A 203,185-nucleotide genomic window follows, 5' to 3' on the forward strand; every position below is an offset into this window, starting at 1 on the left:
CTGGCCTGGATTTTGGGGCAAACATACAAGACTTCCATACTGTGCAGGTGTGTGTGGTTTTTAAATTGTTAATGTGATTCAGTCTAGTGGTTTTTTTGTTTGTTTGTTTGTTTTTGGTTTTGTTTTTTTTTTTTTTTTTTTTTTTTTTTTTTTTTGTGTTTTTTTTTTTTGTTTTTTTTTTTTTTTTTTAATTCTATTCAGTGCAAGAAAATTAAGAGATATAATTGCCAGTGCTTAGAAATTCATTCCTAACTTAAAGAAGAGATACTGTACACCCAGAGAGGTTATTCTGCTTTTTTGGGGGGGGGAGGAGGGGGGGATTTCTGTATGAAATAAAAAATTGAATTACTGTCTCAAGTGCAAAACAAAACCCCAGCATGATTGGAAGACAAATAACTAACACTGCATTTGGTGGCCATATGAAATCCATGCAATGATACACTGCTTCTCATAATGGACCAGGTAATTTTGTCCAACAAAAATGTTGGACTGGGGCTCCAACATACAGCTTCCAACAGATTTTGTGATAAAGCTGAGAGCTTTTTATATGTATCTGGGAGAGATTCTCCCTTCCCTCTAGTACCAGCCATACATTTCCTAAATACCCTAAGAGTACAGGCTGCAGATTCAACTTACCCTGAGCTTTGCATTTCTCAGATATTGTCAATTTGCATCACAAGCATAAAGTTATCTAATGTACAAAAGCTTTAATGCTCCTTCCACATCATATAACAACACATGTTTATTTGAGTGCTAAATAAAAGCTTTCAGAACTTTAAAGTGACTTTATGAATTGTATGTACCATAAAATAAACATTAGAGTATAATAATATTCTATAATTTGGAAAACAGCAACAAAAAACAGTAGAAGACAAAAGAACAAATGCTTGAATCATCTGCTGCATGTCAGAAACATTAAATTAATTTATGCAATAATGTAAGCACAGTGATGTTAAGGTAATATGAAGGACATAAATTATACATTATTATTGTCAGTTCTAGCACTTATCCTCGTGGTATGTCAAAATAAATCCTGATATGTTAATATTTATAGAAATGAACAACAAGTGTTACAGCTCAGGGATTCATCTGTGATATTTTTATATATAATTTGCATTTGCACATATGGCCGTCATTGTCTTTTCTGTAATTTGAGAGGTAAGCATCATGCAATTCATTTCTAATGCATTTTACATTACCATGAAAGCACATTATGCTTCCTCCACTAACGCTTTTCAAATAGATGGCCTGCAATGATTTAGAGATTGCACAAAACGACTCAGCAAATGGTTGACAATTTACCTGCAAAATCGGCAGTAACAATAGGTTACTGGTGAGTGAAGTACATACTTTGCTAGGGACAGATTTTCTCCACAGAGTAAGTACATGCAGAAGTTCCCGCAGTGACGTGTTTCTTGAGGATTAACACCCCCAGAGAATATACATTTTCATTCTTTACATTTTCACAAGGGAAGGGAATAATTCATCCTCCTTCCCCTAAAAACTAAGGATCTGTAATTTACCTCCTTTTACCATCCCTGTTTTCATACAACAAACCAGTTTCTGGCTGAAGGTAACTGAATGTGACTTGACTTAGTATTTGAAGCTGATGGGAGCAATTTCCAGAAAAGCAATTCAAGAGAGGGTTCCCCCAAAGGATTAAGTACACTCAGAGCTGCTGCTACCTCAGAAGCTAGAGGCAGACATTCTTCCTTCAACAAGAGACCATAATTTCTCCCCTGAGTAAGGGTGGGTTTGGGATTTTGGCCTTGGGCCATGTCTTCTGGGGTCTGGGAACCATGCTTTGGATAAAAAGGTAGCTACAGAGTTTATATATTGCTGAGTCTACAAGTAAGGCTACTGTTTCTAATTACCCAAAATCATATTGTTTTTTTCCAGAAAAGTGTGAAAATACTTATACTCCCTGAGTCAGCAGTAAAAGACAACCTAAGCCTTACATTTGTGTTCTGCTTATGGAAGAACTGCCATGTCAAAATGATTTGGCTGTGTCTGATGATCCTTTTCCAACTGTCTTGTTCACAGCTGAAGTTTGTTGCCCCCAAGTTCATCTGTCAGGATTTCCAGTGTGGAAGAATCTAAGTTCAAATTTTTGTATCTTTATTAATGCAGATGCCTTTTTTTTTTTTTTTTTTTCCCAAAAAAACTCAGCAGCCCTCACTTTTTTACCTTTTTTACCAACTTTTACCTTTGTCACATTTTCTGGAAGGGCTCATCTGGAAAATAGCTTCATAACTTTTGGTTTCACCCCCAAAGTATTTCTGGGTTTGCTCGTATCAACCTAAATATCCAACTTAAATATTAATCTTGATGTTACCATATCAATCAACCGTGATGTTAAATATAAATCAACCTAAATATTAATCTTGATGTTACCATAGGCCCTGAATGCCCAGAGGACAATTAGTAGAGAAAGTTAGAAAATAAGCCATGAAGAACATTGACAGTTTTGCATTGTGCTACAAAACACAGTGAAACTCCATTTAGAATTGCATAAGCATACAAGGAGTTGCAAGAGAACACACAGGGAATTATCACAGAGCAGTTTCTGATCAGCATACTCTAAAATCAGATTAACACTTGTAAGAAAAGGGGCTGCACCGGCAAAAATTGACAGTTTATATAGTTCTGTAAGCCCTTTGTCAGATGTGACAACATGGAACAAAAATCCTACTTGATTTCATATTTCAACAAGAGGGAAAACAAACAAACAAACAAACAAAACAAAACAAAAAACACCAACCCAACAGCCACATTTTAATAGAATCCATGTACAATTCTGTAGAGTGAAGAATGGCACAAGGGAATACAATCTCTTCACAGAGCAAAGGCATACTTGAAAGAATTCCATACCAGTACAAGCAGCAAACCATATATATATAAAGTATATATGTGTTTATATATATATATGTATATAAAAGTAAAACATAGTATGTGGGTCTGATTTATCACTTGCCTTTTGTTTATAACTTTCTATGCTTCACAGAAGTATAGGATTCTCTTCCATCATTGAAATGAAACTGCTGTCATCACTGCAGTGAAATGAAATACTATAAAAGGCTGCTTGAACGTTCTGGGAACAAAGAGGAAATAGCCTTGGTGTAAGTTCGGAAAAAGCTTCTAAGCATGCAACTTTACAACAGCGTTTAGTCCCTTTGGAATAGGTCTTCAGCTACCATAAATGTTATCACTTCCCTGGAATCAGTGGAAAAATAGCAATTGATATCAACTACAGATTTGTTCTACCGACTTCAAAGGACCTACTTACACTGCACACATTTAAAGCAAGTGTATAAACCTTTCCAACACTGGGGACTTTAATGCAAGCACACCAAATCCTGATGTCCTTACTTAATATTTTACACTATTCTTCTTTAGAAATCTCTCTTTGGAATCAATCAGGACAAGTACTGAACATAGTACTACAAGGTGTTTTCAGACCACAATGATACATCTGAGAGTCTGACATGTCAAGGCTGTTGGGAAATACTCCTTAGCCAAATAAAGTTTTTAGTTTCATGTATATTTGTATTCTGGAACTGAAAACTTTTTCATTTCTTGGGCTTAGGATAGAAAAGACTAATTTTTATTTATTTATTTATTTTTCTCAATTGTAACTTTCCCAATTTAGATAAAACAGAGAAGAGAGAGTGAAAAATGGAGGGAGGTTGGAAAAAAGCACATGTAGATATTATAGATTTAAACTGATTCAGTACCAAGAGGGAAAAATAAGAAAGGCAAGGAAAGAAAAAAAAAAAAAAAAAAAAAAAAAAGATTTCTAAAATAGTGAATGTGTTTTGCAAACTTTTTTTTTTCAGCTTTATCAAACAGAAACTATGTCAAATATTTTAAAATTTTCTATAAATTGTTTTTCCAGCCAGTTCTCATACACGTAGCCTCTTATGTTTTATGTATTCTTTGAGTAGAATTTTAGGAAAATATAAGATAATGTTAAAGGCGTTTACTGTGGGCCCATCCTTCTTGAGCACTCATAAATCTTGATTAGGGGAATGGGAGTTTAAAGTATAAAAGCACACTGTGTATTCCTTCCAATTTCTCCCTCACTTGGTTTCATCTAGACTTCTATTGTATATATTTGTATAAATTGTGCAAAATTACTGGAAAATTCCAATAATGGGTATACAGAAAAACAGAGTAAATGGCACTTGCCAGCTAGAAAGGAGGTAAAGGTGCAAATTTATAGTGCATTGATAGGGCTAAAGCTGCCTCTACTCTCCTGGATATAAAGGACCATTTACAAAATGGTCAATAGTGCAAAAGTACTTTCAAGAGATACTTGATCTGGGCTACCTAGTGAGAGCCAGGAATTTCTGGGGTTTAAGTGGAAGCCTGATGCTTGTTTTTCTGTTTTCTTTTGAGTTTGCCATCACAGTCTTAAAATGTATTTTTGGGGTCAATTTTTGTTTTCTCCCCATTGCAACATTTCTAGTTGTTTTCTCAGTGCTGCTTAATAATGGCTTCCTTGTTCCCTCTAGTCCCATCCATCACATTCCTTCCCTATTTTATCTTCCTTATCTTTCTAACCTCTTTGTTTTTTGTTTGTTTGTTTTTGTTTATTTAATTTTATGAGTTTCTCACGCATGGCCTTTCTTCTTGTCTTTCACTCATAGTGTTCTTCCCTCAGCTAACCCACAGTCTCCAGCAGCATTCTCACCCAAAAGATAGCAGGACACACCCTCATCTTTTAGACAGAAAACCAGCAGGCCCCCAGGCAATCCTTCTGCATGGAGAAAATCCTTAACTGGCACTGAGCCACTAAATCAACATATATGGCATAGTTTTTTCTTGCCCATGGAATACAGGATATGTCTGGAAACTAAATGTCCTCACTGGATGATCCTAGTGCAGTATCAGCTGCACTGAACAACCTTGCAGACAGCAAACCAGCCATGAGTTAGCACACTCCTGATGTTAACCTAAATTACACTGGCCATCAGGAAACAGCTAGGGGATTTAGAATGGGTAAGCAAGCATAAATATACTGTCTTCAGAATCTTCTGTTTCCAAAATCATTTCTTTCTTTCTCCCTGCACCATGGCATTCACTGGTCAGGTACATGGCTCTGCTCCCTAGAAAAAGTTCTGCTCCTCTTTCTGTCCATGACATAAACTGGCAGGATATTTTGTTATTGAGCACAATTTCCAGGAAATCACCTATCAGGTCAAGGTTTCCTGATTCTGCTGAGCTCTTGTTTAGATAGAAGTCAAGTCTACAATATCCCCAGCAAGGCAGAGAAGCAGCATGTATGTGGCTCCAGTGAAGGAACTGAAGTCAGAGAGAACCAAAAAAGGTCTAATACCCAGCAACAAATCAAGCTGTCCTATACACAGACAGGATCTATTGTACTTAGTGAGTCCTAAAGTGACATATCCACATATCCCTTTGTAAGGGAGAGCAACAAGAACAAATTTCTGAATTTTCAGGATCTATTTATACTTTTCTACAACATTCACCACTCTCATCTGGGATTATGTTGAGTCAAATCAGCTTGCTACTATCTTGCTTCACAGTTTCATACTTTTTATTTTTTTTTTTTTTTTTTTTTTTTTGATCTCTCAGGCATAAACACGAAGCATTCCTAATTCCTAATGCCACTGGTAAAAAAAAAAAAAAAATCTAAAAATAAAATAGAAATACAAGTTCACACTGAGATAATTTTATTCCAGCTAGAGAACCAATACACCGAGTCATGTGGCGTGCACCTGTAGCTCACTCTCTTTCCTGTCTTTTACAGATATTAGGCTTTGGTAGTAAACACACATCCCACACTTTCTCAGGGTGGTATGGGGGTGAAATAGCCTGTGGGTATTGACAGCAGCCAGGCAGGGATGTGCATGTCAGCACCAGCTGTTCTCTACAAAGAATGCGTGTTATCATGCTAAACAGGATGCATCTTTTCCACATTAGGCTGGTAAAGCTTTGCAACTTTGTCAACCTTTTTAACATTCAACAAATTCTTTTAAACATATGACTTTTAGTAAGTTAATCCATTCATTGTCTGGAACTGTGCAAAGTGACATAAAAGCACAATGAAGCCTAATTAAACTTGTTCTGTGAAAGCTAATTTGTCAAACCCAGCAGCATAGTTCATAGATAAATGCTAATATTTGAAAGTCAAATTAAAGTTGAAAAGGTTTGTAATAACAGTTAATTAACTCTTGTTTTGTTTTCCTCTCACAAACTTGAACCAGCTGAAATATTGCTCAGTTCATCTTTAACATTTTGGACCACAAAGATAAAATTCAAAGCTTTGAGATAAGCCTTTGATGTTGGTATTCTCTACAGATTATATATTATTTTAAGATCTCTTTGTTTAAAAATTCATTTTTATTATCCCTGCATGAAATGCATGGCAATTCCCCAAATAACTAACCATCAGGGCAATTAACATCTTCGATCGACACCATATTCCTGATAATTAATACAGACTTTGTACCTCCCCTGTGATAGCTGCAAGGGTTTGATTTTTCAGAGCAACTGTTCATTTACAGAATCAGTTTCATCCTAATGAAAATGGATTGTGAAACTTTAATGAACAAGACTTTGCTGTCATAATAATAAAGACTTTGAAAAAACATGAAGACCTACATAACAAGCATCTCATGATACTGGTGTTGCTACACTATCAAACCAATTAAGCCATACAATGAATATTAACACCAGTGTTTTTCTAAACTATATGACACTAGATAAACTCATAAAAGTGAGCATAATTCTGCTTTGACAACTTTTGACATTATAGCTTAATAAACTAGCATCTGTAGAGCAAGATGGCTTGATGGGCCCTCCTCCCTTTGGCTTAGCAAAGGTAAGCAAAAATCTGGAAATCCAATTTACGTACAGTGCTAGTATGTTTGCTACGGAAGGCAATGGATTGCCCTCTATCTCTGTGTGCCTCTGCCATGGGAGGAAGTTTTTGTAAAAGCAAATGAGTACAAAATAGGTCTGCCAAGAACACAGTCTCTGGTATGCAGGTAAGCACCTACATGCCACTATCTTGCGAGATAATTCATCTATTAACAGGTGGGTGATCTTGAGGAAAGCTTTGCTGTTTCAAAATTAATATTGGGTGGTCTTGCCACGAGTCTCCTGTCAACAAAGAGTTGAGGACTTTTTGGTCAAGTAAATAAAAAAGGGTGGGCTGGCAGGGCAGGGCAGGGCCAGGAAGGGGCAGGCCCTCAGAGGGCACCTCCTGCCCTGCCTTCCCTCACCACAGGGAGCCACTCCAGCCCACCCCGGTATTGGGGCTGCCTCCAGCCTAGCTCGGCCAGGCCTTGACTGGTGCTTGTCTGGGCACACCTCGTACCTATCGTTACAGACCTGGCTGGTCCGTTGGGCTGTGCTGGGCCCTGCCCTCCCTGTTGGGCCAGCGAGGCCTCCTGGCCCGGCAGCGCCACGCTCCCGCCTCACCAAAAGGGTTGTGCCAGGGTTTGCCTGGCACAAACCCTTCGGAGAGCACCCCCTTCAGGGGCTCGTTCGGCTTCAAAAAGAGCAAACGAGCAGAACAATAACAAAAAGAAGCTAACTCAATGAAAAAGAAAATCATTTCAAGGAGGGAGCATTACATTGTTCATCTGCTAAACCAAGCTGTTAGTGTTTTCACACTGCCCCATCTTAAGCGCTACGCAGGGTTCCCTGGAAAGTTCAGAAAGGAATTCTGCTCCACTTTTAGTGCCTGGATGAAAAGTCTTTCGAAGTTGTAACGTAAGCTGCAATGCACTCTTAGCTGTCATTTGGCTAAATCCCCTCTAACGGGGAAATGGCTGATAGTTCCCACTAAAAAAAAATGGTGCATGGGAGGGAGGGGATAGAATCATTAGTAAATAAATGAATGGGATGATTTTTAAAAAGAATAATTTGCTCAATCAAGAATAATTTGAACAGCATCTAAGTAGTCATGGAAAATCATAAACTATTACCCTATATAGTGCTCCGTTGACTATTAAATGTCTCCTTTTTCACACCACTGGCCTGAATGAATAACTTGGCAGCACAAAATTAGCCAGGTGGCAAAATGTGCTTGTGTCAGCTATTGGCCAAACAAAACAGCAAACAGCAAAGCTCCTTTTGCAATGTCACATTAACCCCCTCAACACCAGGGTGTGTGTTTTTCTATCTGCTATGTAGAAGCACCTGGGAGCAGGCCAAAAGGGACCTGTTTGCTCTGTGCAGCCCAGAAGCCCCTGCTCTTGCTCTGCTTGTCCCAGTGCAATTTGAGGGATCGTAGAATCATTAAGGTTGAAAAAAACCTCCAAGATCATCTGGTCCTACCTCAAGGTCATCACCATACTACCAATGTCACCCACTAAACCATGCCCTAGGCACCAGGTCCAGCCTTTCCTTGAACACCCCCAGGGACAGTGATGCGACCACTTCCCTGGGCAACCTGTCTGAGTGCCTGACTACTGTTTCTGAGAAGAAATGTCTCCTCATTTCTAAGTTAAACCTCCTCTGGTGCTTCTTGAGGCCATTCCCTCTAGTCCTATTACTAGTTACCTGTGAGAAGAGGCCAACCCCCATCTCCCCACAACTTCCTTTCAGGTGGTCGTAGAGAACAACCCCAGTTCTCTCAGCCGCCCCTCACAGAACTTGTGTTCCAGGCCCTTCATGAGCTTCATAGCCTTTCTCTGGACACGTTCCAGGGCCTCAATGTCCTTCTGTACAAGAAGGAGGGGCCCAAAACTGAACACAGTACTCGAGATGCAGCCTCACCAGAGCATAGCACAGGGGAATGATCACCTCCCTGGTCCTGCTGGCTACACTATCCCTGATACAAGCCAGGGTGCCCTTGGCCTTCTTGGCCACCTGGGCACACTGCCAGCTCATGTTCAGGCAAGCATCAGTCAGCACACCCAGATCCTTTTCCACTGCACAGCTTTCAAGCCGCTCTCCCCGAGTCGTGTAGCACTTCATGGGGTCGTCGTGGCCAAAGTGCAGGATCCAACACTTAGCCATGTTGAACCTCATCCCATTGGCCTCTGCCCATCAACCCATCCTGTCCAGATCCTTCTACATGGTCTTCCTACCCTCTGGCAGATCAACACTTCCCCCCAAACTTGGTGTCATCTGCAAATTTGCTGAGGGTGCTCTCAATCCCCTCATTCAAATCATCAATAAAGATATTAAAGAGGGTGGGCCCCAACAACGACCCTTAGGGTACACCACTGGTGACCAGTTGTCAGCTGGATTTCACTCTGTTCAATACTACTTCCTGGGCCTGGCCATCCAGCCAGTTTTTAACCCAGCAAAGAGTGTTAATGACTATGGTTGTTTCCATACATGATATCTGGTATTATATGGAACAAGCTGTTCTTTAACATCTGTTCAGAAAAAAACATTTTCAGATTTTCCTTAACAGAGGGGATTTTATGCACAACATCCTTTTACCTAATTACAGTCGTCTCTTCATGTTATCAGAGTACTTACCATTTTTTCTGTTTTCATATTCCCGTTATCTTATGTTTATCTTCAGCTTCCAAGAGACCTTTGGGAAAGGGATGTAAAGAACGTGAAGCAGGAAGCCAAATGTTAGAGAACTAAACCTAGCTGTATTATGATCCTAGTAGCTTAGAAAAGATTACTTCAGGAATTAATCTGGAGTTTTAGTTACATAGCATTACTAAGATTTTATATGTGGCAAAAGGCTGCTCATCTCATTGATATCAGTGGGATCCTTTTGATGGATTTCACAGAACTTAGCAAGAGCAACCAATGACCTTTTTCATTCTAGAGGTTAATACAGGGGAACAAAATATATTTTTATAATTAGCAGCCTTTCCCAGCTATAGAAACTCACCTTCCCATTGCACAGTTAATAGTAGATCCCCTTAAGTTAAGACCAGGCCTGTTTTTTGTTAACAGAACATTTATTTAACCTTAGTCTGCAATATTTCCCTGAAGTACTGTGGAATTTTATTAAGAAAATAAAGGTGGTATTTCATAATTAAGTTGCTGGTTTAATATTTTTTTTACATGAGACACATTTTACTGATAAAACTGACCATGTCATTCAGTGTAAACTTAAAGCAGAAAGGGGTCGGTTATTGGCAGCTGTACTTTATACAAAGGCCATTTATAGTTTTTTTTTGGTCCATAACATATATACCTCATAATTCAGATTCACTCTGCTTCCGAAAATGATAAACACATTGTACCTAGCAAAGGATGATGTCCTGTTCTTATCCAAGCAGCCTCTTTTCCACAGAATTGTTTCACATGCCCTAGGCAAAAGACATGGGTGAATATTTTCCATTAAAAACAGCAGTGGTAGGAGGAGGGAATCACCAGTACTGTAAGTTAATGAGATGGGGGGCTTTAAATACACTTAATAAACAGTCACTTAGGCTGAGCATAATAAGTCATGGAAATTTATAAACTATTACCCACTATAGTACTTCATTGACTATTAAACATCTATTTTTCACACCACAAGCCTGAATGAATAGCTTGGCAGGAAAAAAAATTGGCCAGGTGGCAAAACGTGCTCAGTACAGCCCATGTCAGATATTGGCCAAACAAAATAGTCCAATAGAAGCTGATTTTGAAAAGTCTCTTTAACCCTTGATAGCATATGGTGAAGTTTTCAGGATCAAACATGCTAATACTCCTTGGAAGAGTAATATGCATTAACACTACACATGCGTATTAATGTTTATAAATACCTTAAGTGTGGGAGACAAAGGGATTTGTACAACCTCTGTTTAGTGGTTTGTGGGGAGAGGACAAGGGGCAACAGCCACAAAATGGGTCACAGGAAGTTCCACATCAACATGCAAAAGAACTTCTTCACGGTGAGGGTGACAGAGCACTGGGACAGGCTGCCCAGCAAGGTTGTGGAGTCTCCTTCTCTGGAGATATTCAAGACCCTTCTGGACACCTACCTGGGCAACCTGCTCTAGGGAACCTGCTTTGGCAGGGGGGTTGGACCCGATGATCTCTTGAGGTCCCTTCCAACCCCTACAATTCTGTGATTCTGTGTGATTCCATATTTTCTTAAATATGGTGTTTTTGTTTATCTCACACACCTGTCCTCTCTAAAACACATATCAGTGATCACCATTTCTGCTGCTGGTCACAGACTAGGGACAGAAAATCTGTTTCTCACCTGAGGTGATGTTATGCAGTTCCTTACAGACTTTTAATACTGGATTTTGGGCCATGCACTAATTTGGGAACCTTGGTCACCCTTAATTAAAAACAAACAAACATACCAAAAAAAAAAAAAAAAGGAAAGAAAAAAAAAAAACACCACTGGGGACAACTGGGGGAAGTTCCAGACCAGTTAAATACAGTGTTGGCTAATGTCTTTTTGATGAGGGAAAGGACTTGTTTTATCTTCATTCTGGTGTAGAGGTACAGGTTTATCCTTGGATTAAAAGCTGTGTCCTGTCTGGAGTTACATAAGACATAATTCCTGTCTGAATTTAAGAAGAGATTGGACTGTGAACTTAGGCACATGGTCTGAACTTTTGGGTAGACCTGTGCGGTGTCGAGAGTTGGACTTGATGATCCTTAAGGGTCCCTTCCAACTCAGGATATTCTATGATTCTATGATTCTATGATTCTAAGACAATGAATGGCCTCGTATTAACTCCTGCTAATCTCTGTGGGAGACAAAAAAAAAAAAAAAAAAAAAAAAAAAAAGCAAATGTCTGGTAGCTCAAGCTTCAGAAATCCTCAGACTGTTCAGGCATCCCAGAGTATCTCATGCTTGGCTGAAGAGCCTCTATAACAAAGGGTAGACAAGCTAAAACTGGTGGCAGATACCATGTTGGAAACTGTTCAAAATCTAGATGAAAATTTAGACTTTGCACTGTATCTGACCTTTCATCATCCTTTGTGGTTTCAGTTAGACAAAACAGCACAAGGACGGTAACCTTGTTTTCCATTATGTCCTCATATCTGTCAGAGCAAAGGATGTATCATTTTGATTCATCTCCTTTTCCCAGCCTCACTTGTTTTTTCCTTTCTCCCATCCAATATTGTAATTCTGTCTTCAGTATACTCATCCCCTCTCTTTCTGGGGAATTTTGGAGGCATTTTACCAGGTTACACAAAGAGAATTATCCCTACCTGTTGCTGATACCATCCATCACTAGAAATTCAACAGCGCACCACATAGCAGGTAACACCTCCTGCCACAAGCTGACTTGACCGTGCTCCCGTATGCCACAACAGGGCCGAAAATCATTGTTAGAAGGAAGATCTAGCCTCGAGCTTCTAGCTTTTCTGTAATATCTGATTCAAACAACTTTTTGGGTACCTACTGAATACTCGCATCTAGAAATGTCCCCCTGCCTTCTACTGCTGGAGAGGTGGTACAGATATACAACTGAAAGCACATCTGGTGCAGCTGTCTCAAGCATTAATGATGTGCTTGAAACAAAGGGCTGTATGGGTGGGAAAGAAGGGTTTACAGTTGTGTTAGTGCCTGTTCGCATCAGTCTAACTGGCATAAAGGGGGCCAATGGGGCAACATTGAATTGAGCCCAACATACATAGCCAAATGAAACTGCTGAAGGAATGTGTGTAGGTAGAAAAAAAAAATCCAATTACCACAGCTGGAATTAGGCCAAAACACCTTCACTAACACCTCTATTCATGAAAAAAATAAAATTAAAAAAAATCCTTAATGACCACAAAATGATCACAGACTGTTTTACATCTCTTACAAAAGCCAGCATATTCAGAAGCATTACATTCCCCAGAGCTAGATGGATAAAGAGGGAAATATGTCATTGATTCCCCCCCCCCAAGAAATTCATGATAGCATTTGCATAATTTCAACAGTACAGAGAAAAAAAGAGAATCAGGCCTGTTTAACCTGGAAGCCAATAGTATTAAAATGCTAAGGTGTCTCACTCACTGCTTTCTTTTGCAGAGGCAATCAGGATCTGCTTCTTTTCAACTAGTACACATAAAAAGCCTCTTAACTGTGTAGACTGTTATCCAAAGCAGAATGGAAACAATGAGCCGCTCTGAAGGTACCTTGTAACTTCATTGCAAAGGGGCCATTACTGGTCTGTCCCAAAGCCCACTGAAGTCAATGGAAAGACTTCTGTGGGTCTCACTACCATGTTTTACAGCAAGGTATGGACACAAATATATAAGACATGGCATTTTTCCTTTCCACTTATGAAGAACAATCAGTTTATATGAATGTAAACTGCTTTTAAGGGTCGAGTCATAATATATATATATTTTTTCTGATACATGTCTTTCCATCTCAAAAATGTCCTGTTTTATACATGAACCATGCAACCTATTCATCTATCAGTTATGCTTAATGAAAACTTTGTTCTCCATTATTAACTACCATCTCTTATTAAACTTTTTTGTTCTGCAGTCAACCCTTTTGGTTGTCCAGGAGAGACTCACACTCAGAATACTTGAATTACACAGAAACTCCATGCTTACAGAATTGACAATAGCTCATGATGTACAAACCACAATAAAGTAGCTAGCCACTGGATACTTAGCACTACATCATATATGAATATAAGACATCAAAAGTGTGCTAAGCTCTCTTTGGTATACATGTACATTTTCCCTACCGCATGGCACATTCATCATAGTACCTTCTAATTTTGTGTGAACAAAAGGGCATGATTAATGGCAGCAGGTGGCACAAGTGAAGGAGGTCTGAAGGAAATGGATATTTAGTTCTGTCTGTTGATGGGAGAGGTGGATTTCACCACAATGTTAAATGTTTTCTGAGAGAACAAGGAAAGGTTGCCTTTTTCAAGTAGGGAACAAAATCCACACAGAGTTCTGTAACTGCATGCCTACATAACACATAAAAAGTCAACCTCAAGATATATCTCATTATTTCAATTAACAGGATCATTGAAATCTACCTCTTCAAGACAGATTTTCTATTCATAGTTGAAGAAGACAGACTTTGCTATATTTGCAAGGAGAAAAAAATATTTTGTGAGGAAGAGGGAGCATAAAATTTACCTCTTGCTACCAAGTAGCATATGCTGCACCTTTATTCATCTTTTCTTTTTCTGTTTAACTTTTTTTTTTTTTTTTTTTTTTTTTTTTTACCAAACTGTATGGTTTACTTATTAAGCAATGCAAAACTGAGGTTTAAAATATAAGTATCTAGGGTCAGATTGTGATATGGATTAGACAGAAATCTGTATTTACCTTCTCTTATTCATGCACAAAACCAGATATATATATTATCCCTTTCTCTATATTCCTACTTATTTGGTCCCCTGTCCCATGAAGTTTGGATACACAGGAGTAAGAAGGACTAACTTGCCTTTACTTACCCATCCTCTCCTCAACTGGCAAAGGAAGAGGGTTGAAGAGTTAGGAGATCCTCTTTTCCCCTCACACACTTGTTGAATCCTAATGAGAAGCGATGACCAACATCTTGGTATGGTATATTCTTTTTCCCCAATAGTAGGCTCATGACTTTGCCTACTATAATCTCACCTTTACTTCACGTGAAAATTACCAAGTTGAAACTAAGAGAACAGCTCACATAGATCTACATATAGTCCTCCAATTATTTGTTCAAAGAGACAGATATATTTCTTCTGTCAAACTTACAGTTGGCTTAACATAACTTGGAGCCTCTAGTATTGCTCCAAAGTGCACTACCGATGAAGTTTGCTCTTTCCAAAATGTTATTTTTCACTGCCAAAGCACACACCAATCCTGTGCTCAGCTATGGAAACTTAATGAATGAATAGGGGCTGTTCTGAACTCTGAAGAATGTATTTTGTATTCTCTTTTACGTTGGCCACTACTCTGAAACACTTCTACCACTTATACAGGCAATAAAAAATGACCCAAATTATTGCTGTCCATAGACCCTGCGGTGCTTAAATAAAACAAAGCAATATTACAGCCTACATGTTGAGAAGGAACACATAACCCTGCTTCCCTTCCAAAGATAACTACTATTTGTGCTTATGGTTTTTGGAGAGGAAGAGGGTTGTCATACCATGACATCATAAGGTTTATCATTAGGGTTACAGAACCTGTTTTCATTTCTAGACCTGTTGGGAAGAAAATCCAATGTTTAACACCCTAGACGGACAGGAGAAGTAAGAAGCTCAAGGGTTTGTTACTTAACTGCTAGCAGGGTAGCATCTTGCCACTGCTCTGCTGGGGCCCCTGTGATGTATCTGAGCAAAGTAGTGGTGAATTTTTAAAGCAAAGCACCATTTAATCCCCTTTAGCCAAGAAAAGGTGCTCTGAAATGGAGGTTGTGCTTCATATTTATCTACTACTATGCCATGTTTTCTTACAGGGCAATTCTTATAGGGCAATTCTTCTTATTTTCATTGCTAGCACTGACCAGATATTGTTGGCTCTGGTAACATGATCTTTCTTATCCTTTATTTACTATAACCCTACAACCCTCTGAATTTGTAATTTCATCTCACAAAAATTTAGAGGCTTTATTCAAGAGCATCTTGAAGATGTTTCTGGTGTTGCTTTTTTTCCTTATCATACGCCATTAATTGCATCTTGTGACCTTGCTCTTTCAGCTATAGAGCAGATAAATAAGATACCACTGTAGATGCAAACCGTGTACCCAAATGAGTTGATTTTGGCACCCAGACTGCTGATGAAATTTATGCTTCATTAACAAATGCCTAATGTATATAATACACATATTTTAGAATTGACCTCAACCTAGCCAGGGAGGCTGGCTGACCCCATGAAAATACAATTACCTAATGAGAGATTAGAGATTTTTCCTTATTGTATTTAGTATTTCTAGGAAATTATTTTGTGTCTGTGTAGCTGTGTCAGCCTTCTTGTTTAAACTATGTTTTAATGTTATTAGAGCTTGCAAGCTAAACTAGTGGAAAGGCAGGGAAAGGCAGCACAATTTCCTTTTAGATCAGAGCCAATGTTTCTCCAAAACCCTAGCAGGCTGGGTTTGCAATAAGATCAATGCAGCTGAACACTCCACCTGCAGAATGAGCTCACTGTCTGTGCATTACACTAGCCCTCTGCCAGTCCAAGTAGTAAGACTCCTGGGGTTGGTCTTGAACCTGCTACTCCCCACACTGGAGTGCTAAGCTTAGCTGCCAAGACACCAGGCCAGGTATTAAATGCATTCTTGTTTCTGGTACTTTCCAGCACTCAGAGGACCACATTAGAAAGCCCAGAAAACTTAATTGGAAAGCAAGGAGATTGCAGAATGCTTTAAGACCTTTTGCAGACAGGAATATTTATGAAAATAATAAAAATATTAGAAAAAGATTTAAAAATTCACCTTGCCTTGTCTTTATAGCGGCATCAAAACAATTGTTCCTATTTGAAACAAGTAAAGAAATGAATCAGGAATGAGTAAGCTCATCTTTGTCCTTGTACCCCTGTATTAAATTCTATATGGCCTGCTCTCTTTGGCATTGTAAGGCTTTCATCTTCTGGAGAAGGGAACTTCATAAAACGCCATAGTTCAAACCCCCAGGTGCAGAAGCCCTGGGGTATGAATCCACCAAGGACCTCTGTTTTGATCTTACTCAGGACTTTGGATGGGGCATGAGCCCTTCTGTCAATACTTTGGAAACCACAGCTAAGGGCATGAGCACTGCTTTTAATTAATTGGAGTAAAACTAGTGAACAGGAAAGCAAGGTTCCCATAAAAGCAATTTGGCAGGAGAGTTTACCTCAGGTTTTATAGCTCTTGCAAGGGAAAAATGAAAAGCTCATTTGTGGTTTTCTAGTTGCGATTATTGGTAATAAAAACCCAAGCACCCCATGTTTGTCATTGTATAGATTGCATGCATGGGAAATAACGCACAGTAGAACTCAACCACTGTATTGAGCCTCTCACAAGTTTCCCTAAAATGAAGATAGCAACAGGAAGCAACTGAAAGATTTTGAGACGCAGCAAGGGACTCAGAAGCACATAGGCACTAGGACACATTTTTGCAACACAACTGATCAATAAAAGCAATTAGAAATTTACTACTTTCTGAATCAGAGTTAAATTCCAGTCTTTCATTTTTTCACAAGACTTCTACTTTTAACTATTTATTAGTTCTATTACAAGGCACTTCCTTATTAGGCTCCTTACATTTTGCTAACCAAACTTGACAACAACAACAACAACAACAAAAAAACCACCACCACCACCACCAACAACAACCAAAAAAAAAAACCACCTTCCATTTGTAGTTGATATCTTAAGAGAAATATCTTTATGCTATTTTAAGATAAGCTAAACATGACACTGCCTTCAAGCCACATATAAATCAGGAAGAATAAATAGCAGTCACATAAATTTGTATAACTTCACAGTTTACATCGGAACTTCATTGATTTCTCTCTTATGAGATTTTTAAAACTTGTATTGTTGGGTATGGAGATAGAGACTTCCAGTAAAAAAAGATTTAGCGTGTAAATAGTGAACACTTGAAAAATCCATAACCCCTCACAAACTACACCTACTACTACTGTAAACAGGAGTTCCAAGGGGGTTTTTTTGTGCTTTAATTTGGAAGATTTCTCTGTCTTGAACAAAATGTTAATGAACAACAATTAATCTGATGGCTTCAACAGCTGCTGGTTTTATTGCACTTTGATATACCCAGTCACAATTTTCTTGGTGGTGGTTTCACAGTAAGAGAATTGATCTGAATCCAGACAAAGCCAAATGTGTCTCTGCACAGTCCTGCAATGTCAGTCCTCAATGCAGAGGGCAGCAGGAACTTAGTCAGTTAATGTTTAGGGTACTTGAAAGAATATGCACATTAATAAAGTTTTGCTATTAGCCCTACCATTCATCAGTTCTCATGTGTTAAAGAACAACAAATTCACTTTCCTGCTGATTTGGCTAGGAATGCAATGCCAAAGCTAGTAGTGTTTGCATATCATTTCAAGTAGTGGGTGCTAAGTTGCTAAGTAATAACAAGCAAGGTTATTTACACAGTTTGGTCTGGAGCACCTGGTAAACCAAACTCATTTGACCACCAATAGATGATCCTAAAAGAGGAAAAAAAAAAAAAAAAAAAAAAAAAAAAAAAAAAAAAAGTTATAAAAATCAAGAGCAATGGTCATACAATGAGAAATACTAGAAGCTTTACCTGAGCAATTCAAGTCTTGATCCTGTCACACTTGCACAGAGAAAGGAAAAGTCTCTGCTGAGACGAAGTTCTTTGATGTAGCACAAGAAGATCCCATAACTGAAGATTAACTTCAGCTTTCAGTTAAAAGAAACACACATTAGAAATACAATTATTTATTTTTTTTTATTTATTTGTTTATTTATTTGGTAAAACAATCAATTTATGGCTAACTCTGGAACTACATGTCAGTTCAAGATTTCCAGTCCAACTGGGATGGTCTCTCACTACAACTGTATACTCACTCAGGAGCTATAGGATAGATGCAAGCTCACTTACTGCCTTCAAGTAGCAAGCCAGACAAGATCGTCCCAAAGCATCCCTCCAAAAACCATGACATAATGCAAGAAAAAAAAAAACAGTTTAAATTAGCAGAGCTGATGTAGATGACACCCTTTAAAAATGAGGGGAATAAAAAAAAAAAGTCACTAGTTTTGGCTGCTGGAAGATTAATGATTATTTGTGAAAAGAGACATAGAAAAAAATCCTAAGGCTATATGCTAGGCGAGGGACCTCCCATCTTATTCTGAGTATAATAGTGTTTGGATGCTGACAAATAAATTATATTAATTGCATTCATTCTAGCAACCACTTAAACACCATTAGAGCTTATGCATACAATAACTGTGCCATTAGTCAAATCTGGATACCTCACTGCTGGTAATCAACATTCTGTCTTCTAGTATAACTATCTTAATTTCTTTTTGCAAGCCTCCTTCAGCACCATTCAGCTTCTTTGCATAAAATTGAGGGCATTATAATTTTGCCTAATAACATTACATGGTGTTCTGTCAGAGTTAGAGTCTACTGGATTACTTGCAAAGAGAAACTGGGAAGATTTTCTGCCTATGCTACTTTTTTTTTTTTTTTTTTTTTTTTTTTTCCATGCTGCAACCACCTGCTGCAATACCATCGTCATATTACTGCTATAATTATTTTGCTTCTTTCTTAGTCTGGGGGAAAGCAAGACTCCTTTTCTCTCCTTTCCCTCTCCCAGGAGACTGACAACCTAGGGCTGGAGGGACACGGAACACGAGATACAGAGGAGTAACAATGGGAAAAGTTGTGTCTCCTTTGTATCCACTTTGAAAAAGGAGAAAGTGGAGTGGATAGCTTCTTGAAATCTGTTTTCCATCCTTGTCCTCCAGCTGGCTATAGGAACTGCCACCAAGCCTACAGAGTCTTTGTTAGAAAACTGATTGCTTGCCAAAGTTAGCTGTGCTCTCCCAGGAGCTGATCCAGCTGTAGGGGCCTGTGCTCCCAGTTCCCCAGAACACCATTCCCTGGGAACCCCCAACTTTGTCAGCACTATAGCTTCTGCACATGAGTGGCAAGGGACTATGAGCTTTTTTTAAAAGTAGCTTGAAAACATTCTTGGAATTCCACCAGTCCTGCATCAGTCCAAGATCACAACAGTGAGGTAATTTAGTTTTCATATAGAGACAAACCCTTAGCTATGCACCAAGGAGATATTCCTTGATCAGAGTCAGAGAACTGCTTTATATAATTGGGAAAAAAAAAGAAAAAAAAATGGGGGGGGGGCAGGGCAGAATTTTTTAAAACTGATTATTTAGGCAACAGAGATCTCTATTTTTGTCATTTTTGTCATTTCATTAACATTTGGTTTTGTTTGATCAAGGCAATAAAGAAAGGGATGAATATGCTCAGCATGGTATTTTGCAACTTTGGAAGTGTGGTTTGTGCACAGTTTAAAATGAAACTCGATAATAAATTGGCAGACCTGAAAAGATGAATTTTAGGATCAACATCTCAGCATTAATTTGAACTCTTCATTTCACCGACAACACCTGGACAGCGTTTTTGAATTCAACATTAACACTGCATTCTCCTAAATGTAACAATCGTTCATTAAAATCAAGGTCTTTCATTTATGTTCATCCTCCCCCCTCTTGTGGTTCATTATAAAATCACAATTGTTACTTTCAGAAGTGTTCTATAGTTGGGCTTTCAATTCAGAAAGAGTAGAAAAGGAGCCACCAGATCTAACCAGACTGTGATAGTAATAAGCTTAAAAAATGCAAATATAATAAATAATTAGCTTGTTATTCAGGCTAATTCTCACTGCTAATTCAAACGTTCTCTGTAATCTCTGATTGAAAGCAAGTCTTGCCACAAATGATATGGAATACATTTCAGACATATATACTCTAACTATTAATTGGTTATCTTGAGCTATTGTCTGGGGAAGATTTTAGTATTTGCACTCCCTATCATTTCTTGTCTTATTAGTTTAACATACAGTATTGTAGCTATAATGCCTTGAGGCAGATTTACAACTTGTGTAAATTGACGCAGCATTGAATGCTGTGAACTTTTGCCAGATGGTGTGTCAGCTTCTTTGTACAGGCAACTCCTGTTGTAAGAAATGCAACTTGCATTTCTTACAAAGGTATTCATGGGGTTTTCAAAGGTCTGCAGTAAGGTTAGCTTTTAGCTGTGAAAATTATTAGAAATGGACATGGATATGCATAGAGACTCAAGAAACATCCATTAAATTAAAAGTATGTGTGATTTGTGTCATGATAAATCTAGAGAAGCTTGTAAGTGGAAGATCAGCTAAAAAAGATTGATGGATTGATAGGAATCTGTCAGTCTAGCAAATCAGACAATGCAGCAAAGTCAAGATGAACTAACAAAATTAGTTTGGAGGATTACAACTGTTAATGAAGTCAGAAAACTGTCATGTCAAAGTTTATCACTGTAATGCTGACAACCAAACAGTTCTAGTTTAGCAGGTAAGGTAGACTATCACAGTCCTTTAGCCACTATCATAAGAACACAGTGCTGAAATTAAACAACTCTGATTACTAGAAAAACTTCTGTGGTTGTCAGTCTACTTTTCTCCAGAGGACTCAACTGAAGGCTGCAGGAATAGGATATTAGAACTGGTTCTGTGTTCACAGGTGCAAAAGTCAAAATTAAACCTTCACACATCTGCAGTGTTTGGACTCAAAATTAAAACTGGTGGCAGATTTGCATTTTGATGAATGAAAGCAGATGGTTTCCTTTTGTTATACCATAACAATAAATCTCCTGAACAGTAGAAAATCCATAAGGATAGCTTGGTGGAAAGCCTTACAGAAAGTTTCCCACAGATCAGATAATTTTTATTGAAAAAGATATGGGTTAAAACAAAAACAAAACACAAACAAACAAACAAACAAAACAGGTATCATAAGGTGAACCAGCCATATGTGGTATTTGAAGTGGTTCAGAGAAAAAAGGAAAAATGGTGATGGGACTTCAAGGAGCATCATTCTCTCTTTTCCTATTGTGCCTGTTACTCTCAATATTGCAGAAAAATATCAAAGTGTTGTAGGGCCTAGCAATGTTTATCTTTTCCAAGGTGAAGACGAGTTTGACCCCAGTAGATAATTGTGAATCAGAACAATTCTTTAACCATGTTACTCACCAGAAATCACACAATCCTGTGCATTTTATGCAAAGACTAAAAACAGAAAGCGTGTTGCCCACCAGGTAGAAGAGAGTGAACCAATGGAAATACTTTGTTTTTGCTTTTAGTTTGAGGAGAGCTGAAAACCTCCTACCCCTCACTTTCTAAGATTTTTTATTGCATGATGCAATCACATCATACAGTTAGGCCAAAAACTTTGGAGGTTGATAAGGTCTGTGGATTTTAAGGATTTAACAGTGCCATTAGGCATAGACTGAAAAATAAGAGAGAGGTAAATTACTACAGCACACAGATAATGTCAGAAAACGTGCCTCAAGGTGTATATCAAAGGCCATTTTATTGCCTAAATTCTTCCTTGTCACCAAGGGAATTATTTGTTACTGGTTTGGAGTAGTAAAATTTTGGGAAGTGCTTGAGCCTCTACAGCCCATCCCAGTAAGTCAGACAGCATTTTTTGTGCCTAGAGGGATTGCTTCATCTTCTGCAATCCCACCTCCCTTTCCTCCCCTCTGCAGAGAGGGGAGAGAAGAAGCAGATATATAAACCTGCTGCTCCTACACTCCCAGTCCCAAGGTCCAAGTAACCTACATTGGGATGCAAGAAAAACCTTCTCTGTCTTATTGGACATTCAGTACCCATCACAATCAAGCCCCAAGAAATCAAGAGATTAAAGTTAGAACATGGTTTAAATGGATCTGAGTGAATAATTTTTAATGAATGTATTTAATGATAGATGAGTTTCCTTCCTTCTTTCCATGAAACGTGGTGAGCAGTTTGCAATTTGCTTCACACATTCCTTCCTCTTTCAAAATAACTCATTGAATTTTTTAATTTCTTTTAAACTAAGGGGTCGCTACTCCAAGCACAAACTTCCTGTTCAATTGCAGTTGGTCCCATAAATCACTTGATATTGTTTCCATCCTCCAGTCTAATGAACGTGGCTCACAGAATCAGCTTTTTGATGCATAGTCTCACAGAAAACACATTTCAAATTCACTTTTCATAGTATTCCTGTGTGAGCTTAACATTTATTTTCTGCCAACAGTCATACAATTAAAGTTTAATAACTCTATGAGTGTGTGCAGGAAATGACACCAAAAGCAACCCCAAGATGGCTGAAGATTTGCTTCCACATTTGCACAAATATCAGTAGAAAGTGTTTCTGCATTATTCATCCAACTGTAGACCTAAACCAAATACATCTTTCTAGCAGCCTTGGAAACATGATGAAGTGTTTTGAAATTCCAGTAGATGTCACCACTTCTCCCCCAGCAAGTCTTTATGTACATCTAAAAGACATTTTTAAAAGCTTAGTTTGCACTATATCATAAGATAATAAAGCTGAGAGGCCCATTTTGCTTTGGGTTACATCTATGTGTTTTGACAAAAAAAAAAAAAAAAAAAAAAAAAGTGCACTTTTTCTAATCTGTGTCAGTGAATTAATGAGTTTATAGAACTCATATCACTATTGTAAACCAAACTAGATACAAGTCAGCTGTCAATTGCAAAGAAAGTGATGTCACTAATACAAAAGTGTCTAGTGTTGTATTAATTTTTCCCAAGTGATCTGATGCTTTATAAACATCAAAGTTTTCAGTAATACATTAATTACAATTATAGCCCTGTAATTATAATTATAGCCCTGCTTGTGGCTAAGATGGGTTTTCTAGCTCACATCCAATCCCTGCAATGTTCTTTTGCTTTTATTTCCCAATTATATAAACCCCCAAAGTGTCTCCTCCCTCAAAACTTGAGTTCTTCTTAACTTTCACTCATTATCCACCTATCTCATGAAAATGCAATCAGGCTTAAGTTACCCTGGTTTTCATGATTAATTTTTTCTCCACACACACTGGGAACAAGCGACTCACAAGTCATAGAATCACAGAAACATAGAACAGCTTGGGTAGGAAGAGACCTTAAATCCCATCCAGTTCCAACGCCCCTGCCATAGGCAGGGATACCACCCACTAGATCAGGTTGCCCAGGCCTTGTCCAGCCTGACCTTGAACACCTCCAGGGATGGGGCATCCACAGCTTCTCTGGGAAACCTGGTCCTCACCACCCTCTGAGTGAAGACTTTCCTCCTAACCTCTAATCTAATCTCCCCTCTTTTAGTTTAAACCCATTCCTCCTGCATTCACTGTATGCCTGAGCAAGGAGTTCCATCTTTTTTTTATAAGCCCTCTTTAAGTGTTGAAAATCTGCAATGAAGTTTCCCCAGAGCCTTTTCTTCTTCAGGCTGAATATCCCCAGCTCTCTCAGCCTTTCTTCATAGAACAGTCCTAGAGCTCCTACCTTATAGAAGAGGTCATTCTCCTTCTAGACAGATCAAGATACTTTCTACTTTCCTTTTCCATTCGCACACCAAGCCTCCATGGAATCATAAATTATTTAATAAGTATCAAATTAAACTCAAGAGCAGCTAAAATCTGGATCTTTGATTAATGCCACACGACATTAACAAATATTCATTTGTTTATACTGACCTTCACTCCTTGCATCTGACAGATGTAGCATCTTTCATTGTTTTCTATAAAATGAACAACTTTTCATCACTTTATCTGCATCATGGAGTAAAACAGAAAGTCACTTACTTTGCTCTCTTAAAAGAAACACGTCTACAGAACATAACTGCAAAAGTAAATATATATGTCTATTTGTGTGTGTATACATGCACGTATGTACACACACACACATACATGTATATCAGCAAATGTAAAACCATCCTATGAAAAAGCTTATCCTGATACAGGATTCTGTAGCCTAAACCCCATTTTCTGGATAACTTCAGAACATTCATTTTTTTCTATAGAGACAGTTTTTACTTTTATTTTTAAGAAAATGTGAGAAGACAAAGTTAATCCTCAAAAATTCCCAGAAAATATTTTGTGTGAATTTTTTCATATGACCAGATGGCCCCCCAGAGAAGTTGGCTTTCTGACCACATTCATCCCTTAAGACTTTAAAGAGAATTTGGATGACTAACACTACATGATGATGTATTTCTGATTTGTTCAACAATATTTCCGAGACTTCAGGAAGGTTCGCTTGCAGGTCTGTAGATATGTTATTAAGGTTTTGCCTAGATTAAAATAGTCAAACTCTGACTAAAGACATTTCAAATGTAAGGAAAATTTGCTCTTAAATTTTTTAGGCAGTGCAATAAGATTTAAGTACATCACTAAGGCTTTTTAAAATATCCTTATTTATATGACTGTGCCACTTGAATGGGTTAAAAACCATCAAGCGTTTTTTAAGAATATTTAAAACATTATTTCAATTCCTCTCCCACCCAGCTGTAAAGGGGCCTCTAGATTACTGTATTGTCAATGGGATTTGTAGAATAGCAGCCAGAACTAACATGAAACTGAACAATAGCAAGATTGTACTTCTCAAGAAAAAAGCCTGCAACCTCTGGTAAATCCTTTGGCTGCTGTATGAAGATTGATCCCTTTTACAAAATTCTTCTGAATGCTTTTTTTTTTTTTTTTTTTTGTCAAGCCTTCGTGTTAAACTTTTAAAATTGCCTTTTTTTTTTTTTTCTTTTAATTAGGTTAAAATTGAAAAAGAATTTTACTTGAACTATTAAAAGCAGTTTATCAACTTAACTAAAAGCGTATGACTGTAAGAGAATATGAGCAACTGTCCTGGAAGAAAAACTGTTTATTATCAATATTAAGGAATTCAGTGAGGTGCTTCAGTGTTACTAAAATAATGCTGTCTCTGCACAGAGAAGTATTAGTTAGGTGGTGAGTTTAATTGCTGTCTTCTAGTTTTCAGAAAAGTTTGTCATAAGCAAACAAATGTTCAAAAAGATGGCTCTTGAGCAGGCAAGAGTCCCAAATAAAGCAGAAAAAAAGAGGTATGCAGACAAAATCAGAATTATCCACAGGGCTGCAGCTCTCAGCTGTCTTGATGAGAATGGAGAGAAGGCACCTCTCAAGAAGTTTTTGGAAAAAATAAGTCCACAGGATACTGAATATAGGCAACAGACACCCAAATGTAATAGAAACCATGGAGCAATCTCCAAGTGAAGACAACATGGTTCAATCTTCAACAGGAGAAAGCACTTTCAGTGGGACCTTTGCTCTTGCATGTACTTCAGGCACTTCCTGGCTCTTGGCATCCTATATGAAACAGACCTTCAGTGTGAAAGGAAGGACTGAAAAACCGCTGCAAATAGCCATGGGACATCTGCTCGCTTGCCTGTGACAACAAAATTATTCCGAGTAAAACTAGAATTTCTTTTGTCCACTGAGACTGGATTCAGACTAAATGGGAACACACCACCTCTGTGAAATGTCCTGGTGCCCTAAGAAAGGGGGTAAACAAAAGCAAAAGAAGAAAACAAAACAAAACAAAACTATAACAACAAAAAATGACACCCTGTTTGGTAAAATCTTATGCAGAGGCAAACTACTGAAACTGCTAAAAATTACTGGACAGTGAGGAGGCATTTCAGGACCTTGGGACAGTTTGTAACTGACTAGGAATACTTCATACTTCTAAAATTTCTACTTCTCAGCAGCCATATATTATTCTGTTGTTCACAGCTGAGATCTAGAAATAGGTCTATTGTAAGTAGCCTTAGAATCTTAATGAGATATATAGTTTGTCTATTGACACTCACCAGTGAATGACCTGGTGTATTTATTCATATTCAGCAAGACCCTAGAAAACAAGGTAATGGTTAAAGAATTTTTAACTGATTTTTATCAAGACTTTTCTCCAAACTAAAGAAATTTTTGATTTTGAATAGCTTTTTAAAATAACAGTTCGTGTCTATTTGTGTTTATTTTAATTACAATATATATATATGGCTAAAACAAAAATAGAATTCTTATAATAAGATAGATAAATTTTTTAAAAAAATCCCTTCATTAAAAAACATTGCCTGTTTAAGATTTTTTTTTTATGAAAAGTATATCTATATTTCTTAAGTGAAAGATGCTCTACCTAAAAAATCTGAAAAAGTGAAATCCTGATGTCAACAAAAGCTCTTCACCAAAAACATGTTTTAATTATTAAGTTTTCAGAAACCATTTCAATTATTAGTCCTACCTCCATCACCTCAATTTACAACCTTCAAACCAAAATTAAAACAGCAACAAGCTTTTTTTTTTTTTTTCCATCTCTCTTTTGGAAGTTGGGAGCAAAATTAATGGAGTTAAAATAAAATAATGGAGGTGCCATTCTCCAAATAAAATTAGAGGTTTTTCTGATTTAGGCAATTCCATACCCAGTATTTCAGGTATGCTACACTCTTGATGCTACACTCCCAATATCCTAGAAAGGGACTTTGCTTCCTTCACCAGGAACATTTTGCCTTCCTTTCAAAGTAACTCTTCTTTGTCCTCTCCATTATTAAGAAATTCATGGTGCATTAATATCCTCCTTCTGCTCACCAAGATTGTGGTGCATATGTTCTGTTTTCATGTTTAAGAGGATAAACCATAGTTAATGTATCATTAATATACAGTCCATTTAACGCTTCACAGGTCAGTCAAAATTAATCATTGACAACTGCAAGAACACACAGATGAGATAAAGTTCTAAACTAATAAGGGGGGAAAAGTTCAGTGTATTTTTGACCCTTCAAACAAAAAAAATCTGCTCTACATAGTGCAATGAAGTAAAAGAGAACTAATCCAATTAGAAAGGCATTAGACATATAAAGAACACTACCTGGAAAATCCTAAATTTCTAATTTACATTATTTCAGTTATGCCAGCAGACAACAAGGCTAAGCTGCACTGCCAGCATGTGAGATTTGCTCTGAAGGCTTTAGTGGGACTTCTGTAGAAACTGGACCTGAAATTAATAGGTAGATTTGACCAAAGAAAGATCTTTTATACACTTAACAAGCCAGTCCTTAAACATATACTTACAATGAATACAAATCATAAAAATACCTCTGATTCAGGATGTTTTCTTATTGATATAGACAATGTTAAAAGTCAGCAAACTATCCAAGGTGATCAATGAAGAAATCAGGGCTTTCAGAGGATAAGAGAAGCAGTGAATGAATGCTGCCCAGAGCAGGAGGGTTGAAACTAGATGATCTTTAAGGTCCTTTTCAACCCAGGCCATTCTGTGGTTACCTGGAAGGGGCACTTGAATGAACTTGCCAATAGAAAATGGAAAAAATGTTTGAACTGGGCTCTTTTTTTTTGCATGAATGCTGCAGCTGAAGATTTGCTTGGACATGAAAGGAAACCATCTCAGTTAAAACCATGTCAGATTAGTAACTGCATAACAATCTACTGAGACATTTTCAACACATGACATATATCACAGGTACACAAAGAATATATTGATATATCTTAAAGCTTGTCTATTTATTAATATTTATTTGCTATATATTATTTTTAAGTGGCCTCAAATGAAATGAGAGGTGTTAGGGAACCTAGTACCATACAATAAAGATGGAAAGGAACACTCTACCCCTGTAACTTTTAGATTACACAGGAGAGAGACATAAAAGAAGAAGATAAACAGTTATGCACATTCATCTGATCTTTGGCAGTACAATCCAGAAATTCAATTTGAGTGTAGTGGCCAGCATTTTGGTATCTAAGTAAAATGTTTCAAAAACGGAAAAATAGACAGGATTTGAGTATTTGAGGAGAAATATTTGACAGATGGTGATAACTGTGCAAATGAGAAAACAAGATCTCATTTTGGTTAATCTCATAACACCAAGCTTCTTGGTGTTATGCCTTGATACAGACATAACAGAGCAATGAGAAAGTATCAGCAAACACATTGTAAAACATGCCAGTCTTAGGGTTCAGATGTTGGATTTTATATTTCAGTTGTTTTCCCTGATATTGATCCATGCAAATCCAGCATCTCTGATTCACTCCAAAGGCAAGCATTAATCAGTTGTTAACATTAGGTAGCAAGACACAGAGAAAACTAGTAACACAGTTGTGAAGCACCACATATACGTCATCTGCAGTGTTGTTGGAAAGTATATTCTTAATATGTTGTGAAGCATAGTCTTATGTGAAGTATATTCTTATATGTTGTGAAGCACCACACATATGTCATCTGCAGTGTTGTTGGAAAGTATATTCTCAATTCAAGAAAGGGTTGCTTATAGCATGTCATTGTGGCTTCCAATACCAGCCTGAACTACCTAGAAATAGACTTCACTAATCAGCCTGTTACCTGTGATGCTGCTAGGTCCCAGCCTGTGCCTGTAATGAAGGTCCTTCCTTACTGTTATTCTGTGATCCAAGTCTGGTAGCTGTCTGGTCAAGTGCAGAAATTCAGAACACAAATGTTGACAAAGTTCTTTGTAGCTATTGAAATGCTGTTGACTATCCATACTCTTTTTCCTTATGACACTAATCATGTGGACGAAAAAAAAAAAAAAAAAAAAAAAAAAAAAAGGCAGTATAGAAACTTAGAGCAGTCCAGCAAAGATATATCCAGTAGATTCTGTCAGTCTGGCCTACACTTGGCCTGAAGTGATAGCACCTATGAAGTGGCACATTAATGGATACTGCATTTAAAATGTTCCTATATTACTCTCATGGTATTAATTTATAAAAGCCTCACTTCATCATCTCAAACAGCTAAGTGAAAAACTCCTGAACATACCATTTCTGAAGTTCTCTTGACCTTTAAGAGCTAGTAATATCAGATTTGCCTATAACCATAACAAAGTTTTTTATGACTTTGAAGAGGAACATCTTCACACATTTTTTCAGTTCTTTCCTTCCTTAAGAAGCTGTTTAATCACACTCTTGTTTTAATGTGTCTTTATGAGCTTCAATTTTGTACCTGTTTAGCATCTATTTTCTTTTTTTTTTTTTTTTTTTTTTTTTTTTTCCTTTTCATCTCTTTTTATCTAATATTCTCTTTAGAGCTAAACATTCTGAGTTCAGGGAAAATATTTATTACTATAGTAGTAATTATCATGAGATATTTAACACTGCTTTGAAGCCAAAGCAGACAAATTTTCCACATGGAGACAGGACAATAACACAATAGCAGTACAAGACTACTCTAAATCAAAGTTGGAAATGTAAGAGGAATTTTTTCTTCTTGAAGCTCAGCTTATTACTTTTGAGGAAATAGGGGATGCTGGTTTGAGAGTGAGTCTGTTTGCTTATTTTATTTTATTTTATTTTTTCCTGGTGAGCAGTAGCTTTCCTGGTGTACGCAATGTTTTGCATTAGCTCAACAATATTTCACATATTGTCAAGGATAGCTCACTTTGGAGACTATTCTGAGTTAGCGTCCTGTCACCTGCTTCCATTCTCCCTCTCTTTATATGCATTTTTTTCTCTCTCTGATAAATAACATGTTATAATGTTATAATGGTCTGAGCTTGATGAGTTGGTCCAGGTATTCCTTGTTTTACAACACCAGCAAACAGGAGGAGTCATCTGGTACACATCAAACAAGAAGATAAAGTCTCACTAATTTCAAAGGGAGAGTCTGATGTTGCACAAATTTCTTTTTTGATGGCAATTGTATTTGCTACATAAACAGCACACAGAATATCAGCTGAAAAAGTGTCTTAGTTTTGTCACCAGACTAAATCTGGAATTCATCTCTCAGGACCTGAACTAATAATAGTTAGATGTTGAGCTGTTCAGACATCTCCTCTAAAAAAATCATCAGGACTTTTTTTTCCATAACCATTGGGAAAAAAAAAAAAAAAAAAAAAAAAGCAGCTCCAGTGGCTCCAGTATACTCTGTCTTGGGCATTCATCCTCAAAGAAGAAGAATGGCCCACTTCTTTCTGTAGTCTACAGAAATTACTGACTACCTAAAACTCACTACTGGCTTCTGTAGTCTACAGAAGTTACTGGCTACCTAAAACTCACTACTGGCTTCTGTAGTGTACCTAAATTACTGGCCTAGACTACACTTACAAAATTAAACTTCAAAGTAGATAAGAATCCCTCTAGAGTAAAGAACACTACTTCTACTCCAGATTTTCTAAACCGTTAACTAGTCTATGTCATTCCACAAAGTTTGTGTACTTTCAAGAACAAGACAATCCTGGACATGATCAGCTGTGCTTCAGGGTACCTAGTAATTTTCCTGTTTATACATTTTTAAAGATAGGGTGAATGTTTGAAAACACTAATTCGTATTATTGCTACTCCGAATACGAGTACGAATACGAGAGATGGCCTTTATTAAGCAATACAAGAGTAAAGAGCCATTACAAAGGGCATTTCATCTTGCTTTGGAAGTGGAGGCAAGCCTATGTAAACAAGTACATTGCTTACCATGAAAAGCATACTTCTTAAACTTTCATGTTTATCACATAATCTTCCAAGGATTTTTGTTTTGATTTTTAAAAATTTTATTCTTATTGTGAGGTGGTATTTATGTGTATTTATGCACTACAACTCTAGTGTTCTAATTTTAGCAAAAACATTGAAACCTGGAGGTTAGCTCTGGCACACTGACATATAGCTTCAAAGAAGACTTCCCTAGTTGATTTGACCCATTCTATTATTATTCTTCCAATGCAGGTGAAAATGCACATGGCAGTTCTTGGATCTTTTTAGAAGTCTCTTCCTGATTTATTACAAACTTTCCCTAACCTAATGAGCATACATAATGGACATATCTTGTTAGGTATATCCTTCCAAAACTACTCAAAAGATTTGTACATGATGTGACTAAAAAATTGAGTGAGCTGTCCTGTACACTGGAAATTAATAAGTTACTTTGAAGATATGTGCATTGTTAGGTGACATTCTAAAGGCTATAGAAGACATTGATGAAAACTAGTTAAAAACTGGTAATATCTAGAAAGCTTGAAGAGAAGGGTACAAGCAGTATGCCTTTCAGTTAGACATTAATGACTCAGGTGTTCTCAATGGTAATAGAAAAGGTACTGCATTAGACACATCACCACCCTTTTTAAGCTTTTAGATCCATTTTAATTTCTCTCTAAAGCAAATTAGCGGTATTAGGTCCATCACATTTGTTTTTGCACTACTGTTCCGTACGTACCCTTGGGCTCTAAGCTCACTAGAAATATTAAAACTAAAAGTCACTCATTGACTGTTGAGATTAAAAACAAAAAAAAACTTGCCAGAGTTTTGTGTCTGTATTTCTTCGGTTGGTTTCCACTTTTTACTTTGATTCAGTGATTATTTAGTATGGGGCAGAGAAATTCATAAACTCTTAGTTACAAAGTCTGCTTGTAAAAGTATCAATACCTGAAGTAGGCTATTTTACATGTTTTCTCCCAAGTTTTCTGGAGAATATCCCTATTCTTCTCCTTGTGCGTAAAATAAGCATACCTTTTGGTTGCAAGTGATCAATAATATGCTTATTTAAGAAGCTATTTTTATCACTTAGTTTCTTAAAAATAAAATAAATTAAATAAAAAAAAAAAAAATCAACAAGTAATTAACAGGACCAGAAACTGGAATTTAACTCTTCTATTATAACTAGCAATTAATACAAATAACACTCCCATACAGCAGAAGTTTGTCACAGCTAAATAAAAGAGAGATTTGGGCCCAAGAAGAAGCTAGAAAGTAGAGTGAAGGATTTCTGCAAAACATGCATTTCTAAAATACATAACCATGTGTAATTTTTGTTCCTGTTTCTTTATCTGTCAAGGACTGAAACTATTCACCCACTTCACCGCCAGACAAGTACTTCCAACTCAGATGAACAAATTCACTCTTCATGTAAGTAACTCATCCAATTTACCAAGACATTATCTTGTCCCTTGTAGATACAAATATTATAAACAGAACCGGTCAGACAAATAACAACCCACATAAATGATTCATGTACTAAACACACAAAAAATTAGAAAAAAATTTATTCTATGAATAAAATGCCTGGGCTGCATACATCTGTAAACAGTTCAAACTAAAGCCAAAATCTGAACACATTGTCCAAAGTCATTGGAATGTAAATCAGTTACAAATATTCCTGCAGTTGACTGCATGTTTGTCTAACATTTCTAAAAAAAATACAAAACGTTAAACTTACAGAACAATTTAAATGAAATTATATTTCTGACAAGCATAACATTCAGTTTCCAGAATGACTATGCTAATATTTAATTTACATGCACTCTCTATAGGTAAATGATTCCACAGATACTGACCTATACAGATAGATGTTACAGACACCCTCTACCTTACTCTACAAACTACACAGTAATTAGTATATTAGTCCTAATTTTGATCCACACTGCATGCTTTAGCAAAAATCTTGATGTGAAATATTTTGTTTCATACTATGCTGATATTAAACATGATTATTCTGCCTTAAACTATTCCATTTTCAATTTAAAAATTGAAAGGTCACTTTTAAAGCAAACACTGTTGATTCAGAATTCAACCAACAGTAATAAAATAATATTTAAGTGTTTTTAATTACTTTTAAATTCCTAATGAATGAAGGGGAAAGGAAGAGGGATGAGTATTTTCTCATAAATCTTATCATATATAAAATAAAGTGCGTAACTTTAAGTGAAATATTCATGCCTAGCAAAAATGGTTTCAATGACACAAGTTCCGAACCAGGTCTTTCAATACCTATTTTTCTGCTGCAAATGTGAGATCCATTTAAATGTATATTGCTTCTGTAAACAGCCATATTTATAATACGAACACATATAAACACACAATACGGGCTACGTACTTACAGGTTAAGAGTAGCTGTAGTCAAATCAATTAATCTGGATTCACATCTCTGTGTCTGAGAGCAAATTAGACTCCTTCATTGCTACTGGCCTGCTCACTGAATATTTAACCTTTTTAAAATGGCTTTAAAATGTTATGGGTCATAATGGCATTTTCTTAACAGCTACTTTAATTTACTTTACATGTGTGGACACTACATTGTATTCACTAAAGCTGAAAAAAAAAAATCATGCTTTTTTGTTGTAGCACTTTATCTTAGAAAAAGAGTCAAAATAGGGTGTTATAAAATATCTATGACTATTTCTTTTCATTAATTTCTAATTCAACTTTCAGTGGAGCAAGTGTTTGTTGGAGAAAGGACACAATCAAGAACAGTGCTACTATGTTCACTATTAACATCAGCAAAAGCCAGGTGTCACAAGGACAATAACCAGGTTGCTGCAAAGCTGTTAGACCCTCTTTTCAGACTGCAGAATAGATTAGCATGAGAATTGGTACTGTGCCTATGCCTAGTGCATTCATTTTGTTTTTCTGTTTTTAAAGACTTTGAAATTACTAAGAGAAATATTTACTGAAAAATAGTGTTATGATTTCCAATGGCAGCCGCATTATACTTTCCTGCTACACTTGATTGTACTCAAATTATTTTTATGAGTATGAATAAATATATAAACAACACTTTTATAACAATCCCCCCTACTAAAAAAATTGGGACTAGGGGATAAATATACATATATATTATATAAATATACATACAAGTGTGTGTGTGTGTGTGTGTATATATATATTTAATCTTGCTACCATCTCATGGTTGAGCTGCACTTCTAAAGGACAAGGAATTAGTCTTTTTGCCTTGGGTGGGCTATAATTTCCCTGTTTTTACATATGTTTCTGATCTATGAGCAACAGACCGATTCACTGCTCCCTATCCACAAGACAGACAGTTCCATTTGTGCCAGCATAACACATCTGTAGTCCACTGCCACTTTCCTAAATATCAAGTAAATTGTTATTTGGATCCCCTAATTTTACTATACAACTATATTTTAGTGCTCATAAAGCAATTCCATTGTCTTGATGATATCATCTCTGCATTTTTTTCTGAATGTACATGCCCCAAACGATATATTTTTTCTTTTTAATGAGATTTTAACATCACCTTTTATGGGATAATATGGGATAAACTCTACCCTGTCTACAAACAGATTGTTTCTGGTGTTTGTTGCAGCTAGCAGAATAAGGTTCAGCCCAGCATATTCAGCAACATAATTTGATGTGTTGTATTCTGTTAGGGATTATCAGCATGAAAACAACAGGACCTTACTAAATTCATTTCTTATGAGTTTTGACTTGTTTACATCAAGAATGTTGATTTTACAGTTTAAAGCATGCATGGTTCATACATGCATTTCTGCTTAGTGAATAAAGTGTTAATGTTGGTTGCTTGTGTAATATTTTGAAAGCTGTACAATGTAATACATCTTTACAATTTCATACGTTTAAGGAGCTGTCTCAAAGTACGCAAACAAAGCAGAATTATCTCTGCTCTTACTAGGAAATCACATCTGTGAAACATCTGATTCAATGCTTATCTTTGAGTAGTTGCTTATGACAGAGGTCACTGTATGTTTTCTAATGTTTTTAAAACTTCAGTTAAGTTAAAGTTCATTAAATGAAAAGATCACTAGGAAGAAATGTTAAGACAGATTTCTTAACCCATATACTCAAGGGGAGAAAAAAAGTAGCCACCATTTATCACTGCTTGAAGCAGGACAGATTTCTCAGACAAAGAAAATCTGGAAAGCAATCACAGTTTAGCAATTTCCTGGTGCCTTTCATCTAAACACCATGTAATACTAAATAAACATTAATGAATTAAGTTGCTTAATGTATCTACAAAGTAAGTACTGTAAAGAAGTGTACTTACTTTTTTGGCAGATGTCCTAGTACCTTAAAGTTGCCTGATCATAAAATGATCCAGAGCAATAATTGTGAGACATCAAGAAAAAGTTACACATATTTTCATAATCTACAGAGTGTTTTGTGAGAAGCTAGGCAGAAAACACTCTCAAGATACTGATGGTAGACCAATTTTAAATGTATATAGTTTCTTGATTAAAAGAAAAAGTCAAATTTTAAGAGGAATTTTAAGAGGTTTATTTTTAAAATCCACTTTATTCTTTATCTTGTTATCTATTAGTAAAATCTCCTTTTGTCACCTCCAAGAGCCCTTGAAAGCCCTGTTTCACATCTTTAGATTTGCAAGACTAGTTAAAAAATCAATGTGGAAATTCAAGTTACAATTCTCTATTCTGATTATTTAACATATTTATGCAAGATTTTTTTTAAAGTAATAGCTTGAATATTGAAAACATATCTGGATATACTCACTTCCAGTTCTTGGAATGCTTGGAAAAGAAGCATTTTAGGATCAACGTGTAATGATCCTAAATCTTATGTGGATACTTTCTTACTGATGAAGTGCATTTAATTTCTTGAAGATTTTTCTAGAATTCTTTCAATTTCTTTAGGAAATGTCAGTACGTGCAAATAAAATAAAAGTTGTCTGCAATTATGTATTATATAATGCAGCACATCATTATATAGCTTTAAAATGTCCTCTAACATCATTACAAATCAATATTTGGAAAAAAAAAAATGTTTTTTCCTCCCCAGATAACCAGTTATATATTTTCATAATTCTATTAGAAGATCACAAAAATTAAGAACTGGACTCAGACTGTAACATCCCATTCATTTCAAAGTATATACTTGCTGCATTCAGGATCATTTTTCTTCTAAAAACAAATGCCTCAAAGTAACACATTTCTCCAAAAAAATGCAAAATTTACTAACTGTAGAAAAATGTCAGCAATAAAACATTATTGGAAACATTTAAAAAATTAGCACCAAATCCTTGGCTTTGTTATCTCAATTCAATTCTACTAAACATGACAACAAGATTTTGTTAGATTGCAATGATACTCTCTTGACATGTCTCGGTACATCAAGAAAATTTGAGAAAAATTACCTCTGCAAGCCACTGAAATAAATTTGCATGAACCACATATTCATGGTTTTAAAATAAATAAGTCATAAATAACAAGAGGACTAAAACTAAATACAATTGAATATGTATTATCTTATTGTATGTGTGTTATTTTTATTGTTTTTCAAAGGATAACTTGCTTTCAGGTTTTTGGCTCACATTTATACAAAGCTCTCTTCCATATTTGTGCATAACAGGAAGGAATCCACAAGTCTGGGCTTTACTAGCTGCTGAAAATCTGAATCTTCAAGTCCATCAGGACTCATAACTGCTAGTCTTCGTAAGGCTGCCTACAGAAAAAAAAAAAAAAAAAAAAAAAAAAAAAAAAAAGGAATATTGTTAAGCTTTGACAAAGTCTGCATTGCAGGAACTCATTGGAACAAATTTCAAATAATAGCCAGGACTAAAAACTAAACAACTCAGGTTTACGGACGCTTTCGCCAAACTCTCACAATTTCACCAAATCTCTCACTAGTGTCTTCATCGGTCAGATGAACCTCCGCTCAAAATCAGCTATTAAATGACAATTCTTTCTAAGCACATTACTCTCAGACACGAGCGGCAAGAACAGCTTGCCATTAAAGGAAAGAATACATGGGCAACAGCTAGAGCACTTCTATTGTAAATGTATCTCTGATTTGCTGCATGTCTGTCACTCCCTCTGTATCTCAATTCTATTCTCAGCTTTTGTCTTAATTTCTGTCTGACTCAGAAAGTGTCTGCCATTGGAGTTTTATGCAATGCCCATAAACAGATCTTTTAGACAGAAGTATAGTATAAAGAAGGCATTTGGGATCCGTTTGGAAACAAGTAAAACTGCCAGTTGTTAGGATTATGAAACTGCATAATACAAATTACTTTGATAATACTGTTGTGTTTAACCTCTCCCTTTCTAAGATATTACTTGTTTTTCTCAACAGAATAAAACACAGCTACATACCTTCTAGCAACCTAACGCTACAGATGCAAATGAAAAGCAAGCTAGTTTTCTTCAAGAATAAACACTGTCTTCAAACTAGTAAGGTCAGATAGTTGTGATCGGCAATCCTTTCACTGTTTATCAATGCTACATTAACAGAAGAGTTAATCACCTGCTTCAAAGTACACAAAAAGTAAACAACTAAACCAAAAACACTAAAAAGTACAAGCATTTGGACCTCAGTGATGATATATATGAGCCTAAGGCAGTATATTTGTCTCAAGCACAACATTTTTGCCATGTTTTTCAGAAAAGTGCCATTGTGCAGTTGCTAAACTATCCAGAGAAATGCTGAGATGGACAGGCAGGTAACATCTCAATCAATAGATATGAATTCAGGGAATGTGCAGCACTAACTCAGTGAGACAGGGCAACAGAAAAGTCAGTCTTGTTTGCTGCCATCACTCTGTGGCCTCTGCTCAAGCCATACAAGATAAACCTGTCTTTTCAGCACACATGCAGAATAACCACAGTATTTCTTACGATCACTTTCAAACCCTCTTCATCATGAATGAGTCCTGCTTAAATGAACAAAAACTTCTCCTATACACATACAAAGCAAGGTAGGTCATTATAGCTTTGATTAACACCAATATTTACTTTGGCACTACAATAACATTATTATAATAAATAAGTAAATAAATAAATAAAACAATGTCAAGCAATATTCTTCACCCATGTCCCCAGAGCACTTTCCTCTTGCAGTATACTACATGAAATTACTCAACTCCAGCAGTGGGCTGGGGCTCATAGTCTACACAGTATAGGGCCAGCAACTAGGATTCTTCTCCTAAGCAGAGACAGCGTTAACCTTTCATTGGCCACTCCTTGGCTAAGCTCTATGTTGTCTTAGAGACTCAAATAGGAAAAAAAAATAGACTGTAGTGAAAGCAAATCTCCATTACTCTCTTTGGATATTTTATTTATTTATTTGCATACATATACATCTGTATGTGTGCACGCACACACAGAAAGGGCTACTACCTCTGTGATTCAAGGCTCATTTCGGCAAAGATAACATCATCAGAGAATGGAATTTAACAATTATTGAAGCTTTAAATTACAAAGTTGAGTGCTCAACAATATGAAGTTGAAGATGTTTTTCACATGTTCGCCATATCTTCAATTAGAGGAAGAATAACTGAGACTGTACAGGATTATACTTAAGGGGAAAAGCAGGAGGCCCTGGCATGAATTTAAAACATTTTTGCAATACTTATGCATTTTGAAGTCTAAAGCGCTGGATTTTATGCATTTTTCAGGATAAGCACAATAAAAAGGTACCTACCAGACATGCCACTAAAACAGAATCACTGTTATTTCTTTCAGTTGGTGATCGGCAAAGTTTAATTAGGCGAGGAATACCTGCATGTACAAAAGAATATTGAGATAAACTATTCAGAAACACAAACTAGTTATCTGAGATAAAAGGATAAAAGGACTTTAACAAAAAGTATAACATTTACATTCCTTACCAAATATTACCTCTAATGCCAAGATGATGTACAAATACTTAAGAGACTTTCCATGAAGCTAGCACTTCACAATTAATACTTGTAAATTGTAAACAAAGATATGCATTGTTTTTAACCTCTGTTGCTCTTTCAGAATTAAAATCATTATTCCATTCCTTCCCCATCTATCCTCCCACATGCCTTTAAAAAACTCTGGCCCAAAGAACATGTTGCCTCCCAGTAGATTCAGCACATCTGAACCTGCTTGGGTGCAAGTTTTCTGTTCATTGATGGATACTGCACAAGTAACCATCAATGGTTTAAGTAAAGGAATGCGGGAGGTAGCATGGTTAGTTGTCACAGTCTGATACACCTATGCATTGAGTGGAAGCTGCATCTCAGGCTCCTTTAGGAAATGAACCAGAGGTTCATTTAGAAGAACCTCCTAACCCTCTGAACAGATTTTATAGGGAGCCTATTCCACAAACTGTACCAAGTGAGGCTAAAAAATAAAAAGAGCTCCTCTTTGACAGTTCTTCCCTCATTTTCAGTCTCATTAAGCTAGTGAGACATCCTTACAGCTGAGTTTTACAGCTGCATCTGCCACTTCAGGATCTCGGCTGAGTCGTGCCAGTGTAACCGCAGATTTCTGTTGGACTCGCTCACAAGCAGCAACTTCTGCTGTATTTCCTGAAGATGACTTTTCAAAGAGCATTTCCATTAAAAGTTGAATACCTAGAAGGATGTAAGAACCATTGTTAGCCTCTTTCAAATATAAAAAAAATAAATAAAATAAATCCAAAAAAGTAAAGAGAAAAAGCAAGTTAGGTAAATAGAATTACTGCCTGCATAGTACATGAAGAATGCATAACTGTGGGCTCCAGCTTTGCCATCAGTATTTAGGCACATCTAATCTGTGTGAAGTTTGTTTTCACTAAGAAGCTACAGAATAGTTACTATTTTACACTGTCTATAAAAAATATTTGTGAAACAAAATGATTTCTTTATTTGCTTCTAAACTAACCTAAAGGTAATCATTAACCTAAAAAGCAGTAAGAACATATTTCAGGTTTCTATGTGATGTTTGAATTAAAGGGAAATAAAAGTTTTGTGGTTTTTTTTTGTTGTTGTTGTTTGTTTGTTTGTTTGTTTACAGTTCACGTATTTTTAAGCAAATCTTTAAAAGCTTCTGTCTCAAACTATTTAAAGTAATCTGCATTCTAAAAACCCCCTGATGAGGGAAACGATGAAGTTCTGCTTCTTGAAGTTTACTATGACTATTCTTCATTTCAGAGGAGACAATGTCACCCAGTCACCCATATCATATTTTTTTTAATCAACTTATGGTTGCCTGTAGGAATTGACATTCTTATTGCAGTAGGACAAGACCAGATGAGACTGCACTGATTTATATTTTCTAAATTATTTTAAATGTAAGGACAATTATGTGCTATTAAACTCCATATGCCATTAGGCATTCAGATTACTTTAGGTAGCATCTGAGGATTTTAACAGTTGGAACATTTGCATAAACAATTAAGCGAATTAGCACCAGAATGACGCAGCTAGATAATAATCAATTGCCTTCCAAAAAAAAAAAAATAATCAAAATTGGGAAGAAAACCCATCGAGACTCTAAGATTTGAAGACCGCTTTCAGTAGCACATACGTAAACCTGGCTTCTGACCAGCATCTAATTATTATAGTGTTAGTCAGACACAGAAGCTTTTATACACAAGAAGAATGCCAACCCTTCTAGAAAGCCTGGGGGCAAATGCTTCTGTGTGGACTTGCATGAAGTGTATACGCAAACTTTGCCTTATCTCATACATACTTCCATTAATTAAATGTTTCACTGAGGGAGGATGGAACAGAACACCTCTGTTTTCTTTTGGGAAGAACAGGTTCTTTGGCACTGTATACTTCTTTTTTATTTTGGTCCAAGTCATGCTTACAGCTCACCAGTGATGTGAGTGCACACAGATCCAATGCAATCTGTGATGAATATTCAACAACTTGCCCAAATAGTTCCACAGTTATTTACACACGTTAACAGCAATGTCCTGGTCCTACAAAGCACAGCATGCTTGGCTGTCTTTTTATGATCTTTCTGCACTTGTGGGAACATGATCAAACAGCTGTCAACAAAGCAGTTCATGTTGTGCTCAAGGAAATAGATCCTCAAACTACATGATCAACTTGTTAATTAAAAAGGAGTGCAAAAGTTTCCAGGACATTATCTGGATTCTGGGTGCTAACAACAGAAAGTCAGAAAAAAATATAACTTGAACAGAAATCACCAACGGGGTGTTTTCTACCCAATCTGATAATTACAAATACCTACAGACCTGAGGAAGTCAGGGTCTTATCAAGAGTTTCTGGGAAAGACTCCAGGGAGGGAAACCTCATGCACCTGCACCAAGAAGTCCAGGAGCACCCACCCAACCTCTAGGAACACGGAGAGCATGACAGAAAACAGCATATGGACCCAAATGACCCCTCTCCAGGACTGGCCCTCCACTCCCATGGAACAAAGACATTGTGTAAGAAACCTACATGCTAACTTACCTGTCTTCTCCCCCTTACTGCATTATTTTCTACATGGGACAGGGAAGTCATGTAATTTGTACAATTGCACACATCTGTGATGGAAGTGCTTTGGTAACAAAATATATTCAACCTCCACATTTTCATTTAGTCTCAAACAGCAATACATTTTCACACGTAAATACACCTTAGCAAGGACATCAGATGCACACTACCTCTGTGCACACATGGATTCCATCTATCAAATAATCCTTACCAGTTGTACTTGTATGCGCAGAACTCAAATTTTCCATTGAAATATGGAAATAATAAAGAACTAAATCCAATATTACATAACATTGACTATTTCAAGACCCACTTCTATATGGATGCTGAAACCCATCTTCACAAGATTCAAATAGATCCAAACTCAAAACCACTCCTACACAAACATTAATTAAAAGACTACGGAAGGGATATGCCTAGAATAGAAAAGGTAATATATGTGAAGCTTCACAATAATTGAATGTCTCCCACTGACAGGGGTGAAGAAAAAAGCTTACAATATTGCTTGGCCATGAATTTGTTGGTAAGTGTATTAATAAGGCAGATATGTCTTCCACAGAATTATTAACCTAACTGGTCAGACTCCTGGTGGGTCCATAACACCTAGTTCTTTTCAATATCATGAATCTCTCCTAGTATGATATTTAAAGGACTGGGGGGTGGGGGGCAACTGCTGTTCAGTAATAAAACCAATATATTTGTACCTCTGAATACCTGCGAACAAAGGAACAGAAACTATACATGGCTCTGTATCAGATGATATCTTCCAATGTGTAAGAATTGATACCTTACACAGTGTAATTATAAGAATAAAAATATTGAAACACTTCCATACTACCTTGCGTTGTGCATCTACAAATAAACAGCATGCACATACATGCAGAATCAGCAATGTGGCCTTACATGCAAAGTCTTCTAAACCAGTGGTAAATTATTTCAGTTACACAGAACTCTCCCAAGGACTCATTCTGCACCCTGCAGCAATATGCAACATCCAACAGAGACAAGATTCAAAGTGAAGTATTATTAGTGAAGTCTTTCTCCTTTACCTTGTAAATAATCCTTTCCTTTCAAACATTCTCCACAAACACACATAAAATGTAATTCAGCCAAAATACATACCATTTCCTTGAATGATTTCTGAAGCACATTGGTCCAAGACAGACATGTTTGCCATTATTGTTACCACCTGTTTTTAAAAAGAGAAGGAAACACTAAGTATGGTGTTACATTCACAAATACTAACTAAATAGCATTGTGATTTATAAAATTAGTATGGCAGGAATATGGAAAAAAATAAATAAATAAATAAATAATAAAAATTAAAAGCGTTCTTGTAGGAGAACAGGCTATTCCCACCTCTGGTTTCTCAGGGGTCTCTTACGTAAGGCTGACAACAAGACAACAAGAAAAATAATGTTTCGTTTTCTCACACTCCTATACTCATGCAGAGATGCAGAGAAGTATGTTAGAGCATTCTATGCAGCAGAAAAATTGTTTCAGTGGTCAAATCAGAAGAAGATAAGCATTTATAAAAAAAATAAAAATATGAGTTCTACAAAGAATCCAGCCAAGAGCTGCCCGTACTCAGGAGCCAGCCCTGCAGTCCCATTCCAGCACAGACAATGCTCACAGGACAGGTTAAGGACTAGCACATACCATACGTTCAGTACCAGTACATTACTGCTACCTTTCTACTTCAGGGTTTGGCTTAAACTTTGAGGAACACTCACAAAAGATCTGAAGATTTCAGCCATAATTCACATGATTATTTAAGGAATATTTTTCAGTCTTAAAATCTTATTAACATGCACAGAGATTATGTGCATTAGAGCACTGTCCCAGACAGAGCTGGTCCTCAGAGTCTGTTTACATGTTTCCTGAGCTAAGATCAAAATTAGGTTTTGCACCAAGAGAAGCACATTGTGAAATCACAATTTATGGAATTTCTTATCCAAAATAGTATTAACTGTTTTCAAGATTAGGTGCAATACAGCTTGCTTTAAGTGATACAGCAGCCACTGACAGAGCCTGTATCATTTAGATCTGTTGGCTTGCAGTCGTTCCCTTCACTGATATTGTATAGTTTCTTTCATAAATCCTGCACAATAGTCTTTTATACTTTAGTCTTCAAATAAATCACTTCCTACATGCGAATACATCTCATTACTAACAGCACATGTGAGAGACCAAATAATAAATGTGACATATCATTATAACACAAAGCAGAAATAATATTTTTCCTTAAAATGCTACTATTTTCTAGTTGAGAAATACTGATCAGCCTCAAAAATAATGATCAATTTGAGAACTGGTTACGACTTAACTGTATAGCACTTGCTCACAAACAAGCAAACTTCTTAGACAGATGTAAGTAGATCAAATCACAGTTCTGATCTCACTTTGCCATTTTAATAACAAGGATGACTCATTTTCAATGATGTGACATAAAGGTCTTCCACTTTCGAAGTCAGTGTTACAGTGTCATCTCTCTGAATAAATATATGTACTTAGGATGCAAATGAGTTGCTGAAACTCTAAAGAGTGACAGGTAGAAATATGGTAACTCAGTCTATGTCTATGTATTTATTCCATATTAATTATTAACACTGTTTCAGGCAGAGTGTATATGTTTTCTCATTCTAAATTATATCCTGTTAATGAAAATTACTTCCTCTATGCAGAATATGTACCTCATGTGGCTCTCTAAGCCACAGATGAAGAATTCAATTAACCACAATTTGAATATGTGCCAATTATTCCACCGCTTCAAGTTATTTTGTCTAATAAGTATTTTCATATGTAAAAATATTTTGTGTATATCTTTTGACACCAAAAATTATTTGAGTGATGGTTACATTTATACTTCAGACTCCTTTCTGTTGATTACATGGCCCCGTTATTTTTCAATGTATTTATGAACTAGTCTAAAGGTTTTTTATGTAGCCTTGTCCAGAAAGGTAAAGGTAAGACCCTTCTTATCAATAACATCCAGGTTTTACCTAAATTGCTTTTTAACACCTTAGGATTCTAAAGGCAGTTAAACTATAGATTAACATACTTCATATGGATAGATTTTCTTTTCCCAAAATGTCACATTTTCCTATGACGTAAACAAGGTGAACATGAAATAGCATAACATAAACACATAAGAGGCAAGCTGAATAGAGCTGACTTAAAATTTTATTTCTCCTATATTTGCCTATTTTAGAATTCACTATATATGCAGCTTACATGAAAATTTCCTCTGTAATAGAGACCAGAGTTCAAGGAAGTTTAATTCCTTGATGAACTCTCTAGGGGAAAACAAACTTGTATGTAGACTCATTTTGCTTTGAAGAGCAACACTTCTTTGAGCACTGGTATTAATGAAGCAAGATTTCCTTTGGATTTAGAGCTGATTGCAAACCATAAACAGAACTTTTCCAGCGGCATCTCTCCCAGTGTAGATTCTTTTTGTCTAATGATGCTTAGGCTCATGCTGCAGTCTCTATCTAAGCCTTTCTTTTCCCATTATCTGTCCCCAAATTCCAAAAACCCTTAGGCAAGTGTCTCAAGCAAACAAACAAACAAACAAAACTGTGAAGCCCTGATGAACTGTTAAACCAGTTCAGATGTTATTGTAAAACATGGAGCATACAAAGATAAAAGTTATTGCCATGGGGAAAATGGACGAAAATTACTAGAAAAAAAAAAAATGTTGATAGTGAAAGAAGTGAAAGAATTTAGAAAGAATTTTTAATTATTTAAGAATTAAAATAAAATGAAAATATTTAACATGGGAACTCTAGTATTCCACTGCAATATTCTATATCAATTTAATTATTTTTTAAATAAATATCTTGAACAAGACTACTCTCCAAGATTATAAATGACTGGTACCTGTGCTGGTTTAGGATTCTTGGAATTTCTCTGGATTCCTAAGCCACGCAATGACCTTCTAGGCAGCTTAAAGTACAAAAAAGAGGTTGTCCTTGACAACAGCACACACAACCTCTGATCATCTGTTGTTGCGATGACACCAGGGAGAAACTGTATTCTGAAGCCTGCAAATTACACTAACCCTAGCAATATACTGAAATATGAAGTCTGTAAATTATTTTTTTCCAGAAAACAAACAACCAATATTGCTTCATCATATGTGGATTGTTTTTAATGTAATACTTGATCTCATAATCTATTGTCAATATGTATGATATGTCCTGGAGCTAGGTCCTGATCCTTGCATCTCTGTTGTCTGTACTAATATTGCAGATCTCTCTAATAGACTAACCCAAGCTAAGTCCATATTTTGGTCTCTGTTGTCCAGACTGATCAAAAATTTGAGGTTTTTCTCTAATGGCAGGAAGAGTTTTGATAACCCCGGTGACTGCAGCTTTCTCTGCAGAACTGGTAGCCCTAAAACCATGGGCAGATGCTAGTTGCAGAGTCAGGGGTCTCAGAGTCTAGATCTCTATTGGATGCACTAAGGAATGATGCAGAATTCAGCCTTCCAATTCATGGGGTGCATAGGAAAAGAATTGTAAAAAATAAGTTAATAAAAGAAATAAAAATCCATAAGCCTTGTTCTGTGGTTAGATGTGCCATCAACATGACAACATTAAGTATAGGAGGAGAAGGAGAAACTCTAGCCGAAAAATTCACTTGTTGCTAAACTATTTAAGAATATTCCCATATGGAAAGATAAACATTTTTCTGATGCTGCTTGGAGAAGGTAAAATGACTGACCATACAATTCAGATCTTTCCACTTTGTCACTAGTTTAAAACTATGTCTGTTATATTGTGCCTGAAACCACTGGTCTGTCTTTCTTTCACTCTATGCTATATTATAAGGTAAAGAAAACACTGAGGACAGTTTTGGAGGAGCTGAAAAGTAAAAATATATTGTTGCATGTTGAGAGAGTGAATTCAGATACACAGATCCCATGCAGAGCAAAATAAGTAGTAGTCTACATCCAGATTTATGTTCATCTAAACTTCCGGAAGTTTTTAAAACTCTAATTGATTTCCACTGGAGAGCTTGCTTCTCTGTAAAGCAAAATACATAACTTTTACAAAGGAATACTCAGGATACAAGCAGAAAAGCAAATTTGTCTACAAAGGAGCATTACAACACCCAAGCTGACTTCCTGTGTTCACAAGATCTTTCTTTCATTTATGAGACTACTTATCTGCGTAAGATATATTTAACTCAGTATCATTTTTAAGCAAGACTTTGTCTTGATATGATGATATAGAAAATGCAGAACCTGCCATTTCCCTTAATATTTTTCTCCCTGTATTGGTTGTAACTGCTTAGTTTTAATTTTAATATTTGTTTCTTCTTGTTCTTTTTTTGGTTTGGTTTGGTTTCGTGGCTCTTTTTCATTCTTTCTTTGTCACATCAAGAGCTTAGCTTATTTACGTGAGTTCAGTGTCTAGCAAGTTATCTCTTAATCTTTATGGTAAATTGCACTGTGTGAGCTCTTCAGTTATTAATTTTTCTTAGTAATAAATTGCCTAATTGTCATGTACCACAACATGAAAGCTGAATAATTCCAGTCAGTATTACATGATATGCACTACTAAAAACAACCAGTAGAACAGGCCTCTGAGGTTTATCCCTGTATTCACCACCCAGCTGTTAATATGTGCTATGCACTGCCCACCTAAAGCATGTCACAGTGAGAAGTAAAACACAAAATGCTAGGCAGAGAATTGTCAGAAATGTTTCTATTTTAGCACATCGAGAAGAGGCACCAAATTATCAAAATCTTAAAATGCACCTACTCCCATTAGGATTAGCATGATTTTTCACAAGGTTAAACTGAGAATAATGAGATCACTTTCAGAATTTAAAAACTATACCTAAAATTAAGAGCATTGAAAATTCACCTTTAAACCATATGCTAGTGAAATAATTATAGACGTTTTTGTTATTTTTGAATTTAGCAAGGGGGCTCCCATCTAGATCCATGGAAGTGTTCTCTATTTAATAAATAAATACATTTAAAAATAATGGAGATTTCAGACTTTCAAAAGTCAGTTAGCCTCACAGTTGCCCTGGAAATTAAAAACCTGACTAAAATTCACTATTTCTATAAGCAGAATAAGTAAGCAGATAATAAACGCAGGCACACCCCTCTGCAGTGACAATGTTATCCATTATTATAATTGGCAGTGTTAATGTCATTGGCTACTCCAATAAAGAAAATCTACTTTTATCATTTGAAAAGCGTTTTTAGTTCCACATGGTTTCCTTCCACACACTGAGTTTATGAACAGTGAACCTCCCTTTTCATTTCTGTCATTGAGGTTGCACTGAGCTTTAGGACTTACAGATCAAGAGTGGGAGAAATTTGAGAAACTATGGTTAAGAACCTGTAAAATAGTGTTTTTCAAAACCTCTCAAACCTCCATTCAAGTCAGCTTGGAGATTCTCCTGCTTAAATAATGTAACGACTAACATCATACAACACTTGTCTTTCTAAACAAGTAATTGTGACTACTGTTCACTAACCAGTAAAGAAAGGTACTGGTCATTTCTTGCAGAAGTGAAAACGAACTCAAAAATGCTTTTTTATAAACTCAGATACACTGAGAACATAAATCTCAAATGCTTTAGGTAATAAAGATTTTTGAACCTAAAAACCACAAAGAAACAGAAGGCTTCTTTACTGCTTGAGATAACCTACCATGAACAGGAGATTTAAGATGATCTTCAAATGTTTCTTATTAGTGTGAAGCCAGCTATTCAGGAAGAAAAATGCAGTAGGATTTGGAAGATGAAAGCACACATTTCAGGCTGTTAAAGGGCCAATATCTTCCACATTTGAGGTTTACTTACCTCATTTAGGGCAAGAATGGATATCTGGAAAGGTGGAAGGTGTGATTATCACCATTAGTGATACTAAAAGCACACTGTTCAGTAAGAATCCCAACATAAACCAAAAGACACAAGATCAAAATGAGAATTACCAAATCCTTTAAAAAAGTAGCAAAATAGATTAATATAGAATTGCTAATCCTCTTAGTTAATTATGCCTTTAAGGCTGATCCATTTGTTGCTAATTAATTTTTGCTACATATTATATGTGTACTTGGTAATTCATTTGAATTAATGATACAAGAGTAAATCAGATCGTGTCAGCAAAGTTACAGATACCTATCTTCAGGAAGAAAGGTGCATCTGACAACGAATCAGAAGCAAGACAGTCTTTGTTTCTGAATGTAAATTAAAACAGTATTTCTGATTCAATATTTGCCCATGAAGAGACAGCAAAAGAGTATATGCAGCATGGGACAACTTACAGTCATTACATAAAGCCTAGTTAACCTTTTGGGATACTACTGAAGGAAAAACTTTGATAGTCTGTAGGAAATTTCTCTGGGAATATAGGTATGATATAGCCAAGATATAGCTTTGTCTGTGGATTAAAATTCGTCTTTCTTCCTGGATAAAATAGGGGACAAAATACTTAGACAAACAGGGTCTTTCTGCCACCTGATTGGAAGAAGCAAACATCCCCATAAAATAAAAATAACAGTTAGAGACAGCGTCTGCTGGCAAAGTTCAGGTCTACTCTGAGACTGTGTCAGGGAACCATAGTCTCGGAACGCTAAGGTAGAGCATCAGAGGCTAAAACTAAAGGAATCTTCCCCTTTGGCATGAAGGATGTCTTTACTAGATTTTTATTTACTTTACTTCATACAGCTGACTAAAAAAAGCTAAGTAGGCAGAATAAACATATTCTCACGTATTTTGTTTTAAAGAAGCACACTGGAAATGCATCCTGCATTTTGGTCACATGGTGAATGGGCACGTACCACAGACCAGGTTATATGGCAGGAGTCAGAGGCTGTTTGAAGTCTACTGTCTCATTTTGTGATGAAAACAAGACAAAAGCAGCAAAATGCACACAACCATCTCTGACTCGTAGCTCTATGATCAGTACAGCTTGCTGCAGTCCTCTTTATAGTTTTTGCAGTAAATAGCACCAGTCTAATTGTACTGTGAACCTGGCAGGCAAGGACAGAAAATAAAAACTCCAATGAATCGTGCTGACATAGCATGTTTCCTCCAGAGAGGCTTTACACTGAGCAAGTGTACTGTCTGCCCAACTTTACAGATGATTAAACAGAAATGCTGAGAAGTTAAATTAGTACTCCAAAATCTGAGCAGGGACAATATTAGGAATTGGTCCTAGGAATAAAGCCCTAGGCACACTAAGTGAGGAAAGAATAGCAAAGAGTTCTTCAGCTGACATGACAATTTTAGGATTTTACTCTTCCAGCTGTTCCCCTTCTTTTCCATAATGATGCATGTTGCCTTATACTGCATCAAGACTAAATCCAAAAGGCAGAATTATAACTAATCAGGCATTTTCTCTCAAAAAGATTTAAAAGATTTAGTGCTGGACCCCTGAAGTGTAACAATCCACAACATTGACCACATAAAAACAGTCAATACACACACTTATTTTTATATACTTAAAATTACTGTATGTGCAAAGACAGAACCAGTTAAAAGGGGGGGGGGGGGGGGGGGGGGGGGGGGGGGGGGGGGGGGGGATGGGGGAGGGCCAGACAAGAGGAAAGCAATTAAAGTCTCACATAGAAAATTAACCAGGATATCAGTGATATAATGTCATGGTTAAAGTTCAGGGAAAGGCATGTAACATATTTATTTTGTAACATATCACCTATGTTTCAAGCTATATTCATTGAAAACATGTTTTCTCAATGTGGTCTAGCAAGTAAATACTAGAAAGGATTGCACAATCTTAGTATATAGTTTGCCAACCACAGTTCATGGACAAAACTGATAAAGGCAGATCACCAACCTTTGCTCCTAACCCTGTCACTGGCTGCTTGTGTAACATGCTTTAGGTCACTCAGTCCCAGGGTATCTCATGCATTTATTCTCTGGGAAAGACCAGCTGATGGGTCAGTGGTGGAAGGGATATTCCTCTCCTGATCCAAAAGGGAGAGGGAGCTCCCCTTCCAACCTCTTTTTGCTCCTACAATTTCAAAAGCGTAAGTGAGGAGGACTCTTCATCAACTGCCTTCCTCTGTGACCAGCAATAATTTTGTCTCCTACTTCTGTCAGATGTAAGGAAGGTGGGCACCTAACATGGACTGCATGGTTCAAGCTCCATTCTTAACCCATGTTCTTGTTAGTCCATGCTGGCTTTCAAACATATGGGAAAATTTGGACAGCAATTAAAAAAAAAAAAAAAAAAAAAAAAATGAAGTTCCAGTCTTAACAAGCAGAAACAAAAAACAGTTGGCAAGGAGTAATAAGTTCCCCAGTATTCAAGAAACTCTGGTTGAGAAGTAGTGCTGTGAGCTACTGTTATTCAGGCAGGGACTTTCAAAAGTCTAAAGGTCCTGTTAATATTTTTCTGTTAAAAAAATTCTTCTACTGGAACCTAGGCAGCATTTAAAAATCTGGACTTCTTGATCTTATAGTAACATCTCTCTCTCCTCTCTTTTTGACCCTGCAAGCTTCCATGTGAGAGGAAAAAAGGGGGGAAAAAGGCAACAAAAGGAAATAAATGCCCTGAAAAAATCAGGGATCAGAGAAAAGTATCTGGAACCTAGAAGAATAATATTAAGGGCTTCATATCTTAACTGAGAGAGAAGATAGCTTCAGAGCCTGCAACATCCCTCAAACACCAGGAAAACCAGAAAGTGTTCAGCAGGGGGAAAAAAAAAAAAAAGTAACTATTTCCATTTTCTCCTTCCAGTTTAAAAGCCTTTCTCCACCTAAAACTTTTTTGAAAAAAAAAAAAAAAAAAGTCACTTATTTTAGACCTAGAAATAACCACTTTAAAATTGATGTGTTCACTCCACATTAATTCTTTGTCTGCCTGAATAACAGAAGATCAGAAGCTGTTAGACTTTACCTTCACAACTTCACAGGTAAGGTGAGAACGCTAGTAACACTGAAGAGACAAGTGGGAATGCAGAGAAAAAAAAATTATTATACATAAATATACTGTGCACAAATATATATTTCATATTTTTCTACGTAGAGTCTAAGATGATTGTTAGAATAAAGGAGGCCCAGAATGACAAGAGTTTTGGTTAAAACCCTTCTTCTGACAATGCTTTATCTCCATTAAGACATCTGACTGTATATATTAGACAGGTATAATACTGCATGAATTTAGGTATAAAGCCTTCTGAAAGAATATGTACCTTTCAAGTAAAAGTTTTCCATTATCCAGGAGGAAAAAAAATAAAAAATAAAAGCAAACAAAAAGGTAGCTGCAGTAAGCAAAGAACAAGTGGCAAATTCATATCTATTTTGACCCAAAACTAGAGGCTAAATTGATCTGGAAATCAGAGCTCTATCTGTCAACTCCCATACAAAGTATTTTGTTATAAAACTAAGCAATCCTGATGCAACACTGCCTGTTACAGAAGGAACACGAACTGCTATAAAATTGACAATGATTATCTTCTTTATCAAGGCCAGCCCTCAGTTCTTGTTTTCTTACCTGATTTAATCTAACACTGTCTGGGAAGTGAAAGAGGAAGTCAATCAGTTTTCAGATAGTGAAGATAAGAAAAGTTTGTCATTATTTGTGCACAAAAGCTTTTCAGAAGTCAAAAGACAAATTACTGTTGGAGGAGCCTAAGCAGGAAAATACTTTCTACAGTCAACAAAGAATTCATCTGACATCCAGCTCCTGAGCAGGATGTTATCTATTTGTACCATCATGGAGGGTGATAACTAATCAGTGCTAGCTGTCCCTACAAAGGCTGTATGGAAGGGCATATTGCAACTTTAAGATGATATAAAATTGCACAGATGGAAACAAGACTCGCTTTTCCTTTCTTGCATATCAACCACCTTTCTCCCATTTTTGGCTTACAATGAGCATGCTTCATTCTATTTTAGCAAATTAAAATTTTCTTAAGTCAACAGGAATGCCAAAGGAGTAATGTATTTGGAAACATTGGTTGGTTCACTACAGAATGTGTTACTAAATTAAAAATGTGTAACAAAACTAAAGTAGTGCTGTGTTGTTGTTGTTTTTTGTTTGTTTGTTTTTGTTTTGTTTTGTTTTTCCCTCTAGCTAAAGCTATGTTATCCCCATTGCAACAACTAGGCATGCAGCAAATTAAAATGCAAAATATTCCATAGAAGTATGATAATTGGCAGAACTTGCCCTTTAATATACCACTAAAACAAGTACGCTTTTGAAAGGTGAATAATCTACTCAAATATATACTTGTTCAGGACTTAAAAGGAAGAATTCTCTTAAGGCTGTTGCCTTATCAAAATTGCTTGACTAGCAACTCTGACAGCTCTTAAAGTCAAGACGAGCAGCACTTAAGTTCCACCTGAGCAACTGGTGCTCAGTAACAGAGTGACACACAGGTAGCATTTCACAGTCCCATTGCTGCAGAAATAACAGCTCAAAAGCTAGGAGACAGCTCAGAAACTTACTGTGGCATATCACAGAATCCATCACACCTTCCTGACCTGGCTTTTCATTCTAGGAAGGAATGCAAGGTGTTACTGGGGATAAAATGTTAATTCTTGGAGTGAAGCCATTCTGAAGTCTTCTGTTATTCTAGCTAATGAGATGTCCTGCAACCTGCAAAGCTGCAGAAGGCCTCTAACTAGTCCGTTACCTAACAAAGTCATAAATGTTTCTCTTAAATTCTGCCTTCCTCATGCAAAGAAAAGGCTTGTTATGCTACCCACAGAGCAAATTGCAAACTCACAGCAGAACTAAGATGAGAATGTAAATAAATAAGGAAATCAAAATTATGAGAGTAGAGGAGGGATAACAAAAAAAAAAAAAAAAAAAAAAAGAAGAATCATGCATAAGAAATAATAAACAACCAAGTCTAAGGCTGAGGTCCTTGTTTGTACCAAAGTATGGTAATTACAGCTTACTTCATTTTTCCATAAATGCTTCTCAGATAGAAAACTGCTCTTAATACAAGCTAAAGCACCTGTGATAACCCTCTAGCTCTCCAATAATGAGTTTCCATGGTCTCTCGTGCCTTGATTTTCATGGCCTGACCTCCTGTAGAGAGGTACACGGAGTTTTTTTTTTGTGGCAGATCCCAAGCCTGCCATTAATCATTTCCAGAATTGGGAAGGGAATGGGCTTCTGAGGACTGAATTCTGGGCTTTTAGTTGTATTCACAATGTCTCATAAACCAAAGTAGGTTAACAGAACTGACTAGCATTCTCCACCCCTTAGTAGTAGTCACTGAAACTCTCAGATACTCTACTGAGGTGAAATTCATAACTGAGATGCCAAATAAGAAGTGCTTCTCCAAAACATACATGGCATAGCCTGACAGGAGCAAAAGAATTTCCTCTTGTGCATTAGCACAGACCTTTAATGATCTGTCTCTTTACAGGTTAAAAAATAAAAAATAAAAATAAAAAAAAAAAAAAAAAAAAAAACGTGAAAGTGAAAAGGAAACACAAAACTATATCAGCTGCTTTTGCCAAAAGAACTTGCAAACCATTTACCATATAGTTAGGATGTGATTCAAAGCCTACTGACATCAATGGGCTGAGGATCAGATCCTTATTCAGCTCTTGGAGCTAATTCCTCTTAGAACTGAAAATTGTTTATTTAGGTCCCATTCTCTATTCATATCTTAATTATTTCAGAGCTTTGTCCAGCCAAATATTGAATACCTCTAAAAAGAGAGATTCTGCAACATCTCTGTTTCTGTGTCAGCGTTTGGCCATCTTCATGGTGGAAAAAAATACATCCTAGTATCTTAGAAACTTATCAATTAGCTATTATTTTTCTTGAAAAATTACATTTAAAGCTGCCACCATTTTGAATTCTCATAAGCAACATAAACAGATAAGAAAGAGCAATGTGTCAGAAAGAACCAAAAAAAAAGGAAGACAAGAAAGCAAATTAGGTTTGAGTATGTCAAAACAGACACGGAGGTGAAACCAGCTGACTTTTGCACAAATGTGCTCAGACATGATATCTTGCTGAGAAACTGCTCACCTGATCTCGGGAATATGGAGTATCCACTATGCGTTTGTCTGAACATGCTGCTAGAAGAATCTTCATTGCATTTAACTGGAGCAGCATTTCACAAGCCATGGTATCAAAGAAAGTAATATTGGCAAGAGCTGCTGAAGCCAGCAGGAAAACTTCACCAGATGAGGCTTCTTGGCACAGTTCTAGGAATGCAGAGAATAAGATGAATAAAAGTCATCCCTTCATTGCAAAAACATGTTTGTTTCAAAGCAACCATCTGCAATTTTCTTTAGTAATCTTAATATCCGACCAAGAATAATTATGACCAAGTTCATAATACGCAAGACAAAAAAAGAAATCATTTTAATTGCAGCATAAATATAGTATATCACATTTTAAGGTGCTTTATAAGTTATTAACATTAGGCAACCTTATTTATGCTTGTGTTTCTGGACACCAAAAGCAGGCAAAGATGGAAAAAATGACCCTAGGCATCAAGTGTTTCCTAAGCATTCATCTAACTAACGAGATCTATCTACCTAGTTTATCATTCTACAGAGAACATTCCACTGAATGTTGTTCAACCTGCAACGTCATATAAATAAAATAAAATAGAGGAAGCAGAAATCTGACAATAGGTGAACCATAAGAGAATAATTCTGCCATAAATCCTGATGTTTAGAACAAGGCACACACGTCTCTAAACTTATTCCTTTGTAGTCATCCTGCATATTTTCAAGCTTCAGTAAGAAGTGCTGAAGACACAGCTGTCTTTTAATTCCTTGCACACATGTATTTTAACTAAAATCCGAATCACCTGGCAATTAGATTTCAGCATGTTTTAAAAATTCAACATATTACAGTAATTCAATTGCTGAGCTATAAATATTACAAGGACACTGGTGTGTGATTATTGAAAAAGCTCTCCCAAAGTTACACATGGTCTATTTTTAATGCTCACATATCTTGAGAAGAGTATGTGTTACTAAATTCATGTGGAATTTGAGCACTGAGAATCAGGGAAATTCTCCACCTGCTAATCCCTTACGGTGGGCTATTCAGGTTCTCCTTTGACTGTGGTACGTTGTGATAACCTCTAAAAACAACTTAAGTCAGTTTAGATGCCTCTAGTAGTCTAGCTACAGGAGAATCAGGCACAGCACAGTTAATTCCACCCACTGGATTCAGAGAAGGTTCAAGGCAGAACCTTCAGTATTTATTGCTTGTCAGACTGGTCATTAGAGATAAAAGTGTTTCCTTGACTTTTGCAGCACTATCTCTAGGAATACCCAAGAACGTTTGGGCACATCTCAGATAATTCTTAGCCACTGCAGAATCCTCAAGCAGTAGCTCTAAATTCTTTTCTTATTCCATTAAATAATAATAATAATAACAACATCATGAAAATTGAAGTGCTCTAGTTTAACTGTAATCATTGGTCTCAGTAGAGAAATATCCAGGTAAAATGTAATGATCATGGGAAATCAAACTAAATGACCAAACTGGACTTTCTAGTATGAAGCTCTGAGAAAATCTGAATGGCCAGAGAGAGAACACCTGACTGAAAGCCTCTAGTATTTGAAAGGGATAGAGCACGGTGCTAGAAATAACAGATTCTTCTCTCTAGAAAGTCATGAGAAATTTCATCTTATTTTCATGAAGTATCCTCACTGACAAAAGGTTAAGGAAAAGCTTGCTGTTAACTTTACATTATTTTACCATAGATGAGAGGCCTAGGCAAGGAAGACAGGAACTTCTATTTTCCTGTAACAATATCTATATATTATACTACATTATACTTTTCTTCTGAAGTATCGTACAAACGTAGATGTAATGATGAGCAACTTTAGAAAACACAACAGCCATAAAGGTTGGCAACTATTAGAAACTCCATTTTAGAGACTAACATGGAACAGGAGGATATTTGGCTAAGTTCCTTCTGTGGCTTTAATGGTTGAATTTCACATGAATATTATTTTTTTACAGCTATACATAATATTTTTTACTCCAGCCCACATTAGAGTAAAAGTTAAGTAACTGCAGAATGTCCTGCTTCAGGGTTAAAAATGACCAAGTTCTTCTATCTGTTGAGGAAAAAATCGCAAACATTCTTTTTACAGAATCTTGCTAATGGAAGAATCCTACCCTCAATCTGTTATTTTAACTGGAAAGACTCAAAAATTGCATAAAGAACTTACTAACAAGCGCTGTTACAATTTCTTCCATATTTTCTAGAAAGCTGCTGAGATGCTGAGTGAACGTGAGATGTGGAGATGTGATCTGTGCAATTACTGCTGCTGCTTCTGCATGAGTGGCTTCAGAATGGGTGTTATCAGTAAGAATGTCAGTCAGGCACAGTATCCCATCAACCTATGGAGAAACAAGAGGTATAGATTGGAATTACTCCATGAAATACTTTTGCAACCAAATAGGTGTTTAAGTCCTCTTTTCTTGGCTTTGGCTAAACTACTCAGTTCATTTTTAAAATTGACTTAAACCTTGTTGCACTTATTACATAAATTTCAATTTAGCAAATAAAAGTAAGTTCAACATAAAAGTTTGTTGACCAAAAAAAGTCTTGTGTTTCCTTCTCCCATAATGTTTCTACTGAACTGATTTTGGTCAAACAAAAAGTCTCTTCTGATAGAAGTCTCAACTAAAGCACTATTCCAAAAATAAACTCTGATAAGCAAATGTTAACAGCTACTCTGCCAAAGACACATCTACATTCATTCAAGTGTGTCCCATTGTAAGACTCAAGCTTAAGTCTGCGTGTGAAGAACTTACTGCACACTTTTTTGCCACATTTTACTGAATGTATCACAAAGTAAACACAGGGTCAGAAAGTACCGTGACCTGTCAAATTCCAGCTGGTGAGCTAGCTTCCATGGGTGTCAATTTAGAACTAGGATTGCATATTCAGAAGAGAAATAGAAACACGAGTAAAATGGACATAGATTTATATTTTTAGAGTATAGTATTTTAAACTAATTCCTTATGCAGTTTAGGCAAATATATCATATATGCACATTTTATTCTGGATTATAGGAGACCCACTGATGCAATGAAAGACTGTGACAGAGTATAGACAATGGGATAGCTTAAACTGTAGATATGTATCATCTCTTAATAACCAACCCAGGAAAAGAAGGTCTTCTGTAGACAAGGACATAATCTAAGAACTTTCAAAATTAACAGCACTATGTTTCTCCCCAGGTTTAACATATTGCTGAATAATTCATCATATTGTAAAGCAGGTAGGTAGATGTGCTAAGAGGGGACAGAGAGCATGAAGATGCATGTAATGTCAAATCCACATAAATTCACTAATCAAAATCTTTATATAGCTAATATAAATACATAGCTAATAGCTAATATAGTTAATGTACTATAGGTTTATAGTTACAGTTTTAAATCAGTTTACAAATGATCAGAGCTTCTACAAGCTTCACTGAGCAACAGTTTTAAAGACCAATCTTTATCTATTTGAAGCTCTGAAAAATTACTGTAATTGTCTTACAAGTTACATAGACATTTTATAAATACAAAGAGAAATTACAAAGGCTTAGCACTGAAATATACTTTAATAAAGTTTTTCAAATTTATTTTTCAAGTAAAACCAAACACGTTATACACTCACCAAGAGTCTTTCATAGGCCTGTTGTTCAGATTGCATTCTCTGTTTATTCAAAGCTTCCTCGGCACATGCTTCTTAAGTCCTATCTATTTTTTTTTTTCCACAAAGCATATCTAGCAAAATTTGTATTCACATTTTTGTAACTTATTAATAGAGAAAGTGGAGTTACCTTGTATTAGCTATCTCGCAATGAGCATTAATTAAATTATTGATAAGCACCAACAGTTACTATGTTTTATAAGAAAAGCTTTCAGATTGATGGAAGCAAAAATCACCCCCTGGAAGATTATTCATTAGGATGCACTTTTTAATAGGCAATAGACTATATCATTGAAACCCTAAGAACATAAAGAAATGCAAAAGAAATTATATCTCTATTTTTCGTGCAGATTACAAATGGGATTTAGTACAGAAACTGAAAGGACTGGCAAGAACAGGAAGAATAAATTTTCAACACCAAACTTATTCTTGACAACCTTTCAACATTAATCTACCTATAGCAAAATATTTCCTCCTAGTTATGGCAGAATTCTACAGTTTGAAACAGCAGATTCACATAATTCTTTTGGCTTCAAGGTATATTAATAGATCTCAGTGTCAAGAATTAATACATGTCCTCACAAGATGATTTAGTAGCCAATGTATGCTAGACAATATCATATGCAAAACTCCTCAATTTTGTCACCCTGAAACCTCCTTATATCACACCTTGTCTGGAGTCTGAAGGATGCTAATAAGTCAGAATAAAATTTTAAATATACTCCAAGGTATTAAATATATACACACACACACACACTTCAGAAGAAGCTTCTTCTAAGAGCTGGTAACAGATCTTGGTACTCTTCAGCCCTAAATTTAAAATTGAAATTCACTTGGCCAACTCTTATTCAATGACCTCAGCAAAATGATTTTGGAGTGGTTTTGTGCTATTTCAGAACCAGTAATGGCTTATGAAAGAGGTACAAGTACAAGGTTAGATTTTTCCATCAGCACTGATTGTTTATATCTACACTGTGAAACACAAGCTGCTAAAAATACAGAGTCTGTACTCAACTTCTAAATTACTTATTTGATTTTTTTAAGTAATTGTTTTTGGAAATAGACAGCTGCTGAATTGTAAATAGAAGTGGATATATGTTGTTCTTCAGCATAAAAATAAAATATAAATTTTATATTTTTTTATAAATTTTATTTTTATAAAATATAAATTTTATTTTTATCCATAAAGGCCAGCACTATTTAGTTTTCCTCCTTTCTGTTCAGAATCCTGTAAAATAGTAACAAATTCTGCCTAAAATTTGCTGTATACTCTTTTGGCTCCTATCTTAAATATAGAAGATAAAATAATTCTGCTCCATCAGGCAACCCCATTTATAAGTGTCCAGCAATAAATTTTAAAATGACAGGGGAACAATCTAATAAAAGCACTTTAACATCCAAAAAGAAATTGCTGCTCAAAGCATTTTTATAATTAGCTTTCACACTGAAAGGAACTTTGGATGACTGCCCTGTTTTCTGTTTAATTTTGGTGAAGTAATCAGCTAAATGTCAAATCTGTTCATCACCTTGGCAATACAAAAGAACCAGTTAGCCAGATAAAGCAAATAAATGAATTCCATGAATGCAACAAGATGCTGTGGAGACCCTGCATTTGAGGAATGGTGTTCAGTAAATGCTTGATCACTAATGTTTCAATATTGATAACTGGAAAAATGCCAGGAACTTACATTCTTATAAGCATAGCTCTGTTATGTAAACTTCATCTAAGTGGCAAAATAAGTACGTGACCACTTAATTGCATAGATCAAGTCTTCTGAAGGGAAATCATTTATTTCCTCAGCAACAGAAATGAACGAGTTCTAGGGCAGCCCTCTTTCTTCAGTATACCTGTTCTGTCTCTTAAAAATATTACATAAAACTAGCGATCTGCTAACATGGTTGAACTAGCTTGAATTAAATCCTAGCAGTTAATAAAGATAGCAGTACAGAACTTGCAATGAATTGCATTATTGACTTCCTGACTTTACTGACTATATTACACACAGTGCACATCTTAACTCTGTTTTCTGAAATGAGGTTTAAGACAGGTGTTCCAGCTGACTCTGAGAACCAAGACCTCTTCCCTTCTTTCTAATAATGCCTGTCTTCAGCTGTATAAAATGCTGGTGAAGATCTTTTCTCATACAATGACTTTCTCCCACATTCTTGTTTGTCCTCTCAATGCTCAGATGAGCTCTACATATTGGTAAATTTTCTCAAGGCTTTTTAAAGTTCTCTGAATTGATGTCCCAAGTCATCCTGTTGAGATCAGAGAGCCTCACAGGCTATCAGCTTTTTTCCCATCATCAAATGTGTGGGTAACTCTATCCAGCCTGCTGCTGGGTGCCTCTGGTAAGCAGCACCAGCAGGTTACAAAACAGATTTTACAGGAAAATAGTAAAAAAAAAAAATATATATATATATATATATATATATATGACAGAATGAAGGGGAAATGTTGAGATCCAGCTACGAGACAGCAAGCATGAAAATAAAATCCCAACAGCAGAAGATGAATTTTGGGGGGATCACTTCTCAAACATTGTCTCAGCCTTCTCAGAAGGTAAGAGGAGTATTTTGAAAGTAGAGGCTGCACCAAACAGTCAAGCACCAACAGATCAAAGTTATGTTTATTATATTAGTTTTATCCTTTCACACATGCTGTATAGTAGTGCCTCCCAGTTTGAATCTGGAAGATAATAACTAAAAGGAGAGATGAACATTAGCAGTCTGAATGGAAACACTAGAATGTATGGGATGGAAAGTGAGAGAGAGAAAAAGAAAGGAAGGAAAAATGATCATATTCAAAAACTATTTGAATCCCTGGCTTAGCATTCTGTGAACACAATATACTTCACTTCCCAGACTGCTGCATGAATCATGAAGTTGCTCCGCTCTTCCACAATTCTATTGAAAATGGCATTCAACAGAATCCATATACCTTTATTTTGATGACTTATTACTCATGAAATGAACTCCTGATCATCAAGGCTGATGTGTATTCTACATAAGACTTTTTTTTTAATTTATTTTGCAGCTGAAGAAGGCATACAATTCTTATTTAACTTTTACCACAGAATCATCTAGGTTGGAAGAAACCTCCAAGATCATCTAGTCCAACCTCAGACCTAACATTAACAAGTCCTCCACTAAACCACATCACTAAGCTCTACATCTCCATGTCTTTTAAAGAACTTCAGGTATGGTGACTCAACCACTTCCCTGGGCAGCCCATTCCAATGCCTAGCAACCCTTTTGGTAAAGTTTTTCCTAATATCCGATCAAGGTTTATATTGGCAATAAATAAATAAATAAATAAATAGACTGAGCCCAGAAGTCCATTTAATATAAAGTCCTCGCATTGAGGATGTATCAGATATTAAACTGGTAAGAACAGATACTACACTTGATCTTAGCCAAAAGGCCGAGAAGCGATGTTGAAAGAAACCAAGGAAAAGGGACAAAGTATTACACCTTACCCTTCATATATTGTCACCTGCCCTGTGAAATACTCTGCAGATAAAACTGCCTTAGCTCCACTATAGCTGAGAAATATGTTGATTTATACCAGCTAAAGAGCTGGTCAGCTACTTTTAAAGTGAGATGATATACTAGTAAAGTGACGCCATTAAAGTGTCCACAAATACTATTTCAAGTAATCAAGGCTGCTGCAGCAATTCCATGGAAGCAGCACTGACCAGCAAAAAACACTCTAATGATTTTTGGAACAACTGCTGTACAGGAGCCATGGCACCTTATAAACATGAGCTATTCTTTTATACTCTACACAATAGTGCAGAGCTGAATAAAGGCTGACTGGTTCCCAACTCAGTAGTTTTAAAACAGCTGGCAATTACCTTAGCTTTGTATTGAAGTTTGCTATGAGTAGGTTCTTTGGATCATGGCACCTTCAACTCATTTCCCATTTAAACTTCTATCCTTCAGAATGTGATCATGCTATGGATGACATACTTATTCTTCCCTGTGTTTAGCCACCAAAGGTCAACATAAAGATTATCTAATCTGAATGGGGAGTATCATTATGTGCATTAAGTAAAAGAAATCTCAACCTCAAAAAAGACTGTTAAACTTCTCAGCATGAAGATTGACACTATTAAAGGTGTCGATGCCTAAGCAGGAATCCTGCAGCCACGTCGTAGGAAGAAATGAACTGCAGAGCAAGACGACATGAGTGAATTCTAGGTTGAATAGGACTGAAAAGGATAAATGTTATATAAACATTTTCTCCCTTCTAAACCTAGGAAAGATGGTCACCTTACAGTGGACATTCTTTGGCACTCAGAGAGGGTCTAAGCTTGTTGCAGATAAGATTTGTCACAGAGGTTATAAAGAATAAGTCCTTTCCATAGAAAGGATGGACAAAATCAGTAAGATTGACATCCAGACTTCTTTCTCATCTCTGTTTCAAGGATAAGGGAATAGCTGGCTTTGAACTACCTCAATACTGAGGACTTAGATGAAGGGAAAGGCAGTCTTTTAAAGCTGTTGATAAAAGAAACCAGGAGCTGTGCTGCTGTGAGCCTACCAGCTCACATCCATCCACCCTTATAAGCACAGCTTACACTGTTCCAAACTACCCTCTACAAACATACACGTATGTGAATCCGCCAAGGATACACCCAACTTTCTAGATATACTCCTCACAGGCTTTCAGTTCTGTAGGACAGGTGCTGAGTGGCTAAAATGGACAGAAGGAGAAGAGACTGAGAAGGAATTCACTCACAGTTATATAGAAGTCACCTGTAGTCCCAATCCTTCTACTAAACCACTGTTGGTGTTTATAGAACCGGGATGCACTGACAAAACAGATGGATAACTACTGACCATAAATGACTACAGTGGTTTTAAAAAGCAAATATATTTTTAATGGTCTTAGAACTCAGCATTTTTTAAATGCTTTCTCCTATTCTGTCACATCACAATAACGATTTATGTGTAATCTCAGGAGCATACAAGATTACAAGAGGACTATTTGTGTTCACATACAACAGAGTTAGAAATGCAATTCAAGTTATGTGACAGATGACAGAAGTCAAAGGTCTCAGTTTTCTTGCCTTGTATTTTGAAGGGCTGCATATACTGGCTTTTCTTTTAAGTTGCAAGAACCTTTTCCTATTCGTAGGAATCTCTTGATATCTGCATCACAAATTCCAGAAAGTATATGTTTTTTTTTGTTTCTTTTAAATAATGAATAAGGCTTTATATATTATACTTTGGGGGCTGAATTTCATTAAAATGAAGCCACACAGACACAAAAAAGGACTCAGCAACAAGATGAGAGGAACTGTCATGAGTTAGATAATAATGCTGAACAAAATTCTTGAACCTGAAGCCTGAATTAGGGCAGGACCACATATAAGTAGTTTTCACATAGCCCTCATTTTTATTTACCCTGGGGGATCATAGTCTGAGGGGGGAAAAAAAATAAAAAAATAAAAAAATAAACTATTCCTATAAACAAACAGGGCTCCAGGGTTATGCATAGCAGGGCACTCCAGAAAATGAGATGTGCTCACTGAAAAAAACATGCTCCAATGATCTAGTTTTAAATAAATAATGTCACAGACACTTCATGGCATGAGGGCATATTCTCAAACACCTGGTGTCTGGCATTTACAAAAAAGAATACACTTTCAACATGTTTGATTATATTGTATCACTGAGTTTTTGGTGTGATATCATGAATTTTATTTTTAAGAAGTGTTACTACACCTCTTCATGAGAAAAAAAAAATAACACATGCATATCGCATTTTTAGAGCATCCTCTTCATCTATTACAATAATGAGAAAGTGCCTCTATCCAAAAGCGCAGCATGGGGGTCACAGCCAGCAAATCAGTCATTATCAGCTAGTCCCACTCTTCACCGCATCTTTATTACCTTAGCAAAAAGTTCCTGACAATCTTCCTGCTAGAAACGTGGAGGTGTTTAAGTCAAAACTTTCAAACCTTAACATGATAGGCTATCAAGTTGATAAAAGAGCTTATAATTAATAATTATAATTAATTATATATTAATTATTATTACTGTAACTTCACATACAACTTCTCTCATCAGATTACGATTCTCGAATGGGTCAGTAGAACACTGTACCATGAAGGTAGAAACAAACAAACCTATCCTGTGCTCAGGGGGTGGCAGTGAAACCACCACAGCAGAAAACAGTTACTTTAGAGGAATTAGAAAGAGTGAATAAGCAATGAAAATAGCACAGGATGATGGTTTGCTTTTTACTGTTACTTTAAATATGAGATTCTGCAAATGCATTCAGAAACATATCCTTATGCAAACAATTTTTCTGCAAATATTTCTCATTTCAAGGGTCTCAATTTAGCTTAAAAATATCCATACTCCACAAAAGACAAGGTTTCTATGGTTTTTGAATCACGTGTACACTAATTAAACACACCTTAACTACAGGACACTTAATAGAATGTATTAAATATATACAGCAGCTTTTTCAAAATTAAAAGGTTTTATGTCTAAACACACATAACTGCCAAAAAGGTCTTAGTGCTTCACCTGTGTTGTTCTCTCAAATTGTTGTTTTTAAGAAAAGCACTATGAGGCACCAAGCATTAAAAAAAAAAAAAAAATCATTTGCTACATTTGTTACAGCACAATTGCTGTTCAATTACTTTAATAAATTAATTTAAATAAATTAGCTCCAGAAATGACCTTATATGTGCAAGATTTTCATTGGCAGAGAATTTTTACAAGCAAGTTGTAGAGCTTTATGATAGCCATTTATAATGAAAACACTCACAGCACTTTAGCTATAAAACTTCCAGGGAGCAACTCAGTAAGAGTCCATTTGTGTTGTAATAACAACAGAGGAAATTGCTACACTTATTTGAACAAGAATTTAAAATAAATAAATAAATAAATAAATAAATAAATAGCAGTTTTCATCTGTTGAAAATTGAAGGAACTTTACTAGCTGCAACAGACTCAAGCAATTTCATCCTAAGATTTCTCTCCTGAGAAAAATCTCCTTGGGTCTCTTACAAACACCGATTTATTTCTGTGACTATGGTGGCAATAAAATAATTTCAGAATTGCTTTAAGCATAAGAAATTCAAGTTTAGGATCAGCTGTTTGCATGGACTCTTTATGAGCAGTCAGAGGTCTACTACAAACCATCAGAGAAAATTATCTGTTTTTTTTCTCTCCATTAACATCTCCCAGTACTGCTCTTTGGTCAAATACAGTTGATATATTGACTCTGTACCAAAAGAAATAGGGACAATGTTGAAATGCTGACAAAATGGAATCTTTTTACCAGTTGAAAGTTGATTTTTCTTCTACTTAATATTGTTTGCTGCCTTACTAGGTCTCAACACAAATGAGCATCCTTATTGGGGCTAAAATACATACTTAAAGCTAAGCTAGTATTTGAATGTCACATTGGAAAAGGAACAAACCCAGAAATTTGGTTACACTTCCAACAGAGGTTATTTCAGTAAAAAATAAAAAAAGGTACCTACAACATAGCAGTTTGATACAGGGGCAGTCCCGATCTGCATTCAAAATCATATTTGCAAATTGGGATTCTTATCATAAATTTATCTTGCATCCTTCCCTGAGAAGGGGAAATGGAACGGAAGGTGCCAATCTCCTCTCCCTGTTAAGCAATGATAGGATGCATGGGAACAGCACGAAGCTGCACTGGGGAAGTTCAGACTAAGTATAAGGAAAAATGTCTATACCATAATATCAGTCAAACACAAGTCAATCAGGCTTCCTAGCAAGGTGGTTGGTGCCCCACGCCTCTCCAGAGGTATTTGGATAACGCCCTCAACAAGCTTTAACTTTTGATTAGCCCTGAAGTGATCAAGCAGTTGGATTTGATGACCTCAGTAAGTCCCTTCTAACTGAACTATTCTATTCCATCAGAAAACCATGACACAACTCACTGAAATCTACTTACTGAGAAGATTCCAGGTTCATTAACCGAGGATCCTCTTCAGTTATTTTAGATGGAAAAAAAGTGTAAGCATTATGTTATGGCAAAAATAAAATGTCAATTTATGATATTTTAACAAAGAATCTAGATCTAGAAAAATAAGCAGGCTGTTGAGGAAAGTCCCAAATACTGCACTGATTCTGTCACCATCAATCAATGTCTGGTTTTTTGTTTGTTTGTTGTTTTTTAATAGCATCCCTAATCTATGATCCATTTTGCTTAGTTTTAGAATAATACTCACAAGAGATGTTACAATTAAAGGAACCTAGTAATTATAGCAACTAAATATTACAATTCCCTGATAACACTCAAGGCTCACTTCACATAAACAATAAAAACAGATTCTGCATTCCAACCTAATCCTTCAGATAGGTAAAGCCCAAATTGGGGCTAAAAATTGCATATGATCAGGCTTCATCCTGCCACCTGCCAGTCCACAAGTTATGCAAGAACAGCACAGATAACATCCTCTAAGATCTAGAGGAGATATTAGAAAGGCATGACAACTGGAAAACAGTGGGATAAACATGTCACTCTTAAATCATAAGTATTAGGCCCTTGTGTCCGAAGAGCATAACCCAAGCTCAGAGTATACCAAACTCCTAGTAGTAGCAAAATCTGCTAAAGATTGAAGAGTCTGGGAGGAAGAAAATCACAGAATCATTTAGGTTGGAAGAGACCTCCAAAATCATTTAGTCCAACCTGGGACCTAAGTCCTTCACTAAACCATATCACTAAGCTCTAAATCTAAACATCTTTTAAAGACCTCCAGGGATGGTGACTCAACCACTTCCCTGGGCAGCCCATTCCAATACCTAACAACCCTTTTGGTAAAGACACTCTTCCTAATATCCAACCTAAACCTCTCCTGGCACAACTTTAGCCCATTCCCCCTCATCCTGTCACCAGGTACATGGGAGAATAGAACTTGCTACAGCCTCCTTCAAGGTACCTGTAGAGAGCAATAAGGTCGCCCCTGAGCCTCTTCTTCAGGCTGAACAAGCCCAGCTCCCTCAGCCGCTCCTCGTAAGACTTGTTCTCCAGACCACTCACCAGCTTTGTTGCCCTTCTCTGGACACACTTGAGCACCTCGATGTCCTTCTTGTAGCGAGGGGCCCAAAAGTGAACACAGTACTCAAGGTGCAGCCTCACCAGAGCCGAGTACAGGGGAAATGTTGTTTTGAGGGGATATGCCTTGCTATACAGCAAAAAAATGTGGCTCACACAACTCTCTTCTGATACACTCTTGCACTATAGTCTCCCTTTCCAATAGGGTTTACATAGTAAATGTCATTTTCTTCGGAGTTTATTTTAGAATAATTCAGATTGCAAATTAAATATTCAAACAAATATTTTCACAAGTCAATTGTAGACATGGCAAAGAACAAAAGGAAGAATTGGCAGTGCTTTCAGCCACCCCTGACAGTTCAGCCGTTCAGCTGCATCTAGATAAGGTACATGGTTTTCTTCACTGGGCAGCAAGCAGAGCCCTTGCCACATCGTTCCCTCTCCTGAGAAAAGCATTACAATGAGACTGAGCTAGCATTACAAACAATGAGAGCAACTGCCAGGGAAATGCCAACACAAAGTTTGTGTTATGTAAATTACACTGGTTTTACCAGAGATTAATTCAGTATATTTTGAATATTCAATCTTTGACTATGTCTGATGAAGAAAATAGGCTATACAAAGCAAGACTCAAAATACACGAAATGCCAAAGTCAGCAAGGATCTAGAGGGGAAGATATCAGAGTATTTTCTGAAAAAAAGCCACAAAAATAAATCTTGTACATCTTGTTACTGTTTACCACTATATTAGTAGCCTCCAAACAAATATTCCAGGCCACTGTCTCATACATTCTCTCTTTACCTCTACATACAGCTTACTTCAGAAGAAGGGATGATCTACTAAAAATCATTCAAAAATTTGTCTTGGCCCGAGTCTGGTGTGCTAAAAACCGCCATCTCTCTCACTTTATGCACAAAGAGCATGCAACAAGTTTAGTTTCACACAGAATAGTAGTGCCTTGCATTTCAGGCATGTTAATCTTATGACAAACAAGTCTGATTGTTCCCTAGTGAAGTTCAGAGTCAATGGTAGAACTCCACAGAATCAAAACATCGTCAAGCTAAAATTTGTTCAACACGCTATGCTGTCCAAAATTTCATTATAGCTCTTAACATTTATGAGTAACCTCAGACTGTCTGGACACCTGGAAATGTTCTGTTCACAGTGTCTGCTATAAACCTCTGTTAAACAACCTAGTCAACAACTGTTGCATTAAACAGTTGGGGGGTTATTTTCAAAATATTTATAGAATTGTTAGTTTTTGTGACAGACTGTGTGCATGTGTGTGTATATACAGTGCCTAGCATCATAGGTCCATGACTATGCTTTTTCCTAATAACAAAATCAAATACCAACAGCATTAATTGCCATATTGTTTGACATCCAAAAAAATTTCCATAACGCCTATAGCAAAGATAGCAGCAACAATAAGGGTTGAAGTACTTTAATTAAATGCTTTCACTCATCACCAGTTCTTCCTGAAAAACCAGGAGCAGAAATTTGTCACAACAAAATGAAATTTCACTGATTGCAAAATCTATTAAGTATCAGAAAATTTACTAAATGTGTACTGGATATGTCACAGTCCTAATACAGCCGTGTCCCACACATATGTGCACACACCTTGCTCATCTTTCCAGGCACTGCTACATAATTCTTGGATGTTATAATGACTGATTAACAATTTTAGAGTACAACTTCTACATTTAACATTTAGACCCTAAAGAAAACATATTTTTATTACAGCACTCAGACGTTGGCAGAGCAACATATCGGGGAGTAGAGTGTCAAAACACTTTCTAAAGTGCTTTTAAAGTTGCTTTGTAAAACGTCTTTTCTAACACTTTCAGGGAATTTCAGAAACAACTTATTTGCTTCTGATTAACTGCTGATTTCCATTCCTTTTTATCAAAATCTATGGCTTAGATCCTTGTTTGTCTTAGTGAAGAGCACCATTAACCACAGCTAAAATACAGAAGCCACTACAAAACAAGGTGAATAGCTGAGGCAAAAGCAAGACAGTACCTGTGCCAAGCCCGAGGAATTTTAAAAGAAAACACAATCATGCTTTTGTTCAGAACAGTTGACCACAAAGCATTCTGCTTAAAAAAATAAAAAATAAAAATAAAAATAAAAATCTAATCAGTCACCTTTCAATGAGCTCGAGCAACTGATCTTTCTTAATTCAATTTTAAGCCATTAAAATCTTAATCCATTTTACTGATAAGGTAAAAGGATTGTTACATCCTTTCCTATCTTTCCATGGTTTTTCTGTCTCACGTATCACCAAAGTACCTTTTATTATTATAGACTTACTCTGTCTAGCTTATTTTTAAGATTAGAAATCAGCACTCATAGGTTTCTTTAAAAAACAAGAGGGAAAATGAAAGAAAAAAGGCACTGTCATCTCTACTTAAAATAACTTCCCTTTCCACTTTCAGCAACTGCCATACTTTGTGTCTTTGTTTTTTATTTTTTCTTCTTTCTCTGCAAGAAAAATCAATTGTAATTATATAAGTATGTCCCAATAACCTGTCCTTTTTTGGGGATGAAAGTCTTCATCTGATTAATTGGACTTTGTCCTAGTGCTCTCTCCAGTGCTCTAGGTTCTAAGTGCTTTATCTTCTCCATATAACATTTTGTGGCAAGTCTTTTAACTAGTTCATACAAGCGAGAAATCCTTCTAGCAAACAAGTGGTAAAACTGCCAGAAATGACATGCAAGTGTATTATTCCATGTTTAAAGGAGCTTGAGTCTTCACTGCTGTGAGGGAAGATAAACTGAAGAGGAACAGCACAAAGATGTCTTACTCAGAGTAACATCAACATCATTTGCAATACAATTTAGATGGCAAAGCCAGTGAACGTGTAGAGTGTACGTAACCTGAAGCAGCAGCGCAGAGGTGCCAGGGCCTGGGAAATTCAATCAATGCCAGTTCCCTGGGCACAATTCCTTGAAAATCCCCTTCTGAATATGGGGAAAAGCAGTTTGTCACAGCCTTAAACACATATAACATATTCCTCTCATAGGAGCAGGAGGTTAGGAAAAACATGGTTTTATCCATGCAAATGGATCCTAAGTGGGATCATGCAATCAAGCAATCTGGCTCTCCTTCCAAATCGATCAATCTTTAGTGAGTCACTGAGAAAGACATCTTATGCTTTACATCTTATATTAATTTTGCTCAGATCAAATCAAGCCTCTAGTTCCAAAAATAAATTTAAGCATATTTAAACTGCTGAGATTTGCTTTCTCTTTCATTATAATTCTTTCCTCAATCTAGATGGTAGTACAACATAATGGATCTCTCAGCCATGAAGTTCAAGGCACAAATTTGAGGTAGCTTTTTATTCCTGAGTGATTTAATTTTAGTCTCACACCCTGTGCTATAAAGTAAAGATCTACTTACCTACTTCCACATAATGCTTGGATAAATGCCATTGTAATGATGCTACCTATTACCATTAAAAAAAAAAGTAGTCATTCTTCCAGAAATTATGAGAGTGTATCTTACACTGAATAGAAATCTAACCAGCAGTAAGTCCTGATGACTTACTTGCAAGTTGTCTTGGTTCTTGCTTGTAAAATAGAGTACTTTAACAGAGCATGCACTTACTAAGCTGCTGCTTCTGCCTAATGCCTTTCACCCCTATGAAAACAATTCCAAAGTGTGTAAATAAACTAGGACAACTTATCATTCTCTTTTCATAAACTTATTTTTGACTGCAAAACAACACTTACTTGAATGTGCTTCCCTGCATCCAACCTTTCCCTGGAAATTTAAAATAATTCCCACAAACCCAAAATGCCAAAGCACTCAGTGTTTACAATGAAATGTTAAAAATAAATCAAGGAAGGTGAGGAAAAAAAAAAGAAAAAAAGAAAAAAAAAAACAAAAAAACAAAAAAAAAAAAAAACAGGAAGAGGCTTTAATGGCCTCTACTAAGCCAGTAAAAAAAAAAAAATAATAATAATAAAATAAAAATAAAAATGAAAGATTGAGGAACTCAGATCCTCCTCCTCATTAATCATCTTCCTGATAATATCAGCCACTGTGTAGGCATGCAACCTGAGACTGAAATCTGAGTTCAACAGCACTAAGTACATGGGAACATTATACCAATTCATAAACTTCTCTTTGGCAATACAAATCACTTACTTCCAGACTCCTTTTCACCACAACTATTCAAACTACATCATTCCAAGAAGGCAACAGGCAGGAGATGAGACAGATAGCCTCATTCCCCATAGAGCAGCATGTGGACCAGCCTCACAGTATATTATACATTCTTTAGGGAAATCTGACATTCCATGCATGTTGTTGCATATCAGGGACTTCATATTACTGGGATTTAATCTGCTGACAGCAGATTAATGTACATCATAAGATTAATGTTCTTGGTGGTGCCACATTCAGCACTGCTTCAATCTAAAGTGTTAAAATATGGTCCCTGTCCCACCTACACGACCCACATCTGGCCTTCCTCTTCTCCCGCCTCTCTCACACACCTTACTATTATTTGGACTATTGCATCAACACGCAGACAGAGTGAATCAGGAGCCATGCTTTCCTTCTATTCTCCCTCACCTCCATGTACACATGCTGCTCTTCACTTTCTCTCCAAGATTTTGCAGCTTCTACTGATGATTTTCAAGCAGTACTTTCAGAGCAGTAGGAGTAGAAGGCATTTTTGCTCCATTTTCCAGGATGTTTTTGAACAAGGTGTTGCTCAAGGGGTTTCTCAAAAGGTTTTTAACTCATGTGGCTAAAGCAGAGAGTCTATCCAGCAGGAAAAAGGGTCCCTTTCTTACTACTCACCTCTTCTCATTCTACAGCTACTCTAGAGGTGTAACAGAAACAGAGAGTGCTCACTGGTGTAAACTGGACCATAGAGTTTCGCCAGGCTGTATTTTCTACAAGATTGAACTACTGGGGGCAATAAGCCAAACTACTTTAGCAGTTATCTTCAAGATACAAAAGTCTTCAAGACTTATCTTCAAGAGACAAAGTTTTGACTGAGGTACAGACCAAAAGAAATTAGAATCTTCTCCTTTAAAAACTGATTTTACCTGCAATACTTTGAGTAGATTAATGCTTCACTTCTGGGAGACAAGAGGATTTGTTAACAAGAGCTTGCATTCAGTGAGGCTATTAAGAGTTTGTTCTGTATAGATCTATAAATGCTTAAATAGCCTAAACATATCAAATGTAAATCCCAGTTGACAGATAAGAGTATTTGATTTAGGAGAACACTTAAGTTATGCATAGCTTTGGTACCTGATAGACCTACCTTACAAATCAATGCTTTCAGCACTAAACATGAGGTAGATTTGGGAAGGCCTTACCAAGCAGGCAGCAATGGAAAACCTGCTCTAATTCCAGCCTCCACTGGGTGCCACTGTTGTATAATGCAATACGTAGATTACACTGCATGAGTCAGTCATAGTTCATATTTGTGATGTTGTCAAGACTTATTCAGAGAGTTATCACTCACTGTCTCTTAGAGACAAATTCAAGGATGATTTAATTTATCCTAGAACACTGCAGGTAAAGGGTTCAAATGCACAAGTGCTTAGGTGCTTAGACTCTTTCCCTGATCTTCTACTTAAATAAGATTCCTAGCCCTCTGATTGGAACTTCTCCTCCATGCTGACTGATAATCAACTTAGTACCCTATTTTGAACTTTTTTTTTTTAAACCTCTGAAGGGACAGCAACACCTATCTCCTTCTAAAGAGCTTTGCTAACACAGCATAACTACCACAAGAGTAAAACCTTACCAAAATCCATAGGTGACCTTAACAACTCTTTTAAAGAGTCTTCTCAAATTGTGTGCACATCTGAAGGATGGCAGTAATGTTGAAAATACAGAATCAGCCTACCTTTGATTTTAATAACAATTAAGTTTTAGTTTAATGGAATGGATGTAATTTCCATTCTATGGTAGTGGATACCAACAATTTCCTAGATGCCAGATTTCATTCAGGTGAGTTATGCTGGAATCAAAGTACTGAAAAGTTTAATGTTATGAATCACTTTTGAAAATCCTAGATGGGCATTGTAGTCACCTTTAGTTTGTCTGTTTCACAGCATTCCTGCTCTCAGATTTTGCTGCTTGTCCTTTTCTCAGGCCTCTGATAAACAGAGTAAGAAAGTAAGAAAGATTTCTGTCTTAATGGAAGATTTTGAAAGCTTACATTAAACACGAAAAATTCTGACAGTCAAAAGACAGTTATGAGGAAATTTTATGCTATCTTTGCATACTGGAATCCTTTCCCATACTAATCATTATATTGAACTGATATATCCACAATTGTTTCAAGTTGCTGAAGACAGAGGAAGCAAAGTTTCAGTGTTTACAAAGCCTACTTTATAAACTTTCTATAGTCTTTCCTCTCACTCCTCTGTGCTCTTATCTGGTAGTCAGTCAGTGGTGTTGGTAAATACAGAAGTTTCTATGGACATCAGTCTTTGAAAGGATCTCAGCTTTCTAAAATAAATCCAAAATACTTTCTGGAGTTCTGCCGTATTCTGAGACATTCTCCTGTAAACAGAGGCATATGTGACTGCCAACATTGGTTGTGTTATTGGTTGTATTATGGTGGGTAAAAATGGAGAACGTATAAGTGGTGTTGAAGTTCAGGCTCCTCTAGGACAAAGAAGATATAACATGTAGAAAGAAAGAGACTATACAAACCAGGCAAATCAACAGAGAAACAGCAAGACTGAAAATTTACCTGACCTTCAGTTCTTCCCACAACCAACTAAATCACTGGTACAGATCTGTGTTGCAGGTCTGGAGGCAATATACAAGCCCAGTGCCCTGAAGCCTGGATGTTCCTGCACTAAAAAAAAAACTCACAAGTGTCTGGTTTTGGTTAAGGAGAAATAGCAGAAAGGAGAAAGGCAAACTGCTCAGTTCAGAAGATTCACAAGGGTAGGAAAGAAAAGTAGCTACAAAAGACGATCAAAATAGAGACAACATTTTCCTCTACTACAATAACCCTGCTAGAGCTCTCTTCTCAGCATGCAGACAGCAAACTCTACAGGAATAGCTATCACCCATGTAGTTGCTCCCATTATGCCTACATATTAAATCCCACTAAAAACAGCAACTATCTACCTGCTCTTAAAATAGATATGTGGCTATTATACATATTCCTGTGGACATAAAGGAAACGTCAGAGATGGGAAGATCATGTTAATAAATCAATTTGTGCTATAACAAAGCTGGAAAATCCCTGTCTTTCCATTAACAGTTGATCTGAAGTGGCCTCCTTTAACACAACAGGAGAAGGATATGGTCCTGTCTCCAGGAAACTAGAACATTTATGTTCTTTTCTGTCTCCCAAGAGCTTGAGAAACTGCCTGTTCCCAGCAAACTGAAGTACTTTCCAAAGAGGTCTTGTTCTGCTTTCAAAGTTCTTCAGAGCAGTGCTCAGGCTATCAGAAGACTTCAACGTCAGCATTGTTGTCTCCTGTTTTACTCATTCTTTATTTATTTAATTATTTAGGTTTTCATTCCATTAAGCAATCATGGACTCTGGTGAGAAATAAAAGGACACTTTATTGCAGGTAAACATGGCAGACTACAGCATTACCCAGTACAGATGAAGATTTGTAAACTATAGACTGGCCAGAAGATGATCTCACCAAAAATACCCATCACATGCTGATCTTTCATGGCTCTAAGTTGCACTTCTTCATGTGGCAAGGTTTCTAATGGCTCAGGACATCAGCTTCAATCTCATGAGGATCCAACTCCACAAACTAAGTCAGATTAAGGCTGCCACTTACCCCTCAGAGAGGGGCTCCTTTAAGAGTGTAAGTTATGAATAGAAAATGCATGCTTTCTTATTTAACAAATGGACATATAAATAGATGGAAGGAGAGAGTAAAGTCCTGAAGGGCAGAGGCAGCACTTAAACCCAGTATCTCACCCACTAAGGACATCAGGGAAAAAAACAGTAAAAGTAAGACAGCATCTGTTCTACAAATATCACTGTTTACAGCTCTTGAAGTTAACGCATCAGCTATGTTCTCATCTCTGCCTGTTAGAAGTACATATCTTGCCTTTTGGGAGCTCAGCTGCTTCAGGAAGTTGCTTCTTTCTTCAGCAAGAATACAGAAAGAGTTGTGGGGAAATCTTTTCTTACGGCTTTTGTGCAAAAACAAAGTGACAAGATGAGCTTTTAGTAACTGGGAGAACTTCTGCCTTCCTATTTCCACCTGCTGGGTCCTGATGAGGATTCCTTCCTCCTAAGACTTACTCTCAGTTGAAGATCTTGTCAGGTCAAAATCTCAAAGCTGGTGCAGTTAAACAGAACCAGCAATCCACAATAAGGCCTAAGAGACAAGCTTTAACACTCCAGATTACTTCCAAATTAATGAACAACACTAAACACCTTGTGCAAGATAGCAACTCAGGCTTAAGTCAGTCCTGATTATCTCTGGACTTTCTTTGCATACCAAAACACAAACTGAATGAAGAAACCTGCCATCATATGACATGCAGTAAAGTTTCTATGAAAATCAAGACTGATTTTGCACATCGGATGCCCTGATCCATACAAAGTTTGCTCATCCATTACCAGGAGTGGCAAATGAGCACACTCTACAGCCCTCTGTAAAGGAAGAGCTTTAGAAGGTAGTGGCAAGGGAAGGAATAGTCAGTGAAAGAGCTGTTATCTGTGACTTGAATGACAGAAGAAAGACAGTCAATATATGAGCAATACTGTTAGATGCTTAGCTTTTCAAAAACATGATTATCTTAAAGGGATGAGATTGTTTTCCCAACAGCTCATTAAATGTTTTCAAAGATGCTTTATGAAACATGAAAGTTTTAGTATAAATCAGGCAGAGTGCCAGATCTAAGTGGTTTCCTGCAAACAAGCCTCAGCCAAAAAAACAAAAACAAAAACAAAAAAAAACAATGTACTGACGCACAAACAGGCCCCTACATCACCTGCCATTAATTATTATTTAACCTTCACTGTTTTAAGAAATATGAAGAGACTCATACATATCATGGGTGAGCTTCAGCTAAGTCACATGGTAGCTCTTAGCTCACTGCAAACGCAAGGTAAGAAACAACTGATACAATTAATCTCCTTCCGTCTTTGTTGGGAGCACACACAGGATGCACACACAGGATGCTTTACTGAAGCAATTCAGTACTTCCAGCCCTGACTTAAAATACATGTCAGAAAGAATGCATACCGAGTTTCAGCTAATTAGCCAATTATCTGAGACTGGCCTTGATTGCCTCTGGCACTCTTACAACTATCTCTGGGAAAAAAAAAAAAAAAAAAAAAAAAAAAAAAAAAAAAAAAAAAAAAATCAGCTCCCAGTAAGAGTTAGAAAGATAGAGTAAGAATATACAAAAAAAAAAAAAAAAAAAAAAAAAAAAGATCAATTTGTATTTTGATAATGCCATTTGGGTGAGAAAGTGAAACTGCTAAACACTCATTATTTAAATGGAGCAAATATTCTGGTAGACAGTAATAGTGGCCAGAATTGGCTGAAGCTGTTATAAAAGTTTCCTGTATGTACTCTTTCCCTGTTTTGAAAAGTGCTTGCTGTGATAGGCATTGGAGAGGAAAAAAAAAAAAAAAAAAGCGGTTTTTAGTCACATTTTGAAAGTAATTTTGGCAAGCACTAGTTGAAAACAAAGACAAATCACGAGCAACTGTACATGTATAAAATGAGATTTCACAAAAGGAAAATTTGTGGGGACACTTCTCTGGGACCTGATTTGCAAAGGTTCTTCAGTCCATCCAGCTGCAATTCAGGGACTAGAAAAGCTCCCTAGTTTACACCTGCACCAAACCCCATGTCACAGCAGGGCTCTTACTGAGGTGTGCTGTGATGCAGGAGGCTTGTTAACTCCATTTTGAACCAAAGGAAAGGGAGGAAAGCTAATAAGAGAACGAGAATTATGAAAGTGGTTTTGGAGAAGAGCCAAGGTCTAAGCCAAGTGCAAGCTGAGGTTTATGTATTTTGCTAGTTTGAGCTACTACTAAAAAACAAGCCCAAGGAAGCAATCAAGCTGAGAAGCTAACTCGGAACCTGGATGCTCCTGTGAGGTTCAACAACTTTCTTCAGTGTTCTCATGTCCTCTCACCCCAATAGATGATCAATATTCATAACCAAATCAATGTAAACCAGTCACTTTGTCTGGCAGCCTCCATCATGTTATCATCAGGTATGACTGCGACCAGATGAGTTAAAAACTTCATCAGATGATAACAGACAGCTTTTATGTCCCAGCTGGCATTTTACGTCCCGTGAATAAAAGAAACGTAAGTCAGCTGGAACCAGGAGATTATTTTTTTTTCTGATGGGGGTTGATTATTTCTGTAAGTACAGTTTTTATACTGGTGAGGAATTCCAGTGTTTGGTGAAGGTTATAGTTAGATGAAAGAGGAAGTGTTTTTCTCCTTTTACTTTCTAGTAATGTGCATCTGTGAAAGCTCCATTCTTCAAAATTAAATGTGTAAAAAAATCTGAAGTCAATATTATGTATGCAAGAATAGATGTCCAAGAAGCTACATAAAGCACTAGAAAGCTCCAAGAATCATAAGTTAAGCTCAAGAAGGACCATAAGTGTACCAGAAGCCTTGGAATGCAATATAAGGCTAGTATTGAATTTGCAGCCTTCAAAGACACTCAAATCTTTGTTCTGTAAGCAAATCTATGTAAATACACTTTTTTTTTTTTTTTTTTTTTTTTTTCTTCAATGCAGTGTCCTCTGAAATCAGTGAAGTTTTAGGCAAGTTCGAAAGTCAGCCAAAAAAAGAAACAGAGGCCCTGAGCAGTGACCTCTCTGGCCTTTTCTAATGAGTCACAAAAATCATGAGTAAAACTGAGTCATGAAGCCTGTAGCAGAATGGGTCAGTTAGACTAGTGTATCTAATTTCAGCAGAGATTTTGTGAGAGAAGCTATCTAATGCATCTATCTCCTTGAATAAGTATTTTCACCCCGATCTCTCCTCACACTTCATTGTGGCTACATCTAAGCTATTTAATGTGTACAACATAAACACATTCAGTACATGTTTACGTGTGCATTATCACAAATGTAAGAATGCAATGCAACAACTTCCTGCTGATAGAAAAAAAATTATGAAAGCTACTCATCTACATCTTTCTGCAAGGCTATGTTTTTCCAGTTTCTTTTCTGCCTCTATCAGGGAGGAGAGGAATGTTTGAGGTCCAAAATAGCTCTCTCCTTGCACTCTTCTTAAATGCTTCAATTGATTCTCATTAATCTCTGCCTTCAGTTTAGGAGCTGAGTAAGCTGCTTCTTTCATCTTAAAATTAAATTTGCTTGATAGATTATTATTATTATTATTAGGTAGGGAAAACCCACCTGTCATTAGATGCATTGGCTTATATTTCTTCAGACGTCATTCGTGGATCATTTGCTGCCCCGGTCATTGTCACTGCTTTAAGGATTATTTTGAATCCTTACAGAAAAATCATCATCTAATGATTTCCAAATTATGTTTCATTTATAAAATTCTCTTAACATTGTGACTTTTGAAACATAAATCTATGGCTATTTGGAGTGCTTTAAATAAAATACTTAGTGAAATATAAAATCAATAGATAGCATAAAATACTAACATAACTGACTACAAAAAACGATGTGTAAATTATATGGGAACCAAACAAGTGCAGAGTGGGAACCTGGCACCAGCTCAAATCTTCAAAATGAAGTTGGAGGGAATAGCAACCTACAGGCATTGCTCCAATTTGATCTTGCACGGTGAAGTGTTCACCTCAGTGAGTTGGCATAGTCTGGGGATTTTCCTTTTCAGTTTTCAAAATGTATTTCAACTAAATATTTTTTAAAACACAAAGAAAAAAAAAAAACTGTCTTACTCTTCTGCACCTCAGCTAAAACAATATAGATGTATAAACAGACAGAACTGAGGCATAGATGAGAAGAGGTTGTTCCCCTACAGTGACTGAATCTTATGGAGAAACCAAAGGCCTGAGTACACCTAATTTCATTATCTCACATTTTATGTGAACAGCATTCTGGAACTGGACAAGATACAGCACAGCAGTGGCAAGATTTGTTCTGAGCACATTATTGATATCCAAGTAAAACTGCGATGCCTCATCCTGATCAGCTCTTACCAAAAAGATGATAAAACCCAAATCAGGCAGGGCTGCTTGGCTGCTATGATTTATTTATTTATTTATTTGCATGTGGACTTATTACCACAGACCTATACTTATGGAATACATCACTAGAAGCAAAGGGAAGAAAACCTAATTCCATAGGTGACATGGAAAGATCCACACTAGAGGCAAAAGCCTTAAAATGTTCATTGTTGAAAAAAAAGCTTTCCTTTTTATTATCAATTTACAGGTTGCTTTATATATAAATTCATAGTCTGCCTGCTGCACCTCTATTGAAAAAGCAGAGAAAGTTTGTCAAAAAGCTCTTTTTGACCTGACTCAAAGTTTTGCTTTGCTCCTCAACTCTACGTGTTCAATGATTTTCAAAAGAATGTTTATTCTGTGAAATTTATTGCAGCCTGAACAGACTAGTAGACATGCATCTCTTGACATTTTAAACATGTAGTTGTTCTCTTGCAGTCAATGAAATTACATGCTAAAGGCTAAGTGCACATGTATATGTTTGCAGTCTGGACCATGCATGATATCTAAATGATCTACTGAATAACAAAATCTATCAACTAAACAACAGCTATTCACCAACTTCTTAGCCAAGTCTCAGATTGTCCTACTTTACCAGTATTATCAAAATGTTTATCTTCTTTAGTGGTATGCTTTCTGACTCCTTTCTCCCTCTCCTGAAATCTATAATACGATTAAAATGAAGCAAGGTTTGTAACAAGAGGCAATACCTTTTATTAGAACAACTGATACATATCTCACTAGACCATCAGGGCTACAACCACACAACCACTATAATTTAATTAGTCATTTTAACACAATTGGAAAAATTGTAGTGACCTCAGCCAAAGCATTTGTGCATACTTTTCTCCTACAGAGATCAGGCAATGTCCCATAATCCTGCACTAACACGTCTGTCTTTATTCAATTCCATGACTCTCACAGAAGTCTGTCAAAGGAAAAAAAGCTTGTTCATCTCTCTGCATGATAAAATAGGTACTAACTTAAAAAAAAAAAATAAATAAATAAAAAAAAAAAATAACCTGCCACATAACTGGCAAGTTTTCAACAGTATAAAAAATACTGCAGAGATTATCTGAGAGTCTTTCTTTCAAGATGATCTTTTCATGCTGTTTTTCAACATTCAGAAACATGTCCCTTCCATGAATTCCAAAACATTTTACCCTAGAACTGCAGCATTGTGTATCTGGGTATCATTGTGTATTATTTCCCCCCCGAGAGTTTTTTGGGAATTGTCAGATTCTGCAATGACCTAAGAAGTCTTACTGCACTTCCCTGGTATTGTGCTGAAAGAATCTACATTTACTAATTATGTATATATAGCTGTGTAATCAGGAGGTAAAAACTAAAACACCACCTAATATATACAAAGCCAGCAGTTGAGAAAGGGCAGTTCCTGCACTCTCAGATATGATTTAATTAATCTTGCAGGGGCTTTGGCAGAAATGTAATTTGCCAAACCCAGCACATTTTTCACTGCCAATTAATTAAACAGCTTTACTAAGAAGTGTCCAGTAAATTAAAGAGCTGCAAGCCCAGAACTTTACATTATCTAATTTTACCACAAACTCAGCTACTGATATTTCAGTAGCCTTTCTATGCCCTTTCAATATGCCTTTTTGATAATCATGAAAATCTATGTGAAAATGAGATTTTGAAACTTGTTTTCCACACTCTTCCTTAGGGCTGACATATTTCTGTCTCATTGTAGCTCCTAATTCTCCTCCTATGACCTGCACAATTACTCAGTGACAACAGCAAGACACAGTTCCCAGCTCCAGCTATCAATAACATCAAGTGTCAGTATGCTCTGCACTGTGTGTCAAAAGTTGCTTGAATTAGTCTTCAAAAGGCTCTGAATCTTGACAGAAGAGGATAAGAGCAGAAATCTCTTTATCCATTCCTGCTTATTATTTGCAATTTCACAAGCACGACTTCAAAGTCTGGCTACAAATGACCAAGGAAGGTGAGCCAAAACAACATTGTCGCACACAAGAAGTGCAATATGTATAACAGAAGACATGACTTTTCAGCTACAGGACTGTAAGAGGAATGCATTGCTTGTACTCTTTCCATCTAAATCACCTCACATGCTCTTAGCACATGAGACAGTGTTATGTGATTTTAAGCATTCAGAAAGCCTCTTCCCATCCATGAAGATTCACGTTTTTCTTGTAAACAAGTCCTGTCCTGGAGAACAAAGAAAAAGTAATATTCCCTTCATAAAACAGTGTTAAGAACATGCTTGAGAACATGACCCACGAAAAACTAGAAAAGGATTATAACTTTCCATGTTACTATGCTTTTTTTGGGGGGGAAAGAGACAAGAAAAGGGCCCTTTAACAACTTACCTACTTTCGAATGACTTCTAGAAATCCTTAATTTTTCCCCTAATGTCCTGCCTTGCCCTGTCTCACTCAGGAAACAAGATAGCATGAAATGAGAATTTCTATGGACTAAAGCTCAATTATAAGCTCTGATTTAAAATAAATAAATAAATAAATAAATAAAAATAAATAAATAAAAAGTCCTGATTTTCTAATCTTTTGAATTTAGCTCACTTGAGAATAAAACATATATGTAATTTCATTTTTCATAATTTTCATAATTTCATAATTTTAATCATTTTAATGGCCCATCTAATCCCTTGTCCTGAAACTAACTGTCTGCAAAAAATCTGAAATATCCATAAGAAGTTTTTACATGTTAATCTGAAAAAAAAAGACATTTTAACAAAGTTCCTTTCTGGGGAGTGAGGGAGACAAACATGTTGAGGCAAACCTCTGAACTTCCAGAGATATTCTCATTGCTGGAGATCACAGAATCATAAAGGTTGGAAAAGACCTCCAAGATCATCTGGTCCAACCACCCCCTACCACATGTCTTGTAATATGCCTGTAATAGGTCCTGTAATATGCCACTATATGCCATTAAAAAAAAAAAAAAAAAAAAGGTTTCACTACTTCAGAGAAAACTGCACACTACCCTGCACTTTTTAAAAGAGAAAACCTGCAAGATACACTTTTAAATCTAGCCATCTGTGGGTCTGTCTAATCACTGGGAACATCTTACCCACCTTTCCTAAGAGCCCATTACTAATGTTTGGTTTCACCTGGTATTTTGCATTTGGAATACTCAAATAGGAAGGCGGTTATATAGCTTATTCCAATTAGGCAGATTTCTGATTTCTTGTGTGGTATGAAGTTATGTCTATACCATACCAGTTACTGGAAAAATAAAAACATGCAAGGTTGTGGAGCATTCACATGCTCTGACAATGAAATCCAAAAATCTATGACATGTAGGCCACCAGCTAACTTTAAAAGTGGTTAAAGGGTGACCAAAGCCCTCATAATCAAATCACTCTCAGTGATTTTCACTTGTCTCATCCTTCAGCTACACAAACCTCAGTTGTTTTAGCAGCTAAGAATTAATGCAACAGATTACTTCATTCAGCTCTAATCACCTTGAGCTTTCAGTTTCAGATAATAGCGTCAGTCAAAACCACAGTAACTTCATTTCAGACTCAACATATATCAGCTCATATTCACCCAAAACCTATAAACAAGTTGTATTTTTCAGTTCTGTAATAAATATTTTACTTATTTCCCAGTAAGAGCTCACTGACAAAAGTCCCTTTCTCATGATTGACAGACTGCATGCCTGTAACAGAAATTATTAGAGCATTGTTGTTCTTAAAAATCAGACTGGTTTCTTTGTGAACAATAGATTTTTGGTCACTCATATTTAAGAAGTCTTCAAGAAATTTTTATTTTCCCAATCTCAAAAAATTTTACACTTTCCCCCTTCTTTAGATTCTTTTTCTGGAAGTAAGTCATTTGATTTAATGTGCTTTGAATAAAGGATTCAAAGCAATTTATAAACTATGTCTAGGCAATTTTACTTAAAGCACAGAAATAAAGGTTTGTTACTTGTTAAAGATTTAAAAAAAAAAAAAAAAAAAAAAAAAACTTTATTAAAGTAACAACTGTTGCCACCAGTCTCTCTGGAATATCTTCTCTTAATGAATGGATTCCAGGTGCCTTGCTTTCTAAACTAATTTAAATAGTGCAAGCAAATTTACACTGCAGTATTAATTCATTTAAGCAGCTGCTTAAATTAATATTTCTGTAAATCATTATTTTTGTGGTAGTTACACCTTGATCTAGGCCCCAGCTGAGTTTCAGCTTTTTAATGTAATAATGTTTCACAGGCATAATAAAAATTGCAGCATATTGTACCGTTTTCTGAGCTAACTGCATTCTTTTATTGCAGCAGGAAGTTTACCTTTGTAAAGATGATATAACTGATCTCCAGCAAAGAACATAAATTCAAAAGCTGTAGCTTCTAACACCAGTCAAGAAGCATTGTATAGATAGATGCAAAGCACAGAAACTGCCAGAGTCTTCAGCCTTTAGTGAGGCTTCGTATCAGCATATATACAGGAGACTCATTGTTCCAACAACTCTACAAAACAAGGACCTAATGCAACCTCAGGAAGTGAAAGGGTTGAAGAAATCCTTTAGGCAAATGATGTGCTAAGATGTATGGTTGTTATTCAGATACCCCTTTTCCAAGAAAGGCCACTACATGTTAAAGGCATCTTCAATTTTTTGTCTTGATACTGAATGTGAATTTTAAAGTAGAGTTATTCATAATGTAAACTGCAAGATAAGATTATCAGACATACCAAGATAACGATTTTATTTACCTTAAGTTTCATTAAATACACATGTTAATCTAGCCAAACTCCATGCCTGCAACAGTCCTTCCTGCATGAGAATCCTTCCTACACGGAAACCAAGTTGACGTAAATCAAGCTGAGCTTTCAAAGCACGTTGTGCGTAGTCCAGATATTCTTCCCTCTAGAAACCTCAAGTGCACTTGTTGAGAACCAATCTCCTACTAAATCATTTTACTTCTGTCCTAAACATCACCAGGGCTGGATACACAAATAGGTCTGCATGTATAGTACTAACACTGTTCTTCAGTTTCCACTCATGCTCACCTCTCTGTTTTTTAGAGATTTTTTGTATTAACTATTAGGTCAGTGTTATCTGTAATATGTATGATTTTCTGTAGCATCCATTATCTGTACTATGCATCATCTTTTTGCTTAAATTCTAGCATGTGTGAACCAAGAGTAACCATCCTTTCCAATACGGTGAGCTTTCTCCTAAAAACTGTGTTCAAAGGCCACATGAAAAATAACAAAGCTCTCTTGGGTACAAGGACAGGTAGCTGAGGAATAATGAGAAGGATAAAAATTCTGATCACTTCTTACCTGTCTGCTCCTCTCTGAATGGGACTGCTCAGGCAGCTGAGACCCGAGAATGATCACTACTGGTGTAGCAGTGGATTAGTAAGTTAACATGTACTGAACAAGTAGACGTTCTAAAGCAGTTTGAAGCAGCAACTACTATGTGTGGAACACAGGTTACATAGATCTCAATTTATTTACACACAGTGCTCAAAGTAAAGGGACTTCTTTGTTATCTGTCTACATTAAAAGCCTATTTTGTTACTGTTTTGTTCCTGGAGCTCTGTACCTCAATGTACAACAAAGTACATTCTGTACATTTACAGAAGTCAAAAAAGTACTTGTAAGTGGAATAATAACTATTATAAACTGGTATTTTAACCAACTGATTTTACATTACTGTAAATATAGCCAAGTAGATTCATCTGAAAAAGCTAGTCATAACAACAACTATGCAGTAATTGTAATTAGAGCAAAGATAAGCTTGTTTATCACAATGAAATAATGTTTTTTTCAAGGGTGCTGTAAGAGAATAGTGTAGATATATATCTTTAAAGATGTGTGACTGGAAAGAACAATAATTATTCTTGAAAAGTTTTTAGAAAAATATGCCTTCTTAAAATGGGCAGTTTTCTACATCTTTAGAAATGAACAGTCAGTTCATACTTTCCCTTCACTAGTTAACCAAGACAGTATTTCCACAAGAAAGCCAAAAATTCAATAAGGACAAATGGTTTAAACCCTGTATAGAAGTTACTCACATTACATATACACTAATTATAGAGAAAGCTTAATATTCAGTTATCTTTAAATCGAGGAAAAATGTTAAAACTCTCTGCTTCCATTGCCTAGTAAACATCTTACTGACTTAATTTTCTCAATAACTGTCTACTTTAACACAGATGTTCTTGTTACCCTGCCTTGCTAGAAAACTGGCAAGATGAAAGAGCAGTGGATAAACAATATTCCTAATGTCTATAGTAATTAAGCACTGCAATTACTTCAGAAAGTACACCACCTCCTTTTAGCCCACCTCCTAGATAAACGTTCCATTAGAAATGATAGCTCTTGCTGTTTTCTTTTAAGTAGCCTTCTAAACACTTTAAAGGCTGTGAAATCTAATTAAAAATACAGAAGGGAGTGAGGTGTTTTCTTATTGGTGGTGGTGGTGTTTGTTTTTAAGTTGTTTGGAAGTGGGCGGGGAGTGTTTTTTAAAATCTAGTATTACCTAATCTGAATTGCTTGAACGGCAAGCTTTATTTGTTTGAATAAAGTTTATCATTAAAAATCCAGTTCAAATTGCACTGATGTTTTAATGCACTAGGTGGCATAATGATATTCACATTAGAGCAAATTAAATGCTTCACTACTATCCGCATACATAGCTGAATAATAGAGGTAGCCCTTTTTGTCAGATAAGAAATGGTAATTTTTGTAACAACAGAAATGCTAATATTGATAATCCTCCTTTTTGTTTTTTGCAAGAGTACTTCACATTTTTAAAAGAATAAAATCATTCTTATTTAAAGACAATATTAAAACCCAGTGTGGTGTTCATGTCAAAATACTGGTCTTCTCATTTAGTACGCTTTCCATTAATTCGCTATGATCAAAACATGATGTTTATTCTAAATATACATACAAGAATGGTGCAAAATAACAAAAAAAATATTTCCTGCATGCTATCCTCCCTCATCTCAATAAACTGGAAAACCTGGGCCCTCATCAGCTGAAAGATATTTACAGATGACGTAGCATTGTACTGGCCTGTGTTGTTCCAATTCTAGTAGCACTTGGAGGGACATTAACTTCATTTAGAGAAAAGTTCTTTGTTTCTTTTGATGTGTGAAATATCCTATTCTCCCTGCAAGAAACCCAGACATGTACTGGACCAACTAAACATATGTATCCTAAGGAACACAATTTTAGGCAAAAAAGTTGACAAAGTGATATCCAAATAGTCCTGCTATGAATCTTTACCTGTTCAGTCAGATGAGTAGGGTTAATGTCCAGCCCCTCATATTCACAAAGATGTTCTAAGGACTGAATGCCCAGGTGAAAGTGAACTACTGAAATCAGTATTAAGGATTTCCATTAAAAAATCCTTTACACACTACTTCATTCCTGATTGTGACAAAGTTTACCTTGAGCAACTTTACTTGTGGCCAACATTAGAGCATATCAAAAGACATACAGGCTTGAGAGTTATCACTTTTTCTAGGACTCGTTTCATCAGCTTTGATATGGGTCACATTAAATGCATGTTGACACTGCCAGGAATTGGACCAGGTGAGTTTAATCAATCTTTTCCATCTCTAACTCTATTAATTCCACTATTATTTTGGACATAATGAAAGATCCTTTTAGACTGATTCTGGTGTCAGTCTGAACTAGCATTATGTCAAAAAAAATTTAGGTCATCTTCATTTACTGTAAGCTCAGAGACTTGCTTTTTGCTGCAGATGTTCTGCCATAGTTTGCTTGAATTCTGGGCGCTAAATTACAAGATACGTCAATGTAAAGTGGCAGTGAAATCATTTATCATTAACTTGAAGAGGCCATTATTCAGCTGTGGAAGATGACTGTTACATGAAATGCAGAAGGATGAGATCATGATTTAGTGACCAGGAGAAGTGTTCATTTTCCAAAACAGCAATATATAACAAGAGTGAGAAAGGAATAAAGTATAAGCAGTTGATACAATTTTATATGGATAATGTTTTGATGTTGTCCCTCATGGTTAAAATTGGCTTTTATGAGACTTGTTGCTGATTAGCAGACTTTTTTTTATTGGATGACTTCTATATCTGTCCCGCTTCTTTCTGTGAAATCACAACTCCCACAAGTTAGCTCAGTACCACAAGCAGATAACCTACCTGAGTGTCAGAAAAAGGATTAAAATTGGTATGAAGCTTAGAGTCCAGTAATTATTATTTCCACAAGTGTTTGGCATGTTGTTTTTTTGTTTGTTTGTTTGTTTAGTTTTGCTTTGTTTTTGACGTGGTCACTAGCATATTTGACTGCTTTATGAAATTATCTTCTCTTAGAAAGCCTTTTTGTGTAAACAGCTGAATAGGATAATGTTATTGCTGGGACTAATTTTGTAAAGACTGAAGATGTGTTCAGTACAGAAAAAGTGAGCATAGAATGAAGCACTGTATCAAATACCACAAAGTTATCAATTTCTAGAAGAGATTAAAGGTGGGACTTCTTTTTTTGATGCAGTCAGTAAAAAATGCTGAAATGCCTACCTTTTCCAGCTGGTGCATCCCTTCCTCTACACAACAAATGGATGCCAATGTTCTCAGTGTCTGGGGATAAAGGCATCTGAAACAATCTTGGCGACAGATCTTAAAAAGAGCAACTACACCTCCTTCCTGCGGGGGAAAAGCAAAAGTCATAAAAGCAGCACTGAATGCTTTTCTAGTATTTAAATGAGATTGTCATAGGGGGAGGGGTAGATTCCTTTAGTAATTTATCTAAATTAGCTATCATCAAAACACCAACAAAGAGGATATTAAGCTCACACAGAGAACTCAAGCTGATTAATGCTTATACACTTAATAATGAAAAAGTAATATAGCCTCAGTGGGGGGTGTACTTAAGTGACTGACTTTTACCAATTACAAGCACAATTTAAATTAAACTTGACATTCATGTGAAAATGACAAAGATTGGAGTGATATTTAATTGATAGTTCAACCATATGCTATTAGTTTAAAATAGATTTGTTAGCAAATATTTCACATTCCTCTACATTTCTGATACCCATGCAGTATTTGCCTATTGTTAAAATATGAAAGTGATCACGTGGCTGAAGAGCTACTGAAAATGTCAAAATAGGTGTCAAGTTATACGAAGATATGTAATCCATATACTCATCATCTAGCATGTAAAACTTATGTTCTTACACATTTTTCTTTAGATATGGCATATAAAAAAAAAAAAAAAAAAAAAAGGGGGGGTGTATATACATCCCTATAGTAGCAAGCCTTCTTAATTTCCAATATAGCACATAAACATGTAAATATTAACGAAGGCCACATAATAAATGAAAAGATAAATATATACTATACATGCACTTCACTTTTTTGATGGATTGTGTTACCTAAAAATGTTATGCCATCAAGTAGACTACAGATACAATATATTACATACAAGCAAACACAGTGAAAAAGAAAGCATTCAAAATATTAATCACAGATGAAAGATCTTGGTCTAAAATATTCAGATTGCAAGACTGAAATAATTTTAAATGGAGTCATGGACCAAGCGTAATATACACTCTTCAGTTTAAGACTGCTTAAGTAGCATCTATATAAAAATATCTTTCAGATCTACTGGAATAATTTTTCTCCTAACAGTTTGTTATTTGGAAACTCAACAGGTTGTGTTGACAAAATCTCAGGAATACAATTCAGAACTATTTCCATATTTTTGTACTATCTCTGCTGGAATATAGTAGAGCATAATAGATTAAGCTAATCTGTTCGGTTTAACAAAAATAGATACCAATTTAAAATAAAATTAGAATTAGACAAAATTAACACTTCTATATTTTCAAGATAGAATTTTATGTCTTCGCATACATGTGTCATTTCTATGAAATCAGTGAAAATAGTAAATTTAGTAAGGCTTGCTAAGAGTAAAATTATTTGTGGAATTGTAGGAAGTGCACATATATCTGTTATTTTATGTCTTGTATTGCTATATATAACCTGCTGCATGCAGACATTTCTTTTCAAATAAAAGGCAGTACACCAACAAGAAAAACTGTCATTTTTTCATCCACAAAAGGATATTGGTATTTCACCCATGTAGTAATTAAACTATTTATTAAAAATTATATAGAAAAGACCAAGTACAGCATTGTCCCCAAAACAGAGGTAATTAGGATTTCTTGAGTCTTACTGTTAGACTGAAAGTCCTCACAGTTTAGTGGGATCAGAGAAGATCTGATTCTCTAGTTTGGTTATAATAAGCAGAAGTTTGTGGATGACACTAGTAAAGCTCAAGTAAGATTGGCACATTAGCTTCAAGCTTTCTTTATGACAAATGGGTGCCTTGCTTTTTCCTCTGATGGACAGGAAGCGATTTATCACTGCATTTGTCAGGAGGAGATCCAAACTGCTTATTTTGTGTGCTGAATGCCATTACCAAGTTGTAAAATGTTGATCACAGGTAATGAATCTAGAGAGCTGTAAGCGAAATAGGCAGGAAATACTGTGCCTGACTCTGTGGCTTGTCAAAAGCACCCAGCTGCCCTAAACTTTACTGGAATCTCAGCATCCTCCAGAAATTATTCACCTTTATCTAAGTTTGTCACCTGTGCCTTTTGCAAGGATGACAGAACTACTCCATCTGATAGGAATAAATATAAGTTGGTCAAATGGGTAAACAGTTCCATCCAAAGAAACCTAACAGCACTGAGTTTTGCTTGCTTTGGAGCTTAACTTGCAGTACACCTTTCCAAAAGCTCCCAATATATCTAAGTGTGCTTTTATTTATCCTTTGCAAACTTTTGGTTAAGAACTGGAATTGCCAAAGTAACACATTAAACGTTGCTCTTGTGGTAATGCAAGTTTCATTCAGAACAGGCTTCGCATACTTTTTTCAATGACAGGACAACTTGCTTTAATGTTTGATGACCTATTTCTCTCCTATATTGGATTAGTAGGAATTCAATTTCCTGGAGACATTCCTGAGATGCAGTTCAGAAGGACTAGCAGTAGATAACAAAATCACCTGAAATACAATTGCAAGTATGTGAGGGAGGTCATGAGTATAAAAAGTCACACTGTGCACGGGTTGAGTGAATAAAGAAAAAAGGCATCCAGCTCTAAGGAGTAGTATTTTGCAGGTCCAGCCTTACATGACTCAAAATACAGCAAATTCCCATCAAGCCTTTCCTTGGGATGGAGGACAACATTTGTTACTAGCTCTAAAGAAATTTTCTTAATATATACTTGCTAGAAATGGAACTGATATATAAATGATTTGCTGCACACCCCTATAGACCTCAAACATTTAGGCTTAGCTACTCCAAAGAAAGGTGTGATAAACAGCTATGGTATATTTGTTTTACTGCAAATAAATACTATCTGCATTTTTGCCTATCTCTCATTAGAGACTATTAATATACTATCTAGTCCAATAAAATTAGGATTACACTAATCGATCAGTGAAATAGATTTATGAATACTTTTTTTTTTCTGTATTACTATGCCCCGCCTTTTATTTCAACTCTGAAACTCTCATTTTTAAGGATTCTTCTGGCTGTCATGAAGATTAATCAATTTAAAACCAGTCTACTTCAAACAATGCTAATGTTTTCTACAGGTGCTTAAGTACATGCAAAATTTGCCCATGGAAGCTGTGCATGCCCCATCCCTGGAAGTGCTCAAGGCCAGGCTGGATGGGGCTTTGAGCAACCTGGTCTGGTGGGAGGTGTTCCTGCCCATGGCAGGGGGTTGGAACTGGATGGCCTTTAAGATCCCTTCCAATCCAAGCCAGTATGTGATTTATTTTATTTTATTTTAAGATCTTATGATCTCGTAACATGAAGGTAAGAATTTTAACCAAAACAATAATTTGCAAGTTTTAAAATGAGAGATTCTGGGATCAAGTCTCACAGACATAATGCTATAAAGATTTTATGAATACACCCCTGCAATGGATGCAGCCCTAGACAATGATCCAAGTTAGTCACATCGTTTTATGCTTGTATGTCAGGAGACATGAGAGAAGGATTTTTAGGAACATTTGCTTCCAAATGTAGGAAACTGATCCACAGGCAGAAGCTTGATTAAAACAGGTTTTTTGTGACTGGTAGTTGCTACAAATGTTGCACTGGCTCTTCCTCTCTTCGTTTTCTCTTTTTGCATTTAAAATATCTATACTGATGGAGTTTCCATTATGCTGCCACCATCATAGACAACAGATGCACATGACATTGTTTAAAACTCGCATCACATCATTGATTTTTCTTTTAGCTCAGAATTCAAGGATTTTTATTAACGTTATTATTTACGTTTCTTCTTTCTTCCTTCATTTCTTATGTTGTCCTTGCTACTACTCATTTATGTTAGAAACCATCTTAGCCTTTTAACTTCACACAGAGAACAACTAGCTGGCTTGACAGTGTGAGACAACATGACTCTTCCACAGTAGATTTGTTACATGCTGAAAAAAATAATTAACATCTATATTTTAACTTTGACTGCAAAGCCCAAAACAGTTTCCAGTGAGTCAAAGGATGCCTCCAGGTACAGTAAAACTATAGGTGGCTTTTCAGCAGAGGATGTTTTAAAAAGCAGAGACATTTTAAATTTTGGTAACAGTGTTAGCAGGGGGAAGGAAAGGAAGGAGAGAGACGATTGAAAACCTTACCAAGATGTAAAGCAAGAAACCAGTTCCAAGTAGCTTTTCAAAATTAACATGGTTCTTGGTTTCATGTCCAAGATTTTGATGTACTATAGAAGCATAATTTATGGCTTAAGGCACAGAAGAACACACTAATACAACAATCAACAAGATCACAGATTGTCACGGAGAGTAAGATTTCAAGTTTGAATGAATAGCTCTGTTGAGTTTTGCTTTCACTATACAAACATTCAGCTTCTGTCTAGGTTTTTTGCTTTGTTTTGTTATTTTTTACAACAATAGCTCTTTAGGAAACTCCTGTATGTATGGGAGGTCTTGAGATCTTTGCAAATATTGAATCCATTCCCATCCTCTTAATAGGTAGGCACAGCATCAGGCTGTTTGTTTTGTTTCTTAATTTTATACATCACCCTGCACTTTCACTGTCATAACTACCTAATCCAAGTGATCAAATGCAAAATTTTGGTCTGTTATTGTTCTTCTGCCACCTTGCTCACAGATGCAGGTAACCAATGTCATACAGAAGGCGAAGGATGATGGTGAGTCCAGACAATTTTATTTCAGTGCAAAGAGCAAACAGATGCACAGGATAGGTGACACAATCACCACTATAGTTTGGCAACCAAACACCACTTAAGGTTCTTTGCATAAGGACATGCATTTCCTCACTTGGAAACGATTTAGTGCATCCTGTGACATATCCATGTAATGATAGTAATAAATTAATTTAGTGATTTATGGAAGGTCAGACTTCATTTCTGATAAATTGAACTGTCTATAGAATTATCATAATGACAAAAAGAAGACAATCAATTTTCTCCAATTTGTAAGTTCTGTACTTCCTCAATACTCAACATTTTAAAATTGTTTTTGGGTACCACTGAGTGGAGCTCAAATACCAATTCAGAAAAAAAATAAACCTCTCATGCTCTTGCATCATCCACTACATGAGTCTACCTCATTCAGAGCCTTAAGAACAGAGTAGTGTTTTTATGGTGCAAATGTCCATCTGTAGACAGAGCAGAAAAAAAAAAAAAAAAAGAATTAGCTGGTGCTATTAATCCTCATCTCCAAGGGGCTGGCATAACACTCCACAAGCAGAAGCTTGGGGAAAATGTTTCCTTCTATACGTACATACTAGGAATTGGATAACCCTATCCTCAACCTCATAAAATGCCTTGCCTTTCTCACTTTTTCAAGATCCAAGTGTCCTCAAAGGTACTCTACAGGGATCGACAGTATCATTGATCTTGGTAGAGTGATGGGTTTATACCCACAGCAAGCATCAACCGTTGAATGAGTAAGAGCACATGCTGCCAGAAGTAACCTACACTGCCGTGACAGCCCTGTGTAAAAAGACTTAAGAAAGACATGTCAGAAAGAATTAAAAGGTTCCTGTTCCTTTGCTTGCCCACACAACTTTAGTCTAAATCCCTCTTCTGTAATATTCAGAATTATCAGCATTAGTTGGGCACTTGAAACTTCCATTTTGCTTGTTTTTTGGTGACTAAGTGAATGATGCCACCTGAGCTGCAAGAGTGCATACACCTCAAGAGAGGAGAGAGAGAGGCAAGAAAAAAAAACAAAACAGCAGCTTTCCAGTGCCTCATAGGAGATTATCAAGATTGCATAGCCAGGCCTTCTATAGCAGTACCTGGAGGGAGGAAAACAAGTATGGACATAAATTGAAACAAGAAAAGATCCAGATATATGCTGCGAAATACCTACATCAAGAACCATCAACTGACAGACTTCTTGCCTGCTATCTTCTGTCTTTTATGTGTTCAATTTATTTATAAAACAATAATAATAATAATAATAAAGTTTCTCAGATTTAAGTTTTGTTGTTCTTTAACCTAGATTTTATCAGTCTCCTGAAATACAGAATTTCATCTTGTCCTGTACATTTCAAAACTCACCACCACTAGTATGTTAAGTAAAATAACCCACTTGTATTACTATTTTTTACTCCAAATTAATCCATACATTCCCCTTACCTTAGCTATGATGCGGCAAAGGTGAGCACCTTCCTGGGTAAGGCTGAATAAATTATTAATCGCCGACTCAGTGATGTACACACTATCCGACAAATCTATTTGCCTCAGTAGGTTCTGTGTGATATAAGACAGTAAAACACAGTTACTTCCAATGAAAAATGTGAGTATTATATTTAAGATGAGATGGACCAGAAAGTCTAGTCCATTTAATCCATACCATTTTCCTTCTCACCCGGATAAACCAAAAGCAAAGAAAAGCATGGGCAGGAGTCAGATCAATCATATTTTAACATATTTGCTATCACATTTAAATAGACGTAAACAAGAATAGTAATATTTCAAAATAAATATGATCAGAGTAAGAAAACAGGTATTTGTTTGAAACCTTTTAATAAAGAACTCTGCAGTTCAGTAAATTATTATTAGATTTGGCCTGGAATTGAACTAAAAACTTGTGAAGGCAACTAACTCTCTCAGTGCAGAAGATGAATCACAATGAGATAGAGGATTTTCACATTATTTATTAGCAATATTGCCTTACTCTTTCTAACACAACTTACTAAGGCTCTATGATCATCAGTAGTCTTAGTTAAAACGGAAGAGTGTCACTGATCAATAACAGGAATACTCAGAGAGCAATCGTTTATTTCACAAATATATGAAATAGGTTAAATATTTTATCTTTGTAAATAGTTATCTTGCTTTTGTGTGTGTGCCCTTGCAACTGCACAGATAAACACAGCTGCTGGTAGAACACAGCTTAATTTTATTCTTTGAAAGCACATAATCATTAGAAGAAGAATTGTTAGAAGGAGGAAGATAATCATTTACATATTTAACACAACTTTGAAAGAAATGCAAAGAAATATCCCAGATTTTACACTATTATTGATATAAAGCTCAGTAATCTTCCTTTTCAGACGCTGTGTTCTTCCACACTTCGCATCTCCCTTTAGGAAAATTCTTCTTTAAAAGACATAACTTACCAGTTCACATTATTATATGAATCATTTTCATGAATAAATCCCAACACACTGATTGGAACATAAAGCTCTTGAGTCATAAATAGTCATAGCCTCTCACCTAAAGAGTCTGCTCCAGTGTGGTCAACTATCCACAGACAATGTGGTTGTATAGCAGAAGTGAGTATGACTAGGTGGTTCAGAAAACTGCTCTTATTATGTTTTGTTTTGTTTTTATAGATGACCTCTCTCCCAAGTCATCAACAATAGGAATATAGATTGGATGGTGCAGAACCCTGCTCTCTTAAAATATATAGGGATTAGGGATCAGGATTTAACGTGTCAGTAAGCGTCAAAGTATTCAACCAGAACTGTTCACAGTCTACAACTCCTCTTCAGATTAAAGGGAATAAGCATCAAAACAACCGAATTTGCAATATGCAGTTATTTATGCACTTAAATTCATATGACGCATTTCATGTAGTTCTCATAAATCCTAACCAAAGTGCATTAGCACATAGCTTGTTAGCTTGACTATAATTCTGCAAATATATTCTGGAGACTTTCAATTCCTAGCAGTGATCTTTTAAAACTATAGGGGATGTTTCTGAAAGAGACACACATTTTTCTGCAATCTTAAAGCATCAAGGTACATTAGAATTTAAACAATACCATATAGTGATTTTGCTTCAGCACAGTAATAAATACTGTTTAACTATTTCCTTTTTAACAAGCTTTTTTTTTTTTTTTTTTCCTGCTCAAAGTTTCAGCATAACATCACCTCTAAGACATATACACATGATTTGAGCATAATTAGTTGGGATTTCTTGGTTGTTGTTGGTTTTGAGGAAGCTGGTACAAGGGGATAGCTAATAAGATCTCAAGAAACTAGTTTAAGTCAAGACAGATTGGTTAGACTTACAGGTTATTACCTCAAGAATGCTCTAATGGAAAAAATTTAGAGCATCTGTAACTTCAGCTTAATTACTCAGTGTGTTTATCTACATGTAATCACCACTAAATGTACACATCATGCCTGCAATGCTTCTGGAAGGTTATACATACATACACACACAGACTTTGCTCTCATTGGTCCTCACACTATGGATGAAGGAATTATTCAAAAACTAGTGGATGGTTATGAATTGGATTTTTTTTTTTTTTCTACCACATACATGTAAGAGCTTATTTTCTGTTTTGATGCAACAAGAAAGCTGATAGTCATATATTGTATCTTATCACTACTTCCTAGAGTCTAAGATATGGTTAAAATGTCTGGTGTTGAAGATGTTCATATGTATATGAACATCTTCTAGACATTTTAGCTTTTAGTAAGAACTGTCAAGAGCAGGATAGACTTTGTGTGTGTGCGTGCATGTGTGTGTGTGGTTTCTAAAGAAAAGCAGCATCTGCAGGGAGGGAAAAGAAAAATGGGTCCAAAGGTCTAATAAAGTATGCATTGTCCAGAGGTTATCTCCCTTGCACTGAGAGACACCTATCAGGAATGATAATTAACATAGTGAGCCACAAGATCATTTTGTTTGGAATACAAATCAGGTGAACATGCACCTAAATCTCTTTACAAGATAACTGAATTACCAATCAGAAGTTTGATAATTACAGCTCTGTTTTCAGCAATGTTCTCCCTCGAGGTTCAACAATTTGATAATACTTTTTTTTTTTTTTTTTTTTTTAAACTCTGTAGACTAACCTGTGCCTCGTGTGTTAAAACCAGCTCTATCAACTGGCCAAAATACTGAGCAACAGTAGTGAGCGTTTCATTAACACAGGATTTCATGGACCTCAGCATCTGTTCATCCTCAGTTTGTATACACCTAAAAAGAATGGGAAAGGGAAGAAATGAAGGAAAATGAGATCCAATTGTTTTACAAACAATTACAAACAAAGCAATTGTTTTAAGCTGATTGTCACAGGTGAGCTCTCTGTGTTGTAACAGCACATTAAAAACATGGATGTAACAAGGATTCAGTTGTTCACATGAGTACACCATCTTTTTGCCATTAGCATCACACCAGAATATCAAAGCTTTGTCTGCACATGGTAAGAATAACACCAAAGGTTAGTGTTGGACAGTAATGACTGACACAGACTGCACGCCAAATTTTGCTGCAGATGCTGTGTTTATACTAGTGTAACTCTGCTGTTTTCCACTGATGCTTTTTGTTACAGTCACTCTAGAATGCTTTCATTTCAGCTGCAGCTGTGCATATCCATATTTCCTGATGATAAAAGTGCGTTATATATATATATTTATTTTTTTTTAATTTTATTTTTTTTTTGTCCTAGTATAATGAAAGCAGGATAAGGGCACAAAACGAATGCATGTCCAGAATAATGACTAGAGATAATTTAAATTTAAAGAACAAATTCAAAAGTTAAGCCTTCTATGAACAAAGATGACACACAGCAAGTTTACAGAGTTGGTGTAACTATCCTGTAACCTATGATACTTGCCAACTGAAGAAACACGATAAAGATGGAAAACATTACACAATTCAAATTAATTAACTAGTGTTTCCACACACAAATACATTACTTTAAATTGTCAAAACATATTACACCTCGGCAGGCCACTAATGGAAGATACGGATTGGTTGATCAGTGCTTCCATCTACACAGTATGTTCCCTTCTATAGGTTGCCTGTCTTTCACCTACCTATATTAACATTTTCAAACAGAAAAGGAGGGAAAGGGTTAATGGAGACAGACACTACAGGACTGGGGATCTCATTAAATGTATGTGTAGAATATAAGAGCAAAGTTTGAGCTGTGTGAGTTTGAGAAAAATAAATAAATAAATATTCCTTGCTTATAATTAGATGGTGTCTTTCATTTTTTAGTGTCAGAATTCCAGCATGCATGGAGCTAAGTAAACCAATAAATGCAACTTAAAGGAATGCATATTTTTGTGATTTTGTGAGTTTGATTTACTAATGTGGGTATTCACACAGAGGTACATTTTGTATGATAATCTCACACTAAATTTTTCACGGAAGCTGAAATCTTGGTTCCACAGAACTCAATGGGAGTTTTGTCATTGATATAAACAGACTTTCTCCCTTAATGCCTAAAAGCTCTGAAAAATCCTCTCTCACAGTGTTATATTTATGCCATGCTCCTAGTACAACAGCAGATTCCATCTTTCATTAGGATACATTTTAGATAAAAGCAGTTCACTTCACACACTGGGGGCTAACACTCAAACTCTTTCAGAATTGCAGTTCAAATGTTTGAAGATTTTGCTGGATTTGTACTTCCCATTATTATTCTACGTAATAATAAAAAAGCAAAATGAATATTTCAAACAAAAAAAATAAATAAATTACCTTTCTGTAAATGCTGTAAATTCTGAACACTTGTCTATTAAAAGTTTTTCCAACTGCAGAGAGAGAAAATGTTAAATAATGATACATATTTGCTTTTTAAAAATAAATAATGCTTGTTCATGATAATTAGGTAAAAACCCTTCGAAACTGTATTATTTCAGATGAACACAATTTTCCTACTTTTCTGAATAAAACAAGTAGAGATAAAAATGAAGGTTAAAATGTATCATTTTCTAAATCTTAAATGCAAAGGAACTCACTGATGGGGCATTTAATTATTTCAGTCTGGTGGTCACTGAAAACTAAATTTTCTTCAGCAAAATTTGTCAATATTATCAACACTCAGAATCAGGCCTATGACAAAATAGATCCATAATGAGTCAAAAATGCTTCCATAGACAAAAGAAATTTAAACATCTTCAGCAAGAGGTGTTGCGTGTAAGAATTTCTTACCAATTGTTTGAAGAAAGTTGCAGTTATTACAATTAAAAAAAAATAAGACAGAAGACAAGTAAGGCATTACTACCTGGTGCATTTCTTCTGAAGAACTTCTCGTAAATGTGTTGTACTCATTTATCATGGAACGTACATGACAATTGACTCTTACTGTCATGCTGTGGACTCTTTGCCATCTGTTCTTCTCTAGTTTTTGAGCAATCCTGGTCAACTCTGTGCTTATGATCCAAGCTCTTTTTAACAGCAGCTGTAAGTTATTGCATGTGCTATACTGTGAGGAAAGGATGAGTTCATTTTGTTCATCCTTCTCAATGCTGATTGGTTTGGACTGGAGAATACACATGCATTCACAATCTGTCATCAGCTTCAAATCTTCCATCCATCGCTGAACGGAGTCCACCTGAATTAAATGCATGCTGGATAGTAAAGAAAGAAGGAAGAATAAGGTGAAACAAAGTGATCCTTAGAGTAATGATCAACAATAAAATACTAGTACATCTAACTATCAGGTTGCATTTGACTGACAAAAAGCAACAGATTGAGCAAACAATTTGCCTGTAGTATAACACAGAACCATGCTTTACATTCTATTCCAAAGAAAAACTTTGTGTTTCTGATCACCTTTACATCACACACCATGCTACAAAATTATTAGAGAAAAATGATCAGAGAATAGAGATGACTAAGCAGAAGTTTAGATTGTAGTTTGGGGAGAAAAAAGTTCTACAGTTTCTTATAAATTCAAAGTTTGATACAACGAAGTAGCAATGTTCTGAGCGTGTTTGCTTACTACTTATGGAACTGTTAACATTTTCTAGACATTTCACCTGTTACTTTCTCACTGAACAGGCAAGTTTTACCTTGCAGCGTCTTTTCAAAGCCCTTTACATCCACTCTGACACAGCCAAACCAAGAGAGCTAACGATGCTGTCAGCAATATTGGTTTGTGCTGTCAGCAATATTGGTTTCTGCCATAACATAATCCCTTAAACCTCAGCTGAACTCTACTTCCCAACCAGTCCTTTATCTTTCCCTGCGCTTCTCACTGCTGTCTATACAATGTGCACATTTAAGTACCAAAGCACATTTTTGCACTAAAGCAAACATGCTGTGAAACAATGAGGCTGAAAGAACTCAGGTATACCCTGACACAAGGCAACGAGCCTGCATTTTGTGCACTTGCACCCTCTGGCAGGGATGCAATTAACAAAGTGTGGTACCCTAGGCAGCGGTAGTGCTGAGCTTGTCTTTGTGACTGTTCCCAAATTCCCCAGAGACTCAATGCAAGCACTCTGATCCCTTTGCCTCCCTGGCAATTTGCCTTCTCTGTCAAAGGCCTGGCTGGTCCCTCACTGCCTTTTGCAGAAGGCCTGGGAGCCTGCACTTGTGCAGCTGTGTATTTTGACTCTCACCTACCACACCTAAGGCTGGAACTCCACTTCCTTTTGTGGAAGAAAGCTCCCCAAAGAAAGAGCATCACCTCTGCCAAGGCATTCCACCTGACCCTTGCTTTAAAACCTAGGACAGAACACTCTCCATGTCCAGAAATCAGTCTTTTTTTTTTTTTTTTCCAGGTTTAACAGTAGGCCCAGATTATTTCAGTTTGTTTTCCCCTTCCCCATCCTCAAAAGAGAGTATATATTAACCTTGTAGTTAATATATATGTGTAAACATGGAAAATGCACATTTAATGCATTTCTAATATAAATAGTAGATATATAAAAACTGAATAAATACACCATTGTATAGAGCTAAGGGAAAAAGATGAGTTTTTAAGAAAAAAAAAATATAATTTATTTTCAAATTTCTTGAATTTTCCTCATCTTCAACCAAAAGCTTAAAAGATGCTCTATATGTTGGTCACTGGAATCAGGATAAATGAATGATACCATGACAATATCACAGGCCGTGTTAACTTTTTTGATCTTGCAACAGGAAAGACTGATTTCATCAATATCTGTCCCCCAGTGGGCCCAAAATATACCTTCTCAATACTATATCACTCACCCATAAAAGCATAGCAGGAGGCCAAGAGTTTGATAATCACTGCAAGTCTCTATGGTATAGGAAATTGATTTTGTACATCTAAAATAGTATCTACAGAATTAATAAACAATCATGACTAGTGGATGTAATGTTAGTATACAAAAAAAAAAAAATCACAAAAGGAGCACTTTACTAATGGAGAATTTCAGACTTCTGAGCTACAACAAATAAAAAAATATCAATTTTCATCGGCTGCATATTTAGCTTTAATTTTCTGATGGCCCTTCTCAATATGAAATCCTTGAAATTTTTATTCTCTCTTCCTCAAGTGAAAGATGGATTACTAATAAAGGATTCCAAAGAAGTGAAGATGAACGGTAAAGAAGAAGAACTTAAGTGCAAGCAGAAGAGACTGGGCTCAATTATTTTGTCCAAATTTCTGTTGATATCATACAGCTAAATCTGGCATTGTGGTGGAGTACTGTCTACCTTCTGACATGTGCTGGAGTTTTTCCAAGATGCTACATCAGAAAGAACAAAAAGAAAGTTTGTATTATAGCCTCCATTCTTTTAGTCTGGACAGGGACTTATTGCACTCAGCCCCACAGCACTAATGCTGTGTGCTGTTACAAAGGTACATAAAGCCCTACTGTTAGGGCAAAATCAACAACTGCACTAGCCAAACTAAGGAAGACTATGCAGAAGGCCTTTTCAACTACTGTGCTGAACACCAGATGAATTCAAGAAATCCCCTTCCATACCAATAAGGTAATACTGCACAAATTATCAAAATTTATTATATGCATATGGAGTCTCACCTCAAGTATAATTTAAAATAAATCAACAACAAACAAGATACAAGAGATCAGTTGCATTGATCCAATCCGCCTTTCACCACACATGATGAATCTACTTTAAATTTTAAACTTTCCAAACTACTGCTATTTAAGGTGTTTATTTACTCAGTTTTGAACATTGTGTAATTGCATTTTATGTTCAATTGTGGCTCACTTTTTTCTTGCTGTGCATAGTCTCCCTATTGCCTTTTTGAATGTGAAGTAAGGTTTCCTAATAGATAAAAAAATTTAGAACTTTGAAACCATAATTTATATTGGCATGCACTCTTTGCACGCAGTACAGGATAAACTCACTTGACAGAGTAATGTGTTTTTCATTTGTAAAGTACATTATGATAATTGATTAAATCTGTTTAGCGAGCACAGAAACTCCTACGTTATGTTTACATGGCGAAAAAAGCTCAAATAGGTTAGTCAGATAAAACAAGAAATAGAAGCATAGAATCTAGAATATCATAAAATATAGCTCATGTTTTCTTTAATCTCAAAAGGAAATCTTTACTCCAACAAGAAAAAAAAAAAAAAAAAAAAAAAAAAAAAGGATTATAAACTGTACAAAAAAAAAGATTTAGAAAAAAACTCTTGTTGCTTGCCTCTTTTCCTACTAAAGTAATTGTCAGTAATACAGTAGGGAAATTTATGATATTTTATCACGTGAAATTTAGTATTCTTTAAACTAACCTGGTAGGGAAAAAAAATATTTTTTGCCTTTTTTTTTTTTTTTCAGACAACCACAGAAAAGTTCCCTTTCTCACTATGTCAACTTTTCTGACATGTTATTCTTTAAATATATTTATATTATGTTTATTCAAATGAAATATATAAATGATTTACTTTTACTCACATCTCCACTTATTCAAAAGGAATCTTCCTGAACATTCAGTACATGAATTTGCAGATTATCTTTTATATATTAAAATAAGGAAAGCAAAATGTGTGATCATTCCTAATTACCTTTCAAAAATCATATTCCAAACTGCATTTACTGATAGCTGAAAACAAGTAGTAAGTTTCTATCTCGTCTCCCATTACTGAAAAAAATATTATGCCTAAAAAATAAAAACAGCCATAATGGGTCAGACCAAAAATCTGTCTAGCCCATTATCCTGCTCCCAACACAGCCATTAGCAGATGCATAAGGAAAGATTACAAGAGGCATGGCAGGAGCTGAGCAACCCCTCCTTCCCATCTTCTGGCAATTAGTGGTTCAGGAACTTCCTAAGCCAAAATACATGTCTGAGCAGGATGTTTTCACAATTCATGAAACAAAAGTAGCCATTAATCCCTTTTTGAACTCAGTTAAACTTTTGGCCTTCACAGCATCTAGGGGCAGCGTCTCACAGTGTTTGATTATGTTTTGTGTGAAAAAGTGTTTCTTATTGTTTTAAACTAACTGCCTGGGGATATTAACACAGGCTCTTTAGTTCTTGTAAGCAAAGAAATACTGAAAGACAGCTCCGCATTCACTTTCTTTGTGTACTTCATTATTTTGTTTGCCCTACCGTATCTCCTGAGTTCTCATTTTCAAGCTAGAGAAATTCAGTTTATCTAGTCTGTCACCATACAGAAATGACTTCGCACATCTGATCAGCTGTTTACCCTTTCCCATATTTTCTAAAAGCATTGCTAGCTATCCTATGACCTTACAAGATGAGATGGCAAGAACAGCACATGATATCCAAAATTCAGGAACATCAGATTTATACATATGAATCACATTTTCTGTGAATTCTTGTTTTCCAAGAATTCCCAAAATTACATTTCTCTTTTACGTGTTTCAAGAGAGCTGTTTCATATTTTATCTTCCAGAAAAACTACTACTTTTCATTTAGAATCTTTCTTTTTTTTTTTTTTTTTTTTTTTTTTTTCTCACTATTGGAAAAGTTAGTTCTTCTGTATGTATGATGAAAGAGGTGGTTTTTGAGTTCCCTTCTCTTAGCATGCACTATGTTCATTAACATTTAATTTGGTGAGGCATTTTATGTTTTAGTGACTCAATATTGACAGACACTTTAGTGATTTTGTAGTTGCAGTTATTTTGAATTAACCTGAATGATTTTGCATCAGCTGAAGTGGTGTTGATGCATGTAGTGGGTTTATGTGGCAAGGTTTTGGTAGCAGGGGGCCATAGGGGTGGTTTCTGTGAGAAAGATCTAGAAGCTGCCCCATGTTTGGGAAGGGCCCCATTGTTCTCCAGAGCTGAGACAATAAGCGATGTTGTTTTACGCCTCTGTGAGAGCATATGTAAGACGGGAAAAAAAAAACATTGTGCCACACACAGCAGCCAGGAGAGTGAAGGGAGTGAGGAACAGCCTTGCAGGTGCCAAGGTCAGTGTAGAAGGAGGGGGAGAGGTGCTCCAGGTGCCAGAGCAGATGTCCCCTGCGGCCTGTGGTGAGGACCATGGTGAAGCAGGATGGACCCCTGCAGCCCATGGAGTACCACGGTGGAGCAGGTGGCCCTACACCGATGGAGGCTGCCGCCTGTGGAAGACCCCTGCCGGAGTAGATGCCGGGCCGGACCTGTAGCCCGTGGAGAGGAGCCCACGCAGGAGCAGGTGACCTGGCAGGAGCTGCTGCCCGTAGGGGAGCCAGGTTGGAGAAGTTTTCTCCTGAGGGATGGACCCTGTGGTACAGACCCATATCTGGAGCAGTTCTGGAAGAGCTGCTGCCTGTGGGAAGCCCACGCTGGATCAGTTCATCAAGGACTGCATCCCGTGGGTGGGACCCCACAGCACAGGGGACGAGAGTGACAGGGAAGGAGCGGCAGAGAAGAAGCACTGTAGACTGACCATAACCCCCATTCTCCCGTTCCCCTGCGCCACTCGGGGGGAGGAGGTGGAAGAGGGTGGATTGGCGGGGAAGGTGCTTTTGGTTTCTTTCCTTTGTTTCTCACTTCTCTAGCTTGTTAGTAATGAGCAATAAATCTTACTGTCTTCTTATGCTGAGTCTGTTTTGCCCGTTACAATAATTATTGTGTGATTTTCTCGTCCTTATCTCAAGCCTTGAGCCCTTTTCACATATTTTCTCCCCATTCCTCTTTGAGGAGGAGGAGTGAGAGAGCGGCTGTGGTGGAGCTCGGCTGCCCACTCAAGCAGAACCACGACAATGCAAAATACAACTACTACTGTTTTCCAGGTAGTTAACAAATAAGTTGAACAATATTGGTTCAAGCATAGGGACCTCACTGGTGTGATTTTGTCCAATTCTGTTTTATTAAGCACCAGTAGCTGGTTACCTGACAGAGACCTTCATGTTTATGGATGATTCCCCACCAGTTTGAATTTCTGGATTCAGTATGCCATGGCATATTGACAAAAAAGCAATTTATCTAGAGTCTACATTAAAGGAGCAGCATTTCATGTAAAAATAGCAGTAAAAATAATTCAGTGCAAAATAAAAAGTCAAAAGAGTCTCCAGCATTTCTTAAAGTCATTCTATTTTAATTGAGGTTGTAAAACAGTTGATGAAGTTTCCAAGACCATTCAACTGAATTTGAGTACCTACCAATTTGAGTACTCTGAATTCTAGTGTCCCTGCCAAATAAAGTCTTTTTTAAATTGTATTATTTTGACAAAACCATTTGGCATCACAGGCTGAAATAATCTTAGAACAGCACGTTAAAAGATGTTGCTTCAACAGACACTCAGACCTTGTTTCATACAGACACTTCTACACTATGTAACACAGTGCAGACATCCTGGAGAAAGGCTTACTGAAAAAAATTCATCTTACATTTTTAAGACGTGTTATATTCAGAGTTTTGTTACCAACACTTCTTTTTCCATCTTCTTTTATCTAGCAAGTAGTTCATTAACTAATGAATCACAGGATCTCTAGGATAGGCCAAGCAACCTTATAGGTGGCAACACTCCCTATGTTATGCTGGTGCTACATGAATACAAGAGTGAAGAAATAACTATATCACTTGCGTAAAATTTCCAGCTTGGGACTTTCTACTGGCAGAACATACTCTTTTTTAAATTGCAAATGTTATAATGAAAAAGAGTTATGCCTCCATTTTAATGCTGAATTTCAGTAAGTACGGAAGTTTCATGTTTTATAACTATGTGGAAGCCTAAACTGATCAATCCACGTGAATAATTCCCATGTCTGTTATATTTATAAAGAGGAAAGTCTTCTGCTGTGTGGAATTATGTTTTTTTGAGGCTTCTTAGTCTTTTTATCCATTTTTACCTGTTATGACAGATTTATTACCAATCCTAATGATAGCATTTACTACAGCTTCCAGATAAGCCTACAGTGAATCAATGCCTAGTCTTACAACTGTGCTCAAATTTATTATTCTAATTAGCAGTAGGTAATTAATTGGCAACAAACAACTTCTTGAATGGATTTAGCCCCCTCTTTGAACATAATTCACCTCTAATTTTTTTCTAATTCATCTGTTCAAAATTATTCATAGGTACCCAATATACCCAGGGCCAGTGTCTACATTAATATAATAGACAGCAGAACTCAACTATCAGTGGAAGGATTTAATGAAGAGCCTTAGAGAAGGCTCTTATTTATCCTCAAGTTGCTTTATGCTATTAATTGCATAAAAGAGCCTTGTAGACCCATGATATATTTGCACTGATTTTAGCAAAATTTCATATAGCTAGAGAGCTAACTTAAGTGATATCGAATAGCTTTGGGGCAGCTTATAGTCAGGTTCCTGATTTTTAAGTGAAAACTCTTGCTTTGCAGAACATACCTAAAGAAGTCTATGAATATTTGACATTGTAATTGATGTGGCAAGCTAAAGAATTAGCCAAATGATTCCCCTTGATTTGACTTTTTCTAGTAAAACATCAGCAACCCAACTTCACTAGGAAAAAAGTTGGTTTTAGTATGCATTATTTAAACCCTCAGAAAACAGAAAAAAAGCAAGGTCATCCCTAGTCTTAAAAAAAAAAAAAAAAAAAAAAAAAAAAAAAAAGTTAATAGGTTATATTAGTCATATTTTAATTAGCCTCAACAATTAGTCAACCATTACAGTTATGGAAGTCTAAGAATTTCCCCAAATGAAGTCTCTAACTGATAATGCAAACTATAACCCTCAAAACATTACTCAAAACAAAAGAGTTTAAGTGTTGTAGTCAGCCAAACACCCTGAACTGTATTCTAGAAAACAGAACTCAGCGTGCATTGCTCACCCTTCCACCTCTGTTTAATTTAGAAGTAGGTTTAAACCACAAAGAAGTGCAGCAGAATTTAATGGAGGCATTACCACTAGGAGGTTCAGGAAGCAGGATGCCAATGAGCAGGATTATATTGCTAACAAAACCAGAATTACTCAAAGATCACAAATAAAATACAAATTTATCACAATAATGATAACAAATTAACTGTTTTGTTGACCAAGGACACAACAACACTTCTGTTTTGTTGTTGTTGTTGTTTGTTTGTTTTAATAACTGATGCCCATAATCTTTTTCACCTGACCTGAAACCAGCAATGGTCCCCTTGTCATTTACTGAAACTTCAATGCAACCAAATTCAGTTTAGCATCTGTGCTCTGGGATGGAGTTCCTGAAACCACCAGCCTCCTTGAAGTCAGCGCTACTATAGTGAAAACATGGTAAAACCACAAAAAGCTTGTGCCTTGATAGGCATCCATCCAATTTCTGCAGGGAAATTAAATGCAGACCAGTCTGTGAAACTTAGAACTAAACAACTGTGGTCAGACTGCTGCGTTCTGTGAAATCTTGTGCATCCACAAATATGGAAGAAATGTCTATAAGGAAAGTGAAAATACTATAAATACTTTTAATATATTAGGCATGGTGTATGGCTTCATCGCACCTAATTAAAAGGCCACATAAATCATTCAGTGTTAAGTGCTGCACGAATGTTCCTCTCAGATCTTTATGCCTTTCTGAGAAATCCTCACTGTAAGTTGTCCCCCTAAAAATGTCTGGAAATTTTATACTATCCCAGAATTACTGGCACACTATAGAACATATGGAAGACATGATATAAAATCACAGACTAATTCAGCTTGCTAATTAGGTTATGTAAAATCTAGGTTAAACTTATCAAATGTTAATTTTCTTCACACAGAAGAAAATCTTCACTTTTCTTCACTTCCTACAGCTTAGGTAGGGCCAGGTCTTTTCCAGCCTCCATCAACTGAATGGATAGTCAGAAGGCAAAAGGACAAATTCAGCCTGGTTTGAGGGATTTTCACGTTGTGACTGGTACATCGCATTGTTAAAACAGCAGCTGTCTCAACAAGCACTTAAGCCACTGAGTTTGCAGAATATAAAGACAGCAATTAATGAGGGTAGGATTTCCTGACAGAATGGAAGGAAATGTTAAATAAAACATGCTTTCAGCAGCTTAACGACACTATAAGGCTACAGCTTGCAGGCAAAAGCTGGACAAACACTATACAAATATTGTCACGATCACCAACTAAGTTGATACATCTGTTCAATTTATATTTGCATAACATGACTATTTGAAATGAAAATTATTGCATTTGTGATGCTATTCTTGGATCAGCTCCCAATGGTTTTTAATATTCACAGAATATCAGTGTGAGACAGGCTTTATAAATAAATTAGTAAAACAACCAGCTAACCAAGATTTGTGCAAGATATTAGTTCTTTTGTTCAGCTTGCTACCTGATCATTTGTTCTACCCTGAGAAAGGGGATTCCCTTCCTTGCCCAGGCAAATTGTTCTCTGAAGGGCTGGATGAAGTAGCCCTTCCCTCCATCTGAGGTGAGGTCATGAAACAAGAAACTATTCTCCACTGTTCAGACAAAAGCAGTGCTGAAGCAGCAAGATCCTACCACTTCTGTTCTCAAATGACAGCCTGGGTCTTGCAAAAACAGAGTTATACTTTTTCAGGGGGACGGGGAAGTACCTGAGCTGAGAGGTCTTAACTTTGTATAAAATGCCTAAATCCATGACTTTGTATTGTATTTAGCCCAATATATGCCGAAGAGCATAGCCTGATGGAATATCACAAGGCAGCTCTACCTAAAACATTTCTGCAGGTGTTCACAACACCAAGTGTGATTGTGTGACTGAACTGTGTTAGTAATCTCAAAGGGACGTTGTCCTCCAAGTGCATTCACATTGTTATTGTACTCAGACTACTTGCTGTCTGAGTAAAAAGTTCTAACTGCCACAAATAGCTCAGGGGGTGTTCCTGCACTGTGCGACAGGAGAGAAATGTCAACAAGGCCACCAGCAGGAGAGAAATGCTCAGTGAGTTCATCCTAGTTCACTGCTTCCTGATGCTCAAGCTACGCTTGTAATCACAGAGGTCAGTGTTCTTCACAGCTTTTTAAGAACAATATGCTCAGAGAGGAGTCATTGTAAACACCTAGCAGGGATGGAGAAATAGAAATAAAAGAGGGGGAGAGAAACAACACTGGAAATAATTTAGGGCCACAGACCATGGGAATGCTCAATCACAAGCAAGGACTAATTTGGAGACTAACATGAGAGTTCAGGAAAGTAGAGTCGGTGCCTCACTGAACAACTGAACATTTATTTTTTTCAAGTCTGCCTTAATTTGTAGTTTAATAACAAACAGTACCACTCACTGTGCTTTTTTCAAAGGAGTTATGACATGCATTATGAGCAGTACCATTAGCTTTTCACCTTTTGCTATTTACTCACTTAAGGTCCTAACCCTACTGATTAAATAAAGCCTGGATTACTTAATGAAGGAAGCAACAACCATTTTACAGGGAGTTATGAGATCAGTATCACTCAGGAGACTGCAGAAATTTGGGGACACTCAGTCACATCTATTGCACAGCAGCTCCTACTAAAACTGTAATAAAAGGAGTAAGAAAAAAAGCAAAGCCAACACCAGGTATCCAGGAGTCATATTAGAACATTAACCCTTCAACAGACAAACTAAAAAGATGAAAACTAGCAACAGTTTCATAAATACTGGACAGAGATGACAAAAATTCTTTAAGCAGTCTCAGTCAAAGAAAGCAGTTTCTAATCAAATCCAATATTTATGCTTAATAATATTTATTTATTTGTTTGTTTTCTGATCAAATCTAATATTCATGCTTATACATTTCTGTAGAAACCGAGGATTTGAAATTTAGATCTTAGGTCATCATAGCCACTTGGCTGGTAATTTGTCCCTAAATGGTTTAAAAAAAAAATCAACTCAATAGTTTATCGTGAGCTCAAAAATGTTCTATTAAATGGTTATACTAGAATCTCACTGCTCTAATGGTTAGAAATTTCTTGCTTCTGATCTGAATTTCTTAATAGTCATTTAATGCCCATTTGGTTTCATCTTTCATTTTAAGAATTTATCTCTCAATGCATTTCTAGAAAAGAAAAAAAAAAATCCTTCTCAGCTTGTTTTGCAAGAGTTGAAAAGCAAGATTCTTAGGTTCCTTTTGTCTATTTGCGCTCCCCTTTCTCCAGACTCCCTGGTAGGTCTATAGCTGCTGCAAAATTATTTTTTTACTACAAGACTTGATATCATTCCTGACATCAAATGAAGTCTCATAGTAACTTGCACAGTGGCATTAATACACCCCTATCTCAAACACAAATCTCTCTTCACACAGCCCAGGACTGATCTTGCTGCCCTACTCACTATATCTTACTGGCAAATGCTGTCACAGGCATCTTATTATCAACTAGCATATGTTTGTTTTTTGTTGTTTGTTTTTTTTAAACTCTCCATTGAATAAGCTACAAATTGTTGCAGACTTTCTTATTGAGTCCCTCAATGCAAAACCTTGAGATTTCAACCACACGCCCTTTTTCTATTATCCCTGGCCTCAAGATCATCTTTTTCCAGACAAAAGGCTGATGATCTGTGCTAGCAATACTCCTCCAAAATTTAAGCTACAGCAAATTGTGTCACTTGTGAAATGAAACAAATAAAAACAGGTATGAAGACCAATATTTGAAGTCTACTTCTCTCCTCTCAGAGATAACCTTACAGTTACTCCTTCCCATTTCACCTTTTGCCTAACAGCTACTGCTTGCTGTATTTACAAGTAAATTGTCATGTACATAATCTCCAATGAATTGCCTTTGTTAAAAGGGAAAACAGAAAATAAGATTACCTTATGAGATAATAAAAGGTTATTCCGTACATTCTATCTTTGGCAGGTTCATGTTCTGGCATCCCATTTCCCTATTAATCCCAAATCTTTAGGTAATCTCTGCTAGCATTTTTTCCCCTGAATTTCTTCTCTTTTCCATTCCAGCAGCCTCTTGCTCTACCCTTCCTGGCTCCCTAGACACAAGACTGTTTTCCCGATTTCTACTTGGAGGCACAACAAAACTTTGCTAGCTAGTAGTTCAGCACCTTAAATAGTCATCTCCTGCCTCATGGGGATTGAGTTGTGTTTTGCTTCTCTCAGGTATTTCAATTTTCTTCCTACACATTTAACAGTCAAAGCTAGATCATTAGTGTTCCTGTCTGCACTGAAAATTTAGTTTTTGTTCATCTGGAGTACTTTTTTTATTCTGCATTTAGTATCTACTCCTTATTAACAACATGAAGGAAGCATTTCTTACTTTCTTCTTTTTTAATTTGTGCTTATTGAATTTAGGTATTATTCAAATACATTAAATTGCTTTTCTGAACAAAAGTCTTACTGAAAAAAAAAAAAAAAGTGTAACTAGCATTATACACTGGATTAAATCACCTCTAAATCACCTCTTAAAAGACTGTTTACCAAAGCTAGACCTTCTGTGCTAGTGTCCCTACCTGGACCAGCCTTATGCTCCAGCCTGGAATAAAACACCAATAACTGTACGTGTGCATGGCACACTCCTCTTCTGTGCATGCTACCTCCCTCCCAAACTACAGATTATGTTTTAGGTTGTGATCTAATCTGAAGAGACCCCATTTTACTCTTGCCTTTTGAATGTGCTTCAAAATTCTGATTTCTTTCCTTTCCCTCATTCTGCTGATACTAATACTTCATTTTTTCTGCTTACACATTCACTGCCCTGTTGCCAGACTCTTGAGCCAAGCAAATGTAGGAGATATTTGTACTCCATTTGCTGTACACAGCCAGAGTTATATTTTGTGATTTAGTTAAAGCTTATGTCACCCTCCAACCACAATAAATTTACTTCGAGGAGTGGAGCAATCTAGTGAATAAACTGTTTGAGTAGAAATTGCAAAAGCAATTACAAAAGCTGGGCTCCACTCTGCTTCTAATGATATTCTGACCACTACTGTCACTTTCTACCAAGGATGGTTTTTTTTTTCAGCCAGACTGTCTCTTTTGCTTAGCCTCTGAAGTAACATGTCCTTGCTTTAGCACTGAATGCTGTGCACAGGATTCTGATCTTGGCTGGAGCTTCCAGGTGCTACCATAACATGCATAAGAGAGGCAGGCAAAATCTAAGCTCTTCTCAAACCTGAGAGGAGTTCTGAAGGCTAAAAGGCGACAGGAAAAAGGAAACGAACAGTTATTTTTACCACCAGAAAGTGGCTTTTGAATGAAGGACAGCAGCTGAAGAGTGAAGAATGCCTGAGCTAGTACAGACTCATTAAAATCTAAAATCCAAAGCAATCAGATTCCAAAACCTGAAAAAGACAGGGGTTCCAAAGGGTTCTTCAAAATGCTGAATGAAGTGAGGAAACAACCACAGCCTGGTTCCCTGGTGAAAGTAAAGATGAGCTGGTAAGGAGTCTTGCAGATTGCTCATTCCTTGAAAGTAAATCATTAGTGAGGACTTTTCACCTTACTGCTTTTCCCAGTGGCTCTGGTAATCTCAGATGTAGAAGAGGAGTAAGCGAGGGAGCAAATCTCGCTGACAAGAGCACCACTGCACAGGTGTCAATCTCCATTTTCAGAAGGGAGCGGGTGAAAAGAATTATGTACCATGGAGGACAGAGACAGGTGGCTTTTACAGGGAGGGAGAGAATATTACAAAAGATTACAAAGAAAACAGAAAAAAGATCTTTTTCTCCCTTTCTTAGTGAGTAGGATGAAGCAGCATATCTATTTATTCCTCTTCATTTAGAGAGAGCAGGCTTTGGGTCACTGACAGTGAAACTCAGGCACAAATGAGCTCTCCGTGATTCATAAGGGTATGCAGAGGCTCCACATTCTGGAGTGCATTAAAAACAGAACAATGATGTTTTCCAGAGGGGGAAAAAAAAAAACATGGTTCTGATATTATTGCATAAAAGTCAATTATCCCTTCTTAATTATTTATTTAGTATTAATGAACTCTTATTAGCCACAAAAGGAACATGGAAAAGGGCTAACTGGGGAAAAAAAAAAAAAAAAATAGTGAACTTGAACATGGGATTGCTGTTATTGTTTTGCAGTAATCTATCCCAGATTCAGCAAATTATCCTCTCACACCAAATATAAATAAATTAGTATTTTATGTGAGTACAGCATTCTGCATTAAAAACAATTAAAGGATAAGTGGAACTACGTTGTTGTCCTACTATAATGCTTTATGGTACCTCATAGGGGAGCAAGGAAATTGGATGTGGAAATGTATCAGAAGCAAAAAGCAAGGAAATACTCCATAATACAAAGTTTCCTGTAGTCACCAGTCTTGACTAAATTTTTTTTCATGTAAATTACTGTGGTAACAGAATTTCCTCAAATGAGAAATAAGTGTCTGATAAAAAATGTCTTATTCATTGAAAATTCTTTTACTTTCTCTTTCTCTGTTCCTACTATGAGAGTAAAGTCTTCAGAGGAGGGAAAAAAGTTCTGTGTATTTGTCAAGTGTCTGATTAACAATCCTTCAGTGCTGCCAGCATACAACAAGAAAATAAGCTAACGGACTTCACTGTATAAAGAAGCAAATGCAAATAGATTTACATTTAGAATTTTCTGTGTAATACCTATGTTTTACTGATTTCCAGAGAAAAAGAATATATCAATTTAGTTTTATTAAAGCACTATCACTTCATAAAAATTTCAAAGCACCTGCTAAGTGGTTTCTCAAAGCTGTCAAGTAGGGGGTGCTTTTCTAACTGAGACAAATCAGGATGGAAATTCAGAGTTAACTCTGCACATCACTAACTGCAAGGAAAAGTCTATGAAATTCAGATTCCAGTTTTCCCTCTGCCACCTGTTTCCAGAAGGACTCAATACCCTCAGTTCCATATCCTAAGTTTTAAACCATCTGAAACAGGATCGGAAGTGTGCATGTCTAACCTGGAGATATGCAGTTTCTCTCTCCAGCATCCCCTTCCTACAAAAGTTTCATATAACTAAACTCATTATTACACTGGGCTATAATGAAAAATTATCCATAAAAAGCAAGAAACTGAACCTTCATCCTCTAATCACAAGAGAAGAACTAATTATGTAATTCCCATTTTGTAAAAGATATGACATTTCTCTTGGAAGTTTTCCAATAATTAATCATTTAAATAGATGTGCCCTTCAAAAGCCACCGACAGGTATCTGTGTCCTGTTACCAATAAAACAGGCGTTAAGAAGAAAAAAAAAAAAAGAAACAATACAAGCAGGGGCCCTTGCTGTCCTGCTTCTCAAAATTGCTATGTACAAAATGTACAGAAAACTTGGTTCTAGTGGACAACAGAAATCAAGTGTCAATGAACTTATTTAAGGCCAGTCAAAAGAAACAGGAATTAGTAAAAGCGTAATAGAAACTGCACACTGAACAGTAATAGCTTGCTATCACTTCCCAACCTTTAAATTACATTCTATTGTCTATGTAAAAGTAGTTAAAAGAAAAATCAATGTTACGTGCTGCAACCCCTTACTCCTATGATTGAGTCAGCAAAAACAGCAATAAGTATCTTCTGTCTGTATTTTGCCAGATGCGTACTGACAGTAAAATAGCGGGCTTACATTTCCTTTTCTTTTCCATACCCACCTTTTCCCATTACCTTGACCCTCCAGGCATCTGATCTGAACTCAGAAGTTTTGAAAATGTGAAATACTCCAGGCTGCACTATTGAAACTGTGGTAGAATGGGGATAGAAGAGCAACACTGATACACTTGTCAGTGATTCTCCTGAGACTGGGGAGGGATGGGACAAAGTCTTTTTCCTATATGCAGGGAATATCACCTTGGTCTCACTGCACTCCTGATCTGTTAAGTGTGGTTGGGTTTTCCATCAAGCATAACTTTGCTGCAACTAGTCTTTCCTATTCTTCGCAGCTGCCTGGAAATATGGCTGGTTATAAAATGAGTTAAACTACGACAGAACATATGCCAATGAAATTAACTTCTTACTTGTGTATTTTTTTCCAGATTGTATGTTCACTTGCAGAAGCATAGTTTAAGCCAGATATTGTAATACTTCATGTTAAATGAAGTATTAGACCTAGCACCTGCTGGTCATTTTCTGATGGTCTTATTTGTTGTTTGCCAGGTTTTTGTTTTGTCTTTATGTGGTTTGGTGGTTTGGTTGTGTGTGGGTTTTTTTTCATTGCCGGTTTTTGGTTTTGGTCAGATCAGTTTTCAGGTACCAAGCTCAACTTCCAGTCACAGTGACTGAGTATACATACATGCAGCCCATGCCAGTGAAAAACCCACCAGTTAGAATACCACCTGTGCATTAATAATATGCCAAATATCTCCCATATCATATCACAAAGTGAATCTTTAACATATTTTAACTGCATATTCCATCCTTTAGCTTTTCACTATTCTAAAATTAACCTCACACAATAGATGCAATAGAAGGCATTTTTTTCATGCAACCAGCACTCAGAAGTCCTGTTAATTTGGTACGCACCTTCAGCTTTGAGAAAAACAAATCTAGCTTTGTTAAATGGTCTTATAGCACCTTCTCATTTCATTTTACTTTATTCACATACCTGAGGATAAATGTTTGTACAAGTCTCTTGTCCTGCTGTTGCAGGATATCTTACTCCTGTGTACAGATTTAATTCAATTTTTTACCTTCTCATTTCTTGAAAACACTGCAGAAAGTTCATGAAGGAGTTCTCTAGGCCATGCTAAATAACCCCTGGATCACACTGTTATTAGCTAGGATACTCTTCAACCACCTGCCTGAGGTCAGCAAACTGCCTGCCTACTCCTCACACAGGTGCCTGAGTGGCAGCATTCTGGGTACCTCAGCTTCACAGGCACCCAGAAAAAAAGAACAGCACGATGGCAAAGATCAGCAGGACACTTCTGCCTATTAGCAAAAAGTTAAACTATTTCTGACATAAAAGAATGCTTGAAATCCTAACGTGTCTCCTCTTATATAACCCCAGTAAATTAGCTAATCTGTACTACATTTATCTGCTTGAAGCAGGAAAGCTTGTCCTAACGAGCTGCAGGGATGTACACAGGCCTCTGATGATAATGGGCTGTTTTCACTGTTAAGGCCCTTAGAGATATAAAACATAACTAAACTCACTTCTGGTTATAAATGACTTGAGGACCTAATTTGAGAAACAGTGCTGCTTCTCAAAGCAGTACATAAGAATGATTGGGGACTATATATAGGTTCAAATAAAGCCAAGCTAGTTAATACATGTAGAAAGTATGTATAATTCCTGTATTTATTTATGAAATATTATGCATGTTCCAGCTTATCACTTCAACCTTTCCTGATTTATCTAATGTCTAGGTGATTTTGTTATTTTATATTTATTTATTTTTGCCAAAGGCATTTCTTTGGAGTATGAAACAGGTAATCAGTCACAAAGTATATGAAAAATGTTAAGGATGACTTCACGTGCTCTTCATATATGCCTAGATGTAAAAATGTTTGTGTAATAACACAGACAAACATCCATCTACAAACATACATTGAGAGGGGTCTGGCTGAGACACTGAATAAAAGAGTTCTCATGACACCAAGTATATACAAAGCTAACAGAAATGGACAGGCAACCTCCCCTTATAGTTTGGGTTTGGCTGTATAACCTTTGTAAGCAATTTTGAGAAAATTATCAGCTAAAGTGTCAGCAGCAAAAGCATCAGGTGCAAAATGAGAACAGTAGTGAGGTAAAACCTTTCCCTGAGACACCAGAAGAGATAGGAAAATGTGAAAAGAAATGATAACCCTCAAACAATTAATCACTCAAATGCTCACAAAAGATAAAAGCACAGAGGATAAACAGAGTTGCAATAAGTTGTCGGAACATATGGAGCCATTTTATTTCTTCCACATGCAGGTTTAAGAAGCTTTCTAGAACAAGATCCTGCAAGTATTTGGTAGAAGAATATGCCGAAATCAAGTTTTCTGTGCTATAGCACTGTAAATGAAGTGTGCATACCAAAGGAATATAATGCATATCCATACATTGCATTAAATTAAAAAGTAGTGAGCCAAATGTTCACAAAGATAACAGGAGAAATTAGCTGTACTTATCAACTCCTAATGTGGGAAGTTTCTACGAAAAGAATGTTAAAAATGTTTATGAAGAGATACTGCTCTATCATATTTCTCCACTCTGGTAGGTGCACTGGATTATAATAAAGTGGTAAAAAATAGTGCCATATAAATACTGACATTTGAAATCTGGAAGCCTGACTACTTCAAGGTTATTCTTAAGATTGGGCACTCAATTTACACACTTGTGAATGGGCAGCTCTTGACTTCCGCAGGCTGGATATTTGTAATATTCACTAACTCACTGCCACGATGTCATCCTTTATGCCCTGAAGACAGGCCATTACACTTGACTGAAAAATTTAGCCTTACTAATTGGATCTAGGTGAATTAATTTTGAAAGTGTTTTTTTTGTTTGTTTGTTTTTAAATAAGCTCAAAAATAAAGGTGGAAGTTTCATTTTTCATCAATGGCACCAAAAAAAAAAAAAAATCTCTAATCTTTGCAACTCTCACTGAAACCACTGGCCCAGAATCCAAGCCTGGTGCATAAACCTGCAGAGAACTACCACTGCCATACTTCAGGTCCTGAAAAACTGGAAAAACAATCTGAATAGATAATCATTAATTGAAATTACTGCTTCCCCATTCCAGTATTTTTCTGTCACTTGTGTTTTCTTTCCATATTTATCCGATAAATGAATTGACTAACACGTACTACAACAAAATCAGGATTGATCAAAGTTTGAAAAACAGTCTACAAATACATGAGAAGTATCAGCATAAAAAAAAAAAAAAAAAAAAAAAAAAAAAAAAAAAGTAGAAAGTCTGCTGCAAGCAGGAGATGGAACTATATTTCAAGAGATTCCTTCCAAACTAAATTATTCCTCACTTCTATGGTTTATTCAAATCCAAAATCAAAAACAGATTAGTCAACAGTCATTCAAACAGTGATTTCACCCACTGAATAAAGACCTTATTTACATATAAACTTCTCCCCTCAATGCAGATGATACAATAGAGTCCAATCTACGAATCTAATTCCAAGGATAGTCACAAAGTTACACTGGAAAGTGCAGCATCTTGGCTGCTTTTTCAATGCTTCTCAGCTATGCCACCATAAGCAAGTAGGTCGAAGTCTGTTGAGCACATCTGAGGCTCTCCTGCCTCAGACAGGCAGTACACTACCACGAGCGACCAGCAGCCACCCTGTTCCTCAGCAGTGTACTGACTCTACTGGCAGGGTTGGCCATTAGGAGACATGAGGTACGTCAAGTTAGCATTTAGCTCTCCAGATTAGCTTTGTGCTCTGAACTCAGAAGACTATTTTTTTTTAAGTGAAAAATTTGATGTAATATTCCACTGTGAACATTTGCTTCCTGGCTAGTTAGAAACTATGGATTCATAGTCATGTAATGTCCTCTACCTTTAAGCTTACTTATTTATAAACTACAGGTATGCCAGGTGAACTTATCCTACTTGAATATGGAATATAAAAATTATTTTTTCATTGCTGTAGCAATGAAGTAACTTCTGCATGATGCATTTTAAATTTCATCTACAAAGTTAGTTTCAAAATGCTAAGTTAAATTCCAAAATGGAACACTTGAGTATGCACAGCTATCACTGAATAAGAGTTTTGCCCTGCAGCACTTCCTAAAATGGTGCCTTCAACCATCTTGCTATCCATTGAATAACCTCAATCTGTCTTGATACCGTTTCCTGGTCCACCTCTTTCTCTTACAGTATTTTTTTTCCTCATCTTCCCCTTGTTTTACCCCTATCTACTCTTTATTCTGAGTAGAATCCTGCTCCCATTTAAGACAGTGGAAAAACATTTCCATCAGCTTTAATTGGGCAGAATATTACACTCTTGATGTGAATGCTTTCTATTTCCATTGCACTGCAGAATGACTTCAACAATAAAGTATCCACAAAAGGGAAGCTATAGAAATCTCATACCTGAAGCATAGTGCATAGTCTATACATGCAACATAAAAGGATTTTCCTCTAAGAAAGTAAAGAAAAGCACATCTATAGTCCTTTAGGATTATTGCCTTAAAATAACATATATATACACATCACATCCAAAATGCTGTAAGGAGCAAAAAGAATCAACTGGCACTGCTAACATTTCAGCTTAATATTAAACTCTTGTATGCATTTTACTCCATCACTCCAAGTCCCTCAGGGTTAATGTGAACTCAGAAAACCAGCCACTAACAGACACCAGCAAATTTAATGAGAGTAGAAATGGGGTCAGACTAGCATATTTCTTAAGATCGCTCTACTATTTGTCAAAAAGGGAAAAAAGGCAAGAAACCATTTACAAAGTTGTAGCATTGCTCTGCTGGCTTTCTTAAATTTGCTCATTACAAGTTACTGAACAACTGATTACAAGATCACCATCCCTAGGCAGCAGTGAACCAGACTGAAACAGACCAGGCAATTAATTAAGGAAGAAATTCCCAGGAAATGTGAACTGAAGTGACAAATACATCGTATTCAACACAATCTGGTACTAGTATTTTGAATAGCTGAGAAGACAAGTAAAATCTAATAAGTAAAATAGTAAAATCTTAAAAATATCCTAAATAGAGCTTTTTTTTTTTTTTTAAATCAGTTTGGAAGAAAACACCTCAGAAGTGAGGAGGTATACATGATTAATCATCATCCTCTGTTATAGCCACTGTTGAAAAGCGTTTAGTGAACTTATGTGCCAGGCAACAACCCTATAAAAATGAAGGCAAAACATTGCACACAGAAGGAACAAGTCAGTCTTTGTGAACTAGCACATTCTGCACATTCACAGAAAGCAGCAGCTATATAGCATTCAACATTAGTGACCGACAACAGTGCAATAGGATGATGCATGCATAATAACAAGGCATATGAGGTCATAACATATCAATTGCTTTGGAATTATCGTTAGAACAGCAACTTGTGAACTTGTGGAAATTTGTTAACAAAGGCTTCCTTTGCATTTCACCACCTGAAGTAGAGGAAGATACAGGAGGGCAAAACGCTCAGCCTAAAGTCAAGAAATTAATCAGCAGTACAACCAGGGTAGAATCAGGAAGAATGACATACAATGCTCAAAAATAAAGCTTCAGCAAACCTTACTGTCCTTTTGGAGACAGATAGTAACACTGCCTTTTCTCACAATAAAACAATAGCAAATTCAGTGAATTTCTCGAGCTTTAGAATCCCTTCATTAGTTTCATCTCTCTTTCAGAGTTGCATGAAAAGGAGGACTATTCCCTTTCCCCCCCTTAATTCCCTTAAGAGAGGACTACTTCACCCTTTTTGAGCTCTTTTTGGTTAGCTAAGTAAGGTGAATGTCCTTGGTATCCTCCTAAGTTTGTATTTTACAAGGAAAGATGTCTTGGATATAATGAAGTCAACAGCCAGGACTTCACCCTTAATGACCTTCCAGAGCTAACAAGAATAATTCCAGCAACATTATGATGTATATACATTATATACATGACAACAATATGACCTAGCTGCTTAAACGACAGGCATAGTATGGATCTTTATTCTTGCCAGCAGAATAGTAACATCAGAATGCATGATACGCATAAAATTGCATAGAAGGTCAGTCTCAAAACAGTTTTGCAAAATAGATGACTTCCAACCTCATAATGTAAATTGGAAAAAAGAGTCTTCACTGTGATTTGTCAAAGTTTACAAAGACATGGAGAGTAATCAAATCAGAGAGTAGACACTGCACTGTTTTCCCTGTAAGCTGGGTTAAGTTTAATGTTACTTAATTTTGCCTCCCTGAAGACTTGTATTAATGGCAAACTCTTCCATATGTGATAAAACATACTAACAAACAAAAAATAAAGCTTTCCAAGAATCACACCAAGAACTGCAGTCAGTGTAGCGGAAAATCTCTTGGTGCAGTTCACAGGGTGTGAGGCATGCTGTGCTCTGGTGGAGCTGTGGGGCAATCATCCAGTTAGTTTTAGTATGACCTGCCAATGCCAGCATTACCACTTCTGGCTCCTTCCTTCCTACACCCTGGAGACAGTGCAGGAGATCAGCCTCAGTCCTTAAGCACAGCATCACTTCCAGGCAGGCAGCAGCATTGCTCAGTGACTGCATGAGGCCAAATGCAAGCATCAGGCTTGCATGCTGTGGGATGCAGCTCTCTCTTGCTTCCTCCAACTCTTCCTTGTCTTGCATGTCAAAAGATACCAAGTTATCATGATGGTCTGGATCCTTCAGTGCTCTAGTGTCTGTTACTCTGCATCCCTTTCTCCTCCTTAGCCACACAATTGCTAGGAGCAGTTCCTTCTCCACAGCTAATGCACTGGGTTCAGAGGGAGTATGCTTGCAATCCAGGCTTAGTATTCTTTACTGCCAGAAAGCTGACACAAACAATATAGAAAGTCAAGAATGGGGCTCTTACCAGCTTCCTGTGGCAGTAGCATTCTAACGTAACACAACATTACTGTCAACAGCATCTCAAAGGAGCTATTTAACTATTACGGTATTTAGTGGGAAAGGGTTAGTTGTTGTTTTTTAAAGTCTTTGTGGCAATTAGGCAGACATGACATATGAGTAAGATGCCTGTATTCCTTAAGATGGTACCAAAACCAAACATTTTCCAGTCTATTTTTATCTTGTCTTTTTTTGTGGGGGAACAGAGATGAGGGGGAGGGTTGAGGGTGGATAAGAATGTGGGGTGTGCAAGGGACACTTCCTGTGAACTAATGAGCAGAATGTTAACGCTACAGTGGTATAAATGTAAAACAACATTATAATAGGCAAGAAATGCTGAAATCCAATTTTGAATTAAAGAACAAAGATGGCAATAGAAATAAAAATATTTGATGATTAAGAAAAAAAAATAAAAATAAAAAAAAAATCACAAGCTTCTCACCATACCAGTAATGTACTACAAACTTTCCAGTATCCATCTACATTACTGGAAGACTTCACAAAGCAGACAGCTGTCAAGACCTTAACTCTCAAAATGATGTAGAAACATTTCATAGAGTAAAAGAAATCAAAAGATTTTGAATCAACTAATGTATCATTCACAATGTCAGATTTGTGAACAAGAAAGAAAATCCTACATGAAAAATGAAACTAAAAAAAAAGGAATAAAAGAAACTAGCAAGACCGTCTTGTGAAAACAGCACAGGCATCCAACATAGTGGTAGTATATAGGTAAACCTGATAAGTAGCTTTTCTGAAATATGCTACAGAAAAGCAAGAATAACAAAGATTAGAACACAAGTAAAAAACATATGAATACTTTGAGATGGCCTTGTTAGGACCAGGAAAAATTTAGAGTGCTGAAAAGCACAAACTGCGGAGTCCAAGCCATAAAACAATGACTAGAATAACTAGTTTTAGGGTCCATAGTTGACAGGATTACTAATCCGAAGTCACAATAAAATTCATGAAATATAGTAAAATACAGTTAGAAAGTACCACCTGTGACTGGCAGATAACCTAACATTCAGGCAAGTTCTTTTTCCATTATTTTAAAGACATTAATATGAAGTCCTCTCTGAAAAAGATATCAATTCCCACACACAAGATATTCACCAGGCAGATGGGGTCTGTTATCTCCTCTAATATACAAACAGACGGTCTCTTCTACAGACTTCCACATTTCAAAATACGCATTCTGAAAATAATCAAACTTATGATAAAGGCTATAGCAGTACTAGTTTGATATCTACACAGTATGCATCACATACTATGAAACATGCTCTTGACCCTGACAAGAGGGATCCAGGCTGAATTCTTAGCTATCATTAAGGATGAAAGATGATGCTTGATCAATTAAAATAAAAAATGCTCCCAAGTAACATCAAGCCACAAATACGAAATACCAACATTAATGAAAAAAGGTCTAGTGAGGCAAATTGAATAGATGGTTAAAATTCATCAATTTGTTCACATTTTAAAGTCACCCCAACTTCACAATTATTATAATGGACAAACTCAAATTCCCTTCAGGTTAAAAGCCAAAATTCTTTTGTGACTAATACAGTTCAACATAAAATATTATACGGCATAGCTCTGGGAAGTAATATAATATGTTTCTGCAGCATAATACACAATTAATACAAAGCTGTAGTGATAAAACCATCAGAATGAAAAGGTTAGGAAAAAATCTCGCATTCTGGCAGACTTGCACACCCCAAAAATGCATAAAGTACAAGTGAAGTCCAATTATTTTTATTGCCTGTGAGCTAAACTGCTGACCTACACTTTAACATCCTGAATATAGGAACAGAGATATTTTACCCATGTATTCAAAGAAAAAAACAGTTGAGTTCATATTTTTCCTGAGGGCCACAAAATGATGGTAAATCAATAGTTACTACTTTACTAACACCATCCCTTGAATCCAGTCAACTACCAACACCTGAAAATCCTTCCCAGAAGCAGCATACGGATACACATACCTGTTTTAGCTACTGCCATCAAAGCCCTTGCGAACAACCTGGCTTTCAGTTTTGTTACAGGTAGAATAAGACACTAACAACAAAAATACTTACTTCATAGTGAGGCAAGCTCTCTTTCTGAATCTATACAATTCTTCACTGAGTTGTTCTAGGGTGACCAAGTAAAACGAAAAGAACACAGGTTTATTAAATGAGGTACCATCAGTACCTTGATCTGTGTTCTAACTGAATTTATTCCTTGTCACCAGTAGGTAACTTCATAGCATTACTGGCAGAGCACCATCCTCTCTTCCGTAGTATTCTATTCCTACAGCTTGCTAAGAAAAAAGCTTTTTAAACATTTTCCTGTTCCATAGCAAGCATTACATTCTTGGTCTGTTGTTTGTTTTTTTGTTTTTGTTTAATTTATGGAGTAGCAATTCATAGAGCCACGTAAGCACAATGAACTTTGAAAACCTTCAACTCTCAGCTCTTGTATCACAAAAAATGTGTACTTGTTCTCTAGAGTTTCTTACAGTGTTTGTCTAAATGCTTTAAAGAGCCATGACACGAGTTCATGACATCATCCAAATAAAAACAATTATAGGGAATGTAGGATTCCGATTAGTAGGACAAGATCTATGAACAGTAAGTAGCCTAAAAAATGCAAATAGGAAATACAGATGTTGTTTTCCACTTCACAAGAAGTGCTTATCTGACAGGAAGTTCAGTTTGCAGACGTGGGTGGGAAAAGCCAGAAATACAGAACAAGTCCTTTATTATTAGCAGCAGGCACTAGAGAAAGCCATGAAAAAAAAAGATTTCAGAACTTACTGAAGATGCTTAAGCAGTGTAAGGACATATACAAACACTAATTAGACAAAGCATTTAGAGTATCTCAATTTAAACAATATTTTATAATTATGAACTTGAGCAGTCTAAAAGTTGTGCATTCTTATAAACAGATTGCTGGTTCTTGAGGAGTCAAGGTGTTATTAAAAGATGGAAAAGTGAGGTGAGTCTTGTGAGGGCTGGCACTAATAACAGAAATGATAATAAAGTGAAGAAACCATGCAGATTTACAGCAAGTAGAAAGGTGTTTTGTAGCAGCTAACAGGGATTTATACTGTTAAAAAATAGACCAGACTGAGGTAAAAGTGAATAGCTTCTATTCAGACTAATTCACAGAAGTCACATTCCTAAGAATCACTCACTTGAGGGTTACATGTTTAAGAAAGTAGGCACGTGAAACAGACAATATTTCAATGAACTAACATGCAATCAAATTTAGTTGCTGCCCCAAACTCACTACAAACCAGAACTTCAGTTTAAGGCCTCATGATCATATGGCATCAAGACCTACAGATCTTGATCTTGTATTCTGCCACCTGCAGAATACAAGTGGCAAGTGGTCATTGGCTAGCTGTATAAAAAGAAACACTATTGAAGGAAGACCAACAGGATGATAAATTCTTTGCCTCGAAGCCCTATGTGGTGTTGCATTTGTTAATAAAGAACATGTGAATGCAACATTAGACATTGAAAGACTGTGTCTTGTACCTCAAGTTCAGTGTTCTTAAAACCTCTTCTCAGCTGTACAGAGGCCGTGTGACATTCTAGAAGTAAAATCCAAGGTGTAGTCCTTGAAATAATTCAGCTTATAAGCAGGAAAAATGCATCTTGCTTTCCAAAAATCCTTACATTATCTTTCTTATTAGGAGTATTTTTACAAGTTGGTGTTGTTTTATGTTTGTTTGTTTGTTTTGGTTGAGAATGTAGCTTCCTTTAAAAAACTCCATTAGAAACTTCTATTAGTTTCATTTTATATGTCTATATGTTCCATAAATGTCTGCATGTTTCTCATCTTGATCTGGGAGGAAAACAAGTCAAATCACTGCAGTTTCTACAGCATAATTCTGGACTTCACTTGCTTTAAGTCTCAGTTTTCAACTTTTGGCAAACACTCCATCAAAATAACAATTCAGCCCAAATAAATGCTATTTTTATTCTAGTTTTGTGATTTTTTTTTTTTTTCCTAGCATCAATTCAATAAATAGCTCTTTCCCTATTGGGCTATCAGCAAAGTAGTTAGAGGTGCAAAAGACAAAATCATTCCCATCAATTCATGGGTAGAATGTATTGGTCCTAGAGCTCAGATGCATTTGTTTTCTATTTGTGTAATGAAAACCCACAATTTAATGTGAACAATCCGATGAGAATTCCCTGCAGTTTGTAATGAGAAGGTAATCTGGTTCATATCTACTGCTGAGAAAAAGGTTTGGGTTCTGTGGCCATATTTGTGTTACATTGACTACGTTCTTGCTTCCACTGTAAAGTTATCCCTATAAAGGAATTTTTCTTAAATCCTTTTATGAACCTACCCTCTTTCAGTAATTTCCATCACATCTGATACAGTGTACAGACTAGATACAGTTACTACAGCTTGTACAGTTCCTTTCACGAGAGGAGTGAACATGCATGCACAGTGAGCAGATCTCCAGCCAGCACTACCTGCCATGCAGAAACAAAAAATAATTTTTTAATTCCTTGAAATGTTAAAAGGAAAAAAATTACATATATATATATACACACGTATATATATATATATATATATATATGGTAAAAATGTATATATATATGGTAAAAAAGCCAAAAGTCCTACTGTAATAAATCCAGGTTTCTTAACAGATGATTGTCACTTTAATAGATTCTTAATGGCAGAAGGCATGTAAATCCTAATTTATATAACAGGACATCTAAGCAGATCCTTTAGGAAAGTTATCAGAACACCTGCAGACACATGGCACAATTTAAAGAGCAGAGTGAAGCTATAAATACACATGGAGTGACCTCATTCATATTGTTCTTTCATAGGACTCAGATCTTTAGTTCAACAAAAAAAAAAAAAAAAAAAAAAAAAAAGTAACAAAAGCAGGAAAGACTGCCTTTTGGTTAAGAACTGGGAGACAGGAAACCTGGATTCCATTTTTGGCTCTGCCACAGAAGTCCCTTCTGGCAAACTTTTCCAACTTCAGGGGATCAAATAAAGGAAGTGATTTTCAGAGGTCTTAACTGTAAGTACCCAGAGTTGTAAGTACCCAGAGTTGAAAGACTTGTCTAGATTCTCTGCTTCACCTCCTTCATCTGAAGCACAGTGATAAAAGAAAAAAAAAAAAAAAAAAAAAAAAAAAAAAATCATATATACCAATAATGATGTAAACTTCCTCAAGAAAACAATAATAGTATTAAAACAATTTTAAAAATCCTAGATATAAATACATAATAGGCTCATCTTTCTGGTCCTCAAAGTATTCACTTTTAACAAAAAATAAACCTTTAAATATTCAACATTGCCTTTGCTCTTACGTAAGTTGAAAGTATCATCTTCCATTTTTAAACAGTAAAAGTGTTTAGACAATGTATTAAGCAGTACAGCAGCATTTTTGACCCTAAGGAAGAATCCACCCACACTTCATTTTCAAGAGTGACTGATGGTTATATAGAACAAATTTAAAGTTTTTTCAGCAAGATAAATTCTTTTTGGTTTTGTTTTTAAATACCTATTTTTATGAACAATCCTCCTATATTTAAAAAGCATTATTTTCAAATATGTCCGATCATACTGAATTTGTCTCAGTTGCAATAGCTAACCAAACATAACCCAGGAAAACAAAAACAGTGTCCTATTTTGTTTTTCATTATGAGTACTTTGTTTAGCTCAATCACTTTATATTCAGTACTACAAAGGTTAATTTTGGTTTACTATGCAACATGGAAAGTACAAGAAACTATGATTACCATGAAAAAATGGTACATTAAGTTTTAATTTTAAGCAAACGAAAAGGCTGATGAACTTTCATTACAAAGGAGGGGAGGAGAGGGACGGAAAAGAAAAATTGATTTATTTAACATTGGCTTTCCTATCTAGAAAAAATCACTAGAAATGTGGGAAATCAATTTCAATAGATGCAAGTAAATAGGAATATTTTCCAAAAGCTATACTAAAACACTACAGAATGTTGCTATATACATCTCTAATGAATATACACTATTCATATGCCATATTAAGCTGGACATTACTAATGGCAACAGATTATTCTTTTTGGTCATGCTTCATGTAGGACTAATGACAGCTTTTAGAGACTAACTAGGTGTTTTTTGTTGTTGTTTTTATTAATAGAACTATCTTCAATTGTTTTCTAAGAAAAAAATCATCACAAGTTGTGATTTCCTGACTCAGTGAAACAAAGTTTTTGTACCAGTAATTTTGTTTTTCTTCAGGATATATCTTTAAATATTGCATCTTTAACAGTCTAGATGTCAATTACATCTAGGTGGGTCTGACAGTACTTTAGAAAGCTACTAGAATAGTGAGTCAGTACTCTAGAGATTTTCCAATACAAGCAGTGATTTCCCACGAAGTCCAGAAGAGAGGAATGTAAACAACAATTCATGAAGCACATCAGCTCAGGTCCCAGTTCTAAGCTCCTTATACAGACAAGATAATTGTTGACTTTAATTGCTGCTGTGGAAACACAGGGAATTTGCTTGTACGTATATGGTACATTTTTCCTATGAAAACAGATACTGCTGCCTGAGGATGTGTTTGGTTTTACTTCTCCAAAGATTCCAAGCTAAACATGAAGCCAGGAACAACCGTGGTGCTACACAGCACTAACTAACCTTAGTTGAATTTGAGTTTCCTCTTTCCTTTGAGAGGACACAGCAGCACATTTCTTATAAATTAATTCAAGCCCCTCTCACAAAAACCATGAGCATGAACCAGAATGCCAAGGCAGGCATACATCCTAGGCATGGTTACAGGAACAACAGCAGATCCTTGAATCTCACTGGTCATTTTGAAACTTGGTTGAATCCTTTAAAAATTCCTATAGGATCTGCCCACTCCTTTGTCTAACCCAGATAAATAACTTAATCACAAAGTCAATTTCTTCAGAAGAGCTATTATGTTAAGGGTTTTCAAAATGAAAAACATTTTGTACAGTTCCTGGACTTTATTGCTCCAGTCTGTGTTCTTTCCGCAAAAATCTTACAGTAAATATCCATTTTCTCATTTTCAATTCTAGCCTTCCCTACATCTTCGTTTGTTGACCACTGACAATTTCCCTCTACCCATCATTCTTGTTACATGGACTTTCTCTGATGCATTGCTCAAGTAGAAAATATATTATCTTTCAGAATAAACATGAAAAAGAATAGGTTTTTATTCACCTGGGGCAAAAGAGTATTTACTTATTTTATAATGTGTCTATGTAAAATTGCCCTGCTGAACTAAGCAGTTTGTCAAAACGTAGTGCTTACTACACAGGACTTCTTCAGATAACTTCTTGTGATAAGACACATCTTAGTGAAGAGTCAATGTAAAGCAGCACATTTTTGTTCGTGTAGTACTGTGGTGTCCTGCTGCTTCCCTGCACACAGGGGAACTGACCTGCAGGCAGGTTACCTTTCCAGAGGATTCTAAACTACAAATTCATTTTTCCAGTTCTGCGATGATGCTATATCTGAGCACCATGTATATTGTTTCCACTCCACATTTCCAGTTGCTAGCATAGGCAGTCTGCAGCTAATACCCTCAGTTAAGTACATGCAAGCAAAAACTTCCCAGCATCAAGCTGGACCAGCCACCCACAGGACCTACTGCCTTTGGTCCTGTTTGCAGCTAGTTTTCCACTCCAATGAGACTTCACCAGCTCAGTTTGCAACAGGAGTTCTTGCATAGCAATTGGTCTGCTATTAATCTCCTATTCAGGTTACAGAAACCAGTAGTTACCACTAGGAAATTACTCCAGATTATCTGGTACCTTATATGATCCTTAGGTTAGCCTGAGCTCTTCCAAGTGAAAGTCATTAATCTGATTCCTCTGCTGTGTGCCTCTGAAACAATACTCCACATTTACATCCGATGGAAAAAATTAAACTAATGAATGACAGGACACCTCATTGCTGTTTATATCAGTCCATGCCACACCTGGCTACCCAGGACTCCTAGGGCTCACTGATTTCTAAAGCAATTTTTGGCTAGAATCCAATACTGATTTCCTTGGTATATGGGGTCCCCAAACTACATTCCTGCACATAAAATGTCTTCCAGAAGACATTCCAGAAGAAGTAGTCCTTCAGTGACTATAAACTTGATGGCATTATGAAAATATCTACTGGAAGATTCAGATTGGGATAAATAGAGGAATAACAAATTCCTCATGAAGAAAAGCACTGCCTTCCGAGAGCACGTAGCAGCAGCCAGTAGACTACAGGAAAGACTTACAACCTGGCCTGAAGAAAGACAACAAAAAAAAAAAAAAAAAAAAAAAAAAAAGAAAAAAGGAAAAAGGAAAAAGGAAAATCAGTCTTTCTTGTTTCTGATTTTATGCTTGTGTTCAGCAGCCACAAAAATCAGTTGTGCCACCTGTCAAGACTGTAGTTCAAAGAGAACACAAATTTACTATACTTATTATCCATGTTTCCCTTTTCACGCCGCCTCCATTAAGTTAAACATGAAACTATACTACAGATACTAGCTCTTAGCCAGCAGTCAGATTGTAAAAAACAATTTATTACAGTATAGTCACCAGTGTTTCCAGTCACCCTCAGGGTCTGAAGAGATTATACTATAACTTCAATATCATTACCACAGTTACAAATAGAGAAAGCAAGCCACATTCAAGAAATATATACAGGTATTTCCAGTTTTCAGCAGCCTGCAGAGTATAGTGGGTGCCAGTGAGTTCCATCATTACAAAGAGCCAAGCCAGTACCTACAGTCGTATCTCTACCATAAACGTGCTCATCCATTTAAACTGCTGACCGCATATTCACTGTCATGACTTACCACACTGCAGGTATACAAATTTGAAAATCCCTTGATAAACGCAGCCTGGACTTCACATTCATTCTCAAGATTTTGTATGGACATTATTTAAAACTGAGTTTAAGATGACTTTTTAATCTGTTTTGGATCCTCAAAAAAAAAAAAAAAAAAAGTGCAGATGCAGCCCTGGAGGCATTTTATCATTCAAGTCAGCATGAAAGAGTATACCACTTACCGCTGAACAGGTAACGGAAGGGAATCTAAGTGGTCCTCACCCTTAAAAGCCATATTTATCCTCTTATGTATGCTTTTCCATAGGCTGGAATCTAGAAAGAAAACAGTCATTTAGTAAACCCAGGGAAATTCAAGCCTCTTCAGTCCAGGGTAGCATGGCATTCTCCTGCTGATTTGTGGAGTTCTCATCAGAAACAATTCAAAAAGCTTCTTTACCTTAGGTTATTACACAACTCCATCAGATAACCAAGGCCAATAAGTACATTTCATGGCATAAGAAACATAGGGTTTTGCATATTCGTGAACTTCCCGGATTACTGCACAGGTCAGAGCCATCTGGGTTGAACGCATTATTGGGTAAACAGTTATTATTTAGTATCGTTTCTAAGTCATGTTGCATTAACTAGCACTACAGAGAAAAAATGGTTTAGTAAAACTAATTGTTCAGGTTATCATGTAAATAAAAGATTACAACAGAAAGCAAGTGCATGGTTGTATGATTTCAGGATCATATAACACTACATCTACAGAAAGACCCTTGAAGTCTAAGTTATCGAAATATTAGATTCCTCCATGATACACAATTTCATTTTTTATTAGTTCAAAACACTTTATACATTTTCCTCTATGTTTCCCCCTTATAACATGGCCAGGATAAGCATCCAAAACCCCTGTACTAGAAAGAAGTAAGAGGGTGCCCTCTTCATTTAGTTAGCCCCATCTTCCATTAGGGCATTACCCACTATAGATCAATGCATATTCTGAGCAGAAACCAGAGCTGAGTTAGTCTACAGAAATGGTGAAGCAATCCCCACTCATCCACATGGCTACAGGAAGAACTAATACAAAATGTTTGAAGGAGAAGTTTAAGCCATGACTCAAGAATGACAAGGAGATGAACAAATCTGGAGGAGGCAAAGAACAGTGGGGAAATGATGCTTTCCTGGATGTGGAAAAAAAAATAAAAATAAAAAAATCAATGAATCTTACTCAGAGAACATACACAGGAAATTAATGCTGTTTCTGTCACCAACAGTGGGAAAAGACTTTTGATGCAACCACTTGTGAAACTGCCATTTTGTTACTGGCTACTTTCTTCAAGCTGAGTCAGCCAGCATTTAAGAAATTTGCCACTCCAAATTGCTCTTAATTGACACAGAGTAGTCCTCAGCATCTTTCATAGCAAACCAATCTTGTTGCTAATGCATGTCCTTGCCTTTTTTTTTTTTTTTTTTTGCCCCCCAAGTCCCACAAACTTTGTCCTAAACACAAAAATATTACAGAGTAACACACTCAACATGCTCTGCCCATTGCTGCACCACGTAACTTGGGCAATGTTATCCCCATCCTACCCCCTCAAGTTTTCCTGGAAGTAACAAAGTTAATTTTAATGAATATTGAAATATACTTCATTACATGCATGTGAGAAGAATCTGATTTGCTTTTTGGGGGACAATTTAAATATCGCTAAACCTTGGTTTTAGAAGATCACCAGCATCCAATACTTGATAGACTCTAACTGAATTCTCACTTGTCCAAGTAAAAAAAATATTAGCATGCATCCTTCTGCTCCCATGATACTCTGATTTGAGCAACAGGCTTGCTTGTTTGTTTATTGTTTTTTTGCTTTGTTTTGTTTTTGGTTGTTTTTGTTTGTTTGTTTGTTTGTTTTTTAAATCATATAGTATATGCTGTATAGACAGCACTAACTGGAAGAAATAATCTTTTTTTTTTTTCTTTTAATAGCAGGTTGTTTATTTTCTGCCTTTTCAAAATACATTTGAGATTACCAAATATAAATAATCACAGAATCCAATTTACTGTAATTAGCTGATCTTGACTATCTTCATTTGGGGAAAAACCTTTAATCAAAAGATGAACATGTCTGCATAAAATCTTCATCCCCAGCATGAGGTTTCCTGTCATGTGAAAGGCAAACTTTCTCTCAGCATACAGAAGTCCAGACTCTGCAGACCCTGTCTATCTCCTCCTGTGCAGCATAAGGCACAGGTTTTATCTTCTATGCTACCAATGCAAAAACAAACAGCTTCCCTTTGGCAAGCTAAAGCTGCTTCACCATTAGTTCAGCCCACTAACAGAATTTCTATACATACAAATCAGAGCATTTGATGTATTCCATTACTTGTGATCAGTGACATAATGTACACAGACATAAATTAGGTTGCTGCATCTCATTGTGCTCTATAAATTAGAAACATGACAAAAATGCAGCTTTTTTTTAAAGGCTGTCTTCCCATAAAACACACATTTACATTATGGTTGAGAGCCGTTAAAAACATGATCAACTCCTACTTAGAGGTCACTTATCTTCCAGGAACAACAACAAAATACGTTACCAATATTTTCACCAAACAGAATGTTTCTTTAAGCCCAAGTTGATGTGAGCATACGCAAATGCATGTTAAGAAAATGTATATGTGCATACATTATACACATACACAAAACACAAATGTATCAACTTTATAGATACTACTAGACAACAGAAGTAGCTAATGTTTTTTTCCCCACCAGCTCTCAGTATACACTGGATCAGGCCCAGATCTGGCCAGAGATGCTGCCTAGGCAAATATACCAAAAAATTAACACTCCTTGTAAACTCTAATTCTGGTTATTTTTGTACAGGCCTGAGTAAAACATTTGTGCTGAAATAATACAAGCTTTATTCTTGGACTTCTATAAATCCATTTTTTTTAATAAATTATATATTATTTCACATAAATGTTTGCATACACACTTGCATCATCACTTTGAAGAACTTATGATCATATTTAATTCTTCTGGTAGATAGCGTATGTGGAATTAGATGTATTCAAGACAGCAGTCTCTCTTTGTGTTCTTCATCTTTCTCTTTGTCCTGTCAACACTGAACTAGATTTTAAGTTGTTATTTCCTCATGTTTAGCTATATACATGTAAGATAAGCACACCATAAATCACATTTTATTCCCACCAAAAACAGCCAAATCTTCTTTCAGAGAATTACTTCACAATAAGAAAACAAAACATCACATGTGTAACAGCATATAAGCACTGCTCACAGAAAAAGCAGTGACAGTGGAAGTAATGACCTAAAGGGCCAAAAAAATACCTGTAAGTAACTTGCTCATACACAAATACCATGTACTGGTGCTAGAAACTGATACAGAACATGAAAAACAGCTTTGAGAGCTCACAAACTAGCCCACCTGTAAGTTAAAGAAAGAGTCTCATCCTAACTTACACCAGGCCTCATCAGCACAGTGCAGCTGGGAGCTGTCAAGTTGCTGGTTCCAGAAGAGCAGATTCCTCCTGCATTAAAAGAGCTCCCTGCTGGGAGCCTCTTCTTGCTCAAGTCTGTTGTAGCATTAGAGAGAATCTTCTGAAGCACAACACGACATTTAGCATCCTAAGAAAGATGTTATTTCTGCTAGAAAATGATATTGCATCTTGTTAAACCTTCCAGTTTAAGTTATTTCTCCATCATTCAACACAACAGCATGTTTATCAAGCTAAAAATTAGGAGAATTTTAGCAGTCTGTATTTCTGTTAAACATATCACTGTCCAAAACCATCACAGTAACATCACGTATTCAAGGTGAAATAAGTGTGACTCATTTACTCCTATTACTGATGGTCTTAAGGAAGTTCTCCATCACAAAGTGACACCCTGAATAATGAAGCCCTGAAAGTCACACAATTAAATTCGCATTTTGAACACATTCACTGCTTGCATGTCCAGCCTTGTAAAGGCTTAAATCAAAAGGCAAATCCATGAACTTTTTCCATCCTATTTCTAACCCCTAACATTATAATTTCAGCACTAAGAATACATGAAAATAAGGTCAATCAAGAGCATCATTTTTCTTTCTGAAAGACAGAAAATCACATATCTAGCACGTGATTATTAGTAATCAGAATCAGAAGAGCATGTTACCTGTAAGTAGCATGGTTAGCCTGAGAACAAAAAGTCATTAGCTTCAGTCATTTTAGACTAGATATCCTTTGATTAATATTAACAGTTCCTGTTCATAGTAAAGTACAATATCTGTTCTGCCAAACAGTGCCTGTCCTCATTTTACAATGCTGGGAGTCTGGGAATCATTAGTTATTATTCTTCTGGTAGATAGAGTAACTGTTAATGGAATGCCACAAATCAAATTAAGAGCAAAATTCTGACAGCATTTATGTGAGAGGTCAGAAAGTAAACACATACACCATGTCCTTCAGCAACATGTCTGGTCCATCTGAAGTTATTTGTACTAACCATTTGAGGACTCAGGATCCTGTGGTTATTTTGGATTATAACAGATTTATACAGGCCTGAATTAATTGCAATAGTAAAAGTCAACTGAGTATTAAGCTAGGTGTCACAAATCCAAGAAGCCATAAAACCAAAAGCAAGAAGTAATGAAGAGTCCTTCAAACGATGCATTAAAACGGGTTGTATTAGCGTGGGACCATATACACAGATATATGTACCATACTCCTGGAATGCAAAATTCAAGCTAGAAGTGTGTGTGTGTGGGGGGGGGGGGGGGGGAACAGGCACTACCTGCAGCACTCATTTGTGATAGCAGCTCTTATAGAACTGATAATCAAACAGGAAGCACTGCTGAGTAGCCCATGTTTTATACTTCAAGTATAAACTGAAGCACAAATCCATTTTCACTCACAAAGGGTTTTATTTTTAATGCATATTTCTTCCCTTCTTTTCCTCTCTATTTTCAGAAGAGACAGGATTTCATTTTAAACAGTTCTGTGTTTCTCTTTGACAACACTCATTATGTATATATATGTGGATATTAATTCAAACTGAAGTCTGTGCAGCTTCTTTTCTGCTTTGGATTTTTCCTCATCTTAGCCTTACAGTACACAGCTAGAAATTCAAAACAAGAAAAACAAAGAGAGGTAGATAAAAATCTACCTCTGTTCAAGAAGAGCATCCTGAAAATTACAGATAGAAAACATTACTTGGAGATCTTAACTTAGCGTGAGAAGTATAACATGACCAACTGCCAATGGGAAAGGAAATATATCTCAAGCTAGTCTCCTAAGACTGGGTCTCATTCATCTTCACACAGAGTTTGATTTCTTCATTCACCTTTGGGTTTTAGAGCCTTCAAAATGTTCTTGCACATCTAATTTCTTCTTCTGTGATCACCACAAGGCAAAAATCTGTTTTCCAAGCAAGGAATGTGGGCTTGTTCATTCCACTTCTGTATTTTAGCAAGTGAAATGATATGGAAATTCAAAAAATCACTGACAAGGATATTTGCAATACAGCCTGAAGAGCTGATTGCACTGGGAGGGGAAGCAGAGACTCGCGTTGCCCAGGTAATCCAGCTTTCTCCATGACAAAGTATACATATAACTACAGAGATCAGAAATAGGAGATCTGAAGCACTCTAGTCAGTCCTTACGCAAAGGCATGATTTTTCTTACAATGCATCTTTCATTAGTTTTCCCATTTAGATATAAAATCTCTAGAAAGACAGAGTTTACATCACCATGGATTAACTGCATTATAAAATATTTAAAAGAAGGAGATAGAGAAAGCTATAGCTGATTCTAGATTCCACTCCCACCCTCCCCCCCCCCCAAAAAAAAAAACCAAAAACATATATAATATATATATATTGGGCAAAAAGACACTGGACTAATCACTTAGATGGCTTTTTTATTTTTTTTTTTCTTTTCTTTTTCTTCAACCTTATCAGTGAAAGTCTTTAAAGTCTCCCTTTCTGGAAGGGGCACACCAATTTAAATGGATAGCAGTATTATGGGAGCAAACTGATTAGTGGTCACATTCCTAGCAATTAGCATTTTAGAGGCAGTTGGCTCAAAAAGAATTTGCTTTTGAGGTTCAGGAACTGAATAATAGCTGGCAAATTTGAAGCTATATTTTATCTTTTATGTGATGCAGAATAATCACCATATAAAAATGTTTATTGGTTCTCAGAGCAGTATTAATGCAGCCTGCTACCACAAAATGCTGAGAGGTACAACTCCTCTGCATTTACAGTTCCCTTGCTTGCTGACAGAAAGCAAAACGAGTTCCCCATCCTGCCTTCATCAAGGAAAAAAAACAACTAGTCTAACATCACACAGTCCTTAATTCAACTCCTCACAATAAAGACATCCCTGTTCCTGACAATGGCCTCTTGGTTTTGAAGGTTCTTCTGAAATAAACGGGTAGAGACTGGTTTTAACCACATGGTTTGTTGAGCACCTCTCTTCACTGTGGATTGCCCTCAGACATGGCACCCACACCAACGGCCCCTGCGAGGTGTGAGGGCTTTCTTTGAGGAGTTGTCCAGCTGCCATCGGAACAGACAAGAACCCTTTATTTTTCCCTTTTCTATTCACATCCCCCCCCCCAAAAAAAAAAAAAAAAAGACATTAGCAGGGAAACACCAGCTGTAAATTTAGTACCTCACAGGTACGTGCCAAGGGCTTCTGTGCTGCCGCCAGAGCCCCAGGCGCTGCCCCCTGCTCTGAAGCGGTTCCAGCCGATCCTGAGGCAACACCTGAGCCCACCAAAGCCAGCCCCAGCCGCCAGGACAGCAGCCTTGGGGTGAGGTGTAGAGGGGCCTGCAGCCACCCTGATGGGGGACTGTGAGGAAATGGGTGCCAGCACTGCCTCTTCCTCCTTGAACACCCACCTCATGATGAAAATAAGAGCAGCCAAGGCAGGGTGTCCCATCCTGGAGGTGTTTGAGGCCAGTCTGGATGGGGCCTTGGCCAACCTGACCTAGTGGATGGCATCCCTGCCTATGGCAGGGGGTCTGGAGTTAGATCATCTTTAAGGTCTCTTCCAGCCCAAGCCATTCTATGATTCCTCAACACCTGTGTTAGAGGTCAGATGTTTGTGCCAGTTGGTGATAAATTCAAGTTAAATTCCCCTGTTTTGGTCTGACACCCTTGGCAATAGACATGTGCAAACACCTTACAGCATAAGGGTCTAAAATATTTCATCTGTTCTCCTCCATGGGAAGTGGGACCTTGTCTCCTCCCTAGTCTCCTCATGGAGAGGTCAGAAATATAAGTGCTGTTACTTCAAGTAGCCATTGTGTAGGGCACAAATTAAAATAGAAAGGACAATTTTTGCACCTTACTCTTAAAAGCTTCTTCTCCTCCCCACCAACCCCAAATTTTTAATTTTATTTTTTAATTTTATTTTTTTAATTACAGCCCAGCCAACAGCTAAAGGAGAACAGTATGTCACCAGTGCAACAAATCCCAAAACAGATCCCAAAATGGGGGGTCTGTACCTAAAGACCATGCTGAGCAAGTGGCAAGCATCTGGACAGGCACCATTTTGTAGAACAGCTGAAGGCAAGGGGAGCAGAGAACTAAGACTCAGGCCAAGGCAAGTTTGTAACGCTGCCATGTCCAAGAAGAGATGTGAGCTGCACAAGCACTAACTTCTAAAAAGCATCATGGGGGATTGCTTTGTTCATCTCCATGATTTTTCAATAGATCTTCAAAAGCAAAGAAGTCGTTAGAGGCATTTATTCACCCTTCCCTCCTTATGCCTGTCAAGTTGCTTTAAAATTGTAAGGACTATGCTACTCACAAGAAATGCCTGCAGAGCACAGCAGCTTTACTGTTTCACTTCTTCAACATGGGCTCCTACATACAGAAAAGTTACAGCTACAGGTCGCTATTTCCCCTACAAACACACACACACAAAAATAAAAAAATAAAAAATAATAATTAAAAAAAATAATTAAAAATAATTAAAAAAAAAAACGATACTTAAAATAAAAAGGGACAAAAAGAAAGCCATCTCCATTTCCAGGCAGAAAATAGAGAAACAAATTAAATGACATATCCAAAGTTAAGTGACTTAGCCAAAGTTAAACATGAGACAAGTACAAACTGAAACCAAGTTTCACCCAGTCCAATACTCTAAGTTAGCACCTAGAGAAGATGATAACCTTGTATTGAACAGCTTCATTAAAGGGAAAAGAATAAGGACCTATGCAAGTTACTCACTACAAGGAAGGACAATATCTTTGCACATCTCTGTACACAATCCATTTTTTGTAATGAAAGGATTTCTTCTTACTTAACATCCATTTCAGCTAGTCAGATAGGCAGCCTGAAAGCCATCTTTTCTTATATTGATATTCCTCCAAAGAACAAAAAAAAAAATCTGACATTTTAACTGAGATGAGCAAAACAATATTATTAATTCAAGTCACAGCCTACCCTGCCAGAGTCTTTATTGGAAGTATTGCAAGGCATTACATGGTAAACAGTGGTGGTATTTTCACAATATTTGCCAGCAGCCATTAAGTTTTTTTCATTTTACAGAGTTAATATCCAATTGCTCTTCTTTGTTATAACTCTGAAAACCTTAAAACCATCTTCAGACCAATAAATGCACATTTACCTAAAAGTTAAGCACACAAGGTTAAGAACACCTCTCTCTAGTCATTGAACAGCTTCTATTTGAATTACCAATAAACTTGTTATTTCTTTATTTCTGTCAATAAAGTCATCGTCTGTCCCTGTCCCTCCCCCTCCCTCACTGGGGAAAAGAAATAAAAGTACATTGGAGAACCTATAGAGAAGGTAATACAGCAGAAACAATAGATGCCAGATCTATTGCCTGCTAACAAGGTATTTCAACACAACACAGGAATAGGGAACTCAATTTAGTAACAAGCATGTGAGCCAACACACACCAAGGAACATGTGAAACAGATGTGGTTGAGCTATGTATTTGAGTAGCCAAGGTCTCTTAGCAGTGATTCTACACTATGTTACTTCCACCCTAATTGCTGTGTCTGCCATAAATCATGTCTTTCCTAGGAGGAGACAAGAAATCTAGTAGAATAACACAATTTTCTTTCTACAAGCTGAAAAAGAATCAGAGCAAGTCCATATCCATATAAAAAAAAAAAAAAAAAAAAAAAAAAAAAGTGTTTTAGTACAGAGCAAGATTTGAGTATTCTGTTTCTTGTTGCATTTTTCCTTTAATGACTCCAATTAACTCCTCCAGACAGCCTGTCAACAGAGCTCTGTTACATAGTCTTTCTAATTCTGTATAAAAGTGATAAAATGGCAATGGGATTTTTCTTGTTCCTTCCTCTTTTATCAAAGTAGAAAATTCTGCATTTATATTTTTGAATAATTGCCAAAGAGTATCCAGTCATAAGACATTTTCTCCCTCTGTCCTTCACACAAAGTGATATGAAGAGACCAGAAAGCTGTAATAATAATGCAGATAGGGAATCCCCAGCAGCTCTAGAGGCAGAACAAACTGCTCTGTAGGATCATTCCCATATTCAGCATCTCCAGAGCATGAGTAGTGTGACCAGAGCACATCAGGAAAGCCCTAGCAAATCTAAAGGCTCAGGGGGACTTTGCAGCCTGTACACATTAGATTAGGTATACTCTAGAGATCAAGTGGTGTCTTGGGAACAGCTTGGAGAGGAAACTGCAAAGCTTACTTAAAGTCAATGTACTGCACTCAGTCAGTGTCAAAAGCACTCCTGTGCCTCTGGCTGCTGAGCTCCAGGAAACCAAAGAAAGCTCAGATGGTATTGTCTGAGGTAATGGCACTTTTCTGTTGTTTTTTGTTTGTTTGTTCTACTTCACCCCACCCCAACCCTTTTCTTGTCCCTTCCAGTCTACTGGCTGAAGTTTTACTATGGAGGGGCCAAAGAGCAGAGCACAGGCAACAAGCCAATAGAAGGACACAAGGAGAGAAACATTGCTCATTATCAAGTAAAGTTTGGATCTTGAATGATGTACATATGAAGAACTCTGATGCACCTAAAAGCTTGCAATGTTACTAATCCTGATAGAACAAAACTGGGTGTGCCCTCATCCAAAAATGCATCTTTAATAAATAAAATAAAAATTGAGCCCCTAAGGATTAAGTGAAAATGTGGAAGAATGAACTTCAGGGTTTGCTGCAGACTCTTAGTAAATAAAAACATTTGTGTAGAGAAAAGAAGATTTTGTGGTAGGCCTCAGGTTTTTGTCTCTGATTAAAGCCCAGCTATGCTGAACAGTCAACACAACATCCTCCATCAGCTTATGGTAATATTGTGTAAAATACATCATTACTCTGTAACGGCTGTAATATGTGCTATAAGTATTATAGCTCAGTAGGGATTGGTGTATTTTTATTTAAAAAGTGACTATGTAGAAGCAAAGCTCCAAACTGGGATGGTGTACAAATTATATCTTTTGTCATTTGTAGCTCCCAAACACAAAGCAAGTCACTGGAGTCATACAACTTACCATGCATCAGCTGAACTACAGTAATGGACAGCATTGCTCAGCTGATATATTCAGTAACCTATCAGTAATCTAGGTATATAGCTGATATATTCAGATATATATAGCTGATACATTCAGTAACCTATCACACAAAGAAATTGGCAAGCAAGTTTTGAGTACAGAATGAAATGCTCCACAGTCTGTTCGAAGAATTTGTATTATTTGTTCTTGTGATTTTTCTAAAAACTGATACTGAAAGAAAACAAGTTAATGTTTAAATAGTACAAGTCTCACTAGAGAAGGCAACTAATATTTTGATAAATTTCTAATTATTATCATGAGTTTTAACAGTTTGTGATGGCACAGGTAGAGCAACATAGACCAGAATTAGCTAGAGGTAAAGTCCCAGAGCCAAGCTTTTGCTATTAGCAGCCAAATTCAATGAATTCCTAGTCATTAAGCTTAAAAGTGTTCAAATCCCAGACTTCATGTTTCCCCCTCAAATAAAAGCATCTCTGTGAGCTTGAATTTTTATCTACAATTTTAGCTTGAGTTTTATAGTTATTTATTGCTATGCCACACTGATAATTAAACACAGATACACATTAGAATCACATCTTCAAAACGACCTGTTCACCCCCTTCCAATGCAAACCTGTTCTCTAGTAATCCTCCATGCACATAAGACTTGTAAAGACCAGAAAATCTTTGCATGAAAATTCTTCCTGAGTTCCCATTCCCAGAAATGGGGTGTTGACAATTTCCAGTGCAGATGCAACTGAGGCTGATCCATTGCCCTAAAATCTTCAATCTTAAGTCTCATTTTATTTGTTACCTGTGATACATGGGACATGCAGACCATCTCCTATTTGCAAGAACAGATAAGAGTTGCCAAGCAAACTCCAAAATCTCAACAGAGAGATCATTTCACTAATACCAACATTACTCTATCTACCACCTCTACAGAGAGCACTTAGCACTTCTACAGGGAGTTTGTTTTACATCTCCATTTTTCATGATCAGCCTCAGACAACTCTACTCACTTCCAAACACCTGTCATCTCCCAATATCAGCAATAGAAAAGCCAATAATTGGTCTCAGCAAAAAAAATAGACCCCTCATGGGGACAGAGTATATATTCCACCTGCAACCATGGCTGCCCCCTGCCCCTAGGGGTGTCTAAGCTGAGAGATGCTATCAGCAATCCAACATTTACATCACCTGTAAATGTACTTTACATTTACAACACTTACATTATACCAGTATAATGTAAAATAGCTTGCTGGATATTGCCAGTAGGCATCTCCTCATGTGCTAACACCTTGGCATCCAAGAGGAGGAAGGATCTGTCATCTGAGTACTCAGACAGACAGCCCAGTCCCCACCAGCAGTAGATATAGCACATATCAGTTTACATTAAAGTACACATTGCTTGGACAATACTCAAAACAGAAGCTGCAGGGGCACTGCCCATCACCTGCCTTACTCAGCACCCAGGTGAAAGATGTTTCCTGAAACTGTGTACTCTTTACATTCATTACCACGACTTGTATGTCCGGTAGTAATTAGGAACTTGTATAGGTTGGCCAGCTTTGATAGCTTATGTCAGTACAGACCTCCATGAAAAACCCTTCCGAAAATCTGAATCAGTGCTCATAGACAAGTCCCTAGCACTAAAATGTTTATTTATTTAAGGATGGGGAGCTGTGACCAACAACATGTACATGCAGTGAGAGAAATGACATTCTTGAACTGGAGGAAAAATTTAAATTACTGCAGTGGTAAATGTAAATCTGTTCTGAGACCCAGCCACCTAATTGTCCATTAGGATATCAAAAAACAGATTCTTCTTTTAATTTAATAGTCTTCTAAAAGGGAACCTAAGAAAACGCTAAGCATTACTCATGGTGGAACTACAGGATGGAGCTTTCGACTCATGACTCATCCAATATAAGTGAAAGCAGTTCATAAGCACATTCTGAAAAGTTTCAAAGCACAAGATAAATTTACCTTTAAATAAACCATTTCAGTAAAAAGGAAAAAAAAATCAGTTACAGGAAACATACAACAGTGGTTACAGCTAGTGAATGAAAATAAGAAAGTCATCCTGCTTTCTACAACAAGGTTTGTTACCAACTTCCAGGCTGCAGAGCAAGTTATTTAACTTTTCCACATCCTGAAGTGACGGCATATCCAATGCTTCTATTCTTGTCAGTGCCCAAAGGACTGATTAAACGTACAATGTTTTTGGAGTGGGTTTTTCTGTATTATTTTTTTTTTTAAAGCCCTTGAACCTCAAAGTTGATTTTGAACTTTCTGACCAAGTCTAGTTCTGAGAATTGAAGAGTTTTTACTTGTGAAACTGGAACACACGCCTAGTACACATGCTCACACACACAAAAATAAATAAATAAAAGAATGGGGGATGATTGACCACTGACAAGAGATAACTGAAGGCAAGTTCAGTAGTTAAAAACATGGGGAAAAGGACGGGAATTTTAACTTCCTAGAATCTCTAAAAGATTGGAAGAATAAAGCAGAGCAAATTCAAAACTCAGATAGGAAATATTTTTTCATTAAATTTTGCCACTAATGAAGTCACTACAACTCAGAAGGCAGTATCACAGAATGGCTGAGGTTGGAAAGCACCTCAGTAAACCTCACAGAAGAGTGCATTTATGGGTCATAGAAGTTATCAATTTTTTTATTTATTTTCTTTTTTATAATCAACTCTTGCACTTCAGGACAGTTGCTACCTGTATTGCTTACTCTTCTTCACATGTCAATGAAAGTTTGGCTTCTGATTCTAGCTGAACACCAACCTTCTCCAGGATAACGTGGGGCTGAACAGAAGAACTAGAGGCAAGCCTGGGGCCAGGAGGACTCACTGGGAAGGACATAGACACATTAAAGCACCACAGGCCTAACTCTGATTTCAGCAGTGAAATAAATCCAAACTGTATGCTACATTTAGGAGTTAAAATTGACTGGGTCCTTTCTAAAATTACAAGTACAAAACACAAACTCCTGCAAATAATTATCAGGTCATATACCCATAAAAGTCAAGAGAAGATATTTTATTACCTGCTCATCTTACTTATTTACGGAATAGAGCCAATATTAGTCAGCACAAGTAGCTCTTTGCAAGCAAGAAGGCTTCAATCGGTAAGGAAGGAAGGTAATTAAAATGAGGGAAATCCAAAACACAGTTATACCTACCAATCATGTCATCTAAATTGTACTATTTTATTCATTAAAAATAAAGCTTTGAAACAAAGATGCCATATTTTATGCAAGTTCTTGATTACCTTTCTGCCGAGGGAGCATGTAATTTACAAGAAAGAGGACTTAAAGCTTTAAGTGCCTCTGACTTAATTCAGCATGCTGTATTGATGGTCCCATTTAGATGATTCCATTTTAGGCCCCTCTAACGCATTAAAGGCATGACTTACTCACATCCATTTGGCTAATGATCCCCTACTGCTCTAAAGTAAATGACAGCTATTTACAGTAAATTATTCAATTAGATAGAGGGAAGTGCAGTATTCATTTTATATTGTTTGACATGGCAAAACAGAAGTGTGCAAGAAGGCAGGTGGGGCATTTTAATCTTTCAGAATCAATTGTTTAATCCACAGCAAGAAAATATGCTCCACAATACTCATCACCATCAGAATTTTATTGTAAACATTCTAAGAGATACTGAAGTGTTGCAGCTCCAGATAGTATAATTCTACCCAGTTCAGAAGTCAGTCATCATACAATGCAAGGAATGCTACTAGCCAGCATCATATAGAACTGCTTTGCTGTAAACATAATTTCAATTTACAGATGAGGGAATTTTTCTTTCTTTAAATATATGCTAAAAAGTATCTAGGAAACAAAATTCCCCTTTAAAAAGAATAAAAATTTAGAAGTGAGCAATCCCAAATCCCATTTATTTATAATGGGATTTATACTACTAATTGCCTACCTCAAGCTCAGAGAGAGGACAGTCTCCCATGACATTTGGACAGAGGGATATTTTTATTTCATGTAATCCAAGGAAAGGATAATTCAGCTGCCCTTACAAATTAAGGAAGGCGATTCAGAAAAATAATCAAATAAAGGACAAGCTAGCTAAAGGAGAATTTCTCTTTATTATGGGTATAATATTACAAATTCCAAGGCACAGGTAAAGGTGCTATGCATCTTGAGCCCGTCAGTGACCATGCTTTGCACAGTTTCCAGGTCTCCTAGCATTTAACAGAGGGAAAGAAGGAACAGTATCATGTCTGAGCCCTCTTAGCTTGCCCTGATTTTGGAGACACTTCTGCAAACCTGGAGCACTGCAGAACAAGTACCAGGCACCCCCTATAGAAGAACACTTTCCTCTGGTTGTCTTGCCAATGCATTTAATTTTCTACAGGCAGAGGGCCAAGCTCAGCAGGCACAGCTTCTGCTAAGTTTAATGGAAGTTGTTCTTGCCTACGCCAGCAAGTGAATTTTGCCTCAGGGACTACAAGCATCACAAAACAAAATACAACTCTAGCCAGCTTCTGTATGCAGAGGGTATACTTGAAAGGCTACAGAATGGACTAATTAGCTTTCCTCTGTTTCACCTCCTCTAAAGCTGCTGGCACAGTGAAACCTTTCCTACTCTTCACATGTATTCATGCACTTCCATAAGCAGGGATTCCAGGCCAGCTGTTTGTAGCAATGGGCTTAGTGAGAAGACCAGCTTACTGCCACTAGACTCCCTGTGGGCTTAACCGACATTTGGTGCCCACATATGCAAAAGCGTTGGCCAATTTGTACAGACCTCCAACACACAGCTCCTAAATTCCTAAAGAAGGTCTGCATTTCACAAGAACCTATCAAATATCTATCAAATATTGGTCCAGATCTTCAGTAGCTCTCAATGACAGATGCCATGACAATTCTTACCAGACAGGCTACTCCATTATCACTTGCAGAAACTCAAAAGTCCCATCTATTTGAAATCCTTTTTAGAGGATATTATAGTACTACTTGCATTAATAACAATGCTAGACCTTAGCAAGGAGTACTGCAGTGTTTCAGTCTCTGTAGTGGCTCTCTGCTTTACCTCGACCTCTTCACACAATGTCTTCCTTGTTCTCCCTCCTGCTCTCAGACTAAACATACTGATATCTGCTAACATTCCCCTGATGCACAAGCAAGTGGCTCAGACTTGCATTCTTTAACTACGCGATGATCCTCTGAGAAGTTCCACAGTTACTTTCGGCTGAAAAATTACCTGCCTGAAAGGCACTGAGTTAAACCAGATTGCAAGCTAAGGTCTTTATCTAGTAAGAAGTTCAGGATAGTGAAAACACTTAGCATTGCCCCTGAAATCACCCAGCAAGCCAAAATAAATAATAATAATAATAATTTCAGATGGGAAAAAAAAAGAATAGTGTGAATTTGAATCCACATTTTTAATAGTTTAATTCACTACAGTGGACTTCTCTTCACTAAATAATTAACATTTGTATTTCTGTAGTTCTGAAATCCCCCAGATAGCCAAACAGGAAAGTCCAGAGCAACTGAGACATTCAAGGTACCTTGCCAATAAAGCTGCTACCTGTCATAGCTTCTCTGAGCAGTATTTAAAATGAAATATGGTGCGTACAAAATAGTACACATATTTCTGAACAGTTGTTCAGCACAAGCTGCTTAGAGTAACCAAAGCTAGAAGACATTGAAGTGGAGGAGGCTGGAGGAGCCAATGCTGCACCTCTTTCTCTCTGGCTCTTCACAGAGGTTCCTCCCTGGGACCAAGCTGTGATGGGCTGTGCTAGGTGCCTGTGTAGGTGTTGGTGGCACAGCTCAGCAGGCCACTCACACCAGCAGCACCAGTGTGGCCAGGCTGGCTAGAGAACACAGCTAGTATGGCTGCCAAGAAAATAAGAGCATCAGTTGGAAGGAAGAACTTGGCCTAGGATGAGTCACTTGACATCACCTCCTTTTAGATGGCACAGGGAGGAACGTTTAGGCACAGGGACTTACAGCTTCCATGCCCTCAACCTCACTTAAAACCAGTCTCTGCTGTCCCTGTCATTCAGAAATTTCTCCAGAACAAGTACATTAACTGCTTCAGACAGACTTGATTCACAGCCAGTATTTCCAGAACACTCAGACATGCCTTGCTGAGAGGCAGGACACAGTGCAGTTATATCAAAACACAGCACAGCTTCCCTCCTCCACCTTATGAGGGTGCACTGCACTCGCATTCATATTGCAATTAACAGACATCAGGGTCCAGGAGAACTCATCATCTAGAATATGACAGAATGATTAGTGCCCCCAACCCTGCTCCCATAACATCAGATTTGGTTTGTTTTGAGGGTGTTTTCTGAAAACCTTTGACATCTTTTGCTAGCTATGGTAATACTTAGATTAAAAAAAAAAAAAAGGAACAGATAACATTTCCATATGATGTATTGAGTATGCTATCTTGTAATGGCCCTTCTCCCTAATTTCATAATGCATACATGTTTAAATAAATTATACACAGAACATTTTTTACAGCACCAACCACAAAGTAGAACCACTCCCTGAGGCTTTCCAGGTCTCCCACAATTGCAGCAGCCTTTTAATACATCTGTAGAAGTGGAAAGCTAGCATTTATTTATTTTTTTTTTTCCCCTCAACAACCAGAAATCACTTTCTCCTCACAAGTCTTATGAATGCTCTCTGCAGTCTTATACTTTGGAACTAGAAATGGGAGGAGAAAAGCAAGAGCAGTCTCAAAGGATATGAAAAAGACATGAAAGAAGCATTTACTCTAGAGAGGCATGTGCATTGAAAGGGACCGTGATTTGGTCTGAAGAACAAGCAAAAGCTTCTAGCTTTGCATGTCAGTCTGTCAGAGACAGTAAATCCCTGGAGCTTCAGCAATGTTGAGAACACATTTCAGGCACAGTGCTGTTACATGTTATTCATACATCCCGCAATCAGACAATCCATATTGGCTACATTTTTCTCTTGAAAATCAACATGATAATTTGGCTTTTTGTCCTCCTAACTTTTCTTCATTTAATGATTTTTCCAGAAGTGCTTAAAGTCAAGAGTATTTTGAGAAGTAAGTTACAAAATCTTGCATACAAAGACTCAAATGCCTATAAATAAATGAATACCCTGTTTTCTGGAATTCTAATCATTTCTGCTTTCTATTTCATCCCCATTAGAGGGCAATCTCCAGAGCATTTTTATGACTGTTGCATATTCATTCCTTTTTTTTTTTTTTTCCTTTAAAGGAAGTCTATTGATTAACTGATTTTGTAACTCGCATCCAAGTGCAGATCCCAACAGAAAAAATAAAGTGCATATGAATACTGGGACCTTTATATTTTATAAGGTAGAAAGACATCAGCACTACTAAGGCAAATCTATTTCTAGTTCAAAATCAACCTAGAGATATTTACCCCAAAAGCTATCTAGCAGCAGGACGATGCCATACAATGCTATGCATGTGAGAGCTCCAAACTGGCACCAACAAATCTATCTTCCAAATATCAGTCATCATGGCTTTGCAGATGCTGTTCTGAAGCTGAGATGCAAGACTGATTAACGTGGTGCTTTAGACAAACTAGGGGGGCTCTGCTGCTTGAAAGATGCAGAAATCTCTACATCTCACTTGCTATAAATCAGTATTCAACAGTTCTGTGTAGTATGGCCATGCTGTAACATTTTGGAGAAATCCAGTTCCAAGTATGTGCTGACCTCACGATCACTAATGAACATTTTGTCAGGGTGAGACTCAATGCTGAATTTTTATTAAATTGGCCATGTAACCCAGGGCTAGCAGGAAGCTTTGCTGGTTAGCATGGGCACTTGCAGAAGGCAGGGGGATGGAGTGTTGGATGGAGTGATGGGTGTACCAACACTCCTCAATCTCCTGGCTTCTCGCCCCCTCTCTGCTGCCTGCAATTGCTCCTGTGACCTCTCCTAGCTGTCAAACCCCGTCACCAGGCATACACCCAACCTTCCAGTAATGACTCCTTGAAAATAGGAAATCAAATCAGACTTTCTTCCATATCCAGGTTTCTGTGAGCACCTTAAGTAGAAAGTAAGAAGGAGACAAAAAGAAAAAAAAAAAAAAAAAAACAGCCACACAACACACCTAAAGTAATCTTACTTCAGCTGTGATTTGGCAAAAATCCTAGGCAGCAACATGATTTTCCTTTTAGCTAGCAAACAGATCCCATTTCCCTTTTTTCCAGGGCCCACATCAGTATATTCAACTATAGTTTTGGTATCAGCATTTATAGCTTTCATATGGTTGCTATTTCTAAGGAAACCACTTCCTCAGTACAGACAGTATATTTTCTTTTTTTGTTGTTTTTAATGTTACTCTGGATTTGGCAGAATATCTATAAGAGTGGCAGAGAGAGGAGAGGAGAGACCACAACGGATAGAAATAGGACCAAAAGAAATTAAAGGTAAGTATGTTTCTTAAGAGGCAGGAAATCGAATATAAAAAAGGCACTGGGAAATTATTTTTTCAAGTTTGCCTTCTGTCTTTCTTTTTTCAGTATGAGCATTTAAGCTATTCAGATTTATTTTTTTTGGGGTGGGGGACACTTCACGTAAACAGTGAAAATTTATCCGCATAAGGACTAAAGCAGCCAGATCACCATCTTCACTACTATCATTTGCCTGGGTGCTGCTAGGTCTACTTCCCAGGGAGCACAGTGCCATGGGGATGGCAGCAGCTTTGCTCACCTGTACTGGCTTGGATAAGACAAAGCCATCACTGTGTCAGTAGAAAACACCAAGCATTTACATAAGTGCAGTCTCTAGCACAATTACATCATGGTGGCTAGCTAACAGCAGCAAAGGCAACCCAGTCTGCAGCACAGACTGGGCATTTTTCTGCCTCCAGTTTCTTTCTGTTCTAAATAGCTGAGCAAAAATAAAGCCTGCTCCAACAGGCATGGGACAGGCTTGTGTTTTCTTTTGCAATCTCAGTACTAAGTTTACAAACAGCAATTACAAAATATGTACACTTCTCAGGCTCCAAGACAAAGACTGGCATTAAATACTGTGGGGCTTTTAAAGAAGATACAACCCCAGTCCTCACCTTGCCCCGGACTGAGATACAGTTAGTTAAGTTAGGCCCTTGCCTACCTTAACAGTGTACAGATCAATGCATTAAACTGGTAAAGACAAGTCTAGAAAACAACAGCACGTTTCAGTCTGCCATCGATGAGTTGCATGGATTGACGTCAAGCATTGCAGCTGCTTGCTCCATCACACTGTAACAGAATGATTTTTTTGACACATAATAAATACTGCCTACAAAAAGCAGCCAGCCACCCATCCTGAAACATCGCACCTGGCCTGTAACAAACAGGAGTCAGGAAAAAAAAAATCCAAAGATCTACTATTGGCACAATCAATGCATTCAAACTCCCTTGCATTTGGGAAAGACATGCTTAAATCCCATAAGCAGTGTATGCTTGACTTTGTTCACAAAAAGGAGCTAGAGCTATACTGCCAACATTTGCAAGTTACTCAGATCCTGATCTTTGAGTTGACCTAGTTTTAATTCTTAATTTTATATAGCTTCCAGGCTAACAAAGAACATCTCTGACATCTGAATTGGAAAATGACTTTTCTGAAACTAAATATAATGTTTTAATACAGATCTATTAGGAACATAACCTAGAGTGAAGCAACAGTTTCTGTTTTACTGGAGGACAGCAAAGATGCCAGCAAGAGATGACAATCGTGGAGCAGAGCCAGTTTATACCAGATGAAAATACGGCTCACTCCCCTTGCCATAGAGAGCTACAATCCAAAAATACTGTGTAATGACCCAGGTTTATTAATATGTACTTCCTCTGAAAGTTTCATATCCTGTCCTGACGTAGGTAGCGACCTAGGTAGTGACCATATGTGATGTATATGAGGTACATGTGATACAGGTATATGTGATGCAGAGCCATCTCTGGATATCACTTCCCTACACAGAGAACTTGATCCAAGTCATAAATGCGGTGCTTTTTGTTCCCCCTATACACTGGTCTGTTATCTTGCAGCACGGGGCTAGTAATTAGAAATGGAGAGCTGCTTTTCTGCAGGATCAGAGCACAGGCCAAAGCTTTCAATTCTCAAATTCTATATATATATATTATATAGTTCTTATTTTAATATTTACAACTAAACAGATATGATCAGCAACCAGACAGTAAAGAAAACACTCACTTCTGTTGTAACTATTAACTAGAGCATATGAAGAATCATTTTAAGAGCAAAAGACTTTGGAGACACATCACAAAAAGCAGAAACATTTAGTTGCCCTTCCTAAAGATTTGCTACTTCATCGACAATTCTTAGGTACTAGTTACTATAAGCTGTGTGCTATGAAGGATTTTGATCACACAAAATGTTCAACAAATAAATTAATTAGTAAAACATCACATTAATTTCTGACCTAATTAAAATAATCTGCCTTGAAGAAAATGAAATACAGATATCTGTATCACTATGAAGAAAGACAATGTTTACTTCCAGTCAAAGACTGAGATCTTGGCCCTGGTGTTCACCTCGTTTTGCAGCAACTACAACCATGTTTACAGCTGCAAAATTTAAAAGCAATCAGATCAACCAAGAAGTCAATAAGAAATCATTCTAAAAGCAAACTGATCCTTTGGATCAGATGGCATAAAAAGGCTCGCATTTGTGTTTAGAAGTAGTTTTCAAAGCTATGAATCAAAAACAACAGACAAACCAACGTACTAATGCAATATAGATGCTCTATTTGTTTTTCACAACATCGAAACCCAGTTTAGTACTTAGGCATGACATTTACTTTTATATCTTTTAATCCATGTCTGTTGTCCTAACAGACAAGCAGACAGATACCCTATGAGCCGCTTTCTCACACTAAAGGTCTTCTGTGTGCATTTCTGCCTGCTGTGGGCCTGTAGACAGGAGAGGAGCGATAAATGCTCTAGCCTTGCATGGGTTTATTGCAGCTGTACACCGCACTGAGCACTGTCATACTTCTGAAGGAAAAACTAAATCCTATACCTATTACCCGAGAAACTGCCACATTTCTACACACTCCCTCTTCAGTAACCACTACAAAGAAGCTGGCAGAGGTAAGGTCAGAGAATTGCTCCAAGATACATTTAGCATCATTGAATTAATAGGCTTACCAGGAAGGGGGTGAATGCTGTTACACCTTGTTAATAAATAAATAAAAAACAATGATATCCAATTTTTCCCTCTCCTTTTTAATCCAGAGAAAATGCATTAGGCACAAGTTCCATGCACACAGTGTAGACATGTACTGTCACAGACCAAGTGAGGTGACAATTCAGTTGATTTTGTGTCAATTCACCATTACTCAGTCACAAATAATTAATTTAGATATAGAGGAGAATGAGAGGTGGAGTTTTTTGGTTTTGTTGTTGTTTAGTAACTTTATATTTCTACCCAAGATTTAAAAGTTGATGATCCTAACAGACAACTAACAAGGCTCTTTTTCTGGACAGAAGTAAAAAAGCATTTGCCTCATATCCACATATTATTCCTCATATTCATCAGCTATGTCCTTGCAAATGATTTCAAGCTAGTGTATCTAGCCCCCAGTGCTGACAGGGTATAACCACATCTGTTCAAACTTCCTTCCACTTTTCTTATAGCACGTGTGGAGACAGTGATTTGGAGAATGAGAAATAATGCAGCACTTTTGGCAACATGCTTCCCTTCAGCTTCTCTGCCTCTTGTTTCTTCCCATCACCAGAGGCAAGGAACAGCTGCTGTGTAGGCTTCATGCTGGCTTGTAAGTGTCCTCTAAAGTTTTGCTTTTAGGATACTATTTGCAGGACCTGTACAGCCTCAGCCATCTATCCATCTCTCCAATAATTACGTACTCAGAAACTGACTTCAGATCAGTCAAGCATATAGTTTTCTCTCATACAGTGTATAAGGCTCTACTAATTTTGCCATTCTTGTGAACAGTGTCCTACCCATTAGTTTGGATACCACTGGAATATCAGATAGTACTAAACCAAAGCCTTGGTCAGCAGTTGACGTAATGCTGAAAGGAGACTCAACTCCCTTTACTTCTGCTGAAGCAAGGAATGAAAACTGAGCTCATGTTTTGTTACCAAAACAGAATCTTTAGAATAGAAGTGAAAAGGCCAATTCAGCCCTTTTGAAAATCTGCATAACCTCAAAATCATAGGCAGGTCCATGATGCAATTAACACAAGTAGTATCACATTCTGGGGGTTGACTTATCAGGCATGCTTTTGGAATTACAAGTTTATATATGTCTGGCTGGAGAAACAGCAGTACTTGTGCTCATTTGCAAAAAGATCAGCATTTAGTTTCTAAAAAATCATTCTAAGTTGCTTTTTTTGTTTTGTTTTTGTTTTGTTTTCTCTTAAATATAAGTAAAATTCTTCCAGTAATCATATCCTGCTTAGTTTCTTCCTTAGCCCAGTTTTTGGTACTGGAAACTGCTGAAGTCTATGTATCTCAGACAGACTCATAAGCTGGGAAGAGAGTGTACCTAAAGCTGGAACAAAACCCCTCTGCCTGAAAAATAACCTTCTCCAGTGAAGAACTGCTGCATTCTCCCTTCCTGAGGCCAAAAGAGACCCTCAATCAACTTGTAAAAATCTTCTTTAGAAGAACCACAACAGGAAGTCTGCAAGCTGTAACAGTGCTAAGTGTGCAAGCACAGTCCAGCTACTGCTGCCTGAATCATTACAGCTCCCAGCCTTGGTTCAGCTTTCTTCGCATCAGCCAGGACCATATGCTGTTCTATGCTAAAAAGTCATTCACATTTAATCCAGCTAGTTTGTTATATACGCCTTTTGAAAAATTCATTGCATGCAGGATTTGCCATCCAGCCTCCCAATTCCTGAAGAATGCATTTACAAAAACTTTACAAAATGGAAAGGTATCATCACCAAAAATAGATGAGCATGTAATACAATCATGAAACATAAGCAGAATCAAGCTCAACAGCCCTCGCTTTCTAATGTAACTAATACATCATTTATGATGGTTTGCTGTTAGCTGCGAGTTTTTACCTGAACACATTTTGTTTCAAAGGAAAGGCAAGATGATCAGCTGTTGCTAGATGTGCTTTATCTTTGGTTTCATGCTAAGTGACAAAATAGAAATAGAGCAGCCCTCAAGCTCACCTCTTTTTTCAGGCTAGAATAAAAATAATTCCTTCTCTATTCTGACTTATTTAACAAGATTGCAATTCTCTTTCAAAAGCCTCAAAGCTCTGGAAGGAGATTATTTTCTGTTTTTTTGTTGTTGTTTTTTTGTTGTTGTTGTTGTTGTTTTTACAAAACCCTTTAAACATGCTTGCATATCTAATAGCAATATAATGTAGAATCTTACATACTATCATAAGCAGTAAACAAGGGGAAAAGAACAACCAAACAAAAATAACATATCTGTGTCATATAATCTAAGAAAAAAAGGCTGTAAATCCAAAGAAATTCTTGCTTTAAACTTACACTGCTTAATGTGCAAAAATATCCAGGGCTTCAGTCCTGCCAGGATCCCAGTCCAGCTAAGTACTTAAGGATGTTCATAGGAACCAAAATGAAAAACCTCACATGTTTAAAATCTGACACCTGCTTAAGTGCTTTGCTACATTAGGGCCAGCAACCTCAGCACTTCTCAGCTAAGCTGCTTGTGAATCTTCACTAAAATTAGTTGCTTTGTCCTTCACTGCTTGCCTTCAACCTCTTCAACCACCCTGTGGTAAGGAGCATGGGCCACCTGAGACTTGACTGGCACAGCTGCTCTTTTTCTATTAAAATGCACTGAGTAAAAGTGGGTTACTAAGCTAAAAGTTACTAAGCTTTCAACATAGCTCCTGAAGAAATTAAAGAGAAACCTCATACTGAAAATTCCAGTAAGAAAATACGGAAAAGAACATGTCCCTTCTTGTGACTGCTTAGACTTGAAACTTTTCTTAATGCCTGCTAGGAATGGCTGCACAGCACACCTACCTGAAGGGCCATTGGGAAGCAGCAGCTCCTGCTGGCTCATTTGGAAGTGAGGCACTTTTCTGGACAGATGTGGTCTTCTGCTTAGAGCACCAGTCTGGTTCTACCCCTGGTTCCCACACAGCCCCGTAAGTCACTTAAGTAAAACAGGAAGCCAGGAAGATATAGAGCATATGCTAAAGGCATTTTATTTATTTCATTGAGATTTGAATGTGTTCTTTGTCAAATAAATAAAATTTCTGCTTTGTTGAACTGTAGGCTTGTGTGTTACCTTCTACAAAACAAGAAATATTAAATAGCAAAAGACTATTCTTCCTTTTCATTTGCCATTTAATCAGTAAACTATACAGAAGTGAAAAATCTTCCAGTCTATTTTATCCTCCATTGTGTGAACATAACTCTCAGTTAAAGACTATTAGACTAAATTGAATAACTCTAAGACAGGAAAATTTGGCCAAATCACTTTTTTTAGACTAATTAAATACACACAGATTGTAGTTGGCAATCTATTTCAAATGATAAAATGAGACACTGCAATATGCTGTACAGATTTCCACTGCTTTCATACTAGAAAGTCTTCAGACGTGTTGCAATGAAGAAATGGTACAAAAAAAACATAGCTGACAGGCAAACAGTGGTCTTGAAAATTGCAATATAGATTCACACAGTAAAAAAAGAGCATAAGTGGCAATCTTGTGAATAAGACGTTGAGTACAGGACAATAATATTACAACCCAAATTCAGATGATAATTAGTTTACCATTTAGTAAAAAGAAAAACAAGGGATGGCAAATTTAAGCTGTTTCAGTTATATGAAACTTTGTCTTTTTCTTTACCAATACCCTAATGAATCTGTCCAGATACTGTCCCTTCTGGTAGCAAGGAGTGACAATGGCTATGCAGCTGTCAGGAGTATAATGTTCTAACACACGAACCAGGTGTCAGCACACAAGGGTGACAGCACAGTGGCCAACAAGCACCTGCCTTTTCATCATTCAGCCTTCTGATCCCTTGAAATATTGTCCTATACGGGAATTATTTGCACAAACATGTATTTTGAACATCAAAAATGACAACTCACACTATCAGTAGGAAGCTATGTTACAAAGAAAAAGCATATGAAGTATTTAAGTGTCTTCCTCCCTTTAAGTAATTTTAAAAAAACAGTTTGCATCAGCCTTGCCTGAAAACACAAGTATAACTCTGCCACTGTATACTGAGAGAGAACCTCAAAAATTCCTGGTTCTAGTACTAACCTACCATGCCTGTTCCTCTTCACCCAGCAAGAAAAATACAAAACCCTACACAGGCAATTCCCCATGTGTAAAGCAGGAATATATGCTTCTTCTGTCACTTTGAAATCTCATGCACAGAACTTTTGAGGAGTCCTTCCATTGATCAGGTATCTCCCAACACACAGTGAACCCATTAATACACAAAACATCCCAATGTTTTTGCTCATGTGCTACATAGCTGTAATGCTGAAATCCTACATTTAGCTCTACCATACATAAAATTGTGCTAGCACTTTGTAAGTGAGGTGCACCTACTGCAGAGACATGATCATAGTACTTAAATGCTGCAGCCTAGTACTCTCCAGGAGCTTAAATCTTCCTACACGTGTATGGAACAGCACGAGTACATGCAGATGGCCATGAGATCCCAGCCTGGCATATACTAATCTCATTTGGAGTTGGACTCTATGATCTTTGTGGGTCACTTCTAACTTGGGATGTTCTATGATTCATTTATCCACTGAACAAGAAACATCTTTCATACCACTGGAAGGCAGCAGCCAGCATAACAATGCTCAAAGAGAACTTCAACCCATGCTCACATCCCAAAGGAGTGATAAGGACTCTCCAGAATAGATACAACAGTCCACTCTTGTGGGCCTTATTTATCAAGTGACCTGCTGACTTGTCAGCACAAGCACTTCTTTTTGTCACCAAAGCTTCATAAGACCAGAGAATATTATTTTGATACTGCAACATAAGAAAATCGTACTTCACACTTGATCTAATTTTATTATTGCTTACGATTTCTAGCAGCACTTTAAACTCTAGATTTTTCTCTTCCGCAGTAGAGCTATAAGCAGCTTCAGGTACATACAGAAAGGACTAGCAGTTTTTGTAGTACTATCTTTATCTTTCTTTTGACAATACTTCTTTTTTCCCCATGCTGTAAGCACAGACTGCAGTATATCAATACAAATTTTGATCAGGACTAATTGAAGAAAAACACTAAGTCTCTCACAAAGGGTTCCTGTCAACAGAGCTGACTTGCATTTAAGTTTGGTGCACTGCTCAGCCTTCGAACAACCTCACTGAAGCCCCTTCCATCACTTCTATTATTTCAGAAGAATATTTTATTGTGTGGAAAAAAAATAAATATCTCAAAAGTTCTCTCAGTGTTTGCTTGTATTTTACTTTATTCATATAGTGGTTTTGATCCATTTGCACATTATTTGAGGGCAACACTACAAAACAGCACTCAGAGCCTAAGGGAGGCACACAGCCACTGCTGAAATAGAGCCACAACTCACTGTCTAGCTGCCTCTTCTTTCAAAGGGCTATGAGAATGGGCAAAGCTACCTCTTTGGCCAGAGGGAATTCCCCCTCTTGCTCTGCAGACTCCATTAAAGAGAGCAAGATGCAGAGCGAGGCTTTGCTTATTCCTTGCACAGTGTACTCGTACTGGGAGGCAGTAACCAACTTTATTAAGAACACCTTGGAGGTTTCTGGCCTCCCTGATACTGCAACCCTCTTCTGAGAGGAGTGAGCTTACAGTGAAACTGATACACCAGGCACTTTCACCCCTCAATAAATTTATGGAGCATAAAACCTTTCAGAGAGTTCTAACAGAGGCTTTAAGTATCCAAGAGAATTAAAGAGATTACAGACATTTCTACAGAGCTAAATCTTCCTTCACTTTGAGTAAACAGATTCCTACCATGCAACCTCTTCATTATTCTTTCAATAACTTGTCTATTAACAGCCCATCCACCATATTTTTTATAAACGTATTGAGAAACCACTCCAGTTTAACTATTTTTCATATAAACATGATTAACTGTATAAATGAATTTGCAGAGCAATTCATTTGAATCTCCCTGATCTTTCAAAGCAGCACAAAAGCTGTTATAAAATATAAGTTTTAAATACAGCCCTGGTTTTCTCTCATTAATATTAGGCGGGCACGTAGCATTAATGCTCTATTAACACTGCCACCGAGCCAAAGTACCTCATCAGCCCATACGAGTTCAGCACGGGTGGCTGCCTCGTTTGACAGCAGAAGCCACGTAAGACACCATGTGTGGTCCTTGGGAGAGGAAGTCCTGAGCAGCAGGGCTGCTGCGGGAAGGGACTACAGCTTGCATGCCACTGTGAGAGATGCAAACATGAGCAAAGCCCCAGAGAAGACCAGGAGAAATATAAACAGATCATGAAAACATCAAGAACGTGGACAAGCAGACTAAACCCAAGACAGGCATGCCCTTAACTGCAAAGGACTTTGAGCAGGAGACAAGACTACCTGAGTTAGACTGACTGCCATGCAGTGGTCATGACCAGGCTTCAGGACTTGATTTCCTTGTTGCTTTTAGTTGCTTCTTTTCCAAATCAACACTCTTATTTAACAACAAATGCAGCTGATCCCACCCTTTATGTGGAATGGAGCAATTGTTTACTAGCTGTCCCAAAGCTGTGAAAGGCTCTGTCATGATAGAAAAAAAGGGAAGCAGAAGTCTTTGGCCATCCCAGTGTATCAAGCTATCACAGAGTAGGCACATAATTGTCATGTCTTCATGCATCTGTTAACATTAAAAAATAGAGCAATGAATAGTAATCTTGTACTACATTTGCATAACAACCTCTTAAACAACATCCCTATGCAAAGTTCATCTCTTATTAAAAAAATAATAAAAAAAAAAAATGAGCTCAACAGATTATCTCTGCAAGAGTAGAAAGCTGTCAAACTTAAAAGGTTGCACTGTAGTTTTTTCCCCACAGTTTTTGGCAAAAGAGATTGACCGTAACTTTTCAACATCCCTAGTAATTCACTGTCAAAAGGCAGAAGAATTTATAAACCTCTTGCGTAAGGCTATGTTAAAATTGCATCTATATTTACTGCAGATCTTACATATCTAAATCCATCAGTAAATATCCCTCAGTTTCCACAACACTGAAACCATCAGGAACCCAGCGTATCAGAGATCAGGCAATGACGAAACCTCTGTCTTCCCACTTGCAATGTGTCATATGCAGATTGCGTATTGCCTGAAAGAATAAATAGCAAGTCCCTGACAAAAAGGGAAGGTAGGGATTTATTCTTGCTTTGCTTTTAAGTACCACATATTTGAGTTTCTACTCTACAAATTCCAGAAAGCCAAAGAGCAACCCAGAACAAATACCAACACAGCACAGTTTCTCCTGGTCTGGTACCGCCAATCTGCTGGTTTAGCACTTCCCGTAGGAAGACATCTCACTGCACAGCTGCTTTAACTTCAGTGTTTGTGGATACTGCCTACTAAGAATAAGATATCCATCCTTCTTCACTCCTGGATCCTGTTTTCATGCATGCCTATGACTAAATGTGACCCAAATATTATTTTTGCTAACAATTTACCCAATATTTACATTCCCACATGCATGTATATGTCACTTAAAAATGAACAGCTGATCCAAAGTCCTCCTAGGAAAGTCGTTACAGTATGTGCAATGAACCAAGTTATCTCCTTTAGATGCTTATGATTATTTGGCTCCACAAAAGCAGATATCACACAACCCCCAAAACATATTTCCCGACACTCCCCACACCACAGTATGTGATGCACCACAGCTATTTCCTCTTTCTGAGTGTGGACATAGTTGTGGTATCTCAGATAACACAGTGAGCACTGGGAAACAGTGACTTTATACTTGGAAAAATGATAGTTTGCACAGTGATTGCAAACTATCATACACACTGGTTAAACAACTGCAAGACAGAACAAAGACCAGCTCCAGTTTGAGGCAGTTAAACTCCACAGCAACCAATTAAAAAAAAAATCTTGGTCACAAGTGTACTTTTTTGTTGTTGATGTTTTTAATGGAAACTGTGAAACAGCTCAGCCCTAGTGAACCGGAGATTAAGCTAAAATACAGGTCTCCCTTCTGCCAAGACTCCAGTCTGTGTCCTTTGTACTTTCTCTGGATAGCTGGCACTTTCTGAGAAGGGAAAGGGCATCAACTTGAAATTTTATTTCCAAAAGCTGCAGGAGCCTACAGCCTGGTCAAAGGGAGGCAAGCATTGCTTTGCAGGCTTGGATCTGTTACAGTTTGTTTGGCATTTAAGATATGATCTCATCTGCACTGATGGGCACTTTGTTTAAGGAACCAAATCCATAATGAGCAATGAACAGATTGATCTGGCACATTAAATTTTTATTCATTATTTCTCCAATCTCTAGAGTTATAGTTGCTATTATTTAGTATATTTAATAACTAATAAAGCATATGAGTTAATATAATCTGAAAGCTACAAGAATACTTTTACAGCACTGTGACAGGTCAGTTCCTTTCTATGAGCTGCAATGTTCCCTCTTTAGTATCCATATCTCATTTTCTTGAAGTCAATTAACTCCGTGCCCATTCCTGAAATTTCAGTTTGGAGGTGCCGGGGCTGGGAGAAGGGAGAGAACAACAGGAAGTGTTTTAAAATTGGAAAAAAAAAAATAAATCCTCTAACTACTTGAATATACTCTCAATAAAGAAAACTTGAGGCAGTGTGAAAAACTCTTTACATATTATCTTTTCATAAGACTTTTCTTCCCTGGGTAGCGCACTGTTCTTATTACTCAAAGAAACGAGTTCTAGCTCCTTACTGTTTCCCCTCTTTCACCTCTCCTTTCTGACACACTGTATTTGCTTTTGAAAGGAATTGGGAATTTTGAGGGTTTCCATACCTGGTGTGCAGGCTGTTACAGAGGTCTTTCATTAGGAGATTACATAAATGGTACTTGAAGCAATCATAGTGCAAAACAGAACAATTTATTCATGCGATAAGAATTGCCTCATTTATTTTCCATAGAAATAGATCTGATTAATTTAATGTTTCTATTTTCAAAGCCCATTAAACTGCAGTCTGCCTTTGGCAAACAGTACGCGGATTCATGGTGCTAAACAAGTTTTTGTTTTCTTTATTGTAAGTTTTATTTACTATTATTTTGTGATGTAGCTTTTGCGTTAAGGTTTTGATAATAGCAAATAAAATTCCACTAAAAATAGAAACAAACAACAAGTTTGACATGAATAATTTCACCTCCCTAACTGTGACCAAAAAATGTAAGATTCAAGAGAAAAGCTGAAATTATCTCATATGATGTACCAGTAGGTACAAAAGCTGTCAACCAGGAGCATAAAGGCAAAAACCATGAAGGAGAGCTCAAGGTACAGAGAGCCTCATTAATCCCAAACTATTATCCTGTCTATCCTTTAGGCAGAATTGCCAGCCCCTTCATTGAAATAGCTCCCAAAAAAATCACCAGGTGTTCATGAAATAACTTCAGTCTAAAAAAATACACGTTTTATAAGCGCTTTGTCTAGACAGCGTGTTTATCCATGGAAACCCCCAAGAAACTAAGAGGAGAAAAATATTCTTAAATTGAACAGTATTATCCAGATCACGTCCTGTCACAAGGTCATTTCTCTGCACATTCTTGCAACCAGAGAAGAAACACCAGGCCTTCAGCTCTGGTGCTGCTCTTCATCACTAGAGGGTGGGTGTTTGCTGTTCCCATAAAAGCAACAATTGAAAAAAAATGTATATATATATATATATATATTAAGTTATACTTAATATTTATTAAGTTAAGTAAAATCATTTCTAGAAAGAGATATGATTTTTTTTCCATCGTTAAAATAGAGCTTGCTTGTTTGTTTTTAAAAAACAATTTCCTAAAGGTAATTAATTCATCTACATTTTTACAAAGAAAGCAAGCTCCTCTCTTCTCTCCAGTAGTACTGTATGAAAGTACACAATCTGTAGCACAGAAAGAGCATCCTCACATCTTTGGCCTTAGTTTGGACAAGGAATTTTGCTGTAATTGTTGTCTCCAATGCAATAACCAGCATTTCTTTCTGTCCTACTTCACAGAACCTGATCCTTATCCTGTTCAGTTCAGTATGAAAATTAAGATGGTGGTAAGATTTCCACCCATCATTATGGAGTAATACAGATAATCCCAGAAGCACCAGAAATTTAAAGGATCAATTTCAAAGAGGAATGACGTGTACATCCTCCCTATTTTGCATTTCTCTTATTTTTGTTTAAAAAATAAATGTAGCAACGGCACGTTCACAAGTACAACTGAATAGCCCTGCTTTGCCAATTTTGCACTTTATTATGAGCAAGCAACCTTAATACACTGGCAAAGAGACTGATAGTAGTCTGGACTATTTAAAGAATATCCCCTCATTGCTTTCACACCCATACAAAACAATCACCATAACGTTCAAACCAAAACAAAGACTCTATTTTTGTCACATCGCCACCACTCAGTGCCAGCAAGGCACTTACCGGCACTACAATTTACTGTGAGGCCTGTTCGTAGGCCTCAGATGGCATTTTTCACTGTCAACCTTCCTGCAAGGTGCATTGGGTCCCACAGATTATTATTAACAGTCTCAAATTGTACCAGGGTAGGTTTAGATTGAATACCAGGAAGAATTTCTTCACTGAGACGGTGGTCAAGAATTGGAACAGGCTGCCTGCCAAGGGAAGTGGTGAAGTCCCCATCCCTGGAGGTGTTTAAGAGACGTGTGGAGGTGGCACCAAGGGACACTGTTTAGTGACAGGATTCAGTAGGTCAGGTTGATGGTTGGACTTGGTGGTCTTGAAAGTATTTTCCAACCTAGATGATTCTATGATGCTATTCTATGATTACGACAATAATTGTGCAAATCCTTACTTTTGCTAGAGTTGAACAGATCCAATGTGAGATGGGTTTTTGGATTAAATAAGCAGAGATTTTCCCTGTGTACAGCTATTCCAAACATCTCAATAGAACATTGCACACTTCTTAGGAGGAAGGGGGAACTTGGGGACATTTTAGAGGCAGGGACAGAAAGGGAAAGCAGATTTGCAGGCTTAGTGGGAGGAAACAGATTTATATACCAAGAGTACCAACCCCAAAGTACTTATTGGGGAATTTACAGGATCTGCTGTTTGACTGAAAACAGTGCAAGCTTTCACCTCTACTGGCTGTATAAATCCCAACAAACACTTGGGAACAGGTTTTCTACTTTCATAGCAATTATGAGCCAAACTTTTTTAATTTATTTTTTAAAGAATCCATTTATGTCTTTTTTTTTTTTTTTGAGGAAGGAAAAAACAAGCATATACATCTATACCTAGTTGAGCAGAACAAACACTTAAAAGTTAACTCCATCTTCCAAAGCACAGAAAAACATGAATTAACACACATTCACATACCCAGATCTTTGCTATGAAGCTTCAGTTGCAGCTTGCAAGTGCAAATGTAGATTCACACACAAAGCAAAACCACACATCAACAGTTTAACTTTCAAAGTTAAACAGATTCAAGGCATGCACAATTCTCTCCAAAATCTACATTTCAGACATAGTTTTACTTCTACATTTGCAGACAACAACAGCAAAAAAAAGAAAAACTTAATGGACATTTTAACAAGAAATGTATTTAAGATTTATTCCAGTTTCAGAAAAATGATTCTTTGGATTAAGTAAACAGTGATTTCTTTGCCAAATCAGCAGATGTTGACTGTCCAGATAGAGTTTATTTTATTTTATTTTGTGTCAACTAATTCTTCAGCAGTCTTAGCTCTTTGTGCAGGTGGTACTGATGCAACAGTGCAATTTGTAGCATCACATCCAGCGAGTGCTCTGAGTGCCTACTGACATCTTGTTTCCAATGAACAAAGCAGTGGGAAGGAAATGCAGTCAAAGTTTCTAAACAACTTAATCCTCAACACATGGAGAAGAGAAAAGCACTTCTCCAGCCAGGAAAGCTTTCTCACAACTGATCGTAAAAAGCCTAGTTTGAATGATGAGAATAAGGTAGTATTCTGTCAAGAAAGTTACAAACATTTTAAATAAGATACAGACAGATTGGGGTTGCTGATGTTTTACATCTGCTCCTCTGAGGTATATTGGTCGTGTCCAAAATAGGGCCGTAAACCCAGATCTAGATCACAGAGTGCTAAAGATGATAGCTTAAAAATATATATATTTCATATATGGAGACTATAAGACATTAAATCCTTATATCTAGGACAAACTTCTGCAATGGACTCACTATAGGTAAATATGTGCCATATGATGCTTTGGCTTCCTGCCCTAGCACAGACTGTCACAGAAGGCACCAAGTAAATATAAAGTTAAAGAGGAGTTTAAGTTTGTAAATCATAATTGGTTGAAATGATAACAAGCATTCAGTTTTTGTATTCTTGGAACACAGAGAATAAACTGTCTTCAATGTCTCATACAGGTGCCTTGCACCAACAGGAGGGAACACTGCATTTTCCTCAATAGTACCTATGTTAACATCCATGGGAAATGACAAAGATTGAATTTTATCAAAGATGAAAGTTTAAACTGTCTTCTGAATTTCAAGTTACTTATTTGCAAACATAACAGCAAATATAATACCAGGCCTACCAACTAGCTTTCACATGATGTGGTCTAACCATAAGAGAATCTACTAGGTTTCCCCTAGGTTAACTTGCAAGTAATATAAACTAAAAGATAGTTATTGCTTACATATTTTACAGGCTGGTTAACTGTTTTTTGTTTTCTGTATGTTTGTGGATTCTTAAATATTCATGCTTATCTAAATAAATTCAGTTCTAGATTTCTTGAAAAATTAACTATTAATTTTTCTGTTGTTACATAGAGTTTTGGCTCATTACCATGGCTGTACTTCTCTCACTTGAGCATTGGGTTAAATGGACGATTACTCTGGGCACTACAGGGCTGTTTTCTTGACAAGCCATGGACTTGAGCTGTTGTTGAAAAAGTCACCTATTCAAAGCTGTGCAGCTTAGGGGCCACAGAGTACTTTGTGTAGGGTATAGTTCAGTCATGGCCAGATTTGGTGTTTGCTTGTTTTTAAATTACTCACTAACTCTGGATTTTTATTTATTTATTTTCATTTTAAGTTTGGAAAAAAAATAAAAAAATAAAAACACTACTAAGTATCAGATTCACCAATCAACACGAGTCAGAGGCTTGGAAAGATATCCATCGTATACAGCCAAGAAAAAATCCAACACAAAGCCTGGAAAATTTTTTTACTCTGAGGGTTGTGAGACCCTGAAACAGGTTGGCTAGAGAAGCTGTGGATGCCCCATCCCTTGAGGTGTTCAAGGCCAGGCTGGATGGGGCTGGTGGCAGCCTGGCCTGGTGGGAGGTGTCCCTGCCTGTGGCAGGGGGATGGAACTGGGTGGGCTTTAAGGTCCCTTCCAACCCAAACCATTTTGTGGTTCTGCAAATATCAAAGCAACAAAAAACAAAGCATTTCTTGGTCACTATGGTAAATTTCTGTGCTGAGCAGGCCTGAATGCAGAAAGATTCTGTGCTTTAGGTTTTTAAGGTCTTTTCTGACCCACTGAGAGACAGTCACATAGAAGAGAGACATATCCCATCATAGACACATGGTTTCAAAGCTCAAACTGATGGACAGTTTACTGGAGATTTAACTAGATTTAAAAATAAGTATCTTGAATCAATATTGTAGAGATTTCTGTTACTGCAAATACCTATCTTAGCGCATAAACTATGAAGCTAATAAAAAGGGACTTCAGCCCTAAGTCCCCAGCCCGTGCAGACTACAAGACAAGGACAAACTAAACGCCCAGAAGAACAAAGAAAAGAGCTGCCTGCCCCGCTGCTGCAGCCAGCAAGATGAAAGACTGATCCCCAGCATAAAGCTAGAGCAGCCTCCTGTGAGTGCACTAAGCGGCTTGCCTACCCTGGGCCTCTGCAAGCAAAGGCTCCTACAGTACAGCGGTGACTCAGGTTTGAAGATTTCACAGGGGATTTTGCGTGGGGAGGAGAAAAAGAAGTACTGCTGCAGAGACACCCCCAAGCCACAGCAAACAAGAAGCATCAGCTGACCCAAGAGCCAAGCACCAAGTGCCTGCAAGAACATCCCCAAGAGGCCTTACTGTGCGAGAGGGCTGGCATCACAGCCTCCCTGCAAAGCCAGAGGGCAGAGGGTGATGGAGCACACAGCCCTTGCAGACACATTTGGTATCTTTTCTAACTCCACATATGGGGTTGGTTTCAGCTTAAAAAAAAAAAAAAAAAAAAAAAAAAGTCACATCAACAGAAGCATCTGTACTTACACATCCTCCAGCTTCACAGGAAAAAGACGTACCCTTCCTCCCATACGCCAAAGCCAACACCTTTCCATAAGCTGTTCAATTCAAACCCCAAGTACCAACTTCTGCATAAAAGGCACAAAAAAGGGCACTTTCCTCTAAACCCACTTTCAAATACGTTCCAGGCAGATTAGCGTAAAACTAACCCACCTGTACAAGGTGGTAGAGAAACACAGGTTGTGCTCATAAGCACAAACAGCAGTGGAAGGGGAGCAATAAATAAACACAACAGAAACTATAGCAGAGAAAAGCTATCCTGCTTGCAATCAAGTCAGTGGCAAAACTCCCAAGAAGCAGTACTATATCCTGTGTCAACACCAAAGAGCTCAGTGCAATGATCTGACATTCCCCATGCTTTTCTGTACAGCTTCCTAAAAAAAGAGAAATTTCCAACATGTTCCTTATATAGACTATCCCATATCTTAACAGAAATGCAAGAAAATTCATTGCGACCAGGCCCTGTGCTGTAACTCCCATCATATTTCAGTACAACAATAAATAAAAAAGAGAAAAGCCTTACATAACAGTCTTCATTCAAGACACTGAAATCTGCAGCGTCAAATCCATTTTATGCACTTTCAGTCACATAAAAGTAAAACCCTTTCCCCCAGAAGGAAACTGAAGATGGTAGAAAAAGGCAATGTTTTCCACTGGCCCATTTAACAAATGAAACATTTACTTTCTGTTTGGTGTAAAGTGACAGCCAGCTTATTAGAGCTGACACTGATCCTCCCGAGAGGATTTCAGTAAGCAAGTCACACAGGTGAAGGTCAAAGCAGCAAAGGAATTAAATGAAGAGAGGAAGGAAGCGGCTTCCTCTTAAGGACAGAAATTAGCTAACAAAAAAGCTGTTACTTACAGGGCCCTGGTTGGAAATACAGCAGCTGCAAAATGCTCTTTTCTCTTGAAATGCCTCCAAGCCAATTTCTGAATTTATTTTTTTTAGACCTGTCTCTTTTCCAGCCACCAGCACTCACCTGCAAGAAGGACACCGTGAGTGGATGGTTTGGTGCCGTGTGTCTGCCTGACTTACACAGCATCAAAGGCAACACCTATAATATTTGTGCTTAGGCATCATGCATCGCTGTTTACATATATGAGAAGGATAATTAACATTTCTTTAAGTAAATAATAAGACAAATGTAGCCTTGCTCTCAGAGAGTTTTAACTCCCCCACAAGGCATGCACGGCTGGCTGGAGAGAGCTGAACGTGTGCTCTGGCTGTACTTGGCAGACCTTCGCTGCCCCAGAGGAATTAAAAGTTTAGCCAAGAGACGATTAGTTTTCACTCAGGTTTACTTAGCACTCCTGTGTTTGTCTCCCCAGGCTAGGCCATGGCCCCCTGCCCTGCAGTAAACGCTGGAGAGGGTGGGGAAGGAGGTGTGCATCCCCATGAACTTAGATGCAGAGTTGGAGACAGAGGGCGTAGGCCCGGTGTTTGGCTCTGCAAAGAAATGGGGATTTGAACCCTGGCAGCACAGGAGGTCCTGCCTTGGGCAAGGTGCAGTGTTTTGGTGTGGTGAACCCCAGTGGGGAGATGGAGACAGTCCGATCTTTGTTCCCTTTAATGTTTGCTCTTTGGCTATAACAAAATGTTCTAAATTTGGTAAATTAACAAAGAGTGACACAGGGCAGGTATATTACATGTGTCACAACTGCCCCAGCAAAATAAGAATCAGAAATCCAGCTTTCAAACCATTCCTAGCAGATTTGAGGTGATCTGCCAGACTATCACTTTTTTGTTTGGCAACATCGCTTTATTATGCTAATAAGATCAATACTGGATTGCCTGGGTGTCTAAGGTACACTCAGAAATATGCACATCAGAAAGATGAGATCTGAGAAACTTGGCATAGTTGTGAAGTTTTGCAGAGTCCCAGATCTTTTCATCTTTTCTATTCCAGTTTCAATCCTGACACTCTGGATAATATCCTAAGCTTGACCACATCTCCATCAAAGATCCTGAGGAACAGGTATATGTGATCAAACTTGAATTGGCTCTAAATTTCTATGAAATACTGGAGAGGAAAGCTGCTTGCATACTATTCACACGTAACACAGAGGACCTATTCAAATAAACAGGCTGAGATAGAAATGAACTAATAACTAGCTCTAGCTCTAATCCCTTTTAAAGGTCACAAGCTGACTAAAGTGTTTTCAATATAGTTTCAGGTATTAGCCTACCCCAAATCTGCAGATCTCCTTGTCCCTATGCCTGGGACCCTGCGTGAGGTGCTTTCCCCTCCCTGCAGGAGATCAGGCCTTCCCAGGCCTTTCTTTTTTTTTTTTTTTTTGGCTCTCACTTCTGCAGTGTGGGCATCTTTCACCAGACCACCTGCATCCTGCTCCCTCTACCCCATGGACCCTGATGGAAAAGTTAATGGCTAATTGCTACTTGGGTGGGAAGGAGGAAGGGAGAAGAAAAGAAACATTCTTAAGGGATGAAGACAGCAGTATCTAAGCCCAACTGAGGTTTTTCCTTTCGTTGTTTTTCCTTTGTACCTATCAGAAGTTCACTCAGTTGGGTGCTCTGTGCATCTGGCCCAAAGCAATCTAGCATTCACTAGATGACCTACGTAGTTCAAAGAGACTCATCCAGCAATCAGGAAGACAGCACAGGTCTTCCTGTGTTCAAAAGAAACATGCTGAGTTTCTTTTTAGATAGCACCACCACCTATGACACTGTTAGGGACCCTTGTGTAGGGCTACAGAAGACCCCCTACAGCACAGAGTATTTCCATATGGACCGGTGCCACCCATTTTATAGGCCATTAAGACCAGATTGCCATGTGGGGAGATGACTGGAGAATGAAGAATGCAGTTAATTGGGCCAGGTACACAGGAGGAGAAAGAAAGTTGGCACGTGGTTGCTCCCACTACTCTAGCTGATTGTACTGGTAGTAAACCTTGCACTCCTAGACCACATTTGCTTTCTGGGCCCAAGAAAAATACATGCTTTTTTCTGTGTTCATTCAGTCAGTACGAAGACTGGTACGCAACGCATGGGGAAGAAAGAAAAAAAAAAAAATCTTTCTGTGGCTGCACCATCCTGTATGTGCCTCTCCAGCAACTTTATTCAGGCCTGTGGTATTTCCTCTTTCATCACTGTAACTTTCTGCCAGAAATGACACGTGAAGTATTTGGAATTCAAAAGCCTAAACAAAAAGGTGAAAAGTGAAAAAACACAATAGCACACAATGGAGTGATGGCTGTAAAGAGAACAAGAGCAATGTCTGTGGCCTGTGACCTTTGGAAAAAGAAAAAAAATTTATGTTGGCCAAAAGGTGACTGACAATAAATATTAATAATAAAAGTTCTTCATTAGATATTGCATGTCTTAACTCCATTTCCTTCAATGCTTTATTACACAGTTTACCTTGTATGACACCACTGGAGAATCAAAGCCACCCCAAAGACTCTAAGAGTGTGTAAAAGGAAAAAAGAAAAACTTTTGATTTCATCTTTACTGAAGAGGAGGAAACAAACTTCTGAGGATAGTAAAGTGTTCAAAATGTGTGATCAGTTTTTCAGCCTTCCAAGTATCCTCCCTATATACAGTCACAGAGACCTACCAAATTCATAAAATACTTCATTTTTGTCGCCTCCTAGAGGTGCAGCATAATTTCAAGCTCCAACACAGTGTGCAGGATTTTTGGTCAGATTTTCAACAACAAAATTAAAACTAAACTGTCAAAGGACTAAAGTAATGCAACATAAAACTGCAAAGATTTTTTTGAGTGAATCTTATACTTCTGTGTCAGCCAATTCCAGTGATACCCATAATACATATTCACCCATATGCATACATCTTCAGATTATAAAACCTCAGATACGGCTGTTGCTAGCCAGTGTATTTATATTCTGAAAATTAAAATAAGTTTTATCTTATTCTAGCATCTATCAGCCTTGACTTTAAACCACATGCTTCACTTAGTTAAATAGCTGAGGGAAATAAAAAGCAGGAAATACAAAATATTTTCATGAAAATGGCCCTATTTTAGGAGGAACCTGGTACAACTGTCTTTACAGTGCCAGCATACTTCCATACCCCATCTGCCGGTAAACCACTTTAAACAAGAAGCACAGATATAACTTTACAGCTTTTTTCAGTCTGTCTCTATAAATTGCCACATGTGCAACTGAGAAAAAGTATCTACCTCAGTAATAGCTTTCCCTTTCCAAGAGGAAATATTTGCATCAGTATAAGCAAGTTTTAGAAATACAGAACTAAGTGCGGAAGGGTTGAGCTATGGTCACTTTCCACTGACTTTAGAGATAGGACTGCTTAGCTAAGATGAAGATAGGGTTCAAAATAAAGTAGTGGGATAGAAATTTATGCAAAGATACTGAAACACAAGTCCTGAACAGCAGAAGGAAGCATTCTGAAAAAGTATGTTATCACTACACATTCACCTCCTTGTTCACATTCAAAGCATACAAAAATTCCCTTTCAAAATGCATTGACAGAAAAAGTTGCTCAGCTGCCTAAACACCACATTTACACACTCCCTGCTCTTGCAGAGTGTCAGTGTGGATCTAATCTCACAGACAAATCAGAAGACTATGGACAAATACTATCACCCAACAATAATTACCATTTGTTCTCATTTTCCTTCTGTATACACCGACAAATATGTTTTCTCTGCTTTTTCAGCTGAAGCAGCCAATTACCTGCTGTGCTTTGTAAGCTCCCATCCACACTCCCCAGGAAATGGATAATGTGCTGTGCTGCACTGTGGGGAGAGCACACTCAGATGCAAAATAATTCTGAACTAACTCTAGTAAAGTCTCTCCGCTGCATTCGCAGGCTGAGCTATGTGTTAACCATATTTATTCACCACTGAAAGACTATATTTTACAGTCATAACCCTGGCAAATACTGTGCATTTAAATAATTCTACTCAGCCACACAAAGGGGTTTATTCTTCTAGCACAGCTGTACACAAAAGAATAGAGTGCCATTTGAAATCAAAACTCCTGAAGTTACTACTTACCAGCTTGTGATTATATATTCAGTAAACCCGATGAGCTGAAAAGATTTTGTTGCAGAAGACAAAAGTTACAAAAAAGTAGGCAAAGTTAACAAAAAATGAAGGGAAACTAGCATAAATCCTCTCTTCATTCATCTACTTAAATATTCCTGAAGACTAAAAGGACCTTAAAGAAAGTGCTCTCAGCAAAGACTACATCCTCTTGTCAGTCAAACCCTGCATAGTTTCAGCTAGGCATCCGTCCAAAAAGACATGGAATTATTCTATTTTTGTCTCCCACTGCAAGTGGAAACATTTTTACAGATCTGTGGTAAGGATTTCAATTTTTGTAGTGGTCAGCTAGTAGAGGAATGTAATTAAAGACCCTGTTAAAAGTACAACTATCCACAAAAGAGGAACTGGATAAATTTGAAGGTAAATAACAGTTACATTACATTACAGTCCGATACAGAAGTACAATAAAAACTTCCAGTGAGGTTAAAAGTCCAGATGTGGTTTACTGGAAGAGAGTTGTAAAAAACTTTGTTTTAAATAGAATTGCTGTCAGAAATAATGGGACAACAACACATTTTCAAAAACTGTAAGTGTATCGTTTTTAATTAAATAATTTTATTATTAAATATTAATGATTCTATGTAGAAAGCTAAACATTTGTTTTACCACCCATGTTATGCCTGGTATGTTACTGTTTTTATTCAACACAGGTGTTTCCTTAAAAGTACTTCCCTTTTTGCCTACTGATGACTTATAAAACAAACCTTATAAACCGCTGGTTTCTAAAGTATGGAAAGACCTTGGAAATATGTCTCCATTCTTCTGTTGCATTTGATTTTTTCTTTCTGTTATATCAGTAAGAAAGTATGTTTGTTTCCTGTGTACATTTAATCTGAAAGCTGACACCAGAACTCAGCGTAAAACTTTACTGACCCCTTGAGATCTTTAAATATGAGACTTCTCACAGGAGAAGCAGCTGTATCCAGTTTGATTCCCCAGGACGTTTGTCCTGGCTGCCTTCTCCTCTCTGAACTTCAGCTTCCCCATCCCCACCCCTTTCACCTTTGCTTGTTTTTCTGTTCCCCCACCACCACCAAAAAAAAAAAAAAAAAAAAAAACCTCTTTGATGTCCTCAGTTGCAGCCCTTCTCTATTATACACTCATAACACTCTTCAGTCCTCTTCATAGCTCTATATCCCTGTCTCCTGCTCCTGCTTACCAAGTCAGTGTTCTGTCCCTCTTGTCAGCCTTAGGGCTCCTCCAGCCACTGCTGCCTGCTGGGCTACCTTCAGTGCTGCTTTGTAGAAAGCTCTTTCTGAGTTAATCCATAAAGTAAGCTGGCCCTAGCTGCTATCATTCTTCAGGTCAAAGTCTTCATCCACTGGATGACATCAGTCAACTGTAACAGTAAATCAGACTTGTGAGGAACAAAGAGTGCCTTTTTAACAGAGAAGAAGCACTCCCTGTCCCCGTTTCTTGGTTCTCCTTACTTACATGTTGCTTTTTTGCTCTGATATTTTAAATTTTCTTACAGTGTGAATGTTCTTGTGACAAAATATCTCTCACAACATTTTGAAGTAGTCCCTCATACAACAGGGTTTTTTTACTCTGCTGGGCATTACTGCAAAACAAGCAAGAAAGAAGCTATTTCTTGAAGATCTTGCCTTCAAATCACAGCTCTTGCGAGATGTAGCTGCAACTAAATGAAGAGATTCATTTTAATTTTAGGGATGGAATAATGAGACAAAGAAACTTTGTGTAGACTGGTGCACGATGTAATCCTACACGTATCACCAGGTATTATGGTGCACGATGTAATCCTACATGTATCACCAGAAAAGATAACTGGCTATTAAACCTTCAGTGGGGCATGGAGAGGTTGGACACTGACAGGCCTGTCTCTTTGAAGTGCCTCAGGCACATTACGGTGCAGGTTTCCCTAACCAGGTACATGGCATGCTATCATTCCATGCTTTAATTCTCACAGAATTAAATTCACTGAGAGTGGACCAAACTAATTCCACTCAAGTGAATTTCCAGGCCTTCTCTCTGTAGTGGACAATGCAAAAGAGGCAACAGGCACTGGTGAAGATTGTTGTTAAACTCCACTTCCAGGACCTAATATTGAATGTAACTCCCAATGTTTCTGATATCCAAAATTTAAGGAGAATAGTCAAGGTTTTGCACATACATACTAATTAATGTCTAATTAGTATCACATTTCATGCTGGCTGACTATCAGCCACTATTACAACAGTATGACATTGACTTTTAAAACAGAGATGCTTTATGGTACATATTGCTTAACTGTCTTGTTCTAAAATTGCCTGGTCTCCAAAATCCATCCATTTTAAGCAGTTCCTGAGCAGCAAAAAGCTCTGGATTAAGATTACTGTTCCATTATTGGTTGGAGTATTAATTTCCTTCCTGTGATACCAGGCTGCTTATCACTTTTGACAACACATTTAATTGCCGTTGCAACCCCCACAGCTTTTTCATAGGTGCTGTCAAGATTATTTTAATTAAAATAATATCTATACAGAGGTTAATGAAACCTGGGGAAAAACTGCATCAGGAGCATGCTATCTGCCATTCCCTGTTAGCGGGTTCATAAGAATCCTAATTTCCACAGCCCCCACAGCCAGCAAAGACCAAGTAGGATGGGGAAAATGCCCCTGGCCGGCTTCCATGGAATGACAGCTCCAGCTCAGTCACTTTGCCCTGCAGGTCCAGAGCCCTTGCCACAGAGCAGCCACCAGCCAGAGTCCTTGGTATTCAGACCACTCTCATTACTCACCTGGAAATACTAATGATACTCGTGGTATAAAAAATGTCCCTCATTATGTCAAACGCTTCTTTGATATCACCATAGACATAACATGGGATCACCTGCACTTTATGAAAGGTAAGAAGATTTAGTACCAAAAAGCACATTCCTTCTTATTCATTTTAAACCCAACTAAATGATACCACATGTGGGAATCCAGTGCTTCCAACAGCAAATGCACTCAGACAGACACACCCACTACCATTTCTTTAAAAGCAGACTAGTCTCCGCTTTAAATAAATCCTGCATATAATTAGACAAATCAATATCTATTGAACAACATTTTTCTTTTTTCAGTCACAAACCCTCACTTAGTACTAAACCATATCTCTGCAAACTGTTAATCTAGGAAATTACAGGCTTTCTGTCAAGCCAGCTCAGTTTGTTTCTGTGTATGGTTACAGACCTCAAACTTTGCAGTCTGTTTCAGTGAAGTTTCTTGCAGTAACACTTTCAGAGTCTATAGCTCACTCATTACTATTCATTAATTCTTCCTCCATTTTGAATGTTATTTAGTCGTTGCTGATGTATCTTTTCCTTATGAGTCAGTGACAACAGGCACATCAGTCACCTTTCCTCCAACTAGATTGGACTGTTCGAGGACTAATGCAAAGCAATGCAGTGCCAGTTTGCTGTAACTTCAGGCTCCTCTTGTAGCTCGGCTGCTTGGTTTTTCTGTGCTCTCACTTTCTGTTCCACAATCAAATCTCCAGTACCAGCAGCTTTTAAAATAAATAAATAAATAAATAAATAAATAAATAAATAAATAAATAAAAAAAAAAAAAAAAAATGGTCACCTCCCAAAGACCCACCTCTGTTCCATGAATGCACACCCACTCCCACTGAAGCGAAATTACAAACTGCAAATTGTACAGGCAGCAGAACTAAGAAAGCTCATTTTCCTGTAGATAAGGACGTCTCACCACACTGGATCCTGATTCTGTTAAAACTTGTAGGAACTTAGCATCTATGAAATACAGTGATTTTGCAGTCTTTCCTAGTTAGATAGCTTGTTGGATGTGTCTTACTCCTAACTGTGGAGTAAGCATCCTAGTAACAGGCTATAGAGTATGGTTGACAAAAATTCACACTCCATTCTGGAGAGCAGAGCTCTGAATGTCATGGCATAAAACAATACAGCTGACTGAAACTTCCTACAGGCGCACAGTGTTACATACTGCCCCAAAGTTCAAAACATGCAGTTGGTAAACAAACTATGTATTAGCACCAAAAAAATAACTGGGAAACCAACTGCAAGAAATCCCCTATGAGGTCAATATTTCTGCTCTTCAGTAAGAGGAGACAGAAAACTGAGGGGCTACTGCAAATAAGGAAAAATTAGTAGTCACAGCCAGTATCAGAGATATTTTCATGGACAATTTCACCAGCTGACTGGTTCACACTGCATCTGAACACATCGTATTCCCCCATCCTGCCTGCAAGTATGAGAGTTGTTCTATCTTCTACGTGTTTGCAATTTTACTAGTGGGAACTTTTTTTGATGTAAAGTTGCCAAACATAAATCAGCCTTGAATAGGAATAATTAAAGCAAGTTAGAAGATTAAAACCATGGAAACAAACTGAAATATACACAAACTCTTCTGTAGCTGTGATTTTCTGTGGGGCAGGAAGGGGATTCTAGTTCTCTCTCTCGTGCTCTCCATCTGAGCTTTTCCTAGTAAAGGCACAGCATTGTAACTCTCTGTCAGACACAAATTTGCTCAAGCCTTTTCTATGACTGTGATGATGCCTCAAAGCCTTTTCTATTAGCCTTTCCCATTATAAACCTCCTTTAGCTCATAACAGCTCAGATGCTTTCTCCTCTAAGGATAAAGGAGCTCTTCACTCCTCACACACTGCAGTAATTCTGATTACTGGGAGGATATTTGAAATGTAATATTGTGAGGAGAGGTGTAATTATGTCTGTATTTGAATGGAACTATTCTAAGAGGCTTTCAAAAGGCAGAATTTCATGGCTGCTAGGGGCCCTTGGGGTCAAGCAGTTCATTAGGAAATAATCAGGACCTGAAAATGGTCTGGTTGTTTTTTGGATGCCTGGCAAATTCCACCACCTTCTCAGGAATTTAGTATTAATTGTTCTCATTGTGAGCACTCAGACTGGTCAGTATGCACTGGCATGTGCACTGGCGCTCCTTTGCACTCCTAATGGTACCATCAACATGCTTTCCTTCCTGTCTGCCGGACGTGGCTGCATCCCACAACTGCATTCTCACAGCAAAAATTTTCCTTTCTGTTGCACTTAAGAGTTCCTTTTTTTCTTTCTCTCATTTCATCCAGTGCTTACCTTAAGTCCGCAAATTAAATAGCATCCCAAATTCTGCTCAAAGCAGGGCACATTTCTTGCTTCATTCTGCTTATAGTCAGAACTGGCCTCCCAAAAAACAGAAAGGAGTAAGAAGCAGGATAATCTTCCCCCTTTTAATTTAAGGTTTGGATTTTAGTTCTTTCTGATTTGTTTTTTCCTATTTTACTTTTGATACATTCTCATTATATATATATATATATATTCCCAGTCCTCGTTTAGCCTTGCTCTTTTTTGTTCCTGCAGCAATGGGACTATCGGTAGTGCCTAAGATAAAGCACAGAGGGGAGTCCCTGCAGGACTGCAGCTTTAGTTTGCTCATCTTCTGACAAGAAAACAGAAAGAAAACCTCATTTCTACTTTTCTGCCTTCTGTATGTACTTATTCCAACAACTTAGTAACATCAAGTTTATTGTACAAGCAATGGAGAAAATCCCTGCTGTTAGAGGAAACCCAGCTCTTCACTTCTTTCCTAAGGCAGCATCACCTACCAACAACACTGAGGACAAGGCCAGGTTTCTTCATGCTATTCCCACCTGTTCAAGCATTGTGGCCCAAAACAGGGACTTTAAAGAGCGTTTTGTCATGACAGCCCAAATTCAGATTTTCTGAAGAATCTTCCCATTTTGTCATCTGTTTATGGTTGCAGTGTTCAGACTGGCTCCTTCTTCCTAGTGAGACCTCCTGGGTGGAGAGCTTGTTTGGAAATCTGGCCTGAGAAGTGTTCAATCTGAACAGTTTTTCATTCTGAAAACATTTCTCTCTGGAAATACCACCTGCCTGGCTTAAGCAGAGTATAACCTTCTCAACATATGTCTCAAAGAAAGGAAAAGATCTCAATTTGGGCTTAAAACATCAAGGTCCCTTCAGAGCTCAGAGCTCAGGCTGCAGGCAGTGGCTGTCAAGCCCAGGCTAAGGAGTGCTAGTAATTTCAAGAGATGTTCTGGGGAGATTTCTATGAGCTTTAGTCTCAGTCTCCCAAGAACACACAACAGTGCCCCCAAAGCAGAGTGGAGAAATGCTGCAGAAATCACATAACCTCTGCCGAGGTCAGAGTTAATGCCGCAGTTGAATATCATGCATCTCGGGAACCATATCCAGTCACACAAGAATGCCAGAGTCGCTGGAGTCCTTCCAAAAAAAATGGGTAGTCTCCATGCTCAAATGTCCTCCACCACAAGACAAAATTAAGGCTTTGCCATCCAAAAGAAAATAAGCTAAATGGCTGGGCTGCTCTTGTGCAGAAACATCTGGCCTGGATAGGGAATACACACAGAAAACAGCCAGCAAGTGTCAAAAGTTCAGAGAAGCAGTAACTAATCATCCTATTTCAGCCCTATAGATAAAAATAACACAGAAAATCAAGTAAAAAATGGCAACCCTGTTGTACAGGAGAAGTCATGAGTATGTAACTTCTTAGAATAAAAGGTTTGCCATTGCTATCCCTCAGCAAAGCTTCCTAGAAATTATGATGTCTTAGAAGTCAAGCTCAGAGTATAAAGTACCAAACCTAGGTCCTGTAGATATCTCCAGTCAGGAAGGAGGAAGTCTGTGGCAGCAGAAGACATAAATACATATCATTACAAGGAACCAACATTATACCTTTTCTATGCCTCTGCCTAGCAACACTGTCTCACGAAAAGGAGCTAGCAAAGGTGGCGTATGGATCTGCTGCAGAAAGTGCAAAGATGACAGTCTTCTGCCGCATTAAGTTAATAATACAGTATTAAGTTAAAACCTACGTTTTTAGGACTAACCACCTACCAGACTTCTAGAAATGACTATCAGGAGGAAAAATGCATTTAAGTGAAGAGTCGCCTCCTCCGATAGCTGTATACTTAGTATCCAGTTGCAAACCAAATAACCTTTTAGCTTCTTACGCCAAAGTATCAGATTATTTTGCTAAATTTTACTCTAAGGTTACCAGGCGTCCTAATAAGTTTTACTTCCCATTTTAAGAATGGGGAAAACATTGGAATAAATTATAATTTATATTTTTAAAAGATTTAGAAGATTAAAAAATCAAATATTCCTTGGCATCTGATGGTGAAGTGACATCTGTACCTTGTTCTTGAGGAATTTCAAGTAGTACAGCACTCAGGAGTAACCACCACCAGAAGGAAACAAGGCATCTAAAATGGAATTTCAGATTAGTTAAATTAATCTGGATGCTACTGTATACTAGCATTTTATATTAATACAGTGTGAGGCTGGAATACTCCAGCTTTTCCCTGACTCATTATTGCACAATTAAAAATGCTGCTCTGACTTAACGCTCTTCTATTCTCTGCCATATTGAGTACACAGTAGAGGTGGCACTCAATGAACAATATTTTATAACTCCTCAGCCCTTCCTGTACTGTGTATTTCTCAAACCCTGTACTCTCTCTCACTATTTTGCTCTTGAATTTTCTTACAACATTCTTCACCACCACATTCAAGTCCAGTACAAATCTGAAATGAGAGCACACCACTGATCATTAAAAAAACACTTAACAGCATTAGGAGTATGATACCTTGAGATACCTACCATTGTGATGAGGTCGTACAGTTTCTTGACCCCCAAAGGCAAGCTGGGAAAATGCTTTAGGGGTTAAAAGTATGTATTGGTATACACTGGTTCTTGGAGTCAGCTCAGTGTTGATGTATGTTCCTCTTTACCTATGACATTTATTCGGAGGCATCATCAAGTTTAAGCCAGCAAGCCTGAAGGTGTGCTTCTCATTAAAGATGTGTAGAAGTCCATTGATTTTCGGCAAACTACTTGAATGTGCTTTTAATTTGATGTCCATGGCACCAGAGCATGAACTAAACTGGTCCTGGAATAGACTGACTATTTCTAGATGAGTAATGGACAGCTACCAAACACAGCTGTTTCAGTTCATTTATACAAGTTATTTGTTTTTGCAGATGCCTACCTGGGAAAACATGTCAGGTGTACTGCACAGGCAGGGCTGTCCCTTGTACTGCTCCTGCCTTCAGAGGTGTTCACTGTAATAATTCTCTCTGCATCATTCAGGACTCAATGAATAATTCAACAGAGTTTCATTACTCCACCTGTCCTGTTTTGTTTACTGCAATATCTTTCCATGGTTCAGCGTCTCTCTGTCTTCAAGCATAAAACCTGTGGAAAATGCAGCAGTTCACAATGGCTGAGGGGAATCCTTCTCTTTGATGCTGGAGTCCTATGAACTGACAGCATTTTAAACCCAACATAAAATAATAAATACGTACATCTCATCTCCTTTGCAAATCTTGGAAAGCTCAGTTCTCTTGCTGGATTACTTTGAACTAAAAACAAAACACCCCAAAATTTGGGGAGGTATTCCAAAGAGCAATTCAAGCTGCTCTCTTCCTCTTACACATTTAGGGTAAGCCCTATGAGCTTTATTCTCAAAATGTAAACAGAATAAGGCTTGGTCCATGCTGCACAGTCTGCCAGTACGTCCCTCACACAGGTGTTATACCAGTAGACCTGCAGATGGTAACAAAAACAACATTAGGATTTTCACTAGCATGGAAACACCGTGGAGATGAAGAAAAGTTAGCAAATATTTCGACCAGACCAGACAGACAAGTAAAAATCTGAAGTCTATGGTTATTCAGCTCAATAAAAATGCTCTTATGACGAGGAATTTACCTTTCACCTTCTTCATTAAAACAATTATTAGTAGTTCTCTATTTTAATGATTAATGACAGGAGCTCCTGCAGAACATACACTTATTACTAAACTGTTCTGGATTAAAAATCGGACACATATATTAACAGCTTCATTTAGACCAATATCTCAACAAATAATTGATTTTTATTTAGAATATCTGCAAAACTAATAAAAATACAAAAAAGTATTTCTGTTTTTCAGTTAATTCTCTTCAGAAAAAGAACAAAGCCACTTTGAACTTCAGCAGCAAACATTGTTTTACATGAAAATAACAGAAAGTTGCTCTAAATTGCTCACTTGGTGATTGTTATACCCGGAGACTTTCTATGTCTCCTATGCCCTCTAGCTTCTAGAAGATGAATTTACCAACCGCTCCCTTTCTCGAGATTATTTAGTTTTAATTTCTATTCAGCTATTAAAAACTTACTGAAAAATTACTAAAACAGAAAGTGAAAAGCCTTCCCATCTCTTCTTCCCAGATATAACTTTTATCTGAGACTGAAAAGAAGACATGAAAATATTAGTGTAGATTTTCCTCTGCGTTAAAGGCACCTCACACTTCTCTGGCAGCGTAAATGGGCCTTAGAGGCATGCATTAGCTTTACATCAATTGCATCATGTAAAACATAGCTTCTGCGGCCGTTGCAGGGAACACAAACAATAAAACTCTTGGAGAAGGGGAATGCTGGTGAGAGAAAGGTCTCAGGGCCCCTGAGGCTACCTGGGCTGTTCTTTTTGTGAGTGGGCCACGTCAGCTACCTGTGCTACCGAGAAACAGGGCACAATGCTAATGCTTTTCACTATCAGTGCTGCAGGTAGCGGTGCTGTTTTTATAAGGTGGTATCCCATTGTCTTTCAGGAAGTCACTGGAATAACTGGACAGTTTTCATTTAAACTTTGTAATTCCAGCATTTGGAACTCTGATCTGTTTGCTTTCCATTTGATTCTCTGCTTCCATCCCATTAAGAACACAGATCAATATGCATTTTATAGCTACTTTAACACTTAGTAACCTAATTATACACTACACTTAGTAACTCTAATTATAGAATGATAAAGAAATATTTTCTAGCCTTAAAATAAAGGATCTGTGAAATCTGAGTGAAAGCATTGCTAAGAAAATGTGCGCTCACTCAAAATTGTCAGAGGCAACCCTGTCTTCCTGTGCCTCTCTTAGAGGGCTGAGAATTTACTAAAAAGCACTTCTGAGCTGCTGGGACATTTCCATAGATACAATTTGCATTTCCACATGAAAGTCACTACACTGGCATTGTCATCCTTCCCCATGATGTGCTCACTTCAGGATTAATTAATTATAGCAAGCTATTCCTACCCACTAATAATAATAACCATGATGCTAGTTCAGTATAAAAACATGGTTATATCATGAGCTAAAAATGGAATTACAAACTATCTATGTAACTATTTTAGGAACATACTAATCAAAATAATTGGCTTCCTCCATGACAGGAGACAGTGAAGGCCTATAACAGCCTTTCAAGCATGTCAGCAGAATAATGAGCAAATTAAAGTGGCTCATATAGTTCATTTAGACTTACAAAGTGTTTGCAAAGCTATGAAGAAGCTATGGAGAATCCAAACAGCCGTAGGATCAATGTTCTCTTATGGAGCAGAAGTAGCCTGAGATTGCAAACAAGAAGCAAAAGATCTGGTTTTCTAAGCCACCAGAACAGGCTGCTTATGATCATGATTTATGACCACAGCACAGCTATAGTGGAGGGCAGTTAATTGTGCAGCAAATAGAGTTCAGTGGGACTGACTGGGATGGAGATGATCAGGACCAGGGGCTGTTTCCATCAGCCCCGGGAGAGGAGGAGGCACCCTCTGGCATGCCTTGCACTCTGGGCCACAGCTGCTGCAGGGAGGACAGAGAGGCAGCTAAGCAGAATGGAGCTACATTCTTAACTCCACATCAGGAAATACAAGGTAATACACTGAAAACACTAATCTGACTGTCCTCTCCACCTTCCCATGCTCTGTGGCTACTTAGGAAAATGCCTGGGGTGTCTGGTAGGCAGCTCAGCAAACACCACTGCTTACTGCAGCCAACACTTTGCAATTACATTAATTATTTCATGTTTAAAGCCTTCATTGCTTCCTCTCATTTGCTTCATCCCTTGGCAACGCTCTGTAGTATAGCTGCTGGCTTCTCAAGCACTTATGGTTGCAATCTTGGGAGCAGGTACTCAAGACAACCTTGGGAGTGGTTACTCAAGATTGTTGTACTGATGGCTCTACCGTACTTGATCATCACCTCCAGAAAATCGCACTTGCCATGTGATCTCAGAGAAGACCAAATAGATGAATGCAATGCCAAATCACCTCATATGCTAATGTGACAAGATACTATTAGAAAAAGCCATTTAAAAGAAGAACTGTGACACAACAACAGAAGTAAATAGAAAAGCCAAACTAACAGGAGTGTGATCTTCTTTTGCAGACAACCAATACATGTGTAATGAAGTACTGAGTAGGATCTCAGAGTATTTTTTCACATGTTATGGAGGGAAAAAAAAACTGCCCAGAGGTACACACTCAGATTTGTAAAGGTAAGTTTTGCTTTTCTGGAGGTGAATAAGTTATCTAGAATCACAGCACAGCCCCAGACAAAGGAGCAACTGGTGCAAAGCACAAATTGTGATAAAGCCAAGAAATGAAAGAATAATATTTTTTATTACTCTAAGGATGTATTTGAAAGCTCCTAGAGAATCTATTGTGAACTTTGGCATAATTAAGAAATTGAAATTATTAGTTTCTGAAAAAGGGCACTCCATGGGCATTTTCTGCAAAAGAGGAGAACTTGATAAGGAACATCCAAAGTAAAGGACAATTCTGTGCAGAATGGGGGGAGGACGAGGTGCCTTTTAAAACACTAAAGAGGCAGAAAACGTATGTACCACGTAGACCCCCATTTGGCAGCAAAGGCAGGGCTCACCCAATTGTCAGAAGGAGTGAGCACAATGAGCTTGGACTAAAGTTGACGGTGCTCAGCACGGGTGAAAAGAAACTTGAAATGCCAGATTAATCTATAACAGGTATTCTGAGATAGCTCTGAAATAGTTCAATCTAGAAAAATGCACATGCCCAAATTCTCCAGCACAGTTTAAACTATTCACCTTGGAGAGAAGTTCAATCTGCTAATTATACATGACAATGTTGGATTAGCTATCCGATACCAAAATTTACTGCTACCTACTAAAAGTTGCTTTTGGCAGTGTTCTGTGTCAAAAGCAATAGCATTAGCTCTTCTGCTTTCTCACACTGCAGATGATGGAAGCTTTCAGGAAGATGAATTAAATTCTACTAACAGAAGAAAAAAGGGGTCTAAACATTTGGAGAGAGCCACAGTGAAATTCCACTCGGGTTATTTCAAAGTGATGCTATATCAGTACATGCAAAGATGTCCTGGTGCATGATCCTGAACCAAAAACTCAGTGGATCCAGGAGCACATGCCCCTTGGCAAGGAGAGCATGGCTGAATTGCTCCTGCCTCTGTTTTGGCAACTGCAAAGATCCACAGGGACACATATTGGTGTTAGCACCTCTGTTATCGCTCGTGTCTCACGCATCCATCACCTGGTCCCTGCAGAAGCTTGCTCACACGTGCCTGACACCCTGTGAGGTGCCATGGCCCAGCACAGTGGCCCTGTGGACCCATGACACCATGGAGAGTCCATAGCTCCCTCCGGTGTTATCCCCTTTCCCCCACCTTCCACCAGGAGGTGAGCAGAGTAGTTTGCCTCATGGCACCAGCCCAAGTGACCACCTCTGCTCACCAGCCCCATGTCCAGCTGGAAGCTGCACCTGCCAGCAAGACAAAAGCAGGAGCAAGTGAGTGAATAAATACTTCAGATAAGAGGGCTCCCTGTATGCCCTCACTTTTATTCACTGGCCACAAGATGGTGCTTTTTTACCTCCCATCAGTTTAGAGCAAAGAACTGGGCAAAAGTCATAATCTCCCTTGGGCCCACATGATACTTGTGTCTACATTTGTACTAGAAGACAAAACCGCTATAAAATCTGCAAAATAAAAGCCCCAAAACTCTATAGCGACAGGAAGACCATCTACAAGAAATTATCTTCAGATATTTCTTTTTCAGAAATGTCTTCCCCCTTTGCCTTTACTTGCAAAGTACACTTCCCAAAGAATTTGCTTGCACATAGCTAAAGAACCTACCAATTTGTCAAAGAAAAGACACACTGAAAAAAATCCAAGAACATCTGAACCAAATCCTAGCCATGAAGTTACTGCCTCATAAACAAGAACATACACACTTGAGCGTGACTAATTTGTGTTGTTTGGCTGACTGAACACTAAGCAAGTTACATTTGATGCCACTTGTACATACTGCACCAACATTATATTTTCTACCAGCTCTCACTGTGCCTAGAATGGCAATGTAATTAAAATGGAAAGGCAAGTACAACAGAAAGCACACTTTCCCTTACTAAATGCTATTTGGAAAATAGTTTTTCTATTTGGGTAAAAGTTTGTGTTTGTTTATTTGTTTAAAACAACAACAACAACAAAAACTGACAAGTTTGGGTAATACTATCAAGAACAGCACTTCTAAAAAACTGGAAGAAAATTCTTCCAGTTGTTAACAGAGTTAATCAAAGCAAATGACAAGCTTCCAATGATTCTGCAATTCCTTCTAACACACTCATTACCGTAAAATAAATAAATAAATAAATAAATAAATATTAAAAATAGTTTTTACACCTCTAGCTTTGTCTTGTTTCAGTAATAATCTGTTTTCCCCAAAGTTCTGGGCAACTGAGTTTTGGGATGAAGGGTTTCTATCTTTTCCCATCACAAAAAAAGATATAAGGATCCTCACCACCTTTCCCATTTGCCTTGCACTTTCTGTCCATTACAGACATATTTTTTGAAAATATTGCATTGATGAGATATCTCATCAATGCTATATATATATATATTCATATATATGAAAATATCTCCTTGCAGAGATCTTAATGAGAAAACAGAAAATACAACAGGAATATACATTGAGATACGAAACTATTTCTTCCTAAAGAAAACAAGTGCATCAAAAGTTTGATCCAATCTTTCTCCAGCCAGGACAATGTAAGAACCAGCACCAGCATTATTAGAATCTGTTGTCCATGTTAGATTTGTGATTTGATGTAGAATATTAGTCTGAGGAAATATTAAAAAAATAAATAAATAAATAAATAAAACTTTGTCAAACTGAAAGCAAGGACTGCGAGTTTTTAGAAGGGATGGAAACTTTGGCTGTTGACATAAGGGAGACTCAGACACATCTCAGCAGAGGATGGCTGTGAACAGAAACAACAAACTGCTTGAGTGTCTAGATTTCAAGACAAGAAGAAAACCATGAGCATTACCTGGCTTCTTCTTTAATGTGAATTATCAAATTATATATATTCATCCCAATAACAGTTCTTAGGCATTTTATTTTGAAGCAGATTAAGCTGTTGTGTGCTGTAGCAGGAAACAAGAGACCACCTGCCACCTGTGTCTAGTGGCTCTGCAATGAAAGGGAAAGGTTATATTGATGTGGCCAGGTCATCTTGGCACGTGATCCATGCTTTGTGCAACAGAAAATTGGGAAAAATCTAACTAAAAAATGTTTTTGGGCTGTAAAATTGAGAGTTGGGTCTTTCACATGTGACCCAAGCAGGGTCACACAGGCCAGTGGTTCACCTTGCAGGTGTAGTACACTCACACGAGGCAAATCTCAGATATTTTAGGAGAAAATGAAAAAAAAAAAAAAAAACAAAAAAAAAAAACCCACTATCTCACTATCTCAAGGCAACAGATTTCCAAGCCAAGAGACCACAGACTGCATTTCTTCCTTGACCATCTAAGCACTGAAACTTTTCCCTTTCAACTAGCTTATATCATCTACAAGGTCTGCTTTGTACGCTGACTTACCAGGGCTGAAATGTCCCTCAAGGAGCAAAAGCATAGCCATTAAAGAGCATGCTACAGAAGTGCCACCACTGGACAGCCTTACTGGCTCTGTCTACAACTGGTTGGTCATGCTTCTTTTTGCTATTACACCTGCAGCAAAGACAGACAGAGATATCATGAGTGCCCTAACCTCTACTTTACACTGTGAAGTGATCTTCATCTGAACTGATGAAGCAGGTTTTAGAGTCAGACTGTGAAGTGCAAAACAAATCTAAACAAATATCTGACTCAGCTAATAAACTGAAAAAGCAGCAGCTTTGAGGAGGAAGTTGGCAGCACCACATAAAAATCCATGGATTGCTTCCAGCTACCCTCTTCTCCACTTACTCTAATTATTAGTCCCTGATCTCTAAATAGACTCTGTCTCAGGATTGCTTAAAAGAAATGTACATTTGCATAGCACCTTTTCCTCTTTCTTTCTAATTCACTTTTTCAACCTTAGACAAAAATCTACAAAGCATGTTAGGCCATTTCAGCCAAACTACATCCTGTATAAAAAATAAAAATTTGCCTTAACCCACACATGGTGAGTTCTGTCTCTATTGTTTTATTAAGTGGAACTGTGGCCTCTTTTCATTATTTATTTTTTTTAAAAGTACAAGTCTCATTAAGTGGTGGCTTCCTGAGTTCCTGTGTTATGAATACATATAAAACAGCAGCTAATCTTTCTGTTCTGAACATTTGACTCAAAACCTAGCATTTATAGCTAACAAGTCTGTAGCAAACTACTGGGCCAGATGATTTCCAATGACGTTGGGCTAGTGCCAAATGTTTCTGTAAGTGTGTTTAAATGAAAAATCAGTTTCTCAATCCAAGTGTATCTAAAATACTTTTTTTAATTTTGTGCAAATTCACAAATTATACAATATTTAAGTGTTGATTGTTTGTTTGCTTGTTTTTTAAACATACTGTACAGTCAGGTTACTTCAGTGTTTTACATCAAGGCACAGCACACTATATTATACACATGCCTTGCCAGGCAGCAGTTTGGTATAATCCCCGAGTTTCGGCAGTAGTGCCAGGATAAATAGCAAGAATCACATATATACTAGAAGATAAATAAATAATAGATGCTGTCACATTTTATTTGAAATAGAGTTGCATATAAAAAGAATATACAATAATTTAACTTGAATAACTAGATTCTCTTGTACTATACATAACAGAAGTGTTCTCATTTGTATTAAATAAAACATTTTCAATATTAGGATGCAAAATTAATCTTCTTTTTGGCTGTCTTGAATTATGGAGAAGAGCTCCTTTCATTAGAAATTAAAGTTGGATTTTCAGTTTCATGTCAATCTGAAAGAAACAAACGCAGAATTACTGATACGCCAATAATGAAATGTTACTGGTAAAATGGGGCAATAAGTCATTTCTACCTAACTGTGGTGTTTAGATAACTAGCTTCACGACACATTAACTAAGCAAAGCATTTACAAAAGCTCTTCTTCACAGTTTAAACAAGGTACGCATTTGTAATTTGTAAAGACATTTGTAATGTCTTTTTATACAGTTACTTGTCCTATTTTCCCCAGAGGTTTTCCCTGTAAACCTGTTACTCCCCCAGGAACCCTAGAGTTCTGATAACTCAAGTTATCTGAGGGTTGCCTGCACTGAAGACCATTTAGTGCAATGTAGTTACCATATTCACATTACCATTCAGCTCTTCATATCTGAATGCTTCTTCTTCGCCTGCCGAAAGCCTTAGACCCCACGTTAGTTGGGACAAAGTTGTTCTTGCCCACTCCTCCTGACCTGCTCAGGAAGTCTGCCAGACGATGGGTCACGCAGGTTGCTGTGTTGCATGCCCTCTTCTGTGCTGTTACACTGCTTTTTGAAAGGAAAACAAATGTTAGTTCCCAACATATCTACTCTGCATGCAACAGAATGTCAGTAACAGGCCATATGCCTAGGAAAGATTTTTCTATAAAAGCAAGCAGGCTTGCTGAGCAGCAAGTACTTACAGCTTCAGTAAGCTTTGCTAACAAGCTCTAAAAGATGCACCTTTATGTTTTTCTAAGTGTCAGGCTCAGTTTACAAAAGGTAGCTGAGCCACGTTCTCAGGCAATTGGACCACTCCAGACTTTTAGGGAAGCCTGAGCTGTTTCCTACCTCTGGCAAGTCACCACAGCTAGCAGAAAGCTGCTGATAAGGTGCAGATCTGTGGCATTTAACCAATCTCCCCTTTCCTCCAAAAATTTAAGTCTGTGTTTTGTTTACAGTGCTGCTGAAGGATGGTAGCAGAAGTTGATCACTAACTTCTCAGGTCAGCACCATAACACCCAGAAAAGATATGAAATTCTAGCATCACTGGCTAACAGGAGTTGGTTTTTTTTGATATTTTTTTTCTCCTTCCAGTGATGCTGCTAGGGCTGCACCTGCACAGCAGCCAACCATTTGCTCCTACCCCTTCTTTCAGAGCTGAACCACACATGAGCATACTACTTCCACATATCTAATTGGAATATGGAAACACCTTTCTTGCCATCAGACTCCAGCCTGTTACAGCACATTGCCATGCAAATAGTACAGTGACATCAGGATTTCTTCTAATAATAATTTTGCAACAAAGGACTTCATGGCCCTTCATATGGTCCTTACTTGGAATAGTCTTCTACTAAAGCAAGGACTTTTTCTTGGAGAAGGAGGGATTTTGCTCATTTAATCATTACAGAATTGTTCACTAACAACTAATATTCTTTATAACATCAGTGCCGTGTTTTGGAACAGGTTTCTGATTACAGGATAGCTGTGGTGCTGCACAGGAAAACTGGAAAGAAGGATATGTGACATCTGTGAGAAAATAGCTAAAGAAAGTCATTTTTTAGAAGAGGCTACAATATCTAAACATTAAGCAAAAAGAACTTTGTCTCTTAATTTACATTCCATACACGCTATATTGTCTTAAAGTAATATAAATATTTTTAATACACTTGGGTTTCAAGTATACTGGTGTGAAGACCTATTATAAAGTTAAATGGAAAAAAGAAAAGAACATTAAATTCTTACCTGGAAGTGTTCAGTATTCAGTTTAAAACAGGATTACAATTCTAGTTTGAACAGCTCTGTATGAGCCTTTCCTGATTCCTTTGTTTCTCAGGATCTTTACCAATAGGATTGTATGCATAATTTGGTTACACAGGTGCAATATTTTAGGAGTATGATTTCTATTTCTATCTCATTGCACTTCATCACCTTCCTAAGTTATTCCAGAATTACTTGCATTGCCTCTCTTGAATGTGAATAGAACTTGTAAAAATATTTCTAGCCTTATCTAGAAGTCTCACATTCTAAAACAAGTAAACCAAACAGATCTAATCCTTATAGAAAAATAGGTTTATTGAACAAGTGCATGGGCAGGCATGAAAGAGTCTACTCGTACATTTAGTAGCCAGAAATGAAGAACCCTATCTAGACTTTTTTTTTTAAATCAATGTCTAAGAAAATCATTTGAAATCTCAATGCAGTGCTGTTCATTTTTATTTATTTTTCCCCTAGCTTGTTATGTGTGTTATGTTCTGTCTTCCTAACATTAAGGTCCATCTCAAACATTCTCTGTCAAAAACAGAATCAAAAGAACATAGCAAAGTTAGCAATCAGAGTTAGATCCACATGCATCAGGTTAAAAAAAAAGGGAGAAGGGCAGAAATAAGCATGTCTAGTTGTTTCCTAGGGGTTCCCCATAGTTTGCATAGCGTTCATGTTCCAGGTCACTCAGCACATTTCTTTTCTTGCCAGGAGTTCCAGCCCCGACGTCAGTACGAGGGTAAGTTTGCAATTTGTGCAATTCTTGAGACAGTTTGCCCAGCACACAAGTACTCAGACTGGCACAGCGTTTGGAAATAGGTCTATCCAGGCTGCAGGGGGAAAAAAAAACATGCCCAAAAGAAGAATAATCTCAAACATGCATGGTCATGCATTTCTTCCCTAGATAAATATATATAGTTAGGAAACTCAAAAGAAAAAAAAAAAAAGATATAAAAAATAATCTCTCCACATCACATTCCATGCAAGGAAGGTTCATACAAATGCAGTTAGAAAGAAAACACTATTTTTTTCCAATGAATTCATTTTGTTGATAAAGCAAGTTAATTAGCCTTTCAGATGCTCACAGTCAGAGGACAAAAAGATTTTAGTTTCCATGTATTCAGCATGCTGTTTAGTCTCTCATACATCACCATGCTTGCAATACAAATCCTGTTAGGATAACGCAAATGTTCTTGCATGCCTTTGCTCTAGGGGAGGAGAGTGGCGCTGCGTGCATTAGGAGGAACACCTCCCCTCTGCCAGGGATTTTCCATGCCTTACAACAGCATGCACTTTCACGACAGAGAATCCAAGAGTGATTGAATGTCCTCTAACATTCCCACTAGGAAAACGTACCTTTTGCTGTCATATTTTATTATAACCCCCTCATTCAAGCTCAAATCGCCCTCCACTTTCAGTCGTAAGAGACAGATAGAAGCAGGTTAACTAGGTGGAAGCCATTCTCCTGATGCCATTGTTAGGATGTTTCTGCATTATCCTTTACCAATTAGGTGACTACAGCTAGCCATAACCCCACCCCCCATCCTCCCCCCAAAAAATAAATTACTTGGCTTGTGGAGGGTCTGCTCAGATGGCTCTTGCTGGGTATCAAACACTAACACTGCTCAAGTGCCCTTCTTCTGCCCCAGGACCACGGTCCTTACCTGTTCCCCTCAGAGGCTTGCTCCAGTTCTTCTGCTGTCATCTGTATGAACTCTTTCACCAGTGCATTTAATAGTCTCCGGGCTTCATAGTCACTGAGCGTCACTCTGTCTGTTATGGACTCCAAGCCAGGTCTACGCAGAGGCAAGCAAAACAGGATGAATACAGCCCAGTCTGCTACAGAGAGCCATGCACAGGGAGCAGAGTTTGTCACGCCTTGCTCTGTGTCATTGACAGTGTCTTTCACCGGTGCGAATACGTAAATTGTGCTCATGCACAGCATTAGGTGGTTTATATACATAGTTAAGAAAAGACAGTATCATAAATACCATTAGAAGAAGCTAGCTTTTGGTAGCCCTTTCTCCTCCTAGGTCTCTAAAGGAGATTAAATATTTCCATACCATTCAGATCAAGCACTCAGCAACAGGACCAGCTTCTTACCTGACTGGAGCTGCTTGGAAGCTATCCATCTGGCACACGACCAAGGCATAAACAGCAAGGAAAGATGAAATCTTCAGCATAACCATGATTTCCTCTCTACAACAAAGAGGTACATCAAGCAATGGCTGTTTTCCAATCCCCTCAATCCTATAAGGTCACCATTTCCTAGCTGCAAGTAGCACAAATGCTAACAGCATTTCTTTTCAGTATTACCTTTTCACTGCTGTTGATCATTCCCATTTTGCTTTGGTTTTCTCAGAATTTTAAAATAACTTAGCGCTATTATGGGGGATAGAAATGCAGCTTTTTGGAGTTGAAGTTCTGTACAGCAGCATTCAACTTAATGCAGACTCTCTCTTAAACTGGCTGAACACACAGTCCTCTAACTAACTACTGCATACAATGTCATCCAGTGTGTCCATCACAAACGGGCAGTCACGGGAAAAGAGTTGGGGGAAGAGAGAGAGAGAAAGAGAGAGAAAAATGTTTAGCGTATAGCATTACTACTGTTAGCAGTTTCTCCAAAACTGCTTGCTACTTGGCAGTTAACACACTAATATCCCAGCTCAGGCTAAGCTACTTTCAATAAGCATTCCTATTCTGAAATCAGAAAAAGAGTAAGTTCTGTAAGAAAAGCAGTCACAAGAACAAAGCCCGCAGAAGACATTTTCATCGATTTGCTCTGAGGTACACCTCTGCTCCTCGAAGCACCGGCTTCTTCGGCTCAGATGAGCACCCCTGCGACTCCCCCAGGAGCTTCGCTTCTCTTAGCTCCCGGTTGCTGCCCCGCGACAGGGAGCCCGAAGGCCAAGTTCTCCCCCCTGCATACACACACACACCCCTCAGGACCCGCACCTCCGCGAAGAGCAGCGCGTCGCGGCCCCGCGCAAAGCTCCGCACCCCGGCGCGGAGACGGAGACGGGACGCGGGGGAGCCCCCGGAGGACGGCGCTGCGGGAGATGCTGCGGGAGATGCTGCTGCTGCTGCTGCAGCGCAGCGGGCAGGGCAGGGCGCGGTGCTTACCGGCGGTGCGGGGCGATGCGGAGCAGAGGCCGGTGGCGCCGCCGAGCCGCGGTGCCGCCCGCCGCCCGCCCGCCGCCCTTTATCCCCGCCGCCGCGGCAGCCTGCGTGGGCGCCCGCGGGGCCCCGCCAACCAATCGCCGCCCCCGCCGCCCGGCCCGGCGCTGACGTCATGCCCCGCTCCGTGACCGTCCCATTCACAAAAATCCGCCGGCGGCGGGGCCGGAGTGTGTGTGTGGGGGGGTCATTCACGGGCCGATCCCCGCCGCTCCCCCGGCGCCCCGACGGCTGCGTTCGGGCGGGAGGGGGCGGCCGGGGCGCGAAGCCGGGGCAGGGGCGCAGGGCAAGGACGGGAGGGGCGCCCCTCGGCAGCCCTACGGTCCCCGGCGGGGAGGGGGCGCAGCCCGGAGCTGCTCCGCGGAGCGAGGGGCCCTGGGCAGCCGCCCCTCGAGGAAATCCTCAGCACCACCGTCATCCTCAGCACCACCATCAGCATCATCCTCACCACCATCAGCATCCTCACCATCATCCTCAGCACCACCATCATCCTCAGCATCCTCACCACCATCAGCATCCTCACCATCATCCTCACCACCACCATCATCCTCAGCACCACTATCATCCTCAGCACCACCATCATCATCCTCATCACCACGGCCACCGCAGTAAGGGCGCCTCTCCCGGGCAGGTGCACGGAAGGCACTCGGGGCGGGGGCCGGCGGTAGCGGATTACCGGGCAGCTGCCCGCCGCCCCATGCATCACCCGCCGAGGGCCCTTTGTCAGGGCGCGGCGGGGCTGCACCTGCCGGCAGGATGTTTGCCGAGGGGGCCGGGAGGAGCAGGGGGGCCGGTAGCCGTGCCTCTCGCGGCTCGTACCGCGGCCCCTCGCCGCCCGGGCCCCCGCGCACCGTGCCTCGGCTTTGGCAGCCGAGTGCGGGCCCCCGGGGGGGTGTTAGAGGAGCCGGGGGCGCGGGTAGCGCCTGGCGAGCCGCGGAGCAGGTGCCGTCGCGCTGTAAGGTTTTTTTTTGGCTTCGAAGTTTAAGGAGTAGCGCGGAGTCGCTGCGCCGGGCACCCGCTGGGGGCTTCTCCTTTCCCTCGCCGCCCGCGGTCGCAGCATCCTCTCGGCGCCCCGGCCCGCAGAGCCCCGTGCCCAGCCCGCTCCCGGGGCTTCGCCCCTGCGGCTTCCCCGCGCTCGCTCGCCGGGCACCCCTCGCACGCCCCCCCGGCGAAGCCTCCTCCTGCCCCCCGCCCGCCCAGCTGGAAATTTCGTTGTAAATGGCACGTCTGTGGCTCGCAACGAGCATCCCTTCTAGCTAGCCTTTCCGAGGCTGCGTTTGCAAACAGCGGGTAGCACCTAAAGGAACGGTCGGCTTTGCTGTTTCAGCGTGACTTGGACAGCTCCACCAGCAGCTGTAAAGTGTGGGAACTTAAATGAGTGAACTCGCAGTCAGACACCTCTCAAACTGCACTCTTGCTTTCCCCTTCCTCTGTTAACAGTTAATCGTTCAGATACTTGCTTTGGGGATTTATTAACTTTGCACAGAACATTCCTCTTTTAACCTTACAAAAAATCCAGGCGACCCTGCTGGAATAATGTATTTCAGTTCTTCAGGGGGAAAACAAGTTGCATTTCATCTTTCAGTTGATTCAGTCACTCCAAGCGCTTCTCTTGCCAATGCAACTCAGCCACGGGCTGGAGCCTGCAGGATGCACTGACTGCAGGATTTCAGCTGCCAGCATTTCTACTTCAGGCTTTCACAGGAAGAAACATAAATTTACAGCAACAGGTATTAATGCCAATAGATATAGTTTTGTGCACGTAAAGATGAAATAGTACTTGGATGTTGGCAAGCGCTTAGGCTGCTCCTTGCCAGAGCTAATGGAGGGACTCCCGGCTTGTTCTATTTTTTTTTTCCTCAATTATACGTCAGCTGGTCTCATCAGATCTATTTTCTTCTTGCAAACCTGTCTTCTCTCATACGTAAGACAGAGAAGAAAATTTACAAAATAAAAAGAACTCCAAAGATCAGTTGGTCTATTTTAGAGAGCTGTCAAAAAGATGCAGAGTTCCCACAGGATAAAGCTCTCCTGTTGCTAAATGAATCCAAAACCAGAGGTTAAGTTTTCGTGGAAAAACTAGCACAAAGGGGTGCCTATGAGCACTGCACTAGGAAAGCAAATGATTAGGGAAACAAGGAACTTGTTCCGCTTTTTTTTCATTGCCTGATAATATAGCAGGTAAAATAATCAGTTTCAAAAGAAATAAACTAAAGAGCTATAAAATATACATTTTTTAAGAAATCAGATTATCTAGTACATCCTACAGATCTGACTAAAAGGAATCTCTTCTCCTAATTTATTTAAGTTTTCAGGAAATAAGAAAAATCTGCCCTATTTTAAAGTGACTTTCTCACTTGATAGAACTTCTTACAATATTCTACTATTTTATGTTTTTTACCAATACATTTTAAAGTGCAACCATTTTTTTCTACTATACACGTTCCCATTATACCAACGAACCATAGACACTGCAGTGAGGTTCTTAAATGTTGCCAGGTGACACGCCATTAAACAAAAATATCACATTTATATATTACACTGCAATTTTTGTTCAATTATAAAAAGTAATTCTTCGAGATAGACAAGGCTGTGAGCTGCATAGATAGAATTTCCATCCCCAAGTATGGTTCACACCTGACAAGAGAGGACTCTTCAAAAAGGAAGGGAAGCCAGGGATGATGCCACAACCCACAGATGCAGTAAGTTATTCCTGAGGCAGGTGAGCATCATTCACATCTCTCTGCTCTCTCTAAGCATGGTTTTCATAGCACCCAGCCAAACCTTTTGCAGATCAGGACATTTCATGATAAAACCAGCTATAAAAATCACATAGTCTTTATCTGTGTCTCTGCTTGTCTGTGTTTCATGTGGGTGCCTAGTCTAATTCAGCATCCTGTCTCTGTGAATGTCCAGAAAGCATTTCCACTTAAGCAGACTACAAACCATGCAGGGGAAAGTGTCTCCCACAAAAGTGTCTTTCTAATGTTTGATTGCAATCCATTCTGCAGAAAAAATACCTAAGCTGAGCCACAGTTAACCACGTCATGCTGTTGTAAAAGAAAGCTGTACAATAACAAGAGTATCATATTTAAGACCTGAAAGCTAATCCTTACACTCTGCTTGTTGCTGATAAGGTCTCAGCCAATGTACTCTGTTCAGGATAGCACAAGATAGCTCAAAAAGACTCAAGTAAAGTGGAGAAGTTCAGAAAAAAAAAAAATAATAATAAAATAAGTCATTAGAAAGCCCATAACATGACTTAGGAGGAAGAAAAAAAGAAAAAAGAAAAAAAAAAAAAAAAAAAAAAAAGAAGACACGAAGACTGGAGAAACAGTTAAAAAAGGAAAGACTACAGAAAAGTGTGATACCAAAACCATAAATACTTGCCATGAGTCTACACACTGGTACTATATTCAAAACAGCAAAAATATATGTGCTTAAAAGTAAACAGGGGAGGGAGATGCCACACATTGGAAAGACTGACACATTGAGATTAATGACATGTAACAACAGGTTGGATTGCAGTTACGGCATCTCTTTCACTGCAAGGTTGTATGGCATGGTAGTCTAACGTCTGTCAGGAGTGACATACATAGTTGATAAGCTCTGGGGATGGAACAAGATCAACTAAACTGCTCTCTTCAACTCTTCCATCTCCAGTTTCTGTGATTCTGTAAGTTTAATAGATAGAGACTTGTGTAAACTCTGAAACGTAACACCTCTATCATCCAAACTTTTGTTAGCGCTTGCTCTTGGAGATGTTACTTCCCTTTGATCTGATCCTTTGCTTAATTCTGCTCCAACGGCCTCCAGAAAGTCATATTCAGGTTTAGTGTGAGCTCACATAAAGCTTATCCACAAAAATATTTGACCGTCCTACAAATCTTGCAGTTTGGTTTAAATTTGGCCAAAACAATGAGAGCCTCTTTTTAGAAAAATGCAGTGCTTTAGTGAGTAACAGAACACTGACATATATCCCAACACTAAATGGTTTTCTTTTTAACAGACATCAAAATTCAGGGTGCTTCAGGAAGTACTTTCTCAAAAATGGAACTGCTATTCAGCTAATTACTGAGAAATCTATGAATCAGTCTGGAAGCAAATTCAGTTCTTTCAAAATGCCTTCGAAAAGCTCCCAGACTGAAATATGAAAGACATTTTAAACAGAAGATCAATGCTGGATTGTTTTAATCTCACTGAAACCTTCCTAATGAGCTTTGGCTTTGAAGCAGTTTCCCTGTATATATTCAAAATTCAGTGCAGAATAATCTTTTAAAACAAAGCGAGTCACACCGTCCTGCACTGCAGTTCCCTTGGACAGGGAGAAGTGGCAGACTGCAAGGAAGCTGGCTATGGCTTCGCCATCTTCTGTCCTGCATAACCACAGCTCAGCCTCTGTGCAGGCTTGCAGAGGCTGCAGCCCTAGCTCATTCCACCTGGCAAGACCTCCATCCTCGAGAATTGGCAAAACTCAGCTGCACTCCAGCCAGAGCCAGTTCTGTCCCTGGTTGCAGCTCCAAAGCTCTGACAATGGAAATCCCTCAAGGGGAATTCTCAGCTCTCCAAATGCAGCCAGGGCAGACCTGCAGCATGACCAGAGCAACAAAAGGGGGACAGACTGCAGCGGAGAGTCTCACTCTGAAACTATTTCAGAATTGGCACCTGTTCCCACTTCATACGTTCTGCTGCTGAGATAAGAGTTGAACAAACTCCTTATCTGGAAAGCAACCTCAGAGCTGAAAACTAACCTCGTTAAGCAATAGCATTGTCATAAAACTTTGTTTGAATTGCTTACACAAGTGCTACGCTACTATCTTATATGTCATCAGAGTACGTCAGCAAAAATCTGGTGAGAAAATATACTGTAGATCCTCAAGTTAATCCCATGTTTGTTCTTTACAAGACATAAGGAGCCTGGAAGATCTCATCTCATTATTACATTCTTTGTTCTGATAATACTGAGGTCAGATTAAGCCACAGTATAACTTAATGGTTTTATAAACCCATTCAGGGACCATTCAGTTGCCCCAACAATATCAGCTGCTACAGCTATACATCCTTGTTGATACCAGTAATGGCACCAGAATCAGGAGGACCAAATGCAATTGTCCCTGAGCTGGTTGTTTAATTGTTTGACTCTTAACAAAAGCCACTTGGGCAAAGATTTACCTGTACCTTTAGGTACTAGGTACCAAAATAAATCTCTCTACTTACAGTGCTGGTAAATAGTACATAAAGGAAAAAGCTATTATTATCATAATAGTTGCTAATCTACTTATATCGGAGTTTCTGGGAACCAGTAATCATATGAGAACATTAATTAAAAAGACATGCTTCTAACTGTTTGCATTAAATTGACCTAAGTATATTTTGAAAGATTAAAACATAAGAGCCAGCAAATAAAATATGCCAAAATTATTTTTAAAGGCACAATCTTTACACCACTATCATAGTTTTCTGCATCTGACCAACAACATAAAATGCTTCAGCACAGTAGAACTGTGATTAAGGAGATGTTGGTTTCCAGCCACCAAACATCAAATTCACAGGAGAAAACTTTAGATGGGTTGTACTGTTTTAGCAAATCATAAAGTGCCATCATTATTATAGGTTTAGCTAAGAAGGTACTGTAATTCAGCATTCACTGAGATGAACGGGTATATATACCTATAGCATAGAGATATGCTACAAATAGTTATGTAATTGTAATAGGTAATGTCTGCACATGACTCTAAACTTGTCAGTGGGCTCATGAAATTATTTTTGTCACCAAGACGCATGCACATTTCACACATGCTGATATAGATTCCTTTCATTTTCCAAAGTCTGCTTTAAACTGCAGCTGAGTACAGGTTTGTAAAATATTTGATGGAACTTGGGAATGACTTCATTTTTCTCTCAAGGGTGTAACAGAGTTTTAATCAGAATCTTCATATTGTTACTGAAAGAACAGTCACATCTATGGGTATGTTTCTTCAAATTCCTTCAAAAGTCAAAGCTATGTAAATGCATAGTCATTCCCTGTCAAAGAATTGCTTTCTGCTTTTCTTGAGAAGACAGAAACGTAATCATTTGCTGTTACTCTACTGTCTCCTTACAGAATTTATGATGTGAAGTAATTGTAAATCTTGATGACCAGAATGTTTTAGAATTTAATAAAGATACATACTTTAATGGGTTTCTTTACTCAGCCATCATTTTTTATAATTGAAATAAAAAAACCTTTACTCATCCTATGAGTTTGCTCATTTGATCATCAGTGATTAAGATGAGTAAAACCTTCCCAAAGTAGCAATTCAGCACACGCTACCCCCATGCTCTCGAAAGAATGAAAGAATGAAAAAAGAATCAGTCAGGAACTGGCAAGGAATCTGCCCTTGGACAGCCCATTGGAGTCTTGCATCCCTAAACCTCTGTTCTTAAGTGATTTCATCTGTCCACAATGGTTTATCACTTACTTCTGACAACTTTCAGTCATACTTATCCATGCTGTTCCTTTTTCCTCCATTTAATCACGCATCCTTTAGAGGTTCTCAGGTCTTTAATATTGGCTGATTGACCACCTTTTACATTTGGCTTGACCAAATCTGATTTTACAGCTCTGCAACGATGTTCTTCGGTTTCAAATCTCTTCTCTTACAGTGGATAGCACCACCATGTTTACTCCATCACCAGGGCTAAATGCTACGGTAAGGTCAATTTTGAATGTTCTCTCCCCTGCTTGAAGATAACTCTCAAATCTTGTCTGTTTTTTGTTTGTTTGTTTTTCCTCCACATTAAATCACACAATTACAGAATCACAGAATTGTAGGGGTTGGAAGGGACCTCCAGAGATAATTGGGTCCAACCCCCCTGCCAAAGCAGGTTCCCTAGAGCAGGTCACCCAGGTGGGTGTCCATACAGGCCTTAAATATCTCCAGAGAATGTCCCTGGGCAGCCTGTTCCAGTGCTCCGTCACCCTCACTGTGAAGAAGTTCTTTCACATGTTGGTGCAGAACTTCCTGTGCTCCATTTTGTGGCCATTGCCCCTTGTCCTGTCCCCACAAGCCACTTGAAAAGAGGTTGGCAAAACCCCTCTGTCTCCCACACTTAAGATACTTGTAAACATTGATAAGATCCCTTCTTAGTCTTCTCTTCTCCAGGCTGAACAGCCCCAGGTCTCTTAGCCTTTCCTCATAGGGAAGATGCTCCAGGCCCCATATCAACTTTGTGGCCCTCCGGAGATCCCTGGAGATCCCTGTCTTTTTTGTACCAGGGAGCCCAGAACTGGACACAGTACTCCAGGTGAGGCCTGGCCAGGGCAGAGTAGAGGGGAGGATCATCTCCCTTGACCTGCTGGCCACGCTCCTTTTAATGCACCCCAGGATCCCATTGGCCTTCTTAGGCACCAGGGCACACTGCTGGCTCATGGCCAACCTGTCATCTACCAGGACCCCCAGGTCCTTCTCCTCAGAGCTCCTCTCCAGCAGGTCATCCCCCAGCCTGTACTGATCCATGCGGCTGTTCCTTCCCAAGTGCAGGACTCTACACGTGCTCTTGTTAAACCTCATTTGGTTTCCTCCTGCCCATCTCTCCAGCCTGTCCAGGTCTCGCTGAACAGCAACACAGCCTTCTGGTGTGTCAGCTACTCCTCCCAGGTTCTTATCATCGGCGTAGTTGGTGAGGGCAGACACTATTCCCTCATTAAGGTCATCGATGAAGATGTCGAACAAGACCAGACCAGCACCAACCCCTGGGGAACACGGCTAGTCACAGGTCTCCAGCCAGACTCTGTGCCGCCGATCACCACCCTCTGAGCTCGGCCAGTCAGCCAGTTCTCAACCCACCTTACTGTCCACTCCTCTATCCCACACTTTCTCATCTTTGCTAGCAGCATGTCATGGGAGACAGTATCAAAAGCCTTGCTAAAGTCAAGGTAGGTGACATCCACTGCTCGCCCCCCATCTACCCAGCTGGTGATGCCATCATAGAAGGCAACGAGGTTGGTTGAGCACGATTTCCCCTTTATGAATCCATGCTGATTACTCCTCATAACCTTATTCTCTTCCAATTACTTGGAGATGGCATCCAGAACAAGCTGCTCCAACACCTTTCCAGGGACAGAGGTGAGACCAACTGGCCTCCTATAGTTTCCTGGATCCTCCTTCTTGCCCTTCTTGAAGACCAGAGTGACATTGGCTGTCATCCAGCCTTCACGCACCTCTCCTGTTCTCCAAGATCTTTCAAAGATGATAGAGAACGGTTTGGTGATTACCTCCGCTAACTCCCTCAGCACACATGGATGCATCTCATCGGGACACATGGATTTGTGTGCGTTGAGCCCACTCAGATGCTCCCGAACCACTCCCTTGTCAAACAAGGGGGAGATCTCCACTTCCCAGACTCTTTCTCCCCCCTCCAGGGTCAAGGAGTCCCGGGGGGGAAGTCTTTGAAATAAAGACCAAAGCAAAGAAAGCATTCAGTATCTCCGACTTCTCAGCGTCCCCAATTACCAGGACACCCCCCTCGTTCAGCAGGGGACCCACATCCCACATTATCCCTAGTCTTACTTTTACAGTTTACATACTTAAAAAAAAAAAAAAAAAAAAAAAAAAAAAACCTTCTTATTATCTTTTATCTCTTTTGCAAGCCTCAAAGCCTCATCTCTAGGTGGGCTTTAGCCTTCCTTGTCGCAACCCTGCAGGCCCTGAAAACACTCCTATACTCCTCTCAAGAGGACAGGCCCTTTTTCCACATTTCATTGACCTTCCTCTTCCTTTTGCTAAGCCACACAGGTCTCCTGACCCCCTCCCCAGATTTCCTACTCTTTGGGATGCACCGATCCTGAGCTTGGAAGAAGTGCTGTTTAAATGTTGCCCAGCTCTCACAAGCACCCTTGCCTTCTAGCAATCTAGCCATAAGATACCCCCAAGTAGGTCAAGGCTGGCTCTCTGAAAATCCAGGGTAGCAATCCTACTTTTTGCCTTACTTCTTCCACCAAATTTGATCTTGAACTCCACCATCTCATGGTCATTGCATCCCAAACTTCACATCCCTAATAAGCCCATCCCTGTTGGTAAGAACGATGTCCAGAAGCACCCCCTGCCTTGTCGGTTCCTCCACCACCTGCATCACAAAATTATCTTCAACACATTGAAGGAACCGTTTGGACTGCATGTGCGGGGCCTTTCCCAACAGATATCTGGATATCTGAAGATAACTGAAGTCCCCATGAGAACCAGCACCTGGGATCGCGAGGCTACTTCCAGCTGCTTGTAGAAGGCCTCATCGACCTCATCGTCCTGATCTGGTGACCTGTATTACACCCCCACAACAGTGTCACCTATACCAGCCTGCCCCTTAATCCTCACCCGCAAGCTCTCCACTTGTTCATCACCCTCCCCCAGGTGGAAAGTCTAATTAAAGTCTATTTCTTGATTTACAGCCAAACATTTAGCCTTTTCTTCAGTATGCTTTTTTTTTCTTCTCTTCTTAGGTCTTTCCTAAGGTTTTATTGGTTTTGTTTCCTCTTCAGAATGCTTGCTGCCAAAATTATCAATCACCTGTCTTTTCTTTTCTGACACAGATGCTGTGGAAATCATGATCCTCCTTGTAACTGAGATTGTGATGACACCACATAATTATACACTATATAATTGCATGGTGTGTTTGGCATATTAATGTTTTTACTCCCATGAAAATCAATATCATTTTCATTTTGCAAGTTAGCCCTGTGTAATTGTCTGTAGGCAGTGAATAAGCATTTCTCCCACAATTTTGAAGTTTGTTTTTCTGATCAACCAGTCTGTGTAGCTCTGTTCACCTGAATTTGCTGAGCAAAAGCGTTTGGAGACCTCCTTTTTTTTTTTTTTTTTAAATGTAGGCACTTAAGTATGTTTGAGTCTATCCATTTGAGTTCACGTGCTTCAGAACTGCTGCTCAAGCACAGTGAATTTTAATCCTTGGCCATTTCTCCTCATTCTGCCTCTGGCTGGAGCCAAGCTGAGGCTGAATTTCTTGCCCTCTTGTGAGAAATCTTAGGCCTCTGACCTTGAAATGCTGACATTTTTGCAGATATGGCCAAAATAATTCAAGACACCAGGCAGTATCATATTGAAAGGAAGGACAAATAAATAAGTGGAATGAAAAAATAAATTTCCAACAGTGCTCAAACCACTTCTTTGTATCCTGAGAAACTGGATGAAATTTTGGTATGGAAGGCTGTAATTAATACACATTTTACAGGCATTTTACAGCTAGGGCTGAGAAAGGTGCTGAGGCCTGTGGAACTGACTTCTCATTGCATGAAGATTTACCCAAAAATCAGAGTCTTTCACTGCACTGACCCATGGAAACCAGCACAGACTTTGGTCAAACCCCCCCAACCAGCCTTCAGCACATGACAACACACAGGCATCAGCAAGTCTGGCTGAGAAAACTGGATCAGCATTGCTGCACTTACCTTCAATAAAAGTTACTGGCATATTGTTCTGTAGTACCTAAGTGACATTTATCTTTCCTTCTCAGTCTGCCCATCCCAGGCAATTATGAGCAAGGACCGTCTCTAAATCTTGTTCTCCTATTAGACTTTATAGTGTTGTGCCCTATTCAGCAAGCACCTAGGTAGCCTGTCTGACTGCCATAAAGCCTCGCTGCTTTCTTGCAGCCAAAACACTGTACTTGGTCACTTCCCAGCTCCCCTCCTTGTTCCCCATTCCAGCCACAGTTCTTACCTCCTCTCTGTGTCCGCAGAGCAGTGGCCTTTGCTATGTTTGATTTCTTCACCACCTGCCTTCTGAGCAACATATGGGGCCCTCCTCAGCTTTTGTGCCATGTACTCTCAGGTCACAAATGCCACATTTGAAACAGAATGTCCCATCACAGAAGCGTACTGAGAATTAAGCATTGAATAGTTAGATTATCAGGTACGTATTTGATCTGTAATGTTATGAATTGTAATTAAGTACATGGGTATAAATTCTTTATCATTTGAGATGGCAGAATTCTTACAAATCTACAAAAAGAAACTAAATTAGAAAGAAAGGAAGAAAGATTGAGCTGGGAACACACGGTATAGAAATTATAACCTGGCAGTAATCCTCCTGTTGTGCCTAAGGTTTACTGCCAGTGTAAAGTTGCACTGATGGAATAGGAAAATCAGCGTGAGTGGAAACAAAGGGGAGTTTTCTATGAACTCTCTGGGCAGGCTGTTACGTTGCACGTCGGGTTTGCTTTCTTAGCTCTGCATTAAGCGATCCCGTGCTCTTCCAGCCCCCTTTCCCGACGTATGGTCCCGCTGAGCAGCAACCGCGCTGGCTCGTTAGCTACCGGGGGCCTTCCCCCAGCGCGCAGCTACCCCGGGATGGGGGAAAACACCCCCAGCCGTGGGATTTTGCTTCCCCGGCGCCACATAAGCGGCTGTTGCTGTC

At 37.7% G+C, this 203,185-nt stretch overlaps 2 protein-coding genes and 1 pseudogene across 6 annotated transcripts; all 3 read right to left on the bottom strand.

Moving 5' to 3' along the window:
• Positions 1-36,381: 36,381 nt before the first annotated feature.
• Positions 36,382-170,519, bottom strand: INSC (INSC spindle orientation adaptor protein). The gene is made up of 13 exons (XM_032188763.1): positions 170,459-170,519; positions 130,157-130,247; positions 98,647-98,992; positions 98,121-98,173; positions 96,485-96,608; positions 93,812-93,925; positions 87,683-87,808; positions 56,464-56,635; positions 54,290-54,468; positions 42,424-42,490; positions 39,289-39,444; positions 38,544-38,620; positions 36,382-36,566 (listed from the first exon to the last, which is right to left on the bottom strand). Exons 2-13 carry the CDS (start codon positions 130,207-130,209, stop codon positions 36,438-36,440), a joined length of 1,596 nt encoding a protein of 531 aa, XP_032044654.1. The 5' UTR covers positions 130,210-130,247; positions 170,459-170,519; the 3' UTR covers positions 36,382-36,437.
• On the bottom strand, positions 61,202-61,377 carry LOC116490410 (annotated as a pseudogene).
• A 16,112-nt stretch (positions 170,520-186,631) lies between the features above and the next one.
• On the bottom strand, positions 186,632-191,774 carry CALCB (calcitonin related polypeptide beta). Of its 5 annotated transcripts, none has more exons than XM_032189422.1 (5): positions 191,721-191,774; positions 190,698-190,793; positions 190,259-190,390; positions 187,224-187,394; positions 186,632-186,866 (listed from the first exon to the last, which is right to left on the bottom strand). In XM_032189422.1, the coding sequence occupies exons 2-4, from the start codon at positions 190,781-190,783 to the stop codon at positions 187,235-187,237; spliced, it is 378 nt and encodes a 125-aa protein (XP_032045313.1). In that variant the 5' UTR covers positions 190,784-190,793; positions 191,721-191,774; the 3' UTR covers positions 186,632-186,866; positions 187,224-187,234. The 5 variants fall into 5 exon arrangements, with proteins under 5 accessions (XP_032045313.1, XP_032045311.1, XP_032045312.1 ...); XM_032189420.1 differs by having other exon boundaries at positions 187,224-187,397; XM_032189421.1 differs by having other exon boundaries at positions 187,210-187,397.
• Positions 191,775-203,185: the final 11,411 nt, after the last annotated feature.

This window comes from Aythya fuligula, chromosome 5 (genome assembly GCF_009819795.1).
Source record: "Aythya fuligula isolate bAytFul2 chromosome 5, bAytFul2.pri, whole genome shotgun sequence".
Classification (NCBI taxonomy): domain Eukaryota; kingdom Metazoa; phylum Chordata; class Aves; order Anseriformes; family Anatidae; genus Aythya; species Aythya fuligula.

What these genes read in the sequence shown, in the direction of transcription:
- INSC (XM_032188763.1), bottom strand. Translation starts at nt 130,209, where the DNA reads ATGGCTTTTAAGGGTGAGGACCACTTAGATTCCCTTCCGTTACCTGTT. An exon ending in TTTACAGCATTTACAGAAAG is followed by an intron (nt 96,609 to 98,120) that starts GTAATTTATTTA and finishes CATTCTTTTTAG; the next exon opens with GTGTATACAAACTGAGGATG. An exon ending in CTGTTTTAGTGGCATGTCTG is followed by an intron (nt 36,567 to 38,543) that starts GTAGGTACCTTT and finishes TTTTTTCTGTAG; the next exon opens with GCAGCCTTACGAAGACTAGC.
- CALCB (XM_032189418.1), bottom strand. Translation starts at nt 190,783, where the DNA reads ATGGTTATGCTGAAGATTTCATCTTTCCTTGCTGTTTATGCCTTGGTC. An exon ending in TTCCAAGCAGCTCCAGTCAG is followed by an intron (nt 190,391 to 190,697) that starts GTAAGAAGCTGG and finishes GCCTCTGCGTAG; the next exon opens with ACCTGGCTTGGAGTCCATAA. An exon ending in CAAGCCTCTGAGGGGAACAG is followed by an intron (nt 189,425 to 190,258) that starts GTAAGGACCGTG and finishes TTCCCCCTGCAG; the next exon opens with CCTGGATAGACCTATTTCCA.